At 37.7% G+C, this 288358-nt stretch overlaps 1 protein-coding gene and 1 pseudogene across 24 annotated transcripts; both read right to left on the bottom strand.

The window, feature by feature from the left end:
* Positions 1-78429: 78429 nt before the first annotated feature.
* Positions 78430-275582, bottom strand: ZEB1 (zinc finger E-box binding homeobox 1). Of its 24 annotated transcripts, XM_074405234.1 has the most exons (12): positions 275103-275179; positions 225867-226021; positions 210914-211056; positions 210369-210447; positions 143712-143912; positions 108179-108238; positions 101600-101761; positions 97680-97882; positions 93902-94007; positions 86659-88469; positions 84444-84624; positions 78430-81559 (listed from the first exon to the last, which is right to left on the bottom strand). In XM_074405234.1, exons 8-12 carry the CDS (start codon positions 97707-97709, stop codon positions 80967-80969), a joined length of 2721 nt encoding a protein of 906 aa, XP_074261335.1. In that variant the 5' UTR covers positions 97710-97882; positions 101600-101761; positions 108179-108238; positions 143712-143912; positions 210369-210447; positions 210914-211056; positions 225867-226021; positions 275103-275179; the 3' UTR covers positions 78430-80966. The 24 variants fall into 24 exon arrangements, with proteins under 24 accessions (XP_074261335.1, XP_039334585.1, XP_039334584.1 ...); XM_039478651.2 differs by lacking the exon at positions 210369-210447 and having other exon boundaries at positions 108179-108241; XM_039478650.2 differs by lacking the exon at positions 210369-210447.
* Positions 154146-158046, bottom strand: LOC120367572 (proline-rich protein 13 pseudogene; annotated as a pseudogene).
* Positions 275583-288358: the final 12776 nt, after the last annotated feature.

Here is a 288358-nt window from a genome sequence, read left to right as displayed (position 1 = left end):
AGCGGCGGCCCACGTGATCGTGCCTCCTGCTCGGCTCCAAAACGGGGCTGTTAGCACAGCCTGACTCGGATCGTTTATCTCCAAGTCCCAGGGGATTTTTAAACAGCTGTGGAGCTGATCTTTTCCAGAGGGAAAGTGGTTCTGGTTTGTCGTTAAGAAAAACACATACCGCCTGCACCCCAAAACCCAGCCTGGATTCCTGGAGCACCAGGCCCTCCCTGCACCCCGGGATGCTCCCATTCTGAACCTCCTCCCCAGTGGCTGTGCCATTCAAGCCGGCGTGGGGCGCAAACTCGGGACACATGGAGGTGGAGGGCGTTTTTCTCTCTCCCCGCTCACACTGCCTTGTTTCTGCTAAACCCCTGGGGGAGCAGGGCTTGGCAGCCACACCTGTGCCTGTCCGCACCGTGCCACTGGCCAGACAGCGTCTTTCTTTCCAGAGATACAAAATCATTTTCTGTTCTTTCCCTGCCCCTCCTTGTCCCATGTTCCTACCCCGCCTCCTGCTTCCTTCCCTGCCTTTCTGCTTTCCGGAAGCCCTGGGAGGCCTTGTTCCAGGGACGGCAGGATTCGATCTGGGTGCCCAGCCCCAGTGCTGGCCTGAAGAAGACGAAGGCAGAGTGCAGCGGCTGTGAGAGCAGCCCCCGCCTGTCTCTCTGCAGCGAGCGCGGCACGTGGCAGCCTCCTCCTTGGTGTCCTTCTGTGACCTGCTGGAAGCCCAGCATGACCTTTGGGCACCTCATGAAGAGAGTCATGGGGAGGAGAGGCTGGGTAGGAGCGGGGACAGGGCCTGGCCCTGCAGAGGGAGTGGGAGGTGGGCCTTGCTCACTCTGGCTGGGCGCCCCTGGGTCCCCAGAGGAACCTGAGCGGGGCCAGAGTGGGGCCAAAGCTCACAGTGAGGAGGACACAGACGCTCAGAGGAGGAGTGTTCAAGTATGTGAACATCGGCGCATCAGAAGCTGATCATCAGTGAGCTACCACAGCCGGAGTGGAGCCGCAGGGAGGCTGAGTGGGAGGCAGGCAGGGAGAGGGTGGAGGCTCCAGGGGCCCACACCCACCCAGCACCCCAGAGCCCATCTCACCACTGCCTGATGGGGCTGGACTCTGGGGAGGGACCTGGAGGCTGGGACCCCCAGAACACACACACACACACACACACACACACACGCATACACACACACGCATACACCCCTTCCAGAAATGCCAACCCGAGTTGGAGCCAAGGGGAAAATGCCTTCCCCATCCACCTTGTCCACCTCAGGGACCGCGTGCAGAGAGGGGCCTCTCAGAGCTGGTGTGGCCCTGGGGCCTCCCAAGCAGTTGTGTGCACATGAATAGGAAGACTCTAGATTCAGTCAAGAGCTCCCACCATGCAGAGCTTGGCCTTCAGAAGATTCCCTGCTCTTCCTGCCTGGTCTGGATCCAGGTGGGGACACAGGAGCTTCTGGTGGACAGAGACCTCAGGAAATCAGGAGGAGCCTGGGGTGGTCCCAGCTGTGTCTGTGAAACTGGAGTGGTTCACCCAGTAGGAATTATGGAACCCAGCTGGGATTCACTTCTGTATTGGCCTCCGAGCTGTCTCTACAGGGAGAAAAATTTCCTTCTTGGGGCTGTCAGCCCAGGTATGATCTCCGAGGATGGCATAAGCTTCTTGGGGACACAGCGCCCCTTGCTGGGACTTCCCCATCACCTCCTCAGCTGAGTGGTAACCCTGGCGAGGCCCAGCTGCTCCCCTCCCCTGGGCCTCCACCTCCGATTTTTTCTCTGCCCGCCCCCCGCACCTCGTCCCCTCCCTCTTCCTCCCTGCCTGGTTTTCTGCTTTTCTTCCCTGGGATGCCTTGCTTGTGGGAGGGCAGGATTCGGATCTGGGGTAGGTGCCCAGCCTGAAGAAGGTAAGTGCAGAGCCCACAGGGTGTGGATGTCCAAAGTGAGGACCCAGAACTTACCTCCTTGCACATTTACACACACACACGCACACACTTACAGTCACTGTGCAAACAATCATAACCACATTACAGAACATTTAGAAAAAAAGAGGAAAAACATCTCCCCACGATCTCACCTAACAGAGCTGCTGAAACGATTTCCTTTTTCATATGCAAACGCTAATTTTAAACACAGTAATAGTTTTACTCTCTATAACATTGCTTGCCTCTCTTAGTACTAAAATAAGAATTCATAAGAATTTTAGATGTGGTTGCATAGTCTTAACAGTTATCATTTAAAATGAGAGGCTACTGTAACAGGAGATCGATGTGCCCTTGATTAACAGGCCCCCATTTGTTTTGGACATTTAGGTGGTTGCTGTTTTCTGGTTTTGTTTTGTTTTGTTTTGCTGGCCCCATAGTACTGCCATGGAGCTTCTATCATATTGTGAATTTGTCTCTGGGACAGGTGAACTACAAGTTTCTTGAGTCCTAACATAAGGCCACGGCCACCAGTGGGGGCCTTTGTCTTCCAGCCCTCTGCCATCAGCCACAAGGGAAAGTGGGCCAGAGAGTGTGGGTGAAGCAGTGTTGACCACCCCATTGCGGGGTCAGCTCAGCCCCGTCCTAGACGAAGGATGCCACGTCACTACGTTGTTGGAGCTTCTAAGTCGTTGAGTTAACTGAAGTGAGTAATAGGCACACGATTCTCAGCTGGCTGAGCTTTGGTGAAGTGGCCTCAGCTGGGGCCACTGAGATGGTTTTTAGGGGACATTTGTGGGGTTTTTTCCATTGTTTATATATGTTTTATTTTAGATTCCAGGGTACACGTTACATGGGTATACTGTGCAATGCTGAGGTTTAGGCTTTTAATGATCTCATTGCCCAAGAAGTGAACATAGTACCTGACAAGTATATTTTCAACCCTTGTCCCTGTCCCTCCATCCCGGGCTTCTGAAATGCATCAGGTGCCTCTCCAGGTGAGCCACCTGCCCACCTTTCCCCCAGTTCTCAAACAGGAAGCAAAATTACCATGATGAAGGTACAAGCACAACATCTAACCCTTCCTTGAGTCTCATATTTTGTATGGCTCCTGTGCTTACATAAGTTAATACGTTTGTATGCCTTTTTTTTTAATTCCTGTTAATCTGCCTATTGTCAGTTTATTTCAGTTGACTTGGACCTTCAGAGGGGGTAGTCACAAGAATTTATTACTCCTTGTTTGCCTAATGCTCTAGGATCGCAGACAAATATTCTAGTGGGGCTCAGAAAACAATACCCCAAACTGTGGTGCTTCGGCCTACGGAGTGCTTTGAACAGGAAGAAATCAAAAGCCTTAGACACAAGCCTCAGAACCAAGGATTTTCTCACCTTCCTTCCCCAGGCATAGTGAGAGACTGTCTCGGAAGATTCCTTTATCTGACTGAGAAAATCTTGCAAAAGAAATGCAATTGTCATAAGATCCCCTCCCTAGAAATCTCATCAAATAACCAGGAAAGAGTGACCAAAAGAGAAAAGACCTAAAGTCATCACACCCAGATAGACTTTTCATCTGTTCTTCTGGGGGAAACTCCTGGGAGACTTTATCTGCATGATAAGACAACCTCTGTTCACAGTACAGTTCTGCCCCTTACCTTCCCACCACCTCGGAGCTCAGAGGAGCACGGTCCCTGACCATCGTCTGTTCTTTGGGCTCATTCAGTTCTCTTGCAAATCATTTACTATTTCTCAAAACTGCCTATATCCCCTGTCTTCCTTCTTACCTGTGAAGAGAGTAGTTAAGCCTCAACCATCTGACCCTTCCTCGAGACTCATATTTTGTACAGCTTCTGTGCTTCTGCACATTGGTGAATTTGTATGCTTTTTCCCCCTTGTTAATCTGTGTATTGTCTGCTCATTTCAGTAGATTAAACCTTCAGAGGTGAGGAAAAATTCTCTTTACTCCTGCAGTTCCCACCAGCAACAGTGAGGGCACAGGGCCAGGTCTGGGTGCTGGCTGGTGCTGTGTGCCCCACCGTAAGGCATTTCTCAGCTCCATGTCATTCACTTTAATTGAATTAAAGCCCATAAGGAGATGTAACTCCCAGCAATGTTTGTCAATGTGGAGCATTTGAAAATGACGCAACCATTTAACAACAGAGGACATTCTTTGTCAAAATAATAGTGTAGAAACATTTTACTGATGTGACATATGCTATTTGTAATGCCTGTTTGTGGGGAAAGCATAATCTCATTTTTAAGTGAAAAATTACACACACACACACACACAAGCCTGGGAAGCTAAAAACATACAATTAAATGTTAACAGTGTTACTGCTGGATGGTGAAGGGTGGGCTGATGGGTGAGTTTTATTGTCTTCTTTTTGCTTAACTGTATTTTCTACTATACTATAATTAGCCTGTATTCCTTGTATAATTGTTAAAAAGATGCTCTTTATAATACAGTGATATCCTTCATCTACATGTTTTCACTCTGCAAAGCTCTTTCATAAATACGATCGTATCTGATAGCACAGTAACACAGGAAGAAGGCCAGAACAGTGTATGTTCTTTGTGCTTTATTTTGTAGATGAGGAAAGGGAGGTTCCGAGAGTTGTCATGCTTACCATGGTTACCCAGCCTGTGGCTGGAGGAGCTGAAGTCAAGCCAGGGCTCCTGATGCCTGGTTCAGGACTTGCTATGGCACCACGCTTCTTCGGGTGGAATTCTCACCCTCCGGACCCTCGGCTCACTGGCTCCAAAAGCCATCCCTTAGACAAATTCCACTTGAAAGAAACAGCACTTGCCTGGTTTCTCCAATATTGACAAGACATCTGAAAGCACATCTGACTGTTTCACTGCCCTGCCTAGAACCTTCAGGGGCTCCTCCTGAGTCCAGCACAGGAGTTCTCAATTATCCAGCTTGGACATCACCAACTGGATAATCCTTTGTTGTGGGGGCCAGTCCTGTGCATTGTAAGATGTTTAGCAATATCTCCGGCCTCTTTCCACTAAACGACGGTAGTACTGCCTTGGTGCTCACCTACACGCCCAATTGCATCAACTGAAAATGCCTCTAGACAAACTCTCCCCTTATTCGGAACCTGCTAAAACTCTTGGGCCTTCCACCCTGGTCTGTATGAAAGGTTACTTCTACAGCCTTTCCCTCCCCAGGCTGTGTTTTACATCAGTTAGCTAGATTTCTCTTTAACCCTTCAGCTTCCTGTGCCGACACTTCACATAGGTGTGTGGATATCACCCAACATCTTCTCTGTCTCCTCAACAGAGTTTGAGCTCTTGAGTGCAAGGACTGTGTAATTCTCAGCTTCGAACCCCTCATGGCCTGGTCACGGGACACTGTAGACACTTCATATCTGGACACACTGGACACACTCCAGACACTTTGGCTGGAAGGAAGGCGGAAAGGAAAGAGAGGAGAGACAGTTACTTAATGTGGTAGAGTAATTTAAGGCCACTTTCATGATCTAGTGATCCGGTTTTATATATTGGTTTTGAAAGGTGTGTTTATGCCTGGTCGAGTCTTTTTTCCTTTGCATTACAAGGGGGCTGTTAAAGGCAGCCACAGCCAAACTTGGCTCCACCAACCAGGGAAACGAACAGAGTCGATGTTCTGTACTTACGACGGCAGCAGCAGGAGCAGGAGCCATGGCAACGTAACGGTTAATGACGGTGGTTTGCCCAGGCCCCTCTCTCTTTCAGCCTGTTTCCTAACTTTAAAATGAGAATAAAACAAATGCCTGTTTTTGTGTGATTAACCTGGTGCACGTGGCCCACCCAGGACAGTCCTGGGTGTGTAAAACGTTCAGCCTAGGTTAACTGAGTCAGAGTCAAAATCTGAACTCTAACATTTGTAGAACCCTGTCCAGCAGCCCTGAAAAATGGGTCATCATCTCACCAGCTAATCAGCCACTGAGGGATTGCATTTCTCCACCCAAAGGCAGAAGCAAAGGAGGCAAATACATCTGGCATCCTTCCAGAAAGGAGCTGCCAGATCCTTTCCGCATATTGCTTTGTTTTGCTACAACCCTTAGGGGCTGCTTTCCTTACACTGACATCCCTAATATCTCAGGGGTTTGTTCTTTTCTACCTGTTTCTTCCCTGGGTTGTTCTTTGCATTGTTCAGGGCTTTCTCCCAGGTGACCAGATTCTTCCTGTCCCGGGGTGTGTTGGGTTGACTTGGGCCATGGGGTGGCTGAAGCTATGTGTCGGGAATAAGATCTCCCACAGTGGCACCACCTAGGTGGCATTTTGAAACCCATTGCTACTCCTCTGATTCTGGGGTTTGGTTCTGAGGAAGTGGCAGTAACAGTAGCAGCCATAAAAGCCCTTTTTGTCCAGTGGGGTGTCGGCAATGCCTTTGGGTTCCTTTCCTTCTGGGAATGCTGCCATTGCTGATATCACCAGCCTGGTGGGTCTGATATCACCAGCATGGAGTCCAAAGACATAAACATGAAATTTCCTGACTCTTGAGGAAACTGGCCCAGAAAAAAATATCCAAGGCTTCAGTATCTGAAAATGCTGTGCTTCCTCTGAACAAGGGGTTTGTTTCAGTCCTGTGGACTGGAAGGCTCTAGGAACTATTTCCCTTATTGCTTATGCTGCTAGGTAGCTTAGAGTCAAAACGGAGTGCCACCTCTCTGCGTGTGAGCCAGACCATTTGGTATGCATTCCTGTGAGGTCATCTAACCATTATTTTCTGAATCATGTTCCCCTTCCATTTCTCAATCATTTTTATTGTTGTTATTCTGAACAAAATCTGCTGTGTGAAGTTCACTGAATCATTTCTTGACAATCAGCAACCTAGGAAATGAGCATCCCTCTGTCCCACTGTCTCCAAATCATAGCTGAAGTTTGCAGGATTCAGCAGCCCTAACAGCTAGGATTGCTTGTGTTGTGCTTTCTATGTTCATGGAACATCCTGCCTGTGGTTTATTTTCTTTCAGTCCCAAGTGAGGCTACTGCAAGTTTTCATAGCACTTTATGGGACTCAATAGCCAGGTGCATTTCTGTTAAGACAAATGGTTTTTAAAAGAAATTCTGTGAGTCTTCTTATAGCCCTTTCTTAAGGCCCTCCCTCCCTCCCTCCCTTCCTCCTTTCCCTCCTTCCTTCTTTCCTTCCATCCTCTGCTAATTTGGGGGCAGAGAAGACGTGAGATCCCACTAATAATGAGCAGTGGTTGAAATTCTGGGAAAGGCTGGGCGTCACACACTGCTTTATCTTCCAGAAGCCCTCGGGAGGTTGCTTGTATTCATTCTCATTGCCTGTTCTCACCCTATTTTTGGTATCTCCCTCTTTTTGCCTCTGGGACCCTTTTTCTCTGGTTTTGGGGTTACCTTTAGGGGCCCCAGACCGCGACCGTACTCTAGCCTGGGTACTTCCCAGGACTGAACTCCACGTTCGTTCCTCCCTGGCTACGTCAATCGTCACTACCCTTCTGCAAATCAGCCTAATGAAGATGGGTCTCCGTGTTATATTCGCCCACTTTTTTTTCCTAATGGTGGCCTGATGACTCTAGGTTCCTCTCTGCTTCTGTGACCCTGTTGTCCCTCTGGCTACGACAGGCTCTAAACACGCCCCGTTCATTGATGTCGTAAGTGATTAATCTCTGGCTGGTTTCCTCCTGTCTACCCCAGAGTGTGTGCAGCGCCCATTCATCAAGATGCCCAGATAATTGAAGCAATCCACCTTCATTCGCGCCGTGCTCTGGGCAGTGACGCCAGCCTGGCGATCTGCAGTGCTCAGTGTGATTACTCTTTCTTAATGAATCCCTGGGGCTCCTCAGTCCCCTGCAGAACCACATCACCTTGAATGGCTTTTCGGTAAAGACCTCCCTTTCCTCCCCATCAAGTCCTTCTGTGGATTTTAATCCTGGGCTGGCTTTAGCAATACAGACAGTCCTGACTTACTTTTTTTTTTTTTTGCCTCTGCAATGTTTCAAAAACAATATGCATTCAGTAGAAACTGTACTTTAAAGTTTGACTTTTGATCTTTTCCCAGGCTAGCGATATGTGGCACGGTACCCTCTCTTGACGCTGGGCAGTGGTGGCAAGCACAGCTCCCAGTCAGCCATGCAATCATCAGGGTAAATGACCAATACTGTGGTCTACAATGTGCTGTATTCAATACATTATATGACATTTTCAACACTTTCTTACAAAATAGGCTTTGTGTTAGATGACTTTGCCCAACTATGGGCTAATGGAAGTGTTCTGGGTATGTTTAAGGTAGGCCAGGCTAAGCTATGATATTCAGTAGGTTAGATGTACTAAATGCATTCTCTACTTAGAATAGTTTCAACTTGTGATGAGTTCATCATGAGGTGATCCCACTGTAAGTGGGAAAGCATCGTAGTTTTACCGTGACCCTGTGATGAACTGTTGTCATTGAAGAACCAGGCAGATAAGATGGGCTTAAACTGTGGTTGGAGGGAGTCGAGTTGGCCATTAAAAATTTTTTTTTCTGAAGCGTGGGGAAACTGAAATATACTACTAAGAAGGGTGATGGGATCTTTTAAAGACAACTCTAGGGAAAGGGGAGAAAGTGGGTCTCTTTTGAGAGACTGCCGTTAGAGAATTGAATGGCCTCTTCCCCACCTTCCCAATGCAAGGAAAATTCTTAGAACTGGAAGAGAGCTGAGCAATCATCTATTTCAACCTCCCTCTCCATGCCGATCTTGGGATATCTCTACCCATCATGAATCCTTCTTCATTATTCCTGTGTTCACTCATTTCACAGATACGTGTGGCTCGGGACACCACGCTGTCAGAGTTTCACTATCCTAAGCACAATGTAACAACTCATCATGGCCACGTAGTGTTCCAGTAACATGGAGGAATAAAAAAGTTGTATAAATGGCATCAAGATTGCCTTAAGACCATCACGCTAATAGAAGCAATAAACATCAGTTATTTTAGAGTTTATTCTGCAAGGGAGGATTCGCGCCTAAGGGGACATTATCTCTTCCAACTAATATCAATTAACAACAGCAGTGAAAGAAAGAGGCATAATTTCTCCCACCAAAACCTCTCACATGTGTCGTTTTTAAAATGTACACTATGCAGCAAAAGATGTGAAATCCAGTATTAGACTAGGTATGTGAAATTAGAAATATTTGGCTCTAGAGACCCAGAGAACTTGAGGCAGTCATTGTCCTTGAAGCCCCTTGCACATCAAGATATGCAAAGTCCAACTGCTTCACTTGGAATCAAGTCTTCCAATATATGGCCCCAGCTTTATCTTCTACTAAAGATCTGCATCTAACCTTTAAAGGTCCTTAACACTGATATGATTATAATGTCTCACCTCTATCCTCCACAAAGATAAAACAGCATCAAAAGCACAGGCAACACAAACGACATCAGACAAATGGGACTATATTGAACTAAATCGCTTCTGTCCAGCAAAGGAAATGATCAACAGGGTGAAGAGATAGCCTGGTGAATTGGAGAAAATATTGGCAAACTATTAATGTAACAAGGGACTAATATCCAGAATGTACAAGGAACTCAAACAACCCAACAGTTAAAAAAACAAAAAAACAAAAAAACAAAAAACAACCAACCCCATGTAATCCCATTAAAAAGTGAGCAAGGCTGTGATTAAACATTTTTCAAAAGAAGACATACAAATGGTCAACAACTATACAAAAAACACTCAACATCACTAATCATCAGGAAATGCAGATCAAAATCCACAGTGAGACATTGTCTTACCCCGGCTAGAATGGCGACTATTAAAAAGACAAATCAATAATAATAACAGCAGATGCTGGCAAGGATCTGCTGGTGAGAATGTAAATTAGTACAGCCATTATGGAAAACAGTATGAAGATTTCTCAAAAAATGAAAAATAGAACTACCATGTGACCCAGCAATCCCACTATGGGGTAAAGGAATCCAGTCCGTCACAGGCACACCTGCGCTCTGTTCACTGCAGCACTATTCACTACAGCAAAGATATGGAATCAACCTGAGTGTCCATCAGTGGACAAATAGGTTAAAAATGTGATATAAATACACAAATAGAATACTATTTGGCCATAAAAAAGGAATGAAATCATGTCATTTGTAGCAACATGGATGAAACTGGAGATTATTATGTTAAGTGAAATAAGCCTGTCAGAGAAAGACAAATATTGCATGTTCTCACTCGCATACGGAAGCTAAAAAAAGTTGATCTCATGGAGGTAGAGAGGAGAATGATAGATACCAGATGCTGGGAAGGTGTGCTGGTAGGGAAGAGGATTAAGAGAGCTTAGTTGATGGGTGCATACAGTTAGATAGGAATAAATTCTAATTTATAGTCACAGTTTGGTCACTATAGTCAATAACAATGTATTATATATTTCAAAATAGCTGGAAGAGAGGATTTGAAATGTTCCAAAATATAAAAATGATAAATACTTGATGTGATGTTTATACTTAGTACCCTGACTTGATCATTCCACGTTCCATACATGTAACAAAATATCACATGTACTCCATTAATATGTACAAATATGTGTATGAATTGGAAAAAGGAAAAAAAATAACGCAAATGTAAGGAAGTCCAACCGTGTTCTGATTTTGCCCATAATGTTTTCTTGATACATTTTTAAAACATCAAATAATAAATTCGTAAACAAAATATTTTGTTAAATAAGTATTGTCTACTATAACCCTCCACTTGGTCCAGTCTGATTTCTATCCCAAGCTCAAGACTTTGTGGGCTCTTGGGCTTTCTTCATGCCTAGAATCAATCTCTCTCTCTCTCTCTCCCCACTGTGGAAATATAACTCGTTAACTATTACTTTAGGCCTTGATCAATTTCCAGACCAGCATCCACCATCAAGACCCTTCCCCAACAAGAATACTTCCATTGATTACTCCGATAGGGAAAGCCCTCTGATATCCTGGAGAAAGTGGCGTCCACATCTCTTAATAACATAGTACTTTGTGACATACCTGACATTGTTACTTCACATTTGAATTGCATTTTTTAAGTGTTTCTGTGTTGTTCTTCCAATGAGCCTATGGGTTTTGAAGGCAGGACTTAGGTCTTACATTTCTGTGTCTCTCCTCTGTATTGCCAGACACATAGACAACACTCACATTCCTACAATGCCTGTTCCTTAAGTTAGTACTTCCCAATTCGAGGAACAAAGATTCATGTGAATCTTTGAGATTATACCCCACTCCTGAAATATTGCACTAAGGCCGGACACAGGGGATTACAGGGGGATTACAGGGGGCTCACACTTGTAATCCCAGCACTTTGGGAGGCTGAGGCAGGTGGATCACAAGGCCAGGAGCTCGAGACCAGCCTGGCCAACATAGTGAAACCCCGTCTCTACTAAAATACAAAAAAAATTAGCCAGGCATGGTGCCGGGTGCCTGTAATTCCAGCTACTTGGGAGGCTGAGGCAAGGAGAATCACTTGAGCCTGGGAGGCGGAGGTTGCAGTGAGCCGAGCTTGCGCCACTGCACTCCAGTCCAGGTGACAGTGTTGGACTCCGTCTCAAAAATAAATAAATAAAAAGAAAAGAAATACTGCACTAAAAGTTGGTAATTACTTGGGTGCTAATGGAATGGTAAATTAAAATGCATGATCAAGCACTGATTAACATCAAAGTGAAAATACAAAAATTAAATATCTCAAAACTCTTAGACTCAAAAATATAGTCTCAACCCTCTCTTCCATCTTCCATCCTATACCTGCTTCCTACCACTCCTTTCCACTGTAATACAAGTTTGAGAGACCCCGAGGTAAGTCTTGAGAGCTATTATTAAAATATCAAAATAACTTATCTGTGAATGCCTTAGCTTCAGTGATCTGGTTAGATCAGTCAGCCCTCCCTTAGCAGTGCACCAGGAGAGGAGACCCGGGCCAGTTGCATTTTTATGGCAATGCGAGGCAGGTTGGAAACACCTAGAGCTTTAGATCCTGAATAGCTTCTGTAGGTCAAGCTTTTCTGCATCAGGTGAAGAACCAGCAGGAAAACCGTCAAGGGTGATGGGAATTTTGAGAAAGAGGAGGTGGTTACTGATGCCAGATGCTGCAGACAAGCAACATAAACACGAGAAATTGGATGTCTTCTGCAATGCACTGCCTGTCAAGAGAGCAGCATCAGGAAAATGGAAAAAAGAAGTGTAGCAAAATAGCAGCAGCAAACTGGGCATTAAGTAGGAGGTGAGAGAAGAGTGAGTAGAAGGGAAGGGGCAGAAGCTGAGGAGTAAAGAAAGCCTTTGCTTATTTAGTTTTTGCACAGGAAGATGGGCATATGTGTCTCCGAAATGACTGAAGATTCTAGAGAAGTGGTGGAAGTGATGGAACAAGGGTCTCCAGGTGGGACAGAACCAAGGGTGCAGGAGAAGGAATTAGCCACAGGCAGGAGGGGGGAAATCTCGGAGAAGCAGGTGACGAGGCCTCTGACCGTACCTGGCAGAAACCAATTTAAATCTACTAAAACAAACAAAAAAGAGTGTGGCTGGGCCCCGGGACCACCTGGAACCAGGACTTCTCTTTACATCCGTTTGACTCCAATCTCAGCCCTCCCCACCCACTGCTCACCCACCCAGGTCCTATCTTCTTCATCCTGGTAGAGAAACACAGCTGCCATCAATTCCCAAACGTTTATCTTCACAGGTGCAGCCATGGGAGAAAAGCTACACTAACCTCCTTGGCCTCAAATCCAAAATTCTAAAGAAAGGTTGTCATTGGTCCATCTTGAGTATTTATTTATTTGCTTGTTTGTAGATTTAAATTGAACATTCATTACTTTCCATTTTCCAGCTTTATTTTTTCAAATACATTTTATTGTGCATATTTGATGTTTACATGAGGTTATGGGATTCATTTGACAGTAAAATCATTACCATAGTGAAGAAAAGCAACATGTCTTTTGTCTTGAGTATTTTAGGAACTCAATCATGGGTCAGTGAATTCTGGCTAATGCTGGCTGTGGACAGGAGGTCCTATGTAAGCACGTCAGCACCCCATGGGTGCCTTACAGATGGAGTGGAAGGAGGAGCAGTTTTCATTGAAGAGGCAGGGTCTGGTCAACAGATAGGTATCTATCCACAAATTCAGTCTGGGGGTGGAGAGTTCATAAAATCTGAGCGGTTCATAACTTAAGTACTTTTTGTTTGTTTCATTGGTTTTTTTTCTTGTTGCTATTGAAGTTAGGGTCTCTTCCAAGAATTAGGGGCTAGATGACAATTTGGGCTATAAATTGTTTGGGACTCTACCACGTAAAATGAGAACACCAACATAAGGACTGACCAATGTTGAGAAGCAGCTGAGGGTAGAAGGTGCGTCACAGGATCAACCCAGACTTATTCGTTTAAGGAATGTTATTGATGGCTATCTTTAATATCACTCAGCATCCTGGACATAGTAGCGTAAGAACATAGTTGGGTTGATCCAAGTTTGGAGAGTGGAAATACAGGTGTTTTGGGCACGGCAGTGGGGCAAAGGAACTTGTGGGAGGAAGGGCTAAAGTAGGGGGGTCTACCTGCACAAGGAACTGTGAGGTGACTGGCACAGGGAAGAGGAGAGAGAGCTTGGGACAGGAAATGGTGACAAAAGCTGTGGTGTCTCAGTGGTGCCTCTTATGACGCCCAAGGGAGATGACCGCTCAGGCCGAATGAACACACCCTGGGTGCGCAGGAAAGTTCCACAGAATTATAAATGGCACCTCTTTCTGTTATTGAGAGATCCCCAATTTGGATGTTGAATCATGTGGTCAGTCCACCCAACGTCAGGTCTGAAGTGACCGAGGAAAACGGCTTCTCGGGATGTCGACTTCGTGTGCTGCAGCCCCAGACCCATTGGTTGGAAGGAGCAACCCTGGCTTTCCACCTGCTTGTTCCTACCTCTTGTTTCTACCAAGGGAAATGGAGACTCTCCTCTCTTGTTCTTACCAAGGGAAATAGGGACTCCTTTAAAGTCTCCAGCACTGGCAGATTTGGAGTCTAAAGAGAAAGGATCAGAGACAGAAACAAAGCTACCCTGGCCTGGCCTGCCGGCTGACTGCAGGAAGAACCCACGTATACGTGAGGCAGAACGGAATGGCAGTGGGCATGAAAATACTTCCCATACCCGAACTGTGCTCCCTGAGGCCATCTGATACACCTAGGGTGCCTCAGGGTAGGAAGTCCCAGAAACCACATGCAATTTCTGAGCACATATTTCAGCTTTTCTTGGCACGAAAAGGCAAGGGTCATGCCCGAATGGCTTTGTATCGCCCACAGCGAAGACCAGTCTTGCCCACAGTAGGTTCTCAATACATAATTACATGATCAATGGACTGTCCTTTTCAGGGCAGATTAGAATGGTCAGAGATGCCACTGTTGAACCTGGCTTGTAGACCTAACTGTGCAAGAACAGACCACAGGAGACGGGGCAGCTGAGAATGGGGTAGCAGGCTGGCAGAAGCTGGGGTGGAATTTTTTCCTTACCCCAGCTGGTGATCAGCTTATGCCCTGAAGCAGAAGGATTAATAACCAGGGTAATTTTATCCCAGTCAGAATGTAACTACAGATGTGGGGCTTAATGGGCGAAACAGCTAATCCCTTCTCCATTTGGCTCACTTATGAAATACGGGGAAATACGATGCCTGGGGCTATCAAAGCACGATTTCCTCCTAGACCTGCTGTTGGGTGCAGCCCCACTCTCCTGGGCGAGAGGGCAGCTGTCTGCGGGCAGTCGTCCGGGCTCCTGACTATTGGATGGACTGACGTTGCCGTTGGCTGAGGGTGGAGGGGAAAGGAAGAGGCGTGTGAGTGTGTGTGTGTGTGTGTGTGTGTGTGTGTGTGTCTGTGTGTCTGTGAACTTGGGGAAGGGAGGGTGGAGTTGAAGGAAAATGTCAGGTGTTGGAACGGGAGGCTGGAGGAATAAAAGACTTGGAAAAGATTCATTGCAACCCCAAGTCCCGAAGGCTAGAGGTATGGGGAGGCAACAGGAGGAGGGGGTGAGGCTAAGGGGGCGCACCTGGGTGTACACGTGGCCCAGATCAGAGCCAGCACGCTTCGGGGATTTGCAGCATGGTCAAAGTGGGAGGCTCTAAAGCCAGGGGACTCAATTAATCAAAGAGATGCTGCTGCTGCTGGAGCAAAGATGAAAGGGTTTACAGGCCAGCTAGTGAAATGCTTGCAGTTTTTCCCCGGGCAACCAGCCTGAGGCGAGTAACAGGAGACATGGTTGGTGCTGAGGCCTGGGGAGTCCATTGCGGCGGCAGGAGGGAGACACGCAAGGAGCCCCAGTGGGTATAACGAGTGGGCGGGGCCCGGGCAATGGGGCGTGGCCCCCTGAGCCATCTCCAGGCCTAGCTCCGAGAACTCGGGAAGGGGCGTGGCCCCTGAGCCGAGTTCTAGCGCGGGGAATCCGGAAGAGGCGTGGCCCCCTGAGCCGTCCCGAGGCCGAGCACGGGGAATCGGGAAGGGGCGTGGCCCTCCACGAGCGGGCGCCTGGGAGGCTCCCACCTGCCCGCGGTTGCACGTGGCCGCCTGCCCCCAGCCCCTACTACCTACAGCTGGTCTCTTCGCGCAGCCTCCCGCCGGGCGTGGCCAGCCGTGCACTTAATCCCTCGCTGCTGGCCTGGTGGTCGCACGTCCCCGACTCCCCAACGCCTCTCCGCGGGGTGCGCCCGCCTGGGCCATTGACGCCCACCGTCCCGGCTCGGGCTTGCTCCCGGCGCTCCCAGCTCCCCGCGTCTTCGCCCCTCCTGTCTTTTCCGTCCCAGCCTGATGGAGCAGACGAGGTTAAAGCTTCGTTCCAGACACTAAGAAATGTCCCGGGATCCTTGAAGTTGTTGAGGAAAAGCAGAGTCCCTGGCATCCCCATCCAACGCTCCCGAACCGGAGATAGCATGTGGCTGAGGGGTCGTGGTGGGCGGGCTGAAAGGTGAGAGTGACCGTGGGCTTCTAATAAAATCTTACCCATTTTCCCCTTTACCTTAAGTTCATAATTAATCCTCCCAGTCCCCCCATCCCCCAAGCCCAAAGAATATGAAGACTGAAACTCCTTATCCCACAGGGCGAGGTTAACTCCCCAGAGTCCCCCGGCTCAACGTGGAAGCCCAGACAAGGCTGCACAAGCAAGGATTTCGCGTCCCGGGCAGGCCTCGCGGTGGGAGGTGCATCGCACATCGCCATGGTAATTTCTTCCCGTGGGAATAAGGAACTCCTGAATGTGGAGCAAATTGGAAAGGGACCTTCCAAGTGCCAGCTGGGGCTCCAGGCAGGCCGGGTAAGGGGAGGTGGTCTGCAGGGGAGGAGGGGATGGGTAGGCGCAGCTGATCCCAACCCGCGACCCTGAGCATGTAGCCAGAGCTATGCGTGTTGCCTCGGAGTCAGATGGAGCCACACATGCGGGACACGTGATATGACATGCTCTCCCGTGGCTGCCAGTTGGCAGATGTGTTTGCTGACTTGCTTAGAAGAGCCACTGCCAAATATTGGCCTGGCTAAGTGGGACAGTTCCCTTCTGTGGGTCTGTACCAACCTCCCCTTGGTGGTGAGACCAATAGCTCCTGGTGAGAGAAGGAGTTTAAGCTATGGAATTACGGAATTCAGTTCTCTGGCGCTGAGGCCATTGATAGCTCCTTAAAATTTTTTTCAAGTTTCAAGAGTTTTTAAAAATCACAGGTTATATATTTATACACACACACATATATATGAAGATATATATGAAAAAAATGTATATTTCAATTCAGAAAGGTGTAAAGAAGAAAAGGAAAGTGATCCTTCACAACCCCCAATCCTTCCCGACATAACCATTGTTAACATTCTGTTGTCATCCTTCCAGAGTCTTCCTGTGCACATATAGCAATATGTAGGTGTGTTTATATAAGCACCACAGACATGCAAAGCTGTCTAAAAATTTGTATCATCATTTCTAATGGCAACACGGGATATACCATGATTTTTAACCTATTGGTGTTGCTGGACATTAAGTGGTTTCCCAATATTACCCTTTGCTGTGATGATATGCATCTTTAGACATTTTTGCACACCGGGTCTGTTAATATTTTTAAGGTAAACTTCTAGAATTCTGCATCAAAGGGCAGAATTCCGGGTCAAAGGGCATGTGCATTTAAACTTTCGATGTATATTCCTGTGATCTGGGTCTGTGGATTTTGTAGGAGCTAGTGGGCTTTATTTTCTCCCCCATCAGTAGTAGGAATCAAAGGGAAAGGTCCCTTATATATTGTTTCGGAGTTTGAATTCCCCTTGAAACAAAATGTGCAACAGCAATTTGGACATGAGTCATATTTTTCAGAGGTGATCCAGAAAGCGCTCTGAGAGGTGAACAGTAATTGAATGGGTTATTGCTGGGGTGCTCTGAGGGACCATGAGAACACTCCTCAGAACTGTCCTGCATTAGTGTCTGTGGGGCATCACCTCTCCTGGTCTTCTTACTGTCCCCACTGGTATTTGAAAAACGTCTGCAGGTAAATGCTAAGGGGAGCCAAAGGGACACAGCTGAACACCTACAGCCTCAGCCACAGAGGAATTGCTACTCCTTTCTCCAAAGGCAAGCCAAGGGGTGAGGTCACTCCGGGACAAAATTGCGTAATGGGTTAAGATTTGCAGCAGTTCCTCTACCCTCCCTCCCTGTTCCCTAAACCATCTCTTGATGCCAACCCCAGCTGGTCAAGGCTCCCAAGGGACAGCAAAGAGGTAGTTGGTCTTCTCCACAATTTAGAATGTTAGAAATAAGATTTTCTTATTTTTCCAGGCCTATTAACATTTTAAGACAGAAACCAAAGGGATTGATGACTATGGTGGCAATTCAGGCACTGTGGCAGCTAAAGGTGTTTTTGCTGGGGGTCCTAGGCCTAAGTTTGGTCTAGCAGAGAAATTCTGTGTGTCTTCTGAGCAGCAGGAGGTGAGAGAATGCAGGATGAAGGCAGAAGCAGAGTGGGAAGGAAGAGGCTGGTGATTTAGTTTTCTTGGATGGATGACGCTCGCTGGCCTGGGCATTTTAGAAAATCGAGCATGAAAGAGGAAGTAGGGCTGTATTTGTGGCTGGAGGGAATGGGAAAGGAGAAGTGAGCCATTGGGACATATTACCTCAGGTCAGGATTTCAAGACCAGCCTGGCCAACATGGCAAAACCCCATCTCTACTAAAAATACAACAATTAGCCAGGCTTGGTGGCAGATGGCTGTAGTCCCAGCTACTCAGGAAGCTGAGGCAGGAGAATCGCTTGAACCCTGGAGGTGTAGTTTGCGGTGAGCTGAGATCATGCCACTGCACTCCAGCCTGTGTGACAGTACGAGACTCCATCTCAAAAAAAAAAAAAAAAAAAAAAAAAGCCACTGAGGCAAGAGAGGAGTGAGATGGGTTGTTAAGAGAGGACAAGGAGGCCAGGTACAGTGGCTCATGCTTGTAATTTCATCTACTTGGGAACAGAGATGGGAAGAGTGCTTGAGTATAGGAGTTCAAGACAACAGCGAGTCATGATAGTGACACTCCAACCTGGGTGACAGAGCAAGATGCCGTCTCTTTAAAAAAAAAAAAAAAAAAAGAGAGAGAGAAGAGTAGTTAAGTAGGAGAGGAGAACAAAGTTGGGCTCAATCAACTACTCCTTTCATTCGTACAGTCTTGGCTTTCTAGCTTCCTCTCTGGGCATTTCTGCTCAGAGTCCATTAGGGGTTCACTTTTTTCCTGCCTGTCCCCTAAATGCTGATGCCACTTAGAGTTCTCCAGCTGCACACGCTGTCTGAGAGATTGGTACGCCGCCACGGCCTCTGCCGCTGTCATGCACAGATGCTGCACAGATGGCTGGCCCAGCTTGCTCTCAGGAGCTCAGTTCCCACCCATCTAGACATTGGCAGAAATTGAGGCAGTGGGAGGAATGTCGGGGCACACATTCCCTTTACCATGTGGATTCTCTGGTTGTCTTCATATTTGAAAGCTGGTGTCCCTAATTAAGTTGTTAGCTGCTTGAGCCTGAGGGCTGTGACTTTTATTCCCCAACTGGCCACATGCAGTGACTGTCAGACACTGGCTGAGTTGACCCTGTAGGAGTTTCTCTACAGGAGTACCATTCTCGGGACATGACAGGGTGAGGTCTTGCGTCTATGCAGAAACCTTTATTTTCACCAACACAGCCCTTTTCAGTGGTTCACAGCTGCTAATGACCATCTGCTCCCCACATCTGGCAGCCTCTTCCCAGTTCTCATTGTCCTTATTCTCTTGGCGGCATCTGGCACTGTTCCTGGTTCCACCATCTTGAAACTTTCTTCTCTTGGCCTCCGTAACATCACACCCTCTGATGGTTCTTCTGTCCAAGGAGCTTTTGCCTTTCATCTCCTAAACATAATTCTCTTAAGACTCCATCCTTCAGAGCAGCATGAGGTAGTGGAAAGAATGCAGGCTTTGGAGCCAGAGTGACTGTATTTGCTTCTGGGCTGCATCATTTACTAGCTGGGAGACCTCTCTGAGTCTCAGTGTTCTCAACTGTGAAATGCGATGATCTTAAGTGTGTTAGGCTGCATTTTGTATTGCTGTAAAGAAATACTTGAGCCTGAGTAGGTTATAAAGGAAAGAGGTTTAACTGAGTTCTGCGGACAGTACAAGAAGTGTAGTGCTGACATCTACTTCTGGAGAGGGCCTTGGGAAGTTTCCAATCATGGTGGAAGGCCAATAGGGAGCAGAAATGTCACATGATGAGAGGAAGCAAGAGGTCGGGGGGTGGGGTGGTGTCACACCCTTGGAAATAACCAAATCTCATATGAACTCCCTTATCACCAAGGGGATAGTGCTAAGCCATTCATGAGGAGTCCACTCTCATGATCCAATCATGCCACCAGGTCCCACTTCCAGCACTAGGGGTAAGCTTTCAACATGATACTTGGAGGGGGCAAACTTCAAACGTTCAATGAGGTTTGAAGATACTGTAGGTAAAAGGCTTGGCACAAGGGGATTGCTAAATGCATGGAGGTTCTAGGTGTTCTTGAGTGACTTTGCAAAGGATGACTTGCTGCTTACCTCAAGTGCAGCAATACCAGCTCTCCTTATCCATTCATCCATCCTTTTTTTTTTTTCTGAGAAATGGTCATGCTCTGTCATCCAGACTGGAGTGCAGTGGTGCAATCATAGCTCACTGTGGCCTCAAACTCCTACCACCTCAGCCTCCCAAGTAGCTGGGACTGCAATTGTGCATCACCACACTCAGCTATTTTTTTTTTAAGTCTATTTTTTTGTACAGACAGAGTCTCACTATATTGGCCAGGCTGGTCTCCAACTCCTGGCCTTAAGCAATCCTCCTTCCTCAACCTCCCAAACTGCTCGGATTAGAGGCATGAGCCACTGAGCACAGCCCATCCAGGTTCTCTCCCACATCCTGTGCCTGTCTCTGTGTATCCGCTCAGTGTTTCCACTTCTGACGTCCTGCCGTGCCCCCAGCATCAGCCTGCATGAACCAGCCTTGTTGTCTCTCATTCTCTAGAGCCTGTCCTGCCAGGATTTCCATGCTGCTCTTTCCCAGATGCGCCAGCTTGAAAACTTGGAGGCATCTTTAATTTAGCCATGTCCTTTGCCTTTTCCTTTTAGAAAGGACATGGCTGAATTAAAGATGCCTCCAAGTAATAGTGATTATCAACAGGGTGCCTCCCTGTACATTTCTGCCTTACTCTCAGCGATATGGTAAATTAGGCTGTCATACAAATGAGGCCTGGAGAGTCAAAATAATCAGCCTGAGGAGAGAGTAGGCTTATCCCATTTCTTAGAGATTCTCTCCATGGAATGACAGTCTGATAACTCAAAATGCTGGTCTCTTCACCCAAAAAGCTAACTAATAAGCCTCCCCATAACGTCTCCCTTCAGCTCTCAGCCCTCTCTTGACTCCCCTTCACAAACCCCATTTGAAACTCATAGACTCTTCCAGGCTTGACTTACTCTCCCCTCTCTGGTTCCTCAGTCACTGCAATGACACTTCCACGCCAACCACTGGAATGGCCTCACCAAGGTCATTTATGCCAAGTATACTTTGTAGCCCTCCCCACAGGTGAGTCCGATTGAACCCTGCAAACAAACCCCTCTTTCTCAAAATACCCCTTGTTCTCTTAGTTTCTCTCCTAGATTTTGTTCAGTTCTGGCTGTTCTGCCCTGGTGTCTTTTTTTCAGGCTATCACTTGAATGCTGATGATTCTTGGATTTTTCTTCTATGACATCTCTTATCAAACTACATCTTCTCTCTGGTTATCTCATTTCTTCCCATGGCATCCGTTACCACCAACATGTTCATGCCTCCCAACTGTCTCCCTAGTCCAGATATTTCTTCTTAGCTTAAGGTCTTCATATCCATCTGACTGTGAAGTTCAGATGCTGGATCCATCACTTAGCTCTGGGTGACTGCGATGGTTGATTTTATGTGTCAGCTCCTTGCCTGGGACATGGGGTACCAAGATGATTGGTCAGACATTACTACCATCAGCCCCAGCCTTGAGAGAAAGTCAGTATTTACTAAAATTGCTTGACGGTGCCTCTCTCACCAGCACTGTCCTGAGCACCTTCACGGATATTTGTCCTCTGGGTTCTCTTCAGAAAAATAAAGTCAGGTCTTGTGTTTTCTAGTCTTACCCAGCAGATTCGTTCCAGCACATCCACTTCTGTGGCCTTCGACCCCTTCTTCCATAATCAGGCATGATGATTCTGGCATTGTTTTTTTTTCTCAGCTTCTAAGAGTCATCTCAGTAGCATATTGGGACTTCTCTCTTTTGTGTTCCCCCCTAGGCCTTTGCTGTGATGTTAAATCCATGTCGCAGAAGAGTACCCCTGTACCAACAAACTTGTCCATTTTCAGATTCTTTCCTCCTCGATCGGTACCCTAAGAATCCACCCCAGGCATACTTCTGCAGTTCCTGCTAGCACATCCAACCAACCCTGCAGCTCTTTTGCTACATAATTCTCCTTCTTTAGCTGGCAAAGCACTTGCCATGTGGGTGATCCTGGACGATTCTAGTTACTGACCTGGTGGCCAGGAAAAAAAATGGAGGGAGAAGATCCTAAGAGAGCAAGCATTGATCTGTAGGGCATTTGCCCTGTTTGAGGCTGCTTCTAATGTGGTGGAGTGAATCACTTCTGCAAACCCAAAAAGTGCAGGGACAATCAGGGACTTGCAAGGTTGTCCAAGTGCATCTGCTCAGTAACCCCCATGCCACGTCTCAGTCTCATGCAGCCCCTCTCAATCTGTATCAGGCCCTGACTTTAATGTAAGAGATTTGCTTTTATGAAAGTCTGAAGTTTGGCCATCTGGTCAGTCTACCTTCTGGTAATAGGAGATGTTTTTTTGTTTGTTTAATACTGCCAAGGAAGCTTCTGTCTCTTACACTCTGCTTCTAATTGGTAACTGATTGCCCAGAGCCTGTCATTCTCTCTCTTTTAATGCATCAATGGTATTCAGCGACACTCATCACTCCTGCAGTTCTTATAATTACGGTTTGCCCTATACCTCTCAAATGCAAGAGATACCGCACAAACCAGTGCATCTCCTTTAACCTGTATCACCTTCCTTCGTTTCTTTTTTTCTTTCTTTCTACATAGTGTCTCACTGTCACCAAGGCTAGAGTGCAGTGGTACAGTTATAGCTCTCCACAATCTCAAACTCCTGGGTTCAAGCAGTCCTCCTGCCTCAGCCTCCCAGGACTACAGGTACAAGCTATTAAGCCTGGCTAGTTTAAAAATGCGCACACGAAATTTTAGAGACAGGGTCTCACTGTATTACCCAGGCTGGTCTTGAACTCCTGGCCTCAGTCAGCCTTCCTGCTTTAGCCTCTCAAGTAGCTAGGATTATAGGCATGAGCCACTGCACCCAGTTTAAGCTGTAACCTCTTTCAGCTCATCACAGGTGGAAGTCTTAGCAGTTGTATTGCTAGATCAGGCTGAGGCCTTTCAATATTCTACTCTACCACCAACAGTGGGGTCCACATTGGCAGCTAGCTGGTAAGCAATCAACTCTGTAGTATCAACCTTTAGAATTTACTCTGAAGAATATTCTTGGAACCAACTGCCTTAGGGTAGGTTTCCTAAAAGCAGAGTCTGAGGCAGGGATTAGGGTGCCTGTGATTTACTGAGGGAGTGCACTTAGGAGAAAGGGAGTGAAAGGAGCAGATGGGCCAGGTGAGTAACTTAAGCAGAGAGGTGATCTCAGCTAGAGTCCAGATACAGCCTGATTGCTCAGGGAGCTCTGGAGCGTCACAGAATCGGTCTCCCCTTGCAGCAAAGGAGCCGGCCCTTTGCACCCTCCTGGCAGTTGGTCGTCAGCTGCAGTGTCGGGAATGGGGGTGGGGGTGGTAACCTCCTGTGCAAGGCAGCTGCTGGCTCCTGTTTGGCTGAGGGCAGTGCTCTGGTAGTTGGCAGATGGGTGTACTGGCCTGTAAAGTGATCTGGGCAGGACACTTAGAACTCCTAAGGTGATTTCAGTAAATAGCACCATAGTCTACCAGTGGCCCAAGCTAGAAACCTGGAACCATTTTTGTCTCCTTCCTTTATTCAACCCTTGGTCCAGTCCAATTAAGCTCCATAATATGTATTTAGTCTCCTAATGATTCCACTCACTTTTTTTCCTGTTCTCATGGTCACGATCCAAGTTGACATCACCACCTTCTATTGTCTACATTACTGTCACAGCTCCTAACTAACCTTGAGTTTATTATCTACAAGGTAGCCAAAGAAATCTTTCTAAAATCCCTATCTTCTCATGGTACTTACTTTCTTAACTGCTCAGGGCTCTACGTGGCTTTTATGATCACTTCAAACTGCTGTATATGGCGTAAACCTTGGTTCTGCTCATGACTCCTGGTGCACCTCTTACTACTCACAACTTTCAATAGCTGGACCCAGAGGGCTTCTTTTAGTTACATGAATGTGCTGTACCCTCTCTTGACCCTTATGTCTTTGCACATATTTTTCTTCTGCCTGCAACACATGTATACCTCTCCAGATTACCTCCCACTCATCTTCATCTGCCTAGTTACCATTTGCCACCAGCACTGAGCAGCCCTCCTTACTCTTGGCCTTTTGATTCCTGTAGCCCCCATACTTCCTTATCATTTCCTTCATCCTATGACATCATAATCTAGTCACCTATTCTAGTCATCACCGTGGTCTAGTCACAGAACTATTTCTCCACCCTCCTCTTCCTCTTCATTCCTCCGTGCCTGCATTATCTGTATTTCTTTATGCAAGCGTCCTTCCATTTTCTCTCCTCTAGTAGTTTGGCAGTAACATAACTGATTTCTACTCTTTAATGGTTTAGCACAAACCAATCACTGCCTGACCTAAATTTGCTCTGTGGCAGCATGATGCTTACATTATTTTTCATTGTATTGCCAGTGCCTGGTGTGTAGATGGAGCTCAATAGGTATTTATTATATGAAGTAATAAATGAATACAAACATCCCACCTCTTCTTCTCCCTGCTGCTTTAGGTGCCAGCCCCAATAACTATGCTCTGCATATAGTAAGTGCCTAATACATGTTTATTGAATCCAGCGGTAAATTTAGTTTTGTCCATTGGCGTGACAGCTGCCCTGTCATGATTCAGGTTCTCGGCACCTGTGTCCAGAGTCAAGTTGCCGAGAGTGACATCAGCAAAATGGCATGCTAGAAGGTTCCACGTTCTCATTTCCCCACAGATACATCATAAAAAACAAAAAGCAGAAACAGAGCCTCGGAAGCTGTCTTAAAAGAAAGCTGTCTTTCTTTTGGAAAGCGTGTTAAGCTTTTACTCACCCTTGCCACATCCCCCCAGCACCCCCCAAGCACAGCGGTGGTTTTTTGGTCTTGAGCAGACAGCAGCCCAGTTCCCAGTTACCCCCTTGAACAGGAGGGAGAAAACCTCATTTTGAAATTATTGTGGATTTTTGTTCTTAGTTGTCTGGGTGACACCTCAAGGAGTGGTGTAAGGTGCTAGTCTGTGTTCCACATAACTCAGAATGCAGATGGGCAAATCAGCAGGCACTGGTTTTAAAAGCTACAAGGCAATCACAGACCCAGATATACCTGAGGCAAGAAATTCTAGGTGGAGACATACAGTAGAGCATCTAAGGCCTGGAGGAGAAACTGGTGTTAAACTCTGGGGAATTAGTGCATTCAAAACTAGTCATGTATACAGGAGAACTTAGGAACTCATGCACATGGCAAGGCAAGATCCGTGCTTGGGGAAAATCCTGAGAAGATCTTAAGCTGTCACACTGAGGTGGGCTCTAGGCTCAATGTAAGCCTAGGTAAGACGTAAAGGGGCGCTTCTAGCCCAGAGCCAATCGGCAAAGATGGAGAGGTGGGCGTTCTCGCACCCTGGTTTCTTTTGAGGGGTACTTTTTCTTTCTTTCTTTGTTTCAGCTTCTGGTATTTCAGAAAATCTCTGTTCAAACATTACCTGAACATAAGCTAAAGAAGAAAAAACTTCAGGTATTATACATAACAAGCCATAGTCTTTGCAAATTTGCTTGAAAAAGTCTCAAAACCAATGTACTAATACAGCCTTTGAGCCTCCAACAACAACAATGAGAAGGAGGAAGGAAAGGGAGGGAGGGAGGGAGACCTCACACATGAGACGGGATCAAGGGAAGGAGTGAAGAGGGAAGGAGGAGACGGGAAGAAGGGAGTGAGGCGAAGAAAGAAGGCAAGACCCCAGTAAATCCTAAGGAAGGGGGATTTCAGTTTCCAAAGTTACCACATTATAGTAATCAAATGCCTAATTTTCAACAACAAGATAACACAAGGCATACAAAGACATAGGAACACATGGTTTATTGAAAGGAACGAGATTAATTGACAGCAGCTGTTCCGAAGAAAGCCTAGACATGAGAAGCACTGGACAAAGCTATAAAATAATTGTCTAAAATACGGCCAGAGAGCTAAGAGAAAACATGAGCAAAAAGCTAAAATCAGGAAAACGACACATGTATAGAACAATATCTACCAAAAGATAGAAATTATTTTAAAAACAACCAAACAGAAAATCTGAAGCTTAAAAATACAATGATTAAAATGAAAAATTTACCAGTGAAGTGCAGCAGCAGATTGGAGCAGGTAGAAGAAAGAATCAGCAAACTTTAAGAGAAGATAATTGAAGATAGAGTCTGAGGAACAGGATCAAAAAAAAAATGAAGAAAGATGAACAAAACATAAGAGTCTTGTGGGATACCATTAAGTGGTTCAACTTAGGCATTATGGAAGTCACAGAAGAGAGAATATCAGAGAGATTATTTGGAGAAATAATGGCTGAAAACTTTCCAGATTTGAAGAAAGACATGAATTTACAAATTAAAGGAGCGCAACAAACTCCAAGAAGAATAAATCTAAAAGATTTGTATTTAGACAAATTATAAGATACACATAGGTAAGAAAGTGGTTACAATAGTGAAGCAGGTTAACACATACATTATCTCAGCACCAGTAACTGTATATTATCTGACATATTTACACTTTGGTGACAAGATCAGCTAAAATTTACTTATTTAACTAAAACCCGAATACAAAACAAATGTATTAACTTTAGCTCTCAAAACAATACACTCTAACCAATGGATCAAAGAAGAAATCAAAAGGGAAATTAGAAATACTATGATAAAAATAAAAATAAAAACTCAAAATACTAAAAAGTAATAGATGCAATGAAAGCAGTATTAAAAGGGAATTTTTTTTTTTTTTTTAATTTGAGATAGTGTCTCACTCTGTCACCCAGGCTAGCGTCAGCTCACTGCAACTTCTGCCTCCTAGGTTCTAGCATTTCTCCTGCCTCGGTCTCTTGAATAGCTGGGATTACAGGTGCCCACGACCACACCCAGCTAATTTTTGTATTTTTAGTGGAGATGGAGTGTCACCATGTTGGCCAGGCTGGTCTCAAACTCCTGACCTCCAGTGATCTGCCCACCTGGGCCTCCACAAGTACTGGATTACAGGCATGAGCCATCAGGCCTGGCCTAAAAGAGAAATTTGTAGCATAAACACACATATTAAAAAAGAAGACAGATCTTAAATCAATAACTTACAATAACTTTACACCATAAGGAATAAGAAAAGAAGAGTAAACTAAACCCAAATATAGGAGGAGGAAGGAAATAATAACAGCAGATATAAATAAAATAGAGAATAGAAAAATACTAGAGAACATCAACAAAGTCAAAAGTTGGTTATTTAAAAACACCCATGAAATTGACAGACTTTTACCTGGATGGATTAGGGAAAAGAGAAAACACTCAAATTACTAAAATCCGAAGTGAAAGTGGCATTAATACTACTGATATTACCAAAATAAAAAGGATTATAAGAGAATACTGTGAACAATTGTATACCAACAAATTGGATAAACTAAATGTAATGAACAAAATTTCTGTAAACACACACCTACCAAAACAAAATCATGAAAGAATAGAAAATCTGAGAACTGTAACTAGTAGGAGATGGAATCAGCAATCATAAACTTCCCACTAAGTAAAAGCCCTTGACAGATGATTTCACCAGTGAATTCTACCAAATATTGAAAGGAGAATTAACACCAGCCATTTTCAAATTCTTCCAATAAAAATTGAATAGGGAGGAGTACTTTCTAACTCATTTTATGGTGTCAGCCTTACCTTCATATCAAATCCAGACAGACACTATAAGAAAACTAAGAACTGTCATTTATGAATATTAATGCAGAAATTCTCAACAATTCTCAAAAGTCCTCAGATGAAAACACTAGCAAACTGAATTCAGCAACATAGTAAATTGATTTTACCATACAACCAAATATGATTTATTCCTGGAATACAGGATTGTAGAACATATAAAAATCAATCATTGTAATAGAACATAAATGGAATGAAGGGAGGAACCACATTATCATTTCACCTGATACAAAAAGAAAAACCCATTTGACAAGATTCAATACCCTTTCATGTTAAAAAAAAAAACACTAAATAGACTAGAAATAGAAGAACACTTTCAACATGATACAGTCATATCTGAAAAGCACTCAGCTATCATCATATTTCATGGCAAAAGAGTCAAAGCTTTCTTCTAAGATCAGGATCAAACCAAGGAGCCCTGCCCTTACCATTTCTATCAACATAATATTGGAAGTCCTATTCAAAGCAATTAGGCAAGAAAAATAAATAAAAGGTACCCAAGTTGGAAAAGAAGAATTAAACTATCTCTCACACAGGTACTATAATAGTAGATGTAAAAAACTCAAAATATTCTGCAAAAAAACCCCCGCAACTGTTAGAAATAATAAGTGAATATAGCAAAGTTGTAGCATACAAAATCAACACTAAATTGCATTTCTAATTGTTAACAATGAAAAATCCAAAAAAGATAATTTCATTTACAATAGCATTAAAGATTATAAAATATTTAGGGATAACTTTAAGGAGGAAAAAGACTTGTACACTGAAAACTACAGTACATTGGTGAAATAAAGAAGACATATATATATATATATATATATATATATATATATATATATATATATATATATAAAAGGAAAGACATACAGTGTTCAGGGAAAGGAAGACTTAATATTGTTGAGATGAAGATACCACCCAAGGGAATCTAGAGATTTAATGCAACCCCTATCAAGATTTCAACAGTGTTGTTTGCAGAAACAGAAAAATTTAGACTAAAATTTGTATGGAATCTCAAGGGATTCCAAATATCCAAACACAGTATTGAAAAAGAAAAAGTTGAAGGACTCACAGTTCCTGATTTCAAAACTTAGTACAAAACTATGGTAGTCACAACAATGTGGTACTGGCATGAGGACAGACATATAGAACGGAGAGGCCAGAAATTAACACTTAAGTATACCCTGGAATAGAATAGAGAGGCCAGAAATAAACCCTTATGTATACACTGGATTGATTCTCAAAAGAGTGCCAGGACCATTCCATGGGGGATAAGACAGTCTTTTCAACAAATGATGTTGGGAAAACTGGATATCTACATGCAAAATAATAAAGTTGGACCCTTACAGGAAAAAAAAGACCCTTACCTCACACCATATAAAAAAATCAGCTCAAAATAGAACAAAGAAGTAAACATAAAGGCGAATCTATAAAACTACTGGAAGAAAACATAGGGAAAAATCTTCACAACATTGGATTTGGTAATGATTTCTTGGTAAAACATGAAAAGTACAGGCAACAAACCCAAAGTAGACAAATTGGACTATGTCAAACTTAAAAACTTCTGTACATCAAAGAAAATAACAGAGTAAAAAACCCACAGAATGGGAGAAAATATTTGCAAATTTTATATTTGACAAAGGATTAATTCCAGAATATATAAGGAAATCCTACAATTCAACAAAAAAGTAACTTGATTAAAAAATGGACAAATGACTTGAACATACTTCTCCAAAGAAGACATATAAATGACCAGTAAGCACATGAAAAGATGTTAAACATCACTAGTAATTAGAAGAACATAAGTCAAAACCACAGTGAGATACCCTTTATACCCATTAGGATGGTTATTACAAGGGGAAAAAAGAGAAAACATCAAGTGTCAGTGAAGATATGGAGAAACTGGAATTTTTTTGCAATATGAGATGGTACAGCTGTGGTGGAAAACAGTTCGGCAGTTCCTCACAAAGTTAAACACAGAGTTACCATACGATCTAGCAGTTCCACTTCTGGTATATACCCCAAAGACTCGAAAGCAGAGATTCAGACAGATGCTTGCATACCAGTGTTCACAACAGCATTATCCAGCCAAAAGATATAAACAACCCAAAAGTTCATCAATAGCAGAATGGATAAACAAATGCAATATATACATACAATCGAAGATTATTTAGCCTTAGAAAGGAATAAAATTCTGACACATGCTACAACATGGATGAACCTTGAAAATGTTGTGCTGAGTGACTTAGGGAGTCTCTCCTTACGAAGCCTGATTGCGCTCCCAGCCTTTATCCCTGGGCCATGTTTGCTTTCTTGTTGCGAGCTGTCTGAAATTCAGGTGTATGAACACACAGAAAGGCAAACTTCGTTGATGGGTGAAACTCAGCATGGCAGCTGCCTGTAGAAACAAATCTAGATTTTTATCTACATTTGGAAGATAAAGGTGGTAGAGGGAGATAATCTCTAGATTACCTTGGGTGGTATCTTCGTGTCGACAATATTAAGTCTTCCTTCCCACCTACAAGCACACACAGGCCCCAGTTTTCCAATGAAATTAATAGGGGTGATGCTAGGAAGGGACACTTTTGCTTTTTGATTTGGAGTCTCACTCTGTCACCCAAGCTGGAGGGCAGTGGTGCAATCTTGGCTCACTGCAACCTCTGCCTCCTGAGTTCAAGGGATTCTCCTACCTAGGCCTCCTGAGTAGCTAGGATTATAGCCACCTGTCACCATGCCCGGCTAATTTTTGTCTTTTTAGTAGACTAGGTTTCACTAGGTTGGAATGAGGTCTGGCATGAGGACAGATACATAGAATAGAGAGGCCCTTTATACCCTTAGTACTCCCTTTGTCCGAACCGAGGAGGTACAGCGCTCCTCCGTCCCGGGCTTCAGGCTCCACTGGACTTCCTGCCTGGGTGGAATTGTCTTTCTTCCCTTGGAAAGTCCTCAAAGAACAGCCCCGGAGTCCACGTGGGGTGGACATAGGACCCTGGGGGACCAAATGGCATTGGGCCAGTCAGATTCTTTCAAGGGAATTTGCAAGTTCGGCACAAAATCCAAGTCAGAAAATTTGTGGCAGCTGGAGTTAGGAGGTGAAGCAAGGACGTTCAGTTCTGGGTTCTGGCGTTTGACTGATGATCATGCTTCCCTGTCCTTAATCCACGGTCACTCCAGGAACGATGGCGACAATGGGGGTGGCCTAAACTGTTGCTCCTGCGGAGGGAGCACTGTTTCCCTCCAGCATGCAAGTCAGTACCTTTCTGTGAAAGAGGGTCTGTACCTTGTAGATAATAGGGTTAAACGGCAGTCTAGGGGCTTAACGTAGGGAAGACAAAACTCGGTTTTGGCCAAAACCCACTCCAGACACTGCCTTTCCTTCCAGTAAGGCTTGCCGCAGAGGTCAAGGCACGGAACTGCTTACAGGGGAGGGTGCGCGGGGAAGGGCTGCTGGCCTCGTGCAGGTCCCTCGGCCCAGGCTGGGCTCCCACCCTGAGAACTGCAGCTGTTCATGCCCAGAACGATGTCTCAGGCAGGTCACTCCCTGGCCCCATGCATGCCTGAGGTCACTGGTTTGCTCCTTTAGGGGTCCCAAGCTGGGACTGAAGGCAGCAAAGCTCAGGGCCATGTCCTAGCCCAGAAGTCAGAAGTCTGCTGGCCGAGGCCGGGCCCGCCGCCCTCCAGCTCTGCACGCTGCAGTGGAGCGCTCAGGAGCTGTGGGCTTCCAGCTTTCTTCTCGCCTGTACAACACATCCTTTTTCCCCTCCAGTATTTCCAGTTCCTGGCTGTGTTCCCATCTGTCCGTCGGTGTACATCACCGCAGAGTCTTCGATGCCTAGGAAGGACTCTAATTTTTCTGTTTCTTTTATTAGGTAGGACTAATTTGGTTGTGTGTAATAGAAACCCCAAATAACCATGGCTGAAACAAGGTCAACGCCTCTTTCCTTCTACTGTAAAAGGCTGAATGAAGGTACTTCAGGTGGTAGGGTGGCTCTGCGGTCATCCCCAAACCAGACTGTCCCGGCCGCCTGCTCGGCTATCCCTGGGAGGCACAGTTCTGAGCTTCACGGCTTAGGGAGCTCCAACCATCGCGTCCATGTCCCCAGAGCAGGAGGGAGGGAGCGAAGGGAGAGGCGCGACCCTTCCTTTAGTGGATCTTTCCCCAGATGTTGTACACAGCCCTTCCCCCAAATTGCATCGGTCGGCAAAGTCACCTGGCCACAGAGTTGGCCAAGAAATACAATCACAAACCTAGCCAAATGTCGAGAGACCTATCATGCAAGGAAGTGTGAGTGACGATCCAGGGGACAGCAGTCAGTTTCTGCAACATATTTTTCATTACATTTTTCTGCTATAGTGATTTTTAAAATTTCAAAATGCTTACAACATCAAGCAATGCAAAGGTATATAAGGAAAAATCCTACGGTCTGGGGGAAACTAATAATAACAGCTCGAGGTGTATTCTCTGCCTTTCTTGAGAGTCATTCAAAAACACACAAACTTTTCTGCTCCTTCCTAATCTGTTTTTACAGAAATGCAGTCATTCTGTAGACCCTGCACCAGGCACTGTGGTGTATACCTGCAGTTCGGCCACCGATCCAAAAGCTGTTGGAGGTTTTGCTTGTTTTTGATACATAATGAACCTGTTTATTGGTAACTAATTGGCTTTAAACCTGTTTTTTTTTTTAAAATAACTGCATAGTATCTCATAGTACAGTATAGATTTTATAGTATTTTAATTTACTATTCCCTAATTAAATATATGTGATAGCCCTTTTTTTTTGGTCACTGTAAAAAATGTTGCCGTAAATAACCTAGTACACATATCCTTAGGTATTTATTTCTGTAGGACACTAAACCAAAAGTTAGGTACAATTTAAGTAGTAGGCTCCTTGTGGTAACTTTCTGAAGAGTGTGAATGACTATGGCCCCTTGGCAGCAATCCTTTGCTGTTGGAAGGAAGGAGAGAAAGGTGAAGGAGGGGAGCAAGGAAGTCGTCAGAATTTCCAGGAACACTTCTCGGTGTAACAGCCCAGAAAGTGCTTTATTCTCTGCTTCAGAGAGGGAAACAGTGACAGCATCTTTCTCTTTGCTGCCTAAGAAGCAGATAAAATCACAGTGCCGGTTTCATGGGCCAGGCCTGCCCTAGGGGAAGGCTGGAATGAAGATTAATTGAGGCGAAGCAAATGGACATGAACTCAACTCATCACAGCCCAGCAAGGGGCCAGGATGGGGGAAGGCAGCACCTGGCCACAGCCCCATGAGCAGAAGGAACAGTGCTTCCCGCCCTGACTCACAGAACCTTTTCCTCCATGCCTAAATGCCCAGCTCCCCATTGTTCAGGCAGGGAAACTGAGCTTCAGGGAGCTGCAGGCCTCTCCCAAGTTGACTGGGGAACGTTGTGGCAGAATCTGGGGCCTAGCACACCCATTCCCTAATGCCGTTGCTGGCGGTCTTGCAATGGGCTAGCATCTGTGGGCCTTTTGGCTTGAGTTGCCCTCTGCTTTTTCCCAGTTTGCAGCCTGGGGAAGGTGACAGGGTGGTCACACAGGCTTGTCATGTGTGGCTGTGCACAGGTGGGGGCAGGGATAGAGCAGAGTGACCTCACAGGGGTGAGGTCTGCAGGAACAGGAGCTTACAACTGGGGGAGTGGGGGCAGGAAGGAGGGGAGGCTCCCTCCTGCTCCTCCTCTTCCTCCTCGGTCTTGTCAGCTTGCAGGGCGTGCCCAGCAGACAGGCAGGTTCCGGTGATAAACTTTAAGCCCCTCCCAGTTGGTCAAGGCAGGGAGAGAGTGGGCATTTCCTGACCGTGTTGTTCCCCTACACCGCTCCTCTCAGCCTTAGCTCCCCTTTGATTAGAGAACTGAAGCTCTCCAGCCAGTGAGGGACAGCAGGGTTGAGCACTGGGCTTGGACCAGACCAGCTCCCTGTCCTGGCTTCCCCTCCGCTGCTGGGGTGTGCCCCGTTGCTCCTTCATGTCAACCCAGGGCTCACCCCCACCTGTGGGATGCAGGAGCTGTGCAGGAAGCGGGGGGCAGGGCTTGCTCCCCCACTCTCCCAGCAGGCAAAGGAGAGGACACTGGGGGAGGCTGGCTAGTTTTCGCAGGGTGTCTGTTTTGATATTAGGGTATTGGCCAATAGGCCTGGGGTTGAGGAGGGGTGGTGCCTAAGAATTTAGGTCAGCCCCAGACAGCCACCTCTCCTTCAGAATTCAGTTAATGCTTCCTGGAGTCCAGGAATCTCCACTCCCAGGTTTCCAGCTCCTGGAAGGACGCATCTCCACTACCCATCCCTCACAGACCCTCACAGACCCTCACAGACCCTCACAGACCCTCCCTCCCCGCTACAGATGTACAATTGCATCTGGGGCAGTAAGCTGACCACTGCCTAAGCAATTTTCCCCGCAGCTAACAGAGAAAATGACCCACACAGTTGGAGAGAGGAGGGCAGTTTCTTCCAGCTCTAAAGATTCTGGGCATCTTGTGTCTTACAGTAAAATAACTGCTGTCATTGTCCACAGACAAATCACTTATTAACTCGGAGTAACTCCAGTTGCGGAAGCTGCCTTCCTCACTTGGATCTGCTGGCTCTGTCACTATGGTGACTGGGAAGGTTCTCAGCTTTTTGCAGCCCGGGTGTGGAGGTGAACGTAGCCCACCCTGCAGAGCCAGGATGGGTCTCGAGCCCCAGCACAGCTCTTGCCTTTCACCTTTTCATCAGCAAGTGGCTCTTCCTCTGAGGGGACACCTCGTTCCCATCCACCTCCCCCTTGTTGCTCAGGAACTTATATTTAGCTGCTGTTTTGCTCGCATTTGGAGAAATGCTGACTTCATGCTCTTCAGGGCGGAGACAGAGGCCGAAAGTTGTTGGATGTTTTGTTCAACAACTCAGAAAGCTGTTGCATCCCAGGATATTTCTGAATTTAGAAAAGGAAACAAAATCCTCCAGGAAAGCCCTGGACTGTTCTAGGCAAGAGCAGCAGCTAGCTTGTCCTTTTCAGTAATCAGATTGTCAGCTCCCTGAGGAGCAGTGACTGTGTTCACTTAGTTTCTGAAACCCCAACACCTATGCAGGCCGTGGCTCGGAGAAAGTGCTAGATAAATATTACTGGGCAAATGCAGAGAGACCCTGGACTCACAGAGGAACCGTGAGCCAGGAATGACTGCACCCAGAAACCCACAGCCTTCTGTGGTAGCGGACCAAAAGGTGACCACAGCTCAGGCAGGAGGGACCCGGGTGGCCTTGTCTCAGCCCCGGGGCTGTTTTTGGAGGAGTTGGGCATTGGCTGTGCGCTTTCCCAGGACTGGGCCACGCAGTACCAGGAAGCTGTGGGTTATACCAGGTGATGGGAGCGGGAAGACCAGTGTGTTCAGGGGCAGTGGGCTGGGAGCCCTGAACCCTAGATGCTCTCTGGGGCTCTTTATTTCTGTCCTGCCTGCTCTGCTCCAGCGATTACAATCCACCAGCCCTAGCAACAGTTGCCAAGATAAACAAACAGTAGAGGAAGCCTGGATCATGGCTCCCTCCCTTTTGGGGGTGGCCCTGAGGGAGACGTTGGCCCCCACAGAATGCCCTCTCGGGGATGAGTGGAGATGAGGGGTACCCACCGAGGACTCTTGGGATTGCTGCACCCAAGGAGATGGGCACAGCCATTTGTTATCTGTAATTAAATAGAGCTAATTTCATTCCAGGGCACAGAGCTGGAGAATGAGGCTACTCAAAAAATGTGATTCTCTTATGCTATTTTGTGTAAATGTCATCAGGGCGCAGCTGGAACGGGAAAGGACGGACATTTCTGAGATGTTCCTGGTCCCCTAAATAGACTGTGTTCTGTTCCTTCAGCATTAAAGTCAATCTCGTGCCTAGGCCTCCAGGCGCTGATGTAGATGAAATACTGTACTTAGGTAATCATTCCACGGACAGTCGGGAAAGAGCTTTTCCCGGATAAATCTAAGAACTGAGTGAGGGAGGCAGGCAGATCAGACGCGCGTGAGCCCTCGGGGGTCCCTGGCAGTCCCCGCTCATAAACCGCTACGGCCATTCATCTTTCTAGGCTTACTCCAGAGGGGAAATGACTGAGAGGAACGAAGAAAAAGTCCCCAGGCAGCCAAGTTCCCCTTTGAGTCACTGTCCGCCAGTGACTCTGTGAAAGCAGGCGGCTCTTAGGGACAAGGCTGGAAGAAACGGAGAACTACAGCAACAGAAATGCCCACACAGTTCTTTTCAAGAGGTGGGTTTGAGACGCACACCACACTCAGGATGCTTCTGCGAAAGGTCAGAACCTGAGGCAGTCGGTCAGCTCTTTCAAAGAGTTACAAGGGGAGAGGCCCATGCCAATAAAAAGAGGCCGGCGAGGGGGCTCACACCTATAATTCCAGTGCTTTTGGAGGCCGAGGGGGGAGGATCATTTGAGGCCAGGAGTTTGAGACCAGCCTGAACAATGTAAGACCCTGTCTCTCCAAAAAAAATAGAATTAGCCAGGCATGGTGGCGCGTGCCTCTAGTCAAGCTATTTGGGAGGCTGGGGTGAGGAGATGGGTTAAGGCCAGAAATTGGAGGTTGCAGTGAGCTATGATTGAACCACTGCACTCCCTACAAAAAAATTTTTTTACGAAGTTGGCCAGGCATGGGGCCGGATGCCTGCAATCCCAGCTACTCAGGAGACTGAGGCAGGAGGACTGCTTGAGCCCAGGAGTTTGAGCTTACAGTGAGCTGTGATCTTACCACTGCTCTGTAGCCTGGGCAACAGAGCAAGACAGCATAGGCTTCAAAAAAAAAAAAAAAAAAAAAAAAAAAAGCTGGGCATGGTGGTGCATGCTCCTAGTCACAGCTACTCAGGAGACTGAGGTGGGAGGATTCTTTGAGCCAAGGAGTTTGAGGCCTCAGTGAGCTGTGATGGAGCCACTGTACTCCAGCCTGGATGACAGAGTGAGGCTCTTCTCAGAAACAAACAAACTGAACAACAAAAGCAAGAGGGACAGCCTCTCTCCAGTGGGCCAACTTTCTGGGCCTTGCAGCCCTCAGAGCTGGCTGTAGGATACAGGCAGGCCCCCACAGCCTCACTTCCTTCCCTTGCTCAACCCTGCCCTTGGCCTTCAGCCCTCTCAGTCTTTCCCTTCTCTGCCTGAAACGGCTCCCTGACTTCTGTCTTCACTGGGGGCATAGCCATGCTGGATGCTGAGGCCTCCCTAGGGACTGGAAGCGTTTGCCTGGACTGGGCTCCTGAATTAGTCCGTTCTTACACTGCTAATAAAGACATACCCAAGACTGGGTAATCCATAAAGGAAAGAGGTTTAATGGACTCGCAGTTCTACATGGCTGGGGAGGCCTTGCGATCACGGTGAGAGATGAAGGAAGAGCAAAGGGACATCTTTCATCTTTCATGGCCGCAGGCAAGAGAGACAGAGCCAGCAGAAAGGGGAAACAGCTGATCCCTTGTAAGAACATCAGATCTCCTGGGCCTCAGTCACTACCACAAGAACCACCCCCATAATTCAGTTATCTCCCGCTGGGTCCCTCCCACAACACATGGGAATTATGGGAGCTGCAATTCAAGATGAGATTTGGGTGGGGACACAGCCAAACCTATCAGCTCCCTAGAAGAACAGCCTGACTGGAGTGATCAGTGGCTGTGCCACTATTCTCAACCACCACACCATGGCCGTGGCCTCAGTGCCTCTCTCTCTCTCGGTTTCTCTGCCCTCCAACTCTCCGTGCAGCTGCTTCCCCTCTGTGCCAGGGATTCTGGAAGGTTTCCCGTGTGATTGTCTTGCTGTGAGAGATGAACAAAGCCGAGTGTCCAGTGTGTTTGTGCACCGTGAGCCTAGGTGCATTTTCCTGAAGCCCTGGTGACCCTGCAGTCCTCTGCACCTCTGGCCCATTCAGCATGTGGGTCTCTGAGATTTCCATAGTTTGCTGTGGTAGAAAGGCCTGTTATAGATTCAGATTTTAGGAGTGAAGGAGCCCAGCTTCCTGAAGCAGTGTCTCGGATACTGAGGACCACACATGTGGTTTTTGTGATGCACTTGAATTTCTCTACAGTGTGCAACTCATGTAACCCCATCAGCCCCATGTACCTGTGACACTGGGGAGACTACTTGTCCCCATCCACCTCCTTCCTACCCTGCACGGCCCCAGCCCATGTCAGCCCACAAGTCACCACGTCGCTGGCCCTTCTGCATCTGCATTTCACAGAAACATATGGTCTGGGACTGGAAGGGACCTCAGAGTCGCTCCTGCTTCTGTCATGCTACACAGTTGCTTTCCTATATGTTTTCTCATTTCATCAGTAAATATGGTCATTCATCCCACTGAGACCACAGACAAAGACGTCAAGGTCTGGGGAGGTTAAGTGGTTTGGTGAAGGCCACAGCTGACTTGACTCTGTGCCCTCTTTGATGTTTCAGATCCCAGTGGCTCCTCATTCTTTCCTCCTTGGACTGGCCCCAGCCTCTGGTGTCAGTTAAATTTCATGCACCAAACCTCAGTCCAGCCTTGGCCATCCTAGTTGGATGGGACTGCTGGGGACACAATATGTCTTGAAGCTCCGGTGGCTTGGACAGGGGTGTTAGCAGCAGACGCTAGTTCTCCCAAGCCCCATCCTGGCTGGGAAGTCTTGAGAGCTTTGCAGTACTTTGTTTAGATTCCCCATCATGGCAATTCTAGACAGGGCTGGCCCAAACACAGACGTTCTAAAGTCCTCTTTCATTGCAGGTCATCCGTAATGAGTGGGAAACCCACTGCAGCATGAGTGAAGACCCTGCCAGAAGCCTGAGCTGTGGCTGATGACTCATCAGGTGATTTTATTTAAAAATCCCCAGTAGATTTTTTTTTTTTTTTTTTGCCATGTGTCTGATGGCACAGATAATGGAGTCTTACAGAGCCTCTCACACAAACAGGCCATAGGGCGGGCTGATGGTGATGTCACAAATACAGTGAAATGCCCAGGGCCACGATGCTAAAGCAGAATCTGGGGGAAGAGGATATGTCTTGGGATTCTCCCTCTGGGTCTCCACAAACTGAAGATTGGAGGAAGGCTCCTTGTTCCTCCAAGCCAGGTCATGATGAATGACCTGCTCCCTGTGGTTTGGTGTGGGTTAACTTCAGCCCTAACAAGTCATCTTGGCCACCCCCCGCCTTCAGGAGGCTGCACACAAGTTTTTGAAGGCAGGGGAGAGTCTGACCTATTTTTAAAGACCTGTTTGATGAGGAGGCCCTGTCATCTGAGGACACAGATGAAAGATGCTGGTTTGCGACACTGCTTCCTGGCACTGTTTAGAGCTGGCAGTGCAGAGGAGGACGCAGTGATGAGGCTTGGCTTGGGTGTGTTATGCCGTGAGAGGGCACGGGATAGAAGCAGCCATCCTGGAGGGTGACAGTGACTGAGGAAGAAGGAGGCTTGGCCAGAATGGAAGAAGGGAGTCCTGGTTTTGGAGGCAGGGAGGTTGCATTTTAGGCCAAGGGCTGAGGGAATTGAGGGCATGGCATGCTGGCTGGACTGCGGCTGCTGGCTGCGGTCGGCTCCCCTCCTGGAGACTGGCAGGAGCCAGCAGGAGCTTAGCCATGATTTGAGGGTCTGTGCTTAATCTTGAAGGCCTTGGGAACCACTAACCAACTTAAAAGGGGCAGTGATATCCAGGCCATTTCTTCCTCACCCTCTCTGTTGAGCTGCTCGTCAACATGATGTTGGCAACAGTCGCGTTGCAGCTCTCTGGCAGAACACTAAAACACAACCCCAGGAAAGAGAATTTTGAGGCTCCTCCAGTTTACCCCAGGACCGAGGAATTCAAGCCAGTATGTCCCCATGCAGAAGTTGATGTGTTTTTGGAACCAGATGCACCTAGTCTAGAAAACTTAATGCCTTTTGAGGAGGCTGGGATGTTTCCACAGGGTTATTCAGACAGAGAGGTTCTTTTAAATAGTGTACTCATAAAGACATTAAGCTCATTTTAATGGGTTGGACCCTGGCCACCATCATCAGTGGCCTTGGTGTTTATAGCTTCATGATGGTCTTTGGTACCAGGAAAGACATTGAGACTAAGGTCAGGTCTGTGGGGCTGAGGCTGGAGAAGAGAGACAGAGACTTCCCTATGCATAGGTGGGGTAACTGCTCCACCATATACCTATTTGATTATTTCAGATGCACAAGGAGCCTCTCCTGCCTTCTCCATGACTGAACAACATTCCTGCAATTGTGAAATAAAGGCTTTGGCTTGGTTAAGGCTTATTTCCCTAATAAAGATCAAGTCCTAGAAGTCTTTTCTTTACTCTCAGGTTTTGCAGCTTGGTACGAAAGAGTCTGTATGAGACTTCCAGGAAGAGCTGCCACACAGTGACTATAGAGAAAGGGCCAGGGTGTTGGATACATGAGGGAAGCAAGTGGGTGTCTTGGTCCATTTTCTGCTGCTATAACGGAGTACCATGGGATGGGTAATTTATAAAGAAAATAAGTTTATTTGACTGGTACTGTGGGAGGCTGGGAAGTGCCAGCATCCGGTGAGGGTTATCCCATGGTGAAAAAGCAGAAAGCAGAGATGAGCACACAAGACAGAGAGAACAAGTCACCCTTATCAGGATCCCACTCCCAAGATAACTAACTCATCTCAAGATGATAGTATTAATCCACTCATGATGGGGAAGCCCTCATGAGCTATCTACCTCGTAAAGGTGATTCAAGGAACCTTCTGAAGCCATTCCAATGGAGATTAAGATTCTGACACATGAGCATTGGGGAACACATTCAAACCACAGCAGTGGGAGAGAAGAAAGATATCTCCATCAGCTGCATGATTTGCCTGGGCTTGCAGATGCTAAGCTGTGCTGTGTCTCTCCTCGGGCACAGTCGGAGGGGGATGCCCTCCAGCTTCTCTACTGGCCCTGTCTATACCACTGGCCCAGTTTACAAACCTTTAAGTTGTTCTGAGGAAACCCTGCATATTCCTCAACTTAAGACCAGGGAAGTGATCAGGATATATACATATACATATACATACATACATACATACATACATACATGCAGATAGATAGATACATATATGAATATATAGATATATTAATTAATTGGGACATGTTCCTGTCAAACAGTGCTTTGCTTGGTGGAAATGTAGAGTCTTGGGTCAGCCCACAAAGGCTTGACTGACCTGTGAGGTGGCTGGATACAGTGCAAGCCTTTCTCATGAACTCATCTCTGTTCCCTTGGAGGTGGGGACTCCCTGGAGAAAGCCTGGGCAATAGAGAAGTAGGGAGAAATAAGAGAGAAAGGGCAGCTTGTAGCGTGTGTGTGTGTGTGTGTGTGTGTGTGTGTGTGTCTGTCTGTCTGTCTGTCTGTCTGTCATCTGTCACTATAGTTTTGACTTCTCTAGAAAGGATAATCATTAGCTGTTCAGTCTGGCATCTTTCAGTTAGTTTTCATTCATGTTGTTGCCTTTTCTTGCTGAAGGTATTTTCTTCCAATGGAAGGCTGTTTTCATCTCCATGGAAAACCGATTTAGTGTAGTCACTTTTAGCAATTTTCTTAGCTAGATCTTCCAGATAACTTGTTGCACCTTCTACATCAGAACTTACTGCTTCTCCTTGTACTTTCATGTTATAGAGGTGACTTTTTTTGAAGGGGGGCCATAAAACACACCTTAACAATGGGAAAGAATAGAAATCATATAATGTCTGCTCTCAGGCCGCAGTGGAATTAAACTAGAAATCAGTATTAGAAAGATAACTGGAAAATCCAAAAACATTTGGATATTAAACAACATACTTATAAATAACATATGGGGCTGGGCACAGTGGCTAATGCTTATAATCTCAGCACTTTGGGAAGTCAAGGTGGGAGAATTGCTTGAGCCCAAAAAATTGAGATAAGCCTGGCAAGATGGTGAGACACTATTGCTACAAAAAAAGAAAAAGGAATTAGCCAGCCCGGTGGTATGTACCTGTAGTCCCAGCTACTTGGGAGGCTGAGGTGGGAGGAGCGTTTGAGCCCAGGAGTTTGAGGCTAAAATGAGCTATGATCATCCCACTACATTCCAGTCTGGGTGACACAGAGAAATCCTGTCCCTATTTTTAAAATGAAATGAAATAAAATAAATAAATCACATGGGTCAAAGAGTAAATCTCAAGAGCAATCTTAAAATATTAAAATTTTAATACAATTATATCTAATTAATTGATTATATTGTTGGGTTCAAGTATGTACTCACTGATTTTTCTGTCTGCTGGATCTGTGCATTGCTGACAGAGGGATAAAGTCTCCAGCTATAATAGTGGATTCATTTATTTCTTCTTGCAGTCCTATCAGTTTTTGCCTTAGGTATTTTGCCTCTCTGTTGTAAGGCAATTCTTCAATTCTTCTTGGAGAATTTACCCCTTTATTATTTTGTAATGTCCTTGTCACTGATAACTTTCCCTGCTTCAAAGTCTGCTTTTACTTTCTTTTGATTAGTGTTAGCATGGTATATTTTTCTTTATCCATTTACTATTAATCTGTATGTACCTTTATATGTGAAGTGTGTTTCTTATAGATGACATAGTATTGGGTCTTATTGTTGGATCCATTCAAACAATCTGTCTTCTAATTGATGCATTTAGAACACTGACATTCAAAGTAATTATTAATATAGCTGTATTAATATCTATCATATTGGCTACTTTTTTTATATTTGCCTTTTTTCTTGTTTCTCTTTTTGTCTTTCACTCTTTTTCTGCTGTTTGTGGTTTTGTTTGTTTGTTTTCAGATACAAGTTTTCTTTTTTTTATTGCATTTTAGGTTTTGGGGTACATGTGAAGGACATGCAAGATTGTTGCATAGGTACACACATGGCAGTGTGATGTGCTGCCTTCCTCCCCTTCATCTACATCTGGCATTTCTCCCCATGCTATCTCTCCCCAACTCCTCACCCCCTGCTGTTCCTCCCCTATTTCCCCCAAGGAGACCCCAGTGTGTAGTGCTCCCCTCCCTGTGTCCATGTGTTCTCATTGTTCAACACCAGCCTATGCATGAGAAAAGGCGGTGTTTGATTTTCTGCTTTTGTGTCAGTTTGCTGAGAATGATGATTTCCAGGTTCATCCATGTCCCTACAAAAGACACGAACTCATCGTTTTTGATGGCTGTGTAATATTCCATGGTGTATATGTGACACATTTACCCTATCCAGTCTATCATCGATGGGCATTTGGGTTGGTTCCAGGTCTTTGCTGTTGTAAATTGTGCTGCAGTGAACATTCGTGTGCATGTGTCCTTATAGTAGAATGATTTATAATCCTTTGGCTATATACCCAGTAATGGGATTGCTGGGTCAAATGGAATTTCTATTTCTAGGTCCTTGAGGAATTGCCACACTATCTTCCACAATGGCTGAACTAATTTACACTCCCACCAACAGTGTAAAAGTGTTCCTATTTCTCCACATCCTCTCCAGCATCTGTTGTTTCCCGATTTTTTAATGATCGCCATTCTAACTGGTGTGAGATGGTATCTCAATGTAGTTTTGATTTGCATTTCTCTGATGACCAGTGATGATGAGCATTTTTTCATATGTTTGTTGGCCTCTTGTATGCCTTCTTTTGTAAAGTGTCTGTTCATATCCTTTGCCCACTTTTGAATGGGCTTGTTTGTTTTTTTTGTTGTAAATCTGCTTTAGTTCTTTGTAATTTCTGGATATCAGCCCTTTGTCAGATGGGTAAACTGCAAAAATTTTTTTCCCATTTTCTTGGTTGCTGATTCATTCTAATGATTGTTTCTTTTGCCATGCAGAAGCTGTGGAGTTTGATTAGGTCCCATTTGTCTATTTTGGCTTTTGTTGCCATTGCTTTTGATATTTTTGTCATGAAGTCCTTGCATACGCCTATGTCCTGAATGGTTTTGTCTAGATTTTCTTCTAGGGTTTTTATGGTGTTAGAGCTTATGTTTAAGTCTTTAATCCATCCGGAGTTAATTTTAGTTTAAGGTGTCAGGAAGGGGTCCAGTTTCTGCTTTCTGCACATGGCTAGCCAGTTTTCCCAACACCATTTATTAAACAGGGAATCCTTTCCCCATTGCTTGTTTTTGTCAGGTTTGTCAAAGATCGGATGGTTGCAGATACGTTGTGTTGCCTCTGAGGCCTCTGTTCTGTTCCATTGGTCTATATCTCTGTTTTGGTACCAGTACCATGCTGTTTTGATTACTGTAGCCTTGTAGTATAGTTTGAAGTCCTGTAGTGTGATGCCTCCTGCTTTGTTCTTTTTGCTTAGAATTGACTTGGCTATGCGGGCTCTCTTTTTGTTCCATGTAAAGTTTAAGGTGTTTTTTTTTTTTTTCCAGTTCTGTGAAGAAGGTCATTGGTAGCTTGATGGGGATAGCGTTGAATCTGTAAATTACTTTGGGCAGTATGGCCGTTTTCACGATGTTGATTCTTCCAAACCATGAGCATGGAATGTTTCTCCATCTGTTTGTGTCCTCTCTTATTTTGTTGAGCAGTGGCTTGTAGTTCTCCTTGAAGAGGTCCTTTACGTTCCTTGTTAGTTGTATTCCTAGGCATTTTATTCTCTTTGTGGCAATTGTGAATGGTAGTTTGCTCTTGATTTGGCTCTCTTTAAGTCTGTTATTGGTGTATAGGAATGCTTGTGATTTTTGCACATTGGTTTTGTATCCTGAGACTTTGCTGAAGTTGCTTATCAGTTTTAGGAGATTTTTGGCTGAGATGATGGGGTCTTCCAGATATACAATCATGTCATCTGCAAATAGAGACAATTGGACTTCTGCCTTTCCTATTTGAATACCTTTATTTCTTTTTCTTGCCTGATTGCTCTGGCTAGAACTTCCAGTACTATGTTGAATAGGAGTGGTGAGAGAGGGCATCCTTGTCTAGTGCCAGATTTCTGCTTCCAGTTTTTGCCCATTCAGTATGATACTGGCTGTTGGTTTGTCATAAATAGCTTTTATTGTTTTGAGATACGTTCCGTCAATACCTAGTTTATTGAGGGTTTTTAGCATAAAGGGTTGTTGAATTTTGTCAAAAGCCTTTTCCACATCAATTGAGATAATCACATGGTTTTTGTCTTTGGTTCTGTTTATGTGGTGAATTATGTTTATAAACTTGTGTATGTTGAACCAGCCTTGCATCACCGGGATGAATCCTACTTGATCATGGTGGATAAGCTTCTTGATGGGCTGTTGCAATCAGCTTGCCAGTATTTTATTGAAGATTTTTGCATCTATGTTCATCATGGATATTGGCCTGAAGTTTTCTTTTCTTGTTGAGTCTCTGCCAGGTTTTGGTATCAGGATGATGTTTGTCTCATCAAATGATTTGGGAAGGATTCCCTCTTTCTGGATTATTTAGAATAGTTTCAGAAGGAATGGTACCAGCTCCTCTTTGTATGTCTGGTAGAATTTGGCTGTGAACCCATCTGGACCTGGGCTTTTTTTTGGGTGGTAGGCTCTTAATTGCTGCCTCAACTTCAGACCTTGTTATTGGTCTATCCAGGGTTTCGACTTCTTCCTGGTTTAGGCTTGGGAGGAGGCAAGTGTCCAGGAATTTATTCATTTCTTCCAGGTTTACTAGTTTATGTGCATAGAGTTGTTTGTAATAATCTCGGATGATGGTTTGAATTTCTGTGGAACCTGTGGTGATATCCCCTTTATCGTATCTACTTGGTTATTCTCTCTCATCTTTTTTATTAATCTGGCTAGTGGTCTGTCTATTTTGTTGATCTTTTCAAAAAACCAGCTCCTGGATTTACTGATTTTTTGAAGGGTTTTTTGTGTCTCTATCTCCTTGAGTTCTGCTCTGATCTTAGTTATTTCTTGTCTTCTGCTAGGTTTTGAGTTTTTTTGATCTTGCTCCTCTAGCTCTTTCAATTTTGATCTGTCCTTGCTTCTCATGTGGGCACTTATTGCTATGTATTTTCCTCTAGAGACTGGTTTAAATGTGTCCCAGAGATTCTGGTATGTTATGTATTCGTTCTTACTGGTTTTATTTCTGCCTTCATTTCACTGTTTATCAAGTCAACATTCAAGAGCCAGCTGTTCAGTTTCCATGAAGCTGTGCGATTCTGAGTTAGTTCCTGAATTCTGAGTTCTAACTTGATTGCATTGTGGTCTGAGAGACTGTTTGTTATGATTTCCGTTCTTTTGCATTTGCTGAGGAGTGATTTATTTCCAATTATGTGGTCAATTTTAGAGTAGGTGTGATGTGGTGCTGAGAAGAATGTATATTCTGTGGATTTGGGGTGAGTTCTGTAAATGTCTGTTAGGTTTGCTTGTTCCAGGTCTGAGTTCAGGTCCTGGATATCCTTGTTAATTTTCTGTCTGGTTGATCAGTCTAATATTGACAATGGGGTGTTAAAGTCTCCCACTGTTATTGTGTGGGAGTCTAAGTCTCTTTGTAAGTCATTAAGAACTTGCCTTATGTATCTGGGTGCTCCTGTATTGGGTGTGTATATATTTAGGATCATTAGCTCTTCTTGTTGCAGTGATCCTTTCACCATTATGTAATGTCCTTCTTTGTCTCTTTTGATCTTTGCTGCTTTAAAGTCTATTTTATCAGAGACTAGAATTGCAACTCCTGCTTATTTTATTTTATTTTATTTTATTGCATTTTAGGTTTCGGGGTACATGTGATGAACATGCAAGATTGTTGCATAGGTACACACATGGCGGTGTGGTTTGCTGCCTTCCGTCCCCTCACCTGTATCTGTCATTTCTCCCCATGCTATCTCTTCCCACTTCCCCACCCCCCACCCCTCCCCCATTTCCCCCCAACGGACCCCAGTGTGTAGTGCTCCCCTCCCTGTGTCCATGTGTTCTCATTGTTCAACACCCACCTATGAGCGAGAATATACGGTGTTTGATTTTCTGCTCTTGTGTCAGTTTGCTGAGAATGATGGTTTCCAGGTTCATCCATGTCCCTACAAAGGACGTGAACTCATCGTTTTTGATGGCTGCGTAATATTCCATGGTGTATATGTACCACAATTTCCCTATCCAGTCTATCATCGTTGGGCATTTGGGTTGGTTCCAGGTCTTTGCTATTGTAAACAGTGCTGCAATGAACATTCGTGTGCACGTGTCCTTGTAGTAGAATGATTTATAATCCTTTGGATATATACCCAGTAATGGGATTGCTGGGTCAAATGGGATTTCTATTTTTAGGTCCTTGAGGAATCGCCACACTGTCTTCCACAATGGTTGAATTAATTTACATTCCCACCAACAGTGTAAAAGTGTTCCTATTTCTCCACATCCTCTCCAGCATCTGTTGTTTCCCGATTTTTTAATGATCGCCATTCTAACTGGTGTGAGATGGTATCTCAATGTGGTTTTGATTTGCTTGGTAAATCTTCCTCCAACCCTTTACTTTGAGCCTTTGTGTATCCTTGCATGTGAGATGGGTTTCCTGGATACAGCAGACTGATGGGTTTTGGCTTTTATCCAATTTGTCAGTCTGTGTCTTTTGATTGGGGCATTTAGTCCATTTACATTTAGGGATAATATTGTCATGTGTGAATTTGATCCTGCCATTTTGATGTTAGCTGGCTGTTTTGTTCATTAGTTGATACAGATTCTTGATTGTGTTGATGCTCTTTACCATTTGGTATGTTTTTGGAGTGATTGGTACTGGTTGTTCCTTTATGTGTATAGAGCCTCTTCAGGAGCTCTTGTAAAGCAGGCCTGGTGGTGATGAAATCTCTGAGTACTTGCTTGTTCGCAAAGGATTTTATTTTTCCTTCACGTAGGAAGCTTAGTTTGGTTGGATATGAAATTCTGGGTTGAAAGTTCTTTTCTTTAAGGATGTTGAATATTGCCCCCAACTCTCTTCTGGCTTGTAGGATTTCTGCTGAGAGATCTGCTGTGAGTCTAATGGGCTTCCCTTTGTGGGTAACCTGACCTTTCTCTCTGGCTGCCCTTAGCATTTTCTCTTTCATTTCAACCCTGGTGAATCTGACGATTATGTGTCTTGGGGTTGCTCTTCTTGAGGAATATCTTTGTGGTGTTCTCTGTATTTCCTGGACTTGAATATTGGCCTGCCTTTCTAGGTTGGGGAAGTTTTCCTGGATAATGTCCTGAAGAGTATTTTCCAGCTTGGATTCATTCTCTTCATCACATGCAGGTACACCTATCAAATGAAGATTAGGTCTTTTCACATAGTCCCACATTTCTTGGAGACTTTGTTCATTCATTTTTACCCTTTTTTCTCTAATCTTGCCTTCTTGTTTTATTTCATTGAGTTGGTCTTCGACCTCTGATATCCTTTCGTCTGCTTGGTCAATACGGCTGTTGAAACTTGTGCATGCTTCACGAAGTTCTCGTGTTGTGTTTTTCAGCTCCATCAATTCTTATATTCCTCTCTAAGTTGTCCATTCTCATTAGCGTTTCATCAAATCTTTTTTCAAGGTTCTTAGTTTCTTTGCATTGGGTTAGAACATGTTCTTTTAGCTCACAGAAGTTTCTTATTACCCACCTTCTGAAGTCTGATTCTGTCATTTCATCACACTCATTCTCTATCCAGCCTTGTTCCATTGCTGGTGAGGAGTTGTGATCCCTTGTAGGAGGAGAGGTGTTCTGGTTTTGGGTGTTTTCATCCTTTTTGTGCTGCTTTCGTCCTATCTTTGTGGATTATCTACCTGTCATCTTTGTAGTTGCTGACTTTCAGATTGGGTCTCTGAGTGAACTTCCAGTTTGTGGATGATGAAGTTATTTCTGTTTCTTAGTTTTCCTTCTAACTGTCTGGCCCCTCTGCTGTAGGACTGCTGAGGTCCACTCTAGGCCCTGCTTCCCTGGGGATCTCCTGCAGCGGCTGTAGAACAGTAAGGGTTGCTACCAGTTTCTTCTTCTGCTATCTTTGTCCCAGAAGGATACTCACCAAATGTCAGTCTGATCTCTCCTTTGTGAGTGACTCTTAGGATATAAGGGGGTCAGGGAGCTGCTCAAGGTGACAGTCTGCCCTTTATAGGAGCTCAATTGCTGAGCTGTGAGCTCCGTTGTTCATTCAGAGCTGCTGGGCAGGTACGCTTAGTTCTGCGGCAGCAGAACTCGTAAACTCCTTTTTTTCCCAGGTGCTCTGTTCCGGGGAGTTAGGGCTTTATTTATGCGTTTCCATTGTGCTGCTGCCTTTTTTTCAGGGCTACCCTGCCCACCATGGAAGCAACCTAGTCACTGTCTGCCTGCAGAGGCTTTGCTGAGCTGCTGTGGGCTCTGCCCAGCTGCCCTGTGATCTTCCCTGCAGTCCTGTTTATATGGGTGTAGTTAGAACTGCCTCGGCAATGGTGGCCCACCTATGTAATGGCAGGTTGTCTTGGCAATGGCGGGCTGCCTCAGCGATGGTGGACTACCTCCGTAGTGATGGAGTGTCTCAGTAATGGCAGACGCCCCTCCCCACAGAGGTGGACCCTCCTGGTTCAGTGTGCTTGCTGTGAAACTCTCAACCCAGAGCATTTCCATTTGCTGTTTTCTTTTGTGTGTGTTGGGGGGTGGGACCAGCCAAGCCTGATCACCTGGCTCCCTGCCTCAGAGCCTTTTTTTTTTTTTTTTTTTTTGGGTGAACGGTGGACTCTCCCAGGTGTTCCAGTTGCCTGTTGAAAAGGCACTGGGATCTGTGTGATTTTCCTGTGCAGCAACTCACTGTGCCAACTGAAACAGTGGGCGCTGAGATTCGTGGAGATTTTTTTGCCCAGAAGTCTCCTGGCCTGGCTTCCTGTTTCAGTCCCCTTTTTAATCAGATGAATGGGCGACTCTGCCTTCCTGGGACTCCAATTGCCAGCTAAAAGGGCACCCGGACCAGCGTATTTTATATGGAGAACCACTGCGTTGGGGTGCCAGCAAAGCAGCCACGCTGGCTAAAACAGCCATGCCGGCCAAAACAGCCATACTGGCCAAAACAGCCGCTGGTGACCTGTGGGGCTCCTCCACCTGGAAATCTCCTGGTCTGTGGGCAATAACAATTTGTCTGGAAATGCGGCATCCACTCACCCTCTGTGCTTTCACTGGGAGCTGCAATCCTAAACTGTTCCTAATCAGCCATCTTGGATCTTCCCCTGTTTGTGGTTTTAATTGAGCATTTTATGTGATTCTGTTTTCTTTCCTTTCTTGGCATATTAGTTATACATTTTTAAAATGTTATTTTTAGTGGCTGGCATAGAGTTTGCAATGCATACTTATAACTAACTCAAGCTCAATTTTAAATAACATTATACCACTTCATGGCTAGGGTGAGTACCTTATTATAACAAAGATGTGAGCCACTGTGTCTGGCTGCTCTTTGCTTTTATGACATTGGATTCTCTTGGCTCTTCTTTTCTAGTTGGTTCAACTTTTAGTTTTTTGAGGAACTTCCGTACAGTTTTCTATAATGGTTATTCTATATTCGTTTGTCAATTGTGTTTATCTTTTCAAAAAACCAACTCTTAGTTTTGTTGATCTTTTATATTTTTTTTCTAGTCTCTATTTCATTTGCTTCTGTTCTAATCTGTATTATTTGTTTCCTTCTACTAACTTTTGACTTAGTTTGTTATTTTTCTCTATTTCCCAGAGGTATGTTAGGCTGTTTATTTAACATCTTTATTTATTCTTAATGTAGGCATGTATTGTTATGAAATTTCCTCTTAGAACTGCTTTTGCTGCATTCTGTAAGTTTTAGTTTATTGGGTTTCCATTTTCATTTGACTCAATATATTTTTTAATTTCCTCTTTAATTTTGTCACTGACCCATTTGTTCAGAAGCATATTGTTTAATATCTGTATGTTTGTAAGTGCTCTGAAATTCCTCCTGTTATTGTTTTGTAGTTTTATACCATTGTGGCAAGAAAAGATACTTGATATGTTTCAGTCTTCTTAAAATTTCCAACATTGTCTTAGGTCTAACACATAATCTATCCTGGAGGATGTTCCATGCATTTTCCACATTCTAGCCTTGAGAATAATATGTATTCTTTGGCTGTTGGAGAGAATGTCCTGTATATGTCTGTTAGGTCCACTTGAGATAAAGTGTTGTTCAAGTTCAATGTTTCCTTATTAATTTTCGGTATGGATGATCTACCCATTGTTGAAAGTGTGGTACTGATGGTCCCTGCTATTATTGTATTGCTGTCCAACTTTCCCTTCATATATATTAATATTTGCTTTATATATTTAGGAGCTTTAATGTTAGGTGCATGTATATTTATAATTGTTATACCCTTTTGATGAATTGATGCCTTTATTATTATGCCCCCCCCTTTTTTTTTTTTTTTACAGTTTTTAACTTAAAGTCTATTTTGCTTGATATAAGCATAGCTATGCTTGATCTCATTTGGTTTCCCTTTGCATGGAATATCTTTATCCTTCTCTTCCCTATGCGTGTTCTTTACTATGAATGCCAATGTGTGTCCTTAAAAGAGAGGTGAGTCTCTTGTAGATAGCATATGGTTGAGTCTTGTTTTCTTCATCCATTCAGTCACTCTGTGCGATTGTGAATTGTATCCTTTTACATTCAAAGTTGCAACTGATAGGTAAGGACCTACTACTAATGTTCTGTTAATTGTTTTCTAGCTGTTTTGTATATTGTTTCTTTCTTTCTCACTTGGTGTGTTTTTTTGTTACTTGATGGTTTTGCTTAGTGATATACTTTGAATCCTTTTCTTTCTTCTTCTTCTTCTTCTTTTTTTTTTTTTAAGACAGAGTCTCACTCTTGTCACCAAGGCTCGCTGCAAACTCTGCCTCCCAGGTTCAAGAGATTGTTGTGCCTCAATGTCCTGAGTAGCTGGATTTACAAGAGCCTGCCACCATGCCTGGCTGATTGTTGTATTTTTAGTAGAGATGGGGTTTCACCATGCTGGCCAGGATGGTCTCAAACTCCTGACCTCAGGTGATCTGTCTGCCTTGGCCTTCCAAAGTGCTGGGATTACAGGCATGAGCTACCATGCCCAACCTTATTTTATTCTATTTTTGTTTTGTGCATTTACCTCATTTTTTCCCTTTGTGGTCAGCATGAGACTTACATAAAATATCATATACTTACAACAGTCTATTTCAAACTTGATAACAAGTTAACTTTGCATACAACAACTCTATCCTTTTTTTCTCCCACATTGTCAGAATTTATATCATTTTGTAATATGTATCCCTTGACTATTTCTTTTAGCTGCAGTTGTTATTAATAGTTTTGTTTTTAACTCTCAAACTGGGAATAAAATTGCCTTATATAACACCATTACAGCCCTAGAATATTCTGAATATGGCTTGTATTACTTATATTATACAATCTGTATTACTTACTATTGAGTTTTGTGTTTTCATAAGTTTGTTTTTTAATTATCAGCCTTTGTTTCAGTTTAAAGAACTCTAGCAATTCCTGTAAGATGGGTTTAATGGTGATGAACATCTTTAGCTTTTGTTGGTCTGGGAAAGTTTTTCTTTCTCTCTCATTCCTGAAAGACAACTTTGTAGGTAAAGTACTCACAGTTTTCCTTTTTCTTCAGCACTTTGAAAATATCATCCCACTGCTTCTAGGTCTGATGAGTTTCTGTTGAGAAATCCACTGATGTGTCTCTTATCTCTTGCTGCTCTCAGATTTTTTCTTGGTCTTTGATTTTTAATCATTTGATGATTATGTGTTGGAGAAGTCCTCTATTTCAACTTGATTTGTGACCTCTGTGCTTCCTGTATCTGGATATTGGCATCTTTCCCCAGATTAGGGAAATGTTTAGCTAGCATTTCATTAAATATCCTTTCTGGCTCTTTTTATTCTCCTTCTCAAAGTCCTTTTATGCAAAGGTTAGATCTCTTGATGGTGTCCCATAATTCCCATAGGCTTTCTTCATTCTTTTTTATTCCTTTTCTTTTTGCTCCTCTCGTCAGATAATTTCAAATGTTCTGTCTTTAAGCTCACTGATACTTGCTTCTGCTGCATCAATCATCCTGCTGAAGATTTCTATTACATTTTTCAGTTCAGTCATTATATTCATCATCTCTAGGACTTCTACAGGTTTTTATTTCTTTGTGAAACTTCTAATTTTGTTTTTGTTTTTTTTTGATACAGAGCCTCACTTTATCACCCAGGCTGGAGAGCAGAGGTACAATCTCTGCTAACTACAATTTCCACTTCCTGGGTTCAAGCAGTTCTCCTGCCCCAGCCTCCTGAGTAGTTGGGATTACAGGCACACACCACCACACCCAGCTAATTTTTGTACTTTTAGTTGAGACAGGATTTCACCATGTTGGTAAGGCTGATCTCAGACTCTTGACCTCGTGATCCACCCACCTGTCAGCCTCCCAAAGTGCTGGGATTAGGGGTGAGCCACCGTGCCTGGCAAACTTCTAATTTTGATCGTGTATTGTTTCCCAAATGTTATTTAATTTTTTATCTGTATATTCTTGTAGTTCACCAAACTTTTTTAAGAGGATTGAGTTCTTTGTAATTTCAAATGTCTCCATTTCCTTAGGATTCATTGTTAGAGTTTTTACATTTCTATTGCAGGTGTCATATTTCCTGAGTCTTTGTAATCCTTATGTTCTTACATTAGTGTCTGCATTTGAAAAGACAGCCACCTCTTCTGACTTGTACAGATGTTCCTTGGCAGGGGTAGACCTTCACTATTTAGTCTAACCTGTGATTCTGGATGGGCCAGTTGATAATAACTGTGGGCTTGCTTTTGGATTCTCGAGATGAGTGGGTCACTACCTTTGCTCTGAGTTTGGTAGGGCAGCCAGCTGGGCTCTGCTATCTGACAAGACCAATGGCTGAGTTCTGCAATCAGGCAGATGTACTCGTTGGACACTGCAATCACTTCTGATCAGGCCTAGGGCCTTAGGGTGTATTCCCCGGCCAGGTGGTGATATGGCTATTTGAGTTCTGCAGTTGGACAGGATTGCAGAAGGGGCCCTGAGGTTAAGTGAAGTTGTTGCTTAAGGTGGAAAGCTCCAATTGCTATTTCAGTATAAACGCATGGTTGAAGTTTTCCTCCCTCCTTAGGTGGGAGGCTCGGGTGGGCATTTAAATTGAGTTGAGTGCTGTTTAAACTTCTGAATGTGGCAGAATTAGCCCCTGCACTTTGGCAAAATGTGCTGTAGTGGTCATGTCTTTTTCTGTGTGGGGTCTTGCAGTGGTCTTTGAGGTCCCACTAAGGACTGTTTAAACTCCCATATGTGCAGAACTAGCCCCTCTTCATTGCCAAAATGCAGTGACAGGTATCTAGTCACTAAATCAGGCTTTGGGGAAGGATCTGAAGCTGGTTCTGAAGGCTGGTCATCTAGGGATTCAAGTCAGGTAAAACTTCCCATCACTTCTGGAATGTCCAGCTTGGCTTTGCAGGTGGACTCATCTGTTAGCTAGTACCTCTGACTGGGGACCACCATTAGCAGGTACAACACAGACCTACCACCAAGATCTACAAGCTGATTATTGTGGGCTCAACCTTCTTGCTTTGTTTCTTCCTGACCCCAGGTTGTCTAGTCATGTTTCCCCCCATATTCTCCGTGGTGCGAGACCAAAATGAGATTCCTAAGAAGTGTTTTGGAATGCGAGAGAAGCCAGATGTCTACCTCCAGTTCTCTTTTTCTACTGTATAAACCACGAGCCTGGGAAATCCTCTCTGTGTGATACTGTGCAAACTTGAGGGAGGGAGAAGGATGAAGTGGTCAAGGAGAAACCATTTCTTTTACTCTTCTAATGCAGTTTTCATTTAGCTCTGTGGTCCATGTAGGTGGCTCAGGCTTATTCCCAAGTTTAGGAATTTTCACTGATATTCTTATCTGTGGATAATGCTAGTTGGACTTGCTGTGAAGGGTAGTGAAGCCTGGGACATCCTATTTCACCATCTTACTCTGTTGCTGTTAATATTTTGAACTGACTGTCATCTGTTAGACAAATTAAGAGTAAGAAAATATTTTTAAAAATTTTTACTTTCACTCATTCTTTCTTTGATGTTCTTCCTTTCTTTATGTAGACCCACTTCTGACCTATATTATTTTTCTTCTCTCTAAAAAACTTCTTTTAACATTTCTTGCTAGGCAGGTCTACTGACAACAAATTCCTTCAATTTTGGTTTGTCTGAGAAAGTGTGTATTTCTCCTTCATCTTAGAAGAATAATTTTATGGGTCACAGAATTCTATGTTGGTGTTTTATTCCCTTTCAATATTTAAAATGTTTTATTCTACTCTCTTTTTATTTGCATGGCTCTGAAGAGGAGTTAGATATAATTCTTATTTTTGCTCTTCTAGAGGTATAGTGTTTTTCCTCTCTGGCTTGCTTTAGGACTCTTAATTTTAATTTTCTGTAGTTTGAAGATGATATGCCTAGGTCTAGAGTTTTAAAAAATATTAATTCTGCTTGGTGTTCTCTGAGTTTCCTGGATATGTAGTTTGGGATCTGACATTAATTTGGGGGAAATTCTTTGTCATTATTGTTTGAAGTATTTCTTCGATTCCTTTCTTTCTTCTCCTTCTGATATTTCCATTACCAAATATTTCACCTTTTGTAGTTGCCCCACAGTTCTTGGATATTCTTTTCTGTTTTTCCTTGGTTTTTATCTCTTTATCTTTCAGTTTTAGGAGTTTTTATTGAGATATCTTTATGATCCAATTTTTTTTTCTCAGCCATGTCTAGTCTACAAATAAGCCCGTCAAAGGCATTCTTCATATTTGTTACAGTAGTTTTGATCTCTAGCTCTTCTTTGTAGTTCTTTCTTAGAATTGTGATCTCTCTGCCTAATTAATCATCTTTCCTTGCATGTGGCTTACTTTATTCATTAAAACTGTTAGCATATTAATCATAGTTGTTTTCAATTCCTGATCAGATCATTTCAGCATCCATGTCTACCATGTTTGGTTCTGACTCTTGCTCTGTCTCTTCAAGCTGCTTTTGTGTTTTGTTTTTCTCTTTGAGACACAGTCTTGTGTCGCCCAGGCTAGAGTGCAATGGCATAAGCTTGGCTCACTGCAACCTCTGCCTCCCAGGTTTAAGTGATTCTCCTGCCTCAGCCTCCTGAGTAGCTGGGACTACAGGTGCACCACCATACATGGTTAATTCTTGTATTTTTAGTAGAGACAGGGTTTCACTATGTTGGCCAGGTTGGTCTCCCAACTCCTGGCCTCAGGTGATCCACGCACCTCAGTCTCCCAAAGTGCTGGCACGAGCCACCGCACCCAGCCAACCTACATTTTTACCTTTTATTATGCCTTGTAATTTTTCTTGATTGCTGAATTATAATATACTGGATGAAAAAGAAGTACGTGAATAAGCCTTGTAATATGGTGGCAGAGGGGAGAAGTATTTCATAGTCCTGTGACTTGGTCTCAGTCTTTTGGTGAGCCTATGTCACTGGACTTTGACATTCACACAAATGTTTCTTGGTTCTTTTCCATCAACTTAGGATGGATAGACTAGGCTGAGATTGGGTATTTCTCTTTCCCTTGGTTACTCGTGCTCTGATAAAATCCCAGCAGGTTAGAGCGTGGTTAACCACTTTCTCCAGAGGGCAGAACTTATTAAGAAAGGAAGGTTCTGTTACATTTCAGAATGGTTCCTTTGCCCCTTTCCCCACTGGAAGCACAAGGGGATCTTTCTCTGATATTCACCTGAGAACCTGGTCAAGCTTCTGGAAGTAAAACTCACAAAAGTGTGAGGGCCCTTCTGTGACTGGATCTCCTGGAGCGTTCAATTCTCTGACTTGCCCACACTGAGCCCCCAGCAGTTCATCAATTGCAGTTCAGGTGTTCCTATGCTAACAATGGTTCCCATGGAGGTTTCTGGTCTGGTACATTGTGGTTCTCTATATCTGTACACACGTCTCTCCAATTTGGGGGGCAGTGCTTTACTCTCAGTTATTAATAATAATCTATGAGGGTTATTGATTTTTCACCTAGTTCAGCTTTTTGCTTGTTGTTAGGATGAGGTGGTGACTTCTAAGTTCCTTACACGTGGAGGTGAAAACTAAAAGTTCCCTGCTGACCTTTCTAGGTAGATTATCTAATCTGCAAATAAGGACAATATTATCTTTTTTCCTTAAAATTCTTACAGCTCTTACTTTCTTTTCTTGTTTCATAGTGATTGCCAGTACTTCCAGATTTGTATTAAGTACTAATGGCAATGCTAGTCATTTCCAACCATTAAGGAAATATTTGGGTTTTCCTATTAAGTGTGATATTTTTGTTGACTATGTTGATTTTTTGGTATATAGTTTTTATCACTGTACAAAAATACTCATATTTCAACTTTGAGATTTTTAAAAAATAAAAATCAATAGATGTTGATTGTTATCTCGTACTTTTCTGCATATGTTACCATAATCACATGAATTTTCTCCTTTAGTTCTTTACTAAGAACTTATATATGACTGCTTGATGATGTTGAATTATGCTTGAATTTTCAGGATAAACCCTTCTTTATGATGTAGCAATATCATCAATAACCAATAACCATCAATAGTTATTGTTTAGCTAATGCTTTGCTTAGGGTTCATAAGTAAAACTATGAATTTTCTTGTATTCTTATTTTCAGAATCAAGCGTACAAGAGAAATTATGTTTTTCTTGAAAGTTTGGTAGGATGCACCCATAAGACCCTTTGGGTCTGGGTACTTTTGGAAACTTTAATTCCCCAAATAATTATTGTTCTGCTTAATATTTCTCTATCTTCCTGCATCATTTTCTTGCATTATATATTTTTTGCCTCATCTTTGATTTTCTTGTGCAGATGTGCCAGTGGTTTGTCTACTTAGACAGATTTGTCTCAGAATATATTTCCACTGGTCAAAGTGGATCCAATGTTCTTTTTGTTTTCTTACTTATTTTTGAGACTGAAAAAATAAATAATTTTTTTCTCTGTTGCCCATGTGGGAGTGCAGCAGCATGATCTTGGCTCACTGCAAGTTCTGCCTCCCAGGTTCAAGTGATTCCGCTGCCACAGCCTCCCAAGTAGCTGGGATTATAGGTGTCCACAAGCAGGCCTGGCTAATGTTTATATTTTTAGTAGAGATAGGGTTTTACCATTATGGCCAGGCTGGTCTTGAACTCCTGACCTCAAATGATTCATCTTCTTTGGCCTCCCAAAGTGCTGGGATTACAGGCATGAGCCACCATGGCCAGCCCAATGTGCTTCAAAAATCAGCAAAACTTAACTGGGTGTGGTGGCTCATGCCTGTAATCCTAGCACTTTGGGAGGCCAAGGCAGATAACGAGGTCAGGAGATCAAGACCATCCTGGCCAACATGGTGAAACCCCGTCTCTACTAAAAATACAAAAGTTAGATGGGTATGGTGGCACACTCCTGCAGTCCCAGCTACGTACTTGGGAGGCTGAGGCAGGAGCATCGCTTGAACCCTGGAGGTGGAGGTTGCAGTCAGCTGAGATCGCACCATTGCACTCCAGCCTGGGTAGCAAGAGTGAAATTCTGTCTAAAAAGAAAAAAAAAAATCAGCAAAACTTTTCCATCTATTTGGTAGTGTTTATTCTCTTTTCAATTTTTTGGGGGGGAAGATTTCTAAAGTAGACAGCTTCTTGGGAGTCCTATTAAAGGGGTTTAAGTATATATATTTAATGTAATTTCATATACTATGTGATAGATAGTAAAGACAACCAGATTCATTATCTTTGGGAGATTAGGGTCCAGAGGAAATCAGGCTACTATTAACCACACGAGCACAAAAATTACAACTGTTATGCATTCTAAAAAGAAATAAGGAAACTCTAAGAGAGATGATAAAAGAAGCACTGACTCCATTGTGACAGGGAAGGTTTTTCTCTGAGTAAGTGATAGGGGTTAACTTGGTGAGGAGGAGAAGGAACAATATTTTATACAGAGGAAAAAGAATGTGAACAGCGCTCCTGGGTGTCAGGGAGCCAGTGTGATGACTGAGTGAAGAGAAAGTGAAAAAAATATATATTCAGGGATTTTTGTGTCCATGGGTCTCTCTTTGATATTAGTCTGACACAGTGGAGTTGGTTGCATGTTTAGATAGAGAATGGTTGGGGAAAAGTGTTAAGTTATAAACTAAAAGAGATAAGTATTAATACTGGAAAAACAAAATGTCAAACTGAAAGATATAAATCTTATTTGCAATCTAGGAAGAACAGTTGCAAGGACATATTTTAGTCATTGTAGATACTTTCAGGAAACACTCCTCTCTAACTCACTACAAGTACCATAACAAATGTTGGCGTATTAGTCTATTTTGTGTATAAAGGACCGATATGACATTGTTTAGCTGTGTCCCCACCCAAATCTCATCTTGAATTCCCACGTTGTGGGAGGGACCTGATGGGAGGTAATTGCTTCATGGGGGCAGGTCTTTCCCATGCTGTTCTTGTGGTAGTGAATAAGTTTCATAAGATCTGATGGTTTTTAAAAGGGGTGTTTCCCTACACAGGTTCTCTTCTCTTGTCTGCTGCCATGTGAGACATGACTTTCACCTTCCACCATGATTGTGAGGCCTTCCCAGCCACATGGAACTGTAAGTTGATTAAACGTCTTTCTTTTGCAAATTGCCCAGTCTTGGGAATGTTTGTATCGCATCATGAAAATGGGCTAGTACACCATACTTGAGAATGGATGATTTATAAAGAAAAAAGGTTTATTTGGCTCATATTTCTGCAGGATGTATAAGAAGCATGGTGCTGGCATCTGCTTGGCTACAGGTGAGTCCTTAGGAAGCTTTTACTCATGCCAGAAGGCAAGGGGAGGCAGCATGTCACACGGAAAGGGGTGGATACCATGCTCTTTTAAACAGTCAACTCTCATGTGAATTAATAGAGCAAGAATTCACTCATTGTCGTGGGGACAGCACCAAGCCATTCATGAGAGACCCACCCTCATCATCCAAACGCCTCTTACTTGGCCCCACCTCCAACACTGGGGATCAAATTTCAACATGGGATTTGGAGGGGACAAATATTTAAACCATTATCAGTTGACTTTGGAACAATTTGAAATTGTTCCTACAATGATTTGAATAATTTAAGCCCAAAATGTTGAAGTGCAAAATTACAATTTAAATGTAAATTAACCCCTTGAGATCATGTAATCCAAGGGAGAATCTATGAACATTAGATTTGCTTAAAAGCACAAACTCAGCAGCAATGTTTGCTGCTGCAGCACTTTGATCTACTTAGGGAGTGAGGGGCATGCATTGGTACTTGAGTCTGCACTGTGCTATATACCAGCATTTTGGTTTCACGATCATAGCCACAAGCACTAAATATCTCTTGAAGTGAACAAAACTAAGGATTGCTTAAAGTATATAAACTGTAGCTGTATATTGTACAAATGTACCGAAGATGTGAGTGTAACCTACAACTTTGAATCACAAAAGAACCAAGAATTTGAGGGGATGTGATTTACCATTTCTGATCCTTAGAAGTTGATGGGGAAGAATTTGCGCATCCTCGTAAGGTTTTAATAGATTCTTTCCACGACACTTACTGCAAACTAGAACATTAAGTATAACAGAAGCCTTATTATGACTATGGATTTAGTAATCTGACAAATAGCCTTGGATATAAAATTTGAGATTGCTTCATTTGTTCTTGCAACATATGGAATTTTTCTTGCCAAGTCATTACAAATGCAGTATGCCTTTCTAATTAAAACTAGTGATTCCCTTTGTCACCATTTATTCCATCATTTACTGGTACAGTAAATGATATACATCACTTACTGTATATCATAGTCTGAATACAGCTCCTTCATTACCTTTCTTCTTGGCCTTGCTACCCTTCTGGTACCTATAGAAACCTAGTAGATAAACAGTCTGCATGCTCTTCCCTGAAGGTGCCTTGTACCTTCCTGCCTCTCTAGTGTATGAAATGTTGCCTGGAAAGTCCTTCTGTTTCTTTATTTAATCTTGGCCTACTGAAATCCTTACAATTCTTTAAGACTCAGCTCAGAAGCACCATGCCTCTGGAAGCTTTACCTGTTCTTCTTAATTATGTGAACCCAAACTGGGTTCCACAGAACTCCAAGCCTATGATCACATGATCACACAAGGACTGTGCCTCCTGGAGTGTCACAAAACAGAAGTAGCACCTTGAATGCCCGGAGAACTCCTACAGTAGATGCCTGTTGATTTTTTGGTTCACCCATTCCAAAATGTATTTGACTGTGGGATTCTGCTTTTTGTTTTTCTTCAAACAACACCCATTAATATCCCAGAAAGCATACTCTGAGAAGTGTTTCCCTGCCTCACTGTGTTGCCTCATCTCACATCTTTATGTACCCATTTAGTCAGTAAATGTTTATTGACATCTGCCAGATATAGAGAAGAATTAAAAAATGATTCAGACTTAAAGCCTTCAGAGAAGTTTCCAGTCCAGTGGGGGGAATAAGACAGTAATGGCAGCTTAAGGTAGACTATTACATGTCATGAGAGAGGTGCTGAAGAGGCACTCTGGGGGCTCAGGAAAAGAAAACCTGATTTCAGCTCAGAGGAATGTGTGAGTAAGGTCCTTCAAGAAGCAGACTCTGAGACAGAACTAAATGTGCAGGGATTCGATCAGAAAGTACAGCTGCAGAGAAATGGGGGTGTATTAGTTCGTTTTCACTCTGCTATAGATACCTGAGACTTGGTAATTTATAAAGAAAAGAGGTTAAATTGATTCATGGTTCTGTAGGCTGTACAACAAGCATGGTGGCATCTGCTTCTGGGGAGGCCTAAGGGAGCTTTTACTCATAGGTGAAGGCAAAGCCTCAGCAGGCATCTTACAGTGTCAGTGGCCCTACAGCTTGTGACCTGAAGGACAGTGGCCCTCTTCTCACAACTCCACAAGTCACTGCCTCAGTGGAGACTCTGTGTGGGGGCTTCAACCCCACATTTCCCCTTCACATTGCTCTAGTAGAGGTTCTCCATGAGCACTCCTCCCCTGCAGCAGGCTTCTGCCTGGGCATTTAGGCTTGCCATACACCTGGGCATTTAGGCTTGCCATTACTCTGCAATCTAAGTAAAGGCTCCCAAGCCTCACCGTTTGCACTCTGCACACCCACAGGCTTCACATCATGTGGAAGCTGCCAAAGCTTGCAATTTGTGCCCTCTGAAGAGGTGGCCAGAGCTGTATCTGGGCCCCTTTGAGCCAAGGCTGGAGCTGGAGTGGCTGGGATACAGGGAGCAGTGTCCTGAATCTGTGCAGGATGGCAGGGCCCTAGGCCTGGCCCACAAAACCATTCTTCCCTCCTATGCCTCTGGGCCTGTGATGGGAGGGGCTGCTGTGAAGGTCTCTGAAACACCTTCAAGGCCTTTTCCCTGTTATCTTAGACTGATATGGTTTAGCTTTGTGTACCCACTCAAATCTCATCTTGTAGCTCTCATAATTTTCACATGTTGTAGGAAGAACCCAATGGGAGGTAATTGAATCATGGGGGTAGGTCTTTCTCTTGCTGTTCTTGTGACAGTGAATAAGTCTCACAAAATCTGATAGTTTTAAAAAAATGGGAGTTTCCCTGCACAAGCTCTTCTTTTGTCTGCTGCTATGTGAGACATGCCTTTCACTTCCTGCTATGATTGTGAGGCCTCCCAGCCAGGTGGAACTGTAAGTCCACCTTTCTTTTGAAAATTGCCCAGTCTTCAGTATGACTTTATCAGCAGCATGAAAATGGATGAATACAGCAAATTGGTACCTGAAAAGTGGGGCATTGCTGAAAAGATACCCAGAAATTTGGAAGCAACTTTGGAATTGGGTAACAGGCAGAGAGGTTAGAACAGTTTGGAGGGCTCAGAAGAAGACAGGAAAATGTGGGAAAGTTTGATGCTTCCTAGAGACTTGTTGATTGGCTTTGACAAAAATGCTGATACTGATACGAACAATAAGGTCCAGGCTGAGGTGGTCTCAGGTAGAAGATGAGGAACTTGTTGGGAACTGGAGCAGAGGTGACTGGACAATGTGCTAGAAAATAAAATCCCATTTTCTGAGGGGAAATTCAAGCCAGCTGCAGAAGTTTGCAAAAGTAATAAGGAGCCAAATGTTATTCCCCAAGACAATGGGAAAGGTCTCTCTAGGGTATGTCAGAGGTCTTCATGACTGCCCCTCCTATCACAGGCCTGGAGGCCTAGGAGAAAATGGTTTCGTGGGCTGGACCCAGGGTCACTGTTCTGTCTGCAGCCTAGAGACTTGGTATCCTGCATCCCAGCTGTTTCAGCCTTGGCTAAAAAGGGGTCAATGTAGAGCCGGGGCCATGGCGTCAGAGGGTGTAAGCCCCAAGCCTTGGCAGCTTCCATGTGGTGTTGAGCCTTGCCAGTGCACTGAAGTCAAGAATTAAGGTTTGGAAACCTCTGCCTAGATTTCAGAGGATGTATGGAAATGCCTGGATGTCCAGGCAGAAGTTCATTGCAGGGGCAGGGCCCTCAGGGAGAACCTCTGCTAGGACAGTGCAGAAGGGAAATGTGGGGTCAGGTCCCCCAGAGTCCCTTCCAGGGCACTACCTACTGGAGCTGTGAGAAGTGAGCCACCATCCTCCAGATCCCAGAATGGTAGATCCACTGACAGCTTGTACTGTACACCTGGAAAAGCTGCAGTCACTCAATGCCAGCCTGTGGAAGCAGCCAGGAAGGAGGCTGAACCATGCAAAGCCACAGGGATGGAGCAGCCCAAGACCATAGGAACCCACCTCTTGCATCAGTGTGATCTGGATGTGAGACATGGAGGCAAAGGAGATCATTCTGGAGCTTTAAGATTTGACTGCCCTGCTGGATTTTGGACTTGCATGGGACCTTAGCTCTCTTGTTTTGGCCAATTTCCCCCATTTGAAGTGGCTGTATTTACCTAATGCCTGTACCTCTATCGTATTTAGGAAGTAACTAACTTGCTTTTGATTTTACAGCTCACAGATGGAAGGGAGAAGGGACTTGCTTTGTCTCAGATGAGACTTTGGACTGTTGGCTTTTGAGTTAATGCTGAAATGAGTTAAGACTTTGGGGACGATTGAGAAGGCATGATTGGTTTTGAAATATGACATTGGTTTTGAATTTGACATTTTGAAGGGCCTGGGTGGAATAATATGGTTTGGTTCAGTGTCCCCATCCAAATGTCATCTTGTAGCTCTCATACTTCCCAGGTGTTGTGGGAGAGACCTGGTGGGAGATCACTGAATCATGGGGGCAGGTCTTTCCCATGCAGTTCTTGTGATAGCAAATAGGTCTCACTAAATATGATGGTTTTAAAAGATGAGAGTTTTCCTACACAAGCTCTTTTCTTGTCTGTTGCCATGTGAGACATGTCTTTTACCTCCCACCATGATTGTGAGGCTTCCCCAGCCACGTGGGACTGTAAGTCAAATAAAACCTCTTTCTTTTGTAAATTGCCCAGTTTCAGGTACATCTTTATCAGCAGCATGAACACAGACTAATACATGGATATTAGCACTTGGCTCCTCTTTATTTTTGCAAATTTCTGCAGCTGGCTTAAATTCATCTCTTGAAAATGAGATTTTCTTTTCTGCCATGTGGTCAGGCTGCAAATTTTCTAAACCTTTATTCTCTGCTTCATTTTAAATGTAAATTTTATTTTAGGTCATGTTTTGCTCACATATATGAATATAGGCTGTTAGAAGTAGCCAGGCCACATCTCGAAGACCTTGCTACTTAGAAATTTCTTCCACCAGATGCCCTAAATCATCACTCTCAAGTTCAGAGTTCCACAGATCTTTAGGGCAGAGGCATAATTCCTCCAAATTCTTTGCTAAAGCTTAACAAAAGTGACCTTTGCTCCAGTTCCCAATAAGTTCCTGATTTCCATCTGAGACCTCCTCATCCTGGACTTTGCTGTCAATATCACTATCAGCATTTTGGTCAAAACCATTTCACAAGTCTCTAGGAAGTTCCAAACCTCCCCTCATCCTCCATTCTGAGCCCTCCAAATATTTCCAGCCTTTGTGTGTTACCCAGTTTGAAAGTTGCTTCCACGTTTTCAGGTCTCTTTATAGCAATGCCCCTCTCCCAGTACCCATTCTTTATATTAGTCCATTCTTGCACTGCTATAAAGAAATACCTGAGATGGGGCAATTTGTAAAGAAGAGAGGTTTAATTGGCTTACAGTTCTGCAGGTTGTGCAGGAATCATGGTGGCATTTGCTTCTGGGGAGGCCTCAGGGAACTTTTATTCATGGAAGAAGGCAAAGCACGAGTGGGCATCTTACATTGCAGGAGCAAGATCAAGGCTCGGGGAGGTGTCACACACTTTTAAACAATCCGAACTCATGATAACTCTGTCACGAAACAGCACGAAGGGATGATGCTAAACCATTCACGAAGGATCCACCCCATGATCCAATCACCTTGCACCAGGCCCCACCTCCAATGTGGGAAATGATAATTTGACATGAGATTTAGGTGGAGACGTAGATCCAAACCAGAGAGGAAGCTGAGGAAGCCTGGGACAGCCATAGAGCCACCGTGCAAGCCTGATCTTGAGTGAAGGAAAGAGGAGGGGGTTAGGTGAAAGTGTTTACAGCCCAAGGAAGACTCAGCAAGGCTGTCAAGAGTTCTTGAGCCAAAGTCAACGTCAGAGTTGACTTGAGCCTCCCAGTATTGAGTCTGCCTTAGCCGGTCACACTGGGAGCAGCCTGTGGGTAGCCTAGCCTCATTGCAAATATAGCAGTGAAATCGTGCATGAAGCTGTGGGTCTGTCATGGCAGGTAAATGAGGTGTGTTACTTGGCCATTTCACAGAATGGGGTAGACTTTTTGTAGAAGCTGGCATTGGTGTTTGATCTTAATGTATCATGAGAACATAGGGATGAGAGAGAAGAGTGTTTCAGGAGCTTTTACCAAGGCTTCACTACATAGGATAATTCAGTATGTCATTGGCCACTGCTGATTGAACTCAATCTCTAGACCCATTTCTTTCCCTGGAGGTCAGTGGGTGGGGCTGAAAGTTCCAACCATCTAATTCTCTGCAGGATTTTTCTGGCAGGGCCAGTTGCTCCCTTGAATATCTTAGGGGCCACCTTAAGTCACCTTATTAGCATAAACTCAGATGTAGTTGAAAATAGTTCATTATGAATAACAAAAGACGCTCCTTTAGCTCAGGAAATTCCAAGGGTTTTAGGAATTCTGTGCAAAAACCAAACCTACAGTATATTTTTGTGATATTAAAAAAATCTATGTTTGGTCCTCATCCCAGTCTCCTGGCATAAAATCCTTGGAATCTTTAAAGTGATAAGTGTCTTTTTGTATGTTAATGATTGACTGATGATTAGCAGACCCTAGCTAGTTAGCTCCTAGATGGGGGCTGGTCACCGGAAAGACTGGAGCCTGGTTAGAGGTTTGGGACTTTAAATCCCAATCACACAGTCAGCCCACTCTCACCTGCAGGGAGGAAGGAACTGACGCATAGTTGGTCACCAATGGTCAGTGATCTAATCAATCATGCCCATGTAATGAAGCTTTCATAAAACGAACAGGGTTTGGATGAACTTTCGGATAGCTGAACATGTAGAGCTTCTTGGATGGTGGTACTCCAGGGAGGGCACAGAAACTCCATGCCCTTTCTCCTAAACCTCATTCTACTCATCTCTTCATCTGTACCCTTTGTAATATTCTTTATAATGAACTGGTAAACATAAGTGTTTTCCTGAGTTCTATGAGCCACTCTAGCAAGTTAATCAAACCCAAGGAGGGAGTTGTGGGAACCCTGATTTATAGCAGGTGGTCAGAAGCATGGGTGATAACACAACCTAGGGCTTGTGATTGGCATCAGGAGTGGGGGACAGTCTTGTGGACTAAGCCCTCAACCTGTGGGATCTGACACTGTCTCCAAATAATGTTAGAATTGAACTGAATTAGAGGACACCCAGCTGGTATCCACTGTGGGTGTTGGTTGTGAGGGTATAGTAGAAGAAACTACAGAGGTTTTTTCCTTGCAGTTTTTTATTCTACCACAGGCACCTATCTCAAAGAGTTGTTATGAGGCTTAAAGAGTTCATGAGTGACACACTTAGCCCAGTGCCTGACAAAAGTAAGTGCTCAATAAATGTTAGCTGTTGTCAATGTAAAGGATAAAGTACTGTGAAATATTTGAAGAGATTTATTCTAAGCCAAAAAGGAATGATGAGCATCCCGTGATCAGCCCTCAGGAGGTCCTGAGAACATGTGCCTAAGGTGGTTGGCCTGCAGTTTGGCTTTATACATTTTAGGGAGACGAGACATCAATCAATATGTAAGATGTACATCGGTTTGGTCCGGAAAGGCAGGATGACTTGAAGCAAGGGCTTCCAGGTCATAGGTAGATTCAAAAATTCTCTGATTGGCCATTGGTTGAAAGAGTTAAGTTATTGTCCAAAGACTTAGAATCAATAGAAAGGAATGTCTGGGTTAAGATGGGCTGTGAAGACGAAGGTTTTGTCACATAGCCTCCACATGGCAGGTTTCAGAGAGAATAGATCGTAAATGTTTTTTACCAGACTTAGAGTCTGTTCTGTGGGTCTTCAGGTCTGTGTTGATGATAATGCCGGTCAGCTTTTTCTGAATACCAAAAAGGAGGAGGGTAAAATGAGGCATGTCTGACTCCGTCTCCACTCTCACTCCCATCATGGCCTGAACTAGTTTTTCAGGTTAAGTCTGGAATGCTTTTGGCCAAGAGAATGAGTCCGTTTAGCTTACATTATTAGTATTATTATTGGAAATAAGGTATAAATGCTTAGGAATTTAGATTCTACTCCATAGGCAATGGACGAACATGCTTGAGGAGCTGTAATCAGGTTGTCCTTAAGGAACAGTAATTGTGCAGCACATAGAAGACAAATAGGGGAGAAAGCTTCTATTTATTGAGCACCTACTGTATGTAGCACATGCTGAAATCATGCACACATTTTTCTCATTTAATCTTCAAAAGGAACATATTAAGTACGTTTTACAATAAATCTGACAAGTGATTTCTTCCATTTCTAGGTTTCAACCTAGATTTATCTGCCTGGAAGAAACCAGTGGAACGTGTTTTGTGTGTGTGTGTGTGTGTGTGTGTGTGTGTGTGTGTGTGTGTGTTAGGAAGATAGGTTACAAAGAGATTTGGTTGTATGAAAAAGGAAAGACAGACAATGGAGAGGCAATGGGAAAGAAACTGGGGTGGTTTCCATGTGTTGCCCCACGTTGCACGTCATCTTTGTGTGTGCGACAGGCTGCTTCAGTACACCAAAATATTTTACACATGTATCTTTCACAGTGCCTACCTCATAATAGATAACAGCTAACATTCATCACGAACAGTGTGCCCAATGCTGCTGTAAGAGTTCAATGTATGAACTCATTTAATGATCACGACAGCCTTCAAAGTGAATGCTATTAATATCATCTCCATTTTACTAGAGAGGAAACTGAGGCACTAACGTGTTGAGTAGTGATCATCGTCCCAGCTGGGATGTGAACATGGTGGTTTGGTTCCCCATTCTGCCCTTTACTACAACACCCACTGCCTTCCAACTCCTTTTCAATAAATACTCAGTAAATTGAATGACAGCTCTACTTTCTGATGTCTTGATTTTTACCTTGCTTAATATTTATAATTAAAATAATGGAGTCTATGGCAATCGGAAAAATCAAGACTGCTGTTTTCTCCTCTGAAAGGAAGAATAAGATGATTGTATCTCCTGAAGACATTCTGCAGGAAAGAGGCTTTCTCCTTCAGTGCCTGCTCCTTACTTCTAGGACTTGGCTTGAGTCCCTGGGTGGATGGCACTGGTTTTTACTGGGATGGGAATGGCTGGGACTAGGTTGAGGGTAAGGGTGGGGAAGTCAAGAGTCAGTTTGGACCTGGTTAAGTTTGAAATGTCTTTTAGACATCTAAGTGAACTTATTAAGTGGGTAGCCTGGAACTCAGGGGGCTAGAGATACACGTTTGAGAGAACAGGTTGTTAATTAGCCAGACAACCTTAGAGGGCTGAAGGGAGTCATGGGTATTCCAACATTTTGAGATAAGGTAGAGGAAAAGGGGCTGGCAGAGGAAACAAAGAATGTGTATCACTACTAAGCAAACATAGCAGGAAAATGAAGGAGTAAACCAGCTAAAGATGAAACTTGTATAGAGTTTAAGTTCACTAATTTAGATGAGTCCAGGTGAGAAGATAAAGCAGCATTTATCAATATCAGTAGAAAAGGTGACTGTCTCACAGCACCTCCCAAATGTAGGAGAGAAGAACTATTGACGTCCCACAATTGCCTTAAGTAAGAATGAACCTGTATGTAGTAAGAAATAATATGTGAATAGAATTAGCTAAATAATATTCTGTTAAACTATTAGGCTGGGATCAGAACAAAACAAACAAATAAGGAAGCAAAACTCCCAAACAGTTCATAACTGCTAGTTCTTCTTTGATGAAATTTAAGCCAAATTCACTATTGTGTCGGTTCTTTTGTTCTTTTACTGGGGGACTAGAAATATATGACTTATAATGCAATAGCGGGTTATCACCAATGCTTCAGAACAGTATTCCAGAAGAATAGCTAATGTATGCTGGGCTTCATATCTAGGTGATGGGTTGATAGGTGCAGCAACCACCAGGGCAGATGTAGTAACAAGCCTGTACATCCTGCACGTGTATCCTGCACCTTAAAATAATATTTTAGGAGGAAAATATCCTTTTCAGATTTAAAAATTTTGTGACTCATCTTGATCTAATATTTAATAAAAGAGAAAGACCACCTACTGTAAGTTCTTGTCTTCAACACATTCTATATCTGCTTTTTCTCATTTTTGGAGCAAGAATGAGTTCGAAAACAGACATAAAGAAAGCCCAGAGGCTGGGCACAGTAGCTCACACCTGTAATCCCAGCACTTTGGGAGTCTGAGGTGGGCAGATCACCTGAGGTCAGGAGTTTGAGACCAGCTTGACCAACATGGTGAAACCCTGTCTCTACTAAAAATATAAAAATTAGCCAGGCATGGTGGCAGTCACTTGTAATCTCAGGTACTCAGGAGACTAAGACAGGAGAGTTTCTGGAATCCAGGAGGCAGAGGTTGCAGTGAGCTGAGATCACACTGCTGCACTTCAGCCTGGAGTATCTGAGACGGCATGGCTCTGTCTCAAAAAGAAGAGAAAAGAAAAAAGGAAAAGAAAGCCCAGAAATTAATTCTTTTATAATGGTGAATGAATTTTCGAGATCACGTGAGATTGGGCACGTTCAGGGTGGTATCACCATAAATAAATGGATTTTCCACAAGGGTGCCCAGACTATGCAATGTCTTTTCAGCAAATGTTCCGGGAAAAATACCCACATGCGAAAGAATGAAGTTGAACCTTTACTGTACACCACATACAAAAAATAACTCAAAATGGATTAAAGACCTAAATGTAAGCGCTTAAACTATGAAATGCTTAGCTGAAATCAGATGAGAAGCTTTATGACAATGGATTTGGCAATGATTTACTGGATATGACACCAAAAGCACAGGCAACAACAACAATGAAACATAAACTGGGACTTCATCACCATTATACATTTTGTGTATCAAAGACACTATCAAGAGTGAAAAGACAACTCACAAAATGGGAGAAAATATTTGCAAATGATATATCTGATGGTGGCTTCATATTCAGAATGTATAAATAACCCCTACAACAGAAAAAAACTCAAGCAACCCTTTTCAAACAAGGGCAAAGGACCTGAACGGATATTTCTCTAAAGAAGATATACAAATGGTCAATAAGCACATGAAGCAGGTGTTCAACATCACTAGTGAGAAGAACAGTGCAAATCAAAACTACAGTATCACTTCACACCCATTAAAATGGCGGTTATCAACAAAACAAAATGAAATCGGAAACAAGTGTTGGCGAGGAGGTGGAAAAATGGAAATTCTTGTGCACTGCTGAAGGGCATGGAAAATGGTGCAGCCACTGTGGAAGACAGTTGGACAGTTCCTCAAAAAAGTAAACTTAGAATTATATGATCTAGTAATTCTGCTTCTGCATACATATTCCTCCAAATTGAAAGCAGGTACTCAAACAGAGACTTGCAAACCAGCTCATAACAGCATTGTTCACAGTAGTCAAAATGAAGAAACAATTCAATGTCCATCAATAAATAGATAAGGTGGCTCACGCCTGTAATTCCAGTATTTCGGGAGGCTGAGGTGGGAGGCTTGCTTGAGATCAGCCTGGGCAGCATAGAGAGACTCTGCACAGAAGAATTAAAAAATGAGCGGGATACGATGGTGTGTACCTGTAGACCCAGCTACTCAGGAAGCAGGGGCCAGGGAAGTCTGAGGCTACAGTGAGCTATATAAATAGGTAAACAAGATGTGGTATATACAAAATGGTTGGAAATTCTGACATATGCTGCAATATAAGCGAAGCTTGAAAGTGTTAAGTGATATAATCTAGAACTAAAAGGATATCATATGATTTTGCTTATGTGAAATATCTGGGATTGGCAAATTCGTGTGACAGAAAGTAAAATAGAGGTTATCAGGGCCTGGGGAAAGGAGAGCAGGGGTAGTTAGTATTACAGGTTAGCATAGAGCTCCTGTGTGGAATCGTGAAAAATTTCTGGAGATGGAGGGGGTGATGGTTGCAGAACACTGAGAATGGACTTGGTGCCACTGAAGTGTATACACTTAAAAATGCTTAACATGGTAAATTTGACCACAATACAAAAAGAATACACAATCCTCAAAAAGCAATGATGGATTTGAGAATCTCTAATCACCTCTGGCCAGCGAGTCGCTTCTGTTTGTTCTGTTGGAGGGCTAGCTCTGTTCTGAACTCAGTGACCAACTCATTGAAGGGGAAAGACATCTGTCACAACCTTGTCAGTTCTCCCTTGATAACATGTGTCAGAGTACTGCGGTCTTTACATTTAATCATAGTCCCCTCAGTGGCTTCTACAGAGAGCCTTGCTCAAGTAGTCAGCTTTGTGAGTAGTTACTACCTGCAGAACTTGTATTCCACTACCCTGTCCACTTCATAGGAATGTTATAACTAATTCCTAACACACAGTGGACACCTACAGCATTCCAGCATTAACCTTGACACCTGATGAGGACTATTATTTCTACTTTCTTTTTCAGCTTCTGTTTGTATAGCTGAATCAAAGCCAAGATACGATTATCCTCCTGGGATGGCTAGATGTCCTTATCACTTGTTAGTAGAGAAAAATAAGTTGATGTATACTTGTGTATGTGTATGCACATGTGTATATGTATGTGTATAGAGACACAGGCACACAGATGAGCTTAGAGTTCTTCATCTACTTTTCCAAGTGTACTTTCATAGATCTTGCATGTATTTTATTATATCTCTAAGAAGTAGGTTGGAGCAGAAAATTTCCCCTCACTTAAGTCAGTGAAAAATGAAATTACGGATGAAAAATTGAGTTAATACACAAATAAGCTCTATGATTTGTTTACATTAGGAATCACATTTGTCAGATGAATTTATTGTGCATAATTCGTAGGATTTCTGGTGATTTTATATTGATAACCCTGAACATTTTCTAGTCATAATTTCTTATTTTGAAGATCTGGAAAGCAAAACCTTCTTGAGGTTCTAATATTAAACATGAGTTAGCTAGCAACATCTAAAATTATACTTTTGAGGAAAGCATTTTCTAAAAGTCACCGTATTTCTAAAATCCTGTCTCTTTCAAATGCGTAAGCATCGCAGATGAATGTCAAGCCAGTGTGCGTTGCCAGGCCTTGCCTCAGTAGTCTGGGTGTTCAGATCTTGGCTTAGATTTGGGCCAATCTAGGGCAGGTCTGGAGAAGCTCCAGGGCTTGTGAACTCAGTTAACACCACCCGCTGCACACCACCCAGAAATGTTTTCTCTAGAAAACAGTTCTCCAACGGGAGCGGCTGGGTTTTGGTTATGCCCCATCTCCTTCCCTTCCACCAGAACAGCTCTGCTTGTACATGCTTTACACATTGGATTTCCATCGCCTTTTTCAAACGTTTGAAAATTATTTCCCTCAAGTAAGCCAAGTTTGGATTAGCTCCAGGAACTGACCTAACTCTCTGGACAGTCTTTGGATCAGAGATGACGTGAGGTCAACATCACAGGTCCAGGTTTCAGCAAGAGAACAGAGCATTTTCTGAAAATAGAGATGATTAAAAACATATATAACTTGTAATTTGCCTTGATGACGCCTGTATTGAAGATATTTTCTCCCTTCCCACCTTTTAGTATTCTAAGACTGAAGGAAAAAACTAATACAATAACAGAAATATGAGTTACTGAACAAAAAAAGGGCAGCAAAACTCAAGATGTATACTTTATGTTCTACATAAAAGGAGAGCTTACTGTTAGGCTTAGAATAGAAAACAAGTACTTTTGGTCTGTTCTTAATCAAGGAAATGAGGGTTATGTGAGGTTGTCATCAAAAAGGATAATGTGTCCCCCAAATTATAAATTATAAACCTCTGTTATTCCAATGCCCTATAACCTTTTCTATAGTTTAGATATTATATAGAATTACATCTACTTGGACAAAAAAAAAAAAAAAAAAAAAAAAAAGGACCAACATCTAAAAGCAGATGTCGTTAGAATTTCCATCTTAGCCAACCTAACATCGCAACAAGTTACACCCACAAATGCTTAGCTCTCAGAAAGGATAGTTTTCAAAGGTACATCATTGTGAAATGTACAGCAAAGTCACTAAATGAGATAATTCATTGTATGGAATTATTATTTATAAAGAAGTTCAAAGTTAAAAATGTTTTTTCAAGACTTAGTTAACTTTAGAGTAACATACCTACCTTATTCTGAATCAAATCAGATGATTTTTATGTAAAAGTGCATTTGTATTTTTGCTTGAGCATGGAACTTTTGCTTTCAGGGATTGAATTCATTTTTTTGATTGTCTTAATACATTCTAATACATTCTCCTGTGTGTTTAAAAGTCAGCTCTATTGAGCTATAACCTCCATGCAATAAAACATGATTTTAAACACACTAATTTGTTTAGTTTTGACAAGTTTGTATACCTGTGTAGCCACCACACCATCATGTTATACTTAGCATATCTATTTTTGATATTCATCCATGTTGGTTGTTATTTATTGTTGTGGTACTGCATTGCATGGATGTAATGCAATTTGTTTATTCATCGACTGGTTGATAGACATTTGAGCTATCTCCAGTTTGGCTATTGTGACTAAAACTGCTATGAACATATTAATACAATCCTTCAGGTGGATATATGTTTTCATTTACCTTGGGTGAATACTAAGGAGTGGAATTTTTGGGTTGTGTAGTGATGGCACGGTTGTATGTTTTGTCTTTCCCTAGTAACTAATGGTGTCGATCATCTCTTCATATGCTTATTTCTCTTTCGTATACCACCTTTGGTAAAGTGTTTGTTTAAAATGTTGCCCAATTTAAAAAAATTGTGTTTTCTTCTTATTTAGTTGTAAGAGTTTAAAAACATTCTTTATGTATTCAACATGCATAAACATATTTTAACAGCTTTATTGAGATACAGTTTACATATCATAGTTACCCCATTAAAATATATAATTACATGGATTAATATATTCACAGTTGTGCAAATATCACCACAGTCTAATTTAGAACACTTTCATCACCCCAAAAAGAAACTCATACCCATTAGTAGTCAGCCACTCCCCACTCTCTTCTCACCTCCAGCACTATGAAGCCACTTATCTACTTCCTGTCTATACTGATTTGCCTATTTTGGACATTTCATATAATTGCATAATAGGAGATGTACTCTTGTGACTGGTTTCTTTCACTTGGTGTAATGTTTTCAGGATTCATCTATCTTGTAGCATGTACAAGAATTTCATTCCTTTTTAAGGTTGCATATATTCCATTGTATGGATATACTATATTTTAACTATTCATCAATTGATGGATTTGGGTTGTTTACATTTTTGGCTATTATAAGTAATAGTGCTATAAACATATATAGGTTTTTTAAATGTCGCTTGGGTATATGAATAGATGTTTTGGAAATATTTTCTCCCTGTGTATCGCATTCTGATTTTCTTAATAGTATCTTCTTAAGAGATTTACATTTTGATGAAGTCATATCCAACAATTCTTTTCTTCTATGATTCATGCTTTTAGTGTCTTATCTAGAAAGCCTTTGTCTAACTCAGGATGGCAAAGAATTAATTTTCTTCTAGAAGTTTTATAATTTTAGCTCTTGTATTTAGGTCTATAATCCATTTGGAATCAATTTTTGTATATGGTGCGAGGTTAAGAATCAAGTTCATTTTCCTGCATATGGATATCTAGTATCAGCATTGCTTTTGAAAAGATGATCAGTCACCATTTATACCTTGAAACACTTGGCAAAAATCAATTGGCTATGTATGCGTGGGTCTTTACTATTATTTCTATTTTCTTGATCTATATGTCTATTCTCTCATTCAATACAATGTTGTCTTGATTACTGTAGCTTTATAAAAATGACTCTAAGAACCATTTAGTGTAAGTCCTCCAACTTTTTTTTTTCAAAATTGTCTTGTCTACTTGAAGTCATTTGCATTTCCATGTAAGTGTAGAACCAATCTGGCAATTTCTGCAAATATGTGGCTGAGATTTTTACTGCAACTGCATTGAGTCAATAAATCTTGGGGAGAATTGACATCTTAATGATATTGAGTCTTCTGATCCATGAACATAGAGTATCTCAATTTTTGTTGCATTTTTAATTTCTTTCCAACAACATTTTGTAGTTTTCTATACAGGTTTTGCCCATATTTTATCAAATATCTTTAAGTATTTTATATTCTTGATATTTAAACAATTTCCATTCTTATCACTAGACAGAATGATTGATTTTTGCATAATGACTTTATTGTGTAACCTTACATTCACCTTTCCTAGTTTTTTGCAAATTCCTTGTTTCCTACACAGACAGCCATACTGTCTGCAAATACAGTTTTATGTCTTTTTTCTCGAACGTGTATTTCTTTCATTTATTTTTGCCATTTATTTTGCCAGGTTGCGCTGGGTGGGTACAATGTTCAATAAAGGTATGAGAGCAGCTATTCTTGTCTTGTTCCTAATTTTAAGGGGAAAGCATTGAATCCTACATGCCAAGTATGATGTTAACTATAGGTTTTTTTTTTGTTGTTGTTGATGCTCTTTATTGGGTTGAGAAAACTCCCTTCTATTCCTGGATTGCTGAGAACGTTTATGGCTTGGTGTTGAATTTTGTCAGATGCTTCTTTACACTTACCGATTTTTTCTTTTTATGCTGTAAATACAGTGAATTGCACTACAAATGGCCCCTACCTTGTGATGGCTTGACTTTATAATCTTTCAATTTTATGATGGTGCAAAAACAATACATGTTCAGTAGCAACCATATTTTGATCAAAATATTTTTTGATCAACCACAGTTTTGATCTTTTCTTGGGATAGCAATATGCAGTACGATCCTCTTGTGACGTTGCCAAACAGCAGAGGTCACAGCTTTGTCAGTCACGTGATCATGAGGTTAAACGGCTGATACTCCGCAGTGTACTACTGTGTTGCCAGCCTTCAACGCGTTCTTGTAAAATAGGCTTTGTGTTAGATGATTTTGCCCAACCGTAGGCTGTTCTGAGAATGCTGAAGTTAGGTTAGGCTAGGCCATGATGTTCAGTAGGTGTACTACCTGCATTCTTGACATGGTATTTTAAACTTATGATGGATTTGTTGGGATGCAACCCCTGGGAAGAAGTATCTGTAACTGATTTTTGAATGCTCAAAAACCTTTCACGCCTAGGATAAATCTCACTTGGTCATAATATATTTTTCTTTAGATATATGCTTCAAATTGATTTCCTAAATTTTGTTAAGAATTTTTGTATCCATGTTTCTAAGCAGTATCAATCTGCAGTTTTTGTTTCCTGTAATGTCATTGTCTGTTTTGGTGGCAGGTGAATGCTGGCTTTACAGGCCGAAGTGTTTTCTCCTCTTCAGTTTTATGGATGAGTTTGTGTAGAATGGGTACAGTCATCTGCCGTAAATGTTTGGTAGAATTCACCCGTGAAGTTTTTTAGGCTGGGAATTTTCTTTTTGGGAAGATTTTTAACTAGAAATGTAATTTTCTTGATGTTAGACAATTTAGGTTATCTATTCTTGAGTGAATAGAAACATGTCCTTTTTATCTAAGTTGCCAAATTTACTGGCATAAAGTTCTTAGTATTTCCTTATTATTTACTCTGGAGGCTCTATAATGTTGTCTTCTCTCTCAGTCTTGATTTTAGTAATTTGTATCTCTTCTCTCCTTTCCTTGATCTCTCTAGGTAGAGGTTTATCAATTTTACTAATCTTAAAAAAAAAAACAAGATTCTGATTTCATTGATTTACTCTATTTCGTTTTCTGTGCCATTTTTATTATTTCCTCTTTCCTGCTTGGTTTGGCTTTTATTTTTAATTTCTTAGGATGCAAGCTAGGATAAGATTCAGTTCTTTATTATTTTTCAATGTAAGTTTTTAATGCTATACATTTTCTTATATCTACTGCTTTTGTTGCAAGCTACGAGTTTTGATATGCTGTATTTTCCTTTGCCTCCTATTTTATAATGTATTTTTAGCCATGCATGAGCTAATCTCAATTTTCCAATGGTATGGGGGATTTTTCAGATACATTTGAATTACTGATTTCTAGTTTAATTAGTTAAATTCTTTTGTAGTCAAATAAGATGCTTTATTTGCAATTCTTTTAAATCTGAGTGTTGACTTATGGCTCATCATATGGTCTGTCTTCATGAATGTCCCATGTGTTAGGAAAAAAGTGTGAATTCCGCTATTGTTGAATAGAATGTGAACTACAGCAGAGGAGCTTCTGCTTTTTTGTTTCAGAGGCAATATTCATACATTCAACGTCCTAATATATTCTCCCACTGATATTAAGAGGTGAAATCTGTTCTAAGGCTACATTTTCATGTGAACATAATCACTGCACTTTAATAGTATCCTTTACAAGTTCTTTTTAAGTTTGCACACAGATTTGAAAAATCTCATTCCCCACCCATTCTTTTCCACCACGCCATGAAATGTGTATTGGTCTTACGTTTTCTATTCATATACTTCAAGGCCAAGATTGTGATACTGCAAGCTATTATCACATGAGATGATACAGGCTGGGTAAAGGTATGGATTTCAGGCTTAACAATGTGGCTCACATCTATAATCCCAGCACTTTGGGAGGCTGATGCAGGAGGATTCCTCCAGCACAGGAGTTTGAGACCAGACTGGGAAACATAGTGAGACTCCCTGGCTCTATGGGGCGGGTGGAGTAATTAGCTAGGTGTGGTGGTGTTATGCCTGTAGTACTAGCTACTCAGGAGGCTGAGGCGGGAGAATCACTTGAGCCCAGGAGGTTGAGGCCGTAGTGAGCTATGTTCATGCCACTGCACTTCAGCCCAGGCAATAGAGCAAGATCCTGTCTCCCCCTACTCCCCCCCCCCAAAAAAAAGCATAGATTTTGGAGTCAAATAGGCCTATGTTCATATACTCATTCTGGTACTTAAGATACATGTGTTTATGGGCACACGGTCTTTATTTCTATTTTTTTATGAGGCTTTTGTGAACATCTTGATAGTTGTGATGAAATATCTGTGCATGCCATGAATAAATACAAATGACCCTGCTATTATTTTTCTTATGTGATATGAGGGAATACTGGGAAGGGTCCACATACATTTTCCTTCTGAAAAGTTCTGGTAATGCCTAAATTCCTTTATTAGCCATTTATCCATTCATATCAAGCACTGCCCTCATTGAGCTTTATATTATAGTGTGGCTACCTCCTAAGAAGAGTTTGTTATTCTTAGTTCCTCATCCTTTTCAGTGAATCTGTTTACTGATAGCTGCTCTCAGTGACAAGAGGAAGAACCTAGGAATGTGGGGTCCTAGAAAGGGAAGTAAATTCTACACAAGGAAAGGCGACTAGAATGGTCCTTTCACTCCTATTGGAGGTAGTCATGTCCACAAGCCAGCAGTATCTGTGCCATATACCATGAGGTTAAGCACCAGAAAGACACCTAGAAATACACTCTCAAAAAAATCAAAATAGTAAGGCAATGGAAAAAGAAGGCATAATTTATTATGTCTATTATGACTAATGTTTAATAAGACATAAGAAAATCATCAAATTATTAGAATCATTTAACATATATATTCTGGAATTAGAAGCAAAAAAAGTAGTGAGAACACAGCTGAGCGCCATGAACATGCAAATTGTATTTTCATTTGAGTATCTGTTGTCCCAACTTGGGCCAGGCACCCTGTTAGGGAGTGAGGAATGTGAGAGTGACGGTGACAAACATGGTCCCTGTTCCTAGTGGGGAAGGAATATAAATAATAATAGTATCAGAGGTGTGATGACAGAGTGAGGAGCTGTGAGAGTCAGAAAGGCATCTAAAACCAGGCTTCCCGGAAATGACCTGAAGCATGAGATGTTGAGGATTAAGGATTTCAGAAAGCAGCAGCAACCTGTGGACAGGCCTTTGTCAACTCTGACCTCTCCAAAAACATTTAGCCACAAGAAAATCCACAATTTAGTGGAGGATGTTGAAAACATTGAGTGTTACCCAAATTCAGCTCAAGATGAATCAAATGCAGGATGATGGTTTACCCCATTTCAGAGTTTTCCAAAGAAAATACTGATAATGATGTAAAGAATGACAGCAGTTCAGGCTTGTTGATGCATTTTATTGTGAGATGGGGGGAGTCTGGTAAAAAACTAGAAAATGACCATGGTGTAACAAGGAACTTAAAAATGAAGAGTCAGATCTGTAACTTACATACATGAATACAGGAACAAATTGGCACAAAATGTTAAACATTGTTCCCAACACTGTTTATAGAAGGTAATCCTAATTTGGCTTACTAAGGAAATGAGAGTTTTATGGTTAGGCTAATCTCTTAATAAAACTGCAGAGTATCATGCTATTAGTCACACAGTGAATTTCAAAATTTAAGTTTTATATTAAAAACTGGGTAAAGGTAAAATGACTTGATTGTAGTTGTAAAACTAATACATTCCCATTTCAGTTCTGTTCTACAGTCCAAGGCAAGTATAAATGTTAACGTAACACTGTTAAATCAAATCTCAATGCAGGAGAACCAATTGCATCTCTACTTTAAATCTTATCAACTTTCCAAATTTTCATACTAAAATATATTATTGTATTAATACAAACTACAGTATTATACACTACACTGTGTAATAAATAAAGAAATATAAAAATAAGACACATAAATATAAAAGTTTTCTAAAACTAAAAGTACATATGTCAGTAAGAAGGATATTAATACTGCCAGGTTTGAAGACATACAGTACAAAAATGTTGCACAGATCTATAAACTAAAAGAAATAAAATAATACTGATAGGTAAAAATCAGCTAATGTTGTTAATAAATTGGGTCCATAATAACTAACATTTGGAAACAGTTATGAGCCAAATAACAATGGCATGTCCATGTTTGAAATGCAAGTACATGGAAAAAGCAGATTAGAAAATTTCCCTTTCGTTTCTGTAGAGAAATTCTGAAAGTCAATTAATGTAAAATCAATACCGAGGAACTGAAAGATGAAATGTCCCAGTGTTTCAGTTTCTCTGACAGAGTCAGTGGTTTTAAGTTTTATTTGGGAATTTTGACACAACAAACAAATCAGCAAATGCTAGTTATTGTAGGCCACACATTGGATGAAGGCAGGTTACAGCCTTGAAAATACTGATAAATGGCACTTACAGCACACAGGTCTTGCTTAAGGCCAAAGGAGATACAAAGCTTCATGTCATATCCTTCATATTTGTTATCACATACTCAAACACAATCACAAACACTGATTCTGATGATTTTGCTGTCCTTACCAGATTAACATTGTTAGTCCCTGCAATCAGAACTCAATGGCAATCTTTTGAACTCCACTTTAAACCACGAGTAAGAAACTTCAGTTCTTCTATCAGCTGCTTTCTTAAGGCTAACAATACACTTTAAATGATAATACGCTCCACTAAGACATCTAAATATTAGAAATTACTACCTTCTAGATTTAATTTATAAAAGGTAGTTAGCACGGGTTGGAACTACATTATACTTCTTTGTGAAGGGAATTTTGTAGTGCAGAAGTTCTCACATTTTAAAAAACATAATAAAATACTGAAGCGGATTTAGCATATGTTTACCAATAAAAAATTATAAAATTTCTCCCAATTGTACAGCTTAAGAATAAACCAACATATGAGTGATAATTAATACTGATAAAATAAAACAATGCCAGATGCATATCTAATTAATCAGCTTCCTTTAACCTCTTATATCATTGCTCTCTGAGTCATTAAGGTTTTCTAATCTGCTTCATGTTACAAACTTGTTCCTAACTTTGAAAACTGCATGAAAAATTACTAGGTCTGAGGTTCAGGCACACCCGGATTTATTTTTTTTGTGTGTGTGTGTTTTTTTTTTTTTGTATTTTGTATTTTTTTAGTTTTTACTTTACACAGTAGTGAACAGGAATCACAGCATAGAGGTTACTGTGTTTCCATTAAAAGCAAGGATAATATAGAACAAACTTCATTACCAATTAGAATTTATTTTCCTCCTAGAAAAACGATTAGGCTTCATTTGTCTTTTCTTCAGACACGTGCTCACTACTCTCGCTCACTTTCTGTCCTAAGCTGCTTGCTTGACTTTCAGCCCTGTCACCCTTCATCAGACCTTCCGTTTTTGCTGCTTCTCCCTCATTCTCTGCCTCTTCTACTTCTTCTTCCACTTCTTCCTCCTCCTCCTCCTCTTCCTCATCCGCTTGTGGTTTTTCACATTCTTTTTCTTCCTGCAATTCTTCCATCTCTTTCTCCTCCTCCTCCTCCTCCTCTTTTTCACTGTCTTCATCCTCTTCCCTTGTCAAACTCTCTCTCTCGTCCGAGTCGCCCTGCGAGGGAGACGCCCTGGCACCCACATGCTCATTCGAGAGGATTTCGGGCCCCGCCTCTTCCTGCTCTGTGCTGTCACGTTCTTCCGCTTCTCTCTTGCAGTAGGAATAGCGATGATTCATGTGTTGAGAATAAGACCCAGAGTGTGAGAAGCGCTTTCCACATTTGTCACATTGATAGGGCTTTTCTCCAGAATGTAATCGCATGTGTTCAATCAAATGATGTTTGTGTTTAAATGCCTTTTTACAGATTCCACACTCATGAGGTCTTTTACCTGCAAAATAAGAATATAGCTATGAAAGAAAATGGTGGTATTCAGCAAATAAAATCCTTATATGGTTTTGGGGGTACTTCAGGTTGTAGAAAGGGGAGGGTTATTAGTTTCATTTTCAAAACACTTCCAGGTCCCAAGCTGTTTGTAATATAATACTGCAATTTGTTTTGTCCTTTATATTAAAAAATGTAGTGCTCTACACTCCACTGTGCAGATGATTAGGTCAATGGGAACCACATGAGTTCGAAATGCCAAAAATACAAGCATCATGACAGTGAGGTGGAAAATGGGCCAAGTGCAGCTGGGAGGAGATGCCTGGCAGTGCGTGAGCACAGTGAGGGCAGACAGGGACAGCCATGCTGCCCACCTTGTGTTCTTCATTATCACCACCAGTGGGACCCCCGCCCCACACTTTTTTTTGAGATGGAATTTTGCTGTTTCACCCATGCTGGAGTGCAGTGGTGCGAGCTTGGCTCACTGCAACTTCCACCTTACGGTTTCAAGTGATTCTCCTGCCTAAGCCTCCTGAGCCTCCTGAGCAGCTGGGATTACAGACGCCTGCCACTATGCCCAGCTGATTTTTGGATTTTTAGTACAGACAGGGTTTCACCATGTTGGCCAGGCTGGTGTCTAAGTCCTGACCTTGTGATCTGCCCCCCTCAGCCTCCCAAAGTACTGGGATTACAGGTGTGAGCCACCGTGCCTGGCCAAGGACCCTTTTGAGTCATTTGTTTTCCTAGTCACAAGCTCTGCCTGATGAAATTTTGGTGCTTACTATATACTTTTTATATATGGTAAAACTCATAAATACAGAGTGTATATACTGGGCTTCTTTAGAAAACCACAAGCCATTGCAGAATCTCAGATATTTTTGCCCCCAAAGAAACAGAAACAAGTTTTGGCCCGTGAGGGCAATATTCACCTTCCTGAGAACACATGGGCCAGAGGAGTACTGCAGCCCGGACCTGAGAAGGGCCGTAACAACTGATCATAGTCAGGAATGATAATGTCCAACTTCAGAGCTAGCAAGCAGTTAACACTAACAGAAACAGGAATGATTTTTAATTTTAGAAATAGTGTAGCTTTTCATATATATTTTTCACTTTGATATTTGCTAATATTTAACCCTTGCCTAAAGAGGAAGGAGATTTTCTAACTGTTCTTAGATCTCTGAAAACCAGAGGACTGAGTTACAAGAAGCTGGTTCTGAGACATGTTGACTTTCTCTTATGTAATACTAGTTTTTAACTCCAAGAACCCTCCGAAGTGTCACTGTCTCTGAATCCACAGATTGAAGAAGGAAAAACAATTCTCTATATCTTTTCTCACAAGAGTAAAAAATACACTGAAACAGTTAAGAATATGAAAGATAAATATGGATACTGTAGACACAATGGCTGGTAGTGGGGGTAGGGAAGAGCTGGTAGAAGATTAAAGACCTCATGATGAACCCGGCCCCTTCTATGGCAACCCACGCTAGAGAGACACAGGAGTGTGCTAGAGCCAGTGTGTACTCACTGACAGAGTTTACTGCTAAATTTTCAGGAATTCCGCAAGCTGACATCACATTCAAGCTTGAAATCCACCCTGATGGTAGTATTTATGCCACAAAAAGCTGCAAACACCACAAATCAGGGCTTCCCCACCCTTCAGAGAACCAGGTGTTAAAATACCAGTAATCCACTGATGGAAGGGAGTTGGCAACTGTTTTCTGTAAAGGGTAGTGAGTCAAGGCTTTGCAGGCCAAATGGTCTCTATAGCAGCTTCTCAATTCTGCCACTGTAGCATGGCCTAAAAGCTGACATAGACAAAAATGTAAATGACTGGGCAATGCTGTCTTCCAACTGACTTTATTTAGGGATACTGACATTTGACTTTCACGTAATTTTCATCAGTCATAAATATTATTCTTTTCATCTTTTTCAATCATTTAAAAATGTAAAACAAAACCAAACCAAAAACTACCATTCTTACCTCATAGGCCTTTGAAAAACAGGGGGATGCTCACATTTGGCTGTAAGCCATAGTTTGCCATCCCTGAGTCAACCTAAGGAGGCATATTTTGTGGCAGAATTACAGGATCTTGGAATCATCTAGTCCAACCTCTTAGGCACAACTTCTTTCTTAAAACAAAAGATCTTGACTTGCCAGGACAGCCTGCTGTACTCTTAGGGAGCAGATTTTTCTTTTTCGAAGCCAGATCCTGTCTCCCTATGACTTTAGCCCACTGGTCTCATATTTTTTATTAATGGCTACTATGTATTATATTTTTATTAATATAGCATAACTTGCACTAAATGAATGTGGACAGAATAAATGCTGTGTCAGCTTAAAGGAATTAAGTTGTGAAAAAGACGAAGCAAAAACCCAAAAGAAAGGCACAGACCTTAAGTACTAGGTAGAAGTGGCCTGCCAGGTGAAAATGGCAGGATCAGAGAGTAAAATATAAAAAAATTAATTCTGGTCCAGGGTGGTGGTTCATGCCTGTAACCCCAGCACTTTGGGAGGCCAAGGTGGATAGATGGCTTCCGCTCATTAGTTCAAGGCCAGCCTGGGCAAAATGACAAAACCTGTCTATATAAAAATTGGCTGATGTGGTGGTATGTGCCTATAGTCCCTGCTACTCAGGAGGCTGAGGTGAAAGGATGGCTTGAGCCCAGGGGGTGCAGGTTGCAGTGAGCCAAAATTGAGATCACATGCCCCTGCACTCCAGCTTGGGTGACTAGAGCCAGACCTTGTTTCAATGCAAAAAAAAAGAAAATTAATTCTAAAACTTTAGTTTTTAATTTTGCATAATCCAGAATATCATATCATGGACACTTTTTAATATGTCATATCGACAATTTTTTAATATTTGCATAAAAGTTAACATTCACTGACATACCTGTGTGTTCATATTTATGTCTCAATAATGAACTACTCTTTTGGAATATCTTATCACACAAATCACAAGCATACATTCCATTTTCTGTCTTCCGCATTTTCTTTTTGGGTGGTGTAGAATCAGAGTCATTCTGATCCTCTACGTTTGATACTCCTTCTGAGCTAGTATCTTGTCTTTCATCCTAAAGGGAAAACGGTGTGAGAAAGTTTAATTTAACATTAAAAGATAAACAGAAGATATACATAAAAGCATGAGATAAAGAACTACTTTAACTTATACTTTCAAGGACTTGACCAAAGCGAGCACAGTGATCCTCACTGCACATGGGCTCCAAGGGTGGGGCCAGATCACAGGTGGAGGTAACAAAGACAAGAGTGAGGTTGGGGATAACAGTCAAAACTAGGCAAAGACCTAACACAGTCAAAGATAACACAGTCAAAACTGCAGTAAAGTCAAAACTACAGCTCAACTGGTACTGGAAGAAAGCAAGACAACCAAAAGAAAGCATGTAAAATATATAATAACAGAGTTTACCTGGTTTCATGTGAATCATTATGAGAAGTTTGCAGAAGGCTTTAACTTATTAGTTTGCTAATAATAATCACTCATTACTAACTGCATCAGTTGCCTTCATTTTTTCATTCTGGGTTTCACTAAGTAAAAGTTAACATTCTATTTTTAAAAACTGGTATTTCAATTGTATCCTCCAGAACTTTACGGTTCTTTAAGCTCCTTGACAAGAGAGGTGTGCTCTACTATTTTTCTAAGGAGCAAGATGGAAAAACAATGCAGAAGGGTCTATCTTTTTAAGAGGAATAACTGCTAGGTAAAATGAATCTTTAGAATTCCAGTGTGATAAAAAGAAACTCCAGGCAGTCTCATGGAGATAATTTTGGGCAGCAGGCTCTCATGTAGGCAGAATCACCCTGCAGGGAGCCTGTTGTGGAACTGGGTCCCCTAAGATCTTTCTCCTTATCTGGATTATTCCATGTCATTACCTCTAAACCCACAAATTTTCTAGAAGTTGAAGGTTTTTCACAACATTTCTTATGGCTTTATGAGGCAAGAGAGGTGCAGCAGTTTGTCCCTGTCATTTGTGAGTGGCCCTGATGCTGAAGTAACTTGATTCTACTGTCACTGCTACTTGATCTAGGCATATGGATATGTGATTACATGAAATGCTAAGGATGGCTCTTTTTTCTATTCAAAGGCATGCAAAGTGTTCCATACACTAAAAATTTAGAGGAATTCATTGATCATGTAAGACTTTTTTTCAAGAGTTACCACAATTCCAGGAAACCCAATCAGGAGCAATATTTAAGGGAAAACAAAAGCAGCAAATACACATTTGAGCAGGATACTGAAATTATTATAGCTGCACCTAGTTACAGCAAGTGTTTGCATAAAAGATAAACTCTGTCTCTAATATTCGTTTGATTCCATCAGAAATCAACGGAAAGAAATGGGAAAACATCAACATCAGTGACATGGAAAAAGACTAGCCAATGAGGCGTACAACAGCCCTATCCAAAACTATTATGGATTTTGGGGCAAGACCAGTTCAAGAGTTCCTCCTGGACAGAATAAACACTGTTCTGGTAAACACTAGTGACAGTTAAGGAGGAAAATGCATATGGAGGTTCACAGTCACATTTCCTCATATATATAATGACTGAACACTGTTTATGCACAGTTCATGAAACGATCAGTGAATTCATGAGATGCGTTCTTTGTATACTTAATTCCTGTTTATTTAATTAAAACCTTTTCTAAACAGATGTATTAGTATATAAAAGTGATAGATAAGTTTGCCTGGTATGAACCTGTGAATGAGAACATATTTTCACTTATTATTGACCATAATCAAGGCAGAAACTATTACTAATTTTAGGAATTTAGCTATAAAAACAGAAATCCAATTACTATTTCAATTTTTTTTTAACTTCTAACTTCAAACAGGTTGTTAGCTGAGACTTATAAATCATCTTTCACAGAATAATATTTCAGACTTTACACTGGTAACAGTACCTTGGATTAGCAAACAACCAACTGAAGACATCATGCCAGAAAAGTTAAAGCAAACACTGATCCTTTTAAAAAAATGAAAATCTGTAATAACCTAGTTGGCTCTACAGAACTGATACTTATTAGACAAAATTAACTGGAATTAGTCAAAAAGCATTTTACTAGCCAGGTTCAGGGTAGGGGTTTTTACCTGATTTCCATTTGGCTGGATCACTTTCAAGGGTGCTTCTTGGACTGCAGGGCTGACCGTAGTTGAGTATGTGTAAGCCACCTGGGGAATCAGAATCGTCTGCTTATTGGCAGCTAGTGCTCGTAAGCACGGAACACTGTTCTGGTCAGCAATGGCCACGATTGTGGGTAACTGGGTAGTGACTGCAGGTATAGCGATATTTATGGGATTGGCACTTGGTGGGATTACATTTACAACTGGTTCTGAGTCTGTAACACAACTGTCCTTTTGTGGCTCCTTTTTTGCGCAAGACAAGTTCAAGGGTTCTTCCTGGACAGAATAAACACTGTTCTGGTAAACACTAGTGATAGTTGACCTTTCTAATAATTCTCCCTGTTGCTTTGGTAGTGAAAGATCAAGAGGTTCTACTTGTGGCTCTTCTTGTGCACCCTCAGCTGTGTACAAGTAACCCTGTGTATTTCTGGATGAGGAAAGGTTTAGAGGTGATGGGGATGGTGTACTACTTCTGGAACCATTGACGGTTGATCCCACTGGTAAAACTGGGGAGTTAGTCATCTTTAAAGGACTTTGTAGATTTACTGTGCTGTCCTGGGGTTCATTTGCATTTGCAGATTGAGGCTGATCATTGTTCTTGGCAGGGATATTTACTTTGCCTGTTTCAGGAGAAGACGGTTCAGAAGACTGCACTGAAATCTGTCCAGCCTGCATCTTTTCAAACCACTTTTTTACTACATCCAGTGGTAGGTTTACTGAATCAGCAATTTTTGAGAGCTCTTCTGCACTTGGTTGTGCATTCAAAGCATAATATGCTTTTAGGAGAGACAAGAGGTTCTTTAAAGGTGGCTGACTGGGAGACAAATTGCCATCTCCAGTACCTGATGAAACAGAGGCCTCAGGCTTCTCAGCTTCTACTGCAGGGAGTGGAGGGGGCTGAGTAGGCTGCTTTAGGTCATAGTGCTTTAATTCTGGAAGTGCATTAATATCTCCTGGACAGTCATCACATAGAAGGCAAGTGCTATCATTCACCCCTGCTTCAAAGCTTTTGTCTTTCTCAGACTTAACGGTAAGATCTTCTGGTAACTTTTCACTTTTGCAACTGTTTGTAGGAACTGGAGTTTCTTTTTTTAAATTTTGAGGAACAACTTGAAGTTGGCTAGGCTGCTCAAGACTGTAGTTGATGATAATTTTGGTTGTTCCATCTTGATCAACCAAAGGAAGACTGATGGCTGAAATAACAGAATGGCCACCTTGTTGTATGGGTGAAGCATTGATTGTTTCTTGTTCTTTGGATGCAAGATTGGCTTGATTATTCTCCAACACTTGCCTTATTACATTACCATCTACTGCCACTTTAAGTACATTCTGAATATCACTTAAGTTGATACTTATGGGAGACACCAAACCAACTGTTGGCAGAACAACAGCTTGCACCACGCCCTGAGGAGAACTGGTTGCCTGTAATGGGCCACCACCACTGAAAACCCCATTTTGTAAAGGGGTTGAACAGTTGATTCCTGAAGCAACCACTATGGGTTTGAATTCATAATCCACAGGTTCAGTTTTAATTTGGTTAACAGAAAGTTGTTCTTGAAGGGGTTTATTCTCTATCTTTTGCCGTATCTGTGGTCGTGTAGGACTGCCTGGTGAGGCTGACAGAGACGGTGAAGAACACTGAGATGTCTTGAGTCCTGTTCTTGGTCGCCCATTCACAGGTATCAAGCTGATACATTTCTTACTACTTATGTGTGAGCTATAGGAACCAGAATGGGAAAAGCGTTTCTTGCAGTTTGGGCATTCATATGGCTTCTCTCCTAAACAACAAAAAAAGTTACATTCACTGAATTATTACATATAAATTTTTATGTATCCTCATTTCCCTAAAACAAGCAATATCAATTTTATAAAGGAGACTGCCATGCATGCTTGTGATAGACTTTGATTTAGAACCATCGTTTTAGTTTCAAAACCTATATAAATGTGACAAACACCAATAACTGAGTCTGAGGTGCATGTTCTGCTAACCAGTCATGGAATATTCTCAGCACATGTGTATAATATTTCTGCCAACCTTTATAACGTCAAATAATTCTCAAGTACCAAAAATAATTACGTTCTACTCTTTCAAGTATGTTTTTTTCTTATCCTGTTTCACCGACCTATATAGTTTTCTATATTTTACTCAACCATGTGTAGGAGAAATATTAAAGAAAAATAAGTAAAATGTCCCATATGACTTAACGATTATGACTATCTATCTTTGATTAATAAAAATTCCTGTACCCATAGGGCTTTCTTGAAAATACTTTTTCTCGAATGGGAGGGAAACTTTAAATGTAAGATATTCTATAAGCATTAGCTTATTAAACTGGAATGTATATATCCCCCAGGATAAACATTGTAGGGAGTATGCAAAGCACTTTGGAGTTTCAATTATAGTGACAGTGGGTATGATAAAACACTGTTTTTATATCAAAACGGATTATATGATAGAGAGAAACACAATGTTGTGCGACTTACTAGGAAAAGCCACACACTGTCAAAGTAGCTTTCTGCTTGTGGAGGCTTCCCTCAAGCTGCTTCCCAAGACTCTATGGGGTACAAGGCATTTATTCTCCTTGGCTGTTAAGGATACTTTGTTAGAAAATTTCGAAAGCACTGAGCTAAATGGAGTATTTTCCTACAAACCTAATTTTTCACTTGAGTTTTAAGTTATAGTTTACTAATTTATAATTTAAAGGTTATAGACTATAAGCTTCAGTAAGGCAGGAGCCTGTGAGGCTTGTTTGCCATTTATCCTTTGCACCTGTCGAAGCAAAGGTCATAAAGATGCTCATTAAACCTTTTTTGGATGAATGAATGGCTAATTATTGTATAATAAGATGTGATGACACTGATTTGTCTACTTAGTATCAAAATAAAGCTCTCCATCTCCTTTTCCAGTAATTAAAAGCAGTGAGGAAGTCACTTTAAGCCCTGCTAACAACTGCTTCAACAGTAACTTCAAGGCTATCACGTTTTAAAATGTGAGTTATATTTTCTCAGAAATAAAATTATTTGAAGAATATATATAAGAATTGGAAGCAATTTAAGAGATTTATTGTAGTATAGCCTCCTTTCAATAAAGAGTTCATTTCATGTCATCCTTGACACCAGCTAGTCTCTTGTTTGAGCTTCTTCAATAAAAGGGGAGTTATGACCTGCTGTAAAACCCCGCACAAAAGGGTCCCGTCTGGTTCTGCTGAGGTCCATGGATTTGGGTTCAAATCCTGACTCTATCACATACTGTTTTCTTAACCTTTCCAAGCCTCGGTTTTTCAACGTGCAAATGCAGATACATTCTCACTGGACTGTTGTAGGGGCTATGTGAGATTATACAGCAAAACTGTTAGTATGGTCTTAACAAATGCTAGTTACTTTTTAAAAAGGCAATTCTACTAAGAGATGGGTTGAGTTTGAGCCAGTCAGCTTGCTGTGCCTAGTTCTCTAATTTGTCCTTCTGATGCCACACAGAACAAGTGTAACTTTTCTTCTACAGCCAGACCTTCACATGGATCAAGAGCTGCTGTGTTTCCAAACTCTCTTCTGCAGGTTAAATATTGCTAGGTCCTTCAAGCATTCTGCACACGATGTGGTTTTCAGAACCCTTACCTGCTTGTTAACCCACCTCTGGATATTCTCCAATTTATCAATATTTTTTCCAATGCAATGCCTGGAATAGGATTCAGTGCTCAAAATACATCAGACAAAAGTTTCCAGTGGGGGCAAAACAAGGAATATATTCTAATATATCTCTATTTTAACATTTTTAGTTACTTGATAACATTTTTATGTGAACTACATGCTTATTTTCCTTCTAGAGACACTAGAAAGATAAACATCTGTAATACAGAGTATTTCATTTTTTAAGACAGGGAGACAGAGGAGAATGGTAGGTAAGGGAATGACTTTGGGTCAGGATGACTACATCACAGTCCTAGCTTTGCCAGATACTAGCTGAGTGACCCTGGATAAGTTAATTAAGATCTCTGAGCCTCAATTTTCTCATCAGTAAAAAGAAGAAAATAATAGAATCTACACCACAGGGTTATCCTGAGCACTATAAGAATTAATGCATACAAATTACTAACACGGTTATACATAGCTAAGGATCCAGTAAGTGCTAGTTATCATTATTATTAAAAAAATTACCTTGATATTTTATCATTGCCAGAAAGAAAGTCTACAGAACAATTATTCTGAAGCCAAAGTCACTGTATATAAAACTCCCTGTTTCTACCTTCATAGCTTTATTGTTTATAGCTTAGGCATATCATCTAATTTATCAAGGTTAGGGTTTGCAACTAGTTTAACTTGAAGGTTACATCAGGAAGTTTTACTACTCAAAGTCTGGTATACTATGTATACTGAAATACGTGTGTGTGTGTGTGTGTGTGTGTGTGTGTGTGTATAAATATATATATTTTTTAATGGCTGAGGTGGATGTTTGGCTGTATCTGATGTGAAAATTTTCCAGGCAAAAATTACTAAGACCATGGCAAATTATTTTTGGGGGCGGATCACAGCCATATGCAGGTGTTCTTTTGTTTCTAATCTGAGTGGAGGTCTGGTGGCCTTCCCTCAAGACAGCTCAATTCCTACATGTAGAATCAATTAATCATTAACACACATGGTTCTGCATAAGGTCATGATCAAAATTTTTTGGGTATCTGTATTTAACAACAACATAGGTAATTTTAGAGGGTATAAATTTTGGATCCTGATCTTCAACATCTTTTAAAAAGTCATCTGAAAAGAAAGTTATGGAGGTTTCCTAAAGGATATTCAGTTCATCCATTATGAGATACTCTAAGCAGAGCTTTTCAAACTATTTGTGGTGAAAACCCAATTGATTTTGTTTGGTTCTTTTTTGTTTTAAACTTCCAATCTATTGTGGAGCAGTATTTTATAACATATAATAAAATGTCACAAAGTCTTGGTATGATAAATGCTAAATGCTTACTCTCAATTTCTGTACTTCATCTCTTCACGAATGAGTAACACATGGTTTGCAGACTGGTTGGTACCAGTCCTGAGATGACATTTTGGGTAGCCTTTGCTCGGAAATCTTCTCTTGTAATAAACCAGACCATCAGAGAGCTATATACTTAAACTATATCTACGTGGCCACTCTAGAGCAATGCTTCTTAAATTGCACTTTGGTGAACAATCACTGGCTTCTATTGAATAATCTGACTTAAAAAAGAAGCCCTATCAATTCTCCGCTGTTTTATGTTAAGGATATTTCTGAGGATTATATAACTTCTGTTTTGCTCTTTTCTCTTTATGTTGTTCCAAGGAATATTGTTTTCTATGGACTTGGCATCAGGAGGGAAGAATAATCCTTCGGCTAGCAACTAATTTTTTTTTTTTTTTAAACTTACAGACAACCTGGGTCTTGGTTAGTGATTGTCGTTTTCTTACTTCCTAAACCTTAGAGCCTAATTTGTAGTCCACTTCCAGCATATGTGTGGCATTTCACAGTGTTCATTTTTCCCCCTACAATTTACTTCATGTGAGTCTTACTTTAATTTTTCTTACATATTTTTAAATTAAAATTACTTGCTATATTAAAGGTATACAAACCTCATATTAGATGGTTTTAAAAACAAGACAGAAATAAGTACATAATGAATCAACAGTGTCGAGTACAGTGGGAGCTTTGTGTTCCATGATCTGGTGTAAATTTGCATTAGCTGTTGAGCAGTAGCAGTGTACAGTCAGCTCATATTAAGCTCTGGGCCATTCAAATTTACTACTTGATTGAAACTGATTTTTAAATATCAATGCTTAACTTTCAACTTCTTATTTCTAGACCAGTATTTCAATCCTTGTTCTGATTTATGCTTTCCAACTTTGTATTATTTATAAATCTGATAAATCTTCCTATATGACTGAAATATGACAAAATGAATGACTCATTATATACATAAATCTTAGTGTTAATTTTATTTTCCTTCCTCTGCTCTGATTTCAACATTTAAAAATCCCTCTTGAATTAGCTATATCTCTATTAACAACTTTAAATCATCTCTGATAAGAAGGTAGGTTGTTAAAATACATTATTATTGATAAAAACTGTTCAATAGCATAGGAGCTAAGAAATAGGATATTGTGGTAGGCTGCAAAAGACAACCTCTACTTTTCAGAAACATTAATCAATGTGTGAAAATAAATGTTTTGGTAAGGATCTTGGATTGAGCATTTTTAAGTAGTAACTTCAGCACCTTTATCATTGAGGGTTAACCTCAATGAGCAATACAGTAAAACTTTTAGAAATGCAGTTTCAAACTAAAACTTAAGTATCACCAACCACACTTCACAAAGCCATCCAAGTATACCTTTTTTGTAGGAAGATATTTGTAAAATGTGAATGCCAATACATAATTTTCACAAAATAAGCAATGTGCAAACACCCACATTTCCCATTCATGGTTAGTAATTTTTCATTAAAATTACTTAAATCTAAAATAACATATCAAAATTTATCAGGAGATAAACAGATGTCATAGGGCATCGTGAGATGTTAGCAAGTTTTCCTTTTGCGCTTTTGTTCAAGTAGAGTCTCTAAAGAAATGCAAATATTAGCTCTCTGTTTACTTTGAGTTCCTAAAATAGACACAACACTTTCATCACATAATAATATTAACCTTGTAAGTAATAATTTAGGAATGGCATGGAATAGAAAGGTGAAGATGGCGGGAAAGCACATTTCTCTTCTATATTCTCATTACTGCTGTACTCGTTCACCCCCCTCACTGCCTCCATATAACTTCTCCCAAATTTTCCAATCTTGAGTTCCATTTCTACTTTTCTCACAGAAAGGATATCTTCACTTCCCTATTCTCTTGTGCAAATTGTGTCTCTAAACTCTTTCATTCCCCTGTTAATTATCAAATGAGGCGATGACATTTACATTAATTAGAAAGCTAATGCATTTTCAGGTTATATTTACCAAAATATACTATATTATCTTCTGATTAGGAAATCTGGAGTATGTCATACTATATATTAATTTGATACACTTTAGTCAAAGTTTAAGACTCTAATAAAACATATAATAAATATAAAATTTCTCCCTATTAGTGTATGCCAAAAGAAATGCAAGGAGTTTCTGATCATGTATGTAGATTACATGTTGTGATGGATTTATTTATTACCACATATGCTATGATATTCAGAGTGTAGAAAGAAAAAAAATACTTACCACTGTGAATTCTTAAGTGCTCTTTTAGGTGGTGTTTGTATTTGAAAGCTTTTCCACACTCAGTGCACTTGAATTTACGATTACACCCAGACTGCGTCACATGTCTCTGTAAGAAAGAATTGGTATTTGATTTGTAAAGCAAAAGATCTTTAGACTAAAGAACATCCAATCTGCTAAGAGTAACATTTTTGTGAGCCTGATGATTGTTTTGTTTCTTAAAGACCTCAAATTGTAGCAGTCACAAAAATCGTTTTAATTATTACCAAAAAGGATAATGATAATGGGAACAGAATTTGATACAGAAAAGTATCAACTTTCTAAAGTATCAGAGTTCATCTTTATTCGACAGTATTCAAAATTAGCAAAAATAAAGTAATATATACTTTGCTAGGAACTTAGAGGTTAATGTGTTTGCACTCCAATTTATAAATACAGAAACTGCATCCACACATACTGAATAACCTGTCTAAAGCTCACTCACTCAACAGAACAAGGTCTTGAATAGAAGAAAAGACAGGCTTTTTCCTGTGCTTTATCCTGTCTCTTCCATTTGATATTTTTTTAATCATCAGATTAAAAAAATACTTCCATTTGTTTCAGCCAAATGTGGATTATTATAATAGCTTTCTGTCTGGTTTATCAAATTCCCATTTTTGTATATTTCAAATGTATTCTTCATGCTTATATTAAACTTACAAAAGCATTGCTTGAATTGAATTCTATTAATGCCTACTCATAAACCTCTGAAGGATCCCCATTAACCCGTCAATAAAGATTCAGAGTCTACAGATTCCAAGATTATAGTCTCTGAGTTTCCAAGATGATTCTTCACCAGTTTTCTATGACAAGTCCACATCTCAGTCATTAGTGAGCCATGGTTTTTTGCACACATATTGCTCCTCTCTATCTCTTAGCTTTGGCTTACATGATTCTTTACTCCTTCATTGTGTTTTCACGTAATTCTGACTACTAAGATTCTACCCATCCTTTAATGGCTTAACTCAACTGCTGCTTCATGCTCTCCCAGCTGGAATACCCCGTCCTTGTCTTTTTTAAAGGCAAGAAAAAGAATGAGTACTTATTCTCTGTCAGGTCCTACTTCATCCAGACCCATGGCTTAAAATACCAAATATATGGTGACAGCTCCCAGATTTGTATCTCCAAACCTCTCCTCTGAACTCCAGACGCTTAGAGCCAACTGCTTCTTTTGATATTACCAGCTGGAAGGTGACAGGCATCTGAAACTTAGCATGATTAACACCAAACTCTTAATTTCCCTCCTGCAAGCCAGCTCTTTCTCTAGTATTTCCTATCTCTGTTACTAGCATCCTTATTCAGTTATAGCTTAGGCCTTAAAAGCTTTGGAATTATTCTTGATTACCCTCTTACCCAAGTGCCCTCATCTAATCCATCAGCAAGCATATGAATATATTCTGAAGCCAACAATCTTATATCTGTCTGCCACCAAAACCTCTGGCTTAGATTACAGCAAGTCTCTAAATGTCCTCCCTGCTTCTGTTCTTGTCTCTCTTGATCTATCATCCAACAATCAGTGTTCACTTAAAAATAAAAATTAAAAATTCCAGGATCCTTGACAGGCTTCCCCACTGCACTTTAAAATACAACCCGAAGTCTTTTTGGCCTGCAAAAGGCCCTATAACATACAGCCCCCAATACCTCGCTGGCCTTACCTTTCTCCCTTTCATGCTGGCCTCTGCTGTTCTCAGGGCGAGCCCGGCAGATTCTGGCCTCAAGACTTTCTTATGTTTCATGGTTTCCTCTGACTGGAATGCCCTTCCTCAGTATTCCATGACTGGCTCCTTCACTATATTCAGCTGTCCCATTCTCAGAAAAGTCTCCCTTTTCTGTGAAACCTAGCAGCTTGCATCAGTTTCTATCCTCTTATCCTGCTGTATTTCCTCATAGTACCTACTTATCATTTTATTTCTGTTTTATATAATCTACGAATATATGGTCCCTACTCTCAGGGAGTTTCTTTTTCACTACTGTGCCTTTAACATCCAGAAGAGGCCCTCACACATAACAGAAAGGCAAATGTTTGTTGAATAAATAAGTTAAGAAGACTTTAAAATACTTATTTGTTAGTCACAGTGTGATTCTCAAGGGCCAGCAAAATAGACATTCTACCTTTTAGTTCACTGCCTTGCAAACTAAATTGTTTTCAAGACCTTCCAGTTATATTTCCTCACATTACTGGTTCCCATATTTATCACAGCTGCTTCCTGACCTTATTCTGAGCCATAGTTTATATATAAAACCTACTACGTTTGTACCCACTGGAAAAATCATCACAGAATTGGTTTTCATGCTCATCAAAGATTTTAGAATTTGTTTTTATAATGGCATCTTCTGCTTTTACCACCAGTTCAACCTGTCCTTTCCTTTCACGACGGCCCTTGGAGTAGAAGGAATATGGTAGCAGCAGCTGCAGGATGGATCTGCTTTGTGAATGTCACGTGAGTAGGCTCTTTGCCAAGCCTTGTCTATACTGTTGCCATGTCAGAGGTCTAAGGTATAAAACACATTCTTCTGCTGGTCTGTCTCTGATAAGACTTATTACTAGGGGCACTTGGAAGGAGACGGTGTTTGTCTTCAGTAGTTCCTTCTCTGTATCAATTTTGTCCTTCTCTTGGAGCTCTCACCTGTTTCAAGTGCTCCTCCATGGACTTAACCATTAACCTATAAAATCTTGGTTCGGTTATCCCTCATTACCAACCTCTTCTTATTATCTTGCTATTTCGTAATGACTGTTGCCAAAGTACTAAGGAAATAGGTTGACTCTGCTCAGTCAGTTCTTTTTCTGTTACAATTTTTTTGTGGTGTTTGTTTCGCCTAGCCATCACCTTAGCAAATGTTCCAATTTGTTCTCTATGGGATATGTGACACATATTAGGTACATCCATAAGGCAGAGTTCAGGTATGTAGATATACATCATTCCGTGATGTGAAAAACTGGAAATGTGTCCTAACCCCAACATATACCCTCACAAACTCTGTGTGGTTGAACATTTATTTAATTTTTAAAGTTAGAATTAAGGCAATATTAATTTGACTGTTGATAGTTGATAGTTACCAGGACTTTGTTAAAGAAGAACAATTGATAAAAGTTTTTTTGACTTTAATCCTAAATATAGAACCAGCAGTTTAAATTAACTTACAGTTACAAAGTCTTAGTTTATACTTCTAAAAACGGAGGCACAGTAACATAGAAGTAAAATAAACCATATGAAAATTGAGTCTTTAGAATAAAAAAAATCTAAACTTTAGATATTTAGAGGAGGCAACTTCCTTTACTATGGGAAAAAAAAAAAAAACCCACAGTAGCTTTTACTGAGAATAAATAGTCACTGGTTCAAAGGAAATTAAATTTTTTTATTTTACTTTCTTGGCAATTTGGTTAGTATAATGTGGTTTATATAGTCAGTACTCATTTTTCCAACACTGAACATTTTAATAGAATGTAACTTAAAATCTTCTAAACTTGAAGAATTATCTGTTATGGCATAAGCAAAGTAATTAAATCAAGATGGAAAGGATCTTACCTGAAAAAAATTCTGAGTTACCTCTAAAATAATGTTCGTATGTGGTTTTTAATCTCAGGAATCAAATTCATAATCATTTTTACTTTTATAAGGTTGGAGACAGTGCTGTTTTGTACACCCTTTTGACTTTTAAATGTATTAAAATCCTTGCCTTCCATTGAGGGCTGAGTTGTTAAAATCTGGAAAGTTAGTGAACTCTCAGTCATTGCACTTACTTGATCTCTTCCTGATTTATGTGATGTCATGTGACGTTCAAGTTGGGTTCTGTATGCAAAGGTGTAACTGCACAAGGAACAACTAAAATTATCTTCGTTCTTTTCATGACGATATTTAATGTGTTCTTTCAGAGAGGTAAAGCGTTTATAGCCTCTATCACAATATGGACAGGTGAGTAATTGTGAAAATGCATCTGGTGTTCCTGTAAAATAAAGATCATATATTTTAAACTGAAAACATTCAGAAAATATTACCAAAGTTTCCATTGAGTCCCTATGTTATGTTCCAGATATTGTGCTACCCACTTTATATTTGATCCTCAAAACAATACAATTATACTCATCTCTATTTTATAAGAGACAGAACACTGATGCCCAGGAAGGTTAAACAACTTAAAAGTCACAGAGCCAGAAAATGAAGTCAGGATTCAAATATGGGCTGTCTGACCTCCAAGACCCATCTTTTCCCCTAAACCATAATTCTTCCCCTTTGTCATATGATTAGCTAGAAAAGAAAACAAAAGTAAAATTAGAATGTAGGTTGCCTTTGTAAAATGTATACATATTAAAAGGGAATTGTGCTTTACAACAGAGTCTTTCTTTTGGTAGCAATGGTATCATTATTTATTTAATGTTTATTCCTCTGATTTTGTAAATGAAACTACCAAGTCATTGTCATCAAAGAATATACAGACTATGTTTCCAAGAGTCCCTTGCAGGTAGGTGTGGCCATAGGACTGAATTCAGACCAAAAAGAATGTGTGTGAGGTGGGGGAGGAAAGAGTGATGGGGACCAGATCTAAGCCTGCTACATAAACACATCCCATGCATGGCCCTGCTTGCAATTTCCCCTATTGAAATACACTGGCAAATCTGCTATATAACTGTATATGTATGAATATATATAGCTTTTAGAAAACAAAGGCATTCTGAATAAATTACAGTTTACTGAATGAACTTTATTTTTACACTTGGAGCTGTCTAAAACTGACAATCCTAAAATGTAATATTTTGCCAATTATTATAATTTAACTAAGAGTAGTTTTCCATATTGGACATTTCTTCAATGAAATAAGTTACTAGGTGAAATCTTTCTCTAAATATCACCTCTACTTTCATTCTGAATTCACTACAGAAAAACAAACCACCAAAGATAATTTCATAAAATCTCCAAGTTCTTTCTAAACATATACTACCTTTATTCAAGTCTATATAAATTAAATGTCTTGCTCGAGGACCAGGCTGCAAATAATAGACTGAGCACCTAAATGCTAAATAGCTAGTCAAATATGTCACAAGAGGGGCTTCAAGATGGCTGAATAGAGGTATCTGGTACTCACCTTCTCTACAAGGAAGAACCAAAATAATCAGTAGGTAATCACACTTCACATAGATTATCTAAGAAAGGACACTGGAATTCAACAGAAAGTAAAAAGCCAGAGCAATTGGGCAATATAAAGAAATAAAAGGCATCCAATTTGGGAAAAAAGTCAAATTGTCTGTCTTTACAGATTATGTGATCTAATATCTAGAAAAACCTAAAGACATGACCAAAAAAACTCTTGGATCTGCTAATTAAATTCAAAGTTGCAGGATACAAAAGCAACATAAAAAATCAGCAGTGTTTCCATACACCAATAATGAACTACACGAGAAATAAATCAAGCAGGCCATCTCATTTATAGTAGCTACAAAAAAGTAAAATATCTAGGGACAAATTTACCCAAGGAGATAAAAGGCCGCTCTAAGAGAAACTACAAAACATTGATGAAAGAAGACATGATGAAATGGAAAGACATCCCATGCTCACGAAGCAAAAGAATTAACATCATTAAAATGATCATATTGCCAGTACAGATTCATTGCAATCCCTATCAAAATATCTATGGCATTTTTCACAGAAGTAGAAAAAATCCTAAAATTTTTATGGAACCACAAAAGTCCAATATGGCCAAAGCAATCCTGAGCTAAAAGAACAAGGAGACACTGTAATGCCTGCCTTCAAAATACAATCAAGGCTATAGTATCCCAAACAGCATGGCATTGGTATAAAGGACATACAGACCAGTGGAAGAGAATAGAGAACTCAGAATTAAATCCGCATTATTAACAGCCATTTGATTTTCGATAAAGGCACCAAAAACATACACTGGGAAAAGGAAACACTCTTCAATAAATGGTGCTGGGAAAACTGAGTATTAATATGTGAAGAATGAAACTGGACCCCTATCTCTCACCACATACATAAATCAACTCAAGATAAATTAAAGATTTAAGACACACCACCATAAAACTACTAGAAGAAAATACAGAAAACACTTCAGAACATTGGTGTAGGCAAAGATTTTATTGACAAGACCTCCAAAGCACACACAATAAAAACAAAAACAGACAAATGGGACTATATTAAGCTAAAAAGCTTTTGTATAGAAAAGGAAACAACAGAGTGAATATCTGCAAACTACTCATCTGACAAGGGACTAATATGCAGAATATACAAACTACCCAACAGATTTAAAAAAACCCCAAATAATCCTAATGAAAAGTGGGCAAAGGACATGAATAAACATTTCCCAAAATAAGACATCCAAATGGCCAACAGATACATGAAGAAATGCTCACCATCACTAATCATTAGAGAAATGCAAATCAAAAGCACAATAATGTATCATTTCATCCCAGTTAGAATTGTTATAAAAAGTAATGAATGATGGTGAAGATATGGAGAAAAGGGAACTCTAAAAACGTTGTTAGGAATGAAAATTAGGGCAGCCACTGTGAAAAATAGTATGAAGATTTCACAAAAAAAAAAACTTAAAATAGAACTATTATATGATACAGCAATTCCACTACTAGGTGTTTATCCAAAGGAAGTCGGTATATCAAAGAGATGCGTGAATCCCCATGCTTATTACAGTACTATTCACAATAGCGAAGATATGGAATCAACCTCAGTGTCTATCAATGTATAAATGGATGAAAAAAATGTGGCATATACACATAATTGAATACTATTTGGTTATAAAAAGGAATATGTAAACAAATGATATGACAGAATACTTCAAAATATTTTATTAGCATTTAATTAAATTACATTAAATATCTGCAAGTAGTAAGTTTCAACTACTTATTCTATAATCCAACTGTTTACTAATTTAGAACAGGTAGTTCCTCGATTTTTAGATTTTACTATGTGGACTTGATGAACTTTAAAAGCTTTAATCTTTATTAGATATATATAATGGATCATTTCTTTAGGTTTCATTGTTTCCTTTTGGTGAGGCTATTTGAAAGCCTTTTGTCACATAAAAATTTTTACATAGATATGTATATATATTTAAATTTTCGATTTCCCTTTCATTTATTTGATAACCTAGTTTCTTCTGGTGAAACAACAGTTTTTTCCTCCAAAACTGTAACACAGCCTATTCTCAGGAGAGTCTGAACAAATTTTTATTGTATTTTCCACACTCTGTACACCGACTATTCATAGCAGAGTGGACTAAGGCAGATTTGGAAAAACCGCGGTCTCCAAATTAGTATGTTCTGGTTTAAAGCAGACAACCATATTTTTATTTGCTAAAAGAATAGTGGAAAAGAATCAAAGAGCAGTAAGAGTTACTCTAGTTCTCACTCTACTGCCTACTGCCATGTAAGTAAATGGAAATTGATGTCCAGACACTGTTCTAAGCATTTCACAGGCAGTGGCATTACTACAATACATGAGCAGCTAATGATTTATTACTGTGTTGTCATCATAGTGTTCCATTAATAAAACAGATTACTCTCTATAGGCACCTGTAACAAAGTTTTTGGTCCTCAAAAATGTTCCCTATAGTAGAGCAGGTTCCCATAGTAGAATGGAAGAAATAATAATCCTTTAAAGAGGGAAAGAAACACAACTGTTAAGCTCCATTTACCATTTTCATCATGACCACTGGCTTCTGGTGTGCCCTGCCTCTGGTCCTCTTCAGGTGCCTCAGGAAAAATGACAGCAGTGTCTTGTTGTTGTAGAAACTCTTCAACATTAGGATCATGGTTTTGCTCATTTTCTGCATCTGACTCACATTCATCATCTTTTACTAAAAGAAATGCATACTTTTAAGAAAGCAATCTCACTACTAAGTTGTTAAAAAGGTTTTCTAAATAAGAAATTGTCTTGAGAGAACATGTGATTGTTCTTGAATCTGTAGAAAATATTTCTTGAAAATTAAAAATGAATTCCACTATTTCATTGTAATCTATTAAGATACCTCTTTGCTTTGTAAGTTTAAACTGTTACGCCTGAAATTCTCACAATATCCCTTTCACATGTTAAAGTCATGCATACTTCTATTGCATTTTACTAATAAAACATAGAGAAGGCAATATAGTTGACTGAATTCTTTCTCAATTAATGATAAAGCAAAGAAAAAAATAAAACTTTAGTTCTAAAAGTTCACCTTCTTAGCAACCTATTGTACCATAATATTTATTTAAAGTTGGACAATAGACACCCCCTTATCTGTGGCTTCCTTTTTCATGGTTTCAGTTACCAGTAGTCAACTGCAGCCTGAAATTAGGTAAACAGAGTGCAATAAGTAATTTGAGAGCAAAGAAGATCACATTCACCTAACTTTATTACAGCATATTGTTATAACTGTATTTTATTATTAGTTTTTGTTGCAAACTCTGTGTCAAATTTATAAATTAAACTATCATAGGTATGTATGTATAGGAAAAGGTATAGTATATGTAAGTATTTCAGACACGCAATGGGGGAATCTTGGAATTTATCCCCCACAGATAATGAGGGGCCCACTGTACTTTAAATCCGAATCATTCTCATATAAACCACTCCGACGTTCCGTTCAGTTATATGACTGCTTAGAAAACAGTTTCTATTAATTATCTATAGTTATATTTATAATAAGCGGCAAAGGGTATTAAATCTATGAATATTATTTCTTAGCTCCTTTAGTACTCATATAAAACAAGGCCATTCTTTCTCTATTTCTGCCTCAGTAAATGTTTATCTGTAGGATTAAGGTAGAGGCAGCTTTTCTTGAATTATTTTCTTATACTTTGAGAAGGTAGCCCAGAGTGCTGCTGGATTTCTAAAGCAGTATTGCTGCACTATGGCTTTCCTCAATTTCTTCCACTGGCTCCAGAGGAGAGTCTCTACTGCATGCTGGTAACTACAGTGCCTTAGTATGACTCCCAAATGCCTCAGGGATGACTTCTTTATAGACTTTGACTGAACTGTCAGGCCCAAATTTGTAAAATCTTTCTTTCTTTTAGACAGAGTCTTGCTCTGTGGCCAGGTGCCAGGCTGGAGTGCAGTGGTGTGATCTCGGCTCACTGCAACCTCCGCCTCCTGGGGTCAAGCAATTCTACTGCCTTAGCCTCCCAAGTAGCTGGGACTACAAAAGTGTGCCACCATGCCCAGCTAATTTTTGTATTTTTTAGTAGAGATGGGGTTTCACCATTTTGGCCAGGATAGTCTTGATCTCCTGACTTCGTGATCCACCCTCCTCAGCCTCCCAAAGTGCTAGGATTACAGGGATGAGCCACCACGCCCGGCCAGGAAAATCTTCTTTACTAACAAATCAAGGCAACATAAAATCACTATAGGTTTTCTGGTCTTTCCTGTTTCCATGAATTTCTATTAGGGATAAAGCACAACTGAAATGGGGGTATGTTGGTTCTGGTTGGGAAGCTGAATTAACTATATAATATGGCCAGAGGGAGTGAGGGTAAATTTTCCTTAATGATTCCCCCCTATTATTTAAAAATTAAGGAGACTGATAAGAGCACGGCAAATAATCTCAAACATCATTCCTAGGATCTGTCATTGGGTAGAACAATAAGCACTTCTGAAGAGCTAAAGCAGAACAAATCAGTGGCATTCTTTTCAAAGCAATTTCAATTTTTCAATTTAAACTAGATAGAAGTCATAAATGAAATTCATATTTTCTGTGATTTCTTACAGATTCCATGTAGAGTTGCTAAGACAGTTAAAATTATTTTTATCAAATTATATTATAAAATGTTTATTTCAATTAATCTCCATCTTACGTTTATATTTTCTACATCTAATAAAAATTGTATGTGTGCTAGCTGTTGGAATAATGAGTTTTTAAATAGTATACACTTTTCAGAACTGCATGATCTATATTTTATACATGAAATTTGCTACTTCAACAAATTCTACCTTTCCTGTATGTTGATTAGGTCTAAATGTACCCATTTGGAGACAAAAATTTTTATAACATACCAATTTGATTAGATCTATATAATCTTAATCTTGACTTTACTACTTAGTATTATTTATAAGATGTATTTACTTATACTTTATGTTTTCTTCATTACTAATTTCTTTTTTTTTTTTCTTTTTTTTGAGACTGAGTTTTGCTTGTTGCCCAGGCTGGAGTTCAATGGCATGATCTCAGCTCACTGCTACCTCTGCCTTCCAGGTTCAAGTGATTCTCCTGCCTCAGCCTCCCCAGTAGCTGGGATTTCAAGCTTGCGCCACGACGCCTAGTTAATTTTTGTATTTTTAATATATCCCTCATATATTTCTTTATTGATGATTTTATAAAATTCCTCAAAATGTGTATCGACACACTGAGTTCAAAAAATGAAGACAAGCTTTTTTTTCTGACAGAAAGTAAGTCTGTCTTGCCTGACTGGTGTGATGGTGATAACTGGCTTTGCTAGGTAGGTTACTGGAAATTTTCCAGAAATTGGGTGAACTAATAAGGTATTGATCAAAATACAGTTCATGTAATAAACGTTTTTTATGAAAAATATACTTGTAAAAGATACTGAATTTAATAATATTTGTTTCCTCAACCATTTCTGAATATATTAAACAAAATGACTGTGAGAAAAAAAAATTTTAAAGCCCAAAACAGGTATCATTAGTCCTTTGATAAATAACTATTGATTGGTAAAGTCTTTCTGGTGTATGTCCCAGAAAACGAGAGAATAGATTATTCTAATGACTGGGAAATGAGTCTTTTTGCAAATTAGATGGCTTTAAATTTTTGTTTTAGACAAAATTGAAAAAATACTTAAAGTATAAGATGGAAGGACATTATATTTTCATTGATAAATATAACTTCTGGCATTATATCTGAAGATGCATAAAAACTGAGGAACTCAGTTGTAACATAAAATTTTATTTCATCTTTTTGAGAATAAAATGATCTCAATGCTAAAAAAAATAGAACGATGAACACTTTTTCTTCTAGAAATAATATTAAGCTATTACAATTACTATTTACGAAGTAATTTTAAAAAAGCATTAGCTCCTCTAATCTTATTAGCAGTAAGTTTTCTTTAATAATTAAAATTTAAAATATACTTATGTTGTGATCAACTATGAACTAATAATTCAATAATAAATCCATAAATTTTCTAAAAAATTAAGATCTTTGTGGTCCTTGGAAATTAAAAGAAATTTTAATTTATACACATATTTTTCTTGTAAAGATATATGACAGTTGACAAAAATACCTTCAAACAGGAAATATATGTTTGCATAAATTCCATATTGTATATAGACTGGAAATACGAGCTCAAAAAGTACACATTATGACATAACATTTCTTACTCTTAAAGAGCATTTTCACGTTTTTAAAAAAAGAATAGGTATTAATATACTATGGATTTCATCTGTAAGAGAGATATTAAAATGTCAGTGTTTTACTATGCCAGAAATTGTAACTACTGACATTTAAAGTGAAAAATTTTATTATATCCATTAAGAAATTTGTGAGGCAGTATATAATCAGTTTATATCCTATAAAATTTATATGACAACAGTAGCTCTTAGGGTTGTTGTAAGGATTAAATTAGTTAATATAGTAATGTACTTATTAGTAGGGTATCTGGTATGTAGTAAGTACCATGTAATTGTTAGCTATTTACACCTTCAAGAAGTTCTACAAGGTAAATATTATAATTTTACAATTAAAATTTTTCTCAATAAAAAAATTAGAGAAAATGTATTACTATTAGAGAAGACATGTTGGTATTAGGTGTCAGGTATAAATCTGAGCTCTTTCCATTAAATTACATTCTACCTCTATGAACCTGCATTTACCAAGCCCAATTTCAAACTGAGACTGGAATTTCTGCAGTTTTTTAAAATTTAAAGTGTTGGGAAATGCATATCTCAAAAAGGTCAAACACAAAGCAAATGTCCTGGTCTTCAGATGATAAACTTATATATTTACATATTAGGGAGATAAGCAAGTCACAGAGCATAAAATGTAAATGTATTTTCTTTGAATATGGCAAGACTCAAAATTGACTATCAAAGTATAGAATTATATGACTATAAATACAAATTTCAGAGAGCAAATATTTAAATAAAACACTGACTATTTTAAAATTTCGTTATCAATCAATTATCTAACTATCTATCTGTCTGTTTTTTTCATCCTGAATAAAGTGTCCTCAGGTTTCCTCTTACCTTTCTTTACCCTCCGTTTTTGAAACTGTCTAAAATTATAAACTATATAAACAAAAAAAGAGATGCTCAGAAGAAACAAAGGATATTTTAAATGAGTTTTTTACTCTGAATATTAAGTTCAGACTATATCTCCTTAACTTCATGAGCTGCAAAAGAAAGTCTGCTATAAAAAAGATCTGACAACGTTCTGAACTAATGATGGCGACCTCTGTACGATGTTTTCATTCACTTTGTCAGCATATTATTCCCCAGAAGTCAAGGAAGTAACAAAAGCAAAGGCATGACATAATTTTACAGTTTAACTGCTCAAGTCTCAAAAGTTAAATTTCTATTCTTCTTTTCTTAAGGCTACACTCACTGGAGCTTTAATAGAAGTTTGCTTACTCCTAATTCCACATGTTCCCGGGAGACAATACAGCAGGGATCATCATCTTGTACATGGGGGAGATTTTACATTTCAGGAGCAACTTTGGTTACACACAAATTTGAGGTGGTTACTCTGCCTTCCAGATGCAATTATTTTGGAGGACATTTACATCCTATTCAGTACTTCAAACAAACAATTCATTTATTTTTATAGTGAAGAGCAGCCTGTCAGATAAAATACCGTCCTTTGAGTATCTTTTTGGACAGCATTTTACCTACAAGGGCAGTCTTCTGTAACTCTGGTAATATAATTATAAGTCATCAGAGTTTAGTATTAGGTAAAAGTAATTACTATACTCTTATGTTTATTAATACTACCATATTACTACTAACAAATGTCCAGCTTAAATATTTTACATATTCTATAGCTTGGCATGGCAAATATTTGATCACAGGCATATCTGAATACATTACTCAGGCAAGTTACACAGAACCAAGTTAGGGGCAAAATATAAAATCACAGGCTATAGGCAGCACAAATTATCACATACTCCATTATTAAATTAATTTGGAATTCACTTTTAATAATAGCAAAAAGATTTACTCTGTTTTACAGAAATAACTGACAAACACCGGAGTGCTAATGTTTACGTTACAGATAAAAATCTAATCTTGACACTTGTTAGCCATGAACCATACTCATCTTACTTAATGAAAGATAATCTGTAAGCCTTTATGAAATATTCCTTAAATGCACTGCAAAGTAAAAACCAAATCTATAAATGATAACCCATAGAAGAGAAGGAAAAAGAAAATGTAATCAAAACTATATGAGAGAAATATTTAATTTATGGTTGAATATACAAAGTACAATTACATTACTTTTTAGTATAACATTTTGAGGAAATGTTTTAATTATTTGGCATTCATTTTTGAAGGTGACATTCTAACAGTTCTGGTCATCTTAGGGAACACAATAAAAAGTGGCTGGTATTATTATACGTAAGATCTGATTTAATTTTTCCACTTACTCTTTGGCTTCTTAAATCTGATCTGAATCCATTACAGAGGAATAGCCTTAAGCCTCAGGGAATATGTACTTTTTAGTCACCTAGAAGCAAATTTCCTTGTTTACTACAACTTCATTTTACCCTTTTTCAATCACAGAAATTTTAAGAAAAAATTTTGATTCTGTTTGCTGTGACATGTTTATTAAACTCATCAATATTCATGATTCTCATCTGATTTATAGATAATCCATATGTGCTTTTTCTATTTTCTTCTGCTTTCTGTCTTGTGGGCAATTCAAAGCAGATCCTGGTAAACTAATAATGAAACCGAAAAGTTAGACCTGCATTTCTATAACTTTGGTCAAAAACTTGATAGAAGTTCAAATTATTCAAACACTTATTTTTTTGGATTATTTGTAGGTTATACCTGTCATTCTTATAGAATGGAAAATCTGCCACATAATATGAATCTGTAAGTTATGCCGTATTTAAGGAATATTTACTTCTTTTTATGTAGTGTACCATAGGCCAAAGTACTGAAACATTTAAGGAAAGTAAGATAGAAGGAAATGGACCAAATTCAGAACTCACAAAAGCAAAATCAGTGACACAAAAGATCTCCTTTAAAGACTAGAGTATGAAAGAAAATAGCAGGAGAGTACCTGTACATCCTGCTTCATCTGCCTGAGCTTCAGGCCCCAGGATTTCTTGCCCTTCCTTTCCTGCTGAAATAAAAGAAAAAGAAATTAAAATAGATCTATAGTGTTCCTAACACAAATGAAAGACAAATGTTTAAAGCTTTGGATATCCCAATTACTTTGATCTGATCATTACACACATTGTATACATATATCAAAATATCACAGGTACCACACCAAATATATACAGCTATTATGTATCAATAATTTTTTAAAATCCAGGTGTCACAAACATTTTAACTTCCCAAAATCTGAAAATGAAACTTTCAGTACAGATTATATTTAATTTGGATTTTTTCCTTTTATAAATATGGTAATGTGTCCTTGAAAGGTAAACTGTTCAAAGAAATTAAGTGGACAGTTTAATCAAACTCACAAAGATATCTTTGAGAAGTAAAAGCAGTACAAATTAGAGATTCTGGAATTACACATATTTTAGGATTATAAGCAAACTAGAATTTTAGTGGTATATTGGGAAAAGAGCTCTACCTATAGATGGTAGAATTATATATTTTTATTTCTTCTCTAAAGCACAAATTTCTATGTTCTAGGCTAGGAGCTTTGTAACTTACTTCTTTTAACCTTTGTAGCAACCTACTTTGTAAGTTAAAAAACTTGCCCACAGACATGCAGCTATTAGGTGGCAAAAATGAAATATAAATGCAGGTCTGACTGGCTCCAAAGCCCACTTTCCATTACACTCTTACTTGTTTAACTAGGGTACCAAAAAGCTAGAAAGAAGACTAAACTGAATGTTACTGTGCCCAAAGTAAACACTTAAGGCATAATGCTTTTTCTTTCACTTTATTCATTACTGTAATTACTGATAAGTAGTAATCAACAAGATAGTGGTACTAACAAATATTTTTAGATATCCGTCATCTTCCCCTGTTACCTCTACATTTATAGCGGGGTATCTGTAGCATTTCATACAGCATAGGTTCAAAATAAATATTTTGTATTATAAATAAATGCATACTTTTTTGGCAAGCAAAAAGTATGTTTTATATATTCAAATGCATTTTATTATAACAGTTTATTAAGAACATGTGCATATATGAAAAGCATGAATAAGTTAAAAATGGTTCTCTTCTAACCGGTAGCAGAGAGTATATATCATAATTATGATCAGAATACTTATATGGTCACACTGAAATAGTGTAGTTATCTGTACTCTAATCAAATTGCACTGAATATGTCAGTCAAAAATCTTGATTTAGATTTCTCCTAGGTTTGATTGTTAAATTGAGAAAGAGAGCACTAATCAAGTAAAATCTCTGCATCGCATAATAGCATGTATTTCTTTTAAGTGCCTTGGATTATTGGGTCAATTTATTCAGCAGTTTCTTTACTCATTAACTTTCATACTAGTATTTAAAGATGATCATATATGAAAAACAGTTAAAATGTGCACAAACCTCTTTAGATCAATGTAAAAAACACTGTTTTAAGTGGATAATAATGAGATTAACTTCTGCTGAAAGTCTCATTTTATACTTTTCACCAGCAAAATGACAATTTAAAAATTCCTGGTAAAGTGTTTACAACGCTGTCAGATAAACACCAGTGTTTGCTAAGTGTCTGCAAACCTCAAGCACCCCACTTTTCCCACTCCGATGTGTCTTCTTGAATTAAAATAATAAACAGTATGCCAACTGGGTAATTATATGATGGTAATACAGTTACTGATTATTGTATACCTATGTTCCGTATTCTTCTAAAATGAAAATCAAAACAGCCAGAGTCATTACCTGGTAAGATGGAATATGACATTGATGTTAAAGGTTAAAATGACATTTTTGGACATCGCTAATTTTTCTACTTATAATTATTATAGGTAATTTTAAAAGTACAATTTGATTAAATAATTTGTTTCTTCATTTCTTCATCCCTCATTGGCATAAAATCTAGACTCCTTAGATGAGTATTTAATATACTTCAGAATCTACTTCTAGATCTATTTTCCACAATTTAAAAATGAGAAGTCTAATTTTTTTCATTATTCAACTGGAGTTTTGGTTGAACAACTAAGACCATGGTGCTAAAATAATAGAAAACATCCTAATGTTGGCCTTTAACACTGCAAAAAATGCTGCCTGGGAATAGGCTCCTTTCTGCATCATCCATGGACTAGCATGAGTGTGTCTGCAAACATGCTGTGCTCAATATTTTTCAAGCAGCAGTCTCCCTCCTGTGTTCTGATCTTACTTCTAATTTAGGAATTAAATGAGGAGTAAAGTAATAAAATCTATGTGTACATATTTTTTTCCTGTAAGACTTAATAACGTCAACAGATTATGACTGGTTAACCTAAACACAATTTAAAAAAGAACACTAGAATGCACCTAAGATTTTTGTTTTTATTATAAATTCTAAAGCAAAAACATAAATGAGAAAAATGCCTGAGTTACAGACTTTTGTTTTTTCAAAATGAAAAATAATTGAAAAAGATGGCCTAAAGAATAAGTCATGAAATACTACTCAGCAATAAAAAAGAACAAATGACTGATACAAGCAACAGCTCAGATGAATTTCCAAGAATTTATAGAGAATGAGAAAGCCAATCTAAAAGGGGACATACCGTATGAGTTAAGTAACTTTCTTCAAATAACGTAATTGTAAAAATGGAGATTAGTGGTTGCCAGGAGGAAGGAATACGGCAACGTGGAGGGACGGGTGAACAGGTCACAGGAAGCGAGAGCCTTAGTCACTGAACTGCTCTGTATCTTGACTACATCAATGGCAATATGCTTGTTGTGACATTACATTATGTTACCATTGGAGGAGACTGGGTAAATGGTACACAGGATTTCTCTGTATTATTTGTGAATCTATGATTATGTAAAAATAAAAAGTTTAAAAAATAAGTCAAAGGCATATTTTGCGAATTTAGACCAAAAGAGCTTATGGCTTGTTCTTTATAGCCAAAAGATGAAATTTGAGTAAATAAAAACAAGGATGGAAAATGTAATTCATTCTAATAAAAATCCAGAAGACTTACTATCACTTACAGGAAAACATAGTTTAAGTTAAAGGACTGATTATTTAGCATATGTGTTAAATTCAAAAACTTGTATTTTTTGAAATTCACACCCATGTGTTTTTACCTATTTCAAATGTGTTCATGGGAATATTTTATAGCAACCTCTAAGAAGGCACAGTAAGTGCCTAACTGAATCAGATTTTCCTTTCCTGGTGTATCTACTCCTCTTTGACACATATCCACACATGCCAAGCAGATTTATACCTGTATAGATATTCCTTGACTTATGGTGAGGTTACATCCTGATAAATCCATTATAAATGGAAAATATCATGTCAAAATGCATTTAATACATCTGTCCTACTGAACAACATAGTTCAGCCTACTCTACCTTAAAGGTGCTTAAGACAATCAACAGTATCTACAGTTGGGCAAATCATCTAACAGGAAGCCTATTTTAAAATAAGGTATTAAACTCTCATATAATTGATTGAACACCATACTGAAAATGAGAAACAAAATGGTTATATGGGTCCTTGGAGTGTTGTTTCTACTGAATACATATTTCTTTCACACCATTGTAAAGTTGAAAAGTCGTTAAGTTAAACCTTATGTCATAAGTTGGGGACCTTCTCTATACCTTTTCTCAAGTTGTTCCCTCTGCCTAGAAAGCCATTACCAGTCCAACTGAGTAACTTCCACAGATTTTTTTAGAGGCCAGTTCATGTCCCTTTCATTCTGTAGGCTGTCGCTGAGCCAGCTTTCTGCTATTTGTACTCTACAGCTCCTGCTAAGGAAAAACTCCAAAAAGTGAATGCCAACAGATTCTTGAATTCAAACCTAAAAGTGTTCAAATTTTAGAAATGAAATGTTTCACTGTATACTTTTCCAGATAGCTTGATTTTCCCACTCCTGTATCTTCTAATTTATAATATATATGTAAATATTTGTGGCATAACTGTCTAGCAAAGTCACAACAAATATAACTCACAGCCTCCATGAATACCCATTAATTTAAAGATTAAAAAATATATACCTGAGGTCAGAGCCAGTTAAGATGGAAAAAGCAAAAAGAAACCACTTATGTCTGCTACTGCATGTAGCTAATAAAACCTGGGGAGAATGCAGAGAAGAGCTATTTAAAAACTCTAAAGGGTAAGTCACAGCAGGTGGACTGGAGAAGATGACATGACAAGAATCCAGAATAGCCAGAATAGCAAAGAGTGATCCTCCTTACTTTTTCCTTTCTCCTTTTTTTTAAAGGTAGCCCCGTCCCGGATTCAAGGGAGCTTAAAACCTGAAAGTGGGCCCCGAGGCATGGCAGTGAAGGCTCTAGGAGAACTCTTCTAGTTTAGGCTCAAGGAGCAGGAAAAGGCTTAATGAAGGGAAAAACTCTCCTTTTCTCCTTTATTCTCTTGTACCATAGCCTTCAAGATAGTAGCAGATGACTGCAAGAGTTTAAAACTTTGAGGGAGGGAAAACTTCCTCTCCAATAGGAGGAGCTGTGACCCTAAGAGTATAATATAAACTCCACTGAGCTCTCTCCCTGTCTTCTTTCAGCTCTTCTACAGGCATAGATGCAGGAAGTATGTGGCAAAGTAAGGTAAATGAAATACCAGAGTTTTGGCTAGAGGACTGAAAAGCAGAGTCCCCAGCTGCTGAAAGTACTGAGATCATGAAAGAGAGGGGCTCAGGAAAGTGACCTCATAAGGCTGTTTACAGACTCTTGGGTTTATGCTCAAACTTCTCATGTGTGAATCTGATCACAGACTGTGAGAAACTAAGTACTAAGTATGGACAGAAAATTACCCATGTTCTAGATTGGACAAAGACAGATCTGAACAGCATTTCAAAGGCTTTGAAAACTGAACAAATTATGGAATCACAACCTATACATTGGCTGAAGATTGCATCCTGAATACAACTAGATAAACTGCCTGCTAAGCAAAAATTATCAAAATCTCTATAGGATTTAAATAAAGTATTAGCCTTATTTAACTTATTAGTCTCATAATATAATACTCGAAATAGTCAATACAATCTCAAATTACTTAGCTTGTGAAGAATTACAAAATTCTTCTCAAGTCACATAGGCAAATATGATTTAAAAATGCCAACAATGAGAAGACAAAGATGTTGAAATTATTAAACTATGACATTAAGACAACTATTATAAAAGTGCTCCAAGAAGTAAGGGTAAACACTGTTGAAAAGAATGGAAAGACGGAATGTCTCAGCAAATGGAAGATATATAAATAAAAACTAAAATAAAATTTTAGAATTAAACATATAGTAACCAAAAATTTAAAAATCACTGGATAGACTTAATAGTGAAATGGAGATAAGAGCGCAAAGACTGGTGAACTTGAAAGTACATCAATGGAAACTATCCACTTTGACTAAGACAGAGTAAATATGTTTTTTAAACAGTGAAGAGTCTCAGGATATGTGAGACAATAGTAAAATATCTAACTTTCATGTCATTGGTGTCCCAGAAGGAAAGTTATAGAGCAGAAAAAAACTAAAGAAATAATGTTTAAAATTTCCCCAAATTTAGTGAAAGACATAAACCAACAGATTTAAGAACTGAACCTCAAACAGTAACCTCCTAGCCCCCCAAATCTAGGCTCAAATTCATCAATCAAACACTGAAAACTAGTTTAAAAAATGCTAAAAAGAGCCACAGAAGTAATGCATAATTACAGGGGATCAATGATTTAGAAGACTACAGAGTTATCAGAAATCAGATTCCACAAGAAAGTGGAACATGTTTAAAAAAAAAAAATCTGGCCGGGCGCGGTGGCTCAAGCCTGTAATCCCAGCACTTTGGGAGGCCGAGGCGGGTGGATCACGAGGTCGAGAGATCAAGACTATCCTGGTCAACATGGTGAAACCCCGTCTCTACTAAAAATACAAAAAATTAGCTGGGCGTGGTGGCGCGTGCCTGTAATCTCAGCTACTCAGGAGGCTGAGGCAGGAGAATTGCCTGAACCCAGGAGGCGGAGGTTGCGGTGAGCCGAGATCGTGCCATTGCACTCCAGCCTGGGTAACAAGAGCGAAACTCCGTCTCAAAAAAAAAAAAAAAAAATCTGTCAGATGAAAAGTCTAAATCCAATGAGAATATCCTTAAGGAATGAAGGTAAAATAAAGACTTTCTCAGATAAAAAGTATAGTTCATTGTCAGCAGAGCTGTTCTAAAAGAATTACTAAAGAAAGACTGTCATAAAAATAGTGAAATTAGAAACACTTTATGTCAGGAATAAAATAAGATAAATGATGTAGTACATATGACAACTATAGGCAACTATAAAATAGGGAGAATAACAAGACCTATATGAAAAATGTATAGATTCCACTTGGCATGGTAAAATATTAATTCTAAAGAGACTGTGAAAAGTTAGTATATATATTCTAATCCACAGAGCAACCACTAAAAGAAATCTATACAAAGATATACAGTCAAAACTAAAATAAATAAATGGAAATGGAATACTAAAATATATTTAAATGATCGAAAACAAGGGAGAAAAAGACCAGAAGAATGAGAGACAAACAGAAAACAAATAATAAAATGATAAACCCAAATCCATACATCAAACATTATATAAAATATAAATGGTCCAAACAAACCAATTAAGGGCAGAGATTATCAGAACAGACCAAATATAATAAAAACAATCCCCATTAATATACTGTCTACGAAAATTACTTCAAATATGACATAGTTAAAAAGTAAAAGGATAAAAAATTTTATTATGAAAAATTCATTAATCAAATGAAAGCTGGTATGATTACATTAATATCAGACAAAGTAGACTTCAGAGTTAAGAAAATTATCAGAAATCAAGAGAAACATTGCATAATAATAAGACAGTCAATTTACTAAGAAAATAGAGCAATCTTAAATGTATGTGCATTTAACAACAAAGCTTTAAAGTAAGTGAAGCAAAAATGAACAAAACAAAAAGTAGAGAAAAATCCACAATATACTTGTAGACTTCAATATTCCTCTTATATTAACTGACAGAATAGACAAAAAATTAGCAAGGATATAAAAGAACTAGGGGACATTAACGAGATCCAAATAACATCTATAGAATGCCCAACCCAATGACGGAATTCACATTCTTCTCAAACGTATACAAAACATTCATATAGACACACCATTTCCAAGATCATAAAACACATTTTAAAGAACTGAAATTCTATAAAGTATGTTCTTTGATCACAATGACCAGATGTCAATAGGAAAAAGATAAGAAAATCTCCAAACACTTGGAAATTAATAAACCCATTAAGAGAGGCTCTATGGATCAAAACAGAAAATAAAAAACACATCAAAATTTGTGGAATGTCCTTAAAACAGCATATAGAGGGAAATTTATAGCATTAAATGCGTGTGCTATATAAGAAGGTCTCAGATCAAAATTCTAAATTGTGTATTAAAAAAACAGTAAATGAGGAGCGAAATAAACCCAAAACAAGAAGAAAGAATAAAAATCAGAAATCAATAAAATTAAAATAAAAAAAAAACCCATGAGACAAAAAGTTGGTTCTTTGAAAAGATTGATGCAACTTATCAGTCCTTACAGTAGGACTGATAAGCAAAAAAAGAAGTAAGCCACAAATTGCTACTATTAGGAATGAAAAGAGAATGCCACTATAGAACCAGCAGATATTCGAAGGGTATAAAGGAATGCTCTCAACAATTGTGCAAACCTAAACCTAAAAAACTAAAATAAATCAATTCCTTTTATGCATCCAAGATGAACATAAAATCTGAATATTCCTGTAAATATTTAAAACTTGAATTTTAAAAATCTTCCTACCAACAAAACAAAACTCCATGCCCAACTGGTTTCACTTGCAAATTTTACCAGATATTTAAGGAAGAAATAACACCAAATTTAAATATTTTATTTCAAGGTCAGGATTACTCTAATACTACAACCATATGACAACAGTACCAAAAAAAGAGAAAAAAATTATGTACTAACATCCCTTATGGATATTGGCACAAAAATCTTCAACAAAATATTAGCAATATTAAAAAAGAAAATGATCAAATGGGGCTTTTCAGGGAGTAAAGCCTGATTCAGTAGTTGAAATTGATTAGTGTATTCCTCCATATTAACAGGTTTTAGAGAAGTAAAACCACATGATCATTTCAATTGATGCAGAAAAAGCATTTGAAAAAAAATTATTTATTCATGATAAAAACTCACAGGGAACCAGGAATAGAAGGGAACTTACTGAATTTGATAAAGAGTATCTATAAGAAACTTTCAGTTAACATTATACTTAAAGGAGAAACGCTATGCTTTCTTCCCAAGATGAAGAAAAAGTCAAGAATGTCCATTATCACCTCTTTTGATATCTTGCAATAAATTAATAAAAGCATTAAAGGCATACACATTAGACAGGAAGAAATAAAAATGTCTTTATTTGCAAAAACAAGACTGTCTACATGGGCAATGAACTGGAAACAAAATTAAAAGAAAAAAACTTCAAGCTGTTCACAGTAGTTACCTCCAAAAAAGAAATATGTAGGTGTAAATTTAACAAACTGTGTACATGATCCGTATTCTGAAACTATCAAACACTGATGTAAGAAGAAAATGAAAAACTAAATACATGTAGATACACACCATCTCCATTAATTGGAAGACTCGTCAACATTTTAAGAAAGATGTCAATTCTCCCCAAATTGATCTGCATATTTAACACAAATCAAAATGTCAGCATGAATATTTTTAATATAAAAATATCTAAAATTTATATGAAAAGGCAAAGGAACTATAATATCCAAAATGATTTTGAAAATAAAATTAGAGAAATAACATCCCCCGATTTTAAGAGTTACTATACAGCCACAGTAATCAGGATTACGTGGTATTGGCAAAAGGATGGACGTATAGATCAACAGAACAGAAGTCCAGAAACTGACCCATGATTAATTTCTGACAAAAATGCAAAATATATTCAATAGAGAAAAAATAGTGTTTTCAACAAGCAGTATTGGAACAATCGGACATCCATACTGAAGAAATGAAACTTCACCTGTCTCACATCTTACAAAAAAATTAGGTCAGAGGTTTTTCCAAGATGGCCAAATAGAGGCAGCTCTGGAACACAGTTCCCAGCAAGAGAGATGCAGAAGCTGAGTGGTCTCCACAGTTCCAAACAAGGTACCAGGTTCATTTTGTCGGTCTGGTTGAACAGTGGGTATAAACCAAAGAGGGCAAGTTGAGGCAGGGCAGGGCAGTGCACCACCCAGGAGGTGCATGCAACTGACTGGAGGATCGGAGGCTCTCCCACTCCAGGACTTCAGTTCGGATATGGTGCTTTACCCAAACCCTCTACAACCTACAGAAAAGGAGATCTTTGCCAGGCTGAAAATCCCCCTGAACAGGGTTGAGCAGCAACTCTGGCAGTGCTGAGGTTGTTGGCACAGATCTAGGTGGAAGCACTGGCTGACACCAAAAGCCCACAGGCTGGAACTACACGCCCCCCAGAAACAAAGGGAACCGAAAGCAGGGAATCAAGCAATATGGCTGGGAGGATCCCTCCCCCACAAAGCCTAGCAGGCTGAAGCACTCTCACTTGAAGGTACTGCAGCTAGCACATCAGTTAGAGTGCAACCAGGAACAATGGAGCTCAGTGGGGGATAGGGCAGCCACCATTGCAGAGGTGGTCCTAATCTTCCTGAGTAAACAAAAGATGCAGGAAGTCTACGCAGCAGCTCCACTGAATTCATGGCAGCCCAGCAGCACCTCTGTAGGCAGACAAAGGAAAGGCCGCTTCCTCAAGCAGCTAGCTGAAATCAAAGCTAGGTAAATCCAAGAAAATGGGAAGAAACCAGCGCAAAAAAGATGAAACCATCAAAGACCAGAATGCCTCACTCCCACCAAGGGAACACAACTTCTCACCATGGAAAACAAATTTGATGAATTGACAAAAGCAGGCTTCAGAAGGTGGGTAATAACAAACTTCTCTGAGCTAAAGGAGCATGTTCTAACCTAATGCAAAGAAACTAAAAACCAAAGAAAAAAGGTTAGATGAAATGCTAACTAGAACAACAAGCTTAGAGAAGAATATAAACGACTTGATAGAACTAAAAAACACAGTGCAAGAACTTCATGAAGCATACACAAGATTCTGTAACTGAACCGATAAAGCAGAAGAAAGGGTATCAGAGATTGAAGATGAACTCAATGAAATAAAACGAGAAGGCAAGAAAAGAGAAAAAAGTGAAAAGAAATGAACACAGCCTCCAAGAAATGTGGCATTACATGAAAAGACTTAATCTACACTTGATTGGTGTACTGGAAGATGATGGGGAGAATGAATACAAGCTGGAAAACACTCTTCAGGATATTATCCAGGAGAACATCCCCAACCTAGCAAGGCAGGCCAACATTCAAATACAGGAAACAGAGAACACCACAAAGATACTCCTGAAGAAGAGCAACCCCAAAGCACATAATCATCAGATTCACTAGGGTTAAAACAAATAAAAATATGCTAAAGGCAGCCAGAGAGAAAGGTCGGGTCACCCACAAAGGGAAGCCAATCAGACTCACAGTGGATCTTTCAGCAGAAATCCTACAAGCCAGAAGAGAGTGGAGGCCAACATTCAACATCCTTAAGAAAAGAACTCTAAACGCAGAATTTCATATCCAGCCAAACTAAGCTTCATAAGGGAAGGAGAAATAAAAATCTTAATGGACAGACAATCAATTGCTGAGAGATTTTGTTGCCACAAGACCTGCCTTACAGGAGATCCTGAAGGAAGCATTAAACACAGAAAGGAACAAGTACCAGTGACTGCAAAAAAGAACCAAATGGTAAAGACCAACGACACAATGAAGAAACTGCACCAACCAAAGGGCAAAACATCCAATCAGTAACAAAATGGCAGGATCAAATTCACACATAACAATATTAACATTAAATATAAACAGACTAAATGCCCTGGTCAAAAGATACAGACTGGCAAACTGAATAAAAAATCAAGAACCATTGGTGTGCTGTATTCAGGAGATCCATCTCACGTGCGAAGACACACAGAGACTCAAAATAAAGGGATGGAAGAAGATTTACCAAGCAAATAGCAAAAAAAAAGCAGGTGTTGCAATCCTAGTCTCTGATAAAAGGGACGTTAAACCAACAAACATTAAAAGAGACAAAGAAGGGCATTACATCATGGTAAAACGATCAACACGACAAAAAGAGCTAACTATCCTAAATATATATGCACCCAAAACAGGAGCACCCAGATACATAAAGCAAGTTCTTAATAACCTAAAAAGAGACTTAGACTCCTACACAATAATAGTGGGAGACTTTAACACTCCACTGTCAATATTAGACAGATCAACAAGACAGAAAATCAACAAGGATATCCAGGACTTAATGCAAATCTGGACGAAGTGAACCTAATAGATATCTACAGAAATCTCCATCCCAAATCCACAGAATATACATTCTTCTCAGCACCTCATTGCACCTACTGTAAAACTGACCACATAATTGGAAGTAAATCACTCCTCAGCAAACACGAAAGAACGGAAATCGTAACAGTCTCAGACCACAGGTCAAATTAGAACTCAGAATTAAGAAACTAACTCAGAACCACACAGCTTCATGGAAACTGAACAACTGGCTCCTGAATGTCAACTAGATAAACAATGAAATGAAGGCAGAAATAAAAATGTTCTTTGAAACCAACGAGAATGAAGACAAAACGTACCAGAATCTCTGGGACACATTTAAAGCAGTGTTTAGAGGGAAATTTAGAGCAGTAAATGCCCACATGAGAAACAAGGAAAATCTAAAATCGACACCCTATCATCAAAATTCAAAGAGCCAGAAGAGCAAAACCAAAAAAACTCAAAAGCTAGCAGAAGACAAAAAATAACTAAGATCAGAGCAGAACTGAAGGAGATAGAGACACAAAAATCCCTTCAAAAAATCAATAAATCCAGGAAGTGGTTTTTTGAAAAGATCAACAAAACAGACGACTAGCCAGACTAATAAAAAAGAAAAGAGAGAAGAATTAAATAGATGCAATAAAAAAACAATAAAGGGGATATCACCACCAATTCCACAGAAATACAAACTACCATCAGAGATTACTACAAACAACTCTATGCATAACAAACAAGTAAATCTGGAAGAAATGGATAAATTCCCAGACACTTGCACTCTCCCAAGACTAAACCAGGAAGAAGTTGAAACCCTGAATAGACCAATAACAAGGGCTGAAGTAAAGGCAGCAATTAATAGCCTACCAACCAAAAAAAGTCCAGGTCCAGATGGGTTTACAGCCGAATTCTACCAAACATACAAAAAGAGGAGCTGGTACCATTCCTTCTGAAACTATTCCAAACATTACAAAAATAGGGAATCCTCCCTAACTCATTTTATGAGACCAACATCATCCTGATACCAAAACCTAGCAAAGACTCAACTAAAAAAGAAAACTTCAGGCCAATATCCATGATGAACATTGATGCAAAAATCTTCAATAAAATACTGGCAAACCAAATGCAACAGCACATCAAAAAGCTTATTCATCACAATCAAGTAGGCTTCCTCCCGGGGATGTAAGCTGGCTCAAAATATACAAGTCTATAAATGCAATCCATCACATAAACAGAACCAAAGACCAAAGCCACATGATTATCTCAACAGATGAAGAGAAGGCCTTCAACAGAATTCAACAGCCCTTTATGCTAAAAACCCTCAATAAACTAGGTATCGATGGAATGCATCTCATAATAATAAAAGCTATTTATGACAAATCCACAGGCAATATCATACTGATGCCCTCTCTCTTCACTCCTATTCAATACAGTATTGGAAGTTCTAGCCCCAGCAATCAGGCAAGAAAAAGAGGAGGAAGTCAAATTGTCTCTATTTGCAGATGACAGGACTGTATATTTAGAAGACCCCATTGTCTCAGCCCCAAATCTCCTGAAACTGATAAGCAACTTCAGCAAAGTCTTAGGATACAAAATCAATGTGCAGAAATTACAAGCATTCCTATACACCAATAACAGACAGAGAGCTAAATCAAGAGTGAACTCCCATTCATAACTGCTGCAAAGAGAATAAAATACCTAGGAATACAACTAACAAAGGATGTAAAGGACCTCTTCAAGGAGAACTACAAACCACTGCTCAGGGAAATAAGAGAAGACACAAACAGTTGGAAAAACATTCCATGCTCACAGTTAGGAAGATTTTGATATTGTGAAAATGGCCATAATGCCCAAATTAATTTATAGATTCAATGCTATCCCCATCAAGCTACCAATGACCTTCTTCCCAGAACTGGAAAACAACACTTTAAGTTTCATGTGGAGCCAAAAGAGAGCCCCCGTAGCCAAGACAATCCTAAGCAAAAAGAACAAAGCTGGAGGCAGCATGCTGCCTGACTTCAAACTGCTACAAGGCTACAGTAATCAAAACAGCATGGTACTGGCACCAAAACACAGACATAGACCAATGGAACAGAACAGAGGCCTCGGAAGCAATGCCACACATCTCCAACCATCTGATCTTTGACAAAACAAACATGACAAAAACAAGAAATGGGGAAAGGATTCCCTGTTTAATAAATGATGTTGGGAAAACTGGCTAGCAATGTGCAGAAAGCAGATACTGGACCCCTTCCTGACACCTTACATTAAAATTAACTCTAGATGGATTAAAGATGTAAATGTAAGACCTAATACCATAAAAATCCTAGAGGAAAACCTAGGCAAAACCATTCAGGACATAGGCAAGTGCAAGGACTTCATGACTAAAACACCAAAAGCAATGGCAACAAAAGCCAAAATAGACAAACGGGATCTAATTAAGCTCCAGAGCTTCTGTACAGCAAAATAAATAATCATTAAACCGGCAACGAACAGAATGGGAAAACATTTTTGCAATCTACCCATCTGACAAAGGGCTAATATCAAAAATCTACAAAGAACTAAAACAGATTTACAAGAAAAACAAACCTATTCAAAAGTGGGCGAAGGATATGAACAGACGCTTTTCAAAAGAAGACATATGAAGCCAACAAACATGAAAAAATTCTCATCATCACTGGTCATTAGAGAAATGCAAATCAAAACCACATTGAGATATCATCTCATGCCAGTTAGAATGGTGATCATTAAAAAGTCTGGAGACAACAGATGCTGGAGAGGATGTGGTGGGAGTATACACTGTTGGTGGAAGTATAAATTAGTTCAACCATTGTGGAAGACAGTGTCGCGATTCCTCAAGGATCCAGAAACAGAAATTCCATTTGACCCAGCAATCCCATTACTGGGTATATACCCAAAGGATTATAAATTGTTCTAATATAAATATACATGCACACATCAGATTTCTGTGATCACATGTGGAAGTTACTAACTTCGATGTTTTTTGCCACAGCTTTTGCAACTTAATACATTTGCTGTTTTAAACATTAATAGCAGGCTTTCTCTCTTTATACAGCTGTATTGTCTGAACTTGCATTGTGATTGGCCTGTAGAGTTGCTGAGAGGGCTCAAGGGGTTGACTGGTATCTTAGGGCCTGACACACTAACAAAGCTGTTTCCTATGGTAACAACTGAAGCAAACTTTTTGTTCTGGTCCTTTTTGATGGAGGAGTAAAAATACAAATGGATTTTGGGAGTGACTATAAAAGTGAAGAATGCACTAGAATGGATCATAAGATGGAATTTATCAAACCCTAGCCTTGCTTGTTAAAAAGTTAAAAAAAAAAATCTGTAATGGTACTGACTTTGCTTGCTTTGAAGTAGCTTTTTTTTTTTGAAGTAGATTTTTTTTTTTTGGCAGTAACTTAGTTTTTTAAGTCTCTTGTAGTGTTAAGTTGTAGTTAATATTGCTACAGCAATTTCTAAGAATTGAGTAAGGGTGTATAACACTAATTCATAATCACTCTTACTGTAATCTGAATAAAGTGTAACATTGTGTAGCCTTTTTGCATAAAGCAGACAAACAGAAAATGGTCCAATAAGTTTCCTTTTTAATATGCTTAAAGTAAGCAGGTGGATCCATTTCATGTTTTTGACGAAAAACTTTATTTGGGATATGTATGGGTAGGGTACATCAACAAGAGGTATTATTTGGAATCTTGTTTTGGACAGTTTACCAGTTGCCTTTTATCTCAAAGTTATTGTAACCTGCTATGATACAATGCTTCAAATGTGGTTATAAAAAATGGTTCAGAATTAAACTTTTAATTCATTAAAAAAAATAGGTCAAAATGAAACAAGCCTTAATAAAAAGGTGAAGAAAGCAAAGAGAAAATCCTGATGATCTGGAGTTAAGCAGAGTTCTTGGACGTGACACCAAGCATGATGAAAATCATGATCCCTAAAAAGTATAAACTAATCTCAATTAAAACTTTTGTTCCGTAAGACTAGCATAACTCAATGAAAAGACAGTTTTTACAACAACTCTAGTTTTTACAACTCTAAAGAATTTTCAACACATATTAATAATGAAATAACAACTAGAAAATACACAAAAGGTGTTAAGCAAACACTTCATTGAAGAAGACATAATATAACAAGCACATGATAAAATGTTTAACTTCATTAGCCAACAGGGGAATGCAAATGAAAACCAAACCTATTATGAAAACACGCCTATTAGAATGGCTAAAGTAAAAAATAACTGATAAAACAAAATGCCTGTAGAGAAAGTGGATCATCTCTTATTTATTATTAGTGGGATGATACAACCACTCTGGAAAAGTTTGGCAGTTTCTTAAACCATTAAATATATACAATATATTATGCAACAATCTCACTTCTAAGTATTTACTCTAGAGAAATAAAAACTTAAGTTCAGCCCCCCCAAAACCTGCATACTAATGTTTATAGCAACTTTACTTATAATCTCTGTAAACTGTTAACTACCAAAATGTCCTTTGACGAGTAACTGGCTAAATAAACTGTGATACATTCATGCAATGAAATACTACTCATTAATAAAAAGGATCAAACTACTGATACATGCAATAACTTGAATACATCTGAGTGAAACAGAAATGTATCGTATTGTATGCTGAGTGAAACAGAAAATGTTTGATATTGTATAATTTTTATGACATTCTCAAGAAGAGAAAATGATAGCAAAAGACCATGGTTGCCAGGGTTTGTGGTGGAAGGAAAATATGACTAAAAAGGGGTAGCACAATAGTGCTTTGATGATGGAACTGTTCTGTGCCCTGATTGTCATGGTTGCTACATGGATACACTCGTGTGTGTGTGTGTGTGTGTGTGTGTGTGTGTGTGTGTATTAAAGCTCACAGAAATGAACATCAAGTCAATTTTAAAGTACGTTAATTAAAAAAAAGATTCCTGAGATCTTAACACTCAGAAAAAAAGAAACTTACTTTTCTAGTTCTAGGTGCTAATTCTCTAAGAAGAAATCCAGAAGAATTAATAGGAGTGTTTACAGATTTTTAAAACTATTTTAATGTTTTGGTCTCAGTTATTTGAGAGACCAACTGATAATAATACACAATAATGTTTTTGTATTTAATCAATCCACAAAGTAGCACAGAAATCAAATACAGAAATGTTATGAGTAGTTTTACTTTAAGGAATTAAAAAAAATAAGAATGCAGTGGATAAGGGCAAAAGCTTTAGAGTCAGTCATTCCCAGGTGAAGACACTGGCTCTACTGGGTCTCTGAGTAGACTTGGGGGAGTGATACAACTCAGTTAGTCCTTAAGTTTCACATGTATACAACTAGAGCATTACATCATAGGATTGTTGTGAATACTAAACTCTCATTTAGCCCAATGCCTATAAGAGTGTAAATGCTTAATAAGTAATGGCCATTATTAGGGATTCTACAGAAATATAAATTGTTCTGAGACTCTTACAATTATCTTCATTACATGTAGAATTTGATGATCATCTTGTCTGAAATATTTTGACCTCAAATTAATTCATTAAATTTTAAATGCAGGGTGTAAGTGGATTGACTATTACAGGAATGATTTAATTAAGTAATCAATTCAACCAGTTCACTATTTGAGGATCCATAAGCCAGAAATTCTGTAGATTCTGAAATACAAAATTGGAAAGAATACTAATATCAAAGAACAAAGCTTGGTGGGGGGGAGAGAGAGAGAGAGAGAAAGAGAGGGAGAGAGGAAGAGAGGGGAAGAGAGGGAGAGAGAGGGAGAGAGAGGGAAAGAGAGGGAGAGAGAGAGAGAGAGAAAATTATGTCATCATTGCAAGTGCTGCAATAGAGATGTATGTTATTGCACTGCATGATAACCTAATTATCATATTTTTTTTCTCTAATCAAGTTGTTCTGAAGGAGCTTATTTAACAAATAGTGACATATATTCTTACACAACAGTGATAACGAGTAAAATAATCTAAGGACATAACATTCATTTTCAGTCATCCATGTGACCTCACTATCATTACTTGTCTCTCAGTCAGCAAGAAAAAAATACTCATTTATCTGAAAAACTAAGAATAACAAGCCCACATACAGTATAGGCTTGCTAAACATTTTGACCCTGATTAGTTAAGCAAAATGTCCAAAGTCCTGAAATCATCTGAGTGACTTATGGTAGAAGTTAATGGCATAGCTTACAGATTCAGATGGCCTAGTTAAAATTACAGATGATACTTACTAGTAGTGACTCTGGTAAGTTACCTAATGTCTTTTGTACCTATTTTTTTCTCATCTCCAAAATGGGGCTAAGTAACAAGGATTAGATTAATCTATAAACCACAATTTACAACATTACTTGACACAAACTGCTCAGCAAAGTTAGTTATGATTATTAATACTAGCCAGTGGTTTGTGAACTTGGGTGATTTTTTTTTTTTTTTTTTTAACAGAAGTGGTTTTGTCTGCAGAATAAAGGTTCTGTCAAGATATCCATATTCTAATACTCTGACCCTGTGACTGTATTACTTTAAATGGTGAAATTGACTTTGCAGATGTGATTAAAGTTAGGGACACCTCAAGGTGGGGAGATTATCCTGGATTATTTGGGTGGGGAAGTTAATTACATGAACTCTTAAAAGTGAAAGAGGGAGGCAGGAGTGGAGACATGATATGGGAAAAAATGGGACTAGATCGTCTTCCTGGCTTTAAAGATAGAGAAAAGAAGTCACAAGCCAAGGAATGCAGGTACCCTCTAGAAGCTGGGAATGGCCCTCAGCCATCAAAAAAAAATGGGGTCCTTGTATGACCAAAAGAATCTGACTATGCCACCATCTGAGGAAGAAAATGAATCTTCCTCATGAACTTAGAGAAAGAAATACAACACTTAGATTTTAGCCCAGTAAGACCTGGGATGGATTTATGACCCACAAAGCTGAAAGAAAATAAATTTGTGTTGTTCAAACCGTAAGTGTGTTGTCATTTGTTATGGCAGCAACAGAAAACCAATACAAGTGGTTAAATATTTTTAGAGCAGAGAGAAGAATGAAGGTAACAGCAATTTTCCAGCTAGCTACAGAGAAGATTGCCCTGTAGAGGTCAATGTTGTTTTCTTTTTGCTGTTTTAGTTTCATCGGATACTATGAATCTGAAAATCACCAATTATGTAGTAATTACTGGATCCTAGCCTTATTGGAGGTCATAGGAAATTAAAAAGAAGTATATGATACATCTTAAGATGTTTCTATATGGATGGGCATCGATACTGACAGAATTATCTCTGCACCGGTGCTCTACTATATGTATTATATACATGGATGTCATATTCAATGTATGTGTATTTTTCTGTTGGACCTAGAAGAAAAAAAGATAGCATGCTTTGGAATCAAACAGACCTGGGTTTGAATCTTGGCTTTTCTATTACATTATGTGTCATCTTGGCAAGATATTTAACCTTTCTGAGCCTCAATTTCCTTATTTTTAAAAAGGAGTCAACATCTAGCTTATAGAGCTATTCTAAGTATGAAAACAAATAATGTATAGAAAAGCATTAGCACTAGGTCTGTATAGGTACACTATTATTTTTCTTACCAAATATGTGAAATGTGGGGTTGCCACTGCCTGTTCATTTATTGTGTCAGCCTTCCCAGTCCTTCAGTGTTTTAGAGAAGAGGCATATTCTCTCAAACCCCAAACCAGACCTGAACAGAAATGCCTAATGAAAGCAGAATTAGCCTGATTTATCCTTGCCCTCAAAGCTGAAGGTATCGAGACCAGGTCTGAAACGGGGGAAAGTCAGCTGGTACTCTGCAACATGGAGGCAAATCAGGAAAAGTATAAAAAGCTTTCCTAAGTCCTTTGGGGCAAGATATCTGACAGGCTAAGGAATGGAACAAGAGTCAGATATCTAGGAATCCTTTGACCTGCTGTGCATTTTTCAAGCTGAATTATTATTATATTCCAGTATTTTTCCTCTTGTTCTATTAGTGCTTATTAAAATATTTTTGAAAATCCCACCTTTTTTTTCATATAGCATATACTAACAAAGCCCAAGGAAAGGATTTTTTTTTTCTTTTTGCTTCATTTTGGTCAGAAATTTTCAAAATTTTATTTACAGAAAAGCTGTAAAAATATTAGAGGTATTTTAAACCTTTTAACCTGCATCCCCTAAAGAGAACATAATCACAGCAGTATTATGAAATATATAAAATTAACATTATACAATGCTATTAACTTATCTAGGGATCTTATTTGCCCTTTTCCAGTTTCCACACTAATATTTTTTTTTTCTGGCCCAGGAGCCAATTTAGTATTCTATGTTGTATCATGTGTCTATGACCTCCTGTAACCTCTACCAAAATCTGATAATCCAATCTGTTTGTCTTTGACAAGTTGCTTCTTTTTTTGTATTTTATTACCTTGATATTGACACTTTTGAAGAGTACTGGGCACTTACTTTGTCGTATGCCCCTCGACTTAGATTTCTCTGATGTTTCTAATTACTATAAATATATATAAAAAAAGACAGATTATTAAATAAATGAGTTTGCCAAAACTAGTTTTACATCTGGAAGATCATGAAACTATACATATAGCTAATACCAATAAAAAAAATTTTAATGAATTAAAGGTTTAATATAAAACTAAAGCTAGATTTACTTTATATTTACAGTGGAACTCAAGAGACAGTGGTACAGTGAAGACTAGAAGCCATGTGCTTAACCTTTTCTACGTCGTGCACCACCTCTGGCTGAAAATGATTCCAAAGAGTAGGCTCAACTGAATCTTGACGGATGAATACAATTTGCTTCAAGGCTTAGATAGTGCATTCTTTACACACATTTCTTACAGTATTTTATTATAATTGTGCCCAAGACAGCATTATTACTATGTGATATATGATCAGAGTTTCAAATATTTTGAACATAAGATTGTTTGTCTTGGCATTTTTGTAAATATGTAAATTTCTAGAGATTTAAAAACTAGATGTGAGAAAAATGATTTAAATCACTGTTACTTGGGACAGTTTTAAAACTCAGCAATTTCAAAATATTAAGAAATAGCTAACACAGTAAACAATATTTCATATTATCAGTTTAGTTTTATATATGTTTTAAAAACTGAAAGTATAAGGAAGCCTTTAAGACAGGCGTTTCAAAAGTTATACTTAAAAAGTTTAGCTGACAGAAGTGTCAAGAGTTTTTGGCTGAACTGCAAGATCTTGTAAAATTAATATAGGTATGTTGGAACACTGCCAAGTTATACTTTCTTCTCTACAAAGAATATTTAAGTTGATAGTATTTTAAGCCAATAGCACTTGCTGTAAAAATTTTATTTTTGAGAATGAACATGTCCTAGTTAAATATCTACAATAAAATATTCCTTTTTCCATATAATTCTTCCTTTAAGAACTTGATTCTAATTTGGAGTTTCATTCACAGATAATAGCTTTTTAAAGACACTTATTACATACTTAAAATTTCAATAGCATGTATTTGCCAAAATAATTTAGATCTTTGACTTACATTATGTAACAGATCTGTGAATATCAGAATATTAATGTGTTATATCACATTTTTTAATCTGCATAGGTTAAACCATTCTTGTATTCCAGGAGTAAGTCCCAGCTGATCATGGTGTATGATATTTTAAATTTCCTATTGAATTCAATTTGTTATTATCTTGTTGAGGATTTTGCATCTATCTTCACCAGCGATATTGGCTTATAATTTTCTTGTGTTCTTATCTGAATTTGATATCATAACAATGCTGGTCTTGTAGAATGAGTTTGGCAGTATTCCTTCATCTTCACATTTCTAGAAGAGTTTGAGAAGAACTGATTCTACAAGTTGACCACTTGTCATTAATTCTTCCTTAAATGACTAGTACAATTAACCAAAGAAGCCATCTCATCTTGACTTTTCTTTGTTGGGAGATTTTTGATTATAGAGTCAATCTCCTTACTTGGTCTGTTCATATTTTCTATTTCTTCATGCTATATATTGGTAGTTGCACATTTCTATTCATTTATCCACTTCTTCATGATTATCCTATTTGTTAGTGTAAAACTGTTCATAGTAATCTCCTATAACCCTCTGTCTTTTTAGTATCAGTTGTAGTGTACCCTTTTCCTTTTAAATATATTTTTGAAAATTTTAGATTTGGGGGGCACATGTGCAGGTTTATCACATGAATATATCACATAATAGTGAGGTTTGGGCTTCCAGTGTACCCATAATCCAAACAGTGAACAGCTGTCAGGTAATTTTTAAAATCCTAATTCTCCTTTACCTTTCCCCTTTTTGGAGTCTCCACCATCTGTTATTTACATCTTTACATCTTAATGTACCCCCTGTTTAGCTTCCACTTACAAGTGAGAACATGCAGTATTTGATTTTCTGTTACTGAGTTATTTCACTCAGCATAATGGCCTCCAGCTCCATCCATGTTTCTACAAAGGACATAATTTCATTCATTTGTATGGCTGCATAGTATTTTATGGTATATATGGACTACATTTTCTTTATCCAATTATCCACTGATATACACTTAGGTTGATTCCATGACTCTGCTATTCTGAGTAGTTCTGTGATACACATACAAAAAAAGAGTCTTTCTTATTTCTTTTCCTTTGGGTAGGTGCCCAGTAGCAGCATTGCTGAATCCAATGGTAGTTCCATTTTTAGTTCTTTCAGCAATCTCCAAATTGTTTTCCATAGGGGTTGTACTAATTTGCATTCCCACCAACAATGCATAAGAATACCCTTCTCTCCACAACCATGCCAACATCTGTTGTTTTTTGACTTTTAATCATAGCCATTTTAACTGGTCTAAGATGGTATCTCATTGTGGCTTCAGTTTGCACTTTTCTGATGATTAGTGAGATCAAGCATTTCTGAAATATTTGTTGGCAACTTTATGTCTTCTTTCAAGAAATGTCTGTTGGTGTCCTTTGACCAGTATTCAATAAGGCTGTTTTTCTCTTGCTGAGTTATTTGGATTCACTGTAGATTCTGGATATTAGTTCTTTGTCAGAGGTACAACTTGCAAATGTTTTTTTTTCCTGTTCTGTAGGTTGTCTACTTACTTTGTTCTTTTGCTGTGAAGAAGCTTTTTGGTTTAAGTCCCAATTGTGTATTTTTGTTCTTGTTATATTTTCTTTTGGGGTCTTAGTCATAAATTTGTTGCCTATGCCAATGTCCAGAATAGTTTTTCCCTATGTTTTCTTTCAGGATTTTAGTAGTTTCACATCTTACATTTAAGGATCTTTAATCCAACTTGAGTTATTTTTGTATATGATGAGACACAGAGGTCCAGTTTCATTCTTCTGAATGTGATTAGCCAATTTCCCAGTACCACTTACTGAACAGGATGTCCTTTTTATTTTTGTTGAATTTGTTGAAAATCAGTTGGTTGCAGGTATGTCACTTTATTTATAGGTTCTCTATTTTATTCCACTGATCTGTGTGTCCATCTTTATACCAGTATCATGCTGTTCAGCCTTGTAGTATAATTTGAAGTCAGGTAATGTGATGTGTCTGGCTTTGTTCTTTTTGCTTAAGATTGCTTTGGCTATTTGGGCTCTTTTTTTTCTTTTTTTTTTTTTTTTTGGTCCATATGAACTTCAGGATTCTTTTTTCTAAATCTGTGAAGAATGACATTGGTAAATCAGGGACTGCTTTGAATCCGTAGATCGCTTTAGGAAGTATGGTCATTTTTAACAATACTGAGTCTTCCAATTCATAAGCATGAGATGTTTTTGCATTTGTGTTATCTTCCTATAGAGATCTTTTACCTCTTTGGTTCAATGTATTCCTAGTTATTTTACTTTTGTGTGTGACTATTGAAAAGTGGGATGGAGTTCACTGATTTGGTTCTCAGATTCAGTATTGGTATACAGAAATGCTACTTGTTTTTGCACATTCGTTCTGTGTCCTAAAACTTTACTCAAGTTGTTATCAAGTCTATGAGTCTTTAGGATTTTCTAGGTATGGGGACATATCATTGTGAACAGATAATTTGATTTCCTCTTTTCCAATTTGGATGCCTCTTGTTTCTTTCTCTTACCTGACTGCTCTGTCTAGGACTTCCAGTACTATGTTGAATAGGAGTAGTGCGAGTAGGCATTCTTGTCTTGTCTTGTTCCAGTTCTTAGGGTAAATGCTTTCAACCTTTCCTTATTCAATATGATACAGGCTGAGAGTTTGTCATATACAATTCTTATTATTTTTAGGTATGTTCTTTCAATGCCTAGTTTTTGAGGGTGTTTTTTTTTTTAACATAAAGGGACACTGAATTTTATCAAAAGCCTTTTCCATGTCTATTGAGATTATCATATGGTTTTTGTTTTTAATTCTGCATATGTGGTAAATCACTTTTATTGACTTGAAATGCTGAACCATCTTTGCATCCCTGGAATAAAATATACTTGATTGTGATAAATTTTGTTTTTGATGTGCTGAAGAATCTGGTTTGCTATTATTTTGTTGAAAATTTTTACATTTATATTAATCAGGGAGATAATCAGTATCACACAATGAGTTAGGGAGGTATTCCTCCCTACTCTTTTTTGGAATAGTTTCTGTTAAGACTGGTACCAGCTCTCCTTTGCAGATCTGGTAAAACTGTCCTGTAAATCTCTCTGGTCCTGGGCTTTTTTGTTGTTGTTGGAAGATTTTTTATGATTGATTCAATTTCATTATTCATAATTGGTCTGTTCAGGATTTCTGTTTCTTCCTGATTCAATCTTGGGAGGTTGTGTGTTCCAGGAATTTATCTATTTCTTCTAGGTTATCTAGTTTGTGCACACAGAGATGCTCATGCAATCCCTGGAGCTTTTGTATTTCTGTTGTATCAGCAATACTGACATTTTTATAATTTCTGATTGTGCTTATTTGAATTTTCTTTTTTCTTCACTAAACTACCTAATGGTCTATCAATTTTGTTTATCCATTCAAAGAACCAACTCTTCATCATGTTAATCCTTTTAATCATTTTTTTGGTCTCAATCTCACTTACTTTTGCTCTTTGTTTTTTCTTGTCTTCTGCTAGCCTTTTTACTTTGAGTCTATGGTTGGTCTTTTGTCATTAGGTGGGTCTCCCGTAGGCAGCAGAAGGTTGAGTCCTGCTTCTTTTATCCAATTTGCTAGTGTTTATCTTTTAAATGGAGTATTTAAGCTATTTATGTTCAAGATTAATATTAGTATGTGTAGTTTTGTTCTCATCATAGTTTTGTTATCTAGTTGCCTTTGAGTCTCAAAATTATGTAATTGCTTTATTGGATCTTTGAGGTTTCAACATACCTGTGTTTTTATGATGATGAGTATCCTTTCATTGCCTTGTTTAGACCTCCTTTGAGCATATCTTGTAAGATGGTGTAATAATGGTGATGAATTCTATGTGTGCTTATCTGAGAAAGACTATTTCTCCTTCATTTTTGAAGCTGTTTGTCAAGACAGAAAATTCTTCACTGACATTTTTTCAAGGTGGCTAAAAATAGGCCTCTAATTTCTTCTGTCTTACAAGGTTTCTGCTTAGAAGTCCACCATTTGGCTGATGAGCTTCCTTCACAGGTGATCTGACACTTGTCTCTAGTTGCCTTTAAGACTTTTCTTTCATACTGACCTTGGATAGCCTAATGACTATATGCCTTGGTCATGTTAATCTTGTACAGTATTTTTCAGGTGCTCTCTAAATTTCCTGTATCTTGATGTCTACATCTCTAGAAGATTGGGAGATTTTCCAACATTATTCCCTCAAATATTTTTCTAAGCTTTTTACTTTTTCCTCTTCTCTATCAAGAATGAAAGTCATAGGTTTGGTAGCTTTACATTATCCCATATTTCTTGATGGCTTTGTTCATTTTTAAAAATTCTTTTTTCTTTGTCTGACTGGGTTAATTTCAAGCTCTGAAATCTTTGTTCTGGTTGATCTAGTCTATTGTTAACGCTTTCAACAGTGTTTTGACATTCCTTCAACAAATTTATCATTTTTGGATGTTTCATTTTGTTTTTTAAAAAGTATACCTATGTTGGCTTTCATCTCTTAGATTGTTTATCTAGTTGCTTTGTTTTGGTTTTCAACTTTCTCTTGTATCTCATCGAGCATCTTTACAGTCTGCATCTTAAATTCTTTATCTGTCATTTCAAAGTTTTCATTTTCATTAGGATTCACTGCTAGAGAGCTAATGTGGTCCTTCTGGAGTGTCACAACATTCTATTTCTTCATGGTGCTGGAGTTCTTGTGCTGGTTCCTTCTCATGTATAGAAGCTGTCACTCTTATTTTTGGATTTATCTTCATTTGGGTGGGATTATTTTTCTTTGCCCCTTGAGGGTGTGACTCTTGCATATGTTGGGTTGTGTCCTTTGGCTTTGCGTCTATGTGCTTTTAGGGGGCCAAGGCTCTGTTTAAATTCCTTGGTTATAGATAGCCTTAGTGTAGTAGTTTACTGAAATGTTAATTGTTTGTAGTTTGTAGCTGTGTTGTGCTGTATGTGTGGTAAGGCTCACTGTCTCCTATACAGATGCAGAGTTGAAGGTTTTTGAGGGGGGCAGCTTATCTCATTCCTTAGTGCTGTGTACTTGTCAGCAGGATTTACATTGGCTTGTTCAGTTCACCTTAGAGGCCAGAAGGTGATGCCTGCAGGTAAGAGCTTTCTGAGTGCTGTACAATGATGGCAGCAGTTGTTGTGACAGGGCCATGCAGTTTGACCTCCTGGCCAGTAGGTAGTGCTGGCAGGTGAGTGGCAGTTGCAGTGATGATAGTGGGATTTTTAATTGGTCTTTGTTAACAGGAAAGTACAAGGGTGTCCCTGGTGATGGGTGGGGTATGTGGAACTCTCAGTGTTCCCATCCCATGCTCTGTCCCCAAGGCTGGCTAGAGAGGGCAAAGCTGGGTGGGGCTGGATCAGCTAAGCCTGTGATCAGGGTCTCTGAGACAGATGTGACCTCAGGAGGGGTGTAGGGGTAGTTCTCAGGCAGCTGTAACAATACTCTAGGGAGGCATGGAGGCAACTCTCCTGTACCATAAGTACTGGTTCAGGGTAAGAGGTCTGCCTGTGGGTTTTCATCCCAGCAGACGGCCATGGGGCCCACCCAGCCTCTACATCCCTGACTGGTGGGTCTCCCTCCAGTGTCCACCCCACCAGGTGGTCCAAATGGTTATGGTAATCCCAAACCACCTGTGCCCAGACTGCCATGCCACCCTAGGCATTCCAGAATGCAAGACTCCCTGCAGTAGAAACCATGGCTATGAGGCCTCGCCCTTCCTCGTCTGGTCTCATGAAGGGAGGGGTGTCCAGCTTCTATACCACTTGAAAACCCCTCATCACATTCTTCTCTGTGTTCTGACAGTGGGGTTTCTCCCCTGCTTGAGATCAGGCCACAGATCTCATACTCATGTTCCTGGGTGGTGTGCTTCAATCCTGGCAAACTGGGACCAGGCCAGTGGATTTGTCCTCTGGCTCCTTAGGGTCAAGCACTGGCAGTGATGGGAGAAATGAACTGTTCCCAGGCAACCAACAAACCACTCAGGTGGGGCAATGGAGGCCCCACTGTGGGTCCTACTCTACAGCAATGGCCAGGGAGGCAGGCTTAGGAGGGACTGGCAGGCATTGGAGTATGTGGTTCAGATTCACCTCAGTCCTGCAGGAATGGTGGTGGATCCTGAATTGAGCATGTGAGTGTGCATGGGCCCCACTCTCTCCTGGCCTGGCAGACAGCAGATGTAGCTCAGAGCAGGATGCAGGGCACTGGAGGGTGGGCACCTAGAGTCATGTTTTGCTGCAGTTGCCTGGCATGCTGAAGCCTTTTGGGCTTCTTGTGGCTTCAAGCAGTGCCTCTGTATGGTCTCTAGGCAGCTTCTACCAGTTCAAAGGTCTTCAGGGGTTGTGTGAACTCCTTCAGCTGGAATTTCAGAGGTTGACAGAGGAAATGTGGTGTCTCTGGGTTTCCTCACTCACACCTTCCTTGGGTCCATTCTGGTCCCAAGGTTCCTATCAATACTGAGCCAGCAGTGTGGCTTCCTACGTCTTCAATCATGGTGTCTGTCATGGCCTATATATTAAATTTCAGTGTTTTCTCTCAAAAGATCTATTCAAAGTGTGAAGGTTTACTCAGTATTTTGGTTTCTCTCTGTGGAAGAGATGCATCCCAGATGCATCTATCTGAGTATCTTTACTCCCTCCTCCCTCTTCTCCTTTTTTATTTATTATTCTATTTGGATATTCCCTCTTTTTTTTTTTAATTCTAGCTAAATGTTTGTTGATTTTATCTTCTCAAAAACGAACTCAGTTTTGTCGATCTTTTGTACTGTTTTTCTACTCTTTATTTCATTTACTTGTGCTCTAATCTCTATTATTTCCTTCCTTCCTTCTAATTTTGGGCTTACTTTGTTCTTTGAGGTACAGTATTAAGTTGTTTATTTAAGATCATCCTTTATTCTTAATGTAGGCATTTATTGCTGTAAAATTCTCTCTTAGAACTGCTTTTGCTGCATTCCATGTATTTTGGTATGTTATGTCTCCATTTTTGTTTGTTTCAAGATATTGTTTTACTTCCCCTTTGATTTCTTCTTTGACTTTTAATTGTTCAGGAGTGTGTTGCTTAATTTCCATATATCTCTGAATTTTCCAGTTTTCCTCTTGTTACTGATTTCTGGTTTCATGCCACTGTTGACAGAAAAGATACTTGATATAATTTTAATATTAAATTTGTTAAAACTTATTTTGTGGCCTAATGAATGATCTGTCCTGGAGAATGTTACATGTTTGAGTGAGAAGAAAGAATGTGTGTATTCTGCTACTGTTAAATGAAATGTTGTGTGTACGTCTATCAGGTCCATTTTGTCTAGTGTTGTTCAAATCTACTGTTCCTTTATTTTCTGTCTAGATGATTTATCCATTATTGAAAGCACTGAAGACCTGGTATAATTACCGTTCTGCTATCTATTTCTTCCTTCAGTTTATGTTAATATTTTCATGCTCCAAAATTGGTGGCAAATATATTTAGAATTGTATAATCTTGATAAATTGACCTCTTTATTATTATATAATGATCTTCATTGCCTCTTCTGACAATTTTTTTACTTCAAATGTATTTTGCCTGGTCTAAGTATGGCCACCACTGCTCACTTTTAGTTCTACTTTCATGGAACGTATTTTTCCAACCTTTCACTTTTATTTTATACATGTCTTTAAAGGTAAAGTAAGTCTCATGTAGGCAGTTTATAGTTGGGTCAGTTTTAAAAAATGCATTTAAAGCCTAAGCAACATAGCAAGATCCCATCTTTCCATAAAAGTTTCTCTTCTTCTTCTTCTTTTTTAATTAGCCACATGTGGTGGCATATGCCTATACTCCTAGCTGCCTCAGGAGGCTAAAGTTAGAAGACTGCTTGAGCCCACAAAGTTGAAGTTACAGTGGGCTGTGATTGCATTACTGCATTCTACTCTGGGTGACAGAGGGTATTATGTACCTCTGTATTAAAAATATGCATAGTAAGTATGTATTTTGATTACTGAGTTTAATCCATTTGCATTTAAAGTCATTATTCATAAGTAAGAACTACTGTGATTTTACTGTTTTCTGAAAGGTTTTAAGTGCCTTTGTTTCTTCTGCTGCTTCTGTATTGGCATGGTTTGATTTCTTTATCTTTTGTGTATCTACAGTTTTTTCTTTTAATTATCCAAGAGGCTTACAAAAACCATTTTATAGCCATAACAATCTATTTAAAATTGATAAGAACTTAATATCCGTCACATATAAAAACTACACTTTTACCTCTCCCCTCCCACATTCTATGTTAACTGGTATAATTTACATACTTTTATATTGTATATCCACTAAAAAATCATTGTAGCTATATTTTAATACCTTGTGTTTTTAACTTTTATATTAGAGTTGTACAAGTGATTTACACAACATCATTATAGTATCACAGCATTCTGAATTTATTTATTTTTTTATCTGTCCCCTAAGGCATTTATCCTTTGAGTTACAAACAATCCAATTATACTCTTTAAGTTATTTTAAAATGTAAAATTAAGTTATTATTGACTATAGTCATCCTATTGTGCTATCAAATATTAGGTCTTATTCATTGTAACTATATAGAATAGTAATTTTTTTTTTTTTTTGAGACAGAGTCCCACTCTGTTGCCCCAGGCTGGAGTGCAGTGGCACGGTCTTGGCTCACTACAACCTCCAACTCCCAGGTTCAAATGGTTCTCTTGCTTCAGCCTCCCAAGCAGCTGGGATTACAGGTGGCTGCCACCATGCCTGGCTAATTTTTTTTGTATTTTTAGTAGGGTTTCACCACATTGGCCAGGCTGGTCTTGAACTCCTTTCCTCAGGTGATCCTACTGCCTTGGCCTCCCAAAGTGCTGGGATTACAGGCATGAGCCACCATGCCTGGCCTAGAACAGTATTAATATATAGCCTTGAATTTCTTGACTTTTATTCTTTCGTATGTTTTCATGTTGCTAATTAGTGTTCTTTTGTTTCAACATGAAAAACTGCCTTCAGTTTTTCTTAGGAAACAGGTTTAACAGTGACAAAATCCCTCAGCTTTTGTTTTTGGGAAAGTATTTCTTCTTCATTTCTGAAGTATATCTTTGCTTGGTATAGTATGCTTGGTCAGCAGTGTTTTTCTTTCAGAACTTCGAATATATCATCCCACTGTCTCCTTGCTTGACAGGGTTTCTGCAAATAAATTTGCTTATAGTTTTATGGAGCTTGCAACTTTTCCTGCTTTCAAAATTGTCTGTGACGTTTCATAATTTGATTGTAATAGCCTTGGTGAAGACTTTTTTATGTTCAATCTATTGGAGTTCTTTGATCTTTATAGATCTCAATGTTCATTTCCCTCTTCAGATTTTGAATTTCTTGTCATTATTTCTTAAACAAGCTTTCTAACCCTTTCTTTGCTTCCTCTGAGGTTCCTAAAATGTGTATAATGGTTCACTTGATGATGTCCTGTAAGTACTATAGGCTTTCTTCACTCATTTTCATTCTTTTTGTTCCTCTGAGTGGATAACTTCAAATGATCTGTCTTCAAATTAACTGATTCTTCTGCTTGACAAGGGTGCTACTGAAGCTCTCTATTGAAATTTTCAGTTTAGACATTATATTCCTCACTCTAGAATTTTTTTAATGGTTTCTGTCTCTGTTGAAATTATAGTTTTCTTTATTATTTTTCTGATTTCATTTAGTTGTATGAGTTCTCTTATATCTCACAAATTTATTTAAGATGATTATTTTGAATTCCTTGTTCAATAATTTATATATCTTCATTTCTTTGGGGTCAGCAACTAGAGATTTATTTTCTTCCTTTGATGGTGCTGTATTTCCTTGATTCTTCATTCGTTAATTGCTTTCATTTCTACCTTTGCATTTAAAAAAGCAGTCACCTCCTCCAGTCTTTACTGACTGGCTTTGGGAAAGACTGTTTTAGTCCGGAACTGCTGCTACAGCAAAATACCAGAGGTTGAGTAATTTAAAAAGAAATTTCTCTCTCACAGATGTGGGAGCTGGGAAGTCTACGATCAGGACACTGGCTGGTTCAGTGTCTGGTAAAGGCCTGATCTCCTCCTAAAGGCCCTACCCTTTTTCATACTGTTGCATTAGGGATTAAGTTTCAACAGGAATTTTAGAAGGGACACAAATATTCAAACCATAGCAAAGACTTCTACCAGTGGGCTCACTTAGAGATTCTGAAGGTCTCTCAGACCTTTTCTATGGATTTATCAGCTCCAATCTTGTTTCCTTTAGGGGGCTTATCTTAGGACTTCACGCTCTCTTGATTCCACAAAGCCAGGCCTGATTCTGAGAGTCTCCCGTTTATTTTCTCTAGCAAAGTATCCTGAAATGTTTCAAGGTTGTGGGACTTCTGCCAAATCAGTAGATTTGAGCAGCTGCTAAGATCCATTTCTGCTGCTTAGATCCATGTGTTGCCTGAAGAATGTCACGTAGGACATACAAAGGGACATGCAGAGCATCATGCCTATTGAACACAGGGTACTAGAGGAAAACATCAGCTAGTTGGAGATGTCTGCAGGTGAACTGTTGTGCAGGATTCATAGTTTGGTTTCAGTGGAATCCTCAATCCAGTGAGTAGGATTTGCAGCTAGCTGTTGACAAATGCATGCTGGTTGTCATACATTCCTTCCTCTTCTCTCCTCCTAGCTATAGACAGTTGAATCAGCATTCTGATTCCTTCAGTTTTCTGGGTAGGACAAGACAGAGGTGAGCCTCCTAGGTGCTATCTCACAAGGTTGAGGAAGCCAGGTGCTCACTTGCTCTTGCTTTCCCTCGTGGGAGAATTGCTGGCCAATGGGCCTCTCTCAGCACTGAGCTATGCTGCTTTGGAGGACGGATAATGCAGGTTAAGTAAAATTGCTCTTTGTACCCTCTTCAATATGTCCATTCCTGATGTACTTTTTGCTACACCAGGGTACTGGAACCTATCAGCAGGACTCTGCGGTGGGGCTGGGGGGGGATCCCACAAATGTATTCTGTTCTGTGAGTGATTGCCAAAATTGGTGTTTATGTGGGGGAATGAGGGCTGAAAACCTCTTCTGCTAAGTTGTTCACATCATTCTCCTATTTATCCCTTTTGAGATTTGTTGGGCTTTTTCAATCTGTAGTATGGTGTTTTTCACTGATTATAAATAAAAACCCCAGCCATTATTTCGTCAACTAAGGCTGCTGCCCTATTATCTTTTCTCCTGGCGTAAGGTATCTTAGACCTTCATGTATCTTAACCTGCTTTTCATATTTTTTCTATGTGTCTCTCTGACTTGCATTTAGTGTAATTTTTCTGTCTTCCAAATCATTAATTTTTCTTTAACCTTGTTTAATTTGCTGTTAAATGTATCCTCTGAATTTCAGATTCCTACTATTAAATTTTTTATTTTTAGCTCTATTACTCTTTTTTTTTTTTTTTTTTTGAGACGGAGTTTCACTCATTACCCAGGCTGGAGTGCAATGGCGCAATCTCGGCTCACCGCGACCTCCGCCTCCTGGGTTCAAGCAATTCTCCTGCCTCAGCCTCCTGAGTAGCTGGGATTACAGGCACGTGCCACCAGGCCCAGCTAATTTTTTGTATTTTTAGTAGAGACGGGGTTTCACCATGTTGACCAGGATGGTCTTGATCTCTCGACCTCGTGATCCACCCGCCTCAGTCTCCCAAAGTGCTGGGATTACAGGCCTTGAGCCACCGCGCCTGGCCAGCTCTATTACTCTTAAAACACATTGGTTATATTTTATGATATCATAACAGGTAATTTCGAGTTCATCTGATTTTTCTTTGAATAAGATAGCAGTCATTTTATAATCTGTATCATATAACTCTAGTAATTAGCCTTTATGGGTCAGTTTCTGCTTCCTTTTATTTCTGGTAATTCTCACACATGTTTGTATCTTCTTGCTAAATTATTTGGGAGAGTTCTATGGTACTAGAAGAAGATATATTCCTCCAAAAGACTTGTATTTACTTCTGCCTGGTGCCAATAGATCTTTGTAGCAGTTCCACTTTAAACTCAAATATGGCTTTAGGTTTTCAGTCTACACAGTAATGTAAATTGGATTTCAAATCAGTATTAGGCAGCTTGTGGTTACTACTTCTCAGAAACAATCCTCCATTCCCTGAATACCTAACCAGGGAAACTTTGCTTGCTGACTCTCAGGGATGGTAGAGATGGTAAATAGTTTGCTTTTATTTCGTCGGTATAGTCAAGACATAACCCATACTGGGGGAAGATCTGCTATTAAACTATATTTGGTGGTCTCAGGCTTTGTTTCCTCTTGGAAGCCTGAAAATCACCTTACATTTCCCTGATTAGGCAAATATATTCAGGGCCCGAGTGTCTTCTATGATCTCTGTTTACTTCTATGGGTTCCTTTATTCACTCAGATTTTGACAAGCTAATGTCTTACTTAGCTCCTTAGAACTGTTAAGCAGCTTTTTATTTTTGTTTTTTAATCTAGCATCATTAGTTGTTTTCAGTAAAAAGGCTTAGTCCAAACAATCGAACCCAACATATTCTCAGAAGCAGAACCTCTTCACTGATTTTTCACCTTTCTTTCTCCCTTCATCTATGTATTCTTCTTACTGCCCCTTTTCCCAGACAGATCATTTCCTTCTTGATTCTATTATTAACACTCTGGATCAACTACATAATTCAGGCCACAGACAAGAAATACACAAGAAACCCTTGCTCCAAAAATGTTGGGAGTTTAGTATTAACAAGTTAATAGCTCTACCATTAACGAGCTGTCATAAGTGAGCAAGTCAACTTCTCTGGGTCCTATTTTCTAGAAACCTGGGACTGTATCTAGAAACAGGCCTTCTCAATTCTTATATATTCTATCTCCTATATGTCTTTCAAATATCTCCCTTCTATTCCTATCCCATGGCAACTACTTCAACTAAAAAACCCTTAACACTGCCTGATTATTATAGCCTCCTTATTGAAGACACCTCAGGTTCTTCCCTCTAAAATTCTTTTTCCATACTGTACCAGATTTATTTATAAATTACATTAATTATGTAATTTTAATTTAATTTAATGATCTTCTCATAGCTTCCATGATAAGGTTCAAATTCTTTGACACAGCAAATTAGTTCATATTTTTTTCTCTTGTTTACGTCTCTGATCTCATTTTCTGTGAACACTTTGCTCAAGCCTCTGTGGCTTCGTATGTATTGCCTCTTTTGCCTGAAGCACCTTACATTGACTCAACTTTGCCTAATTAACCTCCGTAAGTCCTTAAGAACTCTGTTTTAAGACCAACTCTGCTTCACTCAGAACTCTTTTAGGACTTTTTCCTTCTCTAATGTGGATGTTCCTCCTCAATGCTGCCACATAATATATACCTACATAAAACTATAATATATTTATGACTTATTTATCTCTCTTCTCCATTAAGCCATATAAACCCCGTTCATGCAGGGACAGTTGCAACCCATTCCTACAGAAGTTGCTAAACAGACAAATGAATAACAATATGAAATGAGAGGATTGATTATATTATTTCAAAAGTCCCTTGTTAACCATTAGATTTATCATATTGTAGAAATCTTAACTTCTTCCAATCTGTGCCTATTATCTGAGTCTTTATCTACACTTCCACATTTCATCATCCAGATATTCTGACCTGCATGCCTGACCCACTTTCCCGGATTTTATAGCCTTAGTTTTGATATCTTGTCTAGATGACTTCTTTGAACTTGAACTCTTGCTGGGAAACTTCTCCTTTGACTGGTCTTGAATTTGAGCTCTTGCATGCACCTGTTTGCCTTTTCTGATGCCCTTGTTCCTGACCCCCAACCTTTCTAATTAATAATATGCCACTTCCATATTCTATTTTTATATCACTGGTGCTTAACCTAGCAAGAGAGGCTAAATAATTTAATTAATTTATTAGGAAAAGTAGAAAGAAGAAATTTTAGATCTACAATAAAAGACTAAGTCCAAGTCCAATTTCTCCATTTGACAGATGAGGGAAAAGGTTAAACTTTCAGTGTTTGCTCACTAAAAATGCAGCAAGTAGAGGGTCTCCTTACTTTTGCTGCTCCTTCAACTCAGCCATGCTTTGAGTTAAGTAAAAATTTAAAGCAAGTGAAAAAACTACCTTACTTAAAAGGATTCTGATGTGTGTATAGAGAAGCTTACAAACACTAAAAATATCTCCCTAATTTATCTGTGTTTGGGAATTTTGCACATTGAATTATAATTTCACTATACCAATATAATATTTATTGATTTCTAAATGGAGTATTCATTTGGGGTTAAAATAGGAAATTAAAGGTAGGTTCAATTATATCAACAATATTTGGAATGCTTGATCCTGGTTAGTAAATTCTACTAAATTTCAGCATATTATATTCATTGTAAATATGGTCAAAATAACTTTCTTATTCTGCTTCATAATCTACTTTTTAGTAAGTAGGACACCAAATATTTACTGATAGCCAAATTTACTATTGATTTCAAACTTTTCATCCAATTTATCTTTTCAATTAATATATACGTTAAAAACTAATCACAAGAATACAATATTACCCCCCAAAATTAGACTTACTGTCATCCTCCCAGCAGTTCTTAGCATTCCCTTCTCTTTCGATGCTTCTCCCTGGTAACACTGTCTGGTCTGTTGGCAGGTCATCCTCTGGTACACCTTCACAATCAGCTGCATCTGTAACACTTTCTTCTTCCACAATATGGAGTTTGTCTTCATCATCTGAATCTGAATTTGTTTCTACCACAGTATTATAATTTGTAACTGTAATGCAAACAAGAAACAAGTAATCAAAACCAACTAGTATAAAAATCAATTTTTAAATCTCAGAAAAATAAAAGTAAAAAAGATACTTAAAACATTGTAATTCAATGTTTTCTTTTAAATAATATGTAAACAACTAATTTATTTGACAACACATATACAGAACGCTTACTATATATTACATAACCAATAGGACAAATAATAGTAGCTACCCTTATTGACCACTTATTATATGTAGACGTGCTTTATAAATACTAACCCATTACATTCTTTCAACAATTTTATAACAACCTTATGAAATAGAGTTCTACTACTTACTACTTATATCCTTGTTTTATAGGTATGAAAATCAAGGCAGAGAGAGGATAACTTTTCCAGGATCACAGCTAGGAAGTGGCAGAGCCAGGATTTGAACACCAACCATCTTGATTCCACATTTTGTGCTCTTCAACTCTATATTAAACCTCCCCTCCAATGATAATGAGCCTACAGTACACAATATTGCTTATATACAATTAGGGCTTTGAAGCCTTAAAGGACTGCCAACTTAAGAGGCCATCTTTCCTAATAAAATAGCATCACATCATCAAGTTTACCACAAGTTTTTTTAAGTTGTCAATAGGCCCATGCATTATATTATTTCTCCCATACTGACTTTAGAAAGAATCAACCAATTTTGTCAATTTCTATGTAATTAAGTTTGTCATTCCAAAAAACTATTATTTGAAAGTTTTCAAATGAGCACCTTTTTCTATAATTTGTAATGAATTTCAGCAAAATATAAAATCATTCTCAATGAGTTCCATGAGTATAAGCTGAGAATAAAATTCTCTAAAAATAAATAATCTAGTATAATCAATGTTTACCTTTAGAGCTCTTGTAATAATCACTCTAATAGGATAACTATTTAGTACTTCATTGGGTATGGTCACTAGAATACCTCTTTTTAATTACTTGCAGGGTGATTCTTATTTGCTAAGAAGAGATTCAGAAGAAGGGAGAAAAAGAAGCTTTACTTTTTTTGGATAACTAAGCAGTAATTACTATCAGTTATTCTTCCCATTGCTTCCTCAAATTTTCCAACCATGCTTGAAAAATAACCAAATGCTTAAATAATATGTATATATAACCCTCTCCCCAAATACACACATGCACACACACATACTCGCCTGAGAACATGTAGGAAGAAAAACAATTGAAAGTATGGGTAGATATTTAAAGGTGAAAACAAATAACCCAAACTCAACACTGCTTTTATAGACCTTAGAAAGACTCATCGTCCAAAAGAATACCAGAGGTCACCGCTGTGCTCACATATTAGGATTTCATCAATATCTTGTGTCAGAAGAAAAATGTCAAGTTTTGTTATGGCATTAATATTTTGGTATGCATATGCTTTTCCAGATCTTTTCCCAAGAGTAAATGTTTTTCTCTTATTTTATTACAAAAGTAATCTATGTAAAATCAGTCAATGCAAAACATGCAAAGTAAGTAAAAGCCCTATTTTTCCTTCCTCAATCCACTCTATAAAGGTAAAAATAATAGCAAATTTTATTATTTCAATGCACTAAGTAGGCATGATATGAATCATTTTATATACCTTTTTCTTATTTAGTTGTAACACAAACCTCATCTTATATACACTTATAAATGTAAGACACATGTAAGGTCAGCATCATTTATATACAAATGTATGTGTGAGTGTGTGTGTATATATATATATATATATACACACACACTCACACATAATTCAAAACATACATGATCACATCATACTGCCTTGCCACTTATATTTTGCCGCTTTATGTCTTTGAAGCCTTTCTACATCAGTACACACAGTCCCTGACTAATGATGGCTTGATTTACAGTTTTGACTTTATGATGGTGCAACACCATTCCGTTTTTCACCTTGGTACGGTATTCAACAAATGACATGAGATATTCAACATTGTATTAAAACACAGGCTTCATGTTAGATGACATGCGGAACTGTAAGTATTCCAGGCACATTTAAGGCAAGCTAAGCTTAGCTATGATGTTCGATAGGTTGAGTACATTAAATCCATTTTCGATTTAACAGTATTTTTGGCTTACAATGAATTTATCAGGACGTAACACCATCATAAGTCGAGGGGCCATCTGGATATATAAAGCTTTCTTCTCTCCCTCTGGATGGCTACACAGCATTCTATTGCAGAGAATGCTCTATACTTTAAACTATGAACTATTGATAAAATTTTGCCTGTGTTAGGCACTAGCAACAATGTCATGATAAATTTTCTTGTAGATATGTATTAATTTTGGCTATTCCTTAAATACACTTATCAGATAGATCAGTAGAGGTGAAATTGTTGAGTCAAAGGGAAGACTTACGAAGTAGAGACTGTTAAACTGCCTTCCAGAATAGTCTTATGTTTCCACAAATATTACCTGAAAAGGTCGATTCAACATATGAATATAATAAAGAAAAAAGTTCCTTTAATATACTAATGGGAAAATATGTGTCACGACAGGAACAGCTACACTATGAGCAGCCACACTATGAGCAGAGTGAAGTATGTGTATGGGTAAGGGGAATGATTCTAAAGCGCTGGTTCACAGCTGACTGTAAGAGTTTTCTGAGTACAGGAGTTTTCTGAGGGGCCTTTAACTCATAGTAAGAGGCAAATACACACACACACACACACACACACACACACACACACACACACGGAATGGAGATGCTTACTGACAAATGATGCACAGTGCTATTAACTTTCATTTTTACTTTCCAGACTTACTAGTTAAAGTAATATTAAGTTGGCATTTATATACAACAAGCTAAAATTAGAACATGGTAAGTATTTGCTGAATATTAATCAATTCTATACTCCACTAAGACCTGGCTATATTATGTAAAGTCTTATTCACTGCAAAGCTCTCATTATGCTTGCAGTGAAACTGCATGCCTAGATAGCTGACATTCCTGCTATTTTGCAAAGGGAGGCTTCCAGACATCTTTGGTATCTTGAGTTGGCCATGGATTTATGTTGGTGCCATTCTTACCTTTTAATAATGTAATATGGCAGTTTAGCATTATCATTAATTTTGTTAGCTGTAGGTTCTTTGGTTGACCTTGGATTGCACATTTAACATATTTATATCTAGAGTATTTTGGGCTTGAGAATTTTCCCCAAATTAGGCTTTAAGACATATATGTGTTCTGGTTCAAATACTTGCTTGCATGCTTCATATTTTTTACTAAGTTATTTTTAACCAGAGATACTGGATGCTCAAAGTGCTCTTAAAGACTGCCTATCACTTTCTGGGACTCTAGCAAAACTCCTTCCCATCCCTTATATAAGCTGCCATTGTGATATGGAAGATTATGCTATGCATGCAAAACACAGAGATTGCATATATTTTATAACTATCTTGTGAATTTTCCCAGAGCATGTTTGATATGTGCCATAAGATAGGGAAAATCCAAAAAATCAATGTATTTTATCTGCTGAGATGGGAAAAAAAGACCAATAACTATTTTCCAATATTTTTTACTACCTTTTGGTTCTGTCACTTAGCTGAGAGGAAAAACAAACAAACAAAACAGTAAAAACTGCTGATATTGGCCAGGCGCAGTGGCTCATGCCTGTAATCCCAGCACTTTGGGAGGCTAGGTGGGTGAATCAAGAGGTTAAGAGATTGAGACCATCCTGGCCAACATGGTGAAACCCTGTCTCTACTAAAAAGATGAAAAATTAGATGGGTGTGGTGGCACATGCCTGTAATCCCAGCTACTTGGGAGGCTGAGCCAGGAGAATCGCTTGGACCCAGGAGGTGGAGGTTGTGGTGAGCCGAGAATGTGCCATTGCACTCCAGCCTGGGCAACAAGAGCGAAACTCCATCTCAAACAAAAACGAAAACAAAAACAAAAACAAAAACCCCTGCTGATATTAATCACTGAAATTGAAATAATAGTCAAGCTTACTTGTATTTTTGAATCTATCATTTTGTTTGTGGATCTACAAAGTTTATTTTAAAAATCGCCCACCACCAATACAGAGTAATGCAGGCCCTTGATAAATTCTATTAGCCAATGAGGGCTTCAGTTATCTAAATGTTCTGTCCAATTATCTCTATACCTCTGTACTGTTTAGCCTTTGGCTGAAAATATGATATAGTTTATCTGAAGATAACAATCACAGGTGATCATCACGTCTTGATTCTGATTTTAATTAAAATATCAAGAAAGCAAGAATGAAGAAAATATAGTAAATGCAGTTTTAAAAATCTTTAAACATGACAAGATAGACAATATGAATTTAAATTTCAATAGAATATTGTAACATTTTCAATACATTGCTATTGTCATCAGAATGTAGTTAAAGACGTGTTGACTTCTTGATGATTGCTGGTATTATCTGCTAATATTTAGTGCCAGACACAACAGTACCCACTGCAATACAGCGGCTGTGAAGATCAAACAACTTTTAAATGTAGTGTGCTTAGATCAGTGTCTGGTACACAGCAAGGACTATACTAGTGGTTTTCTGTTCCTACTACTATGATCTTAGTAAATTGTTATAGAAGCTCCTAAGATGTAGGTATTATTATATCTCCATCTGATAGGCAAAGAAAAATGGAGAACCTAAGTAACGTGTTTGAGGTTATGTAGCTACTAAGTTGAAGAGTCACAGCCAGGTTGGCTGGATTCCACAGCCTACACATTGTATTATATGCAAAGCGTCCTCACTGAAAATTGTCATACTGATGACAAATATTCTTAAATTTTTGTGTCTATACCTTTTTTGGGGTGCTGAAATTCCATACTTAACAAATTACCACTGCTGATATTTTCAAATGACTAAACAGTTTTAACCATTAGAATCTCATAATCTAATGAACAGTATATTACAGGGTTGAACAGTATATTACAGGGTAATATCTTCATTATAGCCAATAAACCATTAAAAGAACTTTCACATATTATTTTTAGCACTTGATTGCATGGAGCACTGTATCAATAATAGTAATTAAAGTCTCACATAAATGTTTCTTAATGTACAATAACAAGAAAGAATTAGATAACTTATATGAATATGGTTCCAAAACAAACCAATACATTCTCAACTTTTTATTCATTGTAATGAAAGCAAGATCACCTAAATGCTTTATAAATAAAGAATCTCACTATAATCATTTATTGTTTGGAATAGCAGGATAGGCCCATGTAGAGGAAAGAAACTTAGGGAAGTAGGGAAGGAGGAGGGAAAAGATTAACTTTGAGATCTTCAATTCTTGTCAGATGATAACTGTGACATGTGTTGATTAAAGCCACAGGCTAAGGCCACATTTTTACCTATTTTTGTTTGTGCAAATGCTTTTCTTTCCAGGACGCTCTTCTTACGTTATGCCATTAATAGGTGCTTAACTACATCCCACTCATTCCCATCAAGCCCGTAAGCACACACTCATCTGCATGTTAGAAAAGAAAGAGAAAATCTCTTTTAGAAAAAAAGACTGATCCTTAAAAACTAACAGATTGCTTTTAACAAACTGGTTCATATATCAAATTAGCATACTGTCATAATTTAAGAAACACCTAGAAAAACACATACACTCTTGAGTTGTGTTCTACAGAGCCAACAGATTATACTCATATTAAGTAGAATATTTTACCTGTTAGCACAATGCTGAGAACACTACAAATTTAGGCATGAATGCTGAGAAATATGAAGATACAGGTGGAGACACTGACCAAGTATTTCCATTGTTCTTTAACATTGATTGGGACTAAAATAACACAACACCCACACACACACACACTCGCGCTCTCTCTCTCTCTCTCTCTCTCTCTCTCTCTCTCTCTCTCTGTCTCTCTCTCTCTCTCTCGCGCGCGCGCTCTCTCTATCCTGCATACGGTCTCTGGCATACTACCTTTCACATAGTAGGTACAGTAGGTATAGAATTATTTGCTGAATTGAATATGGGACCACACTTCTTACTTTTCTCAATGAAGAAACAAGTCAATATGCTTAAGTGTTAGCAATAATTCAGGAAAATGAAAACCAGACTGCAGTCATAATCAGACCAGGCAAACAGGCACACAAAATGTAAAGGAGAGTTCATATGATAATTCAAAGGATCAGAAAAAACTTCTGCATATAATGTTACTCCAGGAAAGAGGAGCTTAAGTTATCTATAAATACTAAGCATGTACTGTAAATTTTTGTTATTCTGGCTTTTGATCGAACTGATAATATTAGCTTACTATCTATATGTATTTTACTGTATAATGAAGGATATAATGTAATATACAAATTTAATGTTATATAATGTACAATGTATATATTATCTAATTTTAAATACTCTTAAAAATAGGTATCATAATGGTTTTAGAGTGCCCCAAGTACCATGAACATGTGAGATTTTACTAATTCTAATGATTCAGTAAGTTTTGGGTGAAGTTTTAAAATCCTTCTCTAGGTAAAATCTTCATAAACACTTTTTTATTTTCAAAATACATTTTAAAACATAACTCCAGGATTTCCAACTTTCTGGAATCCCCTCCCACATGGTGGGAGCTCCCTCCCGGATTTCCCCTCTGGAATCCCTTATACACTCTTCGTGGAAGCTTTTCTCTTCTCCTTTCCTTCTCTTTTCTCTACCTAAATAAAATCACCTCTCTGCAAAAAACCAAAAAAAACAAAGAAAAAACCCATAACTCCAATAAAAGTCAATTATTCTAAACTTTACTCCTGCAAAAGGGTTGGTGGTTTTTAATATCTTCAGATACATACTATTAATAGAATGAAAACTGATAGGCAAATTCAGGGAAAGGTTTTTCATTGCTCACAGAATCCTAGTTCTTATTTTCTCCTGTCTCTCATTACATAAAAGTTACTAAGGATTCATAGTTGTTCCTCTCTCAGTTCTTGTTCTGGCCTCTCTCCCTCCACAGATCCCGTATCTCTCTGCCCTCAATAAGAGCCATCCTCCCAAATTACCTTCCCCTTTTCTTGCCACATCTAAACTCCCATCCACTCAATGAGCTAATTTCAGTCAGTGTACAACTCACAGATGAAACAGTGAAAAAGCAAGTCCTCAGGAGATTAAATTAAATTCAATCCCAAGAAAAGATGATTCCTTTGTGTGTTGAAAAAAGCATTTGGATTAAAATAATTCACACTAAATTACATATAACTAATATTTCCTTCGTTAAGTAAAGTCTGCATTTATAAAAGGATGCTTTTTAATTCATAGAAACTGTTTCTTATTGGAAGATAGGTAGTATGACAAAATCTAAGGAAAGTGTAAAGACAAAATCAAAAATAAAAATGCAGAAAGTACTGAGTCAAAAAATAGAGGAGCCATGTAATTGATATATCTGTCCAAAAGCCCAAACTTTAAAGATTAAAAAAAAAAAAGATAAATAGCCACCCCACTTAATCCTAGAGAAAAACTAAGCAGCATGAAGGTTCAATATCAAAATGCAAATGGAGTTAAATTAACTACAACTATGAAGAAATTTAGGAAAATTGCATTATAAATATTTTATACAAACCTAAAAAAATAAATTTGAAAACCTAGATGAAAGCCTTTCTAGGAAAATGTAAATGATCATCACTGTATTATACAACTTGGAAAATTATTTATGAGACATAGGCAGACACATCATAGAATAAATTTAGGAAGATACTAGTTAACTACCCCAAACTGCCAGATAATTTCTCAGGTAAATTTCTTATCTTTAAAGGACGGTTAATTTTGTAACTTTTTAAGGAGAGAGGAAAATGAAAAGTCTAAATTCTAGGAAGTCAACATCATAGTTAACTAAAATCTGAGAAAGAATACACATGCATGTGCGCACACATGCAGGCATGGACACACATACACACGGGCACACACATATACTCACCCACACACACTCAGTCCTAAATAAAATATGCAACAGTCCTAAATAAAATATTAAATTAAAAGAACGAAGCAAAAATTACTTAACATTAGAAAATACATGAGCATTTACCATATTCATATTAACATAAAAAGGAGAACCAATGACATCTGTAGATGCAGAAAGGCATTTGAAAAAAATTCACCATTCCCTTACTGATACTTTTGCATGAAAGCAAAACTGAAGTTAGTGTCATAATAAATTATTATGAATCAGAGGCATTTATAAGATAAAGATGCTTAGTTTCATTATTAGTTAACAATGTTTTAAAAGCATAAACCAATTTTTAAAAATAAAATAAAAAGTATAAATATTAGAAAGGAGAAGCAAAATTATTTGCAGAATAACAATTCTAGAAAAATTCATGAAAAATCAATGAAAAAACTATTAGTAGTAAGAAAATTTGGTAAATGGTTAATTACAAATTTAAAAGAAAAAAACTTTCCAACCAAAAAAAAAATCAAAAGTTTTCCAATACATCAATAATAACCAGCTAAAACACAGAAGAGGAAAAATTCTATTAATAGCAACACAAATGAAACACAAGAAGGAAAAAGCTTAAAACATGGAGGATTTACATGAAGAAAACTAGCATTCTGTGTAAAAGTCATCAAAGATTTGAATAAATGAAAAGCTGTATCTTGGTTTTAGATAGAATGATATGTATCATAAATATGTCAATTCTACCTAAAATTTTCTATAAATTCAATGCAATTTCGATCCAAATGCTACACATGGTATCTTGTATTCTAAATCTAAATGACTTAGAGTAGTAACTCTACAGTATACATAGAGAAGCAGAAGCATAGTCTCTGGAACCTGACTGCCTGGCTCAAATCACAGCTTCACTGCTTACCAGCCTTGTCACCTTGGGCATGTTATATCTTCTTCTAATGTCTCAGTTTCCTCATTGCCAAAATTGAAATAATAACAACATATCCCTGACATGGTTGTCACAATGATGAAAATAAATATATATGTGAAACACTTAGTAATACTGCACATATATGCTTGACACAAACTGGTGGTATTCTTATCTGGGAAAATAAACACATTAAAATATTCAGGAAAATTTGGAAAAATAATAGTAATGGTGGTGGTAGGAAAACATGAACTAGACATACCAGAGAGTAAACTTTATCTTGAGGCTACAGAAATGAAAACAGATTTGTACTATTACAAGGATGGGCAGACAATGGATTTGAACATAATCCAAAATAGATCCCAAACAAATAGCAGTCCTGCAAATTAGTGGGGAGAAAGGCATTATTTAATAAAAATCATTTGGAAAAAAAAATCAGATCCCCACTCCATGACTTTCACCAAAACGAAACCCACATGAATCAAAGACTTTAACTTAGGAAAAAACTGAAACCATAAACATATCACAAGAAAATATAGACAAATTCTTTCACAATCCTGGAATAAGGAAGGCTGTTATAAGCATGACATGAAACCTGTAACTATACACAGAAAAAAATCAAGTCAAGAGACAATGCTTAACCTCAGTAACAGAAGAAATAACCATTTTAATCCTATATTTTTATAATCATTTCTCACATACACTCTCAACTTTCTTGCTCTCTCTGGCTTCAAAATTTCTATTCTGGCTAACATGTTACCTTGATTAAGCCACCATTCCTGACTCTATACTTCAGTCCCTCTATACTTCAAAGCTTTTTGAAAAAGTTGTCTACATGTGTGTCTAATTTGTTTCTTCCTATTTCTTCTTAAATTACTCCAATTACAACACTCCACCAAAACTGTTCTTGTCATGACTGTGAGCACTGCTAAATCCAAGGACAATTATCAGTCCTCATTTGACTTGATCTTCTAGCAGCATTTGACATAATCCATTACTCTCTCCTTTTCAAAACGATCTCTTCTCTTGACTCTATCAGTTTTCCTCTTAACCCACCAACTGCTTCTTTTCTGTTTCTTTCTTCCACTCTTCCTTAATCTGTCTCACGACTCTAAATACCGTTTCTTGACTCCCAGTTTTTTTTTTTTATCCCAGCCCAACTTCTTCTATGAATCCCACACTTACATACCATATTTTCTACTTGATATCTCCTTTTCGATTTCTTTTTTTTCTACTTCCCAGAAACCTTGCAGCTATGTGCAACCAACAAAAGGCCTGCTGGGGAATGTATTTGCCACTAAATTCCCCAAGTATGCCAACATTACAAAAAAGATAGAGGTTTTTCATCATAAATTTCCACAAACCTCCCGAATCAGAAGTATTATAAGAGGAAGTAAAAATCACATTTTACAAGTCTCAAACTTGTCTTCAACATTTAGTTCATCATCTTCAAAAAATAGCTCCCCTGCTAAACTCATTAGCTATATGATATAACCAAGCAGAAAGAAGACGGCCATGCCATGGCAATCCTCTACCCATTTTCCTAGCCACTCAAGGCTGAACAGTAGGGTGAGGCTCAGGTTGGGGTAGGGGTGGGGAGCACAAGGGCTACTTTCCCCCAGTACACCATGGCTTCTGAAGCTTGATGGGAGAACGGAACTGGTGAGACTTGAGGGAAGAGTCCAGGGCCTGTATTCCGTCAGTCACTGCTGGAAGAGGAGGAGGAAGAAGAGAAGGAATGCTTGCCACGCGTGTGGTGCTTGTGCATCTTTTTATGAGTTTTCTTCTGCATCTTCTTGTCCACTATCACTGCTGCTCTGACCATGCCAGGAGCCAAGGGATTCACAGGAGGCATTCCAGGTGCAAGAAGTGGGTATGGAACAGGGTAGGGACCTGAGGGCTGACATCCTGGATACCCTGGCTGTGGCACAGGAGGAGGGGCCCACCTAGGGGAAAGCTGGGTTGCACTGTGGAACTCCTGGGAGAGGAGGAAAGGGTGGATTGACAGGTGGTAGGTGGGCAGGACTGGAACCTCCAGGGTACCTGATGTTGGGGGGATATGGATTTGGCCCTGGCTGCCCGGCACTGGGGCTCCACATGTTTAGGTGTGTCCTCCAGCCCCAAGCTGCGAAGGGACTCTACCCAGTAACAGGAAAAGGAAAAAGTTAGGGAATCCAGATACCCCGTCACCTTTCCACCACCGCCTGGGCTTGATGCCTTCTCCTTCCCAGTCTCCATCCTCTTGGATTTCTAATGGAAAAATTTTTACCATATCCAAATCTAATTCCTGGTCTCTCAGACTTCGCTATTTCGGTAAATGGTAATTCCATTCCTCCAGTTGTTCAGGCCAAAAGTCTCAGTGACAGTTTTGACTCCTTTTTTTCTCTCAAATCCCATGCATCTAATCTGGAAGGAAATACCTTTAAAAATATATTCAAGATCTGACCACTCACTACCAATTCCCTGACACCAACTACCTAGTGGTACCATCATCTCTCACTTAGAATACTGTCACTGGCTCCTGTCTGGTCTCCCTGCTGCCACCTTTGTCTTGTTGTAGTGTGTTTTCAACGCAGCAAAGGAAACTTAAAGCGTAAATGGAATCTTGTCAAACCATCTAATGGCTTCCCATCCTGTTCACTGTAATCCACCGCCCTTCATGGGCTGACTTTCCTCATCTGTCATCTCTCAGATTTTTGTCTTCTACTTTACCCTTGGCTCACTGCATTCCAAGTACACTAGACTCTTGCTTCCAGGCTTTTGTGCTTCATATCACTCTACTGGAATATTCTTTATACACCGCCCAAGTTCATCTCAGGGAGGTCTCCTATGACAGCCCTATTTAAACACCACCACCATCCCCATTGCAGACCCTACTCTCTCAATTTATTTCTTTTAAAAATACTTATCACCAATTGCCATAACATTTTCTTCACTGATTGTCTACTCCACTACAATGTAAGTTTCATTTGGGCAGGAAGTTTTTCTATTTTGATCACCGCTGTTCCCTTGCATCTAGAACACTGGTAATCCTTAAATAAATGATGCTTAGTAAATTGGCAGAAAAGGCCCCAATAACACCTGGCATATGCAAGGGTTAAATAAAAGAGTACAAGCTTATATGCTGTGCTAATTTGAAAATTTTTATCAAAATTTAAAATGTTTACCTGTTGATGTAACAATTTCTTAGCACCCTACAAATTAACACAGGTATGCAAATATGCATATGTATGTTTATTTGAAAACTTGTTTTCAAATAAAAAATTAAAAAAAACCTTAATAGTCACTAAGACATATTGTTTGGTACTGATATAGAGAGTTTCCCAAAATAGTTTGATTCCATTCTTGCAGAAAATACAGTAAATGCAGTATAATATCCATACTATACATGTACCTTAACATCAATCCACAATGTCTAGAAGACTATACAAATTAGGAAATGAGGTACTAAATGAGTGACTTGTTTTTCTGCCTTATTCCTTTTATAGTATTTGAATGTTTATATTACTTAAAAAATTTAAAGATATATTTTAAATTTGCAAAGAAAAGTCACATGATTTTCAGCATACTGTTGCTAGTGGCAAACTTTAGAAAACTAAACTGAGATTGGGCAAGATATTTGCTTGCTCTCCATGTATATATGTATATACATATGTATATGTATTTCTATGTATGTATATATGTATATGCATACTTTAGACATGGGGTCTCAGTGTCACCCAGGCTGGAGTGCGGTGGCATGATCATAGCTCACTGCAGCTGTGTGTGTACTGCTAGCTTCAAGTGATCCTTCTGCCTCAACCTCTCAAGTAGCTGGGACTAAAGGCCTGTGCCACCACATCCAGGTAATTTAAAGACCTATGGTGGTCTTGAGCTCCTGGCCCCAAGCAATCCTCCGGCCTGGCATCCCAAAGTGTTAGGATTACTGACTGGTATGTGCCACTGCACCCAGCTCTCTTGCTTAACATTTTCATGTTCTTTAAATTTGGTATTACAGTGAATAGGAAGTATAATTAAAAACAGTAATCAGGATACTGAAATATAATTTAAAGAATAATGAAAGGTAAAAAGAACATTTATTAGTTGATGAATACTATGCTGCAAATAAACATCATGCATTTTGAAAAGAAAATGATTTTTATTTTATGGTTTTATGAAATAATAATAAGCTCTGTTTTCTTCTTTTGAAAGACAGCAGTCTATTTTAAAGTATGAAAAACATTTACCTTTCCTATTCATGGCTACATAACATTATATAAAAGGAAAGGAAGGTAATACTTGCTGAACATGAGGACAAGTGACTTCTCCTTTCAGTTCGTGCTGAGGGAAGCTGCCCTCATACCGCACGGACACCAGGAGGAAGCCCTTGTGGAGAGTATACACTTTTACTTGTCAAGGACAATAAGCACCCCCAAAGTACAGGTTATAGTATCTCATATATACCCACACATACAGTCAAATATTTAAATAGTTTCAACCACAGGAGTTAGCATGATTCTGTTTTTCTCATTTTATGAAAAAATTTTAAGAAATAATTTGTCATTTACTAATCCCAGGAGGTAATTTTGCTTTGACTGGATTTGAGGCTCATTGATTAGTAGCAGAACTGGTTGTGAAAATAAGATGAAGAAAGATTCCTTTAAACTAGTAATGCTGTATGTGTAATTTAAAACTTCTGACCATGGGAAGAGAAATCATAGGTAAAGGGAAGAGAAAAAGATCATGAACCCCCAGGATGTAGTTTGAGTATAGATTCTCCCTTACTTCCAGGGGAGTGAAAACATACAGTAATCTAAGTAAAGCTTATTAAGCTCTGACTTAAGTGCTTCAGAAGACAGGAAAATTAAGACATTTAATATCTATAGTTTCCACCTCTGAGATATGTCATCTTTACAAATATGAGTAACATACACGAATTATATCGAGAAATGCCACAGTACATAATTAAATGCCAAATTAAAAGTGATATAGAAAATAAATACTGTAAGAGTCCTTACATAATTATGTTAATCTCTCTTTTATGCCTTGCTAATGTGCCACAGAGGCCAAATTGAGTATTTTGTTTCTTTTTTATTTGAAATATACTGGAAATCAAATATATGTAATTTAGAAATATGAAATATTCGAGAGGTTAAATGAAATATTTGGAAATATGAAATATTTGAAAAGTTGGAAAGTTAAATGAATTTTAACTGTTATACCAAAAAATTCCTCATGTTTTGTTTTACCTGAGTTACCCGAGTAGCACTGTAAATTATAAGCCTCTCTGGACATAACTTATTCCAGAAAATAAATAATATCCAATAAACCAGAAGACCATGCAAAGTAACTAATCATTTTCTTACATCATCTTTTTTGTTGGAGAGCAAGTGGGCTCTGTGATGAAAGAAGTGGACATTCTGGGAAAAAAACAAATAAATAGCAAATTTAACACCAGATATGAAAAGGAACTGGGAAATGGGCATTTTAAAAGTACTTTAAAGAAGTTATAACCTGTCACATTTCTATTGCTTATCAATAGAAAAGCTTACAACCAATGTTCCTTGTTTACTTCTGCACCCTGTTCCAAACCGTGACCCAGAAAGTGCTTATCACATATTCAGTGCTTTACATGCACTGAGTCAGTTAATATTTACAGGAGGCACTTCAGGTAAGAGTTATTATTATTTTTATTTTATAGCAATGAAACTGAGACTTAGAGAGGTTATATAACTTGCTAAAGGTTGACCAGTTGGTACCAGTAGCCAGGATGGTACACGAGGCCATGGGGCGCTGGAGTCCATGCTCTGAACAGGTTACTGTACTGTCTCTCCAAAGACAGCAGGAGAGTAGAACCCATAAATGAAAAGAAAATCCTTACAAAAAAAACCCAAAACACCGAAACCGGATAAAAGTGAGGTTCCCAATGAATTATTAAAGACTTCATTGACAAGTACTTAATCAAATCTTTCTGAACGTCTCAGAATCTAAGATGATAAAACTGAAAGTACCCTTATTATTCTCCTTTACTTCAGAGTGAAAATGGAAGACATACATAATAACCACAAACCCTCAGGTCAGATATTGTTATGTTATCTTAATAAGAAATTTCTGATGGCTTTCCAATTGCTTATGCCATAAATTCCAAACTCTCATCCACGGCAAATAAGGGTCTCCTAACTGCATACCTAATGGTTTAAACGATCTCTTCATCTTCACTTGCTACTATTCTGCAAAGTGCATTCCATTTCCCAGACATCCGTGAACTTTCATGCTTCTGCTATGCATTCTTCTTCTCTAGGACCAAATTCCTACTCATGTTTTGGAACTCATATCCTGTCCATCATCAACATTCCTCTCCAGGAATCAATGCCACTAGTTTGTTTCCTCCTCTGGACTACAATACTCATGTCATTGGTCTCTTGTCTCTATTTATCACATAGCAGCCAGGGTGATCTTTCAAAAACATAAAGCAAAATGTATCACTCTGCTTCTTAAAACCTTCCAATGGCTATTGTTCCATCATTCCTGCAAGGCTCCATATTTTTGGGCCTGCACCTTTTCCACTATTCTATTCATTCTCACTAAATGACCTGTTTGTTCTTTGTAAAAGGCAAGCCTTCTCTACTCCATGCCCTTGCACTTGCCTCTCCCTCTGCCTGGGATGCTCTGTTTCCAACTCCACAAGGCTGGCTCTTTCTTTTCCACTCTAGGGTCATAGTTCCAAAGAAGACTTCCATGACCATCTAAACTAACATGCTCTATCCTTTACTCTTTCACATCATCCTATTTGTTTCCTTCAAAGCATCCATCACAGTCTGTAAGTATCTTGTTTAGTTACTTGTGTACTTTCTTTTACGCTGTATTAGTTTTCTATTGTTGATGTAACAAATTAACATATTCCTAAGAGGCTTAAAATAGCATACATTTATTATTTCACAATTAGATGTCCAATATAGATCTCACTGGACTAAAATCAAGATGTTGGCAGAACTATGTTAGAGGCTACTGCATTCCTTGGCACATGGCCCCTTCCATCTTGAAAGCCATCAATGGTCAGTTGAAACTTTCTCCTGTCACATCATTCTGACACGGACCCTTCTTCCAACACCAGCTTCCACTTTTAAGGAACACTGTATTATGCTTAGCCAGGTAACCCAAAGTAATGTCCCGATTTTAAGCTCACCTAATTAGTGACCTTAATGCCTTTGCTACTTAATACTCCTTTGTTAAGTAATGAAACACATTCACAGGTTCTAGGATTAGGACATGGACATATTTGGGAGGTCCTTATTCTACCTACCACACTCCCCCACTGAAAGGTAAGCTCCATGAAGGCAAGGACATCATTTTGTTCCCTCTGGTAGCCTAAGTTCTAAGTTTTGTTATGCCCTTTATAGGGCATAACAAAGGCATGTAAGATATCTGCTGAATTAATAAAAAAAACTAAACCACTGCTGCTTTAGTGATGCTCTTCTTGACCTTTCCTGACTCTTGTTCTTTGTGCTTTTGTATTCCTTTGCCACAGTGACCATATCCCATCATTTTTACATTATGTTCACATTTACTATTTATGTTCACACTATCACTGGTCAAGTGTTCAGTGTTCCAATTATGTATCAGTAAAGGATTAAGTGCTATGAAAAATGTATTGACTCCATGAATTTTAAAATGAAAGGGACATAAAGTTTCATAAAGTTTATGTTAATGATTTGGTAATTGTTTTTAAGGCGTCCTAACCAAATGTGGAGTATTCTGATAATGTGTCAATAAAGGGTTACCATGCTGTGAAATATGTTTAATTAATGAATTTTAAGCCTGGTAAGGATCTGAAGATATGTCTCAGTTCCCTATTTTATACTTGAGAAAACTGAAACCCAAAGAAGTAATTTATCTAGTTATACAAAAATTGTGAGCCTGGCACTAATTCCAGTGAACTTTCTATAAAACCTACCTCCTAAGGTTATCGTGAAGAGTACATTAGTGCATTTAAAAGCACATAAACACAGTGCCCAGCACGCAGCAGTGCTGTATAGTAGGGGCATAGATGCTTTATTAGCATGATCATTATTCTAAAATTATGTATTTCCCATATATCAACAACAAAAATCACTTAATGCAAAGTAGTTAATAATTGCTGAATCAAAGAATGACTAAAAAATAAACAATTTTTAACATGTTAATTGCTTTCCTACTTTTGTTTTTATAGAAAGAATTAGGTAAAGAAAAATAAAGTAGGGCATGCATATTACACTAATTTTTATCATGGAGTCTTCTCGAACTTACTCTAACTAAAAGCAATTTCTTTCCTCTGTTATTATCTTTCCAGCAAGGTCAAAACCATTTTTATAATACTACTAAGGCATTACTTTCCCTTTTCACTCCTTTGGCACTTGCACTGATGATACGAAGACAATGATGGTAGGTCAAACTGTTGGCATCTTAGCACTTACCAAGGCAGCGGCAGCAAACTATAATCTTGCATCCCTCACTGCCATGCATTTCCAGTTAAAACATTTGCCAGTTTCACTTAAGTACATCCTTGATGAAGAAGTAAAAATTACTTTAATAATTTTTGACCCTTTAGTGTATGTCTTTTTAATTGTTCTGTACAACAAAATGGGATGTATATACAAAACACTTCTGCTGGACATCAAAGTGTAACAGCTGTCTTACAGAAAATCAGTCCTGGAATTGAGTTGCTGGCCGAACTAGCTGCTTTTTTCATGGTACATCAATTTAAGTTGAAAGAGTAACTAACTGACAAACCATGGTTATTCAGGTTTGAGTATTTGGCAGATATTTTTCTCAAAAAATAAACCAAGTATGTCTGTCATTTTAAGAAAAACAAACTGGCCAAATTTGTTACCAATAAAATTTCAGCTTTCAGATATAAATGAGAATTTTGGAAAACATGTTAACTGCAGTTGAGTTTTACAATTTCCTAATTTTGAAGACTCTTCTAATAAGATTGGTGCTACTATTAGTGATTTTTAATTCTGGTAAAATGAAATTGTCAACATTTGGAAGATCTGTATAACTCAGTGAACCAATATATTCCAAATAACTAATGCATGATGTTGCAAATTCATAAGTGGACAAAAAGTCCACTCAAAGTTCAAGAGACCAGTGATTTTTAATGTAACAAACTATAAAATTCATTGATATGGTTTCATATTTTACATCACAACTAAACTTTAAGAAACAGAGCTTTGGTACAGTAATCAAAGAATATCCACAATTACCTAAAAAGGCTAATTCCAACTATGTATCTATATGAGGTTAGGTTTTAATATAGTTCAACACATTGCAACAGCTAGGAGGTAGAAGCAGATATGAGAATTCAACAGCCTATATTAAGCCACACATTAAAGAGATTTGTAAACATGTAAAACAATGTCACTCTTAAAAAAAACAGTTTTTCCTCAAAGATATTTTAGGTTAACATGTAGTAACCTTATTAAGAATGAATATTTAAAAATTTTTTCTATTTTTAATACAGTAAATATCAATAAACATAACCCACATAGTCAAAGCACTTTGGGGCTGTAAATCACTTTTAAATGAAGGGTTCCTGAGACACTATCTTTTCAGAATTGTACCATTTAATAAGGTTAGCCACTAATCAAATGTATCTATTCATACTGGATTTTAAAAAATTTTTGAGAAAGGGTCTTGTGCTCTGTTGCTCACACTGGTGTGCAGTGGCATGCTCATTGTAGCCTCAACCTTCCAGGCTCAAGTGATCCTCTTTCCTCAGGCTCCTGAGTAGCTGGAACCACAGGCACACACCACCACACCTGGCTAATTTTTTCGTTTTCTTTAGAGAAAGGGTTTTGCCATGTTGCCAAGGCTGGTCTCAAACTCCTGAGCTCAAGCGATCCACCTGCCTTGGCCTCCCAAAGTGCTGGGATTATAGGTGGGAGCCACCATGCCTATCTTTAATTTAGTTAATTAAATTTCTAAGTAAAATTATAAAATTAAATTCTTCATTCATGCAGCATACATTTCAAGTGCTCAGCTAACCACAAGTAGCCAGTGGCTATTAGAGAAAACACACAGAGAACATTTCTTTCATCAAAGAAAGTTCTATTGGACAATGTTGGTCTACACTATATTCTGGGGGTAGTTAATTAGTACTTACTAAGCATCATTGGTATAATTCTTTCAGTATTTTATGATACCTGTGTTGACTCCTTAAACAGAACATACACTTTTTGGAGGCAGGAATCAGAACACTGATATCTGTATCCACATACACATATTTCAATATATTCCTGTCCAAATTTACAATAACCAAGTTTCCACCTTTTCTGTTCTTATATGTTTAAAATAAACTACTACGTCAACAAATTAATGTTTATGTTGCTTCACTTCACATTTTCATAAAGATTTAAAGACAATCCTCTTAACTGTTAGTTATACTAAATAGGTCTTAGAGTTTATAATTAAGAATTTTCAGGTTTTCCTATGAGTTTTGTACATGTGGTTAAAGTAATGTTTTCATTAAAGTATTAAAATTATTCCATTAGATTATATCCATAAATAATAAATGATTAAATTTATCTTGAATGAATTAGTAGCACCTAGGTTCAGAGAATTTTATTTTCTGTATGGCATTTTAGGGTTTCTAATTTTTTGAAGTTTGACTTGATAATCCTTATATCCCACTAAAAGTAGTATGTGAAGTTTTAAAAGCTTATAAAAACTAAAATTTAAAATAAATTTTGTTTAAATATGCTTCTGAGATGTTTACATAAAAGGATCTCTGCAACATACTCTGGGATATCAAAATGGTAGGCATGTCCTGGAGTGATCTGTCTGCCCACTATTCCTCCTCATACAATAGAGATTTATAGTATAATGAATGACTGTTTCTTGGCTTTTTGGCCAAGATCAAGTGTATAGTATAATGAATGCTGCTTCTTATTTCCAGTTTAGTTTAAGGCAATGCTCCCGCCAGGCGAGGCCACATTTATAGGTAGGAAAATACGAGGAGAGATATGTGAGCTTCTGACCAGGTACTTTTCTGGTTAACAACCAAAATACGTACCTGGAACTAAGTGAGAGATTAGCTCCTTGTATACACACCCAAGTTCTCTGCCAATTTAGGGTTGTGCATTATTCCCTCCATATACCCCAACAGGTTTCCCTTTACATTTTTGTTCTGGGTGAAAGAACCAGAAACATGACCCATAAAACAAATACACTCTTTGTACAGTCGTAAGCAGTACTGATTTGGGCCTTACAAAATCATCCCAACCATGCAAAAGACTACTTTAAGTTGAATCATAGCATTTTATTTCTTCAATGAAAGTAAATAAAAATAATTGCTATTTAAATGAAGTAATTTTTGTAAACTGTAAACTTTGTATTATGCTAGTTTCTAAAGCCTGGTTCCAGTTTTGTCTTGCTATGTAAGTTCACTCTAAACGATTTTGTTTCTGTAGCTAAAAAGGCTTATAATCTAATATATTTCCATAGACTGATTTATGTACTATATAAATTATGTGTATAAGTAAATGTGTAGCAGTTTATTTCCCAAGTAACATTAATCATAAGCTAAGCCTAAAAATTTTACACTGTATTAGCAGTGGTAGAAATTATTTTTATTAAAGTAAATTCAAATTTCACAGTTTAAATTGATTTACATGTTAATATGGAAAATTGGAAAATTTAGATAAAAGCCATATTACTAAGTCATTATTAAGGTGAAAAAAGGTAATTTTTAGTAAGTTCTAGTTATGTCTGCAAGGTAGTAGCAGTCTAAGATGCTATGTTTAAAGGCAGTATTTGGTTTGCAAAAGGAAGCAGTTTCTTGTATTTTCCTCACATATAATGAGAGAATAATAACTATAAGATTATTTTAAAGACTAAATGAGCAATTTATATAAATTGAGTATTTCAGTAACTGATTAACAGATGACCCTGTAAACTGCCCCTACACAGTTTCACCAGTACACAAACACAGTTTACCCTGAATTCATTCTAACAGTCTATACCTTAACCAGTATAAAATCTTAAATAGCATTCTATTACAAATGTCATTTATAAGTTTAAGAAAATTAAAAGCTTTATATTTCAAAACAATATGCAATTATATACAAAGAATATCAAAAACAGAATGTCAGAATTCTATATGAATCCTTCCCTCAAGTAAGAGTTCTGCCTCTAAGTATTCCCAACAGATTCACTGACTTTTTTTTTTAACTTTTAAGTTCAGGGGTACAAATGCAGGTTTGTTACATAGGTAAACTTGTGTCATGAGGGTCTGCTGTACATACTATTTGATCACCCAGGTAGAAAGCCTAGTACTCATTAGTTATTTTTTCGGATCCTCTCCTCCTCACACCTTCCGCCCTCTGGCAGGAGCCAGTGTCTGCTGTTTCCCTCTACGTGTCCATGTGTTCTCATCATGTAGTTTCTACCTGTATGTAAGAACATGCCGTATTCTTGTGTTAGTTTGCTAAGGATAATGGCCTCTGAAACCCTCCAAACCAGAAGAGACTGTGAGTCAATATTCAACTTCTTTTTTTTTTTTTTTTTGAGATGGAGTTTCGCTCTTGTTACCCAGGCTGGAGTGCAATGGCGCGATCTCGGTTCACCGCAACCTCTGCCTCCTGGGTTCAGGCAATTCTCCTGCCTCAGCCTCCTGAGTAGCTGGGATTACAGGCACGCGCCACCATGCCCAGCTAATTTTTTGTTTTTTTAGTAGAGATGGGGTTTCACCATGTTGACCAGGTTGGTCTCGATCTCTCGACCTTGTGATCCACCCGCCTCGGCCTCCCAAAGTGCTGGGATTACAGGCTTGAGCCACCGCGCCCGGCTCAACTTCTTAAAGAAATTCTAATCGAGAATTTCATATTTAGCCAAACTAAGCATCATAAGTGAAGGAGAAATAAGATCCTTTTAGACAAGCAAATGCGGAGAGAATGTTACCATCACATCTGCCTTACAAGAGCTCCTGAAGGAAACATTAAATAGGGAAAGGAAATACATTACCATATAATACAAAACCACACTTAAGTACACAGACCAGTGGCACTATAAAATCAACCACATAAACAAGTCTGCAAAGTAACTAGCTAGCATCATTATGACAGGATCAAATCCACACACATCGCTATTAACCTTAAATGTAAATGGGCTAAAGAAGACATAGAATGGCAAGTTGGATAAAGAACCAATATCCATTGGTATGCTGTCTTCAAGAGATCCATCTCACATTGCAATGACACACATAGGCTCAAAATAAATGGATGGAAGAAAATCTACCAAGCAAATGGAAAACAAAAAAAGCAGGGGTTACAATCCTATTTTCTGACAAAACAGACTTTAAACCAACAAAGATTAACAAACAAACAAACAAAAAACAAAGAAGGGCATTACATAATGGTACCATGTGTGTTCAATTTAATGAGAAGATCAAACTATCCTAAATATGTATGTACCCAACACAGGAGCACCCAGATTCATAAAGCAACTGCTTAAGAGACCTTCAAAGAGACTGAGACTCTCACACAATAAATAGTAGGAAACTTAACACTCTACTGACAATATGAGATCCCTGAGACAGAAAGTTAACAAAGACATTCAGGACCTGAACTTAGCACTGGATCAAATAGAACTGATAGACATTTACAGAACTCTTCACCCAAAAACAACAGAATATACATTCTTTTCACTAGCACATGGCCCTCTCTGTAAAACTGCTAAGGTAATCAGAAGTAAAACCCTCCTCAGCAAATGTAAACAAATCGTAACAGTCTCTTGGACCACAGTGCCATCAAATTCAAAATCAAGACTAAAAAAATCACTCAAAATCATACAATTACATGGAAATTGAATAACCTACTCCTGAATGACTTCTGGGTAAATAATGAAATTAAGGATGAAATCAAGAAGTTCTTTAAACTAATGAAAATAAAGAGAAAATGTACCAGAATCTCTGGGATGCAGCTAAGGCAGTGTTAAGAGGGAAATTTACAGCACAAAATGCCCACATCAAAAAGACAGTGAGATCTCAAGTTAACAGCCTGACATCACAACTAAAAGAAATAGAGAATCAAGAGCAAACAAACCCTAAAGCTAGCAGAAGACAAGAAACAACCAAAATCAGAGCTGAACTAAAGGAGACAGAGACAAGAAAAACCATTAAAAAGATCAACAAATTCAAGACCTAGTTTTTTGAAAAAAATTAATAAAATAGACTGCTGGCTAGACTAATAAATAAGCAGAGACCAAAAATTCAAATAAACACAATCAGAAATGACAAGGGGGTATAACCACTTACCCACAGAACTACAACCAACCATCAGAGATTTATTGATTTTTAAAGCCATCAGTTCAAGCCTTGTCTTAGACAAAGGAGGGGGAGGAGGAAATACAAGCAAGGTACAGGGAGAGAAAGAAAGTGAGTCATACTATAGTTTGAGCCCTGGTATCAACCAATATCTGAATCTATCACGTTTTATACTTTTCAGTCCTTCCCTTTTTTGGCTTATACCTACTAACAGAGTTGGGGTTCCAAAACTTACAACCAAAATAATCTTTATTAATTCACAAATTATGGGTAAGAATATAGCAAGTAGACAGAAGAAAGGTCTTATTTTCACCATGCCCAGTAGAATTCTTTAGCAAGTGGTGGAGCTAGCATTTATACCCAGGATACTGATTCTAGAACTTGTGCCCTTTATCACAATGCTGTAATAAACGCCAGCACTATTACAGATGTCTTTGAAATTTAACAATGGAATTTTGTTCTGAATTAAGATAAGCTTGCACACACCTATATGCATCCGGTTTTTTAAATATTATTTTGTTATCTTATAAAAAGAACCCAAAAAGAGAGACTACAATGATGTAAATGGTATTTTCCTATTCTTAATAATTTAGATAAAAAAGATAATTTAAGACAAAATCATTTATTTTCCTACAAAGTTATCTTTGATATTTATGTGAAGAGGTATACAATTCAAAATTTACTGTCTCAAAAAACAATACCCTGTGTTTGTATTTTACATATGTCTCTGATCCAGATCAATGGCAAGTGCCATCCAAAGCATGACTACAAAAACCGAACTAGAGATCTATGCTATGTAATCTTGCCTTTTGAGAATAGAGGTTCACCTATGAGAGGTGTTTGTTTAGGTAGAGGGTAAATCAACACAAAGTAGGGATTTCTGTTGTAGAAGGTACTACACAATCTGGCACTAGAATTTCCAGGCATCTATCCAATTACTCACAAACAGGATGTGGGTGGGATTAGCTTGTGCACTAGAAACAGTCAGATCACAGGATGTCCTCAGTTGGAAAACCTAAACAACATGAGAGGTGTCTGTACTACTCTAGGGTTATAAAGTTAGACTGACTCTATAATCAGAATGTCCTAGTATTCTACAGACTTTAGATTGAAGTTACTGATATAAAATTGTCATTTAAGAAAAGTATCTAAGAAGACCAAAATGAACTAGAAGTCAAAATGAACTAGAAGTAAATGAGTATCTACAGAGAGCTCTCTAAACTGTCTTCTTTTCCCCAAGTATCTCTTAACTAAGAATAGCTGTCAACCTGAGTAATGGGGGTAGGGTGAGGGTAGCGGGCAGAGTAATGTTTTCTCTGGGTCACATACTTTGTATTCAACTTAGAGCTTGAATCTTCAGATTGGCACCAAGTACAACATTGGCATATCTTACAATTCCACTGCAGTTCACAAGTTACAAAGCACTTTAACTAGAACATCCTTAGAGCAATACTACCGTGACACTGTAGAGATAGTATTATTATCACTTTTTAAGGAAAAGATACAGGAAGCTTAGTAAAGTTAAGCAAACTATTCAAATTCACACAGAGAGTAATTAGAAGAAAAGGATAAAAATAGGTCTCTGGAGTTCTCTCCAAAGCACCATGGTACTCCAGAAATAAATTCTTGCAGCATTCTTTGAATATATCATCACATTTAATTTTTATAAAACCTTTGGATTATTTATATGTATGCATATACAACTGATACATTCTAACAATTATACCACCTTTTGTAAACATCTGTACTCCAACTTTTTAGTATGTGAGAAGGTGAGGTCTACAAAAATATACCCATAAGTACCATCAAAATACAGACTGCTACACAATAATTTCTCAGCCCTGACAAAGGAAACAAGGTGAAAATCAAGGAAAAAATTAGGTTTCAGGCCAGATAGTTTAAAAACTTTAAAATGGGCGTAATTTACATAATTCAAAATTCGTGAGTGACTGATGCTACAGATCACAACTGAGTAAATGGGTCCAGTGATGAACTAGTCTAGGAAGTTTTTCATATTGAGAAATGTGGTTAATTTGGGATTTTTTTTAAAAAAAATGTCGGCCAGGCGCAGTGGCTCAAGCATGTAATCCCAGCACTTTGGGAGGCCGAGGCAGGTGGATCACGAGGTCAAGAGATCGAGACCATCCTGGTTAACATGGTGAAACCCCGTCTCTACTAAAAATAAGTAGCTGGGCATGGTGGTGCGAGCCTGTAATCCGAGCTACTCAGGAGGCTGAGGGCTGAGGCAGGATAATTGCCTGAACCCAGGAGGCGGAGGTTGCGGTGAGCCGAGATCACGCCATTGCACTCCAGCCTGGGTAACAAGAGTGAAACTCCGTCTAAAAAAAAAAAAAAAAAGTCTCAGGTTTATTGTAGAATATATACATAGTAATTTTTACTTTTATTTCCTTAAGCTTTGTTTTCTATGAGGCCAGATTTTCTCTGCCACAGTTTTGCCTACCACATTCTTTTTAGAAATATTACCTCCTGGCTAAGGGAAAATTGAATCACAATTATTAAAATGGATTTTAGTAAATCTTTTTTTTTTTTTGAGACAGAGTTTCGCTCTTGTTACCCAGGCTGGAGTGCAATGGCGCGATCTCGGCTCACCGCAACCTCTGCCTCCTGGGTTCAGGCAATTCTCCTGCCTCAACCTCCTGAGTAGCTGGGATTACAGGCACGCACCACCACGCCCAGCTAATTTTTTTGTATTTTTAGTAGAGACGGGGTTTCACCATGTTGACCAGGATGGTCTCAATCTCTTGACCTCGTGATCCACCCGCCTCGGCCTCCCAAAGTGCTGGGATTACAGGCGTGAGCCACCGCGCCCAGCTAGTAAATCTTGAGAATACGTGAGAGTGCTACCAAATGGCAATGTTCTGAATTCATCAGAACAGTGGAAAATCATTTAGTAATGGTTTACTCAAAATTTTAAAAATACTTTCCTAGATTTCTTTTTATTCTTTAAAAAAAAAAAAAAAAAAAAAAAAAAAAAAAAAAAAAAAAGGCTGTCTAACCCAAATTCAATTGATTCAAATTCGTGGTTTTCTGGTTTTTGTATTTAAAATTAATAAACCTTTAATAAAATACTAAATATATACCTCCTCTTTTTTTGGCTATCTATCCCAAATTTCTTCAGAAGTTCTAACATTCCTCCCAAAATAACAACTACTGAATTTGATAGTTAACCTATCAGAATTTTTCAAATGTTCTATAAGAAAGGAGTTTTTTCCCATTAAAAAAAAAATACCTTGTATGTATTTATTTTATAGCATACCTTGAAATGGAAGGCTGATGCTCTACTTAAGGACCAGTACTCTGTCTACACTGACTGTTTATAGCCTATACTAAGGTTATTATTAAGCATAAAATATTGATTCATCAGGCTGAAAATGTAAAATAAGGCAATAAAATACCAAGATTTGGTAAACTGCTTAAAAGAGAAAAACCTATGCAATATATTACACCAACAAACCACATGTCAAAACAGAAATTCTCACCTTAGGAAAATAAGATACATCTGAGCAGCATAAATGTTCTAACACAAGTTTAGCAAACCATGAGCTGTCAAGTTCCAATAACCTATTATTCACACCTCTTTAATCACTTCCACAGAGTCAATTATAAATAGCCTCATACATTTTTAAAAAGAACATTCTGAAATGAAACAAAGAAAGTAGTAAATATTCTTGTACACAGGGATTCAAATCCTAATGCACAACAGAACTGTGTGTTACTCAAACATTCAATATAAAGAAAGTTAACAAAACCTTTTCTTAACTATGTCAAGCATGCACTCTATGTAGATTCAATGGAATAGCTAAATTGCAGCACCATTTAAATATAGCAGCTTAATAAAATATCATTCCCAGTAACTTTCACTCATATTACTAAGCCTTTGGGCATTATTCATGATATAGTAAAATATAATAATCAATTTGTTGATCTAGCTGGAACAATGTAATGCAAAATCATGATGAAAAGACTAATCTACAAAAAAATTTATATTCTCACTGATGATGGCATTGCTTTTCAGTAACTCCATAAAACTGATAGTATAAATGTGTTTCTTCAAAGTGAATTTCTGTAAACACATTATTAGAGAAAATGTAAAATGTTGTAATGAAATGGAAAAACACTTTTCAAAAAAGTTAATAAAATTAAGTATAATGGAGTAAAGTATCATTTAGTAGGCAAGGGTCAAAAGCAACAAGCTGAAGTCAACTTAACAAAAGAAAAACAACAACAAAACCAGAAATTTGGCTTTGTATGAAGTGTACTTTCTAAAAACTGATGATTACAAAATCTCTATGAAACATATAAACTATCCTCATTATTCTGGAGTTGTTTTCTACCATTATAGCATCTTAAAATGATTATCTGTTGAAACGAAAGTAGCATACTCCTAAAATTTCTCTTTTAAGAACTATGCCTGAAGAACAACTGATAACAAGTAACTACAATTAGAGTTGCTTTTAACTGACTATTTAAAAATTTCTAATGAAGGTTACAAACTAAAAATCTTGAAGTTTTCTGTATGAACAAACTTCCTATATAGCCAACTTTTCTCATTTTTTCCTACAACTATGTCTGCTTCTAGAATTAACTCAAGAGATAATACATTACATTTGGGAAGAGACAAATTAGAGGTTTTGACTAATTGCTTAAACACTGATCCTCTTGTATTTACATTATATAGTAACACAACCTTTTGAAATCATATCTATTGCATAAATGTTTGTTACTGGAATAATTTGAAAATAGAAAAGAAGTTGGACAAGCATGTATAATATTAACAAGTTTTACAATCTTTTTAAAAATTACATGCAAGTCCCAATTTCTACTTAATCATTTCCTTCACCTGGTTGTAGAACTGTTTACTTAAAAACATTATTTACTGCACACAAAAAATTAGTCACCTCTGTTCTGTTTTCTATAAGATATACGTTTTAAACAAAAGCTTTAGTTAATTGTGGTAAATTAAGTATCTTCTGACAAGGTGAGTACAATAGAAAATGGCTGACCATAGAGAAAACCATGAAACTAATTTCTGTCCACATTCCAGAAGAGCTGCATAAAGATTTCTGAAATGTATACATTGTTTTCCATATCAAGCACTTCTAATTCTACACTCCTATGCCACACTCATCAATATTTTATTGGATGAATTCTCATATGAAAAAGTACACACATACACACACACACACACACACACACACACACACACACACACACTCCATGAAATGCTATGCAGCCAACAAAAGAATGAAATATTGTCCTTAGTAGCAGCATGGATGCAGCTGGAGTCCATTATCCTAAGCAAATTAACACAGGCACAGAAAACCAAATACTACATGTTCTCACTTCTAAGTGGGAGCTAGGCGCTAGGCATTGGGTACACATAGACATAAAGATGGGAACAACTAACACGGGGGACAATCTAAGGGGGAACAAAAAAAGGTGTAAGGACTGGAAAACTATTGGGTAAGTATGTTCAGTATTTGGGTGACAGGATCATTTGCACCCAAACCTTACCATCACCCAGTATACTCACATAACAAACCTGCACATGTACCCCTCAATCTAAAATGAAAGCTAAAAATGTAATTTTTTTTTTTTTTTTTTTTGAGACGGAGTTTCGCTCTTGTTACCCAGGCTGGAGTGCAATGGCGCGATCTCGGCTCACCGCAACCTCCGCCTCCCGGGTTCAGGCAATTCTCCTGCCTCAGCCTCCTGAGTAGCTGGGATTACAGGCATGCGCCACCATGCCCAGCTAATTTTTTGTATTTTTAGTAGAGCCGGGGTTTCACCGTGTTGACTGGGATGGTCTTGATCTCTCGACCTTGTGATCCACCCGCCTCGGCCTCCCAAAGTGCTGGGATTACAGGCTTGAGCCACCGCGCCCGGCCATAAAATTATTAAAATAGAAATAGCATAGACATTTTGAAAAATCTATTTCTGATATGAAATCTATGTTCTTCCAAAGCCGTACAGCTAATGATGCTACTGCATTATCCTTAATGCTGCTTTTCAACAGTAATACCATGCAAGGATCTTCAAGGGAGATGATAATCTGAAGATACTATCTCTAACTTAGTTCTCTTTTAAGAATGAATATAAAATTCTCCTTACTGTCGATATTCTACAGTATTGTAGAATATGGAGTATTCCTGAAGATTATTACTGCCAATATTCTATAATATTTCACTGTACATTTCACAGTATGGAGATTCCTGAAGATTTTCTGTGGTCCACATGTAGAAACTAAGGTAACTGAGATGATAATTTCTACTTTTCTATTTCACAGCTTCAGAACTTCACTCAAATGTGAAGAACTATAATTAAGATCCTCTGCTACTACTGCACCTACGCCAAGCACTTTGCTTTTCCCATACTCTCTGGAATGACTTACAGGGCTTCAAGATGAAAAGGCTTTGCCCCACTCAAAACATCTGCTTGAAAGACTGGTCTTCTGACACTGCTGGTCAGTGAGGGGAAAAAGAATAAAGAACAGTAGGCCAGAGTAACTAAACTCACTCCAAAAAGGATGGCCAGTAGTTCAAATGTATATCTATGAATCAAAGCAAACACAGGTTTAGTCAGGGTCAATGTTTGTATCTAAGGGGATCAGATGTGGTCACCTGAAATCAGGTGGGGGGAAATACTGTGATCTGAGTTGGTGCAGTGATTGATTCATTCATTTACTCAAAACATGTGTTGAGCTTTTGTCATATGCCAGGTACTGTAAGGTTAAGAAAATTAATAAATCAGTTTCTATCCCCAAGGATATCTCACTAGTAGGGTAGATGGACATGTAAATAAATCATAATAAAATGTGGTAGTTTTAATGGACAAAACCAACTTCAATACAGGTAGAGAACAAAGAGAGAAAACAAGGATTGACTTTCAGAAGGATGCACACTGGGGACAGGTTTCTAGAAATGGAAAGGCTTTAGCAGGGAAGTAATGCCTAAGCTTTTTTTCCCCCTAAGCTGGGTTTTAACGGATAAACCAATCAGATAAAAAGGGAGATGAAGGTCATTTCAGAAAGAGAAAAGAGAACTGCTCTCTCCATGCAAATTCTACCAAGCTATCCTCAAATTAGCAGCAGAAGCCTGACAGCCTTAAGTTTGCAAGATACTAAATTTTGCTAGATAGCAGATGGTTGAATACAGATGTAAAGGATAAAATTTTAAGAATATATTTGTTTTATCAATATAACTTGAAACCACAGGTAGATTAATACCATATGGTGTCTCAACCCATGCACGGTTAGCCTAGCCCCTCTCATAAGTCACAACCCACACCCATACTCTTCTAAGGTACTCTGATATAAAAGGACAATACTCCTCCATGCCATGGAGGGTGCATCTGCTAGAATCCACTGACACAACTGCCTGTCCCCCATTTGGTAAGGTTTTCCCAACCTGGAGTTGCTGAAGCTATAACCAGTCATTCCCCACTAGGCTTCTCCCTAAATTGGTCCAAGGTTGGCAAGAAATAGCATTTTGTTTTATTATTTGATACATTTATGTTCTTCAACAAATGGAGGAAAAAGTGCCTGCTTGTCCCTTTATTTTTAGAACAAGGAAATTGGTCCTCAGCCAATGAAAAATAAGAGGCACAGGGTCAAGAAACATGCTGGATTAGGGGGGGATCCAAGATGGCCGAATAGGAACAGCTCCAGAGTGCAGTTCCCAGCAAGAGCAATGCCCACTGGGGTGAGTGCCCACCGCATTTCCAAATTTTCACTGCCCACAGAGAAGGAGATTTCCAGGCCAAAAAGCTCCATGAGTTTTTAGCACAGTGGTTTCAGCTGGTGCTGGGTTGGTGCATGGAAACTCACACAAATCTGGGTGGCCATTTCAAATGGTGCCTGGAACACCTGGGAGACAGAGCCACACATTCAACTGAAAGGGAAGGGGCAGAGACAGGGAGCCAGGTGATCTGGCTCGGCAGATATCATCCCCACAAAACAAGCAACCTGAAATGCTCTGGATTGAGAGCATTTCACACAGTAATAGTGGGAGACTTTAACATTCTACTGTCAATATTAGACAGATCAATGAGACAGAAAATTAATTAGGATATCCAGGACTTGAACTCAGATTCGGACCAAGCAAACCTAATAGACATCTACAGAACTCTCCACCCTAAATCCACAGAATATACATTCTTCTCAGCACCGCATTGCACCTACTCTAAAACTGACAACATAATTGGAAATAAATCACTCATCAGCAAATGCAAAAGAACGGAAATCGTAACAGTCTCTCAGACCACAGGACAAATTAGAACTCAGAATTAAGAAACTAACTCAGAACCGCACAGCTTCATGCAAACTGAACAACTGGCTCCTGAATGTCAACTAGATAAACAATGAAATGACGGCAGAAATAAAAATGTTCTTTGAGACCAACGAGAATGAAGACAAAACGTACCAGAATCTCTGGGACACATTTAAAGCAGTGTCTAGAGGGAAATTTATAGCAATAAATGCCCACATGAGAAGTGGGGAAAGATCTAAAATCGACACCCTATCATCAAAATTGAAAGAGCTAGAGGAGCAAGACCAAAAAAACTCAAAAAAGCTAGCAGAAGACAAAAAATAACTAAGATCAGAGCAGAACTGAAGGAGACAGAGACACAAAAAAACCCTTCAAAGAATCAATAAATCCAGGAGCTGGTTTTTTGAAAAGATCAACAAAATAGACTGCTAGCCAGACTAATAAAAAAGAAAAGAGAGAAGAATCGAATATATGTAATAGAAAATGATAAAGGGGATATCGCCACTGATTCCACAGAAATATAAAATACCATCAGAGATTACTACAAACAACTCTATGCACATAAACCAGTAAAACTGGAAGAAATAGATAAATTCCTGGACACTTGCACCCTCCCATGCCTAAACTTGGAAGAAGCTGCAACCTTGAATAGACCAATAACAAGGGCTGAAGTTGAGGCAACAATAGCCTACCAACCGAAAAAAGTCCAGGTCCAGATGGGTTCACAGCTGAATTCTACCAGACGTACAAAGAGGAGCTGGTACCATTCCTTCTGAAACTATTCAAACAATCCAAAAAGAGGGAATCCTTCCCAAATCATTTTATGAGACCAACATCATTCTGATACCAAAACCCAGCAGAGACTCAACTAAAAAGGAAAACTTCAGGCCAATATCCATGATGAACATAGATGCAAAAATCTTCAATAAAACACTGGCAAACTGATTGCAACAGCACATCAAAAAGCTTATCCATCACGATCAAGTAGGCTTCATTCCAAGGATGCAAGGCTGGTTCAACATACACAAGTCTATAAACATAATCCACCATGTAAACAGAACCAAAGACAAAAACCACACGATTATCTCAATAGATGCAGAGAAGGCCTTCAACAAAATTCAACAGCCCTTTGTGCTGAAATCTCTCAATAAACTAGGTATCGAAGGAACATATCTCAAAACAACAAAAGCTATTTATGACAAACCTACAGCCAATATCATACTGAATGGGCAAAAACTGGAAGCATTCCCTTTGAAATCTGGCACTAGACAAGGATGCCCTCTGTCACCACTCCTATTCAATATAGTATCGGAAGTTCTAGCCAGAGAAATTAGGCAAAAAATAAAATAAAATAAAATAAAATGAAATAAAATAAAGGGTATTCAATTAGGAAAAGAGGAAGTCAAATGGTCTCTATTGGGAAATGACATGATGGTATATTTAGAAGACTGTATCATCTCAGCCCAAAATCTCCTTAAATTGATAAGCAACTTCGGCAAAGTCTCAGGATACAAAATCAATGTGCAAAAATCACAAGCAGTTCTATACACCAATAACAGATTAACAGAGAGACAAATCGTGAGTGAACTCCCATTCACAATTGCTACAAATAGAATAAAACACCTAGGAATACAACTAACAAAGGAGGTAAAGGACCTCTTCAAGGAGAACTACACACCACTGCTCAAGGAAATAAGAGAGGATAAAAACAGATGGAGAAACATTCCATGCTCATGGCTAGGAAGAATCATTATTGTGAAAATGGCCATACTGCCCAAAGTAATTTATAGATTCAACAATATCCCCTTCAAGCTACCAATGACCTTCTTCACAGAACTGGAAAAAAACACCTTAAACTTCATATGGAATCAAAAGAGAGCCTGCATAGCCAAGACAATCCTAAGCAAAAAGAGCAAAGCCAGAGGCATCACGCTACCTGATTTCAAACTGTACTATAAGGCTACAGTAATCAAAACAGCATGGTACTGGTACCAAAACAGAGATATAGACCAATGGAACAGAACAGAGGCCCTGGAGGCAATGCCACATATCTACAATCATTTGATCTTTGACAAACCTGACAATAACAAGCAATGAGAAAAGGATTCCCTGTTTAATAAACAGTGCTGGGAAAACTGCCTAGCCATGTGCAGAGAGCAGAAACTGGACCCCTTCCTGACACCTTACACTAAAATTAACTTCAGACGGATTAAAGATTTAAACATAAGACCTAATACCATAAAAACCCTGGAAGAAAACGTAGGCAAAACCATTTGGGACATAGGCATAGGCAAGGACTTCATGACTGAAACACCAAAAGCATTGGCAACAAAAGCCGAAATAGACAAATAGGACCTAATTAAACTCCAGTGCTTCTGTACAGCAAAAGAAACAATCATTCGAGTGAACCGGCAATCAAAAGAATGGGAAAAAGTTTTTTGCAATCTACTCATCGGAAAAAGGGCTAATATCCAGAATCTACACAGAACTAAAACAGATTTATAAGAAAAAAACCCATCCGAAAGTGGGTGAAGGATATGAACAGACATTTCAAAAGAAGACATATGTGAGGCCAACAAACATATGAAAAAATGCTCATCATCACTGATTATTAGAGAAATGCAAATCAAAACCACATTGAGATACCATCTCACACCAGTTAGAATGATGATCACTAAAAAATCTGGAGACGATAGATGCTGGAGAGGATGTGGAGGAGAAATAGGAACACTTTTACACTGTTGTGGGAGTGTAAACTAATTCAACCATTGTGGAATACAGTGTGGCGCTTCCTCAAGGATCTAGAAATAGAAATTCCATTTGACCCAGCAAACCCATTACTGGGTATATACCCAGTGGATTATAAATCATTCTATTATAAAGACAGATGCACACGTATGTTCATAGTGGCACTGTTTACAATAGCAAAGACCTGGAACCAACCAAAATGCCCATAGACAATAGACTGGACAAGGAAAATGTGGCACATATACACCATGGAACACTACGCAGCCATAAAAATGATTAGTGTGTCCTTTGTAGGGACATGGGTGAATCTGAAAACCATCATTCTCAGCAAACTGACCTGAACAGAAAATAAAACACTGCATGTTCTCACTCATAAGCGGGTGTGGAACAATGAGAACACGTGGACACAGGGAGGGGAGCATCACATACTGGGGTCTATTGAGAGGGGCCAAGAGAGGGGCAGCGGTGGGGTAGGGAGGTCAGGGAGGGATAACAAGGGGAGAAATGCCAGATGTAGGTGACGGTGGGGGGGATGGAGGTAGCAAACCACATTGCCATGTGTGTACTATGCAACAATCCTGCATGATCTGCACATGTACCACAGAACCTAAAGTACAATAATAATAATAATAATAATAATAAAAAAGTAACAGGCTGCATTGTTGATGAGATGTATTGAGAAATCTCCGTATCTATGGAACGAAGGAAAAGAGAGAATGCTGAAGTCATCAAAGATATGATGAGACTGAGACATGCATGACTTGTCGAAAACTAATAAAAGATGTGAGAGTTTTTACATAAAGGCAAGTGAGGTGGCCAGAATTCTAAGATGACTGACCTCCAATGACCCTGGCCTTCTATAATCCCCTTTCCTTGAGTATAAGCAGGAGCTGAGAATCACTGCTGTGATTATGTTATCTGGCAAATGTGAAGTGATTCTGCATATGTAATTGAGGTACCCAATCAGCTGATTTCAAAGCAGATTATCCTGGGTGAGCCTAATTTAATCAGGTGAACCCTTAAACGAAGATTTAGGCCTTCTCGGAATTCAGAGAGGCAAAGCGGTGGACTCTCTTTCTTCTGACACTTTTGAAAAGATAAAGAGCCATATTGTGAACTGCCTTTGGAGAGACGCAATCTTCCTACAAATGCAAGGGAACAAATTCTGTCAAGAATCTGAATGAGCTTGGAAGAGGATCCTGAGCTAGATATGAGAATGTAGCCTGGCTGGTACCCTGATTGCTACCTTAAGCATAAGAGCCAGCTAAGTAATACCTGGACTCCTGACCCATGGAAACATGAGATAATAAATACATGTTGTTTAAATCATTACATTTGTTGTCATTTGTTACGCAGCAATAGAAGTTTCTTTCATTAAGCAAGTTCCCAGCTTTTCTAAGAGTAAAAAAGAATCAGAATTTAATCTTTGGGTTGTCAGGTCCTGGGCACATGCGTTATAGGACTTAAGAGTGGCTGTATTTTCAGCTAAGGTCATCAAAAGTAGAAATTTAGTAATATATACTAGAACAAAGAGGAGGTAGGAGAAAATGTAATTAGATTGTTATGAGGAGCTCATCTTCATCTAGGATATTCCAGATACTGAGGCTGGGACAGCAGACAGGCTAATTCCAGACACCACTACTTAGGAGGTATGAGGCCAATATATACTGCCTGCTTTATTCAGCTCTGGTTACCCAGACTATAAGCCACTTGATGGCAGATATCATGCCTCTCTTATTCAACCAGTCTGTATCCTCAGCTCTCAGCCAGTACCTGGCACAGCTTAAGCACTTCTTGAATGAATGAATAAATGACTTGTTTTCATCCTGGGCAAGATGAGGCAGCAGTTGAAAACATCTAAAATTTGATGAGGAAAAATTAGTACAAATCAGCAACAATTCATGATTCCTCAAAAATAGCCAACTTAACTTGTGGTTAAAGTACAAATAATTTGAGATGTTACAACAGAGGCAGTGATCTAGTCATTGTTCAGCTAACTGCAAAACAACAAATGAGTGCCCACTATGTGGCAGATGTGAGAATATGACTCCTGTAACTGATGTCCCTGACCTCACTCATTCTAGCTGTTCTCTTAGCCAATCTCCACACATTAGCCACAGTAGTTAATATCTTAATAAGACAAACCATCTTATATTATTCCACTATTCCAAACCTTTTAATGATTTTTCATTACACTGAGGATAAAATCCAAACTTTAATTTGGCTGTCCAGAATCTGGGTTCTATCCCGTCTCCAGCTTTACTCCTGCCACGAACCTTATCCCCTCAGAGCATTCATGCATGTTACAGCCCCTGCCTATAGCATTGTCTACCACCCGCTCATTGTTCAGATGTCTCAATGTAAGTGACTTCTGTACAGTATTTATCACACAGCCTATAGTTATAGGATTACTTTTTAATATCCATCTCTATCATTATACTGGAAACTCCATGAGGTCAGGGATTGTGTCTATTTTGCTTAGAGAAACATTACCAGTACTAATACCTTATCCAAAATCCTTGAGGGAGTGTTTGGATTTCATATATATTTTTTAATTTTTGGAATATGTACATTATACTTACTGGTCCACCATCCCTAGTGTAAAAATCTGAAATCCAAAAATGTGCCTTTGAGCATCATGTTGGCACTCAAAAAGTTTCAGATTTTGGAGCATTTCAGATTTGGGATGCTCAACCTGTATACATATTTTTGTTGAATCGATAAAAACAAAGTCCTAGGAGACTACTCAATCACAAAGGATGAAAGCTATTGCTACCACCAGTCAGAACAGAGAGCCCCTGTCAGTAACATGATGTGACTCTAGAACACAATTCTAACCTCAGTGGACTACAAAGAGAGGCAAGCAACCAAGGAAACTAACATGTCTGCCCGCTCTACCACTCCACCAAAAAATACAACAAAATAAACCCTGAACAACACCAAAACCAAAGTAGTTCTGTTCTTATTTTTTAAATATTAATATGATAGGACTGAGACAAACATGACTTGTTGAAAACTAAACGATGTAAGAGTTTTTACAAAAAGGCAAGTGAAGTGGCCAGAATAATAAGATGACTGACCTCCAATGACCCATGGCCTTCTATAATCCCCTTTCCCTGAGTATAGGCAGGACTTGAGAATATGATGGAATAGTACTGCTGTGATTGTTATCTGGCAAATGTGCATTTTAAAATTTCAAATTTTAAAACTCTTAAGAATTCTACTGTTAAGAAAACAAAGGTTTTAAAAATCACTGATTTAAAATCCTTTATTATCTGGTTCCTGCCTTCTTCTGCAGCTCAATGACCATGCCTACATCCCCCCATTCACTCTGTCCAAACAAATCTACATTCTGGCCTTGGAGAACAACTTCCTCCAACTCCACTTGCCTTTTTGTTTTTTGGGTTTTTTTGCCACTGGGCATTTGTTCCTGCTCCCCTTGCAGGAATCCTGCTTGTCTCTGTGTAGCCATCCCTTCCTCTCAGAGGTGGCACTGGCATTCCTATATGGGAAGGTTTAGGGTGGCACTCTTGAGGGAGCACATGCTGGATATTTGACTTCCATGTGTATTCCCATAGAAAACATGCACTGTTACTTTGTGTCATTTGATAAGATTTAGAAGACTGAGGGAGATTATTAGGCACTAAAATTTCCTAATTCCCTCCTTGGTGCTGAGGCTGCTTCTACAAAAAAGTTTGCTTGACACTGCTAGAAGAGACTAAGTACCCCATACTCTTTTGTGTTTACCTGTGTTCAATAATTTATACTATATTAGGGTTGTCTGTCCACCTATCTTTCCCACTAGCCTATAAGCAGGCTGAGAGAACAGACTGTCTTCTCATGACTGTAGTCCAGAAATCCAGCAAAGTACCTGGAATGTAGTAGATGTTCATCAACTTTTTTTTGACTGAATCAAGCACTTCATGAAACCCTATTATGTGCAAATTACCATATCAGATGTTCAGAATGACGAGCAGAGATACCGCCTAGCTAAAAATATAAAATGTAAAATATTTTTAAAGCTTCAAATAAACAAAACATTAGCAAATATAGAAGATAGTAAATATTAGAAACTTCTACTAACCAGCATTCCTACACATCTAAATTTCTAAGTAGAATACCTTATATAGCACCAGAGAAGCACTAAATCCATTACAATATATTTTCTTATGGTGTAAATTTTACTGAATAAAGAGTGCTTAGTGTTGTTAAGAGAGTATGTGAAAAATCACTCATTAACCAAAATACTCAATTTCTTCTAGATGCTCTCAGGATCCAGAATAAAGGAATGATCCAGATCAGAGGACTACACCAACCTAAACCTCACACCTTACAGGCAGTTATAGATGTGATTTTTAAAATTTTAAAGGAGAAGTAGTACATCCTTGAAGAGGAAAGATGATACACTAAGACAAGATGTGGGAACAGACACAGACTGTGTAAGAAGAATGAATGTTACCATGAGGAGACTGGCATGAAAGAAAAAGAGTAGGTAAGATTTGGAGAACTCGAAATTTTACACTGAGTTTAGTTTAGATTTCTTAAACAACTGGGGACATACATTGCTTAAATAAATTGTTGGCACATTGTAGGTCCTCAAATGCCTGCTGAATAAATAAGTTCGTAACTAAATGTATTTGAGCAATGCAAGACTGTGACATGGTTCCCAGCATCCCAGCGTGGATGCTGATGTAGTAACCAGGTATAAAAAGATGACAGCCAGGGACTAGTGTAGCAGCTGTAGAACTGGACAATAATGGTTTTGTAAATATTCTAACAGCCCAAGTTTTTGCACTGAAACTCATTTCATTAATCAGAGCAATGCTACCAATAAAAACTTTGGGGGCTTTTATGGTATAATCAAGATGTTTGATGAAAGGATTTAATTTGGTAAATACCTGCCCATTTTGTTAAGTTCTTGGATTAAATACAAAATGTGCAACTGAATTCATTTCTCCTATGCATTCCTGTTTTTCTCTCTGGTGGTCTGAAACAAGACTTAGGTACATTGTAATATCTTCTAACTTATAAGGCACTTTGATATCTTTAGTCAAATGGCATATTTTAAAACTTGCTTCAATGACTAATAGGAAAAATGACTAAAGAGTTAATTGAGGATTCACATTCCACATTTTACACCAAAACCTACATAATGGTCTTGTACCATACTGATTAAAATGGAAGACCAGAAATGCTGTCTTCCATTTTAATCGTTTGGTTCAAGACCCTTATGTAGGTAATTGTGAGCCGATGACAAGACTGGAAAATTTATCATCTGAGGGTAAGAAAAAAATTAGTATTTTGTTACACTTTGCATTATAGTAGTAAAATATAAAAAATAAAAATGCTTAACATTTAATTATACCAATTTTAGGTCAGAAGTCTATAGCACACAAAAGAAATTAGGAGCCCGCTTATAAATATACTTAGAACTACATTGTCTTCCCTAAAATATAAATTATTAAATCATAATCAATCAAGAACACCAAAAACAGTCATGATAGTCTTTGTAACTACATGTTAGTATTAAACAGTACTTCATATTTGAAATCTGAAAAAATATCACTTCTTAGATAATCACACTTCTACACTGGGCATAACTGTAAATGAGAAAATAATTTCAAATATTTCAACCATTTTTATACCAGCAAACACTAATATTAGTATTTACATCTAAGACTATTAAAAATAATTCCAGTCTCAATTAACAATTAGACGTCTCATGTTCTAATGCCCTCTTAAATTTTTGGATGTCAACCTGAATAGCTCTTAAAAGACTGGAGAAATTCTGAGTAACTTTTTTGTTATTGTTTACAGTGAAAGAGAAATCAACCATTTTTTTTTACCAACTATCAACTATAAAGGATTATGAAACAAAATAACCAATCAATATCAGTGTTTTTAGATTACCCTTTAGAAGGCAAACAAGGCAACAAATATCTCACATACAGATTTTTGCTTTCAAATGAAATTTTCCCTTTATGTATTTAGAACAATCCTCTCAAACTGTATTTATAAAACTGATAAAGGTATGTTAAAGTAGAGCAAATGGTACAAGTATATGTATGTCAGAAATAAATCACATAAATGAAAAATATAAGTCCAATAAGATGTTATTTTTTTAATTACAATTTTTTCCAAGTATAGAAGAATCTTTTACTTGAGAAAAGTTAGAAAATGAAAATGATCAAAAAGACTTTAAAATATGTGTGATCCCACCACCCATAGATAATGGTTTCTCCCAAAAATCTTACCAGCACATACACAGGATCAAAGAGATATTTTTCTATACTAGTAATTAGCAGTAATAGTAGTAGTAGTAATAGTTGTAGCAGCATCAACAGCAGCAGCCGGAATTCTTACGGTAAAGGGACTATATATTTAATTCTTACGGTAAAGGGACTATATATTTTTATGAGACTGTACTGTCTTTGCACAGAAATCCTGTTCTCTCTCTCTCTTGAACAGTTAATTCTATTGAAAACACAGACTTTGTATTCCAAAGGGAAACCTTAAGGCATGGCATTCCACCATCAGCAGTGCCCAGCAGATCAAAGTTCTTTGTAAAGTAAAGAAGATGGAGGTGGGCAAAGCAGATTGTAAAATGATTTTGAACAAGAAACAATGTACAACTGACAAAACTGGACTGAATGAAATCTATGATTCCTGGTTCTCAACCTTCTGTGAATGAGTCTGATCCCTTCATGTTAAGTTTCAGTTTCAATCTGTTATCAATTTATGTGCTTTAATATATCAAAAATCTGGTTTGCAATGTTATTTATAACCAAGTGAGGACTAAATTTTACTTTGCTGAGGGAATCTGCGAAACAGAAAGGAGACAGTTATCACAGGTTAAGGGCTTAGTGGAAATATCATGAAGTGTCCACTATGATGCTACACAGGACAGGATATCATGACCAGGCACTCTATAATGAGTTATCACAGGCAGACATGTGAAAATATCAACTCATAACCTCTAAAACCACTGAGTCATCAATGCAGATATAGAATTAGAGATTTTGCCTTAGTTGAAAAGTAAATAATTTCATAACTAAAATTAGAACTATAATCATTTGCATATAGTAGCCCATCTAATTTTCAAATGTATTTTAAAGCATTTGTTTTTATAGGAGCTGCATAGGATAGTGATGCATTTGATATGCTCCAATTAACCTTTTAAGAAAACAACAAAGGTAAAGAGAAAACACTTGACAATCTTATGAGGACAACTTTATACAAACTATAATCCAGTGTATAAATACAAACCAAAAATTTTGGCAAATACCACAATTTAATATTTTTTCATTAAATTAGTATTTTTAGTAGAGATATTATTACCAGTTGAGAAGAGATATAAACCTTTTTTGCTTAAGAATTTCAAGTTAATTGCTATGAAATTATAAAAATGTTGTCTAGAGGAGACTGCTGGGAAGATGGCCGACTAAAAACAGCTCAGGACTTCAGCTCCCAGTGTAAGTGCAGAGGGTGAGGGGACTCTGCATTTCCAGATGAATTTTTATTGCTCACAGATTGGAGATTCCCAGGCAGAGGGGTCGCCAGCGCTGCTGTTTTGGCCAGTGCAGCTGTTTTGGCCCCCGCGGCTGCTTTGACCACGCCCTGGTGCTGCGGTTCTCCATACAAAAGCCACTGGTCTGGGAGCCCTCTTAGTTGGCGACTGGAGCCCTGAGACGGCAGAGTTGCCCATTCATCTGAAATAGCGAGCCAGGCCAGGAGATTCCTAGGCAAAAAAAAAAAACCCAGGAATGTCAGCGCTGCTGCTTCAGCCGGCTCAGTGACTTGTGGTGCAGGAGATCCCGGTGCCTTTTCAACAGGCGACTGGAACGCTGGGTCGTTCAATTAAAAAAAAAAAGACTCTGAGTCAGGGAGCCAGGTGATCAGGCTCCATTGGTCCCACCAACCCCACCCCCCAACAACAACAACAACGAAAACAGTAATTGAAAACGTTCTGGGTTGAGCGTTTTACAGCAAGCACAGTTGAACCCGGGACAGTCCGGCTCTGTGGGCGAGGGGCGTCCGCCATTACTGAGACGCTCCACCACTACGGAGGCAGCCTGCCGTCGCCAAGGCAACCCGCTGTTGCCGAGGCAACCTGCCACTACAGAGTCCGCCATAACGAGGCGGGGCCACCATTGCTGAGGCAGTTCTAACTACACCCATATAAACAGGACTGCAGGGAAGATCACACGGCAGCTGGGCGGAGCCCACAGCAGCTCAGCAAAGCCTCTGCAGGCAGACAGTGACTAGGCGGGCTGTTAGCAGGGCAGGGCACCCCTGAAAGAAAAAACAAAAAGGGCAGCAGCACAATGGAAACTCATAAAGCCCTAACTCCCCAGGACAGAGCACCTGGGAACAAAAAGTGGTTTATGAGTTCAGTTGCAGCAGACATAAACTTACCTGCCCAGCAGCTCTGAATGAACAACGGAGCTCACAGCTCAGGACTTGAGCCCCAATAAAAGACAGACTGTCCCCTCAAGCAGCTCCCTGACCCCCATAGATCCAAAGAGTCACCTTATAAAGGAGAGAACGGACTGACATTTGGCGAGCATCCTTCTGGGACAAAGACAGCAGAAGAGGAAACTGGTACCAACCCTTACTGTCCTGCGGCTGCGGCAGGTTATCCCCAGGCAAGCAGGGCCTGGAGTGGACCTCAGCAGTCCAACAGCAGAGGGGCCAGACTGTTAGAAGGAAAGCTTAAAAAAAAGTGACTTCAACATCCACAAACTGGAAGCTCCCTGAGAGACCCAATCTGAAAGACAGTAACTACAAAGACAACAGGTGGATAAACCCACAAAGATGGGAAGAAACCAGCGCAAAAAGGATGAAAACTCCTGAAACCAGAACACCTCTCCTTCTAAAAGGCATCACAACTCCTCACCAGCAAGGGAACAAGACCGAATGGAGAAGGAGTGTGATGAAATGACAGGATCAGACTTCAGAAGGTGGACAGTAAGAAACTACAGTGAGCTAAAAGAACATGTTCTAACCCAATGCAAAGAAACTAAGAACCTTGAAAAAAGATTGGACGAAATGCTAACGAGAATGGGCAACACAGAGAGGACTGTAAGTGAATTGATGGAGCTGAAAAACACAACACGAGAACTTTGCGAAGCATGCACAAGTTTCAACAGCCGAATTGACCAAGCAGAATAAAGGATATCGGAGGTCGAAGATCAACTCAATGAAATAAAAGGAGAAGGCAAGAACAGAGAAAAAAGGGCAAAAAGTAATGAACAAAATCTTCAAGAAATGTGGACTATGTGAAAACACCTAATCTACATTTGATAGGTGTACCTGCATGTGACGAAGAGAATGAATCCAAGCTGGAAAATACTCTTCAGGACATTATCCAGGAAAACTTCCCCAACCTAGCAAGGCAGGCCAATATTCAGGTCCAGGAAATACAGAGAACACCACAAAGTTATTCCTTAAGAAGAGCAACCTCAAGGCACATAATCGTCAGATTCACCAGGGTTGAAATGAAAGAGAAAATGCTAAGGGCAGCCAGAGAGAAAGGTCGGGTTACCCACAAAGGGAAGCCCATTAGGCTCACAGCAGATCTCTCAGCAGAAACCCTACAAGCCAGAAGAGAGTGGGGGCCAATATTCAACATCCTTAAAGAAAAGAACTTTCAAATCAGAATCTCCTATCTAGCCAAACGAAGCTTCATAAGTGAAGGAAAAATAAAATCCTTTGCGAACAAGCAAGTACTCAGAGATTTCATCACCACCAAACCTGCTCTACAAGAACTCCTGAAAGAGGCTCTACACATATAAAGGAACAACCAGTACCAGCCAATCCAAAAACATACCAAACGGTAAAGAGCATCAACACAATCAAGAATCTGTATCAACTAACCAACAAAAGAGCCAGCTAGCATCAAAATGGCAGGATCAAATTCACATATAACAATACTATCCCTAAATGTAAATGGACTAAATGCCCCAATCAAAAGACACAGACTGGCAAACTGGATAAAAAGCCAAAACCCATCAGTGTGCTGTATCCAGGAAACATGCAAGGATACACAAAGGCTCAAAATAAAGGGATGGAGGAAGATCTACCAAGCAAATGGACAGCAAAAAAAATCAGGAGTTGCAATTCTCATCTCTGATAAAATAAGACTTTAAAGCAACAAAGATCAAAAGAGACAAAGAAGGACATTACATAATGGTAAAAGGATCACTGCAACAAGAAGAGCTAATGATCCTAAATATATATGCACCCAATACAGGAGCACCCAGATACATAAGGCATGTTCTTAATGACTTACAAAGAGACTTAGACTCCGACACAATAATAGTGGGAGACTTTAACACCCCATTGTCAATATTAGACAGATCGACCCGACAGAAAATTAACAAGGATATCCAGGACCTGAACTCAGACCTGGAATAAGCAAACCTAACAGAAATTTACAGAACTCTCCACCCCAAATCCACAGAATATACATTCTTCTCAGCACTACATCACACCTACTCTAAAATTGACCACATAATTGGAAATAAATCACTCCTCAGCAAATGCAAAAGAATGGAAATCATGAAAAACAGTCTCTCAGACCACAGTGCAATCTAGTTAGAACTCAGAATGCAGAAACTAACTCAGAACCGCACAGATTCATGCAAACTGAACAACTTGCTCTTGAATATTGATGGATAAACAATGGAATGAAGGCAGAAATAAAGATGTTCTTCAAAACCAACGAGAACGAAGACACAACATACCAGAACCTCTGGGACACATTTAAAGCAGTCTCTAGAGGAAAATATATAGCAATAAGTGCCCACATGAAAAGCAAGGAGAGGTCTAAAATTGAAACCCTAGCATCAAAATTGAAAGAGCTAGAGGAGCAAGATCAAAAAAACTCAAAGCCTTCCAGAAGACAAGAAATAACTAAGATCAGAGCAGAACTCAAGGAGATACAGACACAAAAAAACCCTTCAAAAAAATCAATAAATCCAGGAGCTGGTTTTTTGAAAAGATCAACAAAATAGACAGACCACTAGCCAGATTAATAAAATTATTAAAGAGAGAATAAAGAAATTGATGCAATAAAAAACGATAAAGGGGATATCACCACAGGTTCCACAGATACCCAAACCATCATCAGAGATTATTACAAACAACTCTATGCACATAAGCTAGTCAACCTGCAAGAAATGGATAAATTCCTGAACACCTGCGTCCTCCCAAGCCTAAACCTGGAAGAAGTCGAAACCCTGAATAGACCAATAACATGGTCTGAAGTTGAGGCAGCAATTAAGAGCCTACCACCCCCCCAAAAAAAAGCCCAGGTCCAGATGGGTTCACAGCCGAATTCTACGAGACATACAAAGAGTAGCTGGTACCATTCCTTCTGAAACTATTCCAGATAATCCAAAAAGAGGGAATCCTTCCCAGATCATTTTATGAGACAAACATCATCCTGATACCATAACCTGGCAGAGACTCAACAAGAAAAGAAAACTTCAGGCCAATATCCATGGTGAACATAGATGCAAAAATCTTCAATAAAATACTGGCAAGCCAATTGCAACAGCACATCAAAAAGCTTATCCACCATGATCAAGTAGGATTCATCCCAGGGATGCAAGGCTGATTCAACATACGCAAGTCCATAAACGTAATTCACCACATAAACAGAACCAAAGACAAAAACCACATGATTATCTTAATTGATGCAGAGAAGGTCTTTGACAAAATTCAACAGCCCTTTATGCTAAAAACCCTCAATAAACTAAGTATTGATGGAACGTATATCAAAATAATAAAAGCTATTTACGACAAACCAACAGCCAATATCATACTGAATGGGCAAAAACTGGAAGCATTCCCTTTGAAATCTGGCACTAGACAAGGATGCCCTCTCTCACCACTCCTATTCAATATAGTACTGATAGTTCTAGCTAGAGCAATCAGGCAAGAAAAAGAAATAAAGGGTATTCAAATAGGAAAAAAGGAAATCAAATTGTCTCTATTTGCAGATGACATGATTGTATATCTAGAAGACCCCATCGTCTCAGCCAAAAATCTCCTGAAACTGATAAACAACTTCAGCAAAGTCTCAGGATACAAAATCAATGTGTAAAAATCACAAGAATGTCCTATACACCAGTAACAGACTTAAAGAGAGCCAAATCAAGAATGAACTGCCATTCACAATTGCTACAAAGAGAATAAAACAACTAGGAATACAACTAACAAGGAACGTAAAGGACCTCTTCAAGGAGAACTACAAACCACTGCTCAACAAAATAAGAGAGGACAGAAACAGATGGAGAAACATTTCATGTTCATGGTTAGGAAGGATCAACATTGTGAAAATGGCCATATTGCCCAAAGTAATTTACAAATTCAACACTATATCCATCAAGCTACCAATGACCTTCTTCACAGAACTGGAAAAAACCACCTTAAACTTCATATGGAACCCAAAGGGAGCCCGCAGAGCCAGGTTAATTCTAAGCAAAAAGAACAAAGCAGGAGGCATCACAGTACCGGACTTCAAACTATACTACAAGGCTACAGTATGGTACTGGTACCAAAACAGAGATATAGACCAATGGAACAGAACAGAGGCCTCAGAGGAAATACAACATATCTACAACCATCCGATCTTTGACAAACCTGACAAAAACAAGCAATGGGGAAAGAACTCCCTGTTTAATAAATGGTGTTGGGAAAACTGGCTAGCCTTGTACAGAAAGCAGAAACAGGACCCCTTCCTGACACCTTACACCAAAATTAACTCCAGATGGATTAAAGACTTAAACATCAGACCTAACACCATAAAAACCCTAGAAGAAAATCTAGGCAAAACCATTCAGGACATAGGCATAGGCAAGGACTTCATGACCAAAACGCCAAAAGCAATGGCAACAAAAGCCAAAATAGACAAATGGGACCTAATCAAACTCCACGCTTGTGCACGGCAAAAGAAACAGTCAGTAGAGTGAATCGGCAACCAACAGAATGGGAAAAAATTTTTGCAGTCTACCCATCTGACAAGGGGCTGATATCCAGAATATACAAAGAACTAAAACAGTTCTACAAGAAAAAAACAAGCCTATTCAAAAATGGGCGAAGGATATGAACAGACACTTTACAAAAGAAGACATACAGGAGGCCAACAAACATATGAAACGAATGCTCATCATCACTGGTCATTAGAGAAATGCAAATCAAAACCACATTGAGATACCATCTCACATCAGTTAAAATGGCGATCATTAAAAAATCTGGAGACAACAGATGCTGGAGAGGATGTGGACAAATAGGAACACTTTTGCACTGTTGGTGGGAGTGTAAATTAATTCAACCATTGTGGAAGACAGTGTGGCGATTACTCAATGACCTAAAAATAGAATCCCATTTGACCCAGCAATCCCATTACTGAGTATATATCCAAAGGATTATAAATCATTCTACTATAAGGACACATGCACACGAATGTTCATTGCAGCACTCTTTACAATAGCAAAGACGTGGAACCAACCCAAATGCCCATCGACGATAGACTGGATAGGGAAAATGTGGTATATATACACCATGAAATATTACACAGCCATCAAAAACGATGAGTTTGCGTGCTTTGTACGGACATGGATGAACCTGGAAACCATCATTCTCAGCAAACTGACACAAGAGCAGAAAATCAAACACCGCATGTTCTCACTCATAGGCGGGTGTTGAACAATGAGAACACATGGACACAGGGAGGGGAGCACTACACACTGGGGTCTGTTGGGGGGGAAATGGAGGAGTGACGGGGGGGTGGGGAGGTGGGAAGAGGTAGCATGGGGAGAAATGACAGATACAGGTGAGGGGAAGAAGGCATCAAACCACATTGCCATGTGTGTACCTATGCAACAATCTTGCATGTTCTTCACATGTACCCCCAAACCTAAAATGCAATAAAAAAAAGAAATAATCATAGCAAAGAATAATTAAAGTACTGTACTGAATATGGAGCATCAGGCTTTATGGGTAAAGAAATACTTTTCTGGGTTAAGCCCAACATGTAGTATTTAATTCAGGAATACAATTCTGTAGTACCAATTGTTTTTACTTCTTGGATTGGCTTGGTAAAGTTTATTGGAAGTTTGACCACCTTTCACACTTTTGTAAGAAAATTTTAACATGCTCCCTTTTCCCCTCTCCAATAGTTTGCTAAATTACTAAATAACATGCATGCACACACAATGCTTTCAAATTACGTTAATTTTCCACAATTTTGTAAATATCCATAAGTCATCATTTAAAAAATAATTCCCATTTTGGCTAAACTGGGAAAAAGAATGAATAACCAAAGAGTCAAGAAATTTCTGCTTCCTCTTCTCTTGTTATTTCTCTTCTGCAGAACAGGCTATATAATTTGTGGAACTCAGTGCAAAATAAAAATTCAGGGATTCGTGTGTGAAATTGATTAAGAATTTCGGCTGGGCGTGGTGGCTCATGCCTGTAATCCAAGCACTTTGGAGGCTAAGGCGGGCAGATCACCTGAGGTCGGGAGTTCAAGACCAGCCTGACCAACATGGTGAAACCCGGTCTTAAAAAATAAATAAATAAATAATTTCAAGATGGCAACAGCAGAACGTTAAAAAAGCTGAGCCCGGTGTGACTGTACAGGATGCACACCCATGAATCCAGCCTGCTCTTTTCCCTCTGTGACCTTGACTTTGGTTCACACCCTCTCCCAGTTCAGTCTCCTGTCAGTTACTTCCTCTGAAGTCATCCATCTCTGCCTTCTCTATCTTAGCCACCACATGGCTTACATTCATGCTGTAATCATGCTACTATCTTTAGACTGAAAAAAATAAGAGATGCAGTTTGAACAAAAGACAAGATCCAACCCACAGTTTAATGTAATACCTCCCAATGATCTTTGAATTATTTTTATTGTAATCTACTTTTTACAGGAAAAGAACAGGATATATCACATGCATACAAAGATGAACTTGCTTTGAAAACGATATAAAGTAATTACTATGTGAAAATAAGCAGCACTTAAAGTACAACCAAATATGTATTCCTTTCATTAAAGGTAAAAACAAATTCTCTCAAGTAGAAGGTATGCATTTTGTTTGTAACCAGAGTATCCAAATCAGTTAACGTATTTTTAAATGATTTCAAGGCTACAAAGTTGGTAACTTTTTCAGTAAATGAATACTTGCATAGGCAAGTGTTGCGTATAGACGGGTAAAGAATATATAAAGGCAGGTATGCAGAAGCCTACATTGTTATTAATAAAAAAACTATTCATTTATTCTTCCTGAAACAAGAAAAAGAATCAGTGTAATAGAGCACAGACTTTAAGAAATAAAAAAAAACAAAAAACAAAAAACAAAAAAAAACGGGTATAGAAAAGGGTACACAGCAATCAGAGAAGCAACAATTATACTGATCTATACTCTTCAACTCTAACTGCAATCATAAATTTATTGCTTCAAGTACACTGTTTCTACTCTTAAAAAGAATGTATTTTACTATTTTTAAATTTCCAAAAGGACAATATGCTGAATCTTTGTAACTTTGTGAAAACTTAATATAGTAAATATAGACTAGCCTGTTCATAGTCAAGATGTACATGGTTTATTCCTTAAAGACTATGTGAATTTCCAGCAGTAATCTGCCTTCATGGTTTAAAATGTATTTTTATTGTTTTAGAAATAAAATATGACTTCTACAGACATAATGGTTTTAACCATATCATTAGCATTATCAATGTGTTTTCACTTAAGGCAAAAGTATATGAGATGTTAAATAGTACCCAGTTTTATACTATTTCTTGAAAATATTTAAATAAATTTATAAAAGGAAACAATATGTAATATAAGTAATATACTAGTAATCACTCTTTAATATCCACAATATTTGCCATCTTTTAAAGGAGGCAGTGTAAACAAAAATCCGTAAGAATGTTGATTCTATTATTTTGTCCTATCTAGCAGATAATTAGGCTGAAGATTCTTACTTTTAAAAATGAATTTTTTACATACTGGTCTCATCTCTTAAAGATCATTATTCCATCTAAGAATTAAATACATTGACACTCTTTTTAAAATAATTCTATGGTTTTGTCAAATCATTTAAGCTGCCAAAAAACTGAGTATTAGAGAACCCATCATGACACATATGCACACGAGCTTCTGATTACAAGTGGGGAAAGTAGGGTAAGTGTTTAATACAGCTAAGATTTTGAAAAAGTTTTCACCAAGTGCTCATACAACAATAACTATTACCTGGTAACTGATAAAGGTTACTGTTTATTAAGTATCAGGTTGTGTACTTGGTTCTTTATAAACATTCTCTCTAATCCTCACAACAATTCTGATACTTAGCATTACTATTTCCATTTTACACAAAAAGAAATGAAATCCTCCTCCAAAATCAAGCTTTTCATTTCTGTTTACCTAAGGTTACACAGCTAATAGAGTAACAAAACTAATATTTGAACCCAAGCTGTCTAATTCTAAAGCCTGCACCTATAATACACCTCTCCTAGATTATATTTATTATATATCTATATATGTACTTCTATAACATTATATTTATATTGAATTTCTTTCTTTCCAAATTTATTGGGGTTCCTGACAGCAAATAACAATAAGAGCCCCAAAAGTTTGGATTAAGAAAAACTGCAGAATGCTTTTTCCAAGTTTGGCTTTACACATCCAATTCTCCTTGCTCCCAATTTTGATCTGCAAGAAGCTTCCTTTGGCAGAAAAATGATAAACTGAGATAGCAGTTGTGGCACTCCAGTGTCAAGTCAACCGTTTCAGGAGTCAGGAAAGTTTAATCTCCAACAGACTCAGGACTGAGCATTTTATCCACACTTCATTATAAACCAGTCTTCATAAAAGGTCACTAGAGAGCAATCATGAAGAAACAGTAATAAAGTTCAAATAAAACAAAACACACAGCATTGTTTCAAAGCTGGAAGAAACTTCAGCAGTCACTAATAGTTCAATATTTATTTTACAGGTGAGAAAACTGAAGGCCAGAGAAATAACTGTCAAGGGTCCCACCACTGATTAATCAGAATTTTTCTTAATGCTCTATCTGGGCACTCAGCCAGGCTTTTCAAACTAAACTCATCATTTCAGGAATACCTTCTCCACCCACTCATACACTCTTCTTCTTGATCATCAATGTTTTTTTTTTCTAGGATCATTATTTTTTAGCCACTCAGGACAATACTTTCGAGTAATCTTAGACAAACATTTCACATCTTCTTTATCATTTAATCAGAAGACAAATCCTACTGCTAACAAAACCCTTACATTTATACTTTCTTTTCTGTTCTTACTGCTACCACACTGAATGGTAGCCATATAATCTCCAACTTACACTCTTCCTATGGCCTCCTCCTTGGCCTGTCTTCCTCTTCTGGTCTTTCATCTCTCCTGTTAACAACAACAACAACAACAACAACAACAACAACAACAACAAAACAACAACGAAATACTGACTATTGGTTGCCTTCTGAAAGTTGAAACTTTAATCTGGTATCGAAGGCACTGCTCTACCTAAGTACAAACTCCCTTTCCAGGTTTTAGGGTTTTCTTCTGTTAATTTATTTTAAAATAACATCTCCAATGCCTAGTATGTTGGAGTTATATCTGTAAGACTGCACCGAACTACTATTCTAAAGGCATTTGGTTAAAAACAAATCAGAAAAATTACCATATAAAAGCTTTAAAATCTAGCACGATGTTAAAATTGCAGCAAAATTGGTGGGATAACAAATCAGTATAGTCTGTTCTGCTATAATACTTATTTTGAAAATGCAAATTTCTTTCAATGCACTTGGTTTATTAGAGAACGATGTGAGCATAGAGTTTTACCTTTGCTTATGCATGATTTTATCTGTGAGAAACACTAAGTGAACACAGAAAATTGCTGCCAGCTTAACTAAGTCACGTAAGAATAAACAAAAAGTACACCTGCACACACCTCAAGTTACCAGCCTCTTCAGTTCACTGTGCCTCTGTTACAAGCCACACCCACCACATCCAACATGACAACTTTCCTTCTGATTTCAGATAATCCTCCTTTCACCACTTCACAACAATTTGGAGACCACAACCCCACACCTACTTCCAGAAGCAAACGTCAGGGTTTGTTCAAGGTAAAGTGTCACATGTATAACAGTGGTTATGTATTTCTTAACCATTTAACATACGTAAAACTATACTGCACTTGGTATTAGTTTTCTGTCTTTTTGAAAATGCATCACTGACAAAATTTTTGTGGGTTGTACTCCAACCCCATTTTCCTCATAAGCTCTGATTTTTATTGCCTAATCTAATTCTGGGTAATTAGCTAAAGGAAATAATTTAGGTAAATGTAAGAAGTTATACATACAAATATATCAGCTACCATATTAATAATAGTAAAAAAATAGCCTTAAGATATCCAACAGGAAGAGAACAATTTATTAGTAATGATACATCAGCAAGATGATCTGTTAGTCATTTAGACAATAATGAAGACTATAATGAAACATGAAGAAATGTCATAATTAAAAAATAAAGTAAAATTTGTATATGACTATATTTAAATCAGTTATGCATATAGTCAAAACAAAATTAAAATTTGAATATAATTATTTGGTGGTTTTATGTGATTAATATTTAAAAATTATTTTAACAGTTACTTTAACAAAAGTTATGTTGGTAGGCTGAATTAGCATTGTTCTATGCTTTTTGAAGATGTAAACTTATTAAACATATAACAAGGATCCTGAAGCATTCAATTTCTGTACTGCCTTTGCAACTCTTCAGTAAATTTAAATTGTTTTGTAAGTTTTTGTAAAAAAAAAATTCCTTACTATGGTAGTAAATGACTGATACTTTTAATGATAAAAAGATTCTTTTAAAAAGTATCCATATCAGCCAGGCACAGTGGCTCATGCCTGTAAACCCAGCACTTTGGGAAGCCAAGGTGGGCAGATTGCCTGAGCTCAGGAGTTTAAAACCAGATTGGGCAACACAGTGAAACCCCATCTCTACTAAAATAAAAAAAAAAAATAGCCAGGTGTGGTGGTGTATGCCTGCAGTCCCAGTTACTCCAGAGACTGAGGCAGGAGAATTGCTTGAGTCCAAGAGGTGGAGGTTGCAGTGAGCCGAGATCACGCCACTGCACTCCAGCCTGGGTGATAGAGCAAGACTCCGTTTTCCAAAAAAAAAGTATCCACATCATAGCAAACTCAAATAGTAATCATATTTAAGTTCAAACGACATTTGAGTATTCCATACTTAAAAAAAAATAAAAGGGTCAAAACCAAGGATCTGTGCAAAAAAAGGAAGTTCTATATATAATGATATCAATGTATACTGTCATATTTCCAATACCTTGAGCTCTATTCATTTACTGGAATATCTGAATGCTTATTCAATGATCCTAGAACTCTCAAAAACCCTGAACTATCTTAAAATTTTGTGTTGGCTAATTTTTAACTGTACTCATTTGTTAACTCATCAATATTAACTAAGTGTGCAACATGAGCCAAACACTTATATTTCTGCATGCTGAGGATAGATCAGTGAACAAAGCAAACAAAATGCCTTGCCTTTATATTCTAGTGGAAGAAGGCAAAAACTAAATGGGAAAAGTAGGTGAAATATATGGGATGGTAGATGGTAATAGGTCTTCAAGAGACTTAAAGCGGGAAGGAGAATTGGGGTGGAGTAGGAGAAATCTGCAATGTTAGATCAAGTGGCTAAAGAAAGCTTCTTTAAACTGACATTTCAGTAAAAATCTCAAGGAATGAGAGAATGAGCCTTGTAGATACACAGGGAAAGAGCATTACAGACAACAGCCACTGCAAAGGCTCTAAAGCAAGAACTTGCCTGGCAAGTTCTAAGAACAGCAAAGAAGGCAGGATGGATGACTAGAGCAAACTGGGTGTGAGCAGGCAGGAGTGGTTGGCAGTGGCTTTCTGGGAATGACAGTCCAGAGCACAGAGCATGATGGGCTATTTTAAGGACTTCAGTTTTTATTCTGGTTGATATGAAAAGTCAATGGAGGATTTTCATCAAAAGAGTGACATAATATGGCTTATATTTAAATATAACTACTTTACCTGCTATATTAAGAATGGACTGAAGTAAGTCAACAGGCAGAAACAGGATGACCAATTACAGAAGACTTTCACATCTAAATACAGGTGAGAGATGAAGGTGACTTGGAGCAGGGCAGTAGGAGTAAAGACGGTGAGCAATAACTAAATATAAGAAATATTTTTAGGACAGAAACAAGATAATAGTTTGGTAACAGAAATGTGAAGAATTATCACATGTGGAATGAAAGGAGGACAGACATCCTTGGTGATGCCAAGGCTGATCAAAAGACAGCAGGTGGTGTTACTCAGATGGGAAAAACTGCCGGAGGATGTTTTGGTTGGGGGAAGATGAGGAATTCAGTTTACTATATTATATTCTAAGACTAAAGGGGCTGAGTGCAGTGACTCACACCTATAATCCCAGCATTTTGGGAGGCTGAGGGGGGTGGATCACCTCAGGTCAGGAGTTCAAAACTATCCTGGCCAATATAGTAAAACCTCATTTCGACTAAAATTACAAAAATTAGTCAGGTGTGCTGACACACACACCTGCAATTCTGGCTACACAGGAGGCCAAGGCAGGAGAATCGCTTGAACCCAGGAAGAAGTTGCAGTGAACCAAGATAGCACCACTATACCCCAGCCTGGGAGACAGAGCAAAACTCCATCTCAAAAAAAAAAAAAAAAAAAAAAAATGAAGACGACGACTAAAACTTCTGCTCCTTAGCAAATGGATGCCCATATAAAGCCATGGTACTATACGAAGTTACTAAGCAAATGAATGTGCAGTTTTAAAGGCCCCAAAATTCCAAATGTTGGAGCATTACCAATTTAGAGATGGGGAGGCAAGAAAAAATCAGCAAGAGACTTAAAAGTAGCAGCCAGAGGGGTGGGAGGAAACGAGGAGAGTGCAGTATAGTATCTAAAAGGCCAAACAAGGAGTGTTAAACACCATTGCCAGGTCAAATAAGAGGAAGACTGAGATGACCATCTGACTGGCAGCATGGTAGTCATTAAAAAGTACAATTCTGGTGAAATAGCAGGGGTTACAGGAACTGAATTCAGACAGCACAGACAACACATATTTCAGAGCTATCAACTGTAAATGAAAGACACATGGCAGTAACGAGAGGAGGAACTGGGAGTGAGATTTTTTCTTTTTAAGATGAGGAAAAAACACAGCATTATTTGTATGTTGGTGGAAAAGATCCAGTAGTGAAGGAAAAATAATGATGCAGAGAGAAGGCAGAATTGCCCCAATTTTTTGAGACTCACTAATTATGACATATCCCCCATTAAAAATAATTTCAATATTTATCCAAATGTTAAAATCATAGCATCTCCCACAATACTAAAAAAATAAAAAGAAGCCAATATATATTCAATGGTTCTAAAAATAAGCGTTGACTAAACCAATGAGTAAGTTTGAATAGCTGCCCTTCCTAACACATTACAGGTATGCATGCTTTCTTTTGCCTTACTTGCCTTAAATAAGTGGTATCTTCTAAAACACAGATATTTTAGTATTTTTCACTTGATCTGAATTGTGGTTGCTGTGTAACACCTTCATGAAAAACAAACTACCTTTATATTCACATAGTTCTTTGAAGTAGATTACTAGGTCCTCATTTTGTTTATACACTTTCAAATCCAGACTTTAGAAAGCTAAACTATTAGCTGAATATCCAGTACAGAAAACAGATTATCTTATCCAGTCAACTTTGCTAAAATTATATAAATATACTCCCAACTTCAAAAATAATACCTATCCACAAGCACTGTATCTGCTTGTAGAATAACACATGTATCTGGGAGAACTTAAAAATTGTACTTTAAACCAAGGTTTGGCATTTAAAAAGTCAGGGCCAGTTTGTAAACACCATAGGCTTTGAGGGACACATACAATCTCTGTTGCATATTCTCCTTTTTTTTTTTTTTTACAATCCTAATCCCTTACGATCCTTTTTAAATTTAACAATTTTAAAATGTAAAAACAATTCTTAGGTCATAAACCATACAAAAATAGGCTGAGGGCTGGATTTGGCCCATGGGCTATAATTTGTTGACTCCTACTTTAAACAGCTGTACAAAGATTAAATATGATTCAGGTGAGTCAAATTTCAGGACTGAAACTGGACACATTTAAAATGCTTTATGTTCTGCAGAAAGTAGATATATGCCTGTCCAAAACAGGAATTTCTACTTGAAATAGCATATTCAGAAACATGCTGTATCTAAAAAAGCAACTGAGTTGTCCTTTTACCAAAAGCCACTGAATTGATAAAACAGCTGCTATCTCTGATTACATAATCAACCCAACTGATACACTTTTCAGGATTATCTTTTGTTTTTTTTTGAGACGGAGTCTTGCTCTGTTGCTAGGCTGGAGTGCAGTGGCGTGATCTCGGCTCATTGCCACCTCCATCTCCCAGGTTCAAGACATTCTCCTGCTTCAGCCTCCCAAGTAGCTGGGACTACAGAGGCGCATCACCACGCCCAGCTAATTTTTGTATTTTTAATAGGGATGGGGTTTCACCATGTTGGCCAGGATGGTTTTGACCTCATGCTCTGCCTGCCTCAGCCTCTCAAAGTGCTGGGATTACAGGCGTGAGCCACTGCGCTCAGCCAGGATTCTCTCTTAAATATTCTATCAGCAAATAGTGAAATAAAAGGAAAGCATTTAATGTGTTTTAGTTTCCCCATTTTAATTTATTGCATTTAAAAAACCCAAGATGAAGTCAGATTCAAAAGTTTAAAGTTAGGATAGCTAGAGCTATTTCATTAACTTCTTTTGGACTCTTACATAATGATAAAGGCAATGGATCCTTCCTCCAGAAAAAGAAATATGTCCAAACTTTTGCTTTAACTTCAGAGATCCAGAATCCCTGAAGCCAACTCATGGATCCTGAGCGAAGATACTCTTAACTTAAAAAGCACAATAACTTCTTTCCTTCAGGTCATTTCACATCAGAGTTCTAAAAATATAAAATCCTACATAATTATCACATGGTAGTGAGTAAAGTAGAAGTATTTATAGATAATATACTAAAAGTAAAGTATTTATAGATTATCTAAAAATCAAGACAATAATCTATGCTCTTATGACTGGTCAATTTTTCAGTAATTCAAAGCTTACTACAACTTGGTCAACCCTTAATGAAGCTTTTCTCTCTCTCCTCACACCAGCTTGTGATTTCTGCTACAGTCTGGCCAGTTTCTCACTCTGCAAATACATGCTGTATTTTTTTCTGCATCAATTCTCGTGTTACCCTTGCCTGCAGTTTTCTTGCCATACCTGTTCAAATCCTACCTATTTGTCAAGACCCAAATTAAATTCTACCTCTTCTATCATTTCTTTTTTGATATTGTAGCCCATAGTTTATTTTCCTGGGATTCAATGCTTCTTGTAAACACTACTAAAACAGAGAGTCATACAATAATTTGTGTTATCACACTGCTTTTGTATGTTCTGAGTATCTCCACCATGGTGCCAGTAACAAAAGGTAGGAATACTTCTCACCATCATCATCTTAGGCTATAGCGTGATTATAAATGACATGTATTTCATAAGTAATTATTAAATAAGTGAATTAACTTCAATGGCTTCCGAAAATACTGATTTGGTTGCTCAATGTAAATCTGAATTAGAGGCAAAAATTAAAAAAAAAAAAAAGAGAACAACTCAAGATACATTCAAATGTTGTGCAACAACAAAAATCCTCAGAGAAATGAAATTGAGCATTTAATTTTTAAGACTGTACTATCTTCTAAGCAACAATGTCCAAAGCTAGATAAAACTCTATAAACTGAAGTACATGATCATGATTGCTGAGTTGTTCCTCCCCACCACATGGACATGATGAGATAAGAATAAACTGCCTTGATTTTAGTTCAAATTCTGTGGTCTAAATATAGCACTGAATCATAACTGGCTGGCATAAAAGTCTATTGAATGTTCCACTAGGTCTTAGGCATTTGTTTCATTGAGCACTATGGTTATTAGTTATCTTCATATAAAACTTTCCAAGAGTACAACTAGTCCCAGGCAGCGTTGAAAAGGGGGGAAGTCCCTCCTTTACAGCTTCTATGTCACTCTTTTGGCATTGCATTCCTTTAAAATCAGGTGCTTTCAACCTAAGCTCTGATGCTCAAGGGTCCCCCTGTGGCAACCTGCCTAGGCTCAGGTCAGACCTCATCCTTCTGTTTCTTTTCTTTCCCTTGCCAATATCTCATGAATATTTATTTCGGTCAATTAAAGTCTTACTAAGATTATTTCCTATAAACAAACTCATTTTAATGTGTGCTTATTGAGCTAAATAAAGACTATAATGATGGAAAAACAATGTTTTTAAGTATAAAGGCATTTCAGCAATGCCTTTCATATAATATACCTAGGAAGTACTAGTCTCCTTGTATAAAGTTAGCACCAGTTTAGAGGAAGTATTTCTATATATAGAAAGAAAAAAAAAAGCATGAGCTGTGACAAAACCACTCCTAAAACATAAAGGAAAAGTCCTAAAACATTAAGGAAAAGAGTATCTAATAAGCTTTAGAGGTGAAGAATAGTGAGAACAGACTAGATTTGCAGTTTTCCAAATGTAGAACTATTTGTTAGCACACTGTTGTTAATGAAGGTAAAATTATTCATTAATTCAGTTAATAAAACAGGTTTTTCGTTGTATAAAGCAGATTTGTGCAATTTTTCACAGGCACTTTAACTATATCAGAAATTGAATTCGTTGTTCCCCTCTATCACTAAACCATGAGCAACAACCCACTTCCTCTCAAGTATTTGGACTCAATTATAGGGCACTGCCATTAACCCCTGCTCAAGAGAGGACCCAGGAGTTATTTCTGGTGTCTCTGATTCTTCATCCCCTCATCCAGTTAATACCCAGATTCTATAGTTACAATCTGGTTTTGCCTACTTCTCTTCATCCTCACTGTCACCACACTAGCTCTAGCCCCATTATCTCTTGCCTAGATTTACTGAGAGGCTTACTGAATTCACACCCTCTTGGTGCAAATGCAGCAATCTTGGAAAAATGCAAATCTGTGGTACATGCATACAATGGAACATTAAACAGCAATGGTAACAGTTAGCAACCACAGTCAACAATATGGACAAATCTCTTCATCATAATGCTTCTTTCATCCAAGTGAATACACACTGTATGCTCCTATTTATATAAAGTACAACGTAAGCAATACCCTCTATACACAATGAGAACTCAGGCAAGAGGTTTCCTTGATGGGCAAGAGACAGGACTGACTGGAAGGAAAATGAAGGGGAACTTTTAGGATGCTGGTAATGTTCTTTTTCCTCATCTGGGTGCTCATCACATAGGTGTGTTCAGTCTATGAAAATTCATAAAACAGAATGCTCATGCTTCTAGATGTATTCGGCTTTAATAAAAAATGTAGAAAAAATACAAATCTGATGGTCAATGTCTTCCCACTCTTCTTAAGCGAAAGCCCAAAGCCCAATATCTAATATTGACTTGCAAGATAATTTCACCACGCAGTGTCACCTTTCCCCCGTCTGTGTCTTTTGTCTTGAATGTGTTTTGTTCTCCTTCTTCCTTTATGACTCTCACATCTGCTGTGCTCTCAGCACAAAATACCACCCTGCCTTCTCATTTGGTTTTATTAACTTGTAATATGCCTCAGATTTTGTTAAAATTTCATTTCTGCAACCTGAAATAGATTGTTGTTTGTTTTCTGATTCCAGATTGGGTTCTGATCACCTCTGTCTTCCCATCACTCCTCTTTAGCTGTGAGGGGAGGCAATATGTTTTGTTTACCACTCTATTCTCACAGTTCTCTATGTACTTGATGACTGAATACATTTACTTACATCCCATACAAGGATATGGCAGGTAGCTGTGGCAAAGTTTCAAAGTCTCAGTTCTCCAATATAAATGATGAGATTGCAAAGAGTTTTAAATATGCAAACATAAAAGAAATAAAAGCTAAACATTAAATTGTTTATACAGGCCGGGCGCAGTGGCTTACACCTGTAATCCCAGCACTTTGGGAGGCTGAGGCGGGCAGATCACGAGCTCAAGAGATCGAGACCATCCTGGCCAACACGGTGAAACCCTGTTACTACTGAAAAATACAAAAATTAGCTGGACATGGTGGTGCGCTCCTGTAATCCCAGTTACTCAGGAGGCTGAGGCAGGAGAATTGCTTGAACCCGGGAGGCAGAGGTTGCAGTGAGCCAAGATCACGCCGCTGCACTCCAGCTTGGCACCTGGTGACAGAGCAAGACTCTGTCTCAAAAAACAAAAATAATAAATTGTTTAAACACAGAAAGATATAAGCCATGCATATATCTTTCATATATAGGCAGGGAGAAGTCATTTTTAATGGTTCTTAAAATATATTTGAAAGCTCTATTTTAAACAATAATCTATGGTAATAAAACTCTGAAATGAAATCATAAAGTCTTAGTCATTGTCTACACACAGATGTTGAATTATTTTCAATATCATGAAAACCAAGAACCCAGCATTGTTTTAATGAATTGAGTGAATAGGTCAACTAGTTGCTTCAGTTTCTTTTAATGAGAAGTCACAAAAGTATTTAATATCTGTAAAACTCAACTTTCTTGAAAAAAAAATTACAAATATTTGCAAACATTCCTAAGAATAATTTAAGGTTTTCTAAATTAAACATAAAATAACTTGAATACAAAGTAAAAATATAACTTTTTATTTGTTAGAATTACCCTTGGAAAATAACACTGGCCTATCAAATAGCATTCACAAACTGTTCTTCCTGGATAAAAAGCAAAATCTGGTCACTTTTTATAACGGCAGAAAAGCATGAGTGATAATTATCTTCAGTGAAAATATCCAAAGGAATAAAAACAAAACTGAAACTATAATTTGTTTCAGAAATCAATACCATTTTCTATAATGAGCTTTATATAATGCATTTTAGAATCTTTAAGCATAATTTAATTTAAATAAAAAACATAAGTAGTACAGCTGGGCATGGTGGCTCATGCCTGATCCTCCCAACTCTTTGGGAGATAAAGGTGGGAAGATTGCTTGAGCTCAGGAGTTTGAGACCAGCCTGGGCAACATGGTGAGGCTCCTATCTCTACAGAAAACACACAAAAAGTTAGCTTGGCATCTTGGTGCACATCTGTGGTCCCAGCTACTCGGGAGGCTGAGATGGGAGGATGGCTTGAGCCTGGGAGGGGGAGGCTGCAGTAAGCTGTGGCTGTGCCACTGCACTCCAGCCTGGGTAACTGAGTGAGACCTTGTCTCCAAAAAGTTTATTAATACACACACACATACACACACACATACACACACACACACACAGACACACACACAGACACACACACAGACACACGTAGTGTTCCAAGTTGTCTTACTTTTTTTCTACTCCTTTCAGAAATAATTGTCTTCTGTATATCACCCTCTAAATTTCTTTTTATTCTAATATTCAATTTATGGTATAAATGCACTAGATATTAAACTAGGCAGACTTTACTGGTTAGTATCAAGAAAAGCAAAAATAGTATTTCCTTTATTTTGAGAAAGGTATTAGTTTCCCTAATGAATACAGAACTAACTTGCTTACCATTTCTAAAGTCTTACTATAACATTAAAAGCATCTCATGATAAAAAAGATCTTGAAGTGTTGTAATCACTGAAAAACAACAGAAAGTGTATATAGGCTATTGAAGAATTTCTTTAACTAGGGTTCAGAACCTAAAACTGTCCCAATAATGCCCAGTGTAATGTTTATTAAGGCAATTACCTACTTTTTAAATATTCTGGAAATACATTATTCACCTATTTTCTTATGTTTTAGTTTTGGAGATAGAATTTGAAAAGCAAAACAAGGACTTAAATTATAATGGATAATTCATTTTCTTTTTAATCTATCTTCAAGAACTTATCACACAGTTTCATACTTTAATGGAAGGCCATTTTAATGTTAACTAGTAGAGTCCAATCAAAGGGCAGAACAGAAGAAACCATTAGCAAACTAACTATTCCCATTTGAGCTGGTATTTTCAAGTTTAATTAATTGAAATTAATTGAACTTTCTTTTAAAAATCAGCATGAATTTTAAAGAAATAAACTTTCATTTTCACAAGTATTAAATTTCAAATGAATGAAGTTACTTGAATTCTTTAAATGTCAGTTTCTTTATCAGTAAAATGATCACATTAGACTAGATTACAGTCGCTGTTGAACAAATTTTTTGTTATGAAAATTATGTACATTCTTCACACTAAAAACACATGTATACAGAATATGACTATAATTTCAGGGGATTCGCAGAATCTCTGAAATCCATCCAAGAATCCCCAGGTAAAAAGTATTAGATTATATTTCAGGTCTTTTGTAGTTTTAAATTATGGTTTCAGAAATAAGGCAAAAGCCACTAAAAAAAGAAAAGGAAATCAGTGTTAAGAATAAAAGTGAAAACCCAGACTCAACTTATTAATTTACTCACTGCTGTTGAAGACATTAGCTAAGAAAGGCTGAACACCTTATATATAGATGTGTTTATCTGACAAAATAATTCATACTTGAGACATTAGAGGTTAGGCAAAATAAGATTCTTACATAAACCCAGGATATTTCTAGACATGAAAATGTGTGACATTCACAGATTTCAAATGACAACAAGTTGTCTCCCTCATCCCAACTCCACCATCACCACCAGCTCCAATTACTTCTTAGAGTGAGGAAGAAAAACATCATATACTCAAAGCTATATTTGAGACCTTTCAGGTGACTGTTTTGAGGGAAGGGCAATATTTTCACATCCTGAAATTTATTATTTAAAAATACTTATTTCGATCACACACACACACACACACACACACACACACACACACACACACACAAACTTACCTGTAGTTCTTGTTCTCTGAAGGAAATGCAGTAATTGTAAACATCCCCACACTCTTGGGTACATTCTCCTAAGTGTGAATGGATTTGGAATGCACCATAACTTAACCTTGGAACTGCTAAATTATGCCACCCTGTACTGGCAGTTGGCATCCATCTGCCTATGTAAATAATATGTAGGCCCGTCACCTAGAGTCATGTAGCTTGTGAAGAAAAGTATTCTCTCAGAGGGAGGTGGTGCAATGGCTGTCTTTGGAGACAGTCTTTTCTGTAGCACTTAAGGAGGGTAGATCCACACTACTAAGGAAGTGACTGTATGCTTCAAAAATAGTACTAAAATTAATACATTACAAATGTTAAAGAATGAAAATGAAAAGATGTTCATTCTGCAAAAGAAGCCCTTAGGAGACTGACTGTTGAACTGGTCAGGATCCAATGGTCAATACCATAGCAAAGAATTACAAGTACTTAAATACTTGTAATGAAGTAAGCCTAATCCTGGCATTCAGCAGCCTTGTATTTTGTGTCAATGCTTGACTACCAGAGATTTATGCGACAGACGCAATGGAAACCAATGGTAGGAAAATACCTTGAAATGGCCGAGACCCTGAAAACTGCTGTGGTGACTGCCAAGGGGGCATTAGTTTCAAGAAAAATGATAGCAGCAATGTGCTGTTAGATGATCTGTATTTTATAAATTCAAGTAATCATTCAAATTACAAAATTTCATAAACCTTATACCTTAATAATTTTGATTTAAAATATTTAAATATGTATGGACTAAGTGCCTCTTCTGCCTTAAACGTACTAGATAATTAGGAAGAAATGGGCTACAGATATTTTCTAGTTTACAGGCTGATTTTTGGAGGGTTAATAAAATCCTGCACAGAGGAAGAGATACACTATTTTTTAGTCCTCTAAAATTCCAGGTGGCCTGATAATGGCTTCTTCTCAAGTTAAACCAGAGAAGGGTTGTCAGATAAAATAGAGGATACTCAGTCAAATTTGAATTTTAAATAAGCAGTAACTTTTTTGGTAAAAGTTTGCCCCAAATGTAGCATGGGACACAATTTCACTAAACAATTATTTGTTATTTACTTGAAATTCAAAATACACTGGACATCCTGTTTTGTTTTTTCCTTCTGCTACATTTGGAAACACTAAACGGGGTGGCGGGTGGGGGGGAAAGGGGGCGTGTGGGGTGGTTTACAATGGACTTTAGCATGGATGAGGCTAAAATTAGAATTCCATTCATTGTCTAGATCTGAACTGTGGAATATGGTAGTAACTAGCCATGTCTGGCTACTGAGCACTTTAACTGTGGCTAGTCCAATATAAGATGTGCTGTGAGTATAAAAAACACAGATTTTGAATGCTGAGTATGAAAAAAAAATCTCATAAAACATTCTATTAATTATATGTTGAATTATATTTTTATATATATTGGGTTAAATAAAATGTAATAAAGACTAATTTTATCTTATTTTCTTAATATGGCCAATAAAAACTTAAAATTACATACATAGCTGCTATTTATGGCTCAAATTATCTTTGTACCATACAGTGCTGGTTTAGATGCCTCAAAAAACAAAAAGTTGTTGTCCCATCTCTAAAAAAATCAGTATTGGCAAACACGTAACACTGCTTCTCTCACCTCCCTCCAGCTATCAGAGTAGGTAAAGAGCATGATTATGCCAGGGAAACAAAATTTCTAGTAGGGACTAACATGAACTGGCTAGGGCCACTTCAAAAACAAAAACAAAATGTGGTGTACTGATACTGATGAAAGACAAATCAGAAACCTGATCTTTGACAAATCATTCTTACGTGACTAAAAAAAAATACTAATATGGATGTGTGTATATGTACACATGAGAATCAAATATTCTCCCAGATATTAGTTTCAATGGAAGAAGCCCTTGGTACCATTATTTTGTGTTTCTCTCCTACATATGATCAAAATCATAGAACAATAGTTGATTTTATTACCTACTATGAATTGAGATGGATAAGTTATTAGTAAAAATTGTTAGAAAAAGATATTTTTTTTGATACTATAGAGCAAGATCTCATAGGTCATACTACAAAACTAATCTGAAATTAGAACACTAGTTCTAGGATAGTGAAATAAACTTTTCTTTTCTAAAATATGTACTATCATAAAACAAAGCTCACTTTTAAAAAGAGGTATGTTTGGAGAGACTTCTTAGATTAAAAGTATTTTGGTTATAATAAACCTTTAGTTTGGGTAAGAAATAATAACCTGTTTAGTTATCTTTATAACCCACCTTATAATTTTCATTAAATTGGAAATTTAATTCAAAGTGTTCTCTCAACGGGCTAAAAGAGATAACACATTTGTCCATTCTATTCTATGCTATTATAAGGCTAAGCTATTTAACATGCTCTCACAAATAAAAATTAAAAAAAATTGTATACATATATATAATCTCTATATACCCAATAATCTGTATTTCTTTTCTAATAAGCCCTATAGGATGTCTATTTTGAAAATTTAAATCTTTTAAGTTTACCTGCAGTTATAGTAACCAAGACTAGTTCTAACTCCTCAATCATTTACATACAAAAAATGTAAATTGGTTCTCAAGGTTTTTCAAAAAGGTCCCAGATGTAATTTTTCCTTATTCTAACAGCAAACACACAAGTGTGTATTCTCTTTAATATCTTTTATCATACAGATATAGGAAGAGCAACAGTTTCGAAAAGACAAAAAAATTATCCTGCATCAGAGGTAGGGTTGCCGAACAAAAATCAGCATATTACTCCCCAATTTAATGGTCCATAAGAAGTTCACATTTTGTAAAACTAAAGTTTTCAGGATCATTTAAAGAGCTTTAAGAAAACATAAATGAAATGAAATGGACAAATTTAATTTCTTTATAAGTACTTTAAGTTCTCATGGTTAATACCACAGAATACTGGGGATTACAATCTAAAATGTTTTACTAGACATTTAGTCTCTTGTTATTCAAAGTATTCTTGTCTAAGAGTGACCTAATCCTAGTATTAATGACATTTTCAAAATCAGCATGCTTCTGTTCTTCTCCATAGTCAATTAATTAGATTTATGTGACATTTTAATTTAAGATTGGTCATTCTGAGAGACATCTATAGATTACATAAGTGAACAATAAGGTTTTCTGATATTAGAATATGGAAGTAAAGCACAGATATTAATTTGTTTATCCTTCATAAGGTTTTCCTGATAGAACCAACATATTTATTCTTCATTTCCTGAAGACAGGAAGAAGTTGTAAGACAGGAAAGAAATTGCCAATTTTAAGTAATTTTTTCAAATTTTAAGTAATACTTTTCAATTAAGATCTGACATAAAAATTTTATGATTACATACCTTTTAAAGATTAGATGGCCTTTGCTTCCATACTTTCTGAAGTGTAATACAGATTACAAAATGGTTTGAGGGACTTTCCCTGAAGTAAAGATAAGATACAGCTTCAAAAAGATCATGAAAAGTAATTCTTCAAAGCTGCTTCTATCCACTGAAGCTTTTATGTCATTAGATTGCCTAAATGGTGTCATTGTTTCAAAATTCTTAATCCATATCTCAAGACATACAAGAAAAATACTTCATGTGGGATTAATCCCAGTAGTTATTAACTGAATAAATGCAGACTAAACTGAAAACAGATTTTACTATGACTGGGATTTTTTTTTAAGTAAAACAAAACAAAAACATCCATACATCTCCAGGACATGTTTCATTTCTAAATAACAAAAAACACCTCTTGATGAATTTGTGATGTCCTACCCACAGCTCTCTAGGCTTTCCTTCTGTGAGAAAGTCTGAAGGTCTCACACCCTCAATGGAGCATTCCAAAACCAGTCTTAGGTTAGGAGCCTGGGCCCACGAGTGTGCACTCACTACACGGTGCTTACCTTTAGAGAACAAGGTGGCTGACACAAACTGATCAAGTTCTCACACCCCACACCTCCAAGAACACTGAAAAAGATCTGCAGATCTTTCTTGGTGCAGGAGGAATCTCTTTACAATCCTCTTGTGGTGGAAGTTTAAGATTGTCCTGAGGGAGGAGAGAAGGGTAAAAGATTATACTGAGATCACATCATTTGGATAAAGTTTATCTTTCTATATTACAAAACGAAGTTCTGAAAACAGAAATTAGATAAAATCATGATTATTCTTAAAATCACATTTTCTTCTTTCACAAAAATTATCATCTCCCCTAAGTACTGCATGTTTCAAATATTACTCCTTAGACCCAAAACCTTAAGTGACTAGTTCAACATCTATCCCATCACGGGGAAGTTGAGAAGTCAAAAAAAAAAAAAAAAAAAAAAAAAAAAAAAAAAAACAGAAAAACTGTAGGTTGCCAAATGATCACAGTTATAAATTCCATTTTTAAAAATATATAGCTAAACTCATTAAAAAGCAATGAGTTAAGACAGAGCCAGCAGATATTCTGTCCTTCCTTTGTACTTCCAAGATTATAGCACATGCTATTTCCTGACAACTAACTGAAAAGTAGCCCTCTGAATTGTGTTAAATGCCACAGAATCAATAAATTAACCTACTATAATCAATGAATCAACTTAGTATGAATCAACAATAGAATCAATCTACTAGAATGTAAAACTCCAAGAGGAAAATAAATTTTGGCTTTTTCTGACACACTGATTGTCTGTAGTACCTTAAATAGGTCTCGGTACATAATAAGCATTTAAAAAATTTTTGATGAATAAAAGGATATTTATCAATTAGTCAATATTCTTAAAGTTCAAACTTATATAAAATGAAACAAAAGCCTACAAATGTTCTGAGGGTTTGAAAACTAATATAAATGTTTAATTATGTATTAAATAATTGTTAAGAATATAATATCTTAAAATGCTGTATCTTAAAACATTAATGAGAAAATGCTATAAATAAATGATTATAATCCAAAATCCTTGAAAGGAATGAAATGCTTTAAGATCAGGAAATCATGCAGAGTACTTTAAAATATATTATTAAGTATCAAATATAAGAATAATATTAACATAGACTAAAGTAATATGCCTTTTTAATGCTTTAGTATTAACAGTTTTCATCTGTAGATCAATATAAATCAAGTGATACAATGATTGTCTATAGCAATAATTCTGCCTAAGTAAATCATTACCATAATATTAAATTGAAATCAGAAGATGGCATTCTATCAGTATGATTTCCTTATGTATTTTAGTATGTACATTTTTGTCTGACTGTAATAAACAAAATATTATTCATTTGTTTTCCTTTAACTTATAAACTATTATTAAAAACACAGACTTAATTCCTTTAGACGTTTGCCAACTATTTCCAAATTTGATAGATTAGGGAGAAAAAGAAGAAATGCTGGTTGGATGTGGTGGCTCATGCCTGTAATCCCAGCAACTTTGGGAGGCCGAGATGGACAGATCACGAGGTCAGGAGTTTGAGACCAGCCTGGCCAATGTGGTGAAACCTCGTCTCTCCTAAAAACACAAAAATAAGCTGGACATGGTGGCAAGTGCCTGCAATCTCAGCTACTTGGGAGGCTGAGGCAGGAGAATTACTTAAACCCAGGAGGCAGAGGTTGCAATGAGCTGAGATTGTGCCACCACACGCCAGCCTGGGTGACGAGCACGCTAGCCTGGATGACAGAGCAAGACTCCATCTCAAACAAAAACAAAAACAAAAACCTCTAAGAAATGCTAAAATTAACATCAGATTAATGGTGCTGATAAAGGACTGAATATATACTTTAAAAAATCTAACATGTAAGGCCACTAGAATCAGAAGAAACAACCATTTATAAAGTACTTGATTCCATTTGACCCCAAAATCTCAAAATGCAGAATTAGAACTTAAAACATACTGGACAATGGTGCATTTCATTTCAAATAGTGGTTTTGACCGTATAGCAAATGGTATCTTTTGCTAAAACGGTCAAAACCACAGTAAGAAAACAGGTAGTAAAATCAGGATGTATGTCCACCCTTCATTCACTAAAATAATGCTTTCATGGACAGATTATGCCTTGATTGCAGGGAGTAAAAAGCTTTCCACATTTCACAACTAATCCAATCTTATATCTTGTCTCAGGGAATCAGGCTTAAATGTGAAAAAAAAAATTAAAACTTTAGGCTAAAGAATGTCAAGTGTACACAAAAGCTCACTTAATTTAAAAACAATTTTCCTATTTTAAACATCCTGTAAGCCTCTGAACTAACTTTGGAGGGAAGGGGTGAAAACAGTTACAAAGAACTAAGTGCAAATAATACAACAAAAAAAAAAAGCTAAAAAGGGGTAAAGGCCAACACAAGTTGGAAATCTTACTGAAGGGAAAAGACTGCTCGCTGGTTGAATCTCCCAGGCCAACGAGGGTGAAAAGAGAAAACGAACTCCCAAGACAGAGGAGCTGACTAGAAACTTACTCATGCTGTGGATCCTTTGCCTCATTTCCACCTGCAGAGAATGAAGTCTAAGTCTACCAAATTCAGAGATTTAGTGTTGAATTTTTCATTTCACCTGCAAATATAGATTACTAAGCCATACTAACATCTCATTTTAAGATCCCTACAAAACTTCCCTGAGCAACCTACTTTCCCTCTTTAAAGATCCCTACTTTCCCTCTGGCCAATGTTTCTCATGCAATCTGTAGTGAAGGACTGTTTTCTCCATATTGTGGACCCATATTCATGGACTACCACTCATGGCCATACACTCAGCTCACACTACATAAAACTCTCCAGGCAGCTGTGTTAAAAAGACTGGCCTCCCCTCAACCAGAGGAGACAGTTGATGTGCCTGAAATGACACAGACATATCACGTGACAGAGTTTTTAAACCAATACAGAAATTGAGAGTAAGCATTTAGTCATGGATTGATTAACAAACCAGCATAGCCCATTCTTCAAGGAGCACTGGTATAGGCCAGGTACGGTGGCTCAAGCCTATAATCCTAGCACTATGGGAGGCCAAGCGAAGTAAATCACTTGAGCTCAGGAATTTCAGACCAGCCTGGGAAACACGGAGAAACTCCTCTCTACTAGAAGTACAAAAATTAGTCAGGAGTGGTGGCACATGCCTGTACTCCCAGCTTCTTGGGTGGCTGAGGCAGGACAATCACTTGAATACAGGAGGTAAGGAGACTGCGGTGAGCTGAAATTGTGCCACTGCACTCCAGCCTGGGCAAGAGTGAGACTCTATCTCAAAAAAATTTAAAAAAAAAAAAAAAAAAAAGGGAGCACTGATCTAGCTTACAAAAGGAGTACTGATCTAGCTTATGAGCTTATGATACTACTCCTTTATACTTTTTACTGAATCCAATTTCCAATTTTAATTCACACGTACCCTTAGAAACTACTAATAAATTATCAGTGACTTATTCCAGTATATTCTTTTACCAGTTCTTTCCACAGCATTATACAATAGAACTTTGGCAATAGCAATATTGTTCTAGAGCTTCATTGTTCGAAAAGGTAAACATTAGCCATATATGACTACTGCCCATTTGAAATGTGGCTAGTGTGACTAAGGTAGTGAATTTTTAATTTTACTTAAGCAGATGTAAACTTAAATTGCACATAAAGCTGGTGGCTACCATACCGAACAGTATAGTGCTGAAGTGTTACACTGCTATCATGTAACCTTTAAAAAATTTAGCATTTCAAGGAATCACCTATTTCCTTCAATCCTAACAGAAATATTTTAATTGTGACTATCACTTTCCATATGTACATTTAGCTATGTACATACTTGTAATCCTGGCATATAAATTTACTATTTTATTTTCATTTATACCAAACATTTCTCCTCATTTATAGAACTACACTATCTAAAATTGTGTCCACTAGCCCCATTTATGTATTTAAATTTAAATAATTAATAATAAATTTAAAATGGAGTTGCTCAGTTGCCCTAACCACATTTTAAGGGCTCAGTAGCCACAGGTGGAAAATGGCTACCATACTGGACAGTGCAATCATAGAATATTTCCATCACCACAAAGTTCTAAACAGTGTTATTCTATAGGCTCCAAAAATAATCATTTAAATGTAAGATTTTATGTTGCTGTTCTATGATTAGTCTTTAAGTTGGGCATTTTCTATATACATGATTTTTATTTAGCATAGTATTTCCTAATATGTTATTATGAAATTTCTAAACATTACTGTGACTCTAAGCATGTATTCCCAAATTATTTCAAAAAGGGTTTGTTAGCACTGCTTACTTGTAAATACTAGATCTCTTTACTTGCAAATATTAGATTTCTTTTTTAAAAAATTTATGTCCTTTAATACAATGAAAAAATCTCACATTTCTTTATTATTCATATTTCTTTACTTTCACATTCTTGATCTGTCATCTTCATTTCTCATTTATGTATTGGAATCTTGATATCCAAACTTGCATATTTACAACAATATAACTTACAGCTACTATCACTTTCCTTGTAATTTTTGATGTAGTTTCCAAAACCTTCTATTATTCTTTTAATCATATTTTGTCTAACAGAAATTTTTCATATTCGAGTATCTTCTGGGTGAGTTTACTATTCTTCAAATATGAGATGTAAAGGTATTCTCTCTGCTGCCTTCTCTTTTTAAAAATTCCTATGGTTGTGTAAGATACAGACGAAAACTTTTTTTGTCTAATTAGTTTTGAGGTGTATCTCTGAATACCACTATCTAACACCATTGAACGAATATCTTTTAAGTGGACCCTCTTTTAGGAAAGAATATTCTGTCATACATTTAGCTATTGTATGTATTAATAAATGGGACAAATTTTGTATTTCTCATAATGCCCCAGTAATGTATGATTTACAAGATGGGAACAAGCTTTTTATCCCAGCATTCCTCTTAAGAAAGCAACTAGAAGAAAAGAATGAATGTAGACAGCATGCTCTACTCGAAAATTAAGAAAATAATTTGCAGGTCTATCACCTATTCAGGATTTCTTTTTTTTTTTTTTTTTTTTTTTTTTGAGACGGAGTTTCGCTCTTGTTACCCAGGCTAGAGTGCAATGGCGCGATCTCGGCTCACCACAACCTCCGCCTCCTGGGTTCAAGCAATTCTCCTGCCTCAGCCTCCTGAGTAGCTGGAATTACAGGCACACACCACCATGCCCAGCTAATTTTTTGTATTTTTAGTAGAGACGGGGTTTCACCATGTTGACCAGGATGGTCTCGATCTCTTGACCTCGTGATCCACCTGCCTGGGCCTCCCAAAGTGCTGGGATTACAGGCTTGAGCCACCATATCGGGCCTCTATTCAGGATTTCTTAACTCACAAAATACAAAATGTTTGAAACTAGTAAAGGGGCTGATTTACATCTGTATTGACACTGGCAGAAACCAAGGTGGCATGCAAACAGAGGCAGAGGAATTGACGTTTGAGTCGGCCACAGGGATTTGCATAAGTCACGGGATGCAGGCCACATTTCTTGGCTCTCACTGGCCATTAAGTCGGGCTTCAAGGGAAATTTATACTTTTCTTTTTTCCTGAGGCAAGAGTCTCACTGTTGCCCAGGCTGGAGTGCAGTGGCACAATCTCATCTCACTGCAACCTCAGCCTCCCGAGTAACTGAAACTACAGGTGTGCACCACCTGCCTAATTTTTGTATTTTTAGCAGAGACGGGGTTTTACCATATTGGCCAGGCTGCTCTTGAACTCCTGATCTCAAGTGATCTGCCCTCCGGAGCCTCTCAAAGTGCTGGGATTACGAGTGTGAGCCACTAGCCAAAAAACTTATACTTGAAGCTATGAGAGAGAGAGGTCTCTTCTGGTATCTGGGTTACACATCTATTCTTGCATCATTATCACTGTTTTAGACACTGTTGCTTTAAAACATTTTGATGTTTCACAGTGCAAGACTTCTCATTACAGAATCACTATAAAATAAATCACTAGAAATTTTGGAAGTTAGAGATAAACCTAAAAATCTATAAATTACTTTTAGTCAAATGATTTGCCAATATTCTTTTTTTTTTTAATTGCATTTTAGGTTTGGGGGTACATGTGAAGAACATGTAAGATTGTTGCATAGGTACACACATGGCAGTGTGGTTTGCTGCTTTCCTTCCCCTCACCTGTATCTGTCATTTCTCCCCATGCTACCTCTTCCCACCTCCCCACCTCCCCGTCCCTCCCCCATTTCCCTCCAATTTCTTTTTATTTGAATCTTAAATTTGTTTCAAATACACTGGATGTTCATTTTTTTTTCCAATGATCTAACATCTCCCTCAAATGTATTGCTAGGTACTACATTTTGTTTGTTACAATTCTGAATGAGATATTTTTCCAGAACGATTTTCACTTGGTATAAAGATATATCTTGTACTTTATTAAATTTTTATTGTTTAATAAATGATTTTAGAGCTGACTGCTGTAGATTTTTCTACATAATCAGGTCATTTACAAATGAAATATTTTAGTTTTATTTCTTCTTCAGGTTTTGTCCACTACCAGTGTTAAATAAAAATGAGGCTAGTGGTGAGGGGTGAATAAATTAATAACCAAAGTGGTGATTGTTTCATTCCTGAATTTATCACCATTTATTCTACAGCTTTGGTTAGATGATACTGTTCAGCTTGTTGATTTAATGAAATATCCTGTTCTTCAAGGCTCAACTTATCATCCACAGTTAATTAGTCACAAAATAATGTATTTGACCAAATAAAACTGGGAAAAGGTCTCCAACTCCTAAAGGATCAACACTGCATATATGTTGACTATATAAAATTATTCTAATACTGACAATACTCATTACAATCAAATAAGAAATATGTTTATTCTATGAAAGTCCTCAGAGTCACATATAAAATGGGTACTCAAGGTGCTATGTGGTCCTTATAGTATCTAAAGTTACCTTTGGAATGTTACACTAGATATTTAAGAGATGATATTTAAGACACCAGGCTTCTTTCCAGTATACATTGTTTCAGATAAATAAAAAAGGCATAATTTATGAGGGTAATTTCTTCTTATAGAAGAATTTTCACTAATAAATGTGGAAGGCATGGTAGATTAAAAAAATGCATTCCCCTGCAAACCCTAATGATAGAATTGATTCAGTGAACAGTCAGCAACTTTCTCAATGGAAGGAGAGATTGGTAGAAAATTCTCAATACAGAGACTGGGCTGGTACCACTGCCCAATTTTAGCATTGATAAGAATATGACAAGCAGACATTATATGCTCCCTGAGGTGATGCAATATGGAAAAAAAGTTCCATGTGTGAAGTATTCCTGTATGCCTTCCATCCTCAATACCAAAACCAAGTTGAACCCAAAACAAATTAAATCTTTCAAGCCAACTTTTAATTCACAGGAAATTCAGTGGCTACAGGAACAAGTTAACAGGGAGAAGCCAACAGAAAAATCCAGAGTGGGGGATATTCTACAGGATAGCTTACCCAGTTTTGTCATTAAGACATGGAAGGGAAATGGGAAGGGAAGGAGGAAGGAGAGGGTTTGGGGGTGGGTGAGGTAGACAAGTGGTGGCAAAGAAAAGACCTTTTCATTACACAACAGTCCTAACAACCAAATGCTATATAGATCTTGGTTGGATTCTGAAAGAACCACCTAAATGTAAAAATGACATTTTTCAGTCAAAAGCAGAGAAACTGAATGTTCAGTTTCTCTCAATATGAGGTAGTTAGTAGTTATTGTTAATTTTGTTGGATGTGATAAAGGTATTGTGGTTATATAAGAAAAATTCATTCTTTTAAAGAAATACATACGAAAGAATGTAGGAATGTAAAGACTTGAAGTCTGGGATCTATTTTATAAAAATAGTAGAGGAAAAAGACAGTAGATGAAGCAAATGTGATAAAATTTTACTAATTGTTAAATTTAGGACACGGGGTTTATTACACTAGTCTCTCTGAAGTGTATGTTTAAAACTTTTTACAATAAGGTTTTTTAAAAATGCAAGCCTTTGAACATCATCTACTAAGCCATATATATTCTAGTACAAATAAAAGTGGAATTACCTACCCTACTGCATAACAAACATTTACAATCAATACAAAGCAAGGATGCAAAAGACGTGAGACTACTCTGTGTGTGACTGGCACAGATTCACCAACACTTTAAAAGATTCGTTTTAAAATTAAATTTGGCTTGCACATACTGTGTATGTAGAGAGAATACACATACACACACACACACACACACACACACACACACACACGGGGGGGGGAGAGAGAGAGAGAGAGAGAGAGAGAGACACACACACAAAAAGAGAGGAGAATTTGTTAAGTTCCAGTACAACAATACTTTAGGAAAGAGACTATCAGAAAATGAAATAATTTGTACCCTCAGAACAAATAAACAAACAAAAGAGATGACAGCATATGGGATACACTGAACCAATACAAAGTAGGTTATTTTATGTTGATACCTTCCTACCTCCTTCATTTCTCAACAAAAACATGCTGCCTTCTGGTTTTATTAGAGCATATGACTTGGGTCTGCATTCTTGCAAATTATCTCATGATTCAAATGTATCTTTCTTTAGCTGATATTCCCTTCTCTAAAAGAGACCAACTTGTCTCAGCTATATAATAAGAGGGTAAAGTGTTACAGCCTCACTGTGCTAAACATAGAATAACAGAGTATTTTATATTTAGTAGGTACTGAGGTATTTAAGTGAATGATAGGTGTATATATATCAACAGAGATATGTGAATTTATATGTTCCTCTTCAAAATGTAAATGCATTTCTAATGGGTAAAGTGCATGTAGAAATATGCTTGAACTAGAAAGACTTTCTTTTCTCTCTTGTGTATCTGCCACCTGCACATCCACCACTGTTGTAGTGCTTATCATGTATGCCCTCTTGTACAAAGTATATTACAGCATACGACGGGATTGTCTGTCACCTTATTTTCTCAACAATTAGGACATTTTTGCTGGTTCTTGACTTTTTGTTAATAATTGCTTAATGATACATAAGATTTTTTTCCCCAATACATCACAGTAGCAAATTGTCCCAAGGAAAAAAAGTTTTTCTTTATGGCCAATTGAATATTCTTATAAACTTAAGTTTTCTTTCATATCATTGCATATTAACATTTAATATTATTTAATAGTATCCTTTCCCTAAAAATGTTTGTGTTCAAAGCCCTTGCAAATATTTTAACATTTAAAATACAGTAATTCAAAATACAGGTGTTCTTAAATCTTCTACTAAGCCTATAAAGATAATCTATTTTAACTCTCTTTTATGTGGAAAATTATTCTAATTATGACTATGTTAGCATCTAGTAGTTCAGTAAGCACAGCAACTAATTCTGACGATGAGTATATATGTATGTGTGGGCATATACATATACATTTTTTACTCGGTGTTCACTTATTGCTAAACATATCAGGGCATAGACATCCACCTCCACGACACTAATACACAACTGGATAATACAGTGGTGCTTCAATGAGCAGATCACAAATACTCTCCTCCTTTTCAGGAGTAGTGATTCAGTGAGAACATTTGGTAAAGCAGACATGTATGTATACATACATCCAATATGTATTATACACATACATATATTATGCATATATGATATATGGATATTTGTATTATCTATGTGTAATACATACATAGTCTATATATGTATAATATATGTATTATGCTTTAGTTCCTTTCCCTTAAAATGCTAGTCTGCTTTTTAATGAACTGTTAAATTATCCTGAGAACTCATGACACTATCCGAAGAATTAGAAATGCCCTCTAGTGTTGCCAACAGCAGAGTCTGTAATGACTGCAGTCATTATTTAAAATTCATTTATAAAAAGTTAATTCAAAGGTAAAAAAATTATTTGGTACATGTTGAAACTTAATTTTTTTAAAAAAGAATTTTAATCAACAAGAAAATGTCTGAAAAATTAGGCACACTAAATTTCATGTTTCCCTTGTGAAGTTAAAAAACCTTATACCACTTCAATAAATAAATGCTGAATGAATAAATAAATGAATGAACCCCCTCAAAAAACACATTACACTTGACATTAATGAAAAGATCACAAAGTGATGCAGAAATACTAGATAATTTATGTAGGGATATCTGAGAAGCCTTGAAATAATATATATTATATTAGGCATAGGGCAAAATAATTTTTGGAACAGAAGTCTTTATTCAGTGAATTTGGAAATTAAAACAACCCTAATGAATTCCTCTCATTTCAGTTTGGAGAAGGAATATCAGATGGACATGTGTATATACACACGACATACACAAGGGTGCTGAGATGCTAAGATAGTCTCATAATTTTAACAGGTTCATATACCTAAGACATCTCTGTTTATTAGTGGCAGAGCAGGAACTACATCTAAGTATTGTTTTTTTTTTTTTTTTTTTTTTTTTGAGAAAGAGTCTCCCTCTGTTGCCAGGCTGGAGTGCAGTGGTGCGATCTCGGCTCACCACAACCTCTGACTCCTTGGTGAAACAATGCTCCTGCCTCGGCCTCCCATGATTACAGACATGTACCACCATGCCCAGCTAATTTTTGTATTTTTAGTAGAGATGGGGTTTCACCATGTTGGCCAGGATTGTCTTAATCTCCTGATCTCGTGATCTGCCTGCCTCTGTCTCCCAAAGTGCTGGGATTACAGGTGTGAGCCACCACGCTCGGCCAAGTCTACATATTCTTTAAATGGCTCTTGCCTTCCTAGGGCCTAAGTAGAATGATTGCATACTTCTTTCAGGCTGCTATGCCACATTATTAATAGCTGGTGGTTTTCAATAGATTGTCTAACTGTTGACTGGTTACATTAGAACTAATTGTGGTCATGGGAAACCATACTTGTAGTATTGAAATAATTTTCTCTCATTCAGCATCATTGTAAGAGAAAAATATTTCTGTATTGCAAAAAAAAAAAAATCAAAAAACCAAAAAAAAAAGGTTATAAAATATCTCTAGATGGCATCTCTAGAAAGCCTTTGAGTGACTGCTGAAATTCAACTAAAGAGAACCCAAAGCTTAGAGGAGAATTTCACAGACTTTCTTTTGTTTAGCAGTAATAATAAAAACTCTTTTCATATCACCCTGAAATATATATTATATATATTTTAAGCACCATCTGCAATTATTTCAGTTGGCACAACTTTATGAATGAAGCAGGATATTTTTAAAATGAAAAAATTATCATTATTGTTATTAAAACAACACATGAAGCCCTGTCTATGTTCTTTCCATATGCTAGGTACTCATCTAGCATTTTTATATATCAAATAATATATTTTTCCACAAAATATACACTCTTATCATTCCAATTTTACAGATAAGGAAACTGAAGCACAGTGGAGTTATGCAGCTTTCCTAAGATTGCAAACTGGTATGTGTCAGAGTTAATACTCATACCTAACCAGTATGCCTCTGGAGCCCATCTTCTTAACTACTACAACTTGGAAATTTTAAATGTAAAACTGCTTCATATAATTGTCTTAAATGACTTTTATGATGTATATAATATGCATGATATGCATTGTTTGTTCTGCTCTTGACTTTTATAATGCAAATAATATGCATGATAGACATTGTTTGTTCTGCTTTTATTCATGTTTCTTGGTATCTCAGAAACCTGTAGCTCTTTCCATAGCAGTTTCTTATTTTTAACAGGCTATGCGAATAATAAGACTTTTTCAGTCTCTACTAACTGTAAGGAATGTTTGTCTAATTTTTATGTCAAAAGGAACCACCTCATTTCATGAGGAATATGAACAGATTAAATTATTAATATACTACAGATCAATTTCATGGTATCCTTAAGAAAGGACTTTGTTTTTATAATGTCACAAGCCACTATACTTTATTGTAATTACTTGCTTAATGTGTATGTTCCCTGCCACACCTATGGGATCACATCAGTCCTATTTTTGACCATGCCATGACAAGTGCAATGACTGACATATAGCAGGTTGTTGGTAAGAATTTATTGAATAAATAAATGTGATTTGCTATTCTGTCTCTTAAATTTATTTAATAGTGATCTCACTATAAATAGTAGCGTAATATTTTTAGTAATACCTATTTCACATAAACTTTCACATATTTATAATTACCAATATCATAATTTCACAAGATGTGACATACATTTCCTTCAAATAATCCTTGTGACTTATATCAGCAGGAACTTCTTTTTAACTTCTTTATAACTTCTGCCAAACTCTTAACAATGGAGGTAGAAAGGTACCCCATTTTATTTTCTAGAGGTTCTTCCTCATATTAAACTGAAAACAATCTTTTCCATAACTATAAATAGTAACTTTTACTTAAGTTTTTTTCTTATTCAAACTTCCGATTCATTTATTCTAACGCCATTGTTAATCGCAATTCATTTCTTCTGATAGAAGCCCCCAAATTCAAAAGAAAAGCCATTAAACTCCAACATACACACCCAATCAGACACTGATTATTTCCTATATTGAAAAGTTACATAGCTAAAAATTGACTACCAGTAGAATTTTTAGAAAGAAGTCATTTCAAATTTATTTTGATAAAAGAAATGCTATGTATCATCCTCCATCTGCAATATTTACACATCTGTGTCTTAAATCTCTTTTTGCAGCTAAATACCAAATTCTCCACTAGGCATCACGAATCCATCAAAGCCAACTACACAGAACCAAAAAGAGCTGTCAAAGAAAAATGAATAGTGTGTATATTCCAAGGCACGTTATCCAGCAAGGAATACTTCCTCAACACACTCTTTCTGGAAGGTTTGGGAAGGACATCCTTCTCCTAGCGCTTACAAGGGGGACTGCCTAGATCTCTAAGATTAGAATACTTGAAGTCAGGTTGGTGACTTTCTTTTGAGTATATCCAGAAAAAAACCTAAATTTAGAAGTCACTGTAGAGATGAGGCATAAATATTCAGACATCCAAATTCTCTACTATTTTATTTTCCAAAATCCAAAATGTAATCAACATGTATGCCTCTACATGCATACATGCGTGTGTGTGTGTGTGTGTGTGTGAAAACATAAATGTTACATTCCCTTCTTTAAAAAGAGATAAAGTTGATTTGATTAAGGAAATCATACTACCTTTAAAAATGTCTGCATGTAACAATTTTAAATTCAGTTGAGGAAATCAGTGTCCTTCTTTAGGTCATTCATTCCTGAAATCCTATAAGAACTCTCCCGTAAGTGAAATTTACAACAAAGCCCTGCTTTGACAGGGCTTTGTTGTAAATTCTCAAGAAATCTAAGAAAATAGAATAGCAGCATAAAAAAATCTATTTCTCCATGGTTAGAATTTAGTCTTTCTGATGCTTAGCTTAGCAAATATTAACAGAATTATTAACCTTAAAAGTTTAAAAGTTATCAATTCACTCTAATAAATAAATGTGTGGGTTCTGTGCTTTATTCATAAACTAACTTTATTGTTCCTACCCTCATAGGAACTCATGCCTTTTCATAGTATTGGTTCCAGTTGCAGTGTGTAATTATATCATCACTGTAATTACCACCATCCCTGGAAGTTCAAGAACAGTTAGCGAATATCTGTTTTTAACCCCACCATTTTATCCTCAGCACCTACCTAAATGGAGGGCACATAGTAGACAGTCTATACAAATATAAATTACTGGACAGATGGACTAAAGTATGGATGTTGCCATCCCAAGTACTTAGCTCACTGTAAACACTGGAATAATTACATAATGACAGATGCTGTGCTGGGTGCTTGTCACAAGAACTCTTCCTGATATGTTTGTTATTAAGCTCCAGAAAACAGCTAAGAACATGGTCAGATTCAATTAACATAATTTTGACATCTCTAATTGGGCATGAAAAATTACTCAAACTATGTCAATCGCAAAAATCACACATTTGACAATAGAATAGTTAACAGAATTATAATCTATTATTAATGTGCTAATCTTCATTAGCCATTATCTTGTTATCATAAAACTACTATGCCCGTGGACACACTGGAAATAAGCTCAGGTAACATCAATCTTAAAGATTTCAAACTTTCTAAGATCCTACACCTCCATTCTTGCCCAAAGTTAACATTAACTAATCATGGATCTCATTGGATACAGACATCAACAAAAAGGAATATGCAGGCATCAATTATATTCAGGAGAAAAATATAAATTTAAGGTCATTTGAAGCATATCAAAATATAGCCAAATTTAGAAATTATTTTCTCAGTGGGAACATGTACAAGGCAGGAGAGAGATGTCTGATTTCATCATCAAAATTTGATTCTGTGACGTATTATGGACAGCTACTCCACTTTGTTTTGGGTATACAGCATAAATATCTTATCTTACAAATTTAATAGTTTCCACCAAAGTATAGCAGCAATTATATATTTCTAAAGAATTAATGTTAAACTAAATAGATTTTGTCATATAATACTATATTTTTTCTTTCCTCCAATTTTACAGTGAAAGTAAAAAAAAAAAAAACAGAATTCAACAGACTACTGTAAAATCTGATGTCTACTTTAAGAAGCACTTATGAAACTGAACAGAAAAATTCAGTTTAGTATACATTTTTTAAAAGTTAAACTTTGGTCAAGCAATATTTATAATATACTATTTTAAATAACTGTAATAAAACTACAAAAATTGAAATTTTAAACCACATATGAACTATATAACTAATTTTCCATACCTTTATACTATTTATAAGCATTAACTATGTAAAATCTCTTATCTATAAAACCATTCTTTGCATCTGTTTTATTAAAATATAAGTGACAGACATATAAAATTCGAAAATTTGTCATTATGTCCTAGATTTTTAAAGTTCTAAAATTTTAATTCAAATATAATAAACTGGTTGGTCTTACACACACACACACACACACACACACACACACACACACATAATTTAAATGAAAACTCTTACCATTGACTTCCTTTTGATAGTCACTCCATTAGTCTTTCTTGATAGTGCTTTCCTATGTCAAGTAGACAGTAGCCAAATCACAAAATGACATTTGGATGATCATGTCTTCAGATGGAGTTTTCGGCCAATTGCCAGTTGAGAATTTAAACTGAAAACTAAATTACCCAAACTTTATTAACTTGTTCCCACACCCACCAAATGATAATGAGCAATAACTCTAAACTGGAAAAATAAAAATAATATGATTTATCTCCTGTTCAAGCAGTCCTAATATTATATTTGAGAAGACATGCTATAATAAAATAATTCCATAGCATTCTAGTATCTTCTGAAAACGCTTTTAAGAAAATTTCAATCCCTCACCAAAAGTTACCCCAATTATCCTAAAACCCAAATTAATACATGACAAGGATGATAGATGACATAATAAATTATGAAGTCACAAAGTTAAGTTCTGTCAAGCACTGCCTTCACCTAAAAGCTAACTGTAATGTCTGGAGACACTCTGACAGTATCACCTATGTTTATTAAATCATCAACTGCTTGTAATAGTACATACCACAAGAAGTCAGAGGTTACATTTTAGAGTAATCCTGTCTGATCACGATACTTTTTGTATTGGGAAGACAAAATTTATGGTTACCAACTTCTAATTATAGGGCAAAAATGACTTAGCTCCTTTTCTGTACCAACTTAGGCTCTTTCTCTCTTGATTCTTAGAGCTACTCTTCAGAGTCTGCCAATTATATAAGATTTTGGACCATAGGCTTTATGATTATTGGGTAGTACAGTCTGTTTTGACCCTTCTCAAATATTAGACACATTGAATTTTTCCCAAATATTGTTAAGATATATCTCAGTGCCCTAACATAATTTGTGCTCAGCTGTAAGTTGGCCCATTTCAATAGTTACTGTTAACAATTTAAGTCTTTAGCAAAAATACAATGAAAGCTAAACTGAAAACATGAAAGAAAAACATGTCTTTATCTTCCTTATAAATTGGTTCTGAATTTCAGCTATAAAAAGATCCAAAATTAAGTGCATGTAATTAGATAGCTATATAGGACTCAGTTGAGTTATAAACATTACACATACCTCAAATTGTCATATATTCTATGACAATTCTCTCTGTTGTCACACCAATGTGCATGTGTACACATGTATGTACATCTATCCAACATATATCCTGATGTTTACCTACCAATAACTTGACACCAAGGCATTATATAAGAGAATATAAAGTGAACAATCTGCTTATGATTAAATTAAGAGAAATTGCCTTCAGAAACAAAGCCTAGAGCTTAATAAAACTGCTATGCCTTTGAGTTAATAACATTGAACCCCAGTTAGATATACTAGAAACAGTGTTCTCTATTCACTCCAATAATTTAAATCCAAAATCCTCAATAGGAATAACATTTATCAACTATTCAGAGACTAACAAAGTTCTTTCCTGGGTGCTATGAGATACAATGGAAAGGTTATGCTTCTTTTTCAAGGAGCTTATAACATAAAACATGATGGGGGAGAATGAATGGCACATAAAGACACATAAATGTATAGATTTCCAAGAGAGAAACAAGCACATTGGAGCAGTTTAATAGTTTGAATAGGTTTATCACATGTGGGACTGATCTGAGAAGACTTTGTATCAAGAAGCATTTTTAAAGCAGAAAATACACAACTACGTTTTTCTTACTTATCCTAATGAAACCCACAAAGCAAACTATGATTAAATATGGAATACAGCTATAAGTATTCATGTCCTCACTCTGGAAGAAGATCAAAGATAAATTCCTTAGTCAAATGAAATTACAGAACATGGAGATATCTCCTCCACCTCCCCCACAAAATATCAGGCTTGCAGTATTACAGAAGCAATTCTAAATATGCTCATTTCAACTCTTCCCAATAATTCCAATCGTAATGGCAGTAATTTAATTTGAAATACAAGAATCATAATGAAAAGTCACTATCAGATTATAAAATAATGAATTAAAAAGCACAGAATGATTCCTTTGGTGTGAATAACATTAGTGATAACACATCTACACAAGAAAGATGGTTTCATATTCCAGCAGATGATGAACAACAAATGACTTGTGTGTTTATAGAATCTTAAATATATTCTACTCATCCATTTTAAGAGTCTTAGAATTCGCCCAGGCATGGTGGTTCACACCTGTAACCCCAACACTTTGTGAGGTCAAGGTGGGGAAGACTGCTTGAAATCAGTTCAGACGAGCCTTGACAACAAAGCTAGACCCAGTCTCTACAAAAAACTTTTTTTAAAAAGTCTTAGAATTTAACACCATCCACAATTTTACAAATGAAGAAACAGGTCCAGCCATATGACATTATTTGCCCAAAGTCACATATAGCTGGCAGCAAAATCAAGACCTCTTAAGAATCATACATGCTCCTTGTACTGTAATCAAAGAAAGAAATAGTTAAACCTTAGAAAGAGACATAAATATATTAGGAAAATTTCAACTTTTTAATCTATATGCTAAATTTTAAACATTCAGCTCATTAGCTCCAGAAATTGCAAAAAAATTAATTCATAAAGTTAGGGAAAGAAAGTTGTATGACTGACTTAAATTTTATACTTCTCTTTTAATATTATTAGCTTTAAGACAAGACACTCAGCCTTATATCCAATTCTGCAGATTAAGAACATGAGTTTTAAAAATACATAAAATTTTATCAAAACTCTGTCTAAAAAAGATAACTTCCTAGAATGCTCCACAGCATCACATCTATTTTTCTTTCACATCCTGACACCCTTTTTTATATATCCTGTTTTTCACTGGATTATGTAACAAAGTAAGCCTGTCATGTGGATAGCAGTAGAAATAGTCTTATCTTAACTGCTTCAGGTGACATACTCATCCCAACTCTATATAAGTGAGCAGCAAGAGAAGTCCAGAAAAATTGTAAATAGGAAACATAAAAAGAAATATCTGCAAATCATATATTTAATAAGGGATTAATATAGAAAATATTTAAGTAAATCCAACTCAATAATATGAAGACAACCCAATTTTTTTGAATGGGCAAATAACTCGAACAGGCATTTCTCAAAAGAAGACACACGAATGGCCAATTGGTACATGAAAAAATGCTCAGCATCACTTATTAGAGAATTACAAATTAAAACCACAATGCGATACTACTTTACACCCTGTCCAACATTTACCTTTAATCTTTTTTATAAAAGCTAGCTTTTATAAAAAAGATTAAAGGTAAATGTTGGACAGGGTGTGGAGAAAAGACTCTTATACAGTACATTGTTGGTGGGAATATAAATTAGTTCAGCCATTATACAAAACGGTATGGAGATTTCCCCCCAAAAAACTAAAAATAGAACTGTTATGATCCACTGATCCCACTTCTGGTTATGTATCTAAAGAAACTGGAGTCAATATGTCAAAGGGATATCTGCACACATATGTTCATTGTTGCATTATTTATAACAGAAAAGATATGGAAACACCTATGTGTCTATCAATGGATAAATGAATAAAGGAAATGTATATACACACAATGGAAAACAATTCAGCATTTAAAAAGGGGGAAATTCTGTCATTTGCAACAACATGGATGAATCTGGAGGATATTATGCTAAGTGAAAGAAATCAGGCACAGAAAGACAAATACCATGTGATCTCACTTATATGTGGAATCTAATAAAGTTAAACTCACAGAAGTAGAGAATAGAACAACAGTTACCAGAGGCTAGAGGGTGGTGGGGGAGTTGATCAAGCAGTACAAAGTTTCAGGTAGAGAGGAAGAATAAGTTTGAGATCTTCTGCAGAGCAAGTTGACAACAGTCAATAATAATGTATTAAGTATTTTGAAATAATAAAAGTAAATTTCAAATGTCTCACTATAAAATATTATAGGTGAGGTGACAGATATGTTAATTGGCATGCTTTAAGCACATCAGATTGAATACATATATCAAAACATCACATTGTAAGTCATAAATGTATGCAACTATGATTGGTCAATCGAAAATATTAATTTTACAAGAAAAAGAAACAGGAGATTAAAAAAGAAATAGTTAAAACACTTTAGATTTAGTTGTAAAGATATGTCCTCCACTAACTCAATTTAGATTCCATTGTCTACTCAGAGTCAGAACTTACAAGATGTTTCTAGCAAAGCACAACATGCTTGCTAGTTCAACTGGTTTCAAAAGTGAGAGCACTTATTAGATAACACCTAAAATCATTCATCAAAACTCTTTTGGACAGGCAGCAATGTTAAACAAATTAGTTCCACCATACCACCACCACAGCCACCACTTTCACTCCCTACTCCACTTCCCATAGTCTATGAACCAAAAGGGAATAAAATATTCTTACCTTTTATTATTAAAGAGATAAAATATTTTAGCATACATATTAAAACCAAGTTTTATCTTATGCTACTAAAATAAAAAATATATGCTTAAGGAGTTTTACGTGAATTACATTAGATCACAAAGTCATATCTCAATATATACACACAATATTCAGAAAAAATATAAACACAAAAAATACAAATAAAAATCAATATAACAACTATTAACATAGCATTTATATTGGGTTAAATATAGTAAATAAACTAGAGATGATTTAAAGTATACAAGAGGGCGGGTGGGTGCAGTGGCTCATGCCTGTAATCCCAACACTTGAGAGGTGAGGGTGGGAGGATTGCTTGAGCCCAGGAGTTTAAGACCAGCCTGGGCAACACAATGAAACTCTATCTCTACAAAAAAGTTACAAAGTTAGCTGGGCATGGTGACATGTGCCTGTGGTCCTAGCTACTTTGGAGGCTGAAGAGGGAGGTTTGGTTGAACCCAGGAGGCTGAGGCTCCAGTGAGCCATGATCGTACCACTGCACTCCAGCCGGGGTGACAGAGCAAGACTATGTCTCTATAAATAAGTAAATAAACTATATGGGAGGATATGCATAGGTTATACGCAAATACCATGCCACAGTATTTGGATTTTGGATCTGAGGGGGGTCCTGGCACCAGTCACCTGAGGATACTGAGGGCTAACTCACACACACCCATGGAGTAACTGTATATGCATCTACATGTGTGTATGTCTATGTATGTATACATATATATATATAGTATATAGTAAAGCACAGTCTTCCTTAAATCATGTGAGTTTTTTAGAAAGCGTAATTATTCTAAAATTTTCCTCAATGTTCTAAGTTTGTGGGTGCATGTCTACTTTTTCACCAAGAATTGTGACAGGCTTCCTAAAAGCAAGAGCAAATATCTATATTTAGGTCTAGTTGTTGAAGTATTCTATAAAAAGTTAGCATATTGATATTTCAATTTATATAAGAACCGGTTTACATTCATATTATTCACATTACTTAAAGCAATCCTTTAGACAGTGAGTTTTAAAACTACCAACCAAAATATATGCTTCATCCCTTTCATGGATTCTTGACATGCTTATAAGAAAGCTGTTTTGGCAACTAATTTATATCTGCCTCAGTTTCTCCATTTGTAAAATGAAGATAATAGCATCTTACCACATAGACTTGCTGTGAACATTAGGTTAATAGTTGCAAACTGCCCAGAAAAGTGCACTAAGCACGTCGTAAGCCTCGAAAGCAGAGCTATTACAATCATGATCATCACTACCATTATCACTACTACCACCACCTTCATAAGCATCTCAACCGATTCTTAGTAAAAGTGTAGGGTCCAAGAACACACTGCCAGAGATTCTAATTCAGTATCACATCAAGGTTTGAGAACACTGTATTAAAGAGAAAGGGGAATAAATAGCCAAGATACTACATATACCAATATCATTTTATAAATACAGAAACAGGAAGCAAAATACTTTAAAACAGAAAAAGCTTCCGTTTTAAAAGTCAAATAACATCTTTACTTCCTTTCCAAAATACCTACAACTTATCCCCAAAGCCAATGGCTGCTTTCCGATGACCCTACTACTCAAGAGTAGATAGGATACAGAAATAAGTAAGAGGCCCTGGGCTCAGCAAAGAGTTGAAGAAGCTTATACATTTCATTACTTCTCGGGTAGAGAATAGCTAAGAATTTCACACACACACAAATTGTGAGTAGAGCAATTATCAAATATTTGGGCACTAACTATATGTGGAATGCTAAAGGGGACTTAACTATAAGAAATGAAACTTTCCTGGAATTTCATTGGGAAAATAACCTCCCACTTTCTTCTAAAGATCACTGAAGTCTTGCACCAGCTCAAGCAGTATATACTGGGAGCCCAGAGAAGAGATTTTAGTTAGGGTCAATAAAAAGACTTCATAGAAGAGAAAAGATCTTTGCTAGACCTCATAATGACTAAGATTTTTATAGGTGGAAATTGCATTTGAGGTCAAAGAATACAGTGTGAGCACAAAGCAGAAACTTGGGAAGTACGACAGGTATTTGAGGACAGTACATTGAGTATTTGCCAACACTGGAAAGGATGGTCTTATTCTCTGCTCAAAAATATAATTAGTACTTCAGGAAGATTGTTTTGGCAGTGGTGTGCATCATGAATATAGTGTAACCCTGGCTCTGAAAACAGACAGAGACAGGGATCTAAAGGATTATTTAAATTATAGCCAGACACAGTGGCTCACGCTTTGTAATCCCAGCCCTTTAAGAGGCTAAGGTGGGAGGATTACTTGAGTCCAGAAGTTTGAGGAGCCTGCACAACATAGCAAGACCCTGTCTTTACAAAATTATAAAACAAAAAATTAAAAATTAATTGGCAGTGAAGAGAAAAATAAGTATCAAAGACAACTTAAGTATTACATCTGCTTTTTTTTTTCTTCTGAACTTCCCAGTCTGTCCTGTTATATTCAAGATGAAGGAGATAGTGCACAGTGAGAGTTGTAAAAAGTAAGCTCAGGGCTGGTCAGAGAGAGTTTAGACTGGGGGGAAGGACTAACCTTTGGCAGTAAAGGTAGAGAGCAGTTTGAGCAAAGACTTGGAAACGGGAAAGTGCAGACATTATCCTCAGTTTGATTAGCTCTGATTTGTTAGAGCCAGCAGCTCACAATTGCCTTTTCTTTACAATGCATCAAAAGGCCCTAAAGGTGTTACTGAAGAATAAAGAAAAGGCAAGACAGTTTAATGCACAGAATGCCTATAAATGATGGTAATCTAGAGTTTATGTTCCCTATATTTAGTAGAGCATACAAATATATTTTGATACAGCATACAAATTTACCCGGTCCAACAGAAAAATCAACAATAAAGCTTTGCTATATTCAATCTCACCTCTACTTTTTCAAAACTTGTTAAGAGGCGATTTGTGTGGAATTCATCATAGTACACAAATGGATCGTCTCAATCAAGTGATTCATATGACTGTTAAACAGTGCCTTAAAGATAGAGGCCATGCTTTTTTTCTTTTTTCCCTCATACTATCAAAACTCAATGGTATAAGGTATGTACTTGGTATACTTATTAAATGAAAGATATCCTATAGTCTGATCTGTGAATTGGTTAAAGGGTATAAACAGTTATAAAATTTCATAATGAAAGACATGTAATTTATTAGAGCATCCATGCAGTACTATTTCAGGTTACTGCAGCTCACTGTATTGCCACTGCTGTGGCAGAAGTAAATGCAAAATGGCCTTGAGAATGCTGTGAGATTTTACTTTAAGTGTATTATATATGGTTTCTAGGTATTTTTACCTCTGCATTAAAAAAAATCACTCACTAATTTATGAACTCTCTGGGGATAGTAATAAAATATTTCAACATGATTAGACACGGATGAAAAAACTGTTTTCCATGTTTATTTAAAATATTTTTCTTGCATCTAAATTTTATTTTCAGTCTCCAAAATATTTCAGCACGTTATTCATGTGATCAACCATATTAACCAATAATATCTTGTCACATACCGTTCATTTCTGAATAAAGAGATCTTAAAAGCTGTATTTTAGACATACTGACTCATTAATTCTTATAGCATCATATTAAAATAGGCAAATACCATTTCCAAAGAAAGTGGGTCATTTATCTTAAAGGAAAGGAACTAGCGTTAAAATAACTCCTAAACTGGATCCATTATTTTTAATCCTTACAATCCTGAGAGATAGTATATACAAACCCATTTTATAGCTGTGAACTTGCTTAAGGTTCCAGAGCTATTAAATGATCCTGTTTTAATTCCCTTCATGTTTGTCAAGCTCCAAGTCTAACTTCATCTTTCTTATAATAAGTACCTGGAACACTGCCAAGTACCATGTTTAAAAAAGAGACTAGGGCATAAAGGGGCAGGGGCAGGGGCATAGGGCAAGACTTAGTGAAGTAAAAGCAAACATTGTAAAGTCCAAGTACTTTACTCATTGAAGTGCTCTTCAAACCTATTATGAACGTTTCTCTTACTTTATTCACAGATACTTTTCTCTGCACAGCAGTAGCTATAAGAATTAATATCAAGCTTTGAAAAAAGACATTTTAGAAAAATGCAAAACAACAACAGCTACAGAGAATTGTTTCTGAAAGGACAAACAGCCCTATGACATACCTCAGTAGCCCTGAGGCAGTGTCTTCTGAAGACACTAAGAAATTTTCAACAACAATCTGAGTCACAATAATATTTTATAATAAGAAGGGTTGAGATGAACTATCCTAGCAATTAAAGAAGATAGGTGTTTGTTAGCTGAAAAATGTACTAACTGAATGTCCAATGATGCTATGAATAAAGATGAATGAAGTTTTAATTTTTCTAGAAAACTTCAGGAAGTATTTATGGTATCATTTTGTACTTTCCAAACAGAATAGAGCATACAAATTATAAACATATAACATAAGTTAATAAACATAATTAAAAGCATTATAAACATAGAGAAAAAATATTAAAAATTCCAAAAGGTATAAAGTTCTTAATTTTAAGAACAGAAAAACTATGGTTCCTGTATTAACAGAAGCTGGCAGTAAACATATCCCTTTCAGAGTTAAAAGAGTATTTCAGAATGGAATTTTAGAGCCTATATATAGCACTTTATAAACGAGAGTGGAATTTTTGTTGCTCCAATTTACTCGTTTCCCTCTCTCTCTCTGCCCTTACCTCTATATTACAACACAAAAATTTTTTCATTTTACTTTAAAAACTGCTATCTCTTCTAGTATAAAAAGGTGACACAACTTCGCATTTTAAATTAACATGGGTCTTTAGGAGTTTTGAGGCTTTCAATACCAAAATGAATACACATTGGATCTTTCAAACCTGTTACGGTAGAAGTGCCAAAACACAGTCTCTCTAGCATTTTGAACAAGGTTTCACAATAATTAGCACTGCAGTAGGTAATTTAACATGTGTGACCTTTTTGTACAGTAACCATTCTAAATCATAACAGCCAAGAGCACTGTTATTTATTTGTTTGTTACCTTGATTTAGGGGAAAAAGACATAAGAAGACTGGTTCTACACAAAGAATTCACACAGTACTGTGCTAGTCTAAGTAAATAAAGTTTAGTTCAAAGGGAAACAGACAATGAAAAGTCAAAGAGAGAAGTGAGCTGGCAACTGAGAAGCATAAACCATTTTGGCCTAGATTTGTTTGTAATGACTATGTGACCCAGATACTAAAAAATTTTTGGCTAATATTCAGAAATCTAGCAACTGGAAGAAATAAGATATATGGTTGGCTGGTTTAATATTTTAGCCAACATTACAGACACTTAAAATTATAAATTATTATAGCATTTTCTATACACAAAAAAAATTTAAACTTTAAAAGTATTTCTTTTTTGCTTTGTAAATATCCCATAAATTATACTTCATCTTTATAGACAGTAAATATACTACAGAGGTTATGGTACAAAATTCCTTTGGAGAGAAGAGCTGAAAGAAAATATACTTTTTAAAAAGTAATTTATTTAAGAAACTGTATTTTCCTAAACTCTCCTTGTTCCTTTATGGCCCACATAGTTTACTCTACAGATAGGTGTCTATTAAATGACAGAATTTCTGAAAAAAAAATCTGCAATTCCAAAGTTACACAAGCTCTGCTAATGAGGATGCTGAAACACGTAAGACAGAGAGTAGATTCACCAGGGGCTCAACTTTATTATTACAGGCTTGATAGAGGAAGGCAGTGTCTCAAGTAAGTAAAAAACATAATCCACAATCCTTAACGCACCCGTGGTGGACCATGCTGAGTGCCTATCCAATGCTTCCTTCTTCCTAATGATCCATGATTAGGTTTCTTTTTTTGTTGTTTTTGTTTTTGTTGAGGAGTTTCCCTCTTGTTACCCAGGCTGGAGTGCAATGGCGCGATCTCGGCTCACCGCAACCTCCGCCTCCTGGGTTCAGGCAATTCTCCTGCCTCAGCCTCCTGAGTAGCTGGTATTACAGGCGCGCGCCACCATGCCCAGCTAATTTTTCGTATTTTTAGTAGAGACGGGGTTTCACCGTGTTGACCAGGATGGTCTCTGTCTCTTGACCTTGTGATCCACCCGCCTCGGCCTCCCAAAGCCTGGGATTACAGGCTTGAGCCACTGCGCCCGGTCCCATGATTGGACTTCTATATCCACATCTCTCCCAGTAGTCAGTGTGCCTCACGGTAAGCTGACTGTCCTGAGCTGCAAGGGTAGACCACAATTAATCTAATCGATTATGGTAAGCTCATCCCTCTTACCAATGATTAGTTTAGGCATATTTAGAATTAAGCAAATTTAGGCCAACAAGGAGCAAGTTGGGGGCAGTAATGCATGAGAACCTCTAGGGAAGAGAAGCCATATTTCCCATAAGAATGCCTGGAAAAGTTTGTTCTTTTCTTTTTGGATCTGAAGGAGGAAACACACAATCCTGATTGCAACCAACAGCCATTTGGCAACTACAGTGTTGGGATAAAGGAAAATACCATGGAAAAAGAGTAGAGTAGATGACAAACTGAGTCCTTGGAAAAAAAATCACAGAGCCATTAGCATAACTAATCCTAATATATGTACTTTCCTATGTAAGCCAACCAATATTCTTTTTATTTAAGCCTAATTAGACTAATTTGGAAACCAATTAGCTGTTAGGAAACTAAGAATTGCCAAGTTCTATGTTAACTACTTTTAGAAAACCGTAAAATCTCTTCTACTCATTCCTAGCTTAAAAAATATTGTATGTTACTTGTCTGTATTTTCCTAATTTCCTATATGTGCATTGGGAGGAAAGTTACTCAGTCTTAGTGTACCAATATGACCTCTTCTTGATCATCAGTATAACAAATTATGCTTTTAGTATAGTAATGCTTTCAGGGGCCCAGGATGTACTCAGATTGCTATGTTCTTACAGCCTGATTTTGCTCCAATATCAACTGTATCTTGTTCCTGCTATACTTTACTCACAACACTTTCGGAGAACCGCTATACTTTCATCTACAATTCACTGGCTCTCTATGCCCTGCGCATCCTCACCCCACTCTGAGTTCCCAGTTATACACACACAGATGGCTGAAGTTGCTAGAAGTATGCTCTGAAGCATATGAAAATTATTCTGAGGACAGTGAATTTCTTTTTGAACTTAGTGTAAACTAAAAATATAACCTAGATAACTAGTTTTGTACTTCTTTAAAAAAATATCTCATTTACTCATTCTCTTCTTCCCTTCTTTTGGCATTTACTTTACCTAGAAATGCTTTTTAGATGCTGAAGATTTCTGTAAGGTTAAGGCTACAAAACAGATGTTGAAGATTTCTATAAGGTTAAGGCTACAAAACAGAGGCCTGTGGGCCAAATACATTCTATAGGTCTATTTTGCCCTGTAGAGTTACTGTCACAGAGTGTCTTAAAAACACTTGAATTAGTTACCACTAACTTAAATAAAAATCTGTTTTTTAGGATCCTTTGGAAAAACTGAAATATTGGGCAGCAATCAGCCTGAATACTCCCATGGTCACCATCAGATGGAGCAGAATATTTAGCTGACCCTCTACCCAGTTAGATGAGCACAAATTCTCTAAAGCCCTAGTTTTCTTATTATTTCCCTAAATGGCCTAATTATTTATAGTTAAGGCCCTTATAGGTACTGGACTATGGCATCCCTGATACAGCAGACTATAACAGCCATTGGTACACAAAAGAAATATGATTGGTTAAGAAAGTACAGAAGTTCATAAGGAATTCTGGAAAGTCTGTTTCCAAAATGTTTCCTCCTGCATCTTTTAATTTAACCAGGAGTCTATTTCTAGAGTCAATGATCCAGCAATAAATTCTTACAATAATCATGAAAAAAAGTGTTTCTTAATAGAATGCTATTTGAAGGGTTAAATTCTTCATCTAAGTTTCAATCACACAACCAATAGGAAAATCCTAGACCTTCCAAGTCTGATATTCATTAATAAGTGGTGTAAACAAGATGACCTGCACTACATATATATCTATCATGTATGTACAAAATTACTTACGTGTTTTATGTATAAATTAGGAAATAAATTTTCTTTTAAAACTAAGTTCTCCTGGGCTGGGCGCAGTGGCTTATGCCTGTAATCCCAGCACTTTGGGAGGCCAAGGTGGGCAGATCATGAGGTCAAGAGTTTGAGACCATCCTGGCCAATATGGTGAAACCCCATCTCTACTGAAAATACAAAAACTAGCTGTCATGGTGGCATGTGCCTGTAGTCCCAGCTACTCAGGAGGCTAAGACAGGAGAATCCCTTGAACCTAGAGTCAGAGGTTGCAGTGAGCCGAGATCCCACCACTGTACTCCAGCCTGGCCAGAGAGCGAGACTTTGTCTCAAAAAAATGAAACAAAACAAAACAAAAAAAACAAAAATACCCCTCAGTTCTCCCTATACTCTGTATATTATTTAATGAAGTCAACAAACAATAACAAAAATTAGCCCAATTCAAAAATTTTTTAAGAAACAATGTTTTCTAAATTACATTTATAATATAGTCACTTCCTCCTAATATTAAGTACAAGTTACTGACAGCATTTGAGATAATCTTATAATCAAATTCTACATATAGAATTAACAATACTATTAATAGTTTTATATTTCTGTCAAATGCAAGGCTTTGTCTACATCCCAAATTTCAAATCTATTCCCTTCTCTCCAACTCCACTGCTGTAACCATCATCTCCAACCTGGCCTACAGAAATAGCATCTAACAACATTGCTTCTATATATGCTGCAGTCAGACTCCTGTTTTTGAAATGAAAAATTGAATCATGGCCTACCCTGGTGCTTAAAACCTTTTTATGGCTTCCCAATATCCCTTAGGATATAGGCCAAAAAATCCTGAAGATCGAACACATCATCTCTTTCCTGCATTCTTCTGTATATTTACTTATCTTTCTTTTCAATGCTCACACTGGAATCCTTTTAGTTCTTCTTTTTACTTTTGTAGATGCTATTTCTGTTGCCTGCAATGTTCTATCCTAACCGTTCTCCTAATTCCTAGGCTTAGCTAATTCATGCTGATTTTTCCAATTTCAGCCCAAGTTATTTCTCATGTCTTACCCTCGGTTCACAGTCAAGACTTCCCCACCATCCCAGAGCAGGTTAAGTTGGCCTATCATCTTTCCTATCATCTTACAATCTCTCCCCTAATGCTCATCTTAGTTGTAATTATTTGTTTAGTTCTAGTCTTTTCAAAAGCTGCTGGTTTCATGAAGACACGGAAAGATAACTCTGTCTCATTTACTGTCTTACACTATCATTTAACACGACGACTAGTAATAATAACATTTAATAAATATACGCTGAATAAATGAACATTTAATAAATATACATTGAATAAATGAATCTCATTAAATTGAATTTAACCCACAGACAAACGAATTATTGTTGAAAATGCAGCACAGTAGACAGCGCAAATATCTGGAAGTCTTGAAGACCTGGTTCATAATTCCAGGTAGACTACTTGTTGTATGACCTTAAGTCTCAAAACACCCAGATTCTTTACCTTAATAAGAATATTATCCAAAGCCTGCTCTGTCTTCCTTAAACAGCTGCTGTGAGGAAAAAAGGGAATAATTTATTTTCTCAATACTTAAAGCACATTTTTTTCACTTTAACATTTTTCAAATGAAGAGGAGTCCTACTGCAGATATCAAAAGAACTTTGCCAGACATTACACAAAATGCTGTAATGCTCTGTATTATATCCACGTGTATTATTGTATTCATGTATGAACTTATGACTAAGAATTTACCATTTATCTGTAACCTATCTGCATCAATAGAACTATGCACAGTTGAATTTTAACTTAACTTAAAATCCCTAAATTATCTCTTAAAATGTCTTTTTAAAGCACTATAATGCAGCATTGAAACAAAAAGTTATATATGCAGAACTGCCTGTGACATGTGGCTGAATTATGTTTAGTGAAGGTTTCACAAGTGATAATTCTAAGCAGATAGCAAATATCTGGCTGTTAGTCTTCTGGATGGCTTTCAAGAGAAGTTATTTAACTTCAAGTGAAATGTAATATAATCAGTAAAAAAAATTTTTTTTAAATTAAATAGGAAATGAAAACCTCACCAAAATAATTCCTGGACATGGCTCAGTATGATGCTATTGATCCTAAAAGTGTTAAAGATCAGAAAGAGCAGCATTTGCTACAGTGCCCATGGCCCAAAGGAATTCAGAATAATCCTTTGAGCAAAGGCTCCTCCTCCCCAAAGAAAAGTGTTTTATTTTTCCAAAAAGAGACATTAAAACATTGTTATTAAATCAAACAACGTGCCTTACAATTGATGAGCTGTTAGAATTGAGAAAACAGAGTAATATGTATGAACATATTCTTTAAATTAAGTGCTATACAAGCAGGTAATTTTAAAGGTTCCCACTTTGTGCTATGTACAAAAAAAAGTGCTTTATATAAAACTTAAAAGCTTCTCTCAAAGTCACATCAAGTCAGTGTTTGAAAATGAAAAGATGAAATGGGACTCCAATACCATTGTTTTTCTAAAATAAAATGTTCCCACTCACTTTGAAGAGACAAACTTGACAAAACTAACTCCACTTCATTTGCTCTGTACCCACTTTTAGCACTGTCCACATAATTCATAACACTGTCATTTGTTAAATGCTTCAAAATATTATCCTGAGAAACTTATTCTAATATCTAATCATTAGCGTGCAAAAGTTCTTCTTTGTCTATCCCCATTCTTTCAATTATTATATTTAATGTAATATTTCACTTGATTTTACATTTTGATGATATTGTTTTAAGCAATATTCTTACCTTCAAGAACAAATTCGGACGTGTGCTTTCCGTTTATTTTCTATAAGTAGTAGTACTGGTTTTCTATGACTCCTTTACCTGGTAACCAAAACTATGTATTGCCAGTATGTCAGGTTGGTGGTGCTGGTGACTACCGAAACTAAAACCAACAAAGCTGACTTATAATCAAACCTTTGACTGTGACTAGTACCTGTTTTAAAATGAAGTATTTTATTTTAAATAAATACTTTTATTTAAAATAAAACACTTTTATTTAAAATAAAATACTTCATTTTAAAACAGGTACTAGTCATTCCTTCCTTAGAAATGATCATTGGGAAATTATCTCTTTAGACTTCTTTCTCTGATTCAGTATCTTAATCTCTTTGACTGGGGACCTATAAATTAGATCATAAACAAATTCTGGAATTGACCTAAAAAGATGGCTTAGGAAAGCTGCAAGATTTTTCTGCAAAATAAAAGGTATAACACAATGTAGAACTATGGCAAATAGCCATTTGTTTATTTCTACCAACTAGTAGCTCATTACATTGTAAATAGCCTATATACAGAGGTTTATAAAGAACTGTAGCATTAGACAGATGCTTGTATTAGAAGAGCTATAAATTATATTAATGTTATGAACTTTATTCAGGTTGGAACTACTGAACTATCTCGGTAAGACAGATACTTCAGATGAATTATGATTTGTCTTTAAAACATATCTTCAAGACCTATAATCACAAATATAAACATTAATAAAACATGAAGGACATGGGAAAAGAACAGGATAGGAATAATGGAATTTCCAGCTATGCTGTGTACTTTCATATTATCTCACTTAAGTGTCCATCCTGTGAGACTGAGACTACTATCATACAGATGAGAAGGTAATGGTTAATAGCACTTAAGTGACCCTAGTGTAAAGCCAGTGCTCAAATCCATGTGTGCCTGACTATACCAGTTTCTGAAATGTGGTAATGGCAAATACCCATGCTCAGCAAAAACTGCACTTCCTTGTGGTAGTTTGCATTTCCATAGATGACTGCAACAATATATCCCATTCCATTTGCTCTTGTACAGTGTAATCTTGCTACTCCATCTTTAACAAATGAAGCCTATTTATCTTCCTGTTGATCTGGGCTGGCCTTGTGACTTGTTTTGATCAACAGAATGGGCAGAAGTAACTCTAAGTAACTTCTAAATATGGCTCTTTAAAAGGCTGCAGCTTCTTTGCCTTTGGAACATTTCTTTTTGGAATCCAGCTACCATGTTATAAGGAAGCCCAACTAACTTCACAGAGAGGCACACTTAAGAACGGAGGCCCCCAGGCCATCCCCAACTGTGCTCCAAGCCAGCAGCCTGCATCCATTGCCAGCCACATAAGTGAGGCCACTGTGGACTGCCCTCTTCCTTAGCACCCCTGTCAAGACCATACAAAGCAGACTTACTGAGTCAACCCTCAAAATTATGAAAAGTAATGTATTACTGTTGTTTTAAGTGTTAAACTTTGGAGTGGCTTGTCATGCAGCAATTGGTAAAGCAAAACACTCACCATCCTCTTTAGAAATGTATTTCAACAATACCAGTGTTGGCACTAAAAGGGCCAATAAGAACCCTAATTTTTGTTTTTTTGTGACTAATGAAATAGAATTATGAAAAGTCAGAGTAAAGCTTAAATTTGAATAATTACTAAAAGTTACACTCAGTTTACATCAAAAAACCCAACATGGTTCAGTACTTAAAATCACAGTGTTTCATAAAATCACAATGACTATGCATAAAGTTAGTACTAACCGAAACACTAAGTCCTATGAAAATAAGGGCATCACTTGAAGTTTGAAAAAGAAAGGTGAACAGGTAAGAGAATAAAGTCTGATTATATCAAAATAAAGCTCCTATATTAGATTTGTATCCTGTGTATTATGAATCATATGCATTCATGTATTATATAGCATATATATATTGATTGCAGACTATACAAAGAATTAGTATGCAGTAAAACAAACCACGCTAGATTTTACTAAACATGTTTTGTCTTATTTAGAAACTTAAGGATAAACACTGTATTTGGTGAAGTATCAGTATACTGGAGAAGCAGCAAAACACCAATTCATACAAATTTCCAGTTGATAGAAGTCTAGATTACAGTCTATTGCCTTATTTTAAATTTCTGTTATATAAATGTAAAAGTCTTGTTATACAAATGTAAAAGTCTTGTTATACCATGAAATGTGCTGAATACATGCAAACTTAAAGGAATATTTTTAGATAACCTCTAAAGGATATCAAATAATTTATTACAAAAATAAAGATGTTAATTTATGAAGGATAAACATCATTTCCAGCAGTGACATCGTCAAAGAAGATTATGGTGCTAGAAAGACTATTTCCCTGACCCAATAAAACAGAGTCTCTTATGATATAAATAGCAGAGAGAAAATAATCTAGCATAATTCCTACTTTGGTGCTATTAATAAAAGGTAGAGAAAAAGGAAGTTCACATAAATACCTAATACAGTCTTCATAATTCTTAGAAAACAAAGAATCTAAAATAGCAAGTAAAGATTTTTTTTAATTCCATGTTTATTAGACTGATGCTGAAAAGTTAGTCTAGTAAAAAAGAGTTTATAAAAAAAAATTAGAACAAATTAAATAATTTACTCAATTTTAAACTTTAATTTTGTTTTGAGGCAGACACTATGAAAAATTTTACACCCAGAAATAAAATCCTATTTTGCTCAAAGAAATTTCCAGGGCAACTGTACTATAAGGGTAAGGTCTAGCAATTCATAACTACTGTATTCCTTTTCAGTTGCCAGTGGAAACTATACATTCAAGACGAATTCTTCATTCTCTTACATGACCCCAGATACTTAGCTAACACCGAAGCTGAAGCTGTGCCCAAGCGCTCGCACATTCACACAGAGTTGCTCTTTGGCTGTAAAGGAGCCTTTTAAAAGAGAGAAAGTGAACATAATGGGGGAGAAGGGAACCGAGGAGAAAGCAAAAGCTGCTTTTGTGCCATATGAATTCTTTATTCGGTCAAGCAATGAACTCACGACTTCTAACTCTAACAATTTATCAGAGAACTCTAAATAGTGAACTCAAAGGCTACATTTAAAAATTATCACTATTCAGCAAGTTGTAATTTTTTTCCACTTGAAAATGTCTTTAAAATGTAAATTGTATTTTATCCAATAATTTCAACTTCCAATATATAAATTTTATAAATCAAACCCAAAATGTTAATTTTTAAAACAGACCCTCTCCCCCAAAAAACTCAGATAATAACTTTTATCACAGGCTATTAGGAATTAACAAACTACTGATTTTTTGTTATTCTTAGTTTAAAAAGCTTATTACAGACACGTCAATCATGAAACTTAAAGTTATTACTATTTGCATTCAACTGATAACCAAGTATCTTAAACTAGATACTAAATAAAACCTTTCTACAACTGGTGAGTACTGTTGAGATTTACTTTACCAAAGTCTCCATGAGGCAGTCCTGGTTCTTAATCAGTATAGACAGACTAGAGTCAGATTTTTCTTACAATCAGTAATGATGTTTGGTTGCCTAAATTATTAATAGAGATTAAGTCACTTTTGAATAAGAACAGAGATAAGGTACTTATTTCTTGAAAAGAGAAATCATCAGGTCCAATCTGTGCCCAAATAGCTTTACTGACGTATCAAAGATGATGCAGAATTTTTTCTGTTTCTCATCACAAAATGGTTTACTTAAAAAATATGAAGAGAGAGAGCACACATTTACGGTCAACTGATTTTCAGTAAAGATGCCAAGAGCACACAATGAGGAAAAAACAGTCTCCTCAATAAATAGTTTTGGGAAAACTGAATGTCCCCATGTAGAATAACGAAATTAGCCTCTCATTTCATATCATACACAAAAATCAACCCAAAATAGGTTAAATACTTAAACATAAGATCTGACAACATAAACCTCCTAGAAGAAAACATAGGGAAATATCTCTCTGACACTGGTCTGGGCAATGATTTTCTGAGTATGACCCTAAAAGTAGAGGCAACAAAAGCAAAAATAGACAAATGAGATTACATCAAACTAAAAAATTCTGCTCAGCAAAGAAAACAAGAGTGAAGAGACAACCTGCAGAATGGAAGAAAATATTTGGAGACAAACCACACAGCTGTAAGAAATTAGTATCCAAAATACGTAAAAAGCTAAAACAATGAAATAGCAAGAAAATAAATAAGCCCACTAAAAAACAGGCAAAGGGCGTAGACATTTCTCAAGAGACGACATACAAATTGCCAACAGGTATATAAAGTAATGCTCAACATTACTAATCACGAGGGAAATGCAAATTAAAACCCAATGAGATATTACCTCACACCTGTTAGAATGGTAATTATCAAAAGATGAAAGAGAACAAGTGTTGATGAGGATGTAGAGAGAAGGAAACCTTTGTATACTGTTGCTGGGAATGTAAATTAGTATAGCCACTATGGAATACAGTATGGAGGTTCCTTAAAAAAGTAACAGTGGAACTATCATAAGATCCAGCAGTCTCACCACTAGTTATAAATCCAAAGGAAAAGAAAGCAGTATACTGATGAGGTATCTGCACTCCCATGTTCATTTCGTTGTTATTCCTAAGAGCCAGGATACGGAATCAACCTAAGTAACCATTAATGAATGAACTGAAAGAGAAAATGTGGTATACGCACATAACAGAATACTACTCAGCCTTCAAAGAGAAGAATATCGTGTCAGTTGCAATGACACAGATGAATGTGGAGGACATTATCATAAGTGAAATAAGCTAAAGCACAGAAAGAGAAATGTCAATGATCTCACTTACATGTGGAATCTAAAAAAGTCAAAATCATAGAAGCAAAAGAGTAGAATGGTGGTTACTAGAGGCTGGGGTATAGAAGGGCTGGGGAAATGTTGGTCAAAGGATACAAAATATCATTTAAACAGGAGGAATAAATTCAAGAGATCTGTGGTACATCATAGGCCTACAGTTAATATACTGTAAGCTTGAAAATTGTGGAGGGTAAATTTTAAGTGTTCTCACCACAAAAAAGGTTTGTGAGGTAATGCATATGGTTAATTAGCTTGATTAAGCCATTGCAAAATGTGTACATATATCAAAAAATGTTTTACACCATAAACATATTTATCAATTTAAATAAGTAAACAATAGAAGAGAATGCAAATATTCTGCATTTTGTGTAAATGAATGAATCACACACTTTTTTCTGGCTTAGATTGAGTCATTCTATAACCTAAAACCGACACAGAACACAACTTCTTTTGGAAAGTTACACCCTTGTCTCCTTACACTTTCATTTTCTACTTGAAATTGTCTGAAAATCCCTAAGTCTCAGCAGAAGTGTGTCTATCTGACATAATTTTACGGGACTCTAGTTTTTTTTTTTGAGATGGAGTCTCACTCTGTCACCCAGGCTGGAGTACAGTGGTGCAGTCTCAGCTCACTGCAACCTCTGCCTCCCAGGTTCAAGCGATTCTGCTACGTCAGCCTCCTGAGTAGCTGGGATTACAGGAGCCTGCCACCAAAACCAGCTAACTTTTGTACTTTTGGTAGAGATGGAGTTTCACTATGTTGACAAGGCTGGTCTCAAACTCCTGACCTCAAGTGATCCACCTGCCTTGGCCTCCCAAAGTGCTGGGATTACGGGTGTGAGCCACTGCATCTAGCCTGGACTCTATTCTTAAAATTAAAAACCAGAAGAGCAGCCACATGTTTGGTGCACTTCCTCTAACTTACTCCATTTTCAAGGTACATCTGATACTCCTTGCTTCTGCTTTTTTCCCAGACAAATCACTTGGTAATATATAGGTACTGATTCTCCCTGATTATACCCATTTTTTTACAGAATTAGAATTAAGGTTGGTAAAGTAGTTATATTCATCTGAGTTATAGTGAGGAAAGTAAGGCCCACATAACCTATGTTACTAACTCAGCTACCCACAATCAGTATGTGGCACAGCAAAGATTAGAAACCATGTTTCCAGACACCATCTCTCTGCAAAATGTCCCCACTAACTCCCCTGAAGGACCCTGGAATTCATAACTGATAAAATCTTTGCAACACACTTTAGTAATAATTTACTATGAGGCTTAAAAGGGTATGCCCAGTAATTCTACTCCTGGAATTCTATCTTAGCATAAAAATCCAAATTGTCAGACAGTCTTCATATACAATTATTCATGTCTAGTATTTATGATAAAAATTGCTTTAGAATTTAATTTTTCAAAATGTCCAATAATAAGGGGATAAGGTATTTCCACTACAATGAAGCAATTTTAAAAGTTTGTTAAAGTTTTATGAAAGTGTTAAAAGAGGTACTTTTCTATGTCAAGTGACCTGTCAGAAGGTGACAAGTTATAAAACTACATGAATGTATGCTAAGTAAGTTTTTTCAATCAAATAAATCATTAGATCTTACCCCAGCATGGTGGTTCATGCCTATATTCCGAGCTACCTAAAAAACCAAGACAGGAGGATCACCTAAGCCCCGAAGTTCAAGGCCAGTCTGAGCAAAATAGCTAGACCTCATCTCTAAAAACACTGAAATTTAAATAACACAGATGCATGCTAAACAAATGTTTTCAATCAAATAAATCCATAGATTTTCACTGAGTAAGATTCTATCACATTAAGACTGACAGAGGCAAAACTGGAATATTATTTTAAACAAGTAGCAGTTATATAGTGAGAGAGAACTATCTACTTTCCCTAAGAAATACATTGTTTTAGTTTTTTTAAACTGGCATTGCACAATTCATTTTCTTCCTCATAGGGAAGAAAAACCTGCCTCAATAATCACTTGAAGGTAAGAATAAAATGAGTTTCCTAACACCCCCTATCCACATAAAAAAACTTCAAGGTCTTCATGATTAAAGCTGAGCTGTGTCTTACTTTGGAGAACTGTAATAAGTATCTTCCAAATGTTTTTGAGAGACTAAAGGAATGTCCTCCTTTAAAGCACTACATCTCACTTATCAAAGCTTTAAACCATCCTCAGTAGTTACAGGCCTTAAATTTAAAAATCTGTAAATCTTGTCTAATCTTAACCCCAAGGAAAAGATTGAATTAGCAGCAGTCTGAAGAAGATAACTGACTTCATTTAGCATACATGCTTTTACTTTTAAGACAGAAATGAGACTTACGATATATGTAATTTGACAAGATTTAAGTTCCTTTCACACATTAAGAGCAACCAGATTAAAGGCAGTCAAAAAACGGTGATATTTTTCCTAACAAGCTGTTTTTCTATTTTAGTTGATATTTCATTATTCTTTTCAGTAAGTGGTCTGCTCTTATCAAGATATGATGGATAAGGACATTAGAAGGCTTTATCTACCTCAAGAAAAAAAACTCTATATGCAACAGTCTCACTTATATATTTATTTTTTGCTACAAGAAACATTATTACTCCCAAAGCCATCTAACTTAAGATAAACCATTAAGGGCATCTACTAAAACAATTCAAAAAGGTACTATTTCATTCAGATTTTTAAGTACTAAACTCACATCATCAATAAAATAAAATATCTTTCATCACTCAAAAAATACCTTTATTTTGGGTCTAAGGTTTCCATGTTTCAACAACTTATATTCTTTTACTAGTTTCTGTAACTAGAATTCTGAAAACTAACTATCCAGTTACTTAAAATAACCCTGAAGTAGCTGAAACGTCCAAAAGTTTTCTAGGCTCTCTCTGTAATTCCGTTCATAGGGAGCTAAGAGTTTTCCACACAAGTCATAGAATTTTTCTTCTGAAACAAAGCAAATGAGGTACAGTGAACAAAATGTAAAATTAACTAGTAGCTGTTTTGTCATAAGCTTCCCTATAAACTCCTTACATTTTAATGATGACTGTTCATACTTGTAATCAACTGGACCCAGCAAGAAAATTGTAGCTTCTGCTTCAAACTAGCTCTTGTCTGTAGTTTACGTAATGTAGTGTATGTAATGTAAACCAAGTTACATAACTTTTTGAGGTTCTCAGTTCTATCTATAAAATGAACCAGACCAGCTGGATTTCTAAGGTCCCGTTCCACTTTAAGAATCTGTATTTCATTTTCTCTGAGTCTTTTAAAAATCTTTTTCAAAGGTAGTAAAGCATCTTTGAAAGAAGGAAAAAACACATTCTTTTTTTTTTTTACAGTAAAAGAAATGTTTTCACTTTTTACTGACAATCGGCACAGAAAAGTTTTCTAGGTTCTCTCCTTGCATTTTCAATACCCCCTTGAGATCTAGGGAAGCTGATTTCCCTTTTAACAAGATGATCTCTATAAATGAATGAGGCTGTTTCTGCTAACAGCCTTCTTTTCACCATTCTCCTTTCAGAGTATCAGCTATTAATTCCTATTGAGCAGGTTTCCCTACATGTCCTGCTTAGTCAAGGTGGGCCTCATAACCCACACAAGTTGATCTCCCATAAAAGGTGTTAAGGGTTGATTTGGTTTTGTCTTCAGCTCTTTATGGGAACATCAAGGTTTCTGGGAAGTAATTTCATACAGGTGGGTAACTCATAACACTTAGGCTCTACATTCACGACATAAAATGCTGCAAACTTAGAGAACAAAATGAATTTTAGGTTACCTGTTTACATTCCTGTCACTAAGACAATTTGGAAATGTAAAATTAATCTTTCTACTTTAAAAGGTTTAATAGGATTTATTACATTATATAATACAACCTTCCAATCTGTTTTCTTCTATCACAGTGTATACTTTAATTTTCAGCTAATGGAGTAAACGAAATGGAGTGATTTAAGAGCACTGTAAAAGAAAAGACTAATCAACAAAAATGCTAAATACATAAATGGTTTAGTGAAATGTCTGCGAATCTGGATATTCAACACGCTAATTTGGGCTTGACCACCTCCCCAACTCCCTTACGCCTCTCACAAATTGTAAAATCCAAACAAATTCTTCTGGTAGAAAACTTATAGTCAAACACTAATACCTGGATAAATTTAAAAAATTTTATTTTCTGTATTTTCCCATATCAAAATATTGAACATCTCCTCTGGTTATACTTTTCATTAATTTAAATTTCAAGTTAATGTTTCTTTTCTATTAAAATAAATCTATTAAAAGAATCATAAGCTTTAATCACTAAACTACTGATTCAGAAAAACAAACATGAATTAGTTCTCAACTATTCCAGGAGTCCACCTTACTATGTTCAAAATAACCCTGAACAAGTTAAAATGTCCAAGATAGCAAGAAATTTCCCACAATCGGAGTCTAAAAGGAGGTAAGGGTCTTTTCACCCAAGGCACTGAATAGAGCTTTTCTTCTAACACAAAGTGTTAGAAGAGGTACAGCGAACAAACTGTAAAGGTAACTAGTTCTTTTGTCGTATAGTCTCCTACAACCTTCTTATATTTTAACAATTAATGACTATTGGCAGCTTCTATCCAGTAAGGATATAATAGTTTCTGCTGTGGAAACTGAAGTGAGCCTAAGCCTTTTACGAATTTTCTAACAGATTATCAGAACCCAAATAAGAAAATTTAAATGAGTAACATTCAAGAATTTTCTATTTCATTACTGTAAGGACATTAAATCTTAAATACTTATTTAAGTATATTTAAGTGTTTTAAACTTGAGTTGACAAACTGTCAAAATTACCAAATGTACACCAAAACAATACACAAACAATATTTTAATATATACTACTTATATACATGAACACACAAAAAATTATTAATTACTGGGAGACAATCTAATTACTGATTTAAAAAGTGAGACACTTGTACATACAGAGCCCATGGCTATATATTTATTTGCTTAATATAATTTGTCAGTTAATGTACCTATTATATACCTATTATATAACCAAAGGCACCTCGATCAAATAAGAACCAAATATACCAACCAGTAACCCATCTAGTCTGCTTTGCATTTACTTCTGATATCACCAGGACCCCAGTGAGGCTGCTGGAAAAAGTATGGAGAAGACAGTAAGTCCACCTACACTTAGCCTGAACTTTTTTCCCTCAGAACTGTCACTCCATTCCGCAAGAAACCTCTATAATAGAAAAAAACAAACGTGGGGATTATGCCAAATTGACCCCAAGCTTTATTCTTCTCCTCAAGGCACATTCAGTAAAAAGATCTAAACACACATCTGATTTGACAGGCATTTAGGTTTACAAAGAACGTGGTGACATGAAATCATACTTGTAGCATTCATGGGTTCTGTGTCAAAGGTCATTTAGTAGTATTTCAGCTGCTGCCTACTGAGATTTAAAGTGGGCAGAGTGTAGAAAGCCACAAAACCGTAGCACACCTGCTCTAAAAGGGACCTTCAGAATCATCTCCTCCAACATTTTGATTATATAAACACATTTTATACAATATTTGATTAACTCTGAATTTCCTAAGAGCTACGACAGAATGATACTAATTTGTATGAAAGACATATACACACAAAAACAAAAAGCTAAGCAGGCACAACCACAAAATGAAAAATTAAATAAATCAAAAGCTGTGCTTTAAATGCACATAATAAAAATTAAAATAAATGTATATGATAAATAATGAAATCTTAGGCTTAACACAATACTATATATAATGGATTACTAGATTTTTATATTTCTCTGAAGGGAAACATTCAGGATACAAATTACAATGCTATGAAAATAAATTAGAACCTTAAAAGCAAACGAAATATCAGATTGAATCATCTCTAAAAACGAAACAGGATTAATAGCTTAAGTTATCGAAACATTCTAAAAATCATCAACTTAAAATGTTAACTACAGTGTGAAAATGAACTTTTTCCTGTGCCACAATATAACATAGAAAGCTCTCAAGAGCTTCATGAGACAAAACCATTCAAAAAGAGACATGGGGGAGGGGAAGGCTAAAAGGATTGGCACGGGAACTGAGAATAAATGCAATCCACTAGGCAGTGGCTAAATATTTAGAAGAGCAAGTGCATTTTGTTTTTACCATCCTTGGAATGTGTACCCAACAGCTACAAAACAAAAAGAGGTGAGAGGTACTGCCACAAACACAAACAAAAATTTTTATAAAAAGGAGGAGGTAGCTTTCCTTGCAGGGAACAGATATAATATTCAGAATTCCTACCTTATGTAGAGCTGGCATGTCAGGTAAACTTTAAAACTTTTGTATTTACATTCTGAATACTTCTGCAGCTTTCCAACCAGCTTATCCATATGGAGGAAATAAATTACATGCAGCAAGCCCAATTTATTCCTGTCTTTTCAGCAAACCAGATCTAAGCTCAATCTATGTTTAAAATGCTGAATTGAAATAAGAAAATAGCATTTATCTATTCTACTCTCTGTTGCTTCTTATCTATAGATCTCCAATTATACCACCTCATTTATGAGGACAGTATTATAATATTCCTCTCTATTCAAACTTCTATTATAACCTTAGCAGCTTTCAACACCTAGATGCCTACAAAGCTTTGGTAATAAACATCCTTTACTCCATTGCTAAGACTTGACCCTTTGTCATAACCCTGAACAATCCTATCTCAAAAAAATTATAAGCTCCACCATTTTACTCTCTGATAAGTTTCTCCCCTTCTACGTCTCTCATGCCTTCATTTCCACTATGCTCATAGAGATCTCCAGACCTAAAATCTCTCTATTTTCCACTAGCTCCCTAACACTGGGCTCAATTCCTTTCCTACTGGCTCTACCACTAAATAGTTGCATATGCAAGTTACTTAATCTCTTCTTACCCAGTTTCCATATCTGTGAAATGGGAATAGTAGTAGTATGTATCATATTCATTCATTTATTCAACAAGTATTTGAGCCCATTCTGTATATCAGACACTGAGAATGGCACAGACAACAAAACATACCCTCCTTGCTCTTATGGAACTTACATTCTAGAATCTTCTGTAACAACTATGGTTGTGGTGAGGGTTAAGAGTCAATATATGTGAAGAATAATGTACAGCACATAATTTGCAGTATTTGGCAGAGCTGATCATCTAAACTGCTCTAACTTCAACAACTTGGTTTCCCTAAACTGACAATTTTTACTGTATTGTCTGGTAAAACCTCAATCCTAGACTAATGCTACACTCTAATCGCCCTCATTCATTTAAGACTTCTAAGGAAATTACAACTATATAGATTTGTTCCATTAAATCTGTGTGGTTCTAGTCTTACTTGTGGTTCTAGTCTAGTCTTCAGGTTGGCCCACTAATTATTTCATTTCTTTTATCAGTTCCTTTTCTTATCTTTGTGGAGCTTCTTTTTCTCTACTTAGAACACTTATGTTCCCCAAGCTCCTGTCTTCTGCCCTTTTTTCTCTTCAACCCACATACCTTCCCTTGATGGTCCTATGGTTTCAATCACCGCTTACAAATTGATGAACTCTTCAAGCTAAATTTCCAGCCCAGGAGCCCCGTCTATATTCCACAGCATCAAGTTCAAAAGTCAACTGCCTTGTTAGTTCTCCTCCACTAGTGATGTCACAATCATCTCAAACTATCCAAAACTGACTTCTGTATTGTTTCCTCAACTGATTATTCATGCATTCACTGTTTGTTTGGTGTCATCACTATCCCTGGAGCACCTCAGCTAGAAACTTGAGTTAATCTTATCTACCTTTTCTCTCCCACTGGTCATTTCCAAGCCTCAAGTCTTATTAAATTTACTATTTATCAACCAAAAAAATGTAGACTGAAATCTACTCCTACTTCTCTATTTCTATTGACAGTCTCAGTTTAAGCCCTCATCACCTCTTATCAAGCCAACTACTTTCCAAATGGCCTCTCTCCCTCCAATCTTTTTCCCTTCAAATTTATCCTACACAACAACTATCAGAGTACTCTATTAAACCTGAATACAATCAAACTGGGCCCCTACTTAAAACCCTTCAATGACTGTCCAATGCACAAAGAGATGAAGTTCAAGCTCCTAAACATGGCGCTTAAAAAGCTCCCATGATTTGGTCACATATCTCTCCAGACCCATTTTCAATCACTCGCTGACCCTCATCTCATATTCCTGCCAACAGAGATCTGCTTGTATGTCCAGAACACTCCATGTTGTTTCTCACCCATGTGTCTTTGCTTCTGTTCTCCTTCAGGCTATTCCTCCCTTCCTATTTCCCTGTGCCCCCTCATTTCAATGCCCATGCACACACAGTCGGTATCTCCCCTTTGTCTCTCCCTGCCACCTCCCTTTAGTATTCAGTTCAGGCATTACCTTTTCAAGCAAGCTTTCTTTGGCCATCACTTTTCCGTTTCTCTGCATTATAGTGGCCATACTTTATACAAGTATCTGGTTTTGTGACTGTATCCCTCATTTGACTGTGAACTTCCTAAGTACAGAACCACAGCTTTACCTACCATTCCATCTCTAGCACTTGGTACAATGCCTAGAAAATGGTAGGCAAATGTCACCTTTGTCACATCACACTATCCAGTCTCATACCAATAGCAAGTCATCAAGTATCAAATTGTAAAGTTACATAAAACTTAAGATGAGAAGCTGGATGATTTATTTTTCCTTTCTGAATGTTAAGTGCTACTACTAAAATGTTATCAATGGGTCTTAAAGATTAGTATTTGTGGAATGCTACTCCATTCCACAAAAAACAGACTTCTATATTGCTAGAGTTTACCCTCTAAATGATTTCATGTCTGTCCTAAAAAAAGTTAGTAATTCATCAAATGTATCCCTAGATGTTCTGACATCTGAAAGAAATATATCCTGTGCAAAAAGCAGGATACACTTGGTATGGAAAGGGAGAAATAACATTTGAAGCCACAGATTAAACAATACAATAACCCTGGAGGATTCATTTAACCCAATTAAAAACATTTAATATGAATACATACTATCCTTACAGTAACGCACACAAATAAATTATGGAGTAACATAGCAATTTTGCATTAAAGATAAAATCAAGAAATATTTCTTACTTTCTGAGAAACATTTCATGAAGTTTATAACCCCCAAATCTACCAGGGTATAATTTGTTCTCCTGTGCTGTGTTGATATGGATTTATCCTAAATAACAAATATCAGATGTGAGTGTTACACTGTTATAATTATCCAGGGCTCTTAGTGAACATCCCAAATTATCTGACTTGATGGTCACATCTATAAACTGCTGTATGCTGTTTTATATAGGTTCTTAACAAAATAAATGTCTTTATGCCACTGCAAGAGCTTTCCTTTTTATTTTCAAAGCAAGTCCTTACAATATACCACATATGTGCAAAGAGACAGGAAATACTGTCTCTTTAAAGAATCTCTAAAAGTGATTTAGGCCATATACATCATTTCTGCTCTAAAGAAAAATCATTAACAGTCATGTGTTTTGCCTGTTAAAACCATGTGTCACTGAAAGTTAAGCTATTTAAAGTAACTAACAAAAAGCACAAAGAGAAGCTGAAATTCTTAGGGATGTTATGTATATACTCTGAGCATATATGGCTATAGGATGAGATCTTGTCTCAAGAACCTCTAAAGTAATGCTCTAAATGGAGTATGAGTCTGAATTGGTAAAGAACTATTACTCTAAAGGATTTGTTGATTCTTCTCTCTTTATGTCTAGTGCCTCACTTTAGACTAGTACTACTTGTTTCTTCACAAATCACTTAGAATTTTCTCTATTAACAGTCTAACTATTTTACAATGAGAATTTCCCAAAGTTACATCAACATCCCTGAAATATTACTCTACCATAAATGATTCATGTATCATTCATAATGTATAAATATCAAATTTATACATGCACACTGTTAAACTTTCTAAGTCATGACTCCATTAACCCACCTTTGGAAGAAGAAAGTACACTATCACCATTTGTGCATTATTGGTAGACCTGCAATTAGACTAATAGGTACTTTTATTTTTCTCATCTCATGAACATATGGACACAAAATTCATTTAAGAGTAAATCTAAGCAAAGTCCAGTAGTGTGTAATTTACCAATATTACTTTCTACATTGTCAAATAAAAGAAAGGGATAATATCATCCTTTCATCGTAATCTGACAAGATGCTGGCAACCCTAAAAAATGGTACCGTTTATTAAAGAACAGTGAAGAAGCTGACATACTACTCCTCTTAGAGATCTACTTCATATGGTCTTTTACAGCTTAGTGGTTAAGTGCACAAAGTGTGGAGCCAGACTGTCTTTGTCTGAATACAGGCTCCATTTACTAGCTAAGTGACCTTACCTAACACTTTCTGTGCCTCAGTTTCCCTTTACCTATCAAAGATAACACTATTTCTCACAGGTTTGCAATGAAAACTAAATGAATATTTTAACAATACTGAGAATAGTGCCTGATACAAAAATGCTATTCTTTGATAAACAAAATAAAATTTAAGTATTCTAAAATGAAATATTGTATCCAAAAATGCGATAGTAAGAATATACATATTTTAAGGTAGAAAAAAATAATAAGGTAATAGCTTTCTTGAGTTTCCTACAATGTGTTAAACAGAAAATATGTAAACGTAGAAGCTATATAAATTTAGTGATTAGAAAAATGTAAAAGAATTAAAAACACCTATATCCCTAAAAATAAATGAATACATTCTGGAATATCACACAACCAGGGTTAGGAATTATTATGCTTTATCTGCTATATTAAATACAAAGATAGAATAAAATACTAAAGATGCTCAAAAGAAATTGATTACATCTGAGAACTCACAAAAATTATACATACATACATACACACATACATAGGAAGTACATGGAAAATACTGAGTTCTCCCCAAAATCATTCACTTTTATTTTTTCAGTTACTATTTTAGATTGAATGTTGATTATCAGTAGCCATAAATTACTATCAGTAATTATTAATAACAAAGATTAAAGAATTCTGTAAGTTTAAGGGATAAAGAATAATGTAATAAATATCTTGAGTATTCACCATCCAGTTTTTTTTAAAACACACATTATCTTGACTTCTGATATCTACTTTGTGTCCAAACTCACTCATCCCTAAATTTTATGTTTATCATAGACTTGTATTATGTGTATCAGTATCCTTAACAATATATTACTTAATTTTGCATGTTCTTGAATTTCATATAAATGGAATCAGACTATATTCTTCAGTGATTTCTTTTGTTCCAACATTATTTCCTAGGATGATCCAAGTTGTTGAGCCACATGTGTAACCCATTCCTTTTCAGTATTGTATTGCATTCCATCGTATGTACTACAATTTACTTATCCTACTACTGATTTTTTGTTTTTGTTATTATGATCAGTACTGTATAAACAACTACATACATCACCTGGTATGTCTGTATAGAGATTTCTCTAAGACACATACCGAAGAATACCGGATCATAGCCTATCTGTATCTTCAACTTTAATAATGTGAAATTATTTCCCAAAGTGAATATACCTATTTACATTAGCACCTGCAATGCCTAAGGGTTCAGTTGTTCCATGCTGATACCAACAGCAATATCAGTTGGCTTTTAAGTTTTGAGAATCTAGGCAATGTGAAATGCCTTCTTAATGTGGTTTTAATTTGCTTCTCCCTGATTCCTAATGAGGCTGAATATCTTATAATATACTCACTGGCAAAATGAGTTTATTCTTTTGTGAAGTAACTATTCAAGCCCAGTTTTCTATCAGATTATTTATCTTTATTTCCCTGGGTGGTATATTTTTATACGTGCTAAGTACTGGATTAGGCACTCTATAGTATCTATTAGTGAAACAAAATTCTTAATTTTGATGTAGTCATATCTGCCAATCTTTTGCTCTATGTTTTATGCTTTTTTATCTTTACTAGAAGTCATTGAGATATTCTACCTTATTATCTTCAGAAAATGTTAACATTTTACTTTACCTATACCTTTACCTTACCTATAGATGTAGATCTATATTCCATCAAAATTGGCTTCCCTAGTGTGAGGTAGTAGTCCAACCTAAATTATTTTCATTTAATTAACCAGTTCCAATGACTGAAAGGGTCATTTTATTTCACTGATTGGCAATCCCAGTGTTATCACAGATCCATTTCATTGATGAGTATCTTACTATTATCTCTTAGCTCTTCCATATGAGTTTTTGGATTAGCTTGTCGAATTCTACAAAAATCTGTTGATATTTTAATCAGACGGCACAGAACCTACAGATACAACTGGGGAGAACTGGCACCATTACAATGTTCAAGTTTTTGTCTATAAACACGGCACATTATAATATTTAATTAATAATCTTTCTTTAGGTCTGCTCAATGTTTTATAATTTCTCCATAAAGATACTGAGTATGTTGTTACTCATATTGTTTTTTACTTTTATAGTAATAGAACAATATCTTTTAATAGCATTTCTATGCCAGCAGAGTCTGAAAATTTGTATAATAATTCTGCATCCAAATTTAAACTTTGAGTAATCCTAGTAATTCATCTATGAAGTTTTCAGGGTTACACAGATAATCATATAATCTGCAAATAATAATAGCTTTTTCTAATTGTTGTCTTTTTTCCCATTTACTGTACTAGCTATGCTTCTAGTACAATGTTGACTAAAAGTGGCATTAGCAGGCACACTTGTCCTTTGATACCAAAGGGAACCAATGCCTTCAATACTTTACCATTAAATGTAAAGAAGGTAGGGCTGGAAATTTTCTTTGGAAAAAAATGCCTTCATCAGGTTAAGAAAGGGGCCTCTCATTCACCGACTTGCTAAGAGTTTTACCACAGATGTATCTAGTGAGATGCTCACACAATTATTTTCCTTTAAAGAGCTGATGTGGTAAATTCTATTAAATGACTTTCTAATATGAAACCAACTTTGAAATTCCAGAGTAAACCCAACTTGGTTATGATGAGTTACTTTCTTATTCAGTATTGGTCAAGTACAGTCATTCCCCTTTATCAACAGCGATACATTTCAAGACCCCCTGAGGATGCCTGAAACTGTGGATTGCATGGAAGCCTATAAATACTATGTTTTTTGAATCTGATCACCAAGACAGCTATCAAGTAACTAATGGGCAGATAGCATATACAGCGTGGATATAGTGGATGAAGGAAGGATCCACATCCTGGATGCACAATTTAAAACGTATGAATTGTGCATTTCTAGAATTTTCCATTTAATATTTTTGGACTGTGGTTGAACATAGGTAACTGAAATCATGGATAAGGGGGTACAACTATGTGATGATATCTAATCTATGAATTTTTGTACATATGTTTGAGCTAAAGACAATTATAATTTCTCATACTTGGAGCTTTGTAAAAAAAAGCTGGGACAGTCATTTCTTTTTCTAAACCATGAAATACTTTCTGTATGACTGGAATTACTGTTTTTTGAATGTTTTGTAGAATTTGCTGGTAAACCTGTCTAGAATTGGCATTTTTTTCTTTGTAAGAATATTTTTCCTTTATGTTTTAAGGCTATGCCATTTTCTATTACTTCTTGAGCCAGTATGAACTACATTATTTAGGAAGTGGTCCACTTAATCTAAACTTTCAACTACATTAGCATAAAGCTGATCATTCCTGAAACACCTGTAGTAACATTCCCATTTTCATTCCAGATTCTGCATTGTGACTTCTTTCCCTACCTATTAATCTTGCCGGTAGTTTGCTAATTTTGTTAGTCTTCTCAAATAATCTATTTTTACTTGCATTGTTTCCTCTTTCCATTACTTTTATTTTCTCTAGTTCATTAATTATTTGCTTGTTATTTCAATAGGGGAGTGTTTTTTCTAATTCTGAAAAATACATGTTTATTATTCTTCAACTTTTACTCCTGTAATATAAGCATTAAAATCTATAAAGTTCCACTTTATCTATACACAAGTTGTCATGTACAATAATTAATTGTTGCTATCCTTACAAGTTTTTCTTCGACCCACAAGTTATTTGGAAATAAACGTGTTACTTTCCAAACACACACACACACACACACACACACACACACACACGAAACATTTTTTCTATTTAAGTTAATAGCATTGTAAACAAGAGTGTAATATGATGCCAATCTACTAAAATTTGTTAAAACTGGTTGTATTTGACTAGAATGTGATCAGTTCTTCTACAGTAGGCTTGTAAATACTGTTATTAAAATCATCTACATTTTTGTTAATTTTTTTCTGCTTGTTCTGATATTAAGAGAGATTATTTTGAATAACCTACAATAATGATAAATTTACCTATTTCTTCTGCAGTCCTAATTTCTGCTTAACATATTTTGAAAGTGTATGTCAGGTAATCATTTATTTAAAATTATACCTTCCTTTTGCCATTATTTAGTGACCCTCACTCTCTGGGACAGGTTGTCTGCCTCAAACTCAACTTTGTATCATATTAATATAGCCATACAACATTTCTATTGGTTAGTTGTGTCAGGAATATATTTTTAAATCCTTTTTACTTTCAAGCTAGAATATGCTTTTTAAGATATTGCTTGTAAACAGCATATATTTTGTTATCCCATCTAATAACCAGTTTCTGTTAAGTGGAGAATTTTTTCAACTGGAGGATTTTTTCAGTTACAGTAATTATGTACTGTAATTACTAATGTATCTGCACTTGTTGCTGCTATTTTGTGCTTTCTACCTGCCTTCTCTTTTCCATGTTTTATTTCTTCAACTTCCTTACCTTTTTTTCAGATTGAATTTTTTTTCTTGTTCTATTTCCCTTCTCTACTAGTTTGGAAGGTACACATACCTTCTAGATTTTATTCCTTATCTTAAAAATGTTAACATGCATGTTTAACTGCCAAGCCTACTCACAAGCAATCGATAATTTTACCCTCCTCCCAAGTTTTATACCATGTCTGTCTGTAACCAGACATATTTACCACTTCCTGTGTTCTTTATCCTTTTTACATCTCAGACCTTCCATCTACAACTGCTTTCCTTATCTGTGAGAATGTGGTGATCAGAAACTCAGAGAATATAATGGTGGAAGTATGATCCAATACTGTTACTTGCACTGCTGACCTTACATTAAAGACAGATAGCAATTCCCAGTCTCTATACAACTCAGGTGAAAATGAACAAGATGGGGGTGTTGCTGTGAAACCTTAAAATAGCTAACACCTTGCTTTCCTCTCCACATGTTCAATATACTGTCAAAGAATAGACTGAATATCTGCCTTACTGCTTTGTACCATTTTTGAAATTAGTACAGTAAAACTCCACTATGTATTAGAAACAAGATGATGATGATGTTCCCCACCAAAATAGTCAGCTTGACTTGATAAAATCATATAGCATTTTATAACTACTCAGTTTCACTACTGTCACAGATAATACATAGGCAGGTTAAACATGCAAACAAGGTATAGTAAAGTATAAACAAATACTAATGAAATGGGGTTAAATTTTAAAGTTTGGGTTAAAAAATAAACTAATAACAGAACACAAAAGTCTCTGAAATAATATACAAAGTAGATCACATGTGAAATGTTTACACAATTGATGCATACATCAGGCATTAATTTTTACATAAGAATCATTAAACTTAGAGGTTGAAACATGATAAAGGTATTTCCTCAGCAGCTCAGCAGTTGGGCTAAAAAAAGGCACTGGTTTTAATCTGTCTTGTAGTATACAGCGTAACTTCCAAAACACACTTGAACTGTTTCTATTAAAAAAAAAAACATATACGAGGTCTGAATTACAGCTATTTTGAATAAGAAACACTCAGATAAATAAAGTTTTATTTATTAAATATCTATGACAGAGAACTGATATCAAAGTACAGTCACAGGTTCACAAGATGGAGCTCTATGCAGACCCATTAATAAATGCCAGAAGCAATCCAAAAAAATTATTTAGTAAGTGAAGAGTACTTTACGTCTTTGGAAAGCCATAACTGATGGACGTAAAGAGATTTTATTCCATAGGTTTGGAAATCCACAATGCATTTGTTTGCACTGATTTATTTATTAGAGAAAAGAAAAAAATAAAAATATACAATTCCCCTTAACAGTGCAGGGAATAGACATGCACAGCCAACTTGGTGCATAGATATCAGCCATTCCAACCTAAGGCTACTTAATGCTTCTAGTAGTTTAAGTTTTGTTTTGTTTTGTTTTGTTTTGTTTTTTTGAGACAGAGCCTCACTCTGTAGCCAGGCTGGAGTGCAGTGGTGCAATCTTGGCTCACTGCAACCTCCACCTCCCAGGTTCAAGTGATTCTCCTGCCTCAGCCTCCCCAGCAGCTGGGATTATAGGTGCGCACCACCACGCCCAGCTAATTTTTGTATTTTTAGTAGAAACAGGGTTTCAATCTCCTGATCTCTTGATCTGCCTGCCTCAGCCTCCCAAAGTGCTGAGATTACAGGCATGAGCCACCGTGCCTCAGCCAAGTCTTTTACTGATATTATGGTGGTGGTAGAAGTGCTACTGGAAGCATCATTTCAAAGTAATTACTATACAAATCTATTAGTATTATCAGAATAGATAAGCAAAAACTCAGGAAACAGGATACATTAGGTTTCACAACTTTTTTCACTTTTAGTAAAGCAAGTATACATAGTCTTAAATTCTTTTTTTTTTTTTTTTTTTCCTTTTTTTTTATTGCATTTTAGGTTTTGGGGTACATGTGATGAACATGCAAGATTGTTGCATAGGTACACACATGGCAGTGTGCTTTGCTGCCTTCCGTCCCCTCACCTGTATCTGTCATTTCTCCCCATGCTATCTCTTCCCACCTCCCCACCCCCCGCCCCTCCCCCATTTCCCCCCAACAGACCCCAGTGTGTAGTGCTCCCCTCCCTGTGTCCATGTGTTCTCATTTTCAACACCCGCCTATGAGCGAGAATATACATAGTCTTAAATTCTTAATCATATTAACACTAAATATATAAACATAACATTATGAATTACTGTATATAAACGAAATCATGTCACTCTTTACTTCAAGACCTGTGGTAATTTCCCATCATGTCCAAGATAAAAATCTAAATTCAGAATAGCAATATAAAGCTTTTTTCTTCATTTGCTTACTAATTCTCGAGCCTCATCTCTAGCCATTCTTTCACTCATCCTTCACAGTTTTACCAAACGTGACTTGCATCCCACAATATGTGTGTGCACGTGTGTCATGCCTTTACATGTACTATTCCCTCTATATAGAAAATTATTTTCCACTATGATATTTTACTAGAATAACTCACACACATACTTTAAAACCTCGTTTAAGTGCCATCTCCTCTATGCATATAAGACAGAATATCACATCAGTTACCAAACTGTATTCTAAAGGTTTCTCTCTTCATTTTTCTTCCCTACCACACTAGAACCTCCTTGGGGCAAGGTACTGTATCTTTCATCTCAGAGTCTCATTACCTTGCATACAGTAATCCATCCTATTCATTCCACAGATGAACAAACACAGACCGAGATAAACTGAATTATTTTCTCAATTTCAAAGGCCAAATAATGGCAGATTCAGTATTAGAATTTAAGACTTCTCCCAGTCTAATGCTTTTTCTACAAATGCACCTAAGGATACCAGACCAGAAAGAATTATACATTAATATCTAGACTATTCAACACAGACAACTAAAAGGAGTATTAAAAAGTGAGATCATTAAAAACAAAAATAAGACACAAGTTACTTATAATGAATTTTCAAGGAATAGGAATAGGTGATAAAATGAAATAGAAAAGTTAAACTTAAACTATCTTAATAATTACATAGGAATTAGTGATGTATGATATAAGTAAATTAACACATCTGTAATCAACTTATCAAAGTTCAAAGTAACTAAAAACATTTTCTTAGCTATAGCAAAGTGAGGGGGCAAAACATGTAGGCAAAAATCAATCAGATCAAGCATTTATGTCAAGAAGAAAACTACATCCCTTAAAAACTCGAAACAAATGTTAGGTTTACACAAACTCCCCATCTAAAGAGAAAAGCTATGGAACATGAAAATGAATTGGTATAATGCTAAATTCATTAAAAACCTTGTAAGAAATTAGAAACTATGAAGACAACACTCACACGGCTTTAACTATGACCATTCTCCTTGGTCATCTTTCTCTGAAACTGTATCCTCACTAAAGTATGTTTCAATGAATTAAAATGTTAAGGACATGAAGAATCTTGAAAACAGTAACTAGGCACAAGGCACTCACTCTCAGTTAAAAATGTTCAAAACAAGGGAAGTAGAATTCGTGTTCCCTATAATCCTGAGCTTTGGGTCTTAGTTGGGCCCTGAAAAATATTTTTTTTAAATTTCAAATACAAATTCCTATGCCAAATTCCGGTGAGTTAAGACCAAACATTAACCTGAAACGGATCACAGATCTAAATGTTAAACCTGTAAGTTTCTTAAAAAAAAAAAAGGGTGGGGGAGTAAATGCTGAAGATCTGGAATAGGCCAAGATTTCTTAGAACACAAAGCTTAAATGAATAAAATTATGAATTTAACTCCATCAAAATTTAAAGCTTCGGCACTTCAATGATAGCACTAAGAAAACTAATGAGCCAACAGAAAGGGAGAAATATCTTTAATACCTGTCTCTAACAAAGAAGTTTGGTCCAGAATATACAAAGAGCTCTTACAACTAAATAATAAAAAGATAAATAATCCAGTTAAAAATGGACAAACTATTTGAACTGACATTTCACAAAAGAAAATATACAAGTGACCAATAAATATACCAAAAGATCTTGAAACATCATTAGTCACCAGTGAAATCCAATCAAAACCAAATGATACTAACACTCACCTACTAAGAAAAAAACCAAAAAGACAAAAAAAAGTGTAAAAACATAAGACAATTGTTTGCAAGGATGTGGAACAACTAGAACTCTTCTCATACATGGCTGGTGGAAATGTAAAAATGTTACAGCAGTTTGCAATTTTGCAGTTTCTTACCAAGTTAAACATAAACTTACTATATGTACTCAGGAATACAGTTACCCATACTGTAACAGTGCTCCTAAGTATTGACTCAAGAGAAATATAAGATATATATGCATATAAATTTTTATGGAAATGTTCACAGTAGCATTATTCATGACAGCAAAGATCTAAAAAAACCCAAGTTAATAGTTCCACTGGAGGTGAATGGCACCACAAATTGTGGTATATTTATACAATGGAATACTACTCAACAATACAAAAATAATGAACTACTGACCCTTACTAATCTTGATAATAATATCCTAAGCAAAAGAAGGTGCACAGAAAGTATATATTGTATGATTTGGTTTATATGAAACTCTAGCAACATTAAATCTAACCTCTAGTGACCAAAAGCAGATCACTGCTAGGGGCAATATGTGGGGAAGAACTGTTTAGGATCATGGAAATAATGTTCTATATCCTGATTGCGGTAGTAGTTACACATGCATGTTAGTATGTCAAAGCTCATCAAAATGTACATGTATACTGGTGTATCTGATTGTAAACTATACCTCAAGTTCACACACGTACAGACACACACACACACAAACTAGGGTATAGTTTTAACTTTTGTCTTAGAATTGGCCTGATCTATACCGTAGGAACATAGTAAGACAGCCATCTTCTTAAGTATATTCCCAACCAAATGGATATATGAGAAGGTGCAGATTCCATTTGCTTAGACTATTCAAATACAGAATATGCAGCTTTTACTCCTTGGGTTTGTGTTCTTTGATTTACATAACAGAATAACAATGGGACATTATCCTTTAAGTTCATGTCAATATTATACATAAAAGTGATATGAAAGTCTCTCTCAATATATTGCCCCTTAAAAAGAGTCCAACCAAAAGTAGCATTAAGATGAAGCTTCGGTGTCTACTGATCATTTAACAGCCTTGTCCAAGGTCTGAGCTAAGCAATGTTTAATGTCAAAGCTACAGAAACAATGAACAAATTTTACAGCAACCCTCTTTCAGATGGTCGTTACATTAGTTGGAGTTAATACTGATAAAAGGATAAGAAACTATCAGTTGATTCAAGGTGCATTTAAAAGAAATAATAAGTAAAATTTTAAATGAACATGTATTGAAAACTTAAAACATGTATTAGGCACTATGCCTCATATGCTTCATTTAAACTTTCACAATTCTGAGATTGTCATGCCCAACTTACATGTAGAGAAATTCAAGCATAAGGAGACTAAGTAACTTGGCCAAGGTGACAGCTAGTAAGTTACAGGATCAGCCCAAAACTGTTAACTGTTATATTTGTTCCTTTTAAGAAATACTATATTCAAAAGGTGAACTCCTGATACATTAGACATATAAATACGAAAAATAAAACTATGAAACTAATAGAAGAAAATATAGGAAAATATCTTTATAATATATAAATTAGGAAGAACTTCTTACTACCCATGAAGTCAAAATTTTGGCATTAAAATTAAAGATTCCTGAACCACAGTCAAATGACTGACACATTGGGGATTATTATCTCAAATACACAAGGAATTCTGGGAAATCAACAAGAAATGGAAATATATCCAAAAACAAGGACAAAAGATATGAAGAGGCCATTCATACAAAGGAAAATCCAAACAGCTGGCAAGGAAATGAAGAAATGATCAAGAAATGCCCCTGGTAAACAGAGAAGCATAAATTAAAGCAACTATTATATTTAGCAACTGAAAAATTAGCAAACTGTAGAATGTTGTACAATACCAAAGGCAGGCAAAAACGTGAGAAAACAGTTCTTTTACATTGTTGATGAGTGTAAAAAATGGTGATCCTGTTTTTAAAATAATCTGACAGAATTTAGTGATTATTAAATATGTGACTGACCTTTACTCAGCAATACTGTATCTGGACAACACCATGTCCCTAGATATGGCAGTGCTGGGAAACTCTTCCACAGCCAACAGCAACATGTAGGAGGATGTTTATTACAGAATTATTGGTATCCAAGAATTGGAGTCAATCTGGGAATCTGCCAGTAGGGGAACTGACAGGTAATTTGTCCTTACTGTACAAATGAAATACTGCAAGGTTAAAAGCAATGAACTAGATGTACACACAGCAACATGACTAGCTATCAAACAATGCTAAGAAAGCAAATTATGGGCCAGGCGCAGTGACTCATGCCTGTAATCCCAGCACTTTGGGAGGTCAAGGCAGGTGATCACCTGAGGTCAGGAGTTCAAGACCAGACTGGCTAACATGGTGAAACCCTATCTCTACTAAAAACACAAAAATTAGCTGGGCTTGGTGGTGCACACCTGTAATCCTAGCTACTTGGGAGGCTGAGATGGATGGGAAAATCACTTGAACTCAGGAGATGGAGGCTGCAGTGAGCACAAAGTAAATTATATAGCAAAGTAGCACTTACGTAAATACAAAACACACAAAGAGCCACACAATTTTACAAGGCTAGCTACAAAACCAAGGGCATATATAAAACAGATTGGGTCCAAGGTAGGGAGGACAGAGTGAAAGGATGGGAGCTGAAACTGGGAATGATGACTAAAAATATAATCCAAATGAGAGAATGCCTCTAAATAATACTAATGCTCTGCCTCTGAAATATTTTAAGTAATATAACTACATCAGCTACTAAATTTGATAGACATATGCATATGTATTAGAACTCGCTTTTTTTCTGATATGATGAAGCAATCTATCCGTTTTGGTTTTAACTATGACAAATTTGAAAATTCATAGTATCTAGTTCTTGCCTGTTACCATCTTAGATAAATATGTTCAAATGACCTAATAAAAAGAATGCTGAACTAGGAACCCAAAAAGCTGTGACCTAGTCCAAGCTAACCAGTGATGCAAACTTAGCAAAGTCATTGTAACTCTGTTTACTTTACTGCAAAATGGCTTTGGATGATTCTCCCAAATCTCTCCAGTCCAAAATTATTCCACTTTATTTTCTTAATGAATATTTATTAATATAAAATTATTTTCTGTCTACTCTAGTTCCTCCTTCCTTTACTTTCTCCCTCCCAAATAAAGCAAAATCCAAGAGTATCAAGAGATTCAGAAAAATTATGTAGCAATAGGAGTGAATGGTAACTGAGTTTTAGGGCAGAAAGGAGAAAACGTTAAAGAGATACAGTGATTTTTGACAGCCTTTTCAAGTATTCAAAGCAGAGCAAGGTTAACCAGAGCCCAGGTTCAGACAATCTACTTTTTTAAGGATTTCACTATATGCTCTTCCGTATGACACTGTATCTGCCTGGCATTAGCACTTCTGAAAACACACATTAAAGTCTCTTCTAGGGTTTCTACTTAAAGGCCCTAAGTTTCAGCTTATCTGTGTCAGTTTTCAGATAAAAAGTTATTTTGGAAAAGATGATCTTCCATATTAAAAATGTATGATTCCAAGAAAAAGTTTTTTTCATCAGCAAACTAGTTACATTCAACTAGTACTATCTACTTAAAAAAACAAACAAACAAACAAACAAAAAAACACCCCAAACAAAACACTTTGCTAGAATTGTGGATTCAACGAATATAAGACCTTAAGAGTAAAGGAAATCAGAATATATTTTAGGTGGTGACCATGAATAGTAACGGATATCTAAATAATGGTGTTAAGTTTTATTAAAAGAAAACTGAAATCAGAATACTTAAAATATCTTAAATATTTAAAATTAGAATATTTTAAAACAGAAAACAGAGGACTTTCAATATAGACTAAAACAATAAAAAGAAATTAACGTAATTTATAAATTTATTTTCCATTCACATTTAATTTTAAATCTGAATGGGGGAAGGGAGAGAGAGGGAATGAAGAGATCACAAAACATCTGTTATGAATAATTTCAGCACAGATGTAGTTGCTACTGTGAAAGAGATGAAGGCTTTCCCAGGTTGCCATACGATTAAGGTTTTTCTACAACAGCCATAGTTCATACCTCAACCTCTATGTACCAAGTCTCAATAAATACATAATGTTGAGTAGGAGGAGAAATATACACATAGACAGATAAATGCAATCCCTATGTATAGAGGGAGCATGTATTAAATAACAGGGAGCTGTTTGAATAAATAGAGAAGAGTAACTTCTTACAGAATGAAAGAAATAATACCTTAAAGTTTCATAGCTATAATACAAGTAGACACTTGAATTCAACGTTTTGCTCCTTTCATAATCTTTCCATTTATCTACACCCATATCATATACTACAAAATATGCTTTAACAAAATTAATGAAGTTCTAAAAATTAAGTTGTTTTCTCTTAGAGAGCATTTTGCTACTTAAGTACTATATTGCCAACATTTCAAGCAACCCAGTTTCAGGTTAAAAAACAGTGTAATCCACCTCCATCAAGGCTAAAATCCAGACATTCTCATAACATACTGAAATTTGTATTTAGTAAAACTGATGTCCTAAAGATGTGTCCTTTAGTGATACAAGCCTCAAAATACTGCCCTATCCAAAATAATGATTAGTTTCTATGACAATGCCAACATAATAGATCAAATTTAAACTAGGGTTGCTGCAAAACTTCCTCTACTGCATATATTTCCACTTATTTTCTACTTTTAGTTTATACCTAATGATTATTTAGACAGTAATATATACAACATCTGACCTTTTAAAAAAGTATTTAAAAAAAATCGTATTTCCTAATTAGGACACTTTTCTCGTTTAATATTTTTTGAGTTTTCTTTTAACAATGCACTTTTATTTTAGCTTATATCTCATTTAGAAATAAAAAGCATGCATTTCCACATAAGTCAATGATCATACTGAAGAGAATAAAAAACTTTTTTTAATCCTAAAGACTATTTCTACAGCTTCAAGTTTTCTAATCTCTCGTCATACTCTTGCACCTTAATGCATATCTTCCAACATCTGTATGATTTTTCTCCTCCTCCACTGCAATTCAATACAGATAGTTGAGTAGCTAACAATATAATTCCACGTGATATTGCATCTGTGTTTACATCTGGCTCTAATCACATGCTTAAAAGTGATTCATACAAGTAAATCCAAAAGGGGAAAAAGCAAAATAAAAACACAACTATGAGAAATTATTATGCCGTTATTTAAAAAATATTCTCAAGTTTCTTAGCACATGCTTCCAAAGCAACTACACAGAAGAATATGTATTCCATTTTAAAAATACAAGAGACTAGAGGAAGGAAGAAAATAGTACTAAACAAATATTTCATATGCTTTTCAATATTAGGGTCACCTTAATAAATGATTAATACTTTCAATTTATAAGATACTTTAAGTTTTTCTCCATGCTACAATATATCTCATGACCTTGTGGGAAAATTTCTCAGTTCATAAACATGTAAGTGAATCACACCTATTCACTACTGAGCCCTGAGGATTTAGAATACTAAATTAAAATACCTGTCAGAAAATGAAAAACTACACACACACACACACACACACACACACACACACACACATATACACGTGAAGAACCAAGACGTCCTAAAATAAGAAATTAACACAGGGTTTCCTGGTAATTCAATGCCTACTTAATTCAAGATAAGGAGTGTGGCTATCCTATTATGGTACTGATATTGACGCATTTACAGAAACACCACTAAAAACAATTAAGAAAATAACGTTATACCTAATGAAAGGCTTAAAATGTACAGTTACATTAATATAACTATATGGACACAAAATGAAATGACATAACTAAATACACTGTCTCATGAAATTATTTATAATTTAAATAAAGGTATTTTTATTTAGTTTGAAATAAATTGTTTTAATACAAGCATACAGCAATAAACAGAGATGTTTTTACTTCATTTAAGATCTCAAAGCAAAGTCATATTCCTTAATTTACAATTGGCAAATTTAATATTTGCACTAATGTATGCACTAACTGATTCCTAACTAAAGAGGAGGAAGAAGGCCACCAGTAGGAAAAGACTTGAAGGAGAAAGAAACGATAAAATCTAAAAATCTCTGACATCTGAGTGACTGCTAGTTACCACCTCCTTTAGCAGCTCTCTGCCAAGCCATCCATAGTCTAAGTCTGCATAAGACATATAAAAATAATTACACAGTATTATCAATCAATTAATTGTAATTTTCCTTACTACTCTTAACCTTTTACCATTTTAGATGTATTTAACATTTAAAATACATATTTTAAGGGATCTTACAATGAATTTTTAAAAGAAGATTAAAAAGTATTCCAAATATGCAAAATAAATACAGGTCAAGTATTACACATTCTTCTTCAAACTTAAGAACATAAATCTTTTTAAAATAAAGAGTAATACAGTTGCTCTAAAACAAGAATAGCAATCTCAATTAGAGATTTAAATAACTTAAATTTATAAAATTATTTAAGTTAAAACATTCCTGCTTCTTTCTAGTTTGAACAAACAAGAAAATGCTTATGCCTAATTTAACCAAGGCTAGTTTTAAGTAACAGTAAGACTTAGAATTATACTGAAGTTCCCAATCAGCACTGTAGAAACTTATGATACTACTACACCAGTAATCATTTTTGTTAGCATCCTCTACTGGTGGTTTCCAATGACAGCAAGGGGAAATGGTGCTGATGACAGAAGGACATGGACCTGCTATTCCATCTAAAGAGAATTAATCAGCATGTGGTCATCAGCAGCTAGAGTACATCTCTTAAAAAAAAAAAAAAAAAAAAAGACGAAAAGAAAGAACAAGAAGAAAACCACACAGAAGCAGCAGAGAAAGAGAAAAGACTGATTTTTAAAAACATAACAAAACATTAAATTACAGATGGTAAAAACTAATTCAAGAATTGTCACTCCTTTATAGATGACTAACATCATTATCATAAAGTTATCACACAAGGTTTGATGCTTTGGCCAAACCTTACTCAATTGGTTTACCCCTGTCAGTTACACTACCTGATACTCCCTTTAATATCCTACCTTCAGACGTATTCCAGAAAGGAAATTAAAAGGTTTTAAAGAAGCTTTAGCAGCAAAATCCACATACCTTATTTCAAAATGAATAAAATACATACATATATATATATATATATAACAACATAAACCATCTCTATGACAATCTTCCACTGTATACATCATTCCTTCATTAAAAAGATTTAAGAGTTAACATTTTGCCAGGTAATTCTTTCCAATAAACATCTGCAACTTAAATATGACTGCATTGCTAAGAAATATTAACCAACAGATATACCGAGGCTTCACAACACAATGGAATATAACTTCATTTTTAATTTGCAAAATATAAGGCTAAATCAAATAGCATGGCTATAATCACCAGCAACGGAAGAAATACATTTGAGAACAAAAAGAAATACAAGGACAGAGCCAAAAGTGATGAAAATGGAAGATACCTGTAGTAGTACAGTGCTATCTTAAACACCTTTTGTTTTCTGAGAGAAATGCATAATGCAGACAAGACGTTTGGTGCTAAACAGCCGCAAATCTGTTTTACTAATATTAAACACAAAGGAAAAACACTGACAGCAAGCGTGGTAAATAAATCCCTCCCTTGAGAATGAAAGCAGCAGACAGAAGGGGGCTGACATACATGCAGGAGAAAACTAAACACCATCTTTTTTCTACCTGCACAAGTTGCCATTTGCTGCAGCGATCAAGAACCTCTCTTTCCTGTTGATTTCAAGTACCTTTCAGGATCGCTTTTCCCCCTTAAGTCATCTGTTGATATGCCTTACGAGCGTAATATTCATATCACAGGATCTTAAGGAGAAAAATCCATTCTTTCCTGTTCAGGTAAACATGTTTACAGCAGCTGCACAGACACTGGGTGGTTCAGACTCACATGTCACACACATGTCGTCAGCAACAAGAAAAGCCCCTTTCTCTGGCGATCAACATTTTAAATAAGGTAAAAAGCGAACAGCCCTTTCCGAACCAACTTACCTTTCATAAAGCCACATCAGCAACAGCGGCAACAGCTCAATATAGAACACACACTATTTGACGCTAAAACAGGAAATTAAAATTGCATAGCCTATGCTCCACTCCTTGCTATAACTCATCTCTCCACAATGAGGATATCAAAATACCTTTCGATCATAATCAATATACGTCTTTAAAATGCAAGTGTTTATATGAATAATTAAAATCACTCATAAAAGCAGTGATTTTAATGTCGGCACGAATATATTAAAAATATGTTTACGGATTGGAAGGAAACATCTTGAAACAGCTTAAAAATCTTCGTATCTGCTTCTAGACAGGAAATCCCACACAAAATCTAAAATTGCCAGGAAAGGTTACAAAACCTCGCGTTTCGCATCCCAGAGGGGAGGGAGAAAGGGAGCCAAGGCGCGAGGGGGGAGGATGGGGGAGACAGGAGGGGGGAGCACGAGAGAGTTTTCTCCTAAACATGTTATTTCCTCGTTTTCTCAACGCTGCAGCGGTCCCATTACAGACACATTTATTCCCCCTCTCTTAAAAGTCGTTTTAAAAAGAACGCAGGCACCAAAGCGAGCCCCTCGGTCCGAAATGTACGTGTAATTCCTTATATAGCCTGGGCTGCGGCCGGCTGCAGGGCCGTTTGCCGCCCATTATTATACAAACAGGTACCGAGGCGGCGCGGGCGGGGGCTGCTCTCCCCGAGCTCCCGCCGCCCCCGGGCGGACAAGTCTCGCCCCTCTCGCCACAGGAACTGTCCAGACAATAACAATCAGCAGACATTTCGCTGCTGCACGAGAGGGAGAGAAAGCACAGCATCGCCCCCAGATAAACAGAAATACAATCAACTTACAACGTCTCTCCAAACTGGAAAAGGCGACTGTGCAACCACCACATGTTCGGGTCTCGATCCCTGGGGCTGTCTCTCTCTCCCTCGCTTTTTTTTTTTTTTTTTTTTTTTAACTCTCACGCCAGGCAGAGGGGTGTGTTTCCCCTGGCACAGCAGCACAAATCAATAAACACCGCAGCTGCGGCGCGACCAGCAGCCCCGCGCGTCCGTCGGTCCGTCCGCCCCCTCCCCCACTCTCCTTCCACCCGAGACCCAGAGCGCCATCCAAGCCCCATTATCCGGCTTCAGCGCTCCGTGCGTCCGGCCCAGGTAACAACTTCCCCAAAAACCGAAAGAGAAAAGCGCGAGGCGCACGCACACCGGCCCAGCCCGGCGCGGAGACCGCGTCTGCCCGGGGAGGGGGATCTGTCTGCGGTGCTTCCCTGTCCCTGAGCCCAGGTAACAACTCCGCAAACACACCCGCCGCCCAGCTCGCCGCCATCCGCGCAGCTCCTGGCGGCGTTAACTGGGTGCACTGCCTACCCCGTCCCCGCGCCGCCCCGCCGCGCCCCGCCAAACGCGTGCCCCACTCGCAGGGGTCGCCGCGGAGCCCCCAGGCCGGGGCTCTGGGCCGGGCTGCGGGAGGCTCCGGGAGGAGGGGCGCTTAGGGACCCGCGCCCCCGCGCCTCTAATCCCCGTTCCGCGAGCGCGCCCGGCCCGCTGGTCCCAACTTTACCGCCGCCGGCCGAGCCCCGTCAGCCCGCGGCGCGCACCGCCGGCGCCCGCGCACACGCGCGCACAGACCCCACGCAGCCCGCGGCCGCCCCGTCCCGCCGCCGCCGCCGCCGCCGCCGCCGCCCGGCCGCCGCGCGCCCACAGCCCGGCCCGAGTGGCGGGGCCCGAGCGACGGCGCCGGCCGGGGCCGCGGCGCGCGGAAGCCACTTTGCACGGTCAGCGCCGGGCACAAGTTTGTTCCGCGGCTCCCGGGGGCCTGGGCGCCGAGGGAGAACCCCGCCGAGGGGGCCGGGAGGAGGGGGAGAGGGAGGCGCCGAAGGGCACAAGAGTGGGGAAAAGTGAGGAAAGAAGCAACAGCCGCTCCACCCGGGACCAGAAAAGTGGCCAGCGCGTCCCGGCCGCCCGCCCTGCGCCGGGGATGCGGCGGCGGCGGCGGCGGCTAACGGTCCAGGGAGGCGGCAGGGGCGGCGGGAGCCGCTAGGCGGAGAGAGACCAGGTAAGAGACATAACGGTTCAGGGAGAGCGAGCGGCCGCGGCGCGGCTCCGGCAGCGGCGGCAGCGGAGGGGGGCAGAGAGCACTACTTTCTACTTTCCCACTCCACTTTGCCGTCCCTGCCCCGGCCGCTCCCAGCCCGGCTCGCCCCCCTCGCCCCCGGGGGCGCCCCGGCTACCCGGCTCCCCCTGACTCCGCCGCTCCCCGGTCCCCTCCGCCACTTACCGTTATTGCGCCGCGGGTTCGCCTGCTTTCTGCGCTTACACCTGGGGCCATCCGCCATGATCCTCTCGCTTGTGTCTAAATGCTCGAGTCACCTCCTCCCCCTCCCTCCCCCTTCCCCCCCACCCCTCCGCCTCCACCCCTCCCCCCTCCCCCCTCCCCACCGCACCTGGTTTACGACACTCGCGGCTTTACGACATCACCTTCCTTACACCTAGAGGCGCTCGCTCTACGGCCGGAACCTTGGTTGCTAAGGAGCGGGCGGTTTGCGGCAGCTGTGGGCACTGCTGAGTTTGAATTGAGGGGCGAGGGAAAAGTTGGCCTCAGGTGTGGTGGGGCGAGGGCGAGGCGGGTGTTGGGAAACCGTGGGGACGTGGTCTGAAGGGCCACGGGCTGCCGCAGTTGGAAAGGTAAAGCTGGAGGCTGGGCGGAGTCCTGCCTCCGCGCTGACCACACCCGCTGCCAGGGGCAGGGAGGGATCTGGCGGCTTTTCCCGTGGACCCTGTGCCCTCGGAGCTGCCCCTTCGAGCGCCCCGAGGCCCCCGCCCGCCTGCTTCCTGGAGGCAGGGCTGCCGTCAGTCCCACGCCTCGCGTGTCTGCTCCGCTCACCCCGGGGCCAAGGAAAGGGAACGTGGCCTGGACTCCCCGGGGACTTCCCTTGATGAGGGGAAGGGCAGGTTTGGGGACGGCGAGGACCCGCGCGGCGCCCGGAGACGGGCTACCTGACCCACGCAGCCTGGACTCCCTTCCCTTAGGGACGCACGGTTTCCCTGCGCGCGAACGGGGATGGGAATGGACTTCAATGAGGCTGAAGTTCAGCTGGACTGAAAGAGAGGCGAGAAGTTCCGCCTGCCAGCAGCCTCGTTAGCGGAGCGGAATGAGTAATACCCACACGGTGCCTGTCTCACTTCCCCATCCGCACCGGCTCTCACCTGCTGTCACCTCGGCCTCCCCCACCCGGCCCTCGCCCCTCTCCCTCCCCTCCCTCCTGCCCCTCCTCGTGTAGACCCCTGGGATCCTGGGTGGCAGGACCCAGAGCTGAGGTATTCACAGGCCATGATTTCCTCCCTAAATGAGAGGTCATCTCCATTCAGGACGATGTTTCAGGCAAGAAGTAACAGCTGACAGATGTGTTCTCTGAGCCTGATAGATGGCTGGTTTTATCTTAAGTCCTCGGTATAAGTTTGGGGATTCCTGAAAGACCATACAGATACAAATATCAAGAAAGCCGTCTTCAGTATTCAGTAGAATGTAGATTTAGGTTTTTCTTCCTGCTTCCCACCTCCTTCGAATAAGGAAACGTCTTTTGGACCAACTTTATGGAATAAATGAGCTGATCTGTATTTCAAGTAATAGAGTTATAAATTAACAATGTAGGAATTTATTGATAGAGAAATTGAGAAAACGGAAAAGTGACCAGAGTATTGGAAATAACTAGTAAATCACCTAGCTCACTGTCTGACACATAGTAGGTGCTAAATAAATTTATGCTTATAATTTTTGCCATCTCTATGGCAGGATTTTTTTTATTAGGTTAAAATTATCTTTTAACCACCTTCCGGAATTTTAGGATATTCATTAATAATGTCTTCAAACCTTTCAACTGAAATAAATTTACAGCTGAAGTCTGGTGATTTAAAGTTAGAAAGTTTAATCTTGAATATAGATGAACATTTTCTCTCTCACATTTTCTTGGACATTTTGAGAAGTAAATGCATTATTTATTGGTCCATGAAATGTACCTGTAAATATTCTTTGCTATACATTATGTCTATATATCTGCCCTCATCCTCAGTGCCAAAACTAGAATCGTTATTCTTAATGATAATTTCAAGTACAGGCAGTATTCACTTTCCTCAGTACCATGGTAACTGAAATCTGTGCGTGTCAACGCAGTGTCCTTGCTTTGCTTGGTTAAGTGTGAATTCTTCCTCCCTTTTAAGAGTTGTACAGGGTTCTTCAGTCACCTACCGAATCAGCCGATAGACTGTGGAATTGCTCCCACCCCACCAACGTTTTTTCAGCCACCCTAACTTCTGACCAGAAAGGAAAAAAAAAAAATACTTTCCAACTCCAGCACACGTATACCTACTATTAAACTTAGGAAGTACTACAAATAGCATTTTCTTGTGTTCTCTTTCTGGCCTATACCTCCTTCCCAAGCTTCCTTCAGTGTTCATCCTTACCTCATAATCATAAAGAGTTGAAGCAAAGAGACGCATTGAGAAGTCATTTTCTTCCTTCCTTTAGTGGTTTCTGGTTTTTTAGTTAGGCCCAGACTGTGGACAAGTACCTTTTCAGGCAAGTTTTTTTTTCCATGTTTCTATGTCCTCAACACCTAGTGGAGTACATGGCCAATAGTAGATGCTTGATAAACATTTCCTAAATAAGTTAATGTTGTTGCCCTTTTCTGAACCTGTTCTTGGCAGTAAAATCCATAATCTGCCTTCATCCCTCCCGTTAGTCCTTAGGAACAGCTAAAGTCATGGATGCAAAAGTGATTACTGTCATTTATATCCAGACTAAAATTCCTCTTGATTTTAATTTCTCCATAATCATTTTCCCTGAACAAATAACTCTGTTCACCAGATTTTTAAAATGTGCACAGTGAATATTATTGGTAGCCCAAATCTTCTAACATAAAATTTTCATTGTGTAAAAGCTTCTGATAAGTACGTTATGAATTAAATGTTTAATTATCATACTTTATTTACTGTAATTTTCTTGAAAATATTGATATCTAGACTGGAAAGAAAACAGACAATAGTAAATCTCAGAATACATTTCTGCTTTGAACATAATGCATGTGTGATGGTTGCTTATCTCTTAAATATAACTAAGGAATGGGGGAAAAATCTTTAGAATCAGTTTATAAAAGAAGTTTATTAAAATCTGGGTTTATTCGACTCAAACAGGGTAGGGGATACTAATATATGAGTTTAACATGTATCCCACATTCTTGGTTTTAGTAATTGTAGTGCTGTCATACACCATACATTCAATATATATGTTTATTTTTAATATGTCAATGAAATGTTAACACTATGCTTCTACTGAGCGCTGGGATTATATATGCTGAAGGGAAGATATTCTAAAAATGAATTGCTGTACTAACTTTTCCAAAATTGGGGACAAATGTAAATGGGTAGAATATTTTCAATACTCAGTTTTTTCTATAAATTTTTCATAAACCCTTTGCACCTGCTATTTGATTTTCACATATGATTCATGTATAAATTAGGATAAAATTTGACATAAAATTATCTTAAGTTTAAAATGTAGAGATTTCATGGTGTTCCACATGAAGCATATCATTCCCACATAGGTCTCTTCCAAAACACATTGAGAAGTGCAGTATATGATTCTCTAGTCTCCGTCAAAATCTAAAGCTGGTTAATCATGGATGGGTAGCATGTAAATACCATTCTTGAATTCAATATCTAATTTTAACCTTAGAGTTTTGAAGTAAAAAGAAGAAATGTGATACATGTTATCCCTCAAAAGTACGGAATCTAGAGGTCTCATAAAGCTGCTACTCAGTCCTTGGCTCTGACCATGGCTCATGACCTGCAGTAATTCTGGATTTGTGGTTCACTGTGGAACAAAGGATGGCAATGGTCATTTCACGGTTGCAGTCTCACCAAATTCTGCAATCACTGAGTCAGGAAGGAAACATGACTACAGGGTGATGCAGAACCAACAGTTGGCCACAGGACCCATGCCAGCCTTTCGAATATAGCCTCCTGAGAAGTATCACAGGGACAAATGTTTTCTCCATATTTCCATGTGGTTTTGTCACAGTTTACCACAAAATGGTTCCTCCTCTGGGGAGTGAGGCTCCTCTTTTTAATATAAGTAAATGAAGTGTTAGCCCATGAAGTTTCTTATTTAGGGGGCAATTTTTCAGGAGCATGTCTAATACAGAGATAGATATAAATATGGGGAGAAGGGTGTTTGCAGGATGTCAGTGAACATCCAAAAAGTGAAACTAGTATTTTCCATGGAGTCACAATGATTAAAAAGGATTTCTTTCAAAGACTGCCTCCATAGAAGTTACATTGTAGTTTCTATTACTAATATTACTTATGAATATGAATAACTTTATTTTTTTCTACACTTAGAACTATATGTAGGTAACTTGAGAAAAAGCAACACACATATTTTTGATTTAAGTGAATTTTAAGTATTTACCATGATATCAGGGGTCTGATATCTGGTTTCTACCATTGTTTGTTCTCTTTTGTCTCTGTGTATTTCTTTTCTCTGTCATCTTTTAGCAGCTGATTGATTCTGTTACAGAGTGTGGCTATATCTTTGACCTACAGTGCTGGCATTCTGTAAATTGCAGATCCTCAGTTACAGTCGTCGGCCTCTGTTCAGTCCTTGGTGTACATGCCTTTAAAATGTTTGCAGTCAGTAACAAGTTTTAGATGTTCTACCATTGTATTAAACTTAAAAGTTGGCGATAAATACCATGTGTCTAATTATATCCACAACTTTAAGATCCCTGGTCAGACCCTTCTCATTCTCTTCAGACCTCATGCCTCTATTTCTTTGCTTGCTGTCTTTATCCTACTTACATAAATAGATCAGACATTTTGCCCCTCCTCACTGTTTTACTTTGTAATCATTCCCTACCTCTGTCTTTCTTTGCCCCAGCCCTGTTTGGATCATTTCCCTTTCTCTTTTTGTTTAAAATTTTTTGAATCGTTCCAACTCTGTGAAATGCTTTGCTTTTTCATATTATCCCTGTTATACTTTGTCCTTCAAAGTCCATCTCTGCCTTTCCGTGCTCTGCGAGGCTGACTTCTGTTGAAGTCACATCACCCAGGCTTCTTTGCCCTCTGGTTTCCATTTGGTTTCAGCCAATTTGGAGGTTTTGGCAAATGATCAGAGGAAGGAGAGAGAGAGGTCAGGATATTTATTCCATTCCCTGCTGCCTGGCTGTGGCTCTAGCTTCATTCCTCTACCTGAGGTCCCTGGCTCCTATCCGACGCCCTCATCCCATGGCCACAGGTCTTGCCAAGTTTCAGAAACTGCTGCTTCTCTTTGTATCTTCAGGCCCAGGGTTGTAATGGTTGAATGCTTCATCATTCCTTCTCTTAAAACCCATCCACACCTCTGTAAATAGTGTCTTCATTAAACTGTCCTCAGTGTATCCTTTGAATGTGCCATCTGCTACTTGCCAGGACCCTGAGTAATATGCATATAGAAATAAAGCATTTTAACTTTATTTATCAACCAATAATTTTGCTATTTCCATTCCTTAAAATACTAATGTTTGAATGTGATGTAAAATGCCTTATGTCATTTGTTGAACAAGTGTATACTCATGTCCTAATATATGTACTTGCAAAACCTGGCAAATACTATCACATAGTAATTATTCAATAACCTGTTTGTGGAATAATGGCCCCTGCCCTAATTGATCTAAAATCTAGGTGAGACAACTTTTACATACTTAAAACAATGACAGAAAAATCACAATACCACAATAAGATAGAGCTAATTGTCCCTAATATGGTTCTTCTTGTATTTAAATGATAGAACTGTCCATTCTTATCACATGACCACTTGAAATAATAACTCTTAGCTGGGTGTGGTTGTTCATGCCTATAATCCCAGTGCTTTGGGAAGCCAAGGCAAGAGGATTGCTTGAGGCCAGGTGTTTGAGCCCAGCCTAGTCAACAATAGCAAGGTCTGCTCTCTACAAATATTTAAAAAATTAGCCAGGCATCGTAATGCACACCTACAGTCCCAGCTACTAAAGAGGCTGAAGCAGGAGGATCACTTGTGCCCAGGAGTTCAAAGCTGAAGTGAACTTGGATCACACAACTGCACTTCAGCCAGGGCAACAGAGTGAGACCTGCCTTTAGGAAAAAATAAAGAATAAGTAATGCTTCTATTTTTTCTCTTCTTGTATGTACCTAGGTCTTACTATGCTATGTAGTTCTAGGCAAAGAGATGTAAGTGGTGTACATAACATTTATGAAGATCTTCAGAAAGAGATGCTTCACCATCCTTTCCCTTCTTCCTGTGGATTGAAATCCTGCTGGATTTTCTTAAGTTGGGCAGAGCTGTCTAAAGCTCCTTAAGTTATGCAGAACAAAATGACTTAAGGATCCTGATTCCTTTATACTGTGGTATACCATTACCAGCCCTGGACTTCCTCCTCCACATTTCTCTTTCTCTTAGAAAGAAATAAACATGTATCTTGCTTCTACTGCCATTCTCTTAGGTTTTCTGTCGTAGGCAGCCATAGTTAATCCCATAGTTAATAGTTTCATGTGGGGATGTGTATTTGTTTCCTATTGCTGCTGCTAAAAATTACCACAGACTTAGTCAATTAAAACAACATAAATCGGCCAGGCTCAATGGGTCACACCTTTAGTCCCAGCACTTTGGGAGGCTGAGGCTGGCGGATCACTTGAGCTCAATAGTTCAAGACAGCCTGGGCAATATGGCGAAACCCCATCTCTACAAAAGATGCAAAAATTAGTGGGGCATGGTGGTGCATGCCTGTAATTCCAGCTACCTGCGGGGGGGTTGCAGTGGGGAAGCTGAGGTGTGAGGATGGCTTGAGCCCAGGAGGTGGAGGCTGCAGTGAGCCACGTTTGCACTACTGCATCCCAGCCTGGGCAACAGAGATCCTGTCTCCAAAAAAAAAAAATTGTTTTAATAAAAGAAAAGTAAATTTATTATCTTACAGTTGCAGAAGTGAGAAGTCCAAAGCAGGATTCACAAGACTTACTTTAAGTCACAAGACTTAAATTAAGGTTTGGGCAGAATTGAGTTTCTTTAGAAGGGCCTAGGGGAGACCCCATTTTCTGGCCTGCTTCAGCCTCCAGATGCTGCTCACATTCCTTGGTTTTGAGCCTCTACCTTGGTCCTCAAAGTCAGCAACATCCAACAGAGTCCTTTACATCTGTCAGCTCATTCATTTCTCTATTCTACCTCCCTCTTCCAGGTATAAGGGCCTTAGTGGCTAAACTAGGCCCACCTAGATCATTCAAAATATCACTTCATTTAAATGTCAGCTGATTAGCAAGCTTAATTCCATCTACAATGCTAATTTCCCTTTGCCATGTAACCTAATTTATGCACAGGTTTGGGGGATTAGGACATGGACGTTGTTGGGAACCACTATTTTGCCTATCACAGTATGCAAATTTTACATTTCATAATTGACAAATATGTTTTATTTGTTCATCTTTAATTTGCAGATTTATAGCATCATACTGATTGGTCATTAGTCTGTATATAGCATTTAGCATTGTGCCATGTAGACATTTTAATTGTTCATTGGTTCGTTTATTCAACTAATATTCTTTTTTTTTTTTTTGAGACAGAATTTCCCTCTGTCACCCAGGCTGGAGTGCAGTGACAGGATATTGGCTCACTGCAACCTCTGTCTTATGGGTTCAAGCAATTCTCCGGCCTCAGCCCCCTGAGTAGCTGGGATTACAGGTGTGCACCACCATGGTCGGCTAAGTTTTTGTATTTTTGGTAGAGATGGGTTTCACCATATTGGTCTCAAATGCCCGACCTCAGGTGATCCACCTGCCTTGGCCTCTCAAAATGTTGGAATTATAGGTCAGCTAATATTCTTGAGCATATTCTATGTGGCATGGAGCTGTAAATGCCTAATATGGTCCCTGACCTCAAGAACCTTACAGGTTTCATGGGAGAAACACACATAAAAAGGTTGACACACAAATGTCAAGGAAATATGGTGTACCTAAGAGAAAGGTCTAAACAAACCCAGAGTCAAGGAAATCTTTCTTACAGAAGTGATAGTGTTGTCAGAAGAATAGGAGAAAAGAATATTAAAGGCAGAAGTCACAGAATATACAGAAATCTCAAAATGAAAGTCTAGTACTTTGTGGTACAAATCCAATAGCATTAATGCATTGAGTAAAATGGGCTCATAGTTCCAAATGAGGCCTCAGTCCTCCTAAGCAGGAGCCAAGCCATACAAAGGTGCTAAGGATGTGGAATGTTACATTGAAAGCACCTGTAGGCCATGAAGGGCTTTGAAGTTAAGAGTGTCTGCCATATGGAAGATATAAATTAATGTTCTGTGAGGGAAAAAAAAATGGGCAGGACAGCATCAAGGTAATGTTTTTTAAAATTTCAACTGTTATTTTAGATACAAGGGATACATGTACAGGTTTGTTATATGGATATATTCCACCCAGGTAGTGAGCATAGTACCCAATAGGTAGTTTTTCAACCCATGCCCCTCCCTCCCTCTGGTAGCCTACAGAGCCTGTTGTTCCCATGTTTATGTCCACGTGTACTCTATGCTTAGCTCCCATTTGTAAGTAAGAACATGTGGTATTTGTATTTTTCTGTTCCTATGTTAATTTTGAATAATCATGTAAGAAGAAATAATTCTGCAAGGAAAAGCAACACAATTATGTGACTTTGCAAATTAAGCACACATAAACAGTAATATTTGCAGTCTCTCTCTCTCTCTCTCTCTCTCTCTCTCTCTCTCTCTCTCTCTTTCTCTCTCTCTTTCTCTCTCTCTCTCTCTCTCTCTCTCTCTTTTTAGAGACAGGATTCTACTCTGTTGCCCAGGCTGGAGTGCAGTGGTGAGATCATGACTCACTGCATCCTTGACCTCCCAGGCTTGAGCTGTCTTCCTACCTCATCCTCCCAAGTACCTGGGACTACAGGCATGTGCCACCACGCCTGGCTAATTTTTTGTGTTTTTTGTAGAGAAAGGTTTTTGCCATGTTGCCCAGGCTGGTCTAGAACTTCTAGGCTAAGGTGATCCTCACACTTGGGCCTCCCAAAGTGCTGAGATTACAGGAATGGGCCCCCAAATGCAGCCCCGATTATTGTAAGAAGTAGTACTGTAGTGCTGCTAAAAGTTCAGCAATATAAAGCATAATTAGTATTTCCCATGTTTACAGTATTAATAAAGTTGTTCCAGGTGATATATTTTTATAGTGGTCTTTCCAGGTCCTAATACTGCCTTAGTACATGGCAGGCCCTCAAAATTATATGAATTAATATAAATGGGAGTCCCTAAGGTATTTTTTAATACTTGCTATTTTTCCACTATTATATTTACTACAAACAAATACTAATGTCCTGTCATTCAGATTCTGCCTCTTCTTACCTGATGTATTTCAGAGAAGGTAGATGAGTTTTCTTTCCCTGTATTTCAGATTATCTCAGCACTTCTCCAGGTGTGTTAGAATTCTTGGGGATTAGACAACCACCTCCACTTAGCTAGTAATTCCCTCGCATATTTCAGGGCACTTTGTACATATCACTACTGTGGCATTTGTCACTTTTACTATTTTTTTTAACACCTGTCTCCTAGTCCAAGCTTTTCATCTTTGCATTTCTGATATGGAAAGTATTGTCTGATGGGAAGTACACTCAATAATTGTAGAAAAGAGGGAATGTTTCTGCAGTTGGTAAAACACTCCAACACAGAATTTTTATGAAGGGCAAATGGGATAGTGTATGTGAAGTATTTTATGTAGGATATGGCACATGGTAAACGGTATATGAAAGGTAACAAAAACAGCAAAAGCAGACTCTCAGGAAAGATTAAAGTCAGATAGTAAGGGCATAATCCACTAGATTCCTACACAGTGACATTCTGTTCAAGGCTTAAAAATGAGATCATTTTAATCCCTGAAAACGTCACTTCAGGCACAGTTGGACTGATTCTAACCTAAAGAGCAGAAAAAATAGATATTAACATGCTGTTTGTCTAACATTAGCTGAAATATTATGTTGTGTGGAAATGCTGTTAGCTTACATTAGCTCTATTATTTAAGGAATTATCTATATAACAAGTAAACTTCCAATTTGAATGGTTCTAGCATAAAGAAATAGATACTTAAGGTGATGGATATCCCAACTACACTGATTTGAACTTTACAAATTATATGAATGTATTAAATTATCACATGTTCCTCAAAACTATGCACGTTTTGAGTTACTCAATAAAGCCTGCATTATTGAATCTTTTTTCCCATGTATAGTTTATATAGTTACATAACAACTAGTTTTTTTCATACACTTAGGAGAACTACATGTAATTTAGTATTATGCTGTTTTCACTTACATATCACATATATTTTCCTGATATAAGTACATAGCCTTTATATTTGTCCTTTTTCACTTGGCTGCTATGTTTCTCAAATTCATATATTGTCATTTCCTAAGCCAGTTATACATTGTTGTACATTTAAATTACTTCCTTTTTTGTTTTGAAAAGAAACATTGTTATGATATAGTTTTTGTTTGGTTGGGTTTTTTTTTTTTTTACCATTTCGTGGGAAAGTATTCTCAAAACTGAAATTGCTGAAAGAGTGGGAGTGAACACGGTTGTGTGTTTTTAAACATTTTATCAGCTTACTCTCAGAAATGATTGTACCGATGTATGTTGCCACTAGAAGCATATGAGTTTGTCTCATCATGCTTCAAAATTTTTCAAAACTGGTAGCTTATTCACACTGGAACATATGACTTGTTCATATTGAACATATGAATATATACTAAAATATTGAACACTGAATATTATATATAGTATATGTATATTATACATACATATGTATTATACATACATATTATATATGTATAATATACATATAACATATATGAAAACACTTAAATGGACTAATCACGAGCATATGTAAATATGTAATAAATTCCATACTGATTAAGCCAGTGATCCAGCTAGCTCCGTATCTTGAGACCTACTTAAGGTCTTTCATGTTAAATTCACCAATAGTTTCAAAAAAATTGTTACTTTTTATTTCTGAGGGCTTTTGGAAAGGAATGGCTTTGTTTTTACAACCAGTTTTGTCTCTGAAATTAACTGCCTAGACTTTGGCCAAGGTGTTCTATTAATTGTCAAATGCCAATGTAATCATGTTTCTTTCTAGGCTTCTTTATAAGGTGTTTCTGCACATCATAAAAAATGCCTACAAGGATCCAAATTACTTTATATCTAGATTTAATACTGTTTCATATTATTGCTATATAGGCTTAGATAAGTATGTTGTTTTACCTTCAGAAGCCATATTTTAGCTACAGGTAAAGCCATTCCTAATTAGAATAGTATGTAAAGCATACACATGGGGAACCAATGTTATTCAGCATGTTTTGCTATTACTAACAACTAACAGTTTATGCTATTTTAATGTTGTAAATAGTTCTGGAATTTTATTATTTTCTGTTTATTGAATTACTGACATTAATAAGTAACTTTTTAGTAGCTTATTTCCTGAATCTGTCCATTTGATATCATGCTTTTACTTGGTAAGCACCAATAAATATCTGTGTTAATTTCTTCAAAATAATGTCATAAAAATATGGAAGATATTCTGGCATACATTTTTATTAGCCAACTGGTGACATTTTTAGTAAATGCCAAAAAATAACATGAATATCAAATGTTTAGCCTAAACTTTATAAACAGAAATGACTAGTAGAACAAAGTATATAGATATTGTCTGCTAAAATAAAGATTTATAAATTGACTATATTAAAAAATATAATTAGTCTCTTGAACTGATCAAATTGATTATAGTTCTGGGCTTTTTTCCTGTGTCTGTGGAAGTCATATGTACAGCTGTTTTTTTCCTTATTATCTAGTTTGCTTACATTTTTTTGTCCTCCCTTGAACTCACTTTCTCCAGACTTTGGGTATGTCATGGGCATAACCACTCAGATCCACTTTTGGAGGTTGGTGTTGGTTTTAAAGCATGTCCTTGTATCTGTTCCTCTTCCACTGCTAGTCATTACAGAACTGACCAAAAGGCTATCAACCAGACAGAAGCTTCTGATGCAAAGAACTTGGCAACCCATTAGCCTAGAAAACTATTCCCTGAATAATCCAAAATCAATTGAAGCCTTTCCCCCACATGTAATATTATTCTGCCGTTCCATTCATTTCTGCATTCCTCCTTTGTATAGTCTTGGAAAACATAGATCAGTGATGTAGCAGTGAATGACATCGTGATACCAAACAGGAAGCAAGGACTTGGAAGACACATCAGATCTCTTAATGTCCAGGCCGCTTGATAGCAGATACAGTTCATTACACAAGAAAATTGCTTGGTCTCAGGAAAAGAGGGTGCTGGAGGTGAGGGAAAATGAGTTAGACACCAAGACAGTTCACCTTGCAATTCAGTCATTGATATCTAACTGGAGAATGATTGCTGCCATGTTCCAGAAAAAGAATGAAAGCCTCATTCCACAATAAGATGGTGAATTACACATCTTCTGTGTTTAGATTCTAGAAGAAAGGAAGGTTCTTTTTTCCCTATGCCCCCCATCTGCCCTTTATTCTTCGTAACTATAAATTCCATGGTTAAATTCTATTGTACTTAATAAACATAAACTCATATTTAGAGCTCTGCCAGGACAATATTCTGAAGCATAAATTGTAAATATTCAGAAAAAATATGAGCAGAAATATTTTAGTGGATATTTTGTTATATGTTCAGTATTTATATAAATGTTCTCATATAAAATTTCGAATGACATAATTCTTTCTGTACTTCTTCTTCTCCTGTTGGGCAGTTCTGTGAACACAAAACGTCTTCTCCTGCTCTGACATTTCACTTGTCAGAAAGATCCTTTAATTCCCCTCTCTTTACCCCTTCCATCTGTCTTTTATTCTTTTTTGATTCCCCTGGTCTCTGACCATCCACCTCAAATTTCTACCATATTTGTGTTATAATCAATTGTTCCATGCCTTACGCTAGAAACACTTTTATGATAGACACCAAAGGAATAACTTCTGTTACAGTGATGAGCACATCTGAAAAACATATTTTAAAAATAGATATACCATGGATATACCATCTAAGGCTGGTATAGGACAAGGGTTCTCATTGGAAATTGATATAGGATGGAAGGCAGAAAACCACACTGCCATGTGTGTACCTATGCAACAATCTTGCACATTCTTCACATGTACCCCCAAACCTAAAATGCAATTATATATATATATATATATATATATATATATATATATATAGTGTAATTTGCTCTTCAATCTGAAAAAAAAAAAGAAGATCACAGTTTGTCTCAGAGCACTTAACAACCCGAACCTAACCCAATAAGTGCAAAGGCTGAGAAAGTGATAACTCTTTAAAGAAGCTACTGAGGATTAGCCATTACATTTTAGAACCATTGCATGTGGTATTTGTATATTGTATATCTGAGTCCTGTGAGCTAAGGAAGAAAAGATTGATTTTTGGAGCAAAAGCATCTTTACC

This window comes from Saimiri boliviensis, chromosome 8 (genome assembly GCF_048565385.1).
Source record: "Saimiri boliviensis isolate mSaiBol1 chromosome 8, mSaiBol1.pri, whole genome shotgun sequence".
NCBI classification, from domain to species: Eukaryota; Metazoa; Chordata; class Mammalia; order Primates; family Cebidae; genus Saimiri; species Saimiri boliviensis.
Note: the sequence above shows the minus strand (reverse complement) of the source record. Positions and strands in the feature narration are given on the sequence as shown.

Bases quoted from the DNA above. Each gene is read 5' to 3' on its own strand.
- ZEB1 (XM_039478647.2), bottom strand. From the start codon at position 275,160: ATGGCGGATGGCCCCAGGTGTAAGCGCAGAAAGCAGGCGAACCCGCGG. The intron at 108,242-143,711 runs GTAAGTCTAATT...CTTTTATTTCAG, and splicing joins GAACTGCTGGGAGGATGACA to CAGGAAAGGAAGGGCAAGAA. The intron at 101,762-108,178 runs GTACTCTCCTGC...CATTTCTTTTAG, and splicing joins AGATGAAGCAGGATGTACAG to TAAAAGATGATGAATGTGAG.